This window comes from Lutjanus erythropterus, chromosome 11, assembly GCF_056507025.1.
Source record: "Lutjanus erythropterus isolate fLutEry1 chromosome 11, fLutEry1.hap2, whole genome shotgun sequence".
Lineage (NCBI taxonomy): Eukaryota > Metazoa > Chordata > Actinopteri > Lutjaniformes > Lutjanidae > Lutjanus > Lutjanus erythropterus.
In genome coordinates this window covers 19,856,632-20,128,539 of record NC_139327.1, presented here as the reverse complement: position 1 = coordinate 20,128,539, position 271,908 = coordinate 19,856,632, and the positions used below count along the sequence as shown (strand labels likewise).

The 271,908-nt window shown below is 38.7% G+C and overlaps 18 protein-coding genes, 1 long non-coding RNA gene and 21 other non-coding genes across 42 annotated transcripts; 13 read left to right on the top strand and 27 right to left on the bottom strand.

Annotated features, from left to right (window-relative positions):
- Positions 1-1,393: 1,393 nt before the first annotated feature.
- Positions 1,394-3,966, bottom strand: LOC146318991 (uncharacterized). Its single transcript, XM_084730329.1, has 4 exons — positions 3,842-3,966; positions 2,433-2,490; positions 1,999-2,328; positions 1,394-1,871 (listed from the first exon to the last, which is right to left on the bottom strand). The coding sequence occupies exons 2-4, from the start codon at positions 2,467-2,469 to the stop codon at positions 1,774-1,776; spliced, it is 465 nt and encodes a 154-aa protein (XP_084586455.1). The 5' UTR covers positions 2,470-2,490; positions 3,842-3,966; the 3' UTR covers positions 1,394-1,773.
- A 4,190-nt stretch (positions 3,967-8,156) lies between these two features.
- On the top strand, positions 8,157-30,845 carry nectin1a (nectin cell adhesion molecule 1a). Its single transcript, XM_084730294.1, has 10 exons — positions 8,157-8,351; positions 24,304-24,416; positions 25,439-25,697; positions 26,678-26,795; positions 26,893-27,074; positions 27,168-27,285; positions 27,658-27,809; positions 28,473-28,605; positions 28,732-28,792; positions 29,732-30,845. The coding sequence occupies exons 1-10, from the start codon at positions 8,300-8,302 to the stop codon at positions 30,044-30,046; spliced, it is 1,503 nt and encodes a 500-aa protein (XP_084586420.1). The 5' UTR covers positions 8,157-8,299; the 3' UTR covers positions 30,047-30,845.
- A 2,523-nt stretch (positions 30,846-33,368) lies between these two features.
- vsig10l2 (V-set and immunoglobulin domain containing 10 like 2) lies at positions 33,369-47,728 on the top strand. Its single transcript, XM_084730321.1, has 12 exons — positions 33,369-33,606; positions 36,674-37,027; positions 37,780-38,055; positions 38,738-39,013; positions 40,134-40,421; positions 40,505-40,762; positions 40,847-41,137; positions 42,350-42,703; positions 45,132-45,254; positions 45,348-45,372; positions 45,496-45,596; positions 46,997-47,728. Exons 1-12 carry the CDS (start codon positions 33,537-33,539, stop codon positions 47,140-47,142), a joined length of 2,562 nt encoding a protein of 853 aa, XP_084586447.1. The 5' UTR covers positions 33,369-33,536; the 3' UTR covers positions 47,143-47,728.
- Positions 47,729-47,989: 261 nt separating this feature from the next.
- Positions 47,990-64,313, top strand: LOC146318988 (complement factor B-like). The gene is made up of 18 exons (XM_084730628.1): positions 47,990-48,037; positions 50,637-50,889; positions 50,977-51,162; positions 51,278-51,454; positions 52,393-52,479; positions 53,729-53,868; positions 54,617-54,761; positions 56,618-56,749; positions 57,654-57,749; positions 58,896-59,030; positions 59,125-59,240; positions 59,613-59,748; positions 59,920-60,058; positions 60,170-60,246; positions 62,892-62,992; positions 63,096-63,225; positions 63,714-63,763; positions 63,930-64,313. Exons 1-18 carry the CDS (start codon positions 47,990-47,992, stop codon positions 64,104-64,106), a joined length of 2,325 nt encoding a protein of 774 aa, XP_084586754.1. The 3' UTR covers positions 64,107-64,313.
- A 3,149-nt stretch (positions 64,314-67,462) lies between these two features.
- Positions 67,463-84,736, top strand: LOC146318987 (complement factor B-like). Its single transcript, XM_084731203.1, has 18 exons — positions 67,463-67,957; positions 69,460-69,666; positions 69,754-69,939; positions 70,052-70,228; positions 72,678-72,764; positions 73,111-73,250; positions 73,975-74,119; positions 74,217-74,348; positions 75,156-75,257; positions 76,464-76,598; positions 79,338-79,453; positions 79,653-79,788; positions 79,982-80,120; positions 80,244-80,320; positions 81,648-81,748; positions 81,862-81,991; positions 84,252-84,301; positions 84,468-84,736. The coding sequence occupies exons 1-18, from the start codon at positions 67,777-67,779 to the stop codon at positions 84,642-84,644; spliced, it is 2,418 nt and encodes an 805-aa protein (XP_084587329.1). The 5' UTR covers positions 67,463-67,776; the 3' UTR covers positions 84,645-84,736.
- A 1,085-nt stretch (positions 84,737-85,821) lies between these two features.
- chek1 (checkpoint kinase 1) lies at positions 85,822-94,193 on the bottom strand. Its single transcript, XM_084731200.1, has 14 exons — positions 94,041-94,193; positions 93,007-93,072; positions 92,336-92,450; positions 91,739-91,847; positions 91,133-91,197; positions 90,985-91,054; positions 90,704-90,892; positions 89,914-90,018; positions 89,232-89,315; positions 89,067-89,145; positions 88,819-88,987; positions 88,514-88,645; positions 88,065-88,166; positions 85,822-86,325 (listed from the first exon to the last, which is right to left on the bottom strand). Exons 2-14 carry the CDS (start codon positions 93,069-93,071, stop codon positions 86,242-86,244), a joined length of 1,368 nt encoding a protein of 455 aa, XP_084587326.1. The 5' UTR covers position 93,072; positions 94,041-94,193; the 3' UTR covers positions 85,822-86,241.
- A 2,405-nt stretch (positions 94,194-96,598) lies between these two features.
- LOC146318985 (complement factor B-like) lies at positions 96,599-109,921 on the top strand. Its single transcript, XM_084731201.1, has 18 exons — positions 96,599-96,671; positions 97,835-98,041; positions 98,129-98,314; positions 98,427-98,603; positions 100,140-100,226; positions 102,003-102,142; positions 102,763-102,907; positions 103,011-103,142; positions 104,009-104,119; positions 104,657-104,791; positions 104,870-104,985; positions 105,332-105,467; positions 105,756-105,894; positions 106,072-106,148; positions 107,001-107,101; positions 107,216-107,345; positions 109,558-109,607; positions 109,686-109,921. Exons 1-18 carry the CDS (start codon positions 96,605-96,607, stop codon positions 109,860-109,862), a joined length of 2,313 nt encoding a protein of 770 aa, XP_084587327.1. The 5' UTR covers positions 96,599-96,604; the 3' UTR covers positions 109,863-109,921.
- A 6,975-nt stretch (positions 109,922-116,896) lies between these two features.
- On the top strand, positions 116,897-123,230 carry layna (layilin a). Its single transcript, XM_084730302.1, has 8 exons — positions 116,897-116,975; positions 117,101-117,121; positions 119,566-119,863; positions 120,893-121,050; positions 121,134-121,178; positions 121,306-121,368; positions 121,474-121,570; positions 122,398-123,230. Exons 1-8 carry the CDS (start codon positions 116,900-116,902, stop codon positions 123,101-123,103), a joined length of 1,464 nt encoding a protein of 487 aa, XP_084586428.1. The 5' UTR covers positions 116,897-116,899; the 3' UTR covers positions 123,104-123,230.
- Positions 123,231-126,600: 3,370 nt separating this feature from the next.
- alg9 (ALG9 alpha-1,2-mannosyltransferase) lies at positions 126,601-138,826 on the bottom strand. Its single transcript, XM_084731199.1, has 15 exons — positions 138,626-138,826; positions 136,793-136,928; positions 136,139-136,273; positions 134,396-134,466; positions 134,189-134,277; positions 133,762-133,897; positions 133,570-133,657; positions 133,180-133,285; positions 131,289-131,411; positions 130,467-130,621; positions 130,226-130,355; positions 129,244-129,391; positions 128,113-128,242; positions 127,896-128,026; positions 126,601-126,877 (listed from the first exon to the last, which is right to left on the bottom strand). The coding sequence occupies exons 1-15, from the start codon at positions 138,763-138,765 to the stop codon at positions 126,754-126,756; spliced, it is 1,842 nt and encodes a 613-aa protein (XP_084587325.1). The 5' UTR covers positions 138,766-138,826; the 3' UTR covers positions 126,601-126,753.
- Positions 138,827-141,501: 2,675 nt separating this feature from the next.
- fdxacb1 (ferredoxin-fold anticodon binding domain containing 1) lies at positions 141,502-146,964 on the bottom strand. Its single transcript, XM_084731198.1, has 6 exons — positions 146,887-146,964; positions 146,399-146,588; positions 145,201-145,357; positions 143,530-143,733; positions 143,249-143,407; positions 141,502-143,149 (listed from the first exon to the last, which is right to left on the bottom strand). Exons 2-6 carry the CDS (start codon positions 146,574-146,576, stop codon positions 141,916-141,918), a joined length of 1,932 nt encoding a protein of 643 aa, XP_084587324.1. The 5' UTR covers positions 146,577-146,588; positions 146,887-146,964; the 3' UTR covers positions 141,502-141,915.
- A 533-nt stretch (positions 146,965-147,497) lies between these two features.
- On the top strand, positions 147,498-155,809 carry LOC146318981 (mitochondrial import receptor subunit TOM40B). The gene is made up of 10 exons (XM_084731197.1): positions 147,498-147,673; positions 148,273-148,472; positions 149,150-149,217; positions 149,690-149,782; positions 149,900-150,001; positions 150,606-150,711; positions 150,956-151,078; positions 151,463-151,539; positions 151,629-151,731; positions 153,811-155,809. Exons 2-10 carry the CDS (start codon positions 148,289-148,291, stop codon positions 153,948-153,950), a joined length of 996 nt encoding a protein of 331 aa, XP_084587323.1. The 5' UTR covers positions 147,498-147,673; positions 148,273-148,288; the 3' UTR covers positions 153,951-155,809.
- Positions 155,810-156,208: 399 nt separating this feature from the next.
- bicdl2 (BICD family like cargo adaptor 2) lies at positions 156,209-166,291 on the bottom strand. 2 transcript variants are annotated; one of them, XM_084731195.1, is made up of 10 exons: positions 166,179-166,291; positions 163,770-164,278; positions 162,117-162,332; positions 160,328-160,444; positions 158,650-158,796; positions 158,347-158,493; positions 157,649-157,723; positions 157,116-157,198; positions 156,679-156,793; positions 156,209-156,571 (listed from the first exon to the last, which is right to left on the bottom strand). In XM_084731195.1, the coding sequence occupies exons 2-10, from the start codon at positions 164,250-164,252 to the stop codon at positions 156,404-156,406; spliced, it is 1,551 nt and encodes a 516-aa protein (XP_084587321.1). In that variant the 5' UTR covers positions 164,253-164,278; positions 166,179-166,291; the 3' UTR covers positions 156,209-156,403. The 2 variants fall into 2 exon arrangements, with proteins under 2 accessions (XP_084587321.1, XP_084587322.1); XM_084731196.1 differs by lacking the exon at positions 158,347-158,493.
- Positions 166,292-168,083: 1,792 nt separating this feature from the next.
- mia (MIA SH3 domain containing) lies at positions 168,084-170,123 on the top strand. Its single transcript, XM_084730324.1, has 4 exons — positions 168,084-168,356; positions 168,482-168,615; positions 169,460-169,570; positions 169,653-170,123. The coding sequence occupies exons 1-4, from the start codon at positions 168,095-168,097 to the stop codon at positions 169,674-169,676; spliced, it is 531 nt and encodes a 176-aa protein (XP_084586450.1). The 5' UTR covers positions 168,084-168,094; the 3' UTR covers positions 169,677-170,123.
- Positions 170,124-171,570: 1,447 nt separating this feature from the next.
- LOC146318978 (alpha-crystallin B chain-like) lies at positions 171,571-176,460 on the bottom strand. Of its 2 annotated transcripts, XM_084731192.1 has the most exons (4): positions 176,362-176,460; positions 174,523-174,684; positions 173,255-173,377; positions 171,571-173,166 (listed from the first exon to the last, which is right to left on the bottom strand). In XM_084731192.1, exons 2-4 carry the CDS (start codon positions 174,634-174,636, stop codon positions 172,975-172,977), a joined length of 429 nt encoding a protein of 142 aa, XP_084587318.1. In that variant the 5' UTR covers positions 174,637-174,684; positions 176,362-176,460; the 3' UTR covers positions 171,571-172,974. The 2 variants fall into 2 exon arrangements, with proteins under 2 accessions (XP_084587318.1, XP_084587317.1); XM_084731191.1 differs by lacking the exon at positions 176,362-176,460 and having other exon boundaries at positions 174,523-175,298.
- Positions 176,078-221,316, top strand: cfap54 (cilia and flagella associated 54). The gene is given in 58 exon segments (XM_084731193.1): positions 176,078-176,256; positions 177,313-177,418; positions 177,606-177,755; positions 177,938-178,103; positions 178,438-178,496; positions 179,811-179,954; positions 181,196-181,309; positions 181,729-181,830; positions 182,336-182,525; positions 182,656-182,727; positions 183,649-183,761; positions 183,864-183,978; positions 184,769-184,854; positions 184,972-185,109; positions 186,028-186,175; positions 186,349-186,404; positions 186,586-186,714; positions 186,890-187,130; positions 187,356-187,492; positions 187,896-188,093; positions 188,199-188,291; positions 189,040-189,228; positions 190,066-190,184; positions 190,289-190,436; positions 190,631-190,786; positions 190,925-191,047; positions 191,356-191,472; positions 191,733-191,823; positions 192,405-192,494; positions 192,587-192,713; positions 192,948-193,050; positions 193,960-194,048; positions 194,161-194,358; positions 194,743-194,915; positions 195,000-195,154; positions 195,954-196,163; positions 196,430-196,629; positions 196,890-197,025; positions 197,471-197,600; positions 198,300-198,461; positions 199,035-199,244; positions 199,443-199,530; positions 199,669-199,839; positions 199,947-200,013; positions 201,098-201,283; positions 201,372-201,458; positions 201,553-201,672; positions 202,973-203,020; positions 203,520-203,661; positions 204,096-204,262; positions 204,709-204,863; positions 204,938-205,061; positions 206,332-206,491; positions 206,839-206,996; positions 219,605-219,751; positions 219,881-220,001; positions 221,130-221,285; positions 221,288-221,316. Coding segments are annotated over 58 exon segments (7,755 nt in total). The 5' UTR covers positions 176,078-176,110.
- Positions 207,365-207,437, bottom strand: trnar-acg (transfer RNA arginine (anticodon ACG)). The gene has a single exon. It is a non-coding gene; the product is annotated as a tRNA-Arg (tRNA).
- Positions 207,674-207,745, bottom strand: trnah-gug (transfer RNA histidin (anticodon GUG)). Its single transcript has one exon. It is a non-coding gene; the product is annotated as a tRNA-His (tRNA).
- On the bottom strand, positions 208,453-208,525 carry trnar-acg (transfer RNA arginine (anticodon ACG)). The gene has a single exon. It is a non-coding gene; the product is annotated as a tRNA-Arg (tRNA).
- Positions 208,762-208,833, bottom strand: trnah-gug (transfer RNA histidin (anticodon GUG)). The gene has a single exon. It is a non-coding gene; the product is annotated as a tRNA-His (tRNA).
- On the bottom strand, positions 209,541-209,613 carry trnar-acg (transfer RNA arginine (anticodon ACG)). The gene has a single exon. It is a non-coding gene; the product is annotated as a tRNA-Arg (tRNA).
- Positions 209,850-209,921, bottom strand: trnah-gug (transfer RNA histidin (anticodon GUG)). Its single transcript has one exon. It is a non-coding gene; the product is annotated as a tRNA-His (tRNA).
- trnar-acg (transfer RNA arginine (anticodon ACG)) lies at positions 210,629-210,701 on the bottom strand. Its single transcript has one exon. It is a non-coding gene; the product is annotated as a tRNA-Arg (tRNA).
- Positions 210,938-211,009, bottom strand: trnah-gug (transfer RNA histidin (anticodon GUG)). Its single transcript has one exon. It is a non-coding gene; the product is annotated as a tRNA-His (tRNA).
- On the bottom strand, positions 211,717-211,789 carry trnar-acg (transfer RNA arginine (anticodon ACG)). Its single transcript has one exon. It is a non-coding gene; the product is annotated as a tRNA-Arg (tRNA).
- On the bottom strand, positions 212,026-212,097 carry trnah-gug (transfer RNA histidin (anticodon GUG)). Its single transcript has one exon. It is a non-coding gene; the product is annotated as a tRNA-His (tRNA).
- On the bottom strand, positions 212,805-212,877 carry trnar-acg (transfer RNA arginine (anticodon ACG)). The gene has a single exon. It is a non-coding gene; the product is annotated as a tRNA-Arg (tRNA).
- Positions 213,893-213,965, bottom strand: trnar-acg (transfer RNA arginine (anticodon ACG)). The gene has a single exon. It is a non-coding gene; the product is annotated as a tRNA-Arg (tRNA).
- trnah-gug (transfer RNA histidin (anticodon GUG)) lies at positions 214,202-214,273 on the bottom strand. The gene has a single exon. It is a non-coding gene; the product is annotated as a tRNA-His (tRNA).
- Positions 214,981-215,053, bottom strand: trnar-acg (transfer RNA arginine (anticodon ACG)). Its single transcript has one exon. It is a non-coding gene; the product is annotated as a tRNA-Arg (tRNA).
- On the bottom strand, positions 215,290-215,361 carry trnah-gug (transfer RNA histidin (anticodon GUG)). The gene has a single exon. It is a non-coding gene; the product is annotated as a tRNA-His (tRNA).
- Positions 216,069-216,141, bottom strand: trnar-acg (transfer RNA arginine (anticodon ACG)). Its single transcript has one exon. It is a non-coding gene; the product is annotated as a tRNA-Arg (tRNA).
- Positions 216,378-216,449, bottom strand: trnah-gug (transfer RNA histidin (anticodon GUG)). The gene has a single exon. It is a non-coding gene; the product is annotated as a tRNA-His (tRNA).
- On the bottom strand, positions 217,157-217,229 carry trnar-acg (transfer RNA arginine (anticodon ACG)). The gene has a single exon. It is a non-coding gene; the product is annotated as a tRNA-Arg (tRNA).
- trnah-gug (transfer RNA histidin (anticodon GUG)) lies at positions 217,466-217,537 on the bottom strand. The gene has a single exon. It is a non-coding gene; the product is annotated as a tRNA-His (tRNA).
- On the bottom strand, positions 218,271-218,343 carry trnar-acg (transfer RNA arginine (anticodon ACG)). Its single transcript has one exon. It is a non-coding gene; the product is annotated as a tRNA-Arg (tRNA).
- trnah-gug (transfer RNA histidin (anticodon GUG)) lies at positions 218,580-218,651 on the bottom strand. Its single transcript has one exon. It is a non-coding gene; the product is annotated as a tRNA-His (tRNA).
- Positions 221,317-222,878: 1,562 nt separating the features above from the next.
- LOC146318955 (dixin-like) lies at positions 222,879-237,651 on the top strand. The gene is made up of 20 exons (XM_084730627.1): positions 222,879-223,146; positions 223,883-224,012; positions 225,336-225,461; positions 225,751-225,982; positions 226,937-227,038; positions 231,782-231,876; positions 231,989-232,092; positions 233,009-233,092; positions 233,337-233,390; positions 233,537-233,587; positions 233,708-233,812; positions 233,924-233,977; positions 234,101-234,172; positions 234,914-234,973; positions 235,084-235,149; positions 235,463-235,612; positions 235,981-236,044; positions 236,124-236,220; positions 236,461-236,569; positions 237,568-237,651. The coding sequence occupies exons 1-20, from the start codon at positions 223,084-223,086 to the stop codon at positions 237,649-237,651; spliced, it is 1,902 nt and encodes a 633-aa protein (XP_084586753.1). The 5' UTR covers positions 222,879-223,083.
- A 4,151-nt stretch (positions 237,652-241,802) lies between these two features.
- On the top strand, positions 241,803-256,950 carry dlat (dihydrolipoamide S-acetyltransferase (E2 component of pyruvate dehydrogenase complex)). Its single transcript, XM_084731190.1, has 14 exons — positions 241,803-242,232; positions 245,478-245,579; positions 245,674-245,798; positions 247,236-247,392; positions 249,314-249,440; positions 249,601-249,788; positions 249,922-250,063; positions 251,089-251,156; positions 251,980-252,093; positions 252,402-252,509; positions 252,620-252,738; positions 253,610-253,772; positions 254,938-255,074; positions 255,585-256,950. Exons 1-14 carry the CDS (start codon positions 241,978-241,980, stop codon positions 255,712-255,714), a joined length of 1,935 nt encoding a protein of 644 aa, XP_084587316.1. The 5' UTR covers positions 241,803-241,977; the 3' UTR covers positions 255,715-256,950.
- A 2,354-nt stretch (positions 256,951-259,304) lies between these two features.
- LOC146318953 (uncharacterized) lies at positions 259,305-260,004 on the top strand. The gene is made up of 2 exons (XR_014771600.1): positions 259,305-259,660; positions 259,801-260,004. It is a non-coding gene; the product is annotated as an uncharacterized LOC146318953 (long non-coding RNA).
- Positions 260,005-260,797: 793 nt separating this feature from the next.
- LOC146318952 (immunoglobulin superfamily member 11) lies at positions 260,798-267,718 on the top strand. Its single transcript, XM_084731189.1, has 7 exons — positions 260,798-261,270; positions 262,700-262,854; positions 263,524-263,590; positions 263,727-263,858; positions 265,164-265,319; positions 267,133-267,255; positions 267,345-267,718. The coding sequence occupies exons 1-7, from the start codon at positions 261,207-261,209 to the stop codon at positions 267,545-267,547; spliced, it is 900 nt and encodes a 299-aa protein (XP_084587315.1). The 5' UTR covers positions 260,798-261,206; the 3' UTR covers positions 267,548-267,718.
- Positions 267,719-271,908: the final 4,190 nt, after the last annotated feature.

Below are 271,908 nucleotides of genomic sequence, written 5' to 3'. Positions count from 1 at the left end.
TCAAGCAAACTTATTGGTGTGGCAGCATGGTCACAGACAAAGGGGCCTGACAACCCACTCCCAACCTTATTAACCTCCCGCTACTCCAAACTCATCCCCTGTTTACTGGCAGGTGAATCTCTTCACCCACTCTGGGCTCACATATATTAAAGGTATCACTGTAACTGGTTATGAAACAGCCTGCCTTAATTCAGATGCCTCTATAAGACCTGCATAAGCTAATCATCAGCAGGAAGAACGCTTCAGATCAGATGTGAAATCAGATGAAACTAGCATGTTTTTACATTTTCACAGTGAACAGCATGTTAGCAAGTTAAAGAGATGCAGGAAGCGATTTTTATGTAGATAACTGTATATTTGATGTTATATTTTGTGGTTATTGTGGTGGAAACACTGCTTTTGTCCACAGGTGCCTTCAAAATTATGAAAGTTCATTGTTGCAACTTAGTCATGTTTTAAACAATGAAGAAATGCTCCGCAAGAAGTAATCAGTTGTGTCTGATGTGTTTTTTTTTTAATAAGGTCAAGTACCTTGTCAAAATGGTTCACACTTAATAAGTAGAGGAATATTTTATTTTTCATGTCTGGTTGTTCTCATGACCCACCCTATATGAGTTTATTCAGACACATTAACTACAAACAAAATATTCCAGCATGATCACCATCAAACAGCACAACACACCAGCATCATCCAGACATCAACATCATTCCAAAATAAATTATAATCTTACTCAAATATCACTCAAGTTTAGATCTCATACATTAACATATAGCTCACTTACAGCTCTACACCTTGCCTTCATTTAAGGATTCATTAAGCTTTTATCAAGGTTAAAAGCAGAATTTTCACAGGAGGGGGTCTTTAACAATCAGAAGTGGGCTTTTCACTTTTATTTGGATAGGAACAGCTGCAGATATGACAGGAAAGGGGGTAAAGAGAGGGGGAATGACATGTAGCAAAGGGGTCACAGGCGGGAATCAGACCAGCGACTGCTGCAGAGGACCAACAGCCTCAGTACGTGGGGCGAACGCTCTATAACTGAGATATGGGAGCACTCGGAAGTGGGCTTTTAGTTACAAAAGGCTGAGAGCTCATGCTGCAGATCATCTCAAGAGCTCTGTAACTGTGGTCGGAAATGACAGTTAATGCAAAGATGAGACAGAGACAGGAAGCAGGAGCAGTTTATTTGACAAATAGAAAGCTACAATAAAGATGTGCGACCTCCTTTCATAGTCTCATCTGTGTATGTGTATGTGTGTACATTTGCATGTGCATATGCATGTATGTATGTTTGTGTCCTTGACTGAACCCAGATGTTTCCTTGATTGGTCATTTCCACCTGGTAGTACTTCTGTCCCACTCTTATGAACAATGAATTCACACACAAGTCAATGAGTGGCTAAACAGCATCCCTTTATTGAAAACAAATGCTGCAGCTTCCAGAGTATTATTTACATGTTAAGTTACTCAGTGTATTGATACACATACAGCTGTGCGTGCTTCTGCAGCAAAAAGCACATCTACAAACATTTCTGTTCGATTATCTTTGAGTCATCTTCATTCTATATTGTCAAAGTTACGAAAACATTTCAGTGCACTTGGGAAGAGAACAAATGAAGGGGAGACATTTGCAAGCTAATGACAACATCTTCTCAACGTGTGGGTGTTCTTGTGGGGATGTTTCCAGATGTGGACAGATGCGTAGGCGCAGTTAGGTATGTGTGTGTGTGTGTGTGTGTGCCAGCACAAGCCTGCATGTTGTTTTTGTCATTTTAGCTGTGTGTTTGGTAGAAGAAAATCAGCAGACAAATGATCCAGGAGCAGGAGCTTTGCAGAAACACGCTCACAGCAGAGCACGTGGCAAGTTGATCTGCAGAGGAAGAAAAGTGGGATGAAAACAGTTGACAAAAACCTTTTGAATTTGTCTCCCACTCACTTATTCTCATGCTCACTCCTTCAAATCCACACACGCACACACACAGAGTCAGTCCACCTACCTTTCTCCACAGTGATTCTGGCAACCTCCCCGGATATTTTGCACATGTAGGTGGTGTTGTGTGGGAGTTTGTCTGTGTAGCCGGTCAGGGTCATTCTGTAGCCTTGAGACTCATCCAGCTCCACCACAGAGCTTATGTCTTTGAACTGGGCCTCCGCCGATGAACCGGACACATTGGTGTTAATGAGGGACTCTTTGTTTCCAGAGGACCAGGAGAACTCATAGCTGTTGATCTTGTTGGGCTTGGGCTCGACCATACAGTCCACTCTCAGGTCATTGTCATCTTCGATACACACAGAGATCAGATCACATTGTGCTGGGATCAGCAACACTGGGGGTGAAGCAGAGAAGGACAAGTGAGATGCACAGAAGAAATGAGAGCATATACATTATTTGAAATTGAAGTAAAAGTCTCCAGATACGAATAATTCTCACCTCCCAGCACTCCGAACACAAACAGAGACTTGAACATGATGGAAAAGCACCCATCCAACTTTGAGGGAAAAAAAGGAGGGGAAATGTGAGAAAGAAAATCCGTTTGCAAAGAGTATTTAGAACTATAAATTATAAAGACTGGTTTAGCAGTGACACACCAAATTGAGGTATGATCCATTTTAGTCAGTGCTTCTCAATTAGCCAGGGGTGGCATGGGGTGGCAGCTGCTGCCCTAAAAGATGCTTTGTCACCCCTTGCTGCCACCCCAGTTTTAGACGATATAATTCAATAAAATATATATGATAAGTTCTGGCTGGTTGGAACATTACACGAGCAAAATTCTGATGTCCAGGTGCAAGTGAATGCAGCAAGAGTTGACGCTTTCCTGGGCAACATCTTATGTATCTTAGGGTGTTTTCACATTTGGTACGATTACTTCATATCGTGCCTGAGTACAATTGCAATACCTCCCTACTTGCCTGCTGGTAATGCAGTGTCATGCAGTGTCAAAAAGCTGGTTAATTGCATCCCACTAGCAGTCTGCTTCCTTGTTTTGGTACAGTTAGCTTTCACAACTGATGCTACAAATGAACCACACTCGAGATCACCTTTTTAAAGGGCACAGATCAATAGACTCTGTCTGGGCACAGTACGCACTGTTCACACAAATCAGATGAACTGGACGTTGGGGTCAAGTGAACTTGGATCCGAACATGCGTCCCTGATGTGAAAGCCTCCTAAAAGATGACTTGCCATCCTTGCTATGACCCTAGTTTAGCATGATCTAATTAAATATAATAAAATTGTTGTGGCTGGTCAGAAATTTACAAGAACGAATTTCGAGTGCAAGTGAACACTTTCCTAGGTTTCGATTTCACCGAGCTATCTTAGGGCTGTTGAATTTAACACATTAATTTAGATTCATTTTAAGAATAACAGTTTAAAAAACATAACACATAATTTAGTGATCTGTTCTGGTTACAACTGAGCAAAGATCTAAAGACTAATTTTTTTTTGATACAGTAAAGATGCCTGTGTTGTTTTGGTCCAACAAGGTTGAGCAGCTCTGATCTAAATGTCCTCTCGTCCAGGACTCGGAGCCCACCTGTGGCCAAATCTAATGACTGGACATATTTTGGAGCAAAAGATGACACAGATATTTTCTTCTTTCTGGTTTAATGCCAGGTTGGTTACATTATTCCTCACATTTCCCAATGCCCCTGACATAGTCTTGTATTTATCAGCATTCTAAGCCTAATACTAAATATATAATGAGCTTTTATTGTTAAGTTATAGATTAATGTTTACGTATCTCTGCATGCAGGTATTTTCTGTCATCATTCCCTACATGCTCCACCATATTCCTCCCATCTCCCCGATATGACCCTGGTCCTCTTATTGAATCTTACCTCCCGTCGGGGATGGATGATGTAGCAGCTCCTGCCTGCGTGCTCTTGCCTGGCCGGGGGAATATTCAGCTGACGGTGTGGCAGATTCCTCAGTGTGCAGCACTGCAGAGCATCACACTTCTGAGGTGAGGTGGGAGCGAGACAGAGAAGTAGGGAGGGAAAGAGTGGGAGGGACGAGGGTGGACCAGACAGCGCTGATTCGTCTTTCTCCTCTGCAGTGCCTGATGGAAGACTCGGGGCTGCCAGGGGCTGAGGCAAAACTCGGTCAGCATCATTGTTTTTCTCAGCAAGGTGTTATGACCTTGTCTCCTTTCGTTCTCTCTCATCTTTGTCTCATTTCCAGAGCTCCACTCCTGCCCTAGTTTGCCCTTAATGTTTCTGTATGTAGTATTCTTCCTTTGGCTTCCACTTTAAAAGCTGCTTTTATATATTTTACATGACTTCCACAGAGTGTAGAGTGATTCTTGTCATGTGCTTTGTCCAAAAAACATATATATCTGTTCACTTATTTTGAAAAGGTACATCTCAAATTATTTTTAAAAAGAATATGAAGCAATGTCTTATTTTATTAACATCATGTTTGCTCATTATAAATGCATACTATCACAGGGTGTATTTGTGACCTAGAAATTTCTAGCACTGTCATACCAAATGACTCATGTACAATCGCTCAGTGTCTCCACCCTATGGCCAATAAAAGGAATTTCACGTTAGATGCAGATTCATTGCCTGCATTACAAGGTGCCAGTGTCAGGCCATGAGATGTTTGGTGGTTGCTGCACATGCATGGATGTGACCAAAACCACACTGAAAGTCGGATTTCACAACATGAAACCCACCAGCATCATTCAAAGTCTTCTTTTTTGAGAATGAGGGAGTTAAATGCTGTAAAAACAACACAGAGAGGCATGCTCCAGCACAGGATCAAGATTTTGCAACACACAAGAGTCTGGCAGGGGCATGGGAGGGCACTGGCCACCCCTGAAATCTAAGTGGCTACCTTATGTGCCACCCCATTATATTAAAGTATGATTGGTTACCTGTCCAGTGAGATGCAGGACCTTAATTTCAACCAACCGTTTGATGAGTAAATTTAAATGTGCATTGTTTCCTTTTGTATGTAGCCTACTTTTATTTTGTTAAAAGCTTAATTTAAATTTAATTTTAGCTTAAATAATAAATCATGAAAATGCACAACAGAACTATTTCCTGGGTGTATACATTTATATCACCATTCTGGAGAACTGGGAAAATTCCGTTCTTTCATCACCAAATCATCACCATACCAAAAAAGTATTAATATCAACACCCTAATTCATATTTTTGTATCTATTCCATAAATATTTATATATATAAATAGCTTCTTTTGTCCATGTTATTGAGTATTTTTCTGTCATCTATCATGTAGATACACCTGCTGTATTTTACCATCAGACGAATGTTTGCTGAAATGTATGATAGCTTTAGCTTCAGTCTTTTAGCATTAACATTATGTGTGCAGCTGCCTGGTGCATATACACTTTCACAAGGTTCATGTTTTAAAACATGGAGACTTCTCAGCCAACTCAAGGAGTTAGCATTAGCTTACATTAGTCAGCTGCACTCATGAAATCTGCTTGTGAGTTATCATTTTAGCTGACAAGTCGGACAGTCGGACTGCTTGCTTGCTTTTTCCAGTGTCCAGCAGATATTCTCCGTCTGCCTGGATCCACCTGAATGCAACATGAGACCAACTAACACCATATCATCTGAGTATTAATACAACTGGCAGGTTGAATTCATAAATTGCTTTTCATAAGTGTAGAGAAAAGAAAACAGATGAAAGCACACATCACTGAGGCTGACTCAAGAAAGCAGAATATTATTCATGTAAACTTCTGAATATCTATTTACTCACTTCACTCACTTCACCCACTTCATGATCACAGAGGTCTGTTCCCATCATGCTCTCTGCAGAACGCAGTAAAACATCTGGACAGGTTATTTGGTCATCTGGAGGATAATACAGGCTGCTTGCTTGCATTTGTAACAGTAAGGTTTATAGTCCACCTGAGTTATTTGACCCGAAGGGGTAACCTCAACCTTACTGAAGGTAAGGGACAGCATGTGAACTTCACGCAGAGTCCATTTTGGATTGTGTGAGCCAAAAGTACTTCACTCCCTTAGAAAATAACATCTGAAGAGTTTTGTTTTTTGTCTGCGACATTTAAAGAACCACAAGGAAAATTAGTTCATAGTGGACTCATGTTATTGAAGACTAGAAAAAAGGCTTGATGACTTGAATACTTTCTTGGCAATGTAGGGCAAACAAAATATTGCTAAATTATTAATTATACCTGTTTTAATTATTAATGTAAGAAACTACTTGTGGCTTCCTATAACAATATTGCTTCCTCTGATTCATTAACATTTAGACCATATTTCATATGACTTATCTTCATGTACATGCAAGCATTTTGCATTAGCAACTTGTTTTTGTGTAATGATGTGCATCCTGCATCTTCTTTTTCTCTTTTATCTTCAGGCACATTCAGACAGCCCCAGACTCTTTCTTTTTTCTCCCAGTGTGTGCTGCAATTTTACGGTTTCAGTTTCTGTCATTTCTCGCCCACCTATGGTGGTTGGCCCGTCTGAACTCCCCTTCTCATATTGTAATATGTGTCCATTTACCAGTAGTTTTCAGTGTGTGCTTATGTCAAATTCTTATGTAATGGTGCCATTGACTAGAAACTGTTGGATGTATGTCAGCTTGTCTGCAACAGGAGTGGATATTGCAGTATATTCTAGCCAAACTAATGCTATGTACAACACTGAGGTTATGGAAGAGAAAATCCAATTCCTATTCTGAATATAGGATTTAAATTTTTAGTCATAATGTTGGATTATCCCAGGTAGACTTACCACTAGCTGTTAGATGTAGCTGTGTGGAAGCCACAAGTCAGCATGATATCAACAGTGTATTACAAAAAATATGTTTTATTTGTGATTTCATGGAGAAGTACTACAATATACACAACTCCATTGTGTAACAGCATCTCTGATTGGCGGAGCTTGCTGTTACCATGGAAACTTTTACCACCCTAGGGGATAGGTAGCTTGCTAGCAGGCTGGTTTGTTAGTTATCTAAAAACAAGCTACAACAATACTACAACAATTTTATTATTGTTGTTATTATTATTGTTGTTATTCGAATCAAATGTTTTTTGGTCACAATTTGTCTTGTAGCTGGTTGGCTTGGTTCCAGGCTCAAAACTCTTTATATAAGGATTTTCTGAAATGTCAGTGGAGTGAATAAATGAATAAGAAATTCATTTCTGGAACCAGAGCTGTTGAAAAAGTGGGCTCTATTTGTACACAAACTGTCAAACTTACCTTTTCTATCCATTTATTTTCCATTAATTTATATATAATCTATAATTAACAAATGTGTGTTTTGAAGAACCAGTGTTTAAAGTTTAAGACTGCAACCAACTGAAAGCCCCTCCCTTCACCCTCCCCTTCCAGTCCAACTCATCAGATATTGATGATTTGTGACCGCCCCTTGGGCTACTCCTACAGATGTGTGCATGTTGATGATGTACTTTGAATCGATATTTGTTGGTAGCTTTTTAGGTAACAACTAGCATTCCCAGAATGTTCTGGAAAAACATTCATCAGTAGGAAAAACAATAACAGTTTTATTCAGAAAAAAACTTTTGACATCTAGGGAACGCTAACAGGGAAACATTCCTGGAACGTTTAACTAACCTGGCCAGGACATTTTGGGAACATAACAGTAACAATGGCTTTACATCAGAAAAACTTTTTAATTTCCAGGGAACATAATGCAGCAGAACCAAAAATAAATGTTCCCAGAACATTGTGGAAATCATTTTTTTCACCTCTGAGGCTCAGTAATAATCAATCAATTAATTTATTTATTCATTTAAAATCAGCCAGCCCAACACAGGGTCAGGGCTCAGGACTCAAACGGTCACCGCTAATTCGTGTAGCTACGCCCCTGTCTGGGCCCCTAATTGCGTCTATTGAGTCTGCTCATTTAAAATAGCCTGACTGCGCCTTTTTTACTAAATGCGCACACCAGCCGGGTTGCTCAGCTCAGCTCAGCCCTCACACAGTTACAGATAGCTGTCGGTCGGGACTGGGGGTAGGCTGGCTATCTCGGAAATAATCTGCCCACGCGTTAAGCTGCTTTATCCCCGCCAAGCCTCAGCCGGACAGAGACTGCTGCAGCTCCGCGCGCCAGACAGGGGGAGAAGACAGAAAAAGTGAAACAGGACGCAAGAGGACGAGTTTGAGAAATCTTTTCAGGCGCAGTGTGTGCTCGGTTTCCGGCGCACATGGAGACCTGACTGGACCTTGGTGCCGTGTGTTCAATCTGGGAGGCAGGAGGCGTAAAATTTGTCCACACTGGGAATCTAACCACAGCGAGAAGCTGGCACCGGTGGTGTGGACAACATGGACAACACTGGATTTTGGATATTCCTGATGACAACTTGTGTTATTCCAGGTAGGCGGCTCTGCTCTTCTGAGCACCTGTTAATTAATAGCCTAGTGATGTTGATCCAGGTGAAACACGTGACTGAAACAAACAAAAAACAAACAAAAACAAAAAAATAACAGAAATATGTAACTAATACATATGTACATTAATAGAGAATAAACCCACCTAAAATCATTCGGACAAAAATATAAGCGCTAAGTTAAAGATGGAGAATTAGTTTTAGGTTTTCATTTTGATAAAATATTTTGTATTTATACGAATAAACAGTAGTAATAATACCTTATGTCTGTTTTACATTAGTGTTACATGTCATATAAGTTGAAAAAAAGGATGACCACTTTTTGATAAATTGCTACTGATAAAGGGTTAATGTTGTAATTGATACATTGAAAATGATTGATAAAATGATTCATAAATCATTAATTGTTGGTGTCTAGATCTATTAAGCCATTAATAAGAACGATTTTTGGGTTGCCAAGATTTCAGAAATCCTTTTGGGTGTTAATTATGTCTACAGTTAGAAGTATTAGCAAGATTTTTCACAACCTGGCAACCCAAGAGTGCTTATTGGTTTACAACTGATCTATGAAGCCGTAAGTGACTGTTGCATCTTCAACTTATAAACTTTTTAATACCAAAAACTCAAGACTCGAGATGAAGTCCTCAATACAATATTTACTGCAACATTAAAAACAAAGAAAAGTGACAACTTAACTTAAACTTAAGAAATCTGATGTGCAGCATCTTTGTTCATTTTTTTTCTTTTAACCTAAAATGCTTCTGCTTTCCTTCTTTTAATAAAATTAAGTAGTCAGCCATGACCTCATCATTTGCAAAAAAAAAAAAGGCATGTTGTCTTTGGCAGTTAATATTTATGTTTGTTTTGTATTTCAAAATGAAACAATGCAGCAGTCAGTAGCAGTAATTTTATAAAATAAAACAAAAAATTAAATAATTAAACATGTAATATCACTGTATATATGATCACAGTCACAGATGTTTAAAAAAAACATATATTCGATATATTGTTACATTTCTGATAAGGGGTGATAATAGGTTTTTCATGATTTGTAAAATTAAGTAAATTCTCAATGTACTGTAGTGTATAGTAGGGTTGGGCATCAGAAATCAATTCCAAGTAAGTTGATTCCAAAATTAAGATTTATATACACATTTCACTGGCGCTAGTTTCAAATTTAACCAAATTTAATATACTGCAAACCTACCATATATTGACCTAGCTATCTGTCTGCACCAATTGACATGCAAATTGAATCCAGACATGTCTTATAATCTCCTAATGTGTTTGTCTTATTAAATCGAACATTATTTTCAGTTAACTTTCTCAGCTGCTAAGTTGCTTGACTAGTGAGTGAATAGCACAAATTGTGAGTCTTGTAAATCACCTCAATCTAGCAAATACTATCCTTCCACAAGAAACAAGAAAAGAGACCACCGTCGCTCTTAGTATCTAGTTAACATTAGCTTAGCGCAGTGTTTCTGCTGGCATCTAGTGGAAGAACGCAGGCGAACACTCAAAGAATCGAAGCTGAGAATCAGAATCACTAAAATCCAACTGATATGCAACCCTAGTCTATAAGTTAATTCATTTTCTTGCAGTTTTCACTAATGTTTGTTGTTATATTTGTTGCTCTGTAGCTTGGTGCTAGTTTTGCTTCGTTCGGAACAACTTTGAACATCAAAAACGTCTCATCCTCATATCCAGATGATTTCCATGAAATGACTAGTAGAGCGCTTATTGCTCACGTTTCCTGTAAAACAGGCAGCTAGACTTATCACAGACGGTAACTGGCATTTACGGTAGCCAATATGGTGATTTGTGTTACACGACCCCACACTCCTCGCCACGCAGCTAAAGTGGCCTATGCATGCTAACAGCAGCTAACAGTCACAGTTAGCTACTTTAAAAACAAGTAAGATGAAGTAATCTGTCTGCCAGAAATTAAATCACTGACAGTTAAAGTAAAGCAGCAGAGGACATCAGAGTGTAATCAGAAAATATTTTCTACATAAAATATGATCCAGTTTCACTCAAGTCCCAGAATAAAGTTAGAAAGTTGTACTTTTGTACAGTGAGGCACCCAGAAACACTCTGGTTCACGGTCTGCTCTGGTGAACGGATGTATTCACCTTCCATGGTCAAGCTGCGTCATTAGTGAGAAAGCATTTCATCAGACAAATTTAGTGTACGCCCCTGAGAGCAGCATGAGTCATCAACCGTTTCTAATCATTTTCCTGTAAAAGACTGAAATTCAATTAAAAATGCCAGGGAATACATATATTCAGGTTACCTGAATATGTATATATATATATATATATATATATATATATATATTTATATATTATAACTTTAATTTCTGAAACTACTGCTACTACACAACTTTGCTCCTGATGAATGCAGAAATCAAATTAAACCATTTAAGTCAGACCTACAGTGTCAGCTGAACTGGCCTGTTTTCAGCAGGTGCACTGGTGTAATCATTATATCCCTTGCAGATGGCATCCCCACGTTATACTGTTGTGTGTGTGTGTGTGTGTGTGTGTGTGTGTGTGTGTGTGTGTGTGTGTGTGTGTGTTTGAATGAAGGGACTAACTCGCCCCATTGTAACAGGTGCAGCTGTGTGATCACACTAAGCTGTGGCCAAGCATACAGCTGACATCACACTGTGTAATAAAAAAAAGGGGGAGGGGGGTCGTGGTATATATATTACGCAATGACAAAAGCGATTGTGGCAGCATACGGATGTGTTGAGCTGCTCTGACATCTGCTGTGATTGCTTTTTTCACTCAATCAGTGATAAACCCCCCCGTGCACATGTTGAGCAGTAATTTACTACTGTGCATACATGTGTGTATGTGTTATTACGGAGTGTGAGGCCGCACCATGTGTGTAGGATTGTCATGTTGAAGGACAGAGCAGTGGATTAGAGCTTGCGCAGGGAGCAGGAAGGGTGTAACAACATGATCGTTGCCAAGTCCCCCAGCCTGCCGACTGTTGCTGCAGTGTGTCTGTCTTCTCCTGGCTCGTGCAGATTCATTCAGAACGAATGTCCTGTACAGAGTTTAATCAATTCATTAAATTAAGTTTCTAAAGAAACATGATCAGCATATTAACAGACTTGACAGAATGCATTGTTTGAAAGTTAAAATATACCCTTATTTTTAAAAGAAAAAGAAAACATATACAGTGTTTTAAAAAATGTTGAGAAAAATCATCAAGGCACCTGCCTTCATTAAATTTTAGAGTTTTGAATCAAACTCAAACTCTTACACTTTGAAATAACTTTAAATCTTGCATTAACCTTTTGTTGAGATAATTTACTTTGCTTCTTTGAAAATAATGAATCTTTGAGGTTCAGAAACAAAAAATGCATTTCAAAAATTGTTGAGCAAACTAAAAAAAGAAAGTCAATAACCATTAAGAATTTAATTTTTTCAATTGCAACCATTTAATTTTCAAACACCCATATAATGATGTTCATAGCTCACCATAAACTGTTTATGAAATACAGAATTTTTGAGTTTCTGAAACTTGAAGAAAAGTTCTCCTTTCAAAACACTCATAAACATAAACGAGTTCTTCCAACTTGAAGTGTTTTGAAATACAGAATTTTTGGAGTTTATGAATTTCAAAGATTCAAGTTGATTTAAAGAAGAAAAGCAAATTTTCCCAACAAAAAATTACAGCTCTGCAACACTTTTTTTTAGTTTATTTCAAAACTCGAGTTTGAGTCTGATTCAAAGGTTTTTAAAAAATGAACTGTTCTCTTGAAGTTATGAGTTTTCTTAACTCGTTTTTTGTAGTGTCAGGTGAAATCTTGCTGTGTATTTCTAATACACTGTAAAATAAATCATGGTTGCTTGTGTGCTGTTTTTACAATAATAGATGATGAAGGTTAGTGCTGAATCCAGTCCCTCCCCCTCACACTTAAACCTTCACGAATTCACTGGGAACACTTTCACATATTGAACAAAGCAACATGTAAGTTCCTTGTGTGAAATAAAGAGCTAACCTTTCAAACTGAGAAAATGTAAAAGGAACTCAAATTTGTTTATAATGTTTGTCAAATTTATCAGTTTAAATCAATATCTTGAGCTTACTGAACATATTTTCTTAAGTACAACAGAAGTAATATCAAGTTTAGAGAAGTTTCTTTTGAATCACTGCAATTGTATTACTTCAGCTTGTCTTCAGTCAACTTATAATTTTAAGGCAACCTGGACACAAACTTTTTAAAGTTAAAACAAACTGTTTTTTTTACAGTGTGCCTGAGCAGGTTGATGTGAGTGCTGTCACAGATGGATGTCACTGATGTGTTTTCCACCTTACATAAAAGTTTCTAATCCTACACTGCAGAAAGACACAGAAAAAGGCTGACTGAGACTGACAGACAGGCGTCCTCATGAATTTTTGCATAATCCACTGTCCACAGCTGGAACACACAGACGCTACCCCACAGAAATAATCCAACACAAACACACAGCCCTTCTGTCCTCTTCCTCTTTTGTTTGTCTCTTCTTTCTGCAAGCCTTCTCTCCAGAGTCATCGTCTTCGAAGTCTTTTTTTCCCCCTTCTCAGTCCGTCGATCTTCCTCCACGGACATTTTCTTCATTTCTCTCCATCTCCTCTTCCTCTGTCTTTCTCTTGGGTTTTATTATTCTCCTCTCATGTCCCCAAAACACAGATGCAGCAGCAACACTCATCATAATCCTGTGAGCTGCCCGCTGAACACCAGCCAAGTGCACACTCCACGTTGCTGCAGTGCCACAGAGATTACACACCCACACAAACACGCACCCATATACCCCCGCGTGAGTGTGCACCCAGATCTCAATCAAAAACAATGAGATTAGAATCAATTCAAGGGGAAAATGAGACGAGGAGAAGTGTTTTCTCCATTTCCATCAGGTAAAAATGGAAAGGAGGAAACATTTAGCAAAATGGATGTCCAAAAGTCAATTTGTAGTAATGGTTAGATTGGTCTTTTCACTCATGCTGTGCAATCTTTTGTCAATAAAGAGATCCTCTATGTGAAATAACAGCCTGGTCACATTTGTATCACAAACCAGTTGAACCTCTGTCACCTGCACGTGTTGCATCGGCGAGGTTTTAGTTCGTTTTGAGTTCATCTTGCGTGGTTTTGTGAGAATGTGTGTCCGTTGATCTTTCCTCTGCTTTAGTTTTTCCTACATTGTAAGTCACAAGGCCAAAGACACAAACACTGTGTGTAATCCCCGATCAATCACAGATTTGATGGCCCAAAGATTAAACGGTTAATCTGTCCTCTCCTCTTTTCTCTCTCTGTGCTCTGTGTGCTTTTCATTTTCTCGTCTGTTGCATGAGGTCAGTTTTTCAGCATCTGTGGCCTTCTGCTAGCCAAGTGAGCCGGGCTGAAGGATAGATGTTCAGCCTTGAAGCGCTGCAGCTTGATGTGGAGATCTTTATTAAAAGCAGATAATGATATCAGCCTCATATTTTTTGTCTTAGACTCATACTTATACTACTAGAAACGGACTGTTCGCTCTTTGATCTTCTCTCTATTTTCTGTCCCACTTTCTTTATTAAATTTGGCTGATCACTGAACTGTATACATAAACTCTTTTTTTAATCCATCTTATGTTTGCAACATTTTCAGATTTAAGTTTCACTGTTTAAATTAATGAATAGTAAATTTTGAAATGCCTTAAATCTGCCCAAATACCTATCGATTTACTGCTGCTGATTATGGGGTATTTTTTTAATCTTGAGTCTTGATTAATATATTATTTATTATTTTACTTTTCCTTTAGTGACCCTATTCGAGTAAATTGACAACCCCTGACTAAATGACATCTTTTATGGATATTTTATATTATATTCAATGCATAGCCTTAATAGTAAAGAACAACTGCTGAGCTGGACAATTAACCCAAATAGTGAACACAGAAACTGCAGGAAGTTTGTGTACAATGAGCAGTGTGGATGAATTCTGAGCAGCTTTTTTCCTGTGAATATTGCATCAGTGTTTTACTGATATTTTTATGAACTTTTTATACAATTCTCTGTCTGTATTATGTATTATTTTATTTAATTCATAACAGACTTCTTCTTTTCAGTTTTCCTCCTCTACCTGACATTTGGCCTTTGTTCTGTTAGCGCTTTGGTTGTTTTAACTATGTTTCTAATGCAGGGCGAGGCTGTTTAGCAGACAGTGAAAGGCTATTTGAATACAGCTTGTGTTCAGGTCTTCACCGTCTGTTATCCTTGGAGATTTATTTTTGAAATTATTGAAACTTAACAAAACTGCAGTTCCATTTAGTTTTAGTAAAAGAAGAAGAAGAGGAAGGAGAAGAAGAAGAAGACCTCTCTGACTGAGCAGATCTGTAGCACTTAGAGCTGAGCTGATCTATAACATTTATAATATTTTATATTGTGTTTTCATTAATGTATGCCCAAATCCGTACACTCTTCGGCAATAAAATTAGAAATGTGAGGAAATAATAAAGCTGTAAGGTGCATTTTCCCATCTTCCACTGTCTCTCTGTTGAATTCACACTCACAGGAGAATGAGAAATGGCTCATTGTCACATAATGAGTATGAGGAAGAAAGATGCAGGATATCCACTCAGGATATGAACAAAAAGCCCAGCACCACACTGTGATGTTCTCGCTGTTGTTGCATGTTGCACATTCAAGTGTGAAACAATATTGCTATTGTTGTTGCTACGTTCCCATGGTCGTCTCCTGCCTGTGTGCTGCTGCTGTTTATGGATTATTGTCATGAGGACTGCTGAGGTCATTTCCCATAGTTTAAACAATAGAAGAATGCAAATAGACAAAGAGGAAGGTGGGAGAGACGTGGGGCCAACTAGATATGATAATCTGTTTGTGAGTGAGTGAGTGTGTGTGTGTGTGTGTGTGTGTGTGTGTGTGTGTTCGTGTTTGTGTCAGAGGGGTAGGCACCATGTCTGTTCTCCCCTCACCTAAAGCCCCTAATCAGCTCAGCAACAGAGCTCGGTAGGGGGACTCTCAGTGGGATATGTGTGTGTGTGTCTGTATGTGTGTATGTGTGTGTGTAACAGAGTATTCTAAGTGAAAGGTGTTTGAATCTAATCATTATTTAAGAAAATACTCAGACATCAGTACAACACACAACAAAGACATCTCCTGGAAAGTTTGTGCTGCTTAACATTTAAAAGGTAATATAGCCTACAGACACCGGTAGAGGTGCAGGTGGGAAATAGGCTGCCTCTCTTAAGTAAGAGATTTTACTCACAAAGCAAAGCATTACAACTTCATTGATTTTTTTTTTTTTTTTCCTCTTGAGCGTTTCCTTGGTACTCACAAGTTTATAACTACAGGTTTTAGTTATGCTGCTTAAATCTTCACAGTATTTGCTGCAGTGACATACGGCATGCATGAAACGAAACTGAAAGCAGCCTCTCTGATCCTTAAAGATTGTTTTATTCCATTTAAATTTAATTGTAGAGCATCAAATCATAACAAAGTTATGTCAAAGTCCTCAACATAATTTAAAAGGTAATATGGCCTATAGTAATGGGTAGGTAAATTGAAGAAAGAAGATTTATACCAACATGTGGACTCGGATGAACTCAGAGCCCATCCATGTATCAGATGCCATGTGTCTTAGCTCAGCTGCTCTGCCTTGTCCACCAGCGGAGAGACTGACCTCTGGTGGCACATGCTGTGGAGTATAATACATCAACTTAATAGGGCATCTGTGAATCAGTTTAATAAAAGGAGATGTGTCTGTATTTAAGACGTTATTGAAAATCATACCACCAGGATTTCTTAATACCCTGGTATAATGCATTACCCTTATACCACCCAAGCCTACTGGACAGAGCCATGGCTACCTGTTTGCTGTCAAAAATAATGGCTGCTACCTGTTGATATTTATTGCACAGGTGTGAGAGTTATATCAGTCTCTTCATCCCGTTCCCCAAGCTATTCCTTTAATTGATGTCATCATACATTGTATCCATCAGGGACACAGTAAATGATCCTGTGTCAAGGTAATTTATTGTCATTATACTACACAGGGTTGCACAACAGAAAGAAAGTTTTATTCCCCTCATGCTACAGACATATATAGGTAATTAAAATCTGAATAGAATAGGAGAAATATATAATACAATAAAACAATACAGTTATTTCTATACATGTATATACCCAGTAGATAATTCTGTAGAGCATTTTGTGAATTTGCATCAGGTTGAGTGTAAACAGTAGCAACAAGATGGCGATGATAATGTGGTCGACATCGTCACATAAAAAGTTCTCCATTAAACATTGTCCATCAACTGTGACTGTGTTTTTGAGAATGAAGCATCATCAGTGTAAACACAGTCCTCCTCCCCTCATCCTGTTGAAGTCTTGCATGTTGCATCCTGTCAGCTCGCAGTGTAGTCCACCCTTCAAGTGCAACACCCTGATCTCAGATGTTTAGTTGGAGCAGATCTTTGTTAGATGTAGGCACAACAGTCTCTGATTTCCAGTTGCTTGGCGAGCTTGAGTCCCATTTTGTCATGGTGTGTCCGGCTGATCTGGCTGGGTGGTTGAAAGATGTGTGTGCATTGTTGATTGTATCATGAATCTGAACCCTATGCAGCCTGTTCAGATGTATTTCTGTCAAAGCTCACAATTTTGAAAAAATATCAGCCACTGTTGCCATGTCTGTATGTACTGAACATTATCATGATTCTTGTCAATAGTTTAACAATGAAACTTTTACAGTTAAATGAAAATAAAATTTCAAACAAGTGGACCTTTTTAAGTGACAAAAATACAGTATTGCTTAGGTTCTGTGCTGGTGTGACTCTCTGCTTCTACAAACTTCAAAATCCAAACTATCCCTTTAAGTATTTCCATAAAAGAACAATAGACTCTAATGAAGCTTTTAGTAAACATTAGACAAAAATTGTAACATTAATACCGAAGGAAAAGATTAAACTACTAAAAGTCTTTCTTTTAGGTGTGGAGACTTAGAAAAACACATGCACAATATCTCAGCAAAAACATTTTGTAATTGTGAGCTGCAACATACATACAATACAGCAGCAAACAGACCATAAATTATCTGATATAGATGCACTTTAATATCCTAAATGCTGTAATCTACTCCCACTGCTGCCCTTCTTCCGCCCCAATGACCACAGAATGGTTTATGAAGCGGGCATGTAAGGCATAATGAATTCCTGCTCTATATTTTAATAAGTTTAATAGTACAAAACTCTTAAACTTATTAAAATAACAAAACACACATATGGCTCAGGTTGTATTTGATATCATGTGAGGATGTCAGTCATATTTTTGATGAATGATGTAAGCAGGGCGGATTGGTCCTAAGAGGTCATCTAAGCTTTGGAACGCAGGATTGCATGCATAGAACATGCACGAATGTACCATATACCAAATGCATTTTTACATATTAAATGCTGTTGCCTGCAGATTTATATAAAAAAGCAAGACCAAACAAATCTATTAAAGTAGAGAATCAGTGCACTTTCTGATCATCATAATTTAAATGAGGCTTTGTTTTCGTGTTCTGATCTTTCAGGTGATGTGAAACTAGGTAAGCACTAACATCTTATCTGTGAATCTGTGCATTTTGTAGCCAATGAAACAATTTAGAATAAATCTAAAAATTCAGTCTTCTGTCAGTTTTGAATGAGCAGCTCAATTTAACCTATGAACAGGATTTGGTCAGATTACTTTGAAATGTCTTCAGTTAGAGAACAAAATATACAACATTTTTTGTGATTAGTCATGTAATCCACTGGACATTTTGATTGTGGGGACATATCAAGTTCTGATAATTCTGTGTTCTGTCACAGTATCTGGGCCAATTAAAGATTTCTCTATATTTATTCTGGAGAAAACATTAAGTCCTTTCATTTAGAGCAATTTTTAATTGTGTCTAATTTCATAAAGTCATTGCGATTAAATGAGAGATATAACTTTAAATTGTCAGCATAAAAATGTGGTCAACAATGTGTTCCAGAGGTAGAAAGTACATAGAGAGCAGAGAGAACTGACCCTGGGGGCAATCCACGCATTAAGCTTGGTCTAAGCCAATCAGTAAAGCAACTATAGGATGTACAGACATTTCTCATAATGACTGGGTAACATAGGATGATGGGTTTTGTTTTTACAAGTCATCCAAAGTAGAACAGAATATGTAACCTTTTTTTTTTTAATCTGATGCCCCTGTTATCAATGCAATATCATGTCAGTGCTTTACAAATTTGTTACAACAACAAAAAGTATTCTGATCTGTCACCATATGGTAAAAAAGAATACTCCACTGATTCAATATTGTATTTCTATAACATTGTTGGACTGGTTTAAAAATAATCAAAACTGATACATCAAAACCAGAGATGTTAGGCTCCATAGACTAACATTAGCCCGGTGCACAGCAGTGCACAGGGCACTGGTACTGTCTGACCGATGCAGTTGTCATTTTCACCCCTAGCGCTCATGTTGTGTGGGTAACAAACGTGCTTGTGGCCATCTGTGTGTCCATGGGTGCATCGTTAAGCGCATTTCTGATGTGATGTGCCACTATGCCATTGACTAGTAAAAGTCTGGTCTGGTTGGCTGTTTGACAATGTGCATACACCGATTCTAGGGGACTGTAGTTTACCACTAGCTACAAGATAAGTTAATGTAACATAACTGAATTTACCTAGCTTAACTTGCTTCAGCATGTTTGTGGTGGTTAGAGGAGGAGTTTTCAAAAGCGCAGTAGGCACAGCAAACACTTCGTCATGCGGCTGTTGTCTTTTTTAGATTTTGGTATAAGCTGTGTGGCCAGATGTGGCCAGGGACTGTTGCTGGAAGCTGCCTTTTTGGCTTGGTTTTGCTCCCTATCACCACATTGTGGTCAGTGACAGGTGGTGCTTATCTTTCTGGCAGGCAGGTAGAAACATGTAGAGGTGCTCCTTGCGCAGTTTCCCCCGTATACTCAGTCCCAGCATTTAGAGCAGACCAAATGTAACTACAGTATAAATGGCAAAAGTAGCTAAACAAAGAATAATTTACTGGCTCAAACATATACTTGAGTAAAAAGGAGGAGGTACGGTTAAAAAAAAAAAAGAATATGAAAATTACTAGTTCCTTAAAAGAAAAAAAAAAGAAAAAAAAAAACTTTCTACAGTGTGTTACCTGTAACTCTTTACTACTCACCCTGGTTCTGTAGTGATGGTTCCCCTAAAATAGTTTGTTACAGATGTGAAATGGTATCGCTCAGATCAGATTAGAGTTTCTTTGTTTGGCTGTTCACACTATTTTCAAAATGTGGACCAAATCAGATTCTACTGTAAACTGGTCACGGTCATTGCATGTAAGTTTGTGAGAATGAGGAGAAAGAGAGTCAGATGTTTAATTATAGCTTTTTTGTGGAGCAATGGCTGCTATTTCTGTGTGAAGTTTTGTGTGGACGTAGGATCGGAGCCAGAAGCGGTGGGACTGCGACATGAGTGACTTTACAGAAAAAGGTATCATTCAGGATGTGAAGGGCTGCTATTAATTACATCAGGACCAGTCACTGAAGTCTGACTTAAGCAGCTTTCTGGCAAAGCCAAGACGCAGTTGAGTGCATCTCCTGCAGGAGTGCCCAATCCAAGAGTGCAGAGTACCCTGAGTTCTGCTGGCCAAGTGTGATTTGCATGCTTTCCAGCCTTTTAGCCTGGTCTGCAGTCAGAGAACTCTGCCAGACACGGACTGCATACTCAAGCACTGTATACCCTACAGCCTGTGTAGATGGAAACCAGTTTAGTGTCTCACAGGAGGCTGCCTGCAAATCATGCTAGCATTTGTGAAATATGATAAATACAGATAAGTTAGATATCTCTGAGCTACTTTTAGGTACATGAACAACAGACTGCATGAACTGGCAGGCCACAGACAAACTCATATCAGCTAAGCTAACAATAAGTTTCAAAATGTGTGAAAGCTAAAGAGACCTGAAGTCAGCAAGTATGATAAGTATTTATTTACTCTGCTGCAACAAGTAATAAACTTCTGTGTATTGTTGAATGAATGTATTGCTGTGATGAAAGAATACAAAAGTTAAATCATGGCTGGTTTTCTGCCTGTTTTCTCGAGGGCTCGGAGGAAAATATACAGCATGTCACAAAAGTGAGTACACCCCTCACGTTTCAGCAACCATTTTATTATATCTTCTCAAGGGACAATACTATAGAAATGAAACTTGGATATAACTTGGAGTAGTCAGTGTACAGCTTGTATAGCGGTATAGATTTACTGTTCTCTGAAAATAAAATGGTTGCTGAAACGTGAGGGGTGTACTCACTTTTGTGACATACCGTATATTAACATTGGAGCCATTAATTGACAGAGCATACTACGTGGCTCACAGACCCCCTGTAATTTTTCTATTTGACCCAATATTGACTAGCTTGATTATTTTCTTACAATGGCCGGTGTTAGGCTTGTCTGTTGAAAAAAAAAAAGATGTTGATAGATTTAATAGACTTTGCTGGGGAAACTGTAAAAGCACCATATAGCTAATGTTAGCTAACTAGCTATATAATGATATATCTGGCTTAGTTGGCAAGCATTAGTTAGTGTTTCACAAACATTAGTAATCAAATATAACTAGCTAGCTAACTATTTATGTACATAAGCAACCTTCTTAGTAAGGATGATAATGATAACCAGTTTTTTTTTTAATTCCTAATGATTAGTATTAAAATTTAAAATTTTAGTTATGGTGATCACTGTTTGATAAACGCAGTTTGGAAAAGTTTAAGTAAATACTGTTTAGCTTGCAGATGCAGGCGCAGCAGCGGTGTAGGTTTGTTTTGCACCAGACATTTACATCACAAAGGACATGATGTCATTTCAAACTGTTGAGAGGTTTTCAATAAAAAAAGTTGGTGATTTTGGTGTCTTTATCGGTACTTTCTGAACATTTTCAGCACATTTTAAAAATACTGCGATAATAACGGTAAAGATAACAGTTTTAGTCACCATAATCACGACATCAAATTTTCAAACAGTTTCATCTCTGTTAGAAAGCTTTTTTCTACAGAGCAATGATTTGTGTACATTTGAACTGTTAGAAAGGATCAATATAGTATAGAATTCAGTATTTATAGTTTATAATTTGGAGAGATTATTATGATCCAAGAGAAAATTAACAGAATGACACGACGGAGAGAAAAACATGCAATTACATGTCTGCTACTGTATGGATTTACCAATACACAATACAATTACTACTGATATTTCAGAGCTGTGGTTGGTGGACAGTCAGATAAAGGATTAATGAGTCGAGCAGACTAACATAATAAACAACTTCTTTTCTTCTTGTTCCCAAAATCGCCTATTGCACTTATCACAAGAGAACATATCACAATACACTGCAGTATTTATTATATATCCTTCCTAAATACACAGTTATGCCAAAAAATAAATGTCAAAATGACACAGCTCTGACACAAATATTAGGATGCTCAAACACTGTTTATGGGTCAAAGGGTTACTTCATGGTTAAAGGAGGACAAACAGGGGGATGAACAGCTGTAGTTTTGGTGCTGGCGCCGTCAGCCTGGGGTGTTTTTGAGTGGTTGGCTCTGATGGAGACCAGACCAGAACACTGATGGATGGATCAATACTTCTCCATTAATAACATGGAATTATTGGACTACATGATGTGACATGAACTGTGGCAACTCATTATCAGGCATTATCTATTTACAAAAAAAACATTCAATATGTCAAACATGGAAATCACCCCTGGGTATAGGTTACATTCACTCAGTTTGATTCAGCATCAAATTCATACAGTAAAATTTTCATTTGCATCTGGTTTGTGGCAATTCTTGAGTGTGAGAGTTTAAAAAAAATAGAAGAAACGGTGTAGACCTAAACAATATCTAATCAAATCTGATCTACATGTTTTACAGTAGTTTACATACAGACATTTATTGAGAGTGGCTTTAATGCTTTGCCACTTGCATATTACTTTATATTTGCAACCGACTGTCTTTCATTTCCTGCTGTGTAACTGATAAGGTGCTTACCAGAGAGCTCATTGTGGTGACCTTATAGTCTTATCAAAAGAGGAAGCGGGATCATCTTGTTTGTGAGGTTAATGTGGAAAAAGTTGGTAATATGTTCCAAAGCTTTTATTTTGGTATTATGAGTCTGGATTTACCTGGTTTCAAGTAGGCTAAAAGCTCCAAGGTTTGATGAAAAAAAGTTGCATTTCTGATGAAGAAGCTGGCTGTGGCTGGCATGTGTGCATGCATTTCTTTTCAGGACTTAAACTCTCTAGCTGCTACTATGTTAAGAGGTAGAAGGGATTTAAATGGATTAAGTATAAATTTAAAAGGATTTCTTTATAAATAGTTATACTGTAAAATATCATACAGGAATTTAGTCTAATCAAATCATCTTTTTCCATTAACCAAACATAAATATACAAGTTTTATTTGTTCAAATTCACTTAACATTTTGAGTATTTATTTTCAGAACACTATAGAGTCATTTGACTTGAAATTAGAAGTTTAGTTAATGTACTGCACAGAGTTCAGTCAACTCATTAAATTAAGTTTCTAAAGAAACAAAGTAACCCAACTTTAAATTTTAAGGCAGCCCAGACACTAACTTTTTAAGTTAAGCTGGATAAACGAATACTTTAAATTTGCAGTGTAGTAATGATAAAAACAAGATTCTGGATATTTTAATCAAATATGGATGATGACTGAAATACAATGGGGATGTTTAGCATGAAAGATTTGTTTGTTTGTTTGTTTGTTTAGGGTTTTTTGTTGTATGTATGTTGTATGAGAATGAGAGCAGCCATTGTTTTGAGCTGTTTTGTTTGGTGCACCATCATAGTTCTTTGTTCTGCATCATGAATAACAGTAATTTTATTCTTCATGAACCTGCCAGATTAAATATGATGTAACTTCAGTGACAGAAGAAGTTTTTCAATCCTTTACTTGAAGCTACTATGAAGAACTTTACGTTTTTGGTGATTTCAGAGGCAGATGACAATAAAAGTAGTAGTGTTCCTGAAATAAATTTATATAAAATTGAAAAATTACTAAATGATTATCAGAATAGTTTCTATGCAAAAATGTCAGTAATTAAAGCTGTTAAAGGACCAGTGTGTGGGATTTAATGGCATTTGGTGGTGAGCTTGCAGATTGCAAACACAGCGTCTCACCCTCCTTTTTAAGCATGAAGGAGAACCTATAGCATCCATGAAACTTGTGCAAAAGGTGAATGACCGTATCCTGAGCCAGTGTTTGGTTTGTCTATTCTGGGCTACTGTAGAAATGTGGAGGTTTAATGTGCAGACTCCATGCCAGAGGACTTGTGCCCATAAATGGCTCATTGCAAGGTAACAAAAACACAATTCTTATTTTCAGGTGATTATACATTAATGAAAACACACTTATGAATATTATATTCCATTTCTGCCAACAAATCCTTGTAAATCTTACACACTGGACCTGTAAATAATTGTAGTGGAGGTGTAGTACAAGTAGTGAATTTACTTGGATGTACTTTCAACATTACATTCGACCACCATGTTACAGTATATGTGAGAAACACAAGTAAACACACGTGATTCATGTCCACGCAGGTGGTGGGTGTGTCTCTGCTGTGGATTTGTTAAAGGGGATCAGTAAGTCAGTGGGAACAGTAACCAAACAAATCGTGCTTATTTATACCTCACTCTAATCCAGAACCTTTGACCCCAGCTCACCTCTCACGCTGCTCAAATGTATCACCTTTGACAGCTCAGCTCACTTTATCAGCTCAGCATGCTGTGCCGACTGTGAACAGCTTAGAGCATGCCAGTCTGATGCTGCCAACATGTGCATATTTGTGTGCGTGTCTGTGCCCAGCATAGGTGAAAGTCTTTTTTTAACTCGTGTGTCTCTCCTCCAGGAATAAATGGCCAGACTGTGGAAATGGATGATGGGAAGTCAGGGTATGTCGGCTCAAAGGTGGATCTCCGCTGTCGGTTTGTCAACAGCTTCCCGCCTGTCAAAATCTCCCAGGTATTCATTCATCTGCCTGAATGTCTGGATTATATCCGTGCGCATGCAGATTAAAAGATAAAATGCTTAAAAAATCACAAAACAGCTTCCAAATTTCAGATAAAAACAATTAACTTAATTAATTGAAAGGTTATTTTCAGCTTTCCGAGGAACATGATTTCTTAATCCAGTGGTTAGAGGTCACTGCCAGGGGGTCTGTGGAAAGCTTTCAAATTAATTTATTCAAATTATCATGATGCAAAATATTCATTTATTCATTTTCAGTCTTCATTGTTCAACTAATAATATGTTAATTCTTAAATCTAAAGTAGTTAATAGTTTATGTTTTGATCTAACAATCTATAACTCTTAATCAGGTTGGGAGGGTTATTTTAAAAATGTATTCTGATACAATAACTAAATACCTGTTAAAAATATATTCAGTAACTTAATCCAAGTATCACAATATTAAGGTAATGTAACTTGATTACCTTCCGTTACTTTTGGATTACCTAAATACAAAATATTTTAAACTGGTTTAGCCTAATATAATGTTTTATGTTCACCATCCAGTCAGTGCCAGAAACAGCAGTGTAAATACGAAAGAAAATTACATTTTAAGGCAACAACAATAGATTTTGGAATTTTGAGCTCAATTCAAACTCTTAAGTTTTGAAAATCTTTTACCTACCTCTTTTATCTGCTAATGTTTAGTTGAGATAACTTTTCCTCTTTGGATAAACTTGAGTCTTTGAGTTTTATAAGTCAGCAAATCAGATTATTCTTTATCACATACTACCAATCACACATTATTATTAATGCAGGTAACATAAACCAGCTTTGATTCAAACATTTGGTTAGGAAGAAACATGTTCTATCTTGTTATCAGAGAAATTTCACTCAGGCCACATTCAAAAGCATCAGGAAAGAAACTTCACATGCAGGACACGTACAACCAACATGTCCATTTGAGGGAAGAAGCATGCATGCACAAATCCTCTAAATTAACCAGTGTTACATGTAATCCATACTTCTTTCTCAAGGTAACATGGCAGAAACTGGTCAATGGCACTAAGCAGAACGTGGCGATTGCCAATCCTTCCCTGGGTGTGTCCGTGGCCCCGCCCTACAGGGACCGCGTCACCTTCAAGAACGCAGCAGTGAGACGACGGACGCCAACTCTTGAAGACACTACCATCACCTTCTCCTCACTCCGCCTCTCTGACGAGTCCACCTACATCTGTGAATACACCACGTTCCCCGCAGGGAACAGAGAAAACACTGTCAATCTCACTGTCTACGGTAAGAGGACGGTTATTCTCACACTCTCCCAGGTTTGAAACAATAAAAGGTGAAGTCTTTGGAAACTGCTGTCTTGCAGATAGCTAAGTTGGGTGGGTGAATGGGTTATCAAATATGTTGTTTTAGCTTGAAATATGGATTGATGTCCTTCTGAAATTTCACTACCCATCATCTATTCAGTTGCTGATCAATCAGGAAGCTGTGAAATAATGATTTGTCAGGTTTGTTATACATTTATATGACTTGCATCCTAAGACATAACATTTGAGCTTTCCACCATGAGTGTGACATCAGAGGAGAATGGTCACCGAGGAGGTCACTGGAGGTCACTGCCTCTGGCCAAGAAATACTATGGCACATAACCCCCCTAAAGACCACAACTTGCTGTTTTATGTTTCAGTTTTTGAATGTATCAAACAAATGAGAATGAACATGTTCATTAGTAATCTTTAGAGTCACTGGTAGGCAGATTTTTTTATCTCTGGACAGAACGAAGCTAGCTGTTACAGCCAGTTACCAGATACAGCTTTTCACAAAACACCAGAAGCCGAGTACCATTTAGTCCCATTATATTGGAGAGAAGGCAGACATATCTGTGGCTGATATCTCCAAAACTCTGCAACTTACACCAAAAAAAAAAAATGTAGATGGATAAACAGCACTATAGACCAGGGTTGAAATATGTATTTTTGATTTTGGGGTGAAACGTTTTTATCTTTCAGGCCCTTGAACAGGCTGCCATATGTTTAACATTGTACTATATTACCATGCTTTAAAAACATTCTAATCTGAGTACAACAAAAATGAGTAGATTCATCAATTAGACATTCAAAAAGCAAAAATTAGTTGTCAACTATTTAATAATCAATTAATCATTTCAGTCATTTTTTAAGCAAAAATGCCAAACATATAAATAATTGTTGGTTGCAGCTCTAATTGTGAGATCAACCTCATGCTTTTGTTTATTTTTATCCCCTCAGTTCGCCCAACAACTCAGATGAGTCTGTCCACACCGACGCTGGTGGCTAGTTCATCCAACCTAAAAACACCTGTGGCCACCTGCATCTCCGCCAATGGGAAACCACCTGGTACCATCAGGTGCGTGTGTGTGTGTGTGTGAATGTGCGATTAACCACAAATCAGCCTCCATCAATGTACCTCTGTGTCATGACTGATTCCTCGTTGATGTGAGCAGGTGGGAGACGAGGGTGCCAGGAGAAGTGACCTCCCGAGAGTACAGAAACTCAGATGGGACGTTCACCATTCAGAGCGACTACATTTTGGTGCCCAGCAAAGAAACACACAAGGAGACACTCACCTGTGTCACCACCTACAACGAGGAGGTCTTCACTGACAGTGTCACCCTTGATATTCAGTGTAAGTCACGACGATAGTCAGAGTAAACAGACAAAATAAAGCTAAATTTCAAGTTAAATCTCTGTTATTTGTATGTGTTTGTGTGTGCACCAGATGAGCCAGATGTTTCGGTGGATGGCTTTGATGGAAACTGGTATCTGAACCGAGAGAATGTCCAGCTGAGCTGCCAGGCTGATGCCAACCCAGCTGTCTCTCTGTATCAGTGGAGACTGTGAGTACAACTTTGTTTGTGATACACTCAAATTTGCTGTCAAAGTGGGGCTTATAGATTATATCTAGAATTATTTGGATATTCTGCAATATACCATATATATCTCGCTTTAGTTTAGTTTACTTTATTTCTAAAAGGACGGTGTGCAATCTCATTCCTTTACATGAAATGAAAACATGGAGACACTAATTTCCATCTGTAGTCCTGCACATAACAAGCAGACACAATAAATAAAATCAACACTTAGTTCTGACCAAGCAGTGTGATCAGATGAATGCTGATATAGAGTATGACGGCACCAGGACTTTTAAATACATGTATCACTACACTTTACGGGTATTCTAAAAGTTTTATTTTCTGTATACTCTGCAGGATTAATGGCTCCATGCCGAGCAATGCTGAGATCCGAGACAATGTCCTCATCTTTAAAGGGCCAGTCACATATGACGTGCAAGGCACCTATGTGTGTGACGCCACCAACAGCATCGGGACGCGGTCAGGCTCTGTGGAGGTCAGCATTATTGGTACGTTTCCCTGAAGTCCAGGGTAAAAAGAACAATATACTGTTATAATATTACTTCTTCTACTACTACTGCTGCTGTTTCTAATGTTTTCTAATGATGTTTTTGAATTAAACTTTTGTATGTATGTATAAATATACATAGCACTTATTTGCCTGCAAAACTAAGTATGTAAATACATATATAATTACACAATTAAATAAATGAACAAATAAAGACATTTTGATGGATGCGGTTGACAGATGTATTTACTTGGCTGCAATAGATTAAGAAAATTCTATCTAAATAAATAAATAAAATTATAAATACATTAATGAATACATAAATTAATTAATTAATAAACAAATAAATAAGTGTAAGTGTAAAAGTGTAAATGTATAACTATATGTATAAATGAATAACTAGCTAAATAAATTGACACAAATAATCTAATACCAATATGGCTCATGTAATTTATGATTTATTTATTTATTGTCATGATTCAGCATGAAATGACATAATTATATATTTACTAATTTATTTAATTAATTGATCATACAATTATATATCAAGTATTTCATTATACAATTATTTTTATATTTAGTTTCGATTCTTGTAACTTATCATAGTAAACAAGAAATATTTGTTTGAACAACGATTTGTGTGTTTGTGTTTTTACCCCTGTAGAAAAGCCACTACCACAGATTGCAACAGGTGATGTCATCAGCGTAATCGCCTTACTGCTGGCTGCTGGAGTGCTGATGGGCATCACTATCACAGTCCTGGTGCTCAAAATAAGAAGTAGAAAAGATGATTCCTCGTATGTAAACAGTCCCATTATCCCTCCATCACCTTGTTTCACACACTTGTTCATCACAGCGTGGTTTATACCCTCCGTTACCATCCTCATCATCCATTTTTTAATTCTCTTTTCTTCTTTGACCAGTGACTCTCCGTCCAGAAAACTGTCCCAGCCGATAAGAAAAAGACCAGGAGACGATATCCAGGTAATGTGTGTGTTTGTTTGTGTTGCACAGAGTTCAGTTTTTTCAGATTTTGTCAGTTTGTACTGTTATTTCTTTAGATGGGAAAATACAATTTGCACTGCTGATTATCTCAGTTCATTGACTGCACATTAAATGATCATCATCTGCAATAAATTATCAGTTTTCAGTTATATCTGTCTTTCTGTCTGAATTCAATTTAGTCATCACTAACAGCTTTGTAAATTGTACTTAAGAGGAAACTCTTAAAGGTGCCTTGTGGAGTTTTCTCGTAAACAAAAAAGTTATATTTACATTCAGTGTTTTACTAGGTTGTAAGGCTCTGGCAATAACATAACCACATTATCATCATCACCACAACTTTTATTTTGAAAGATCAATCTGATGTTGAGATCAGCACATAGTTCTAAGAATCATCGCTGTCACACACAAGCCAGGAACACAACCTCTGATTGGTTGACAAGTCAGAGACATAACTTCTAATTGGTCAACAGACTGAACCCAATCTTGGGATTGCCAGTGTGCGACTAACAACAACAATGACAACAACTGATGGAAGACAGTTGGTGCTGGATTTATCATTGCAGTTTACAGTTTAGCTTGCAGATTGTAAAGCTCCTGAAAGAGACAGGAACTCACTGGAGCCGACGTTGATGTGTGACAACTTTCCGCTGAGTTCCCTCTCAGTTATGAGCAGCACAATTTTTCTTTATCTGCTGAGTCAGCTCGCTCACACTCCCTCACTTGCACACTACACACTTGCACACTGCTTGATTCCAGAAGCTACGATTATGACAATATGCTTCAATAAAGTCCAATAGAATGGCATTATTAAGGCAGTTGCGGTAATCTATCATCCCACAGGAATGTGTCACAGCCCTACATATCAGTAGCAGTAGTATATGTGTATTGTTTTTAATTTAGTCTCTCATTTCTCCACAGCATTCAGGACGGTTTTATGAAGAGCTTCCAAACACTGCAGACTATGTGAGCTACAGACTGGCCTGCAACAAGGAGGACTACCCAGAGCCCTACTCCCCTCCCATCAACCCCCCTCTCTCATTCCTACCCCAACACCCCTACCACTCCTCACAACCAACAACTGCAACCAGCAGCAGCAGCACCACCACGTCGAAAAACACCTTCTCTCCTCCTGCGCACACCACGGCCATCTTTAAATACCCTTCGGTGCAGGGCCTGTCTTCTCCTCCGCCGGGAGTGGCGGCGTACACGTTTCCCAAAGAGCAGTACGTCTGAACTCTGTCACAGACTCGAACTTCTCCAGTGAGCTCAGATGAAACCCGAACCTTTCCTAAGAGGAGGTTGTTGTTAAACCCTGGACTCTCAGCCAGTGTCTCTGCACTGTCTGCACCATAGTGGACAGCTCTGAAGGTCAAGGGACAATGCAGCTTTTGTTTTTTGGACTTGGAATTAAGTCCACTTTTGAAACACTTTATCTCTTTTGTCCGGTCTTTTATTGTGTCATTATCTATTCTTTGAAAAGGGAAGATTACTGAACCATGTTTCAAATGCTTGCCAGCGAGTTTTAGGATAGAGGAAGGTCAAGTTAAAGATGATTTAACTGGGAGAATATATATTGCATGGATGTATTACATTTGATTGGAAAATACTTCCAACTGAATGGATAGTATTATCTCTTTATGTCTGATGTTGTCGACCTCTTACTTTATCCTCTATGGTTTGATTTTGTAAAAAAAAACAAAAACAAACAAACAAAAAAGATTATACTTTCTACTTTATCTGTATTGCCCACTCTCTTTATCCTGCGTCGTACACACTGAAAATCCCTTTACTGAGGAACTCACCTTTTGGTTTTACCTCCTGTCCTCATGTAATACTTTTACTGTGGTTGTGTTTTGTATCATTTATGTTTTCTTTGCAAAGAAAAAAAATCATTTTTATTCACTGAAGACATTTTGTTGATTTATGAAATGTATGTTTTTATTTGTGGTATCTGTGGTTTTTAGTATTCATTGACACTGGTTGTTGGATGAGCCTTGAATTTTTAGCATTTAAATAAAAATCAATGTGTAAACTTGTGTCAACAGTGACTGAAAGCCACACTAACTCTACTCTGACTTCATTTCTCTGAAATGTGCTCTAAAAAGTACAAAAAGTAGCCCTCTGAAGGACATTTCTACCAGCTGTATCTGTGCAAAGCTACCTCAACCTTGTCATGTTACACTTCAAAGACAATCAAACTGAAGGAGAAACATTCAAGCAACCCTCCTGGAACATTCAAGTAACCTTCTGAGAATATTCTTGGAAAATAACTAATGTTGGTTTTACATTAGAAGAACGTATTGTTTTAACATCTGGAAAATTTTAAGGGGAAACATTCATGTAACCTTCCTGGAACATTTAATTTCCCTGCCCAGAATGTTTTAGGAACATAAGAATAAAGTTAGTTATATGTCAGAAACAACAATAACTTTGCTTTTACATTAGAAAAACTTGCCATCTTAGCCATCAACATAGACACGCTGAAGGGAAACTTTCAAGTAACCTCCCTGGAACATTCAGGTAACCTTCCCATGATGTTCTGGAATAGTTATGTTGGCTTTACATCAGAAAAATGTGCCATTTTACCATCTAGAAAAATGTGAAGGGGAAACGTTCAAGTAACTTTCCTGGAACATTCAAGTAAACCTCCCAGAATCTTCTGAGATTGTAAGCATAATGTTATTTTCAACTTCAGAAAAACCCTCCATTTACCCACTGGACTCATTTAAGTAACCTCCCAAGAACATTCTGGAAACTTCACAAGAACCTTACCATTTTAACATATAGGGAATGTTAATGGGAAACATTCAAGCAACATTGAATTAACCTCTGGGAAGGTTAGGTTGTTTTACATTAGCTGGTAGTGATTACATAAACGCAAGCTACCCAAAACATGTTTGTTGAGTTCCAGAACCACTTCTGCACATACAAATCTGCCATGATATCATTCATACATGCTCATTTATAGTTTATAGTTATTTATAATCCCAGGCTTTGTGTCTAAAGCTGTCTTTGTGTGCTGATAAAACACTTAACAATGAACTCCCAACTCCACAGCACAGCTCTCCAGCTCTCATGGGAAGTTTACAGGTTCTCCAGTCTTGATGTTCAGCATGTTATGGTTGTAAAGTGAAATAAATCAGAAGAAAAATTACTTCACATTGCAAACCAGTGTGATAAACAACTAAAGAGAAATATTTTTGACTTGATCATCCAACCTATCATTAGATTATGTTATTCTTCATGTAATACGTTTCTGTTGTGTTTTTATTCCACAAAATTTAAAATAAACAATACAACTTTTTGCCATTGTTGGGCCAGATCCTGGCTTGTAGGTGATGTAAAATGCACTACATATGAGAAGTTTTTCTGATGGTCAACATTTTAACGGCACAGGAGGGTTACTTGAACATTACTTCTGAACGTTCTCTGGATTTTAAAAGGAGAGTTTTATGAAGGTTTTCCTGGCCTCAGTTTCTTTCTTTCTCTCTGCTGCCTGCCAGTCCTCGTCTCTGCCAAATTAGGAAAACTGATCTCTGTCCTGCATTCATTCATGAAACACATCTCACATTACACACTCATGGTCCCAGTTAAGAGTTTCTCCTCCTCTCTTACTCTTTTATAAACACATAAACTCACATTAAGATTATTCAAAAAATAGCACTGAATAAGAATAATTGTTCAGCATCTCATTAACTGGGCTTCACATCTTTAAATGGTGGCCTGCAGAGTGTCGAGGTCACAGCAGGAAACACAGACCATCGTTGCAAGATGCCAGATTTCTAAATCTATTTTAATCCTAATCCCATCAGAAGAGTTTACTCTGCTCTCTGATCCCCTCTGAAATTAAAATCTGAAGCCTTTAATTTTTCCAACTTGTTTGATGACCAGAAACAGAAGAATAAAATCTAATCTTACTGTAACTAAACGAATAAATGTTTTAGCCGAACTCCTCACCTCCACAATCAATTGAAAACTTTTGTTGTTTGTGTATATGAGATCTTTTCATCTGTAAACTTGCACCAAAACATACAAAGAACAAAGAAAGTCTAAGATTTAAACTCTCTTCAATTTCCCCTTTTTTTAATGCTTCATTTGTTCTGTGTCCACTGTAAGACTGTCTCTATCTGCATGAAGCGTCCATCACCATTGTCCACTTTTGTCACATGACACCACAGTTTGAGCAGGGGAAAACACTGAAAAAAAGCAAATTATTTTCATTTTGACTGCCGAACTAAAAGATTTAAGTGTGGATTAAGACGAAAGGCCTGTGTGGAGGAATGTTCGTGTCGGCTATTAGTTAATGTGCAGGTGTGTGTGTGTGTGTGTGTGTGTGTGTGTGTGTGTGTAAGGCTAACCTGTCCACCCATGCATCGGTCTTGAATAATAGATGAGCTCAGTATCACCGTGTTATTCTAACCCTACAGGAGAAAGAAAGAGGGATAGAGGGATACAGAGAAAGGAAAAACACATGAATAATTGAGCCCAAATCAGTTTAGTGACCCTCCGTCCCTTCCTACTCTCAGTCTAACGAAGTCAGTGCCTGCAACTGGATTCTCCAAGAAACTTCTGGGCGAGTGAGAGGAAAAGACGCAACCTCGGGCATCTGAGGGAAGCTGACGACAGGCAGTTTTTGTGGTTTGAAAGCTTTATCTTTTGATCATCTATACTACATTTTGCTTTTGAGTAAAGATGTTGCTGGACTGAGGAGCATCATGATACCATGGTGGCCGAACTACTAGGGCTGGCCTTTCTGTTTCTACATACCAGCCCAGTCACCTGTACGACATATAGTAAGTCTAATGTCTTTGGATTCTTTTACACATATCTGAGTTGCGATCAGAAATTGTCAGGAATTTCTATGTGAAATTATTTGAATGGTTGATGAATATATTTAGACAAATTAAGCAAAAAACCTTTATCATTTATTGTCTTTCAGTTCTGTTGTAATACTGTTGTACAAAATTAAGATTTAAAGTGTAGCATAGCAGATACTTACTATTAGAGGATGATTATCGATATCTAAAACTGTAGTTTCATGATATGTAGGCTGATATTCTTTTTAATATGCGTATAAAAACATAGAAAAATTGTTTAATAAGTTTCACTTAAATTTGAAACCATGAACTAGGAGCTATTTCATATTTAAACTACAAGAGTCTGCTCAATAGACTGAAGTTAACCCTGAAAATAATATTTGGATGTAACTGCTTTGTAATCACCAATATTTTGATTAGTTACTGTAATACAGATTTTTTTGTCAGTAACTGTATGGGAATTCAAATAACACATGTAACTATTTATTCTGCAACACTTCTACTGGCCTCATAGATATTTGTGTGAAATTGTGCCATAACAAGCTTATTAAGTCTTGACTTGTGACCAAAAATAGGTTTTGTGAGGTCACAGTGGCCTTGACCTTTGACCTTTGATTTTTTAAGAAATTACCTCAAGGTGTTCTTGAGATACTGCGTTCAGAATAATGGGATGCATGCAGTCATAAATGTGCACAAAAAAATTAGGCTGATGGTCTTAGGTAGTTGTACGTGAGATTAGCTGCAGACATACTGGCTGCTCTGTTTCCCTTAACAAAAAATACGTAATTTGCTAGCTAGCTAAAATAGTAACAAAATGTTACATTGTTTTTTAGTGAGCTAGAAAGCAAAAAACAAAAGAAAACGAACAAAAAACAGCACATTACTTATATTACTTTAATGACGTAAAATATTAACAAACCATGACAATGTTTGCTAACTACCTAAAAAGTTAGTGAACACAGCCTATAACCTACGGCTCTGCAGAGAAACTAATTTCTCCTCCTTTAAGGAGAACTTGGTTGAACTAATGGATCAATTTGGTCAAATAATATAAGACATAAGACAGCACAGTATATAAAGAAAAAAGAGACTAGCAGAAAATATCTGACAGTTTTAACAGATTGAATGGAGCAAAAGAAAGAAGAGACACATCCCAAAACTAAGCTGGGTTGAGTCTGTCCCTTAACTTTATTCAAAGAACTTGGAAAGAGATTTTTAAAACAGCAGACACTACGTTAAACCTCCTCAACTGCTGGTTTAAAGTTAATACTGATTCACAGTTTAAATTGGACTTTAGATGTAACCTTTCTTAATTTTAAGCTAGTTTTTAAATTTAACAAATGATAGTTGTAGGGGCAAAACAGCCATAGTATTGATGCTTTTTCTGAATGCGCTCAAACATATCCTTGGCATGTCTGGGTTCTAATTGTGGCTTAAATAAAACAGTTTCAAAAAGAGCTAAATGCTTTATTTCACAGGAGTGAGGAGTTTTGTCTGATGTAATGCATAAAGCCACTGACCCACATCAAACAATTAATTTGTACAGAACTCATTAATTTATATAGAACTTTTCATACAAATACAATGCAACACAAAGTGCTTCACACAATAATAACAAATTACACCCACCCCCTCATCCACACACACACGCACACACACACACACACACACACACACACACACATACACACACACACACACAGCAAAGACTTTGTAATGGTAAAGACTAATATAAGAACAGCAGTCATTGAAAACAGGAACTGAAGAAATGCTATCATAAGTGGGAAGACACCAGAGGCAGGATAAAAACTCAAAATAGAAAACAATTTAAAATCAATGAATAAATGAGTAAATAAGTTAAAATAAAATAAATAAGTTATAAAATAGAAGAAAATGCCAGCTAGAAAAATAGATTAATAAAAACAAATAAGCAGATAAATACACAATAATAAAAAATACAAGATGAACACAGGCATAAAGTTCAATTAAAAGCCAGGCTAAAAAGGTAGGTCTTGAGTTTGCTTTTAAATATATCAGCACACTCTGCGGCCCTCAGCTTTATAAGCCAGTAAAAGGATCTTAAAATCAATTCTGAAGCACACAGGAAGCCAATACAGAGACATTAAGTTTGTGTAATTGGTGTGTGCTCTCTTTCTGGTCCTCATCAGCACACGTGCGGCTGAATTTTGTAATAACCATAATTGACCAATGTTCTTTGGAAGACCGGAAAGCAGAGCATTACAGTAATCAGTTCTGTAGGTAATAAAAGCAGGCATCAGTGTCTCTGTGTTGGCTTGGGAGAAAAATGGTTTCCCTCTGCAGATGTTGTTAAGATGATAAACATCTTCTAACATGTGGTTCAAAACAAAGATTTGAATCAAAGATAACTCACTCAGGTTTTTCACTTGTTAATGGGGTTTTAGTGCCAGTTCTCAGAGTTTTGCATTGAGTTTCTTTCTCTGAGCTTCAGGACCAATAATTAAGGCCTGGGTTTGGCCTGGGTGAGCTGAAGAAAGTTTTCTGCCACCCAGGACTTGATATCTAAACTACAGTTAAAAAGAGCATCACTTGGCCCTAACTTGTGTCTTTGCGTCACGTGGAGTTCAGCAGTGGTGACCTTTGACCAGCAAAACTGCAACCTCAGTCAATAGCAAATATGTGTGTGTGTGTCGCTCGGCTCAGCAGGCGATGACCACTCCTAACATTGGATCACAACCCCATTGAAAGTCCATTCGATTATTTTATATATATGATTATTTTATATAATATATAGAACATAGTTATGAACTGGGGAAGATTTTACCAATATTGGTATTGTGAGACAGTAACAGAGAGAGAATAGCTAAGGAAAGCAAATTGAATGTCACTGGAAATATAATTTGACTAATCCCTTATTAAACTATTACAGTGCGCCTGAAACTTACAGTGTAATCAATCCTGTAACTGAACACTGCAGGGCACATGACACCACCATCTCCTTTTCCTTCACAAACACACACACACAAATTTGCAAGCATGTCTGTTTATCCTCTCCCTCCTCCAGCGGTGAAGATCGATCACACTTGGGAGGTGGTGTACCGGGACACCAATGTGTATGGGGTGGTGGGCAAAGCGGTGATCCTGGAGTGCGGCCCCACCTTACCTGACATGTACATATGGAGCTTCACCAAGCCCGGTACTGAAGCTATAAAAGCTGTGGTGTACAATTTGGGGAAAGGAACGAGGATCCAGAAGCTGGCCGAGAGGCTTGGACAGCTGACGGTCATCTCAAACAGTGCCGCTGTGAGCATCGAGAAACTGCCTCTGGCTGCACATGGCCTGTTCACCTGCCAGGCCTTCTACGACATAGAAAAGGAGCCCAAAGTCTACTACTACTACGTGCACCTCACTGTTCGAGGTAAGATTTCCTGCACTCTGACACACTTACCTTCATCAGGCAGGGATGAAGCAAAGACACCTCAACACTACAGCTCAACTGAGGCCAATACACATCCATATTCAAATATCTGAGAACAATACATCAGCTGAAAGAATTGTGAATACCATGTGTACTGAGCAGGATGTTTTACAGTTGAGGAATAAGCTTGTCAGTGCTCTCTGGTGGACAAAACAAACATATCTTTGCAACATGTCCTCATGTCCTAACATAAAATAGGCCAATGACTCCAAGAACAATAGGCATATCAAACTGGACCTTAAATAGATGGCGTAAGTCACGTGGCACAAATCATTAAACATATTATTGACGCAGAGACAGTTTAGAAAGTTTACCTGTGTCTGTGTCATGTCAGTTTGGCCACTGGAACTTGGCTAAAGGATCAGAACACTGAAAAAAAGAGGCCAGCTCGACTTCGAAATTCTAGCAACTCACACCCAATACACAATGACAAGTGTTGGACGTCAGCTTCCGGATTCATGTTGCTGGCTTCTACTGAAGATGACTTGTGGCCTGATGCTTTGTCGCTGTTATCTACAGTTACAAGTGTTTGCTGAATCTAATGTGTCACACTTTTATGAACCCAATGTATGAAAATGTTAAGAAAAAGTTATGATAACAACATGAAAATGTTCTTGCATGAGGCCCATTGTTCTTCATCTGCTTTAGAGACATTAAACATACCTACATGTGTGACTTTGTCTTGAATGTAGTTCCCGTCAGTAAGCCTTACCTCCTGATGAGTGATGCATCTCCAGTGGAAGGATCTACAATGTGGATGCGCTGCAATCTGGACAACGGGACAGGGCCGATCCAGTATGTGTGGCAACATGAAACACGCAATGGCAACATCTCAGTCTTTGCACAGGGCAACTCCAGTGCTATTAACGTGACCGACGTCAACCGCAACCACACCGGCTGGTACCGCTGTGTGGCCAGAAACGCCGTCAACAGCGAGAGCTCTAATCGGCTATGGCTGGACACCATCTGTGAGTATTTCTGGGGGATGGAGTAGGGTTTGGGTTTTTTAACTCTTATTTTAGTACAAGATCAAACTTTTTTTAGACACAACACATTTTGTCAAATTAATAAAATAAGCCTTCGCATGCATGTTAAAACCATGGCAACAAATTGTGACAGTCTTTAAAAAAGCAAGAAGATAAGATATAGATAGATAAGCATACTTGACTACTGCTTTAATGTCTTTTCCTTTCTTTTCTTGATGTGTAAATAATTGTGTCTTAATAATCTGCAAAGACATACATCTTCAGCATTTATCCCACTCAGAGAAAATGTTACCATGCAACATGTCTCGAATGAAGAGTTTGATAAATCATTACTCACACCACGTCATGTTTCATGTTATAGTTATAGGTCAGCTTTTGTGGATGACTCTAAACTACAAGTTTACATTTGTTTAAATCCCTTCTCCTCTGTTCTCTTAGCATTTGAAAAAACTTGTTGCTTCTGACCAGACCAGATTTCACCTACCAGTGAAATATGACTTCACACTACTCAATGTTGTCTCTCTTTAAAACTACAACCAAAACTAATTACCAGAATTATCAAGCAAATGTATATTTTGTGACAAGTTGATGTTGTAACATCATCATGATGTACGAAGCATGTCCCACATATCTTGAGTGTGTTTTTTGTGTCCTTTCTCCTCAGTTGGCCCGGACATTCCTCAGATAGATGTGACTCCGTACAGCATGACAGAGCGGGGATATTCAGCCCTGGAAAGAGAGACTGTTTCTTTATTGTGTCAAGCGCAGTCCAACCCAGCCAGTCAGTACGTCTGGTTCTACAACAACTCCCAGGTCTACACCGGGCCGCAGTTCACCATCACCAAGATCCTCCGCATGCACACCGGCGACTATGCCTGCTTGGCGCAAAACACCTACCTCAACACCCGCTCCAAAAAAACCATCAGCCTGACTGTCTACTGTGAGTCTGACCTCTGACAATGGACCATGCCATCAGTGCTCCTGCTCCTCTGTGAACTTCTCAACTCAGTCCTAACCTGTGTTCTTCTGTCTTGGTGCTACAAATGGCAAGGAGTAAAAGACTGAAATGTGATTAAGTCATTCAGATTTGGCATTTATAGTACAAGATGAAGAGAACACAAATGCAGGATCTTAATTTACCTTTGATTTTCATCTTTATCCACACTGAATCTCCATGAAACTCCCTGATATTTTCACTTCTAATTTAACCTGCTCCTGTTTTCAGTCTTATGCAGAAACCTTCTTCATTTCTTCTGTTGTAAATGCTCATACTTCAAGTCTCTTATTACGAACTCACACACTCACACGCCATGACACCACAGCAGAGTGTGGAAGTGCTGCAGACCTATTCTCCTGTTCGGGCCGTCTGGGAAGTTGATGGGACTCTCTGGCAGGTACCTCGCTGTGATGTCACAGCCATGGCAAGTGTTGGATGGCTAGAAGGCCGGGTGCTTGTCATTCTGCTCTCTTGTTTGGTTTTGCTGAGTTTATGCATTTCTATTAGTCACTCAGAGCCTGTTCATACCTGGTATTAACTAGCATCTTGGGTGATCCGATATCAATATGGACCAGGACACATTGTGTTCACACTGCTAAAACAATATGGCTGCATGCAGCCCAGACCACCTCTGAATGTGGTCTGAGTGATCAGATCTCAAATTCATCCTGGCTGTGTTCACATCTGTTCTTAGAGCTGTCCATTTGTAATCGGATTACCCAGGATGCATGTCAATACCAGGTGTGAACAGGGCCTCAGATTGTGTGTCTGATCTAAACAGTATATCACACAAAAGAGATGGAGATGGAGGCATCTTTCACATTAGAAAAGACAGGCTTTGTGGTACTGACTTGGTATTCTTCTGTCGTACCCAGCTCTATTGCGAGAAAATGTTGCAAGAAAACTGACAAAGATGTTTAATAAAAAGTATATTTCTTCTTCTGTAAGATGATTTATACCCAACATCATGAATACTGTAGTACTTTCTCTGGCCATGACATCCTCATGTAACCTTCACTTTGCACATCACTGCCTCGTTATACGCTGTATCTTATCCCCACAGACCCACCCGATGGTTCCCCATCCTGCTCTGTGGAGCCGGCTCTGAATCATACCTCTCTGAGGCTTCTCTGCTCCTGGCCTGGTGGATTCCCCTCCCCCTCCCTCCAGTGGACCGGAGACCTGAAACGAGTGGGATATGGCGAGGCTGACACAGGGCAGCAAACAAATCCACTGACCAACACTGCCATCTTGCTGTCGACTGAGGACCTGAATTCCAGCAACAGCTCGTTTACATGCACAGGCTCACACCTGGCGCTCAAAGAACTGACAGCGTGCAGCACACGCACATGTAAGACACAGAAACAGAAAATGAAAACACAAACTGGTGTCCAAACCTCTCACATTTCACTTAAACCTCTTCTCCTCCATCAGATATTCCCCCTGCAGAACCAGTGTGTTTTGCCTATGTGACTAACAACAAACAGTATCTGATGCTCTCCTGCTCCTGGGATGGAGGAGCCCCGAAAGCCTTGGTATGGTGGGAGGGTCCAGGTGGCCATGGCAAAGGTGGGGAAGAAAACTCCAACATCCTGATCCTTCGCTATGGCACTGCCCGCAGTGGGAAACCCTACACCTGTCATGCAAAGCACCCCCTTTTGGTCCAGACCAAGACCTGCAGACTCACACTGGGTCAGTGCACATTGTCAAACCCGCCTTACTACAAATAGCAGATATGATTTGTGAATTAATTAATTCATATATTGTTATCTGTAGAGGCTCCTGTATTACTGACGCAGCGCAGAGTTGTGTCTGTATACGAAGGGAGTGATGTACAGCTCACCTGCAACCTGAGAGCTAACTACCTTCCTGCTAATGAAATCACCTGGTACAACAATCAGGGTGTGGATGTCCGAGGCACCTCAAAGTACACACTGCTGCGAACATCTGCATGGGCCAATCTGACTGTGAGAGACACGCATGAGACTCAAGACAGCGGCGAGTACAGGTGCTCCACTTCCAACGCAGTGGGAGGAACTGAAATCAATGTCACTTTAGTGGTCAAAAGTAAGAAACTGTTTTATTTTCTTGTTTTGTGAAAAGTTTTCAAAGGAGTAGTTCAACATTTTAGTTAATACACTCAATCTCCTTCTTGATGTGAGATAAAATAAGAAAATACCACTGTTGTGTCTGTATAGGGATGTATATATCACATCACATCATATCACGTTATTTACTGGGAGTGAGCAGTAACATGTTTAAGTATTGCCAGTCAACTACTGCACCCAATCAAGAAATAGTCTGAGACAAAACTACTGGTAAAACCACAAGGTGTAGTTTTAACACTGCAATCAAAAATATAATCTGTGAATTAGTGAAATGTAGAGGTGTTAGGAAGGTGTTAGCTGTTTCCCTGTTTCCAGCTTTTCTTTTACGCTAAACTGCCTGACTGGCTGCTTGCTGTAGGTTTATAGATTGTATAGACATGAGAGAGGTATCAATTTTCTCATTTAACTCTAAGCAAGAGAGAAAATATGTATATTTCCCAAGAAGACAAAGAGACTACAGCTATGTTAGTGGCATTGTAAAGTTGTAATGGTTTAACACCAGTATGCTAACACTGACGATGTTAATGTTGTCATAAAGTCAAAACTGATGTTTAAGTGTTTTTATCACATATGTATTGTCCTACACATCACCTATACACCAGTATATTGACCAACAATGATATTTTTAAAAAAGCTATTCTGTAGGTATGAATATTTAATGGTATGTTAGAATTAGTGTTCATCTGGAAAATGATTTTTTAAAAAAAAAAAAAAAAAGACTGTTTTATCCTGCATTAAACTTTTTCTTGCTGACAACACGGAACATGGAAAGAGAAAACCAAGTAAGCAGACTGGAGAGTTTCTAGGGGTTGAGCCTGACTGTACAACAGCACAATTTTATGACAGTATATAAAGATTTGGGTGAAACTGGAGAAAATATTTTCTGGTTTATCCTCTAATGTCCTCTGGCTGCTCAGCTTCACCTCTTGCCTGTAATTGCATAGTTTCCTGATGGACAGATTACTAAATCTTACTTGTTGCTAAGGTAGCTAATTGTAACTGACTTGTACTGCAGCCAGCCAGCAGGGGGCAATTGAGATGTTTTGCTTTCACTTTTAGGGGACTTGTTGTCCATATTTATATGTCAGTAGTGTGACCCAAATTTCATGGCAATCAATCGAATAGTTGAAATGTGTATATTTCCGTCTCATTGCCTTTGTCTCTTTATCAGAGCACCCCATGCCACCCAATGCAACTTTACTCAAAGTGACGTACAACAGCCAACATCGTAAAGAGGTGGAGCTGGAGTGGCAGGTAGAGAGTGAAGAAGAAAGAGGTTGGACAGGTTTCATCCTGGAGCACATGTGGGTGTCAGAGCGACCAGGAAGGAGAGATAGCAGCAATGATTCGAAGGAGGAGACAGAGGAGAGGATCGGTCGACCAGTCTGGTATCGCAACATCATCCAGGACCCAGATGTCAGGAGTCATACAGTAGGGAGACTGACACCGACTGTTACCTACCAGTTCCGCATCACATCTGTCAACCACCGCACCCTGGGGCACCCTTCTGCAGCAAAGACTCCAGGTATAGTAGGTGAACAAGTGAGAAAAATGTGGTCAGATAAATGACTTTTGGGAGAGAACTGAGCAAAGAACTTAAGTAGGAAATGATGATTAAAACATGGGCAAAGGCAGGAGAAACATGTTATAATGTGAAATTATAAAAGGTGACAGGTGAGTTAGGTGATTTGACATTGTTGATGCTGCTGTGATTGCTGTTTCAATGACAGTCTAACATTTTTGTTTTTCTTTTTTTGTTATCCACTCAGGTGAAAGACTCATACACAAACAAGAAACACATACACACACCTCACAGCATCACACCTTCCTCTCACTTCCTCTTTACCTCCTTCCCTGCCTTGCTCCTGTCCTCTAACTGGCCCTGTGTGCTTCTTGTGAATTCTTTGTATTAATTGTAAAATGTAAAGTAGGATTTGACTGTTCTAATAACACCAGTTGATTCATTAGGGTGGAGAAAGGCTTGTAGGTCAGGGGTGTATTCCAGAAAGTGGGTTTGAGTTTCTTAACCCTGAGATGAGGGAAACTTTGGGTTTTCAGTTCCAGAAAGAGAGTTAACTTAGAGTTTCTCTCTGTCTCTTCCCTCTTACAGAACCAGAGAAGCTGTTTTATTTCCTTATTCATTCAGTCCATATCAAAACACATAATGAAGCGCATTAATTAGTTAAGGTTTACAATCAAAATCTTGGTTGGATAATCGATTGTTACTCAGGACTTAAGTTACCAGTTTTATACGCTGTCAGTAATTTCTTTGAACAGTGGCTTCAAGTCACATACAACTCAGAATAAAACTTATGCATGTCCTTTTTGTGAGTAGAAGTTGTTTTTTGTAACACTATGATATGTAAGATAGCTGTTATGGCATTGATATGAAATTTTTGTGGGATCAATTAATAATTGACCCTTCCCTTTTTGCTTTGTACTCCAAGAACAGCTTAGTAAGCTTGGTACCGACATTTTCTCATACTGAAATGTGACTATATATGTATGTCAGTTTTCCAGGTCCCAAATCAACATTTTTAAACCACCTTCAGAATTTTCTTTTCAATATTGACAGCTCTAACACGTTGGCTAACTATAAGTACAGGAAACAGTAAATGGATCAGTTTGACGGAGGTCCAAAAGGGCAGGACTTAGGAAGGGTCAATTATCTCTATCAGTCATGATGTGATTAGATGCAGGATGTGGTTTGAATGTGAGTTTTATAAATAGACTGTGTTTTGAACATATTCACAGGTTCATTTCAGGGACCATATTAAAATTTACAATATTTGTTGAAGGAGCTGAAATAAAGTCACTGAGTACAAAAAAAAAAAGACTTTAAAATCCACCATACCATAACCTTATTGCCTCTTCAAGTGCCAATCTCCAAGTACATTATTACTGTATCAGATTTTGAGCTTATAATCATCTGTCTTTGATCAATATATTTTTTAATTCTTTAGCTGTATTTCTCACCTTCAGTTTGAAAATTACAAATATATAGACACCATTAAATACAACTTTATTGCTACTTTCTCTGCTCTGACTCTTTTTTAAAAGATAAATGTGAAGAGTCTGCATATAAATGCATTTATATCTCTATGTCCACTTTATCAAAATGGAGACTTTTATTTACTCATTGCCATGGTGAATCGTAGTATCAGAGCTCCATTAATGATGGCTTTTTTTCATTCACCACACACAAGCTGAACTCGGTGAGAACATACTCAGAGTTGATTGATCTGACTCTCATCGGCTGATCTGGAACTGAATACTCTGAAATTTCCATCTCTTCATCAGAGTTTGTTAAACCTGCTCTCTGGAATCGACTCTAGGTGTCAGGATAGGATAGGCCAGTGGTTTTCAACCCCTGTACTGTCAATGCATCTGATAATTCACGCTTACACTCAGTTCAACTGGGTTTATTTTAAAGGGAGTCTGTGTAACTTTTGCTGAATAGTGGCCTCAGTGACCAGAATAATTTGGAGGATAATGGTAAATGCTAAAACAAAGGGTACCCATGACACAATTAAAGAAAAGTCATAATTCACTGACCTGTCTCTGTAAAGTTGGTTAAACAGTAAGATCTACCTGAAGTTTCCTAAAATTCACCAACCTGGTCTGAGCAAGGGTGCATTTTATTGGTTATGAATTTAATTCTTTATATGTAAGACAATTTTTCTTCTTTCAAAAGTTATACATGATATAATGTAATTGTGGTGTCAATCTTATGACCAAACACACTTTCCCAAAATTCTTGTATTATGGATTTTTCACAGTGACGTTAACTGTTTAATTTCATGGTGCAAAAACAATACTGACATGGGTTGTGAACCACTACATGGAGGTGAAACGTGATGAAAAACAATGTGCAACACTTTTAAACAGCAGCAACTGTCTGTGCTTTGTCAGAGGTGTACTATTTTGCAATGTGTAACTGTGATGTGTTGCAGCGGAACCACGCTACAATGTGTACCCTGCTGTGATTGGAGCAGCTATAGGCGGGATGCTCTTTGCAGCCATCATCACGGTGCTGCTGCTAATCTTCATAATACGCAACCGCCACAACAATCCTCGTGAGTCCTCATGAGCACCAGCATTCCAGTGACTTGAATAATAATGCCACTGACCCTTTATGTTGCATTAATGTTCTGTGTTTCCTCCTCCAGGACTACATGACATGCTGTTTGGTTTGTGAGTATCTGTATTACCATCTGTAACAGCAGCGATGAAAAATCTGTAGTTTGTAATGATGTTGACAGCCAGTTCTGTGTGCAGATGTGCCAGTGAAACCATTTCTTCTTTTGGTGTGTCCAGGCAGCACAGCCAGTCGAGGGAAAACATCAACTTTCCAGAGGATGAAGTGGTAGGCGGGTCTGAGGAAGGAATAGAGGAGATTGGTGGATCAGCCAGTCCAGGCAAGATGAACCCACAGCAAATACATATTGATGCAAACCTTAAGATTGACTATGCATGTCACAGTTACACCAGTCATCTAGACATTAATATTTAAATTTAGTCTAATTTTGTTAAATTTAAAGTCCAACTGATGTCCATGGTGGTGCCCCCTACTTTTGTATATGTAGATGCATAACTTGCTTGCGTACAGCCAATCAACTTGTGCATAAAGCAGTAATGTCAGTGTTTATCATAGGCAGAGCACAGAGGCCCCTGAAGCAGCCTGCTACACAAGAGCCACAGACTGAACGAGTAAAACAAAAGTGTACTGCTGACAGATTTAGTGTGATTTGGCAGAGGGGGAGACAGACAGACATGCAGCTTGATCACCCAGTATAGGTCATAAATATTGCCACATTTTTGTTAGCAGATGGAACATGAGCCAAACTGAAACATCAAAGTATATGTCAAATACATTTTCCCATAGGATGATTTCTTCCATTTTATGTAGTTCTTATCACACTGACGTATGTTCAAATATTCATTTTTTCTCATCAGTTTGTTTTTGATTAGTTATGTGATACTATAAAAAGAAGGTTTCACATCATGATTGATAGCTGAGTCGAGTCGACCGGGTGTATGTGCAAATCTAAAGTGCTCCCACCTTGATCACTCCTGCGCAGACTCTGGCTCCAAATGACGTCACCAGGGCAAGATGACAGCGCATGTATGTGGGAAATATGCAGATTTTGACACTAGGAAGCTGTTTTTACATTTATCTGTTGGAAGAGGAATGTAATCACCTTAAATGAGAGTTTGAAACATTTACATTATTATAATAGACCCTTTTCACTTGAACCATATTGATATTAAATAGTAGAACAAAGACAGGTGTTCCCAATAATACTAATTAAGATCCCGTTCCATTTAGTGTAGCAGTGACCTAAAAAAAAAAGCACAATAGCAGCACCCTGACTCTATTTGGATATTAGATACTTACATACATACATACTTAAGTATGATGGCAACCATGAAACCTCCAGTGCACACACACTGAGAATGGACTTTTCAATAAATTAGGAGACATCCTCTGTCCATAAGGGAGAAGGAATAGATGCAATAGAGGACCAACAGGCAGCACAAGATATTCCAGGTGCAACAGGAGAGTGGAAGAGATGCCAAGCAAGCACAGTCTGTACATGCACATGCAGTCCTGAAAGGAGCTCTGATCAGCTAATTAATGACATGATGGGATGTTATCTTCGTTTTGGAGAGGCTGTCATAAAAAATCTGAACCTGAAAGCCATCTGTGTTCATTTAGACTGAACTGATCGTGTCAGTTTTTATGAGCGGCCCATTAGAGCCTAAATTTTATTGCTCGTCTACCTGATGTTGAACCTCGACACTGGTCTTTTTTCAGGTCCAGCCATGGCTTTACCCCGTGCATCTTCACCCCTCACCACCTCACCCCAGAGTGCCACCCCTGCCACCAGCCAAGCCCCTCCCCCTGGAGACGATAATGAGCCTGTCAGTGTCACCATCACCGTCAAGGCTACAGGCTCATAGTCATTTATCACAGACTCCTTCAGCTTTACTTTAACATGGAATTAATGTTTTTGTAGACAGTAGACAGTTTGCACAGTCATTACAGTATATGTAGCCAGTGACGTAGATCTCAACTCAACTACAATAACAGTTACAAACTTTTCTCATATATCCTTCACTACAAAACACAAAGTCACAAAGTAATTTGAAGCATGGACAAAAGGGATTTCTATAATGAATATATATGTATCGTATCAGCCAACGGGAGTGTTTTTTTAACAAGGAAAAACTTTTGTTTTAGTCCCTGCTGTTTACGTATCTAACAATTTCATACAAAGAGGTTTTTATATTTGCATGAATACTTCACAAAAGTGGGCTCACCTCATATCGAGCCCTGAAGTTATTCTTCTCTGAGTCAGTGGGCATTTATTGCAGAACATTTAGCTTACAGTGTTGCTCCATTTATTTAACTTATTCAAGACTTTGGACTGTCACATCAAACATAATCAGAACAAATCAGTCATCTCAAAGACATCCTCAACTCCACTTCTTCCTCCTGGAAAACCCACATTTCAATTGTAATTTGCAGATTTTATTAAAGGAAACACTGCAGCACCACTGTGTAGTTGTGTTATAACTTGTGTTACAGTTGTGTGTTCTCTGCATGAACAGAGTGATGAATCCAGATCTGTTGAGACCTCAACCTTCTGAGAAGCTGGAGACAAACAACAGTTATAAATGCTGTGAAACTATTAGTTGCATTGGAAGATTCCAGAACATACATACATACATACATACAACTATACAGATGACTTGAAAATATGAAGAGGAGGAATGAGGACTGCAGCCAAAACTTCTGAAAATACCCATGGCTATATTACTGAATGTCCCTGCTGAGCACAGCCTCCAGGGCCAGGTGGATCAAGGGGCTTTAAGCCAGAGCCTCTGTTTGAAGTGCATGCTAACATTTCTAACACAAAATGATCACATACTTTACACTTTACAATAGTGGCCCACTAATATGCATTTATTAATGCTTAACTAATGTACAGATCATAATGAATTAATGTATGACTCATGAAGAACCAAGTCTTGCATTAATGATTACCACAGCAGCTAATAAAGAGTTTATCTGACTAACAGACTCATACTCAGACACATATAAATTACTATTAATTAAGTCTGACATGTGGATTAATTCCTTAACAAGGAGTTAATAATGAGTTAATAGTCATGTACCTCACTAGATGAAGTCTTAACATATCTTTGCAAATCATGAGCTAATGATTCATGAAAAAAAAATGATTTAGACAGTAGCTAGTAGCAACAAAAATATGGCATCAAAACAAATACAAAGATACACAAAGTCTGCAAAAAAAAAAAAAGACAAAATAACAAAGAAAGACAAAAATACCAAAAAGAAATTGAAAGAGAAATGAAAATACACACAAAAGACAAAACAACCAAAAGAAGACACAAAATATCTACAAAGACAGACAAACAACTACTGGATAAAGAACTCTGTACATAATATCCTCTGCTGTCTAACTGTGTTTTCACAGAGTGTCTTTCACACCTTTTTGAATGGCTACAAACAGTATTTGCAAATAAGTTGGCTGAGTAAGTAATTCAGCAAATTAGGGAAGAGAAAGTCAGGTTACTGTAAGGATCAACAACAACTGTGGTGAAGCAATGCGTCAATAAGCTCTGCTCAGCAGTGTCAGTAGATTCTGGGAAAGGGTGAAGCAAATGTTTGCATGTAATCTTGGTTTCATAATGTGTGTCCACATGGTGGGAAATTGATCCTTCAATAAAACCCCGCCCCAAACAGTACCTCTCCAATCATAGGTTAGCAACCATAACTAGTGCGGTCAAGCTTTCCATTTCTCTACATGTTGAGGGTTTGCAGGAGGCTCCGAGGAGAGCAATACTCAGCATTTCATGAGTTTGACCTTATGTTTCAACAATTACTCCCAGTGTCGATGTTAAATCTGACGCCATTATCACTGTAAACTGCATAAATGCAGTGCAAGAATGGAAAGCATTGTAGACCTCGCAGCAGTGACCAAGGAGGGCGGGGCTTAGTAAAGGGTCAATTTAGGAGAGAAGGAAGAAGCTATGGCCCCGTTAAGGTCAGGACACACAAAACAGAATAACTTTTACTACAACAGTCAAAATTAACAGGTAATCTAAACTGTACTAAATTTAGTCTTTAGTCTTCCAAGAAAGTGTTAGGAGTAGGACCCTACGACTTTTTAAAATGAGCTTTGATTTTTAAAAATTACTAAGAGTAATACAGTAAGTGATCAATATAATTGTGTTCCTTGCTTATTTCTACATTAATCAAGTTGATTGACACTGAATTATTTCAAGCCTCACTCACACATGCAGCCTTTCCTAGGAATTCTCCAGCATTTCTTTGGACGGGGTCATGACCTGTATGAATGAGCGCCAGAATCGATCTTCTGGGAAATCTGCACTGGCAGTTTCCCACTTGAAGACCCTAACATCACAGGGATGTTCATTTTATTAAATGTATTAAAAACGTGAACCACAAATTTAAAAAAATCCAACTACAATGAATGCATCATTCTTGGTATCCTGCTGTCTAATGTTGCTTCCATACAGAAACACTGTCAAATTTAACCACACACATACACATTAGTACATTAGTCTCTATCAGCTGCTTTAAAGACTTTGGCCCCTTTCATGTGGATCTCTGGATCTCAAAATGTAGTCAGCTTTCCTGCTTGCTGAGCTGTGCATCGGTGCTGACATGTATCAGGATGCATTGCAGGCATGCTTGCAAACTTGTACTTGAGACCATGTGCTTTAAATAGTCTAAATAGGATCCTTAAGGTCAAATGAAATGATAAAGAAACTGGGGGGAATTATTTGGATGTGATTTATTGTTGCTCTCCTTTTATTTGCCATGAAGTTAATAAATAACAGGATGGTGTTTGTTGACCCAATCAGTCTTTCTGAAAATCACTGTCTAGCTGGACATCTCCTGCAAAGTCCTCTCATTTTTCTGTTGTATCCCATGTGAAGGTCCAACATGGGATTTTCTGTCCACTGGAGTTGGCTTGCTGCACTTTCATGTCTCCTCTGTATGGGTGAGCTACTTTTACTTAAGATTATTAAAAAGATGTAGATTTTATATGTAACCATGTTTTTGTATTGTGTGGGGGAAAAAGAGGGCCAGGAGAAAACCCACACAAACACGACACAGTGTTCTCCCACTGTGCTGAGGCTCTCAGCAGTAGTAACGGACAATTAAATCAGAACTTGGATATCTAACAGGAATAGCACCATTGAAAGTTTATAAAATTTGTTTGTTAAGCTTTCAAAAGATGTATATTAACTTTTAAACAATGCAGTAACACATCTTAAAGCCTTTATATCACTTGGGTATTAACAAGAGCACTCCATGTGGAGATGAGTTAATCATTATGTAACGTATATAATTATAGAAATTCACACGTGGCTCTGGAGAGAGCTTTCTAAAATCTTAGTGCATAACTAAACCTGCATGCTCGGAAACTGACTTTTATTTTTCAGGAGGTAAAGTGCGGTGTAATTGCACAGAGACAGATGTGCAAATTGAAGGAGGTGATTACAAATTGACGAAGCAGCTGAAGGCAGGCAGCATGTTGATCTACAACTGTCCCGAGGGTTACTACCCATACCCAGCTTTGACCCGCCTGTGCCAGCCTAATGGCTCCTGGAAACCAGCACCCAAGAGATCTGCTCCTCAGAGATGCAAGCGTGAGTGATGTGACAGTGATGTTTCTCACTTTGCCTCAGGCTACCTGCTCTACATGAGAACTCAGATCCTTTTGTTTTGCTTTGCAGTTGTTGAATGCCCAGACCCCAATGTGCTGGAGTATGGAGACGTCTCCCCTCCTCAGGAGAGGTACTTTGTGGACAATGAGACCACGTATGAGTGCTACTCTGGACACACAATGCGAGGCTCATCCAGACGTGTCTGCTTACCAAATGGGAAGTGGAGTGGCTCCACTCCCATCTGTAGCCGTGACTGTAAGTCCTGAAGAGCAGTCAACCTTCTTTTTCCCTCTCCTTTCTCTTTCAGGTTTGAATACATCCTCATGCATGACTGTTTAATGACTTATATTTGTCATTTTTCTCACTATAGCAGGAGATGGTTGCAGTGACCCTGGTATCCCAGCTGGTGCATCAAGAATAGGAAACATGTTTGGATTTAATGACAGAGTGAAATACAGCTGCAATGGAAACTTGTTTTTGGTGGGGTCCAGTGAAAGAGTCTGTCAGGAAAACGGCTATTGGACTGGAAAAGAGCCGACATGCTACTGTAAGACTGATACCTACAAATAATGTTGATGTTCTGTGTGAGTTTATCAAACCACGAAATGGTCTGCTGGTAACCTAAACAGTTTAATATATACACCGGAAAAAGGATGCTGCAACATTCAGAAGCAATGACTGAGGTTGTCAAGTTAATTTACAGGAGCCAATGTCACCATAACTCTCAAACACTCAAATGTTACAATTCATATACATCAACATTTCTTTTTTATTATCTATTCGACTCACAAATGCATTAGGAGACAAGACATGCATGCATTCAACTCTAAAGTTTCACTCAGGTGCCAACAGATAGTTGGGTCGATAAATGGTAGGTGTTTGCTGTATACAGTTTAAGAAGACACTAATGTAAGTGAAATTTGTGTAGGAATTGAGAAGCAGCGTCAAAATTAAATGTTGATGTTGGAATAGCATTAATTTACGATTTCTATCTCTACTACTCATGTTTATCTTAATCACTAGAATCTTATTCTTGGTTTTTGGAAGGCTGGGTGCTACTCAGGTTTAAGACTGATTGCACCTAAGAAGAAGTCCAGTTTGGTTCGAACTAAAGTTCTGCCACTCATAGTTTCATTTTTAGGGGTGGCCTGTTCCATTCGGATCAAGCATAAACCAGCCTTAACTTACCAGCTGGACATTCAAGCCTTACCCTTTCAAAAACACAGACACCTGATATGGTGGTGATGGTGGGAAGACAGAGAGGGATCCTACATACCACTATTTGTTGGTGAGGCATCTCTTCCAGGGACAAGGATGCGATCCCTCACTGGCTTCCCACCTGTAAAGACTGCCGGAAACTACTGAGAGTCGAACATCAGTCTCTGTGGTGATGGTCAAGTACTTTTACCTGCTTTTTCTTTGCTACCACTCCACCTTGTCTCAAGTATTACATAATTCTGTTTATGTAACTTTTGCTTCTAACAGACAAACACACCTATGACACTTCTTTGGAGGTTTCAGAGGCATTTGGCAGTGCAATAAAAGCAGACCTCACCACTTTGGAGACAATGGGTAAGTTAAAAATACGATCATTTCTGCTTCTACATCATATTTTTGTAGTGAGGCAAAAAATAGTTTGTTGAAGGGATTGGGTGAGGGTTCTGCATGAGGGTTCAACCTCACCCTCATGCAGACTGAAGGTCAGATTTAGCTTTTAGTCCACAAAAGACTGATAGAGTTCTAGAGGAAAACAGTGTTGCTGAATCTCCTAAACAATTAAAGTGATGGTGACCAGAGTTCAAGAGGAAAAACAACTGGAAAGGAAAACATAAAATGCCTCCATACTGCTTGTCCGGTGAAATCCAAGTTAGAGCTTTGGGGGACTTGCATTATGGCAGACGAGCAGTATGGAGGCATTTATGGTTGTTGTTTTTGGTTGTTGGTTTTCTGTTTGAAAACTGGTCACTATTCACTCCCATTGTTTGGGAGATTCTGTAATGTTACTTTTCTGTGAAACAGCAGTGTTTTGTGGACTAAAAAATTAAACGAGGTTGAGTAGTAACATAATTTTAATTTCTGGATGAACTATTCCATTAAATTCAAAACAAATGAACAACACTGGTGGACTCGGGGATGTCCTTCCAGTGTAGAAAACATGGTAAATTGCCCTCTAGGCTGCCTTTCCAGCAGAGAGAACTTGACCAAGTGTTTTCAGGGATAGCCCTTACACAATGTGACAAAATGCCCTTTAAATGCCCTTCCATTGGAGAAAATGTTGTGAAGTGCCCTCTAGGAAGTCCTCTCTGTGGAGAAAACTGGATGAAGTGTCCTCTGGGGTGCCTTCCAGTGGAGAAAATGCAATGCAGGGTCATATAAGCTGCTCTACAAATTTGAAAACTGGTTAATTAGCTGTCTCTAAATATATATAGAGATGTAGTCATACAACAAGACAACTACTTTAATCTAAACCAGGGCCTGGAACTATCCTAACCCTAACCCACCAGAAATGCATCATGACTTTTGACATACTGGTGCCATTTTTTTTTTCACTCCTGCCCATCAGATACCATGAGTCAGTCACTGCAAATATATGATCATTTAGTAATTTATACTGTAACTTTATACTACTTTTTCATTAACGCCATTAAAACTCACTTCTCTGTGTAACAACATAATACTTCATATCAAACAAGAACATGTGTAAGTATGTTCCTCCCTGTGACACATTACTGTCTTTTCTGTCTTTAAACGTTTCTCTATATAAAATATATATATGACTTTAGCAAATAACATATCTGGCACATTTGTGTGGATTGTTCAGGTGATACACAGGAGGGGAAAAGAATCAGACTGTCAAATAATGGGACACTTAACATCTATATCGCAGTGGATATTTCTGAAGGCCTCGGACCTATAGACAGCAATGCTGCGAGAGAGGCTGTCACAAAACTCATTACAAAGGTAAGAAACAAACAACTTTCCTCTTGATTAAAAAGGAAAAAAGACTAATAACACTGGAGCCAAGTAAATTTTATTCAAAATGAAACGAATATGGAACAGTATGAGTATGAACAGTATATGGCAGAAACTTTGGAGCGCTAATTCAGATCAAATCAACAGCAAATTACTTACAACTTTGCTCCCTTTATCTTAGTGGAACCTTTCAAAGTGCCGCTCCTTTGTGCTTTGTGCTCTCATGACAGTTGAACACTTGGTACCTCAGTCAACTTTCTCCTTTTCCTGTAAAAGAGATGTCACATCAGTTAATGTTAGCAAAATGCTCCCTATCTAACGGGCTATTTAGCTCATTGCAACGCAAGCCTGTCCCCACTCTCATGCAAAAAAACTCTACTAGCTGATAATAACTTATATATTCGTCCACTCGCCCATCTCTGTGGCTTAACATACAAATAAACTTTTTATTTCCAAATCTTCAGACATTTTTCTAGATGTCTTTTTTAATTGAACATAAGCTCATAATTTAGCCAAAAATGTGCAGAATAGATTATTAAAATATATGCATAAAGTTACACTTTATGTTACTTTAATCAGCATCAATGCATTATATTGACAGCCCTAGATAGATAGATAGATAGATAGATAGATAGATAGATAGATAGATAGATAGATAGATAGATAGATAGATGAAAATGAAAGTCATGAGGGCATGTTGAATGACTAATATAACACAGCCTTTATGTCTCCACAGATTTCATCCTTTGCTGTGACTCCAAACTATGAAATCCTCTTTTTCGGCTGTGACATATTTGAAATTGTGAACATTGTTGATTTTTTCCAAGGCAGGATACCCCTAGGCACTGTAAAGAAGGAGATGGAACAGTTTCAAAAAGGCGGTGAGTCAAACGGATCAGAACTGTTAGAAATATTGTTTTAATACACAGTTTGATCTATGTGGGTTTTTTTGTTTGTTTGTTTTTGGTTATCCATTAAATATAACATATATTTGTTTGTGGGTTATTTTAGAGTTCAAAATGTACACAAGCATAGAACAGCTGCATTATTCAACCATCCCCACTTGTCCCCTTAAGTCCAAATCTTCACAAGGATTATTGGCCAATGAGGTGTTTGCATACAAAATACATAAAATAAATTACATTTTTGAAAGTAAGTGAATCAGTAAGGCTAAAATGGGAAAATGGAAAAAAGAAAATGGGAAGAAAGAAAACAGGAAAAAATAGAAAATAATAAAGACAGATAGAAGGAAAGAGACAACGCTCATAGCACTCTAGGGCGTCCAAATCTTTCTAAACCTTTGCAAGGAACCAATTTAGAGGATGTCTGTTTTTCTCAAATTTCAAAAAATGCACATCATCTCTAATCCATGTTGTGAAATTAGGAGGTGCTTGTTCCCTCCAGCAGAGAAGAATGAGAAGTCTTGTAATTAGGTAATTAAATACAATAATTACATGAGCTTTGCCATTAAGGGAGCGAGTGTCAGGAGTAAATCAAAATATAATCATCTCATCTCAGTATAGGCGTTTAAGACAATGGTCCAATGTGTCAAGTTTGGGTCAGGATCATAGTATGTGTATGTAATCTTCTGGGTGACCTTTACAGGGATGACATGAAAAGTCTACATCAAGGAAGATTTTCGCCAGTCTTGCATTTGTCAAATGTGCTCTCATAGCAATTTTGAATTGTATCAAGCTGTACCCTGCACACGAGGGAGAGGTGTATATGAAGTCGAGTATCGTTTTCCACTGATCATCTGTCATTTCCTCTCCAGTATCGTTCTCCCAGACTCCTAATATTTTGCAGTGAGTGGTGATATCACAAATTATATTATAGAGAGTGGAAATGAAACCTTTGCAGCATGGGGCTCATGCAAGAACATTTTCATATTCTTATGTTGAATTTCTCTTACTTTTTTCATACAAAGGGCTCGTATGAACATGCAATGTCAGATTTGGCAAGCCTTGTAACTTCAGATAACTGTAAATTTTCTGTCTGTGTGCATGTACACAAGACTTGTAAATGAACATAATTAACACCCCAATCATACCATATAAGGCTACAATTTCTGCCTCATATGTCAGGAAATTTTCAATCATGAAATTGGCATCAAAGAATAAAAAGAAGAACTTCACTAGTTTGGGGATTTAAGTTCTGCTTTCAGAGATCCATGAAGGAAAATCTGCCATTTTAACGGTGTCAGCAGTGGACTTAAGGGACGTGCTAAAGCAAAGAATGGGAAAAACGAGTGCTGTTACAAGAAGAAGATTAGGAGAAATGTCTTGATATGAAAGCGGCTTCAAAGAGAAGAAGAACAAAAAGGGCTTGCCACAGCAAGGGGCGATCAAATCATAAACCTGCATGTTAAGATATATGGCCAATACACCTGACAGTAGGCAATAATACATCATTCAATCTGAAATGTAGTCAAACAGGATAATGTCAACATAAATATGAAGTGTAATTTAGGTTTTAAACTCAAAATGTCTTCAAGCTAATAAAATATACAGTCATTAGGAAAAAAAAATGGTTATGATAACAGCAGACTGACTGTACTTGACTCCTACAGTAAATTGTAAATTGTGCTTTTATTTGAAAGAAAACAAAACATGAGAAAATTGGTGAATGCGACAAGTTCTCCTAACCAATTGCACACACCACTCGGCTTCATCTATGTTTTACTGTGTGTGTGTGTGTGTGTTTGTATGTGTATGTGTATGTGTGTTCTGACTCAAAGACAGCACAGTTGGTGGAAAAGATCTCAACCGCGTCTTTCAGACCTTCATGGAACGAATGGCAATCATACAGCAGATGGTTGGACAGGTGGCCTTTAAGGAACATCGTCACGTCCTCATCATTTTCACAGACGGTAATTTCAGCCTCTTGGTATAATAATAGTTATTGTTATTGTCCCTGAACATACTTTGTGAATTACGCATGTTGTACATGAAGCATCTGACTGAAACATCCACTGAAGCACATTAATACATGAAGCAAACATCAATGCCATGTTTGAGACTCTGGGCTTCCCCTCAAAAACTTGGGTAAAGCAAGACTTCTTGTTTTTATCAGTCTTCTTCTTCTGCTGCTGCCTCTGCTTCTTCTGAGCAGTTCTGCTGATAGACCCTCACGTATTTGTCTCTTCTTCCCCTTCTTCCACCTCTTCATCCTCCACTTCTTCCTCTTCCTCCTCAAAATGCCTGGCCCCTACCCATCACTGCATACCTATCATATATAATAGCTATAATACTACTTCTTCTGGCTCTTCTGCTTCTTCTTCTTCTCCTCCTCCTTCTGAATTATCCTGAAAACAAAAGCCCACTGCTCTGAAAATACACTCTGGAGTTTGAGTTCAGTGACTGCCTGCCTTTTTGTCTTGCCTTGCCATAAACATATTGCTCAATTTAACAGTCATAAGCATCTACTCATAAAGTATTGATTTATGATTTCTTATGACTCATAAACAGACACTCACAGAACTCATTCAGCGAGCATTCGGCATTAATATGAACTCTAATAAATGTGAAACAAACAAACAAAAACAGCTAATACAGCCCAGAATAGCAATTTCAAAGGAGTGCACCGTGGCTGTAGCGTTGTTGTCAAAGAAGCAAATATTTTAATTGAGCATGTTTATTTCATCTCTGACGACCTATCATGATCATTATATGATTCAGTACAGTAAATATATTAGATAATCCTCTGTTAAGCTGTTTGCTTTTGTTTTTCTATGTTATAAATCATTTTAACACACTGGTTTCTGTCACTTTTAGGTATTTATAATATGGGTGGTTCACCTCTGACAACTGTGGCAAAAATAAAGGACATGGTATACAAGGGTCAGACTCAATCAAGAGAAGAATATCTTGGTGAGTTTTAATTTTAATTTGTTGTGCAGATTTCTGATGCTGATTTTCATCAGTCGGCTTGGATGCTGTCACTTATTATGTTGTAAGTAACCTTGCTATTATACAATAATGGCTAACGAAGAGCCTGAGCAACACAGTGGGCCTCATGCAACATTTTCATATTCTTATCTTAAATTTCTTACTTTCTTTTGTATGAAGGCCTCGTACGTGACAGCACGTGCACGAGACTTTGTAAATTAGCATAATTAACACCCAAATGATACCATATATGGCTGTGCTTCCTGCTCCATGTGTCAGGAAGTGTTCATTCATGAAAATGCCATCAAAGAGAAAAAAGAAGAACTTTATGAGTTTGGAGTTTGGCGTCCTGCTTTCAGAGATCCACAAAGGATTTTTATTTTAACAGCATCAGCAGTGGAATTAAAAGACCTGCTAAAGCAAAGAAACGGGAAAAGAGAGTGCTGTAAATGCCATGTTACCTGAGGGTCAGACTGTTACTGAAAAAAAAAGGACGTCTCGATATGAAAATTACTTAAGAAAAAAAAACGACTCGCCATAGCCACAGTAAGGGGCGATCAGTGACTACAGCAGCAGGAGGAGTCAAGTTGAGTTCACCTCAACATATCTGAAAGTTGTTTCCATCATGGAGACAAGGGCCCAGAATAAGTGAGGATGTTCACCTGGACAGACACTGACAGATAAACGTGTGCAGATAGACGACCAATACACCTGACAGCAGGTAATAATAGATCACTGAATGAAGGATGAGAGGCTTTATATGTAAATTTATAATTATATTATAATTTGAAATGTAGTCAAACAGAATAGTGTCAATATAATTACGAGGAGTAATTTATAATTTAGTTTTCAAACTCAAAATATCTTCAAAGTAATGAAATATACAGTCATTGGTCAAAAACTTCAGTTTGGAAACCAGCAGACTGACTGCACATGACTCTACGACAGGTTGGGACCACTTGTGTTCGTATCTGAAAGAAAATTCAAAACATGAGAAAACTGGTGAATGCCGCAAGTTCTCTTAAATCACTTGTGCGCACCACTTAAGAACAAATCTGTTCGTACGAGTGGTTCTTGCATGAGGCCCATTGTGTTTAAGTCACTGAACACAATTTCATTCTGTTACAGACATTTATATTTTTGGCATTGGAGCTGAAATCTTTGATGATGACCTGCAGCCCCTCACAGCAGGGACTGGTGGCCGGCATTACTTCAGAATGAAGGACATTCGAAATTTACAAGATACCTTTGACGAAATAATTGGTAAGTAAAGAAAATGCACACACACACACACACACACACACACACACACATATAGAACATGATTAACATTGATTTTGTTGGGTTATTTATGCAGATGAAGATGAAGTTAAGGGTCTCTGTGGTCTTCACAAGGACCATGCAGAACGTGACAAAACTAACAAAGAAATCAAGAGGAAACTGTATCCATGGATGGCATTCATTTATATCCAGGTGAATGTTTATATACTTAATTTATCCTCAGAATTTATCTCTGAAACTTGTTTGCAAGACTGACTGTCTGAATCTCACAATCCTTCGCATAACAATTCTTCACTCCTTGTGCTTCGCCACAGCAATCAGTAAAATCAGAAGAATAAACTTTTCCACTGAGGAAAATGACGTCGTTCAGAAAAATTTGGCTTAGTGAAAACACAGTTGAGTCAGATCTACAGATGTAGGATTTCATTAAAAACTGTTTTGTTGTTGTTTTAAAATGCTGCCACGTTATGTTGAGTTGTGTGAAATTTGCTTTTTGCTTCTGTGTGTTATATAACTATTAAACTGTATTATATTATTTTTTTTTTTTACCATTTAAACCTTAAGACCTTTGACGGATCAACAAAGAAATGCCTCGGCTCTCTGGTGGCCCCTCAGTTTGTCTTGACTGCTGCTCACTGCTTCCCATTTGGAGTTGAACCTGGGCACATCACAGTTGAGATTGATGATGGACGTGGAAAAGGTAATGATAAATGTGTATTTGCTTTTGTAGTTTCAAAGTCAAACCGTAACCTTATTAATTATTTTATATTCACTGGAGTCAAGCATTTTGATGTAAAAGAAATAAGTTTGCTGAATTTTTTTCTGCTCTCCATCCTCCTCAGCAATAATAATACTTTGTTGTGTTTTACAGTGAAAAGAGTGAAAAATTTCAGATTACACCCGAACTATGATTTATTAGCTAAAGTGAATCTGGGTGTTAAAAAGTTCTACGACTATGATGTGGCTCTCGTCCAGCTGGAGGAAGATGTTCAAATCTCCCATGAAGTCAGGTGAGAACTAAATAATAATTATAATAGTGATAATAAAACTAATAAGCTAAATAAATATTTTGTGTTAAAGTTTTTCACCCCATGTTATATTGTTTTTGATATCTTGTTCAGACCTATATGCATTCCCTGCACTGAAGAAACCAGTGTTGCTCTAAAACTGGGTGGCAGTTCTACCTGCAGGCAACAAGGTGAGGTCACTCTACCAACAAGCTGTAAGTTCACCGTCACACAACTGGGTCTTTGAAACTATCAAGAAATTCTCATCTTCTTGTGTAAACTGATTCTCTCTCTAACGGGTCCTGCTAAATGGATCATAATTAAATAAGCCCTACACTCCCGTGGTTAAAATGCCTGTCAGGCATGGTGTGCAGTTTACACTGGTGACAGATTAATAATAAAAAATACAAATTCTCAGTCATTTTTGAAACAATAGGTCCTAGATTTCAGACAGAGGTAGACCAAAGCAGGCTTCACATATACATAAACAGCACACACAGCCATTAATGACTGAGTAATAAAATGTGTATCCCAGCACAGTGTCTTTTAAGGAAGAAGCAATTTAGTGTATTGCATTTAATGCCAAATTTACAAGACAGCATAGGCAAAATGGGAGACTGGTTTAATTTTAGGTTGTCGACAATGTCATCTGGGGACCTGCACTCCAGGCAATACTCAAAATTTAATATTCAGGATAGGCAAAAATTATTGACCAATTTACAAATATTCACATAAAATACACACATGCATAAACACACAGACACAAAGACACACACCGAACGAAAGCAAACAAAAATTTAATATAAGAAAAAGAACCAAAAAGAAAAAGAAAAGCAAAACACAACTATGATACAGGGACAATGTCAGTTTATTTTCTACTGTAAAGAGCGCAGACTAAAGCTGCAGGGCAATCAATAAACAAACAATGTTTACTGTAGTAATCTGGGGAGAAAACAGTCTTAGGGACTCTATTGCAGATGTAGATTTTGTAGATACAGAACTGTACAAGTGTAGGTGTCAGGGAAGCAAGTTCAATGTAGAAACAGTATGTGAAGAGGCAGAAGTTTGGTGTCAATGCAGTACTTTTAGAGACAGCTTGTAGACACAAAACAGCAGGTGCACCAGGACAGAGAGGCTGGAAGAAGAGCTGCCCACAGTGCAGCCACTGGCATGCCTGTGCCTACAAAGTGCACAAGCACACCAACACTTACAAGTTGTATTGAATTAAAGGTAATGCAAACATATACATACAAGACAGCACAGGCGCAGTTTCCCAAACAGCAGGAGGAAGGAGAGCCGGATGGCCGCAGCTTAAGTGGAAACCAAGAGACCAAGACAAGAGCTGCATTAGTTAGAGGCCAAATACAAGCAGGTTGAGGTTATAATAAAAATAAGCCAGCCTACCTCAACAAAGCGAAGCTGCCTTATGCAAAGCTCAAAGCAGAGCAGTATCACCCGGGATTTGCTGTAGGAGATGAGCCAAACAACACTGCACCATGAGGAACAGAGGCAAATCTGACACCAGCATCTCTCCATAAACAGCCCCTGAAGTCAGGCTACCTGCCAAACTGTAAACACTTCAATGTAAGACACCTGCCTGTCTACAAACCAACCAATGTCAAATATAAGGAGGCACAACCCACATCGGTGTTGACGACAGGACATAGATATGACATGTGACATGTGATGTGTGATGCAGACTCGTAGCAGGACGAGCATGAGAAATGAAGTGTGTGAATATGGACACACTGTAGTCACTGTAAAGAGAAACTCAGTGAGAAATGAGAAAAAAAAATACTTAGTATCTTAAAGTAAAAGGAAAGTTCATTAAAATAGTAAAGCCAGGTCTGGGCGATCTAAAGATATTATATCAATATGGTCATATGAGACTAGATACCATCTTAGATTGTTAATATCCTTATATCATGATATGGCATAATTATTGACTTTTCCTGGTTGTACAGGCTGCAGTACAGTAAAGTGATGTAATTTTCTGAACTTACCAGACTGTTCTAGCTGTTCTATTACTTGTCTTTACCCACTTAGTCATTATATCCACATTACTGATGATTATTTATCAAAAACCTCATTGTAATAATACTTTGTGAGAGCCCCAACAGTCATCTCCACAATAATGTTGCAATATCAATAAAAATCAATATAAAAACGTCACCCAGTGCTACTATTTAATCACCATGTTTATAGTGTTGTTGAGTTTGGTAGTATTTATAAGTCATATCTCCCATCCCTAATAATAATTCATTATTTTGAGATATTGTCATTGTAAATATACTGGCCATTCAAATTAATAGAAAAAACATGAATCGCGTGCACCATTTAACATGATATCAATACTGTTTATAAACTGACCTTCTCTCAACACCCCCAACTGTCTCTGACTTCCAGTGTCCCCGTACATGGATAACAAATTAGGAAAAAATAAAAAATAAAATAAAATCATCCTTAACCCTTAAATTAAATTCATTAAATCTGTGGACTTAAAGTCATTGTTTCATTTAAAAAAAATTGACAATACCTGAGGCCAAGTGGCTTTTTCCTTCAAATTATGAAATTCCAGGCCTGATAGAAGGTGTCATGTTGTTGGTATGTTGTCGATATGACTGTCACCAGGTCATTTTCCCTGTCTATTTTTGCCAAGAACCGTGTGCAACACGCAGAAAAAAAGGGTGAGCTGCCGAATCTATAAATGAAGCATGGCCTCAGCTGTGCGTGAGCAGCACAGCTCACCCAGGCTGTGAGGCTTTAAAGTTAAAATAAAATATCTCTTGACCGTCAGGTACAATTTATTTATTGTTTTTGTGTTCTCTAAATACAGAGCAGCTCCTGTTAAAGAATCAGCTTGAAAGATTCACTTTCCTGACCAGAACAGCGAACATAGTGGATGAAAAAGATGTCCTTGCAAAGCTTGGCGACAATGTGAGTTTTAAGTTACTATGTTGTGCCTTGTATGTGTGTGTGTGTGTGTGCTTTCTTTATGTTTCACTGTCTGTATGGGTCTTCTTCCAATTTATCAACGCAGAGAGACGAATGCATCAGACATGCACTGAGGGCACCAGGCGTAACAACATATAATCCAAAGGACGTCGTGACTGATAACTTCCTGTGCACTGGCGGTCTGAGTCCACAAAGAGATCATACAGCATGTATAGGTATGTTCCTACTATTACATGAATAAAAGTTAACTCCCTACTTCAAGACAAGCTCCTGCTTATCCCATAAACATCCTTGAATTGATCTAAGCTAATTTCACAAACACACAGTAACTTCAAATTGCATTCAGACAGTAGGGGAGCATCTGTGTCTGATTTAGGTTAAGTAAGGAAAATGTTAAAACACCCGAGGATACGTTAAATGTTCAAATGCACAAAAATGCTTTTTTTTAATTTCCAAAGTCTTAAGCTTGAGACTCATAAAATATACATAAAAGTTGTTGTTTTGCAGTCTGTTTCACCACAGAGATAAGTTACAACTAACTCGAGGTAACAAGTAAATAGCTAAATGTTCAAATGCACAAAAATGCTTCTTTAGGTTTTTGAGGCTTGTCAATTAAGACCTTAAAGTTTTTTTTTGTTTCAGCACAGTAACTGAGGTCCATTGTTTTTGGTGTAACCATGTGTGTGTGTACTTGTTGTTACAGGTGATGGTGGAGGTGCTGTGTTCAAGAACTATGAACATCGCACAATACAGGTCAACAGCCTTTTCTAAAACTTTATCACGAGTTAGTCAAAATCTGGTAGCAAATATCAGTCAAAAGGAAAATTAAACTCAATGGAAATAAATTAGGGAAAGTACTTTGAATGTAATTTTGAACTCATTGTTGAGAGTATAAAGTAACCAGTGGTTTCTTTTGCAGGTTGCACTGGTCAGCTGGGGAACAACAGCTAAGTGTGTCTCTGGTGGTGTCATTGAATCTGATGAGAACGCCAGAGATTTCCATATTAATCTTTTCAGAGTTGTTCCTTTTCTCAAATCTGTCCTTGGTGATGACACCCAGGATGATTATATACCACTTCAGTTTTTGGAGAACTAAATGCTTTTACATGCTGTTATTAGTTTTGCCATTTCAAGGATATGACTTGTGCATGCTCTACATTTAAAAGCATTAGCTCATGTTATTTTTCTGACTGAAGTTTTTCATCTAAGTTCATCACAAAAAAGATAGAACTGTCAGATAAAAGAGTCTCATTAAAAAAAATCATTATAAAACTCATACGCAGCATTATATGTAGCTGCATCACATCACATTTCCATTGTTGTCTCTGTATGTGTCGTATTATGAAGCATGCACCATCACATTACATCATATACACTGTGTATATGTATATGTAGGCCAAAATCTGTCAGCTTCACTTTATCTAAAGCCAAAGGACAACAGCAGATGATGGTTAAAATAAATGCAAATTAAAGTTTTTCTTTCATTTTTCTATTTCTTTGTCATCCAGAAGAATGTTCTTTGGCTTTATGTCTCTGTGAGTGATGCCAACCAGTGTTGGCCAATAATACATTACTCAGTAGTATATTACTAGAATATTATTACTCTAACCAGTAACAAGTAGTTTCGAGGATTTCCAATTCCAATTTCCAAAAAAGTGCTTATATTACAGTTACTAATCCAAGTAACTGAGTTACTGAGTTACTGACCGAGGTAGGCTATCTGTGATGTGTACGTGCAGCAGGTCAGGGCAGGTCACGCAGCTGCTAGCCGGACAGCTAAACAAAGGATGGAGGATGAGGATGAGAGGCGTACTTTCCACAGGTGGAAGAACTGACATTACTTTAAGATTGTTTCTCTGCATGAATACAGTGACAAATCCAAATTAAATGGCCTTGTTCTGTTGAGACACGAACCATCTGGAGACACACCTCAAGCAAACAGTTATACATGTTGTGAAAGTACTGTTTTCATTTGAATTGCTTGGGAACACCGAGGGAAGTTTTAGTTTTCTAGAAACTATGCAGGTTACTCAAAAATCTGAAGAGGAGAAGTGAGGATTGCTGCTGAAAAGACACATCAGATTTTTTTGTCATTGCTGAAAATATCCATTGATGGATTACTAAACTGCCCCACAGGGCACATCCTCAGGGGCCAAAAGGGTCAGGGGGCCTTGACTTTGTTTGAAATGACTATTAACATTTGTAACAAGTCAAATGACAGCAAAGATCCACAAATAGACTACAAAGAGATCATCATACCTGATTGTACAAATGTCAAATATATTTCATACACTCAGAATGAAGCCCCTCCTGACTGAAATATAATTAATTAAAAGTTCCTTATTTCTACATTAGGTAAATTGAATGAAACTGAACTAAGTCTAATTAATTAAATTGTAAAAATTATTACAAAATGAAAAGTAGATATTGAAGTTTTGGGGGGGGGGGGGTTGCCTCATGTATCCTGTGTACAAAATTTGTACACTTTGCACTTCATGTTAAAAAACGTTATATTATTTTTCACAATTTGTAATGGATGAGAATTCAAAAGTTGTTCATTTTTACATGATTTTTAAAAGTCTGACCCAGCCACTAAAATCAGCCTGTTGTAAACAAAGTTATCTACAATACTCACACTTAGCTCCAAACTGTACAAAAAATGTACATTGACTGCCATTAAAACCACTATTTTTGAACCATCAGCCATTAAGTCACAAATCATTCATTTTCTGATGACTCGCCCTCGTTTGAAAGCTAAGGCATTGAATTTTCACCCGGACATTTTTTTTGCCCCGTGACGTCACTCTTGCCCTATTTGGAAGAGGGTGGAAATTTCACGTTTGTCCACCAGATGGCAGCGTCGTACTGTTCCCTGCTCCCCGCTTCACCACGGCTCTGAGGCGGCGTGTAATGTGGTGTGTATCGCGGGTTTGAGTGTGGGAATGTGTGTGTGTGTGTGTCTGTATGTACCTGTTCATGTCAGTGTGTGTACGTCGTGTACATTGCATGACGTTGTACGCCACGATCCGCTTCGATGCGCGGCTATCCCGGCCGCGAGGTCGCGGTGAAGACAAGCTGGCGGCCCTCCGTGAGTTTGGCAGAGGCGGACAGCGAGATCAACAGCTCTTCAACCTCAGCAGAGACATCTGCGTGGATGAACAGTCCGAACTACCCCGCCCCACCCCGCCCCTCCCCCCGCAGCAGCTGCGCCGTGGAGCCGCTCTGTCCTCCGGTGGGGAAGAACGTACTCCCCTCGGGCACCAAGCACCGGGACCGGGCGGTAAGCAACGATTGGAAGAGTGGCAGAGGCGGACAGCGAGATCAACAGCTCTTCAACCTCAGCAGTGACATCTGCGTGGATGAACAGTCCGAACTACCCCGCCCCTCCCCCCGCAGCAGCTGCGCCGTGGAGCCGCTCTGTCCTCCGGTTTGGAAGAACGTACTCCCCTCGGGCACCAAGCACCGGGACCGGGCGGTAAGCAACGATCCGAAGAGGAAGCCGGAGATAATCCTCGACTACAATCGCTGCAAAGGGGCGGTAGACAATTTTGATAAGGTATGTGTATTTTATTTTATTCTGAATTTGCGTGCCTACAACGGCTTCGTTCTCTGCACCGCCATTCGCGCAACCTGGGGGCAGAGGGGACCCTTTCGTCGGCGTCTCTTTCTGACGTAGCCGGGGAGGAGCCTCACTTCCTCACTGGTGGCCATGACACCAGGGTCACACCAGCATCCGTGAGGCCCACCCCCATCCCCCCTCCAGTCCCTCCCCGTCGCGGAAGCGGCGCACAGTGTGCCCAACCAGGAGGCAGGTACCTCCGCCTGCCGGACATGTGGAGTTTCAGTCTGCAGAGGGCGCTGCATCAGTAGTGACATCATGATCAAAATATGGCATTTAAAGGGTTAAAAAAATGTGAAATGAATGAGTATTTGATATGTATGATTAAGGCTGACCTTGATTTACAAAAATAAAATTAAATTAGAGTAGAAAAAGAAATCAATATATAAAAATTAATAACTTGATTTATAGGTGTGCATTTTTTGCGCACATTTTGCTAAGTGTGAGTATTTGACCTAGTACAAAAAATAATAATGCATATTAACCAATGTTGCTGTTAATCATTGACATATGCCAGCCTGCAAAAATCAAAAATAAGTAATCCAATTTTTATGTAGTATTTTGGGAAAAAAATCATTTTTTGTGTTTTTTGCATTAAAAAAAGTGGTTTGTTTACATTACAAACATGGCATTTAAAGGGTTAAAAAATATGACAATTATTGAGTATTTGGTATTTTTGTTTATGGCTCGAGTTAAAGAAATACAAAAAAAAAAAAAAAGTGAAAAAAAAAATTGTATGAAAATTTTTTGTTACATTCATACCCCAGTGTGCATTTTTTGCACACTTGGTGGCTAAGAAGGGCATAAGTTTAGGGGATACCTAAGGGTTAATACACCTCTATATGGGCACCATTAGTTGCATGAAGCACATCAAGACGGTTCTCGATTTCAGCTTCATCAATGGTGGCAATGGCATCAGTGATCTTTTGCTTCATGTGCAAAGCATGAATGTGATTAAAAACTTTGATAACCACTGAGTACATAGAACAAATCTGATTAACATATCTCATCAATTGCTTTTGTAATAAATTTTTTAAATTGTAAAGAGACTTTGTGGACACCCTGTATAATAATAAAGAAATTGTGGTTTGGACGTTGCCCTTAACACACATTATCGATCTCCTTTTATTTGTCATGAAGTTAATAAATGCCAGGTTTGTGTTTCTTCATCCAGTCCCTCGTTCTGTATGTCACTGCCCATTTTAATATAAAACTGTGGCTCCTGCAAAATCCTCTCAGTTTTGTGTTGTTCCCCAGTTTAAAGTCCAACATGGGATTTTCCATCCTCTGGAATTGGCTTGTTGTGCTTTCATGTCTCCTCTGTTTGGGTGAGATAGATTTCTAAAACAAATATGTGTTTTTTTTTTTAACATTTTTTAACAAGAGTTTTGTAACATATTTAAAAATGGTAAACTTGTAGACTTATCCAGATTTTTTAAATATTCATAATAGCTTTTTTGTGTACAATTTTGTGTTTTGTAGTCAAATGCTTAGGACTGAAATAACAACCAATACATATAGTAATAATAACAGTAATACTAATAATGAGGCAGAGGCAGAAGAAGAAGAAGAAAAAGAATTTCAATAGGGGCAAGTAAAATCAGAAACAAAAATTAAGCAAAGTTTGCAAAGTTCTTTTGGGTTAAAGTAAGAGTCAGTAGGATTTGACCGAGCCCTTCGTATACGCATTAAGATTCAAATAGCAGCATTTTGGGTTGATGAAACTTCATGAGCACAACAAAACAATGAGAAAAAATAAGGAAATACAGGCAGAAGTCATGGATAATCTTCTTGAGATCAGGCCAAGAGAGAAATGACCTAATCTTCAAGATGTTCCCTAACTGGTGAAAACATGATTGAACAACACTAGTAAGTTATTTGTCAAATGAAAGGTCAACTATCAAATATAACCCCCAGGTTCCTGTCTGCAGGTTTAATACTACAGGACAGGGATCCAAGATGTTTCTGTACAGTCGCAATGGATTTTGGGGGACCAAAGAGAATTGTGTCTGATTTATTTTCATTTAGTTAGGGAAGGGTTTGTGATATGTTTTATGACACACAGGATAAAGGATGGTTAAAATGGCATTTTTCCACTGATTTCTTTTTTCAGAGCAGTAACCCTGATGCCAGCCCAGTTTTCAAGAAGCAGTGCTGTTTGAAACAGTTAATATGAGACTTTGCTGCCAGCTTATATTTCTAAATGTAAATGAATTTCAGTTTAGAACTGAGGAAGCCTCTTGGATGGCTTGGAAGAGGCTTGGAAGAGGCAAAATGTCTTCAAGAACCCAACCCTTTCACATGTACAACATCAACTTTTAAACACTGCAACAGCACATCTTAAAACTTATGTATTAAAGAGGCACTCTGCATTTTACATGTGAAGTTTGTCATTATATAACAGTAGCTCTCAGCTTCTGAAAACAATTGTATGATGTCTTATGTGGCTCTAGGAGGAAGTTTTTAAACCTCCATACATTAGACCAGCACATATTGGTACAATATGTCTTTGCTACGCTCCTCTGGGGGGGTTAGAAAACCAAAGATTCAATAAATAGCAATCCAATTTGACGTATTTGGATTACGGTTTTGGCAAATTTGCAAACATTCATGTTGCGTTAAGCAAACCTTTGTTTTAAAGGCATGTTTAATAATTATTTTGTGACCTTGTGATGGACCTGAGTGTTCGCAGTACCTTAATAAATTAAGGTTGGTCAATCAATCATCATGCTTTTTCAGTGTAATCCCATCCAATGACCCAACATAGTGGCCTGATATTGCTTACATGCCTGTCTGATGTATTCCCCAAAAACGGCCTTTTATTTTTCAGGAGGTAAAGTACGGTGTGATTGCACAGAGACAAATATGCAAATTGAAGGAGGTGATTACAAATTGACTAAGCAGCTGGAGGCAGGCAGCATGTTGATCTACAATTGTCCTGAGGGCTACTACCCATACCCGGCTTTGACCCGCCTGTGCCAGCCTAATGGCTCCTGGAGACCAGCACCCAAGAGATCTGCTCCTCAGAGATGCAAGCGTGAGTGATGTGACAGTGATGTTTCGCACTTTGCCTCAGGCTACCTGCTCTACATGAGAACTCAGATCCTTTTGTTTTGCTTTGCAGTTGTTGAATGCCCAGACCCCTTTGTGTTCGAATATGGAATCGTCTCCCCTCCTCAGGAGAGGTACTTTGTGGACAATGAGACCACGTATGAGTGCTACACTGGATATACAATGCGAGGCTCATCCAGACGTGTCTGCTTACCAAATGGGAAGTGGAGTGGCTCCACTCCCATCTGTAGCCGTGACTGTAAGTCCTGAAGAGCAATAAAACCTTCTTCTTCCCTCTCCTTTCTCTTTCAGCTTTTGGATGCATCCTAATTTGTGACTTTTCATGACTTGTTTCATTTTTGTCACCACAGCAGGAGATCATTGTGCTGATCCTGGTGTCCCACCTGGTGCAGTAAGAACAGGAAACATGTTTGGATTTAATGACAGAGTGAAATACAGCTGCAATGGAAGCCTGTTTTTAGTGGGGTCCAGTGAAAGAGTCTGTCAGGAGAATGGTTTTTGGACTGGAAAAGAGCCAACATGCTACTGTAAGACTGATACCTACAAGTAATGTTGATGTTCTGTGTGAGTTTATCAAACCATGAAATGGTCTGCTGGGAACCTAAACAGTTCAATATATACACCGGAAAAAGGATGCTGCAACATTCAGAAGCAATGACTAGAAGCATCAACAAAACTTTCAAACACTCAAAAGTTATAATTCGTGTACATCAAAGTTTTACTTTAGTTTGTATTTATTAATCCCTCAGTTTTTATATGACAGTCAATAAGTCTCAGTCACTGAGATGGCTGAGCCAGTTCCTGAGGTAAACAGGCTAGACAGTGGAATGACCAGGCTTGTGTGGCCCAACTGGGTAACTGACATATGCAGGGTGACATGCATGGTGGCAAGTATGTGCACACAAAATGCAATTTACAGACAAACACACATTTGTAATACAAGATGTTGCATCAGGACTACTAAGAGCACATTCTTGAAAATCGGTTTGGGACTCAGAAATTCACAGCTCTACACTTTCTGTCTTTGCCTCTGTAGGAAGGCAGCTGAGCAGTGAAGCAACATTACTTATCCACTGTCTTATTTTGAAACTATCTGACATTCTTTATTAGAGAGGCATGACATTACCGCTTCCTTGCATGTCTGTAACCTGGGCATATCCTTAGCTCTGCAGAGTAGTGGCATACTCCATCGATTTCCACTCTTCAAGTAAACCAACTGTTACTGCCTCTACTGCCTCCTTGTCTTGCCTTGACTTTATCACTACCTTCTTACTGTTAAAGAGCAGAGGAAATACAAGTGATTCCCTTACAGATGTGGGAAGATCATGAGGCATCACCTCCATGAACAATAATTGTTAATAGGTGGGCAAGTCATGTTGGATTGTGCACTAAAGTTGACTCACGTGGGCTCAGATGGCACTTAAAATTGGAGGTTGGCATGCTGTAAATTGTGTAGCCATGGAAGCCCTTCAGAGATTAGTGGCACAAAGCTGGCAGAATGGTGGATGCCTGGTGCAGTATCCTGTTGCACGTCAAGGAGGTGCATGCTGCTGGATGTTACATGGCAAAGGACAGGTGGTGATGGATAAGGTTGCATATTCAGTTTGGGACTCTAGGTTGGGACCAAGTGGTTCTTACATGCTAGAGGGGAGAGCTTTGTGCTGCCACTTTGGTATGGTAAAGCATTTAAGAGGACCAGACTGCACCTGTCCCCCTGCCTTTAGCACGTGAGCCCATAGTGGCTCTTGCCACCTTGGGGAGTAGTTTAACTCTTAGCTGTGTCATCATTTTGCTCCATAAGGTTGGAAGAAGGACTTGATGGACCTCAGCTCTCTGACAAAGATGCACGACTGCTCGACAGGTTTGCTTCATGCTCGAGGGGGGAGTTGTCCTTGAATGCTTTCCTCCATCTCCATAATCAGCAACATAATCTTTGTGAAGGCATGTGGGTCGTCCTGCGAGAGCCAGGACTGGGCCTTGTTCTACCATTAACACATCTGGGGGCAGCTATAGTAACAGCTATATCTGGCTTGAAGAACCAGTTTGTAGATGAACTTAGTGATTTAGGGTTGATAGATGCGCCACGCTATGTGATCAAACACAAAACGTCCCTTTACTAGATTAATGGCAGGTTATATGGTGAGTGAGTGTGTGCTTTTAGATTCAATTATGACCACAGGTAATCCAAAGAACAGGAAAACACCTGTCCTATCTTACACTGATCTAAAGCACAAGTGAAAAGTGTGAGGCGCAATGGATTTAATTTATCCAAGGTGTGTCCAAATCCACCTTTGTCGTCTTGCACCAGGGGCGCAAGTGGTATTTTGCCCTGCCCTGCCCCATACACCTATCAGCTATGCCCAAGTGTCCTCATTAATTCAGAGGAGAGTTTAGGCCGAACATGCAATAAACCAATGAGAAAGTCAGCTCTCATCACCTTTAAGAATCAGGTGCAACAGAAACACAAGCTGTGTCAGCATGATGACGAATTTACCAAGAGGAAACAGAGAAAAGGAAATAGGAAGGAAAAAAGGAGACATATGTGCTGGTTCAAGGAGTGAGAGCACCAGAGCACGCAATATAAGGAGACAACAGGATGTCTCCAAAACAGCTTCATGTGTAAATAGTCTTCTACAACTCAGTCTTCTACAATTTATTACCGTCTTATTTAATACAATGAGCTGCTGCTTTTCTCCAGCAACAACATTTTCCTGAATTAGAAACAGCCACACGAGAAGCACATGAAAGAGGCTGGACACACTGATCTATGTAACACGATTGAGTCCACCCTTATTACAAAGTCTCTTGAACAGACAATCCCTCACCAGCTTCCTGCTTGTAATGAACTGACAACTGAGAATTAAACAGAGTCTCTGTGGTGATGGATGAGTACTTTTAAATGCTTTTCCTTTAACACCTCCCCACTTTGTCACAATTATTACAAACCTCTGTTAATGTGACTCTTGTTTCTTGCAGACAAACACACCTATGACACTGCTTTGGAGGTTTCAGAGGCATTTGGCAGTGAAATCAGAGACAGACTCACTTACTTAGAGCAAAGTGGTGAGTTCTGGAGCAAATCTTATTATTGACATTGTTTAACACAAATAATTATTTTTGCTACTACAGTAGAGTGAGGCAGTTAACATTTTGTTAAATTCAAAATAAATGAGTCGTCATTTAATGATTCATGGTATAACTTTACACTACTTTTTAGATAATGCCATCAACACTCACTTCTCTGTGTAACAACATATTATCTTTGTTCTGTACATATCAATCTAATAAGAAAATGTGTAAATATGAATGTTTCCTTCTCTTATACCTTCCTTTCTGTCGAAAAAAATCTACATGAATATGGCATATAACATGTGTGGCACAATAACAGTATTTGTTATGGATTTTTCAGATGACACGTTGGCAGGGAAAGAAATCCAGATTTCAAAAAATGCAACACTTAACATCTATATTGCAATGGATATTTCTGAAAGCATTGAAGAGAAAGACATCATTGGGTCAAAGGAGGCTGTCACAAAACTTATGACAAAGGTAAGAAGCAAACAGATTTTCTGTCCTTAAAAGTAGAGGTCCTGAATAGAGGATGTCAAATACCAATGTTTTGGTGAAATTTCTGGTGAAGTGCTGGTCAGAAATCTCATGTAGATATCAAAACGATTCAAATATTAAAGGGATCGTTCACCCAAAAATGAAAATTCAGTTATTATCCACTCACCTTCGTGCTGATTGAAGGTTGTGTTTATTTTGTTAGTCCGCAAAACACTGCTGGAGTTTCACAGAAAACTAGTGTTGCAGAATCTTCAAACAAATGATGATGATGATTTTTCAAACGAAAAAAAAAACAACTGGAAAAAAATATATATATAATGCCTCCATACTGCTTATCTGGCATAATGCAAGTCTCCTAAAGTCCCAGCATGCCATTTGCAGACCATCACCGTCACCACACACACACCAGCTCCCAGCTACGCATCTACAGTGAAGATTCAGGCATGATTTAAGACACTCTTTTTAGTCAACTTGATATGTCGCATGTTTAGGGGAGTTGAATCACACCAGATGAGCACTATAGTGGCATTTTATGCTTTTATTATGTTGTTTTTATGTGTTTGAAAACTGGTCACTACTCACTTCAGTTGTTTAGGAGGTCCTGCAATCCTGTTTTCCTGTGAAACTCCAGCAGTGTTTTGTGGACTAAGTTTTATTTTTGGGTGAACTATCTCTATTAGAAATGTTTTACTTTATGTCTCCACAGATTTCATCTTTTACTGTGTCTCCAAACTATGAAATCCTGTTTTTTGCCTCTGAAATATTTGAAGTTGCCAACATTCTTGATTTTTGGGACGACAATATAATCCTGAGCAATATCACGAGAGAAGTTGAAAACTTTCAACTCAGCGGTGAGTGAAACAGATCAGAGATATTGTTGGAAATACTGTTTTAATGTAGAGCTTGTTTTATGTTTTACTGCTTGTGTGTGTGTGTTTTGACTTAAAGGCAAGAGGACTTACGGAAAAGATCTCAACAACGTCTTTAAGACCTTTCTGGAGCGAATGGCTATGATAAAATTGCGGGTTGGAGAACAGGATTTTAAAGAACATCGTCACATCCTCATTGTTTTTACAGATGGTAATTTCAGACACTTTATTTAAGTTTATTTAATGGGATCACTTGGTATATCAGTAAAAGCTAATTGCAATAAAGTGTAACGGAAACATAATTATTCATGACATGTATGATGCATGTGACTCAAACATCACTGAAGCTTCTGCTCCACTGAAGAAAAGAAAGACTGCAGCAGATGAAAACATCAGATCTGCGTGCAGATGAGGAGGTTGTAACCTTCCTCTAGTCAATACATGAAACAGACATAAATGCCATATCTCAATTGTGTTTCCTACATTTTTCCCTCCGCAATTTTAGGTTTGACTTATGCTCTTGTAATTATGTCATCTTGTTGCCGCCTCTTTTTCTGCAATGGTAAAATGGGACCTGATGGGAGAATTTAGCACCACCTATTGACTATCTTGATTAACAAACTCCTAATAACAAAACATATTTTAAATGAACAGAACAGTAGTAACTGAAGTGTAATAACTTTTCTTTATGAGATGTGGAGCGGTGTGGTGGAGTATTTCTTGGTTGAACAGTTAAATAAACAAAAGATATTGAGTTAATAATGTGTGAACTGTAAAGGTGGTGGTGTTTTGAGTGAAATATACATCAACTCCTGTTTTAAATTATAGTATGTGAATATGCACCTTGTATCAAGTATCATTAATATAGATAATATAATTTTCATTATGTTTATGTAAGCACTAAGGTGAAAGTAGTTATAAAGCTTAAGTTGTTTGCTTTTCTTTTGTTTATGTTGTACATCATTTTAACACACTGGTTTCTTTCATCATTTTAACACACTGGTTTCTTTTATTGCAGGTACTTATAGTATCGGTGATTCACCTGCACCCACTGTGGCAAAAGTAAAGAACATGACATTCACGAGTGAAGGGGTGACTCAATCAAGAGAAGAATATCTTGGTGAGTTTTATGTCTCACGCACATTTAATTCAGTCCCGTGACGCTGTTATTATACATATTATATTGTCAGTAACCTTACTGTTACTGCTTAGCAAGCAGCCTGAGCAACACAATGGGCCTGATTTTTCTAAGATCCCAAATGAAGAGTGCTAAATTGCGTTTGCATTCTAATATATTGTGTGTTTGGTTGGTGTGTGTTTTGTGGGTTAATTGTGTAAATGACAGCAGGTGCAAACACTGTGGAGACAGCAGTATTTAAATTAGAATGCAGAATGACTACAAGTGGAAAATGAAATTCTATCTCATGGTGTTAGTTGAAGAGGCAAATAAACATTGTTGAGCTACAGCAAAAAATGTCAAGAACAATAGATGAAATTAAGAGAAGATAGCAAGACATAAGGTGAATGACAAAAGAAAAAATTGGCTTATAATAAAAACTTCTCCAACTATCTTTAATAAATAAATAAACAAATCCATTGCGCAGGAGGTATGAGCAGTGTCCTCTGTGGCCCAAGTGCTCAGGTGGGAAGACAGGATACAGGCAGTGGTGAGGTCTCTCAATCCAAGCATGCACCGCTTGGAGAGGAGCGCAATGGATGAGAGGAGTGTGCTGAGGCAGAGACATGTAACTTGCCAAAAAACCCAAGTTAAAAATGTAAAGTTGGCAAAAAGAAGGAAATAGGAAAACATATTAAAAGGTCAGTGTTAATTTTGTTGAGGCTACAGTGGCTGTGAATGTTCAGTTTCGTTTGGCTGTAAAAAAAATAAGGTGCAATAAATGTATGTTTAGTCATGGTGCTTTTCTGCATTAAGGATTATTGAATGAAAATAAAAATAAATCCATACCCCAAACAGAGAAATTACTTTAAATCAGTCTCCTCCTCACCAGTCACAGTCACTGCGCATTATTTTCAGACTTGGTAAATTGCAGTGCATGTGCTAAATTAACCTATTTGCATGTCACACTAGGGTAGAAACAGCCCATGTTGCATATTCCTGTAGGCAAACGTACTAAATGGACAGTCCGTGCTGTCTTCCACATTTGAAAGATGCAATCCTCAGTGTGCACCGTTAGTAGATCAGTTTGCACATTTGTTTGCGGGTGATATCAAGTTTGCACGTTTTTACACAGCAAACCTTTAGTAAATCAAGCCCAAAGTGTTTTAATGGAACAAAATGAGCCTAATATTTTTCATTCTGTTACAGACATTTATATTTTTGGCATTGGAGCTGAGATCTATGATGACGAGCTGCAGCCCCTCACAGCAGGGACCGGAGGCCAGCATTACTTCAGAATGAAGGACATTCAAAATTTACAAGACACTTTTGATTACGTGATTGGTAAGTCAAAAAATGCACACACATACACAAAAGACACACATCTACACACACAGGCTAGGGGGTGGGCACACATAGCCACATAGCAGGTATTGGTTTCAAAGGGGAGTGCCAACATATTTACGTGAGAGGATGTGGAGCTGCTGGAGGACGCCAAAGTGAAGAAGTGAAGGTTTGTGGAACACTATATCCTTTTTAGCTTATGTGAAGTTTGCTGTGTAATTCACAGGGTTAAGGCTTATACCATGGAGCCTTTTTGTTTTTTTATCTTCTTATTTCTCTTACTTCTTTTATTTTTATAGTTTATCCAGGCAATCATGAATGAGCACAGACCGACAGAAATAAGCTTTGTGTAATAAAACAGACACCTGGAAGTAAAAAACACCGACAGAGGAGAGAAACTACTTTTCAAAGCATACAGATTCATTGTGAAGCTACAGAAGCACTGAGATGAACATAAACAGACTGTCAAAAATGTATTTCTCTTTGCTCTCCTGCACATGCACGAGCTCAGCATCACAAACACTCACCTATTGGACAGGAAGAAAAGAGGCTCATCGTGGTTTGGCCGCGGCCAGTGCAACGTGACCACAGCCTGCTTGGAGGCAAGTCGGGTTCGCTTTGTCCCCGCTCCAGAGTAGGTCTATCTTGGGCGCAGCTCAGCTCGACACATCTCGGCAGGATAAAAGCAGTTACAGACATGCAAATCAGCAGCACGACGCGGACAATAATGTCAGTCCAGACGCACCATGTGTGTATTTGTGTGTCAGTACAGACTACTCACCTGTCAAAGAAGTCAGGTCTTTCCTTTACATCCCTCTTCTCTTTACTCTCACTCTGTGACATTCAAGTACATTTCTCCTCCGGTCAGCAGTCAACATAGACAGACAAACTCCTGTAAACAGTGCGGCTGGCTCCTCTGTGGTGCTACTGTGCACAGGTTTGCAAACAAACATTAAGTTAAATCCACTTTTTAATCCCAAAAGTTTAAAAAAAAACTCAAGCTGAGCTCTCATCTGGTCGGTCTGTGGCACTGCAATTTCTTTGTTGTCGCTGCAGAGGTCTGAGAAGCACAAGTGATTATAAATCTACTTTTTAATCCCAAAAGCTCCACTCTGCTGCCGACCCTCTCCTGCAAAGCTCCCCAGCTCTGAGCAACTGTCTGTCGGCTCTGTGTCTCAGCTTTGCCCAGTCCTCTTGGTCCTCAGCAAAGTTCTGTGATACACATGAATGAACTCAACTCAGGGTGAAGTCAAAAGTAACCATGTGAGCTGAAAAACTCTTAAGCTGAGCATGTTGCTCATTATCTGGACCCTTTTTTAAGATTCTGTGTCTGATAATTCAGTTTTCAGGAGTTTCAGCCATTGATCCAGGGTGCAACCAAAGGAACGTGCACGTGCAGCTGCACTAGTACAACAGCCAATAGGAGCCCCTGGTCTGGGAAGACCTGTGATTGGTTTGTCTGCTGTCACAGGCCAGATTCTCTAAATGCTGAAAACAGAGCCAGGAGGAGGTGCAGAAGTCTAGTTCTGATGTCGGCGTGTTTGGTGCCTGACTTCAGTGGCCGTTTATGGAGAGAAATGGATAAACAGACAGTGTTGGCACCATAATATTATTATAATGGCACCACTACCAGCAGTACCAACATCTGAAAAGTGAAAAGTTGTTTTTTTTTTCCAGTTGACTCTTTATAAAGTCATCAGCCCAGATGTCAATTCAACATCTGCCCTCCTGCTGTGCCCATGAGCTCCTGCAGCTCATTTTGTTTTGGTGCATTGTTTTTCCTTCTCTGATGATACCCTGTTGTAATTTCCTGTGATTGGTCCAAAAGTCCAAACCATCCAAAAAATGTTTTCACACTAGAAACAAACTGATACATGGTTCAGTTTGATCCGGACAAAGACCACCTCTTTTTGCTGGACCAAAGGCTGGCTTTTTGGTTCAGACCGTGATCCACAGGAGCTTTCACAACTGTAGTTTTTGATCAAACTGGAAAGTCCAAAAGTCCAGACCAAATGAGGTAGGTGTGCCAACACCCTAAAAGGCATGAGCTAAAGATGGCTGCAACTCCACCTCCTGACTTGGGGGAGTGGATTCATTAAGGCTGACATATTCTTCATGACCCATCCAGGTTTCTGTGAGACAAAATAAATCAGTATGATAATCTGACATTAACTCTAATACAAATTCAGCTTGATCTGATGTTTAAGAGCCAGTTTAATTTTCTGTTTTTGTTGTGTTATTGCAGTTGTAGAGTTGATTTTTATTAGATTTTTTATGTATAACGCCTCTTTGTTTTTCTTTTGATTCAATTAGTTGAAGTGATCGGGGGGGCAGACACAGTCTCTGTGGGGTATCGAGTGGGTAACTGCTCTAATAGAAGTGCAGAGGTGTGTGTGGGACTGCATCTCTGACTCCTGGTCTCTAAGTCCACATCATTTGCTGAACACCACCTTGATAGCCAGCTGCTGAATGAAGACTATACATTGTTATCACTGGTCAAATTAGGCAGGGGACCAGAGAAAATTGTTTTTGCAAAAGTGTACACCAACTCAAAGTTTTAAATATGATTCAACATCACCTGCTCCCATGGAATGCCTTTAACTGGTAGCTGGTGTGTCTAACTTCATGTTTCTGACTATAGAGCTCCCAGTTACCAGAGTTTGTATCTCAGCAGGAGAATCCTGGGTGCAAATGGCTATGTGTGTGAGCAACATTGATTTTATTGGGTTTTTAATGCAGATGAGGAAAAAGTTGAGGCTCTATGCGGTCTTCACAAGGACTATGCAACAGCTGATAAAACTGACAGAGAAATCAAGAGGAAACTGTATCCATGGATGGCATTCATTTATATCCAGGTAAATGTTTATATATTTAATTTATCCTCAGAATTTATCTGCAAAATATATTTGAAAGGCTGTCTGAATCTCACAATCCTTCATAAAATAATTCTTCACTCCTTGTGCTTCACCACAGCAATCAGTAAAATCAGAGGAATAAACTTTTCCACTGAGGGAAATTATGTGTTGTTTTTTTTTTTACCATTTAAACCTTAAGACCTTTGACGGATCAACAAAGAAATGCCTCGGCTCTCTGGTGAACCCTCAGTTTGTCTTGACTGCTGCTCACTGCTTCCCATTTGGAGTTGAACCTGGGCACATCACAGTTGAGATTGATGATGGACGTGGAAAAGGTAATGATAAATGTTTATTTAATCTGTGTTTACTATTATGTTTTCTCTTTGGCGTTGGCATTTCAATTTACATTTGTAGTGTCAAAGTTCCTATATGAATTATTTTATAGTCACTATAATCCAGTATTTTATAAATTTTTTTCTGCTATCCATCCTGTTGATGGTAACAATAATACTTTGTTGTATTTTACAGTGAAAAGAGTTAAAAATGTCATAATACACCCAAACTATGATGTCAGCGCTAAAGTGAATCTGGGTGTTAAAGAGTTCTACGACTATGATGTGGCTCTCGTCCAGCTGGAGGAAGATGTTCAAATCTCCAGTGCTGTTAGGTGAGAACTTATTAATGAACATAATAATAATAATAATAATAATAATAATAATAATAATAATAATACATATTTTGTGTTAAAGTTTTTCACCACATGTTATATTGTTTTTGATATTTTGTTCAGACCTATATGCATTCCTTGCACTCAGCAGACCAGTGCTGCTCTAAAACTGGGTGCCAGTTCTACCTGCAGGCAACAAGGTGAGGTCACTCTACCAACATGCTGTAAGTTCACTGTCACATTACTTGGTCTTCATAACTACCAAAAACTTCTCATCTTCTTGCATAAATTGATTCTTTTTCTAATGGGTCCAGCTAAATGAACACACAACACAACACAACTGAGCATTTGATAAACCCTGCACTCCTGTGGTTACTACATCTTTCAGGCTTTCCATTCTGACATGATGTGCAGTTTACCCTAGAGCCAGATTAGCCATGCAAAAGCTAACATTTTCACTGATTTTATATCTGACAGCTGACAGTTTTGACCGTTAAAAGAGCTGTTTGTTCAGACCATTGACTGTATATAGACATGGACAACAGGAGAGCTCTCCAAAAGTGAAGCCAAAGCATCTCGATCGCCTCCTCATGATGGGATGTAGTACAGGTCATAAATCCTGCCTCCCCAGTGTTAATAAGTAGGACATTGCCTAAACTAAAACATCACTGTAGACATCAAATAAATTTTTCCCAAAGATGGTTTCTGTCGTTCTGTCGTTGATGTTTGTTCAAGTCTTCATTTTTTCCCATCAGTTTGTTTTTACTTAGTTTAATTAGTTTGACGGTATAAAAACAGGATTTCATGCCACGATTGACAGCTGAGCTCTGCTTGCGCTTGACCTGCTGGCTGTGTGGGCAGAGACAAATGACATCACCAGCACAAGATGGCAGCACTGGTATATGGGATATTTTGCCCTCAGTTTTGTATAGTGGGAGGAAGTGGAGCCGTGGTGTCCATCTTTTATTTCTGTCAGTGGTTCAGACCTAGTATTAAGTAGGGATGCACCGATCACCCGGCCAGAGACCGGAACCAGACGGTTTTCAGCGTGACCAACTCTGACCGGTGACAGGCTGGTCAGCGTCACATATCTGACTCTCTGCCCATCATTGTCACACACATGTTCTGCATGATGGTCATGTCATGCATACAGTAGACAAACTGACCATGACATCACACCCACCACAGCGCTGATCACAGTTACACACATTCAGACACATGCTTGCATGAAGTTGGTGTCAGCAACATATTCAAAGAACAGGATAAAGAGAAGACAGACAGTCTACAATGAGACAGAGCAGCTGACAATGCCCCAGAACAGCTGTAAACTCTCTAGCTCTTCAGGCTAATGTTAGCCAGCAACAGACTGCTGTTCACAGAGGGACAGTTAAAAATCTCACCTCCTGTTCTGGCTGAAGAATAAACAACCTGTGTTGATGTGTCTCCTCAAATATTTTCTCATCCAGACTCGTTTGACTTCTGTGTCTCAGGTATAATTTACTGTATTTTTGTGTTCTCTAAATACAGAACAACTACTGTTAAAGAATCGTTTTGACAGACTCACTTTCCTGACCAGAACGAACAATATAGTGGATGAAAAAGATGTCTCTGCTAAGCTTGGTGACAATGTGAGTTTTAAATGACTACACGATGTTGTGTCTTGTGTGTGTGTGTGTACACTTTATTCATTTTTCACACTGTCACTTCGATCCATGGTTCTTCTTCCAATCTATTAATGCAGAGAGATGTATGCATCAGACATGCATTACAGGCACCAGGCATAACAACATCTAATCCAAAGGACGTCGTGACTGATAACTTCCTGTGCACTGGTGGTCTGACTCCTATCAGAGATCATATAGCATGTACAGGTATGTTCCTACAGAGGTGTCAAACATATGGCTGGGGGAGGCCAAAACTGGCCTGAAAAAAGGGTCCTATATGGCCCAATATGACTTTGCAAAGTGTAAAATTTTGCAGAGGAGTCCTTAATTCCAGACCAGAAAACAGGTCTCTGAAAAAAGTAGAATACTTATTTGGTTCTATTTAAAGATAATGAACATAATGGATGGTGCAAAATATTGACACTCAGCAGCTTCAGCACAAAATAATCTGTATTGTAATCTGTAATATGTATTTGTAAAGCAGGGGATAACTTCACCTTCACCTTTATCAGTTTAGCTCACTTTAGTTGGTGTTGTGAGGTGATGCCAGCATTAATAAAACATCTGGAAAATCAAAAGAATTTTTCGATCTTGACAAGTTGTTGGAATCATAAAGAAGTGAACTATTACATTGTTGTTCTCTTCCAAAATACACGTTTTGTGCATTTAGAGATCAACTGTGATCTGTGGATTATATTGAACATGCAACGACTGAATGTGGAAAAACTGAGACACTGTTGAAATTACATTTATTTTTCTTAATATGTTTCAGGCTGTTTATCATCATTTATTTTGTAAATGGATGGTTCATTAACGTGAACACTTTCAGAATGTACTTTTATGTCTTTACTCTTCAAAAACTGAAAATCTGCAGGTGTTATTCAAACCCCAGTTTCAAAGAAACTGATGTTGAAACTGAAATAGAACCAGAATGCAATGATTTGCAAATACTTTTTGAAAATTTACACTCATTCTGAATTTGATGCCTGCAACATGTTTCAAAAAAGTGAGGAGCAACAAAAGACAGGGACGTTTGTGGAATGCTAAAAAAAAAACTTTGGAACATTCGACAGGAAAACAGTTTAATTGGTGACAGGTGACTGCATCATGATTGGGCTTGAAAGGGGCATCCTTGGAAGGCTCAGTCATTCACAAGCATAGATGGAGTCAAGTTAACTGCTGTATGAAAACCTGTGCGGGCAAACAGTCCAACAGTTTGAGACCATTTCTCAATACAAAACTGCAAGTAATTTATGGATTTCACCATATACAATCCATAATATCATTAAAAGATTCAGAGAATCTGGAGAAATCTCTGAACATAAGGGTGGCCGAAAGACCGAAAATCAAATTGAATTCCTGTGGCCTTTGACCCCTCAACCAGCACTGCATTAAAAACCCACATTATTGTATGAAAGATATTCCATGGGCTTGGGAACACAGTTTGTCACTGCATCTACAAATGCAAGTCAAGACTTGTTAAGACAACAAAAGAAATGCTGCAGACTTCTCTGGGTCCTGAGTTTATCTGAGGTGGACTGACACAAACTGGAGACTGTTGTCTGACAAGTCCACATTTCAGATTGTTTTCATAAATCATGGATGTCGTGTCCTCCAGGCTAAAGAGGAAGGTGATGTATCACAGTGGAACTTGTTCCTGCCCCAACTTTTTTGGAACATGCTGCAGGCATCACACTCTGAGTGTATATTTACGAAAAACAATAAAGTAAATCACTTCAAACATTGAACATCTTTTTTGTACTGTACTCAACTGAATAAGGGTGAAAATGTATTTGCAAATCATTGCATTCTGTTTTTAGTTACATATTCCACAGTGTCCCTACTTTTTTTTGGAATTGGGGTTGTATTTATTGATAATTGTGCAATGTTTTTACTGATCCGGCCCACTTGAGGTTGAATTGCACACCTGCACACTGCGCTCCTGCACGCCATGAATTAAGGGATTATTTCAACCAAACCAGAGTTGGCAATTGTTGGAACAGTGCGAATACAAACCAAGACGTGTTGGAGAGTTTGGTTTTGTATTTATCGAGTCTGAGTGAAGCTGACAATGATGAATCAGCTGTTTCTTGTTAAACAAAATGTATCTTACTCTTCAAAAAGGTCTCTCACTGTCACGATCCTTTCCATAATGCTGTCAGACATTTAGGATAAGTCTGAGCCTGTTAGTGACAAAAACAAGCACAAATAAACAAGCATCACCTTACGTGTACATGCGGTTTCAGGTGACTTGGGAGCCACACATCTCTATGTCCACACAGTAGAGAGCACAGAAACGCTTTTTAATTTCCAAAGTCTTCAGCCTTTTGAGACTAAGTTATGAACTAAGACATGACATGATTAGTTCTTGTTTTTCCTTTAATATTAGTAACTGAGGTCCATTGTTTTCGGTGTAACCGTGTGTGTGTGTGTGTGTGTGTGTGTGTGTGTGTGCTTGTTGTTACAGGTGATGGTGGAAGTGCTGTGTTCAAGAACTATGAGCATCACACAATACAGGTAAACAGCCTTTTCTAAAACTTGATCACAAATGAGTCAAATTCTGGTAACAAATATCACTCAAAAGGAAAACGAAACTCCGCTGAAATAAATTAGGGAATGTAACTTGACTGTGATTTTAAACTTATTGTTGAGTGTTTAAAGTAATCAATGGTTTCTTTTGCAGGTTGCACTGGTCAGCTGGGGAACAACAGTTAAGTGCAGCGCTGGTGGTCTCGTTGAATCTGATGAGAACTCCAGAGATTTCCATATTAATCTTTTCAGAGTTGTTCCTTTTCTCAAATCTGTCCTTGGTGATCACAACCAGGATGATTATTTACCACTTCAGTTTTTGCAGAACTGAATGCATTTACATGCTGATATTTTTGCCATTTCAATAGTATGACGTGTACATGCTCTACATTTAAAAGAATTAGTTCATGTTATTTTTCTGATGACTGAATTCATCTACTCTTCTGTTTTTGCGCAAATTCATGATGAAAGATACACTTTTCAGGTAAAATGTCATTAAAAGCATGTATACACAGCATTATATATCTGCATCACATATATGTTATGTGGTTTCTTTATTTTATGTCTGTGACATTATGGAACACGTTCCGTCACAGTGCATCATCTAAGCCACGGAACCGAACTATCACACATCGTCAAACACGGGCTGCAGTTATACCCACAGCCACGCAGGTAAACTGCTGGTGGGGTGGTCCATAAAAATTTACATGTGAGATCAATGTTGTGTGAAAAAAATATATCATCAATGAGGAAAATATTAACTAGGTTCTGTAAAATTTTAACGCATTTTAAGCTTAATTTTTCAACACGCAGACACTTCAGAGCAGAGTAGGGTCATTGTGTCTATTGCAGGGCACGTTTTACAACTCACATTTTTAATGCCTTTCTTTATCATCTGTGATGTGAAAACATCACATCTTCAGTACGGCTGCCCCCGGTAGTCAAAGATTCAAATCATCAGTCTGAGCCCCTGTAGTCAACTGAGATTCTTCCAGCCGAGCATTTTTTTTTTCTCTTTTTCTTTCATCACTCAGCAAGCATCACAGGTACAGGATAAAACAGATATCAGCTTAAAAATGCATTGGAAGAAAATGAGGAAATAAAGAGAATCAAATATATTTTGGTATTAGCTGGTGCATTTGCTAAAAAATCTCTGTCTGGACCACATGCACTGTCAGTTGACTGATGAGAGAAGGTGAAAGGAGTGGTCAGTAAACAAGTTTGAGCTTGTTTTTTGTCTGTGTCATTGTACAAAGAACAATGTAACAGCATGATGAGCTGTAAACTTTATAGTCTCTAAATCACCACAAAACTGTGATGGAAGCAGAGAAGAGTGATAGAAACACATAGCAGCATGATGATCAGACACCTCATCCAGAAGCACCAATCAGGTGCCACTTTTATGTTGTTTGTGCTTGTTTTTGACACCGACAGGCTCAAATAGTTCTAGTTGGTGTCTGGCAACATTATGGAAAGGATAACAGCAGTGACAGACCTTACTTTAAATGGTAAGGCACATTTTGTTTAATCAGAAACAACTGTGTAATCACAGAACATTTACCTTACAATGCTGCTCCTTTAATAATTTATTCAAGACTCTGGACTGTATTGTGTCAAACATAATCAGAACAAATCAGTCTTATCAAAGGCAGAACATAGACACACTACTTCTTGATAATCACATTCTACCACTACAGCAAACCTTGTAACAGACCCTTTAAAAAAGGGAGGACTTGATCCAAGTTTTCAAAATGTCTGCTCTCCTGACATTTAACACTTAACCCAGTTCTCAGGATCAAAGGACAAGAACATATGCAAAAACACTTGAGGAGAACATCAGAATACATTTAAAATATCAACAGAACATCTAAATATATACATGTTGTCTTTCACGTTCATAGCAGTGTGCACTTTTTTGTGGAGGCTCCTCATGTGATCTTCTGAGTGCTGATGATGTCACTGAGCTTCTGTTTTATTTTCACAAAGAGACGCTTAAACTCCAGACCGTCACCCTGGAAACAGACACACACGCGTGTCAACATCTTGCACTCACACAGTGAGCTAAATGTATCTCTTAGACCTACAGTACCTGCTACATCAGTTTTCTCAAACCTTTTAAACCACACACCAACTCAGAAAATGTTGGGCTCTCCAAGTTGTTACTGATGTTAAACCCTACCCTATTCAGCTATAGTTCATGCAGGAAGCAGGTTTATTTCTAGTAAGATTATTTATTGTTGACAGCCACAGTGTCTGCACAGAATGGCAGTGGCTTAGTGCCATCACAGTTTAACCCGTAACCAATCATGGATGATGTATGCGCGCTACATGTATGAATGTGACTACATAGCAGGCCGATATTGAATCAAAAATATTGCAGGGAAAGTATTTGTAGCATTTTGATTGTACGTTTTATAATTAATTTGTTTCATTTTCCTCAGTGTACCACTAGAGGGAGCTTGAATACCACCAGTGGCACTAGCACTGTAGTTTGAGAATTTAGGCATAAGAGGATTAGGTCCAGGTTGTTAATAGTTTTTTTTATTTATTTATTTATTTTACTTGGTTTGCCTTTCATCTTTGTTACATTTTGTCCTCAAACTAAAACTTTTCACATACCAACCAAGATATGTAAAAATGACAACATATGGACAGAGAGGTAAATCACTGATTGCACAGTTTTGGTGACTCTCATCCTGCATCTTCAGCGCTACAAAGACTCACAGAGGAAATTCAAAATTAAGTGTATTCCTACTGCGTGACAAAAGCTGGTGTCCACTGGCATTGGTGCTTGTCATTTCAAGAGCCATTTTTGAAATGGCTTGTTGGTAAAGATATTTTCCCTTGTTTGATTCAGTTTAACTTTACAAATAAATATGTTTTATAGAGACAAAGTCGGTAAGTTTGCCTTCCCCATGACAAAATTAAGAGAACCGGATCCCACCTACTGTCAAGGGGTCAGGGAGTTTGCTATGAAATACGACTTGAACCCTGTTGTTTCAGCCCGTATTTGTTTACATTTTGGAAGAAAATCTACTATAAAAAGTATATCGATTTAACTAGTATGCATGTAGACACAACTGAAGCAAACTTAAAAACTTTATGATTCTCAGGCAAGTTGAAGAGTTATAAGGAACATCTTTTTCTAAGCAGATTTCTCGACATTTATTTGTGATGGACATCAGACATAATGATATCCTCTGGAAATGTCACACTGAATATAAAAATAGGGCTGCAACTAACAATTATTTTCATCATTACTTCTTAAGACTATCTAATATCAAGAAATTGTGAAAAAAAATCTCAATTTCTCAGAGTACAAAAGTGACTTTTTCAAACTGCTGCAACTGTCCAGCCGATGGTCCAAAATACAAAAAGACTCTTCATTTAAAATTGTAAAAAGCAAAGAAAAGTAACAAATCCCCTGAGCCAAGAGCCATTTAGTTTCATTATACTGGACAGAAGGCAGACATTTCTATGGCTGATATCTCCACAACTCTGCAGCTCACACCAAAACAGTCCTGATGGATAAACAGCACTACAGGCCAGGAGAAAAATATGCACTTTTTGGGGTGAACTGTCCCTGTAAAGAAAATAAAAGGGGCCAATGCTGCTTCTTTACTTCTTCCATTATTCTCTTTTTTGTTGTTCAGTAGCATTTAGTGGTAGACTGTTATCTCAACTAGAATGTGGTATTGGATTATTCATGTTAGAAACACTATATTGATTATTTTGAAATGCTAACACCCACCTTAGACAGTCTGAAGTCCAGCAGCACTCTCTGATTCATCTCCAGCAAATGGACTTTGAAGATGAGCTTGTTATTACGTTTGTCCAGTGTGCTCACCGTCACCTAAATTGCAGACAGAAATTCAGTGGTAAGGTAGGCATTTAAGGATAGCCACATATATTTAGAGTCAAAAATCTTCACGCAGTCAGCAAAACAGAAGTCTATGCGAACTAAAGTGTGAATCATTTTTCATCGCTTCCATATAAAATGCATTCAGTGACCACATTTTCCAAAATCCATGACTTCTTTCCTCATTCATATTCCACCACCTGCAAAACATTATATATTTGCAGCACACTTTTCTAATGCTAACATGCTGTTTTCAAAACTGTTAAAAATACATTCAAAACAAAATGTAAAAAAACAAAACAAAAAACAACCAAACACCCAAACAAAAAAAACTGATGTACCTGTTTGTTGCAGGCGAGTTTGAAGCCAAGCGCCAGGCCATCACAGGCATCTTTCAGGGCAGTTAAGGAAGCGTCAGCATTCACAGTGGTGAAGAAACGCGTCATTCTCCGAACTAATCTCTGCCATGGCGACTACACACAGAAAGTAAGAAGAAGTTAGAACATATAAAAAATGAACAAGTATCAATGCAGCATTCAGCATTTTAAGGTAGGGTTTCATGAAATATAAAGTTACCTTTGCATGGAAAAACAGGAAACAAACAAAAACTCACATCTGCCCTTTTGTAAAAGAGTACGTGAATTACCTGACTGGCTCCCGGTGTTCCCAGTAGCTGACTACCCAACAGCATGTGCTCCGGCTTGGTCGGCTGAGAGAAGCTGACTTGACCTTCGGTTTGTCCGATTAACAACATGGCTTCCCACCCACCTGCCGCAAAATCAGGCTGAGAGCTGGAAAACTGCATCCTGTCATCGCTGCGGAGGGAGAGATGTGGTCTCAATATACACCTTAATAAACCTTTCAGCTAAAATAAGAAGGACACAGAGGTCTGACCTGTTGGCCCGAGATATGAGTCCCTCTTCTGATCGGAGATGTTTGTTTCCTCCTGAGCCCAGAGGTGTTTGCTTTACACCTGCAGAAATACACAGAGAGACATCAGTGCAGTGAACATTAAATTTAAAGTTGAAATTGTTCTTATGTACTGATACTGAGACTTGCCTTGAGTAAACCAGCGGTCTTTCTGTATGTCTGCAATGGTGATTCGTGCATCCGGACTGGCCAGCAGCAATTTAGACAACAAACCTGGAGAGAGATGTAAATATCAAAGACTATTCCTAACATTTAATATTTAAACTTATTTAGTATGTGAGTGAAAGATTTAGTATGGAATGCAGGGATATATTGTTTTTACAGCACGTCAACCATGCAGATGTCCGCCATGTTTCAGGCACTGTTCCTGATTATTGTCACTCAAAATGGTTAATTTTGGTCAACCACATATGAGCTTGTAAGAACTAGAAGAGAGTGCAGATCTCCACCAGGCAACAGAAGTACCTACTGCAATGACACCACAACTGCCAGATAAAACCATTAACATGAGCTCCACATACATTGTCTCTAGCTGAAACAAAATTTCAAACTGAAGCAGTTGTTGATCACGTGGCCCCTAGTGACCAGTTAAGACGGGTGAGAAGTCAGCTGTCAATGGTCATATAAAACAGAGCAGTCAAAAAAACAGAATTACCGCCTCACAGTTTTATGTCTCCACCTACCAGTCAATTTACAGGACTCATAATGTATGCAGTGAAGGCATTGATTATAAAACTTATTATATTGACCTTTGAGGTCCCGTGGTTATACAGGACCAAGAGTGTAATACTCTATGCCATCTGGGACTTACTAAGAGGCATTGGTTGTATTTTCTTCCAAGGAGGTAGGTACGTTTTCTTTTGAAGCCAGTCTGAATACTCTTGACAGCTCTCAGTAGGCTGGTCCCATGGCAGCTCTGAAAAAGAAGCAACACAAAGACAAAATGTTTCCACACATCCACTACATTTGGGGGAAGCTGCTGCAGGCACGGTGAGAAGAAATACTTCAGGACAGCTGCATTAGAATATGTTACATTTTTTCAATATATGTAGAAAGTTTCCTATAGAGTATGGGGTTCACCTGGAGAAAAAAAAAGCACCTCGCCACAATCATCTAAACTGGGGGAGTATTTTAGACAGAGATGCAGCAGTATGCTTCTCTTTAAGCTCCACAAACTGGATAAATCTCATCATAGCAGGACAAACTGCTCCACATGAGCGCTGGAAGTGAAGCACCAAGCGATCCGTCCTGCAGCAGCAGAATTACCCTGTTCACTTTCTGTCAGCACCCAAGAGCTTTATGAGGATTATCAACATGTCAAACATATTTCTGTTAGTAGAAGTCACAAAATATAGAGTTTCTGGATGTTTCTTCATCAACCCAGTGTTAAAAGTGATGTCTTTTACTTTTTTTTAATTTTGATCTGGAACCAACCTGACACTGTATGTTAACGATTTTAATGATATAATAAAAAACAGACCCTGGATGTGGATCCAATCACCTTTCGGCTGAGATCTAGTGAGTCTGTCACTGTCACCACCTTCTTGACTGGGTGTGATATTGCATTCACCACTCTGTAAACACAGGCTCTGTGAGCTTACCTCCAGCCAACATGGCAGTGAGGACTATCCCACAGGCCCAGATATCTGCAGGTTGGGCTTTGTACTCTGTTTGGCTGAGAAGCTCTGGAGCCACATAAGGAAGAGTCCCGCAGAGTCGATTCAGTAGACGCTCTCTTCCTTTGAACCGAAACATGGTCGCCAGCCCAAAATCTGTCAGCTTCAGGTTATCTAAAGCCAAAAGACAAAAGCAGATGATGGTTATAATAAACACAAACCAATATGATTCCTTCAACACCTGAATTCACGTTATGTTACCTCACCTTTGTCATCCAGCAAAATGTTCTCTGGCTTTATGTCTCTGTGGGTGATGCCAACACTGTGGAGATATTCCTGCAAAAGCGTAACTGAAGATTTACTAACAGCAGAAACAGGCACAGGGGATCACATCAACTCACAGACTTCACTCACCACGGCTGCAATTAGCTGCTGGAAAAATCTATGAGCATCTTTCTCCACCATCCCCACATCAGGCTCTAAAAGATGAACATTTGAATGACTTAAATTAATAACCACCATCCAGTACACAGCAATATATATAATTAAGCATTTCTAGAGAGCAGCAGTAGACTAATGTACCAGACTGATACCAGCCTGTTATTAAATATTGCACCATATTCATATGATGGGTTATCTGAATCAATTTTAATTTTAAGAGCAAAACACATCTATGAAATGCTGCACACATAACTAGTAGTGGGTTCAATTTGGAGCCTGGTATGACCTGCTAGATAACTGGGCAATTTAAGTGTGATGGAGAGAAGAACATTTCCTGATTTAGCTGCTCATAATAAAAGCTTTTTGACAACAAAATAACAAAGGGCTTTTAATGTGAAAAACTGAGAGGAAATTAAAGGGTTTTTTGTTTTACAGCTGCTCCAGCTGAGCTCGTCTTAAGTTAAATGAAACCCTCAAGGGCAATTTTCTGTAATGTAGATGCATATCTCTGTCATGCCAGGCTGATATGCTGAGTCAACAGGCCAGCACGTGTGTATGGAAAAGGGATATAAGTCTCACCAATTCGGTCAAAAAGCTCTCCACCAGTACAGTACTCCAGGAAGAGATATACAGTCGAACCTTCCTTGCGATGACCAAAAAAACGTACGATGTTGGTGTGGTTGAGCATCTACGAAATGGTAGAAAATTTCAGTTTTAAAAGTAAAACATTTCAGTCTATTTCAAACCATTAATCACTCAACCTGTTTTCACATATGCACTCCAAATTACATCCTGAGAATCAGGTCTAGACATCAAACCTGAATGTGCCCTTTCACACTTTTAGCAAGCATTAGGAGATTGTACGCGTCAGGTGTCTTCTCACACATTACAAATGATAAATGATACATACATGTATTGTATATCCAATGCCCAAGTTAAAACTAAAACTATTACAAAGTTGTACTTAAGATCCACAGTGAACTCCAGTTTGAATTCTTACATGTTTCACAATTTAATAGCTGATTTTTACAAGATGTCATGTCCCCTGCTAGCACTGTTAACAAATGTAAATCACTTCTGTTTCATTTTTTCTCATGTAACATTAAACCCAGTGTCAATACCTCCATGCTTATAAGCTTTAAGTCATACTAAGTGTACTGAAGGTGACTTTCCTACCTTATGCACACAGACCTCCTTCTTGACATTTTCAGCACACTCTTTTGTCTGCGAGGTGTCGATCACCTTCACTGCCACCGCCTCCTCTGTCTGTCTGTTCACCAGCAGTCTCACTCTGCAACCATGAACACAAAAGAGGTGACACAACAAATCGAAGCCACGATGAAGATCGGGGTGAGAATGAAACAATGGCTGGTTTCACAATAAAATTACCGTTTCGAATCTTAATTATCATGATGACCATGTTTGATTACCACACTTTGAAAAACTCAGAGTAAATATTGTTCATTAGCAACAGTCTCCCAGACACAGGCACGGCAGCAACATGGGTTTGTTTTGTGTCAGCAAAAATACTGACATTGCAAACTGATGCCATTTTCAAACATTGAGAGGTTTTTGACATAAAAGTTGATGAAATTATTTCAGTGTGTGCATTAGAACCTTTTGAAGAGTTTCAGGATTTTTAACACGATGATGATAATGAATGATAACTGATCATTTTAGTCACTCTAATCACGCTATGAAATTTTCAGAATGTTTCACCTCTACCTGACATTGAAAATGTCCAAAGGATACTTGGCTACGATCTCTGTGTATGTATAAGCAGGTTGAGATGTATTACCATGAAAAATGGGAAATAAATGTTTTAATCAATAAAGATAGATTCATACTCTCCATAGGCTCCTTCTCCCAGTGTCTGAACAAGGTCCCAGTCTTGTACGAAAGGCACAGCCATGCTGAAAACAGAATCAGAACAGAAACACTAACTCCCTGTTAGGTTGTCATAGAAACACACACAAACAGTAAAAATGAAACTCAAACTCTTAAGTTTTGAAAAAAAAATTAACAACTAATAATGGTTAATATTTTCAATTGCAATATTTAATTGTTAACAATTATTATACAAATGTTGGAGGTTTCTAAAACTCAAAGATTTGTGTTTATCTAAACAGAAGGGGTATAAAGATACCAAAAAAGTATAATACCACAATAAAAAGTCCATGATAAGATATCATTAAAACCAAAGAAATACAATGAGCTCAAAAAACGTCTGTTATTAAAAAAACGTTAATAAAACAATTTTTAACTTTCAATTTAAAGTGGTCCTGCATTCGTTCTTTGATAAAATAAAAGATAAAGGAGAGCTGTGTCCTAAACATGTACATAAAATTAACATTAACTGATTTAGGCTATGAATGCTTGAATTATCATGTGAAATTGCAAAACATGAACAATGCAACAGTCAGTAGGAGCCATTTTATAAAATGAAAATAAAAAAAAAAAAGAAATCAGCAATGAAACACTGCGGTAGCCACAGTTCAGTACGATATTGAGATTTTTTTTATCGCGATATTTCCTATAGTGTCACATCCCTATTAAACAAGAAACTGACTTATCTCTACGAGTGATTATAGGTCAGCAAAAAGTTGTTCATTTCAAAAATTTCAAAAACAGTTTGATTGAAAACTCCAAAACGTTTTGAATGTTTGATTCGTGTTTTAGTTTACTTCAGGCTGACACTGTCACTGCCAGTGTCTGTCTACTGAATATTTACGATTTTATCTCGTTATTCTATAATCAGTGAAGACGAGACAGCGCTGTTAAATGACACCAACTAACATGACGCACTACAATAAACGAAACAGTTCATACAAATTGAAAAGCGAGCTGTCGTCGATTCGGACTTAAATAACTTAAATCTTACCTGCACAGCCTTCTTCAGCCAGCAGCGCTTTTCCAAGTTTATTCGCAACGATTAGACAAACTTCTCCATGTGCCCGAACCAGCGACTGCAATGAATTTGGCACAAATTTGGCGCGTTGTTGTGTTGCTAGCGATAACTTCCGGCATGTTCGTCATTTCCGCTTCTCCTTCTTCGCGTATTCTACAGTTGCGCGTTCTCTAACCAGCATCGAAGCAGCGCCGTCAACGTGCCGAGTGACTGCGACGCTGACCGAGACAAGTGGTACGATTAACATGTGTCAAAAACACCAAAGCGCCCTGGTTCGGAGGGAAGAAAAAGAAGACAAGAGGAGGAAAAATGGTGGAAAAGACGAAGGTACTAAGTGCTAAGCTAAGTGGTACTTTCTTACTCAGGAAATGGTAACATTAGCAAATTAAATAAATAGCCAAAGTTATTGTCAGGTACTCCCACCTTAATAAAGGTAGATAACAGTGTCTGCCCCATTCCATTCCAGTGGTTGCCGGTTTTGTTGTCTTAATAAATATAAAGTTTAATTTTCAAGATTAACAAAACCTCCTCAATAACAAGCCTACTAAATGAACAACTATAGAGAGTGGTACTCTGAACATATAGTACAGTATATACTCACAAGTCTAATGGGAAGCCAAGTTTAAGAGTTTTGTACACCTTACTGACAAACAGCATTAATACAAAAAACAGAAATCAGCAAAATAATTCAACCACTGAGATGCAAATCAATTGAGTGACCACAAAAAGACATGAAAACTGCAGAGACACAGAACAGTCACTGAGTTACAAAACAACTACAGACACAAAACAACTACAAAGATGTGCAAAACAATCTTAAAGACCCACAAAACAACCACTGATGTGCAAAACAATTTCAGAGTGACCACAAAAAAAACACAAAACAACCACAAAGAGACACAAAACAATCTCAAAGACACTCAAAGCAACAATGAGATGCAAAACTGTATCAAAGTCACCACAAAGATACATACAAACAGCAAAGGGACACAAAGCAACCACAAGGAGATGCAAAAGGACCACGGAAAGAGATACAAAGTGAACGAGTTACCAAACAACCACAAAGACATGCAAAATGACCAGAGGCCTGTACTACAAAGCAGGATGATAGTTAAGTGATTTCAGATTCAGGATTAACCAATTTCATCCTACAACAGAGATTGATTGAAGCATTAAAGTTGTCTACTTGTTTCTTTTATTCTGCTTTTATATTTATTATTTGTTTACAAGTCCATTTTATTTCTTTGCTCTGACCGACTGGTGTGTTATCCTAAATGTCCGAAGTGTATCTATCCTTATAAATAAGACAGGGTCGTTCACAAATATATCATTTAGCACATTTAATAATCTGTCTGTAGATCAGATGGTGGACAAATGATTAGTAGCCTAGTAATAAATTATATATTTCTCTCCCAACCGCAGCTGACAAAAAAGACTCAAAGTGTCTCACACCATAAAAATACATCCAAACAGCTACTCTAATGATGGAGCAGTGATATTATAAGGCCCTGGGTCCATTTTTTCCCAGTATTTTTTTTCCCAGCTGAAAACATCAGGCACCCTTCTGAAAACACTCTGCTGGGAGCACATGAGCCCACAGCATGATTTCAGCTAAACTATTAATTTACACCTTGAACTGCTGTTAATGAGTGATTAATGTTGTGTGTTACATATTTTAATGTGTTGTTTTCTATGTTCATTGTACAACACAAAGACACACAAAACAGTCACAAAGAACTTTGAAAACATTGTGTCCTGCTGCAGTTTTAAAATATATTTAATTTTCACTGACTAGCCCCTCACAGGGCCTTTACACAGTGTTTGTCACCCTTTTAATGAATAGAAAGAGTACTTACAAATAAGTTTGTTGCGTAAGTGGTTGTAGTTTAACTAATCTAGCATGACTGTGATGTTCAATCAATAACTGAAACAACTTGCCTACAGGTTTTGGGAAATGATGAAGCAAATGTTTGTTCTTTGTCCTGGTTTCACAATTACTTTGTTTGTTTATGCGACTTGCAACAAAGTGCGTACTCATGGTGGAAAAAACAGGATCAAGCAAGAAGAAGCTGTGGCCTATTTAGTGTCGGGGCACAAAAAACAACAATGAAACAGAGTGATTTGGACTATAACAGTCAGAATTAACAGCTAAGCTGAACTTAACTAAATTTAGACTTTCAGGAAAGGGTCAACTATTGTAATTCTACTTGTATTTTTTTTGAGTTTTGACATAAAAGGTATTTCCAGCTATTGTAAATAATAAACAGTTAATTAAAAGTTCATATCTTCTGCATCAGTCAACTTGATTGAAACTGAATTATTTTACTATTATGGTCTAATGCAATGATAAACACATTTGGGATTTGGTCGGTTCCAGTAAGACACATTATTGATCCCCTTTTGTTTGACATGAAGTTAATAAGTACCAGGATGATATTTGTTCATCCAGTCCCCTTTTCTGAATGTCACCATCCATGCTGAAATAAATGCACAGCTCCTGCAAAAGCCTCTCAATTTTTATGTTGTTCCCCAGTTTAATGTCCAACATGGGATTTTCTGTCCACTGGAGTTGGCTTGCTGCACTTTCATGTCTCCTCTGTATGGGTGAGCTACCTTTACTCTTTACTTTCAAAAAAGATGCATCTTTTAGACCTAAAATGTTATTTAGACTTCCAAAATGTCCACATATTTATTTTTACTGTATAAGTAAAGTTCATATTTTGTAACATAGTTAGATACAATATATTTGTAAATGTCCAGATGTTTAAAAATCATTTCAAAAGGATTCACAACAGAATTTTAAGAGTAATTGGTAAATAGTTAAAAAATTGAAATAACAATTCATCTTGTAAATGTAATACTGCTGCTGAAAACAGTAATTAACATCTGTTTGTATATTAAAATACTAGTGAACAAATACCATGCATTATTTTATCACCTGTCTAAATATGTTTTCTGAACTGATGTTGATCATGGTAACAACTATAATCTGTGAACACAATACAACATCATTTTTAGTAGTTGTGTCTCCTATTACTGACAATAACAATAACACCCTACATTTAAAAAAAATGTAGGGTGTAGACCAGGAACTTTTCTTTGGCTTCTGAATGGGACATGCCAGAAAAAGTTTGAGACACTGCTTTAAGAAATGCAGCAACACATCTTAAAGGCCAGATGACCTATGTATTAAAGGGGCACGTGGATTTAGTTATTACTAGTTAGGTTGCAAAAACAATTATATTGTTATATATTATTATAACAACAAAATTTTATTTAATCTGAGATTAGCTGTAGTCAGAGTTTAGCAAAAATTGGTTTAAAATGGGTAAATCCATATTTAGAATTAAGCAGAGTTAAAAAAAAAAATAATAATTTCAGTTTAGTAAATCAAAGTTTATTGGTGAACACTGAAATTTAATTAAATATATATGGAAATGATTGTTTAAAATAGAGAAATAAATAAAAAAAATAATATGAGTACTGTTGGGAAATAGTACATATAAAAAAGGGGATAAACCGTTAACTTTTGGCTGCTATGTATTACATAGCAAAACATTACGTGGTTTGCTAGCTAGCTAAAAAGTTAGTTAGCCTAGTTATCCTATGTATGATGGCTCAACAGAGAAACTTTATTTCTCCTTTGAGAAGAAGTTTTTGGCCAAATTAATGGACCGATATGGCCAAATGATAGAAGATTCTGAAGCTTTCTAAAATCTTTGTGCATACTAAAGCTGCATGCCCCAAAACGGTCTTTTATTTTTCAGGAGGTAAAGTGCGGTGTGATTGCACAGAGACAAATATGCAAATTCAAGGAGGTGATTACAAATTGACCAGGCAGCTGCAGACAGGCAGCATGTTGATCTACAACTGTCCCGAGGGCTACTACCCATACCCGGATTTGATCCGCGTGTGCCAGCCTAATGGCTCCTGGAAACTACCACCCAGGAGATTTACTCCTCAGAGATGCAAGCGTGAGTGACGTATCGATGATGTTTCTCACTTTGCCTCAGGCTACCTGCTCTGCATGAGAACTCAGATCCTTTTGTTTTGCTTTGCAGTTGTTGAATGCCCAGACCCCCTTGTGCTGGAGTACGGAGAAGTCAACCCTCCTCAGGAGAGGTACTTTGTGGGCAATGAGACCACATATGAGTGCTACACTGGATACACATTGCGAGGCTCATCCAGACGTGTCTGCTTACCAAACGGGAAGTGGAGTCACTCCACTCCCATCTGTAGCCGTGACTGTAAGTCCTGAAGAGCAATAAAACCTTCTTCTTCCCTCTCCTTTCTCTTTCAGCTTTTGGATGCATCCTAATTTGTGACTTTTCATGACTTGTTTCATTTTTGTCACCACAGCAGGAGATCATTGTGCTGATCCTGGTGTCCCACCTGGTGCAGTAAGAACAGGAAACATGTTTGGAATTGATGACAGAGTGACATACAGCTGCAGAGACAAGCTGTTTTTGGTGGGGTCCAGTGAAAGAGTCTGTCAGGAGAATGGCCATTGGACTGGCAAAGAGCCAGCATGCTACTGTAAGACTGATACCTACAAATACTGTAATGTTCTGTGTCATTTCAATGTTTGCCATGAAAAAGTATTCATTTTTCTTTTCATTTAGTATCCCTATGGTGGCGTTGAGAGCTCAGTGCACTGCAGTTTAAGAAAACACATGCAAATTGACAAAACAGAATCAAATCAAGAAAACCTTGTCAGAACACATATAGTATTTGGAGAACAATGCAAAAACACTGTGAGCACTAGAGTGTGTGGGCACTAGAAGTGGGCACTAGAAAGTGCTGAACATGCTTGTCATTGGCAGTTTGTGATTTATTAAGTTACTGAAATCTTTTGAATTAAAATTTTGTGATCTAAATATTCAAAATTGAGACTATCAGCATATGAAGCATAATGAAGAAAAATCACAGTACACTTTACCAAAGCAAAACGTTTACTAGATGATAGGTTTTCCTCCCCTTTTCAGTCTATTTGTAATGGCAGTTTGCCTTCAAACTGAGCCCAAGCCAAGACACGTTGACATCATGGTGTTTACTTTCAGTTCTCTGAACCTGTCCCACTATCTACTGAGGTCACAGTCTCTAATGTCATAAAAGAGACAGTGACTGTGACTGACTGATGCAGCTGACCTGCTTTTTATTAACAGTGCTGTGGTGTAGGCTCACCCACCCATTTACAGACATCATGAACCAAACACAGGTCAAGTAAAAGAAAAGACTCAAGTTTTGAGCAGCTGAAAACCTCAAGCTAGCTAGTTGTATGAGTAGGTCATAGCTAGCTCAGCTGTTACTGTATTTAAGCTGCCAGAATATTCTGTCAAGACTATTTGTCAGATGGCCAAATGGCATCAGAAACCCCTTCATGTCACACCGTTCTGACATCACATTGGTGGGACTGTGTTCAATCATTTCTGTAACTTTGTGAAACCAACAATCCAACATTCAAACTTACTTCATACTATGACAGGCCAGGCATGGGGAGGAGCTTCCTAGCTTTTTTCATTCACTTAAAAACTACATTTGTCATGTAAACAACAGAGTATATTATGATGACTGTCTTCCAAGAAAGACTGAAAATGTGAAACAATACCATGTCTTCCTGTCTATGGTGGCTGGCTTTTCACTCTGCCCTCTGTAGCCATTCAGAAACATCTATAAACTTTACATTATGCTCATGCAAATTTACACTGATCATGCATAACCTGGCCCTAAGATAACTTTTGCAATCTTGCTTTGGATATACAGTATTAACCTTTTGACAAGTTGTGGATTTGTAATGCTAGTCTTGTCCTGTCCAAAATGCCGCCACCTGGTTATTGTTGGGAATTCAGTGAGGGTTCATGTTCTACTAGTTGGTCAGGCAGGTGGGTCTCCACTTGTACATCAAACTCTCAACCAGTCACCACTCCAGTGACAAGGACATGATCCCTCACTGGCTTACCACATGAAAATGTTGCCTGTAACTGATTATTTTTACTTGCTTTTTCTTTAGTATCATCTTACCTAGTCACTATTATTATAAACTTCTGTTTATGTGACTTTTGCCTCATGCAGACAAACACACCTATGACACTTCATTGGAGGTTTCACAGGCATTTGGCAGCGCAATCACAGAGAGCCTAACTACCTTAGAGTCAACTGGTAAGTTCCTATATCAACATATTAACATTATTTAATGGCAATAATATATAGATGGTTATATGGATGGGTATATATGGAAGGTGAAGGCCCTGCCCCAACTGCCGACCCAATCTTGCCAGCACCTCCTTTGAGGGATGACAGTATGTGTGTTCAGTGTGTGAAAAGTCAGCTCCTTTCAGGAATACACCGCCAACTTTAGTTTGCCAGGATTCCCCCCACAAATTGGATCAGGCTGAACTCCTGGCCCATGCCATTGGCTAGATGAATAACCTGATACAGGGTGTTTTGACCATCTTTCCTTCAGCGGTTTAAATGGCTGCAGAAGGAGAAGACTCACTTCTTCTAATTAGAGTAGGCAGTAGGCAAAGCTGCAACACCAAGGTGAGGAGGACAGTGTGCAGGCAGGGCAGATTACCAACAGCCCCCACCAACTTCAGTTCCCAAACCACCTCATCAGAAACAGCATCATCACCCTGCTTGTGACCACAGCCCAGCTCAAAAAGCCAGTCAGTCAGAAGCACACCAGCAACAGCTGGCCTGCGCCTGGGGAAAGACAACACCAAAGTGGCCGTCAACAGGAGGGAACGTAACAGCAAGACTTGCTACCCACTCCCACCTTGTCCATGTTAATTTAACTGTCATTCAAGTGACATTTGTGCTGGTTCTGCCCAAAAGGACAGTTCTGCTGTAAGCAGTTCACAAACTGTGATAGGGAGTAAAGATAACAGCACTTACTATCATGCAGGTGCAGGTGGTGGTTCCACTGGGGCTACCGCACACATGCTGTTTGCAGAGCTTGTTGCCAGTGTCCACTTGGATGTTGGTGGTCATGTCATCAGGAATTCCAGTGTTCTGAGTGACGTCATGTATTGTGGTATTCGGATGGGGTGGGGTGCTACCTACCTGGGGAGTGTGACAGGTGGTATGTGGCCTCAAGGGAAAAACCGACACATCAGCCTGCTTGAACTCTAGGCACTCTAGTGTTGCAAGTGTTGCATCACCTAAATCTGAGGACCTCTGTAACAGGAAGTGAGCTCCAGGCTTTGATCCCAAGAGGGACAGGCTAATAAGTGCCTGCATTCTCATGTGGAGGAGATGAGATAGGTGTCTATGCTTTGACCCCTGTGGAGGCCACAGTCTCAACCAGTTCAATGTATAGATTGACTAAGCTGGGTTGGCCCCCTTACTTTGCAGCTGAAGTGGTCTAGGCCATAAAGTAGTGGGAGTGCCACTACCACTAATCTGATGTGAAACCGGTCAAGATGAGTGGGGCGGGGTCTGAAGGGACGCTTCAGCTACTGTATCCATAGAGTCCAGTAGAATGCTTATGTGAGATAGAACAAAAAATACGATATGGTAACTCTAGCACAGGCCGAGCCCTTGACTGAAGGGCTCTGCTGCTACGTTAACATTCACTGAAGAAGGTGTCAGATGAAAAGGGCAACAAGGACACTGCCTTATATACTGTGAGACACACTTATTGACTCAATGGTAGCCACAACCTGGTTGGCCAGCTACGCAGATGACAAGCTTCAGTGGACAAATATACAGTATGTGTGATTGGAGAGAGCTGTTATGAATATAGTGCAGCAGAGGGCGCCACCTTTGCTAATAGAAATGAGTTACCATATTGTAAGCTTTGCTTTGTTTAATGTAACCAGAAAATGTGTAGATATTAATATTTCTGTCCTGTAATAATTTTATAGAACACTGTTGTCTTCCATTTTTCTCTATAGAAAAAACACACAATCACAGTATTTGTTTTGGATCTTTCAGATGACAAACAGGCGGGGAGAAAAATCAGGATACCAAAAAATGGGACACTGAATATCTATATTGCAGTGGATATTTCTGAAAGCATAACACCGACAGAGGTTGCCCAGGCAAAGAATGCTACCTTAAAACTTCTTACAAAGGTAAGACACATACAGCTTTCCTCTCATTAAAGAGAAGTAACACAAGTAACTGTGATTGAAAATTATGTAACAGTATACGGTAGAAATTCCACAGCAATATTGTTTAGCTGAGAGGGTGATCGCACCTTCTCAAACTGACCCTGGGGTCAGTTTAAGGGATTTATATGGGCAGCCAGGTAGCTTAGTTAGCAGAGCATGTGCCCCACTACTCCATATAATGTACCATTTCTTTGGTGTGAGCTAATATTAAATACTTTAACATTGTTTACACACAACATGCAGAAAACATATCCTCATCCCATTCGGCCACCAGCATAACAGCCCATTAGAAATAAATTTCATTTTAAATTACATAAAATCTTGACTGATACTTCTTGGCACGAGTCCTTTGGCTTGTTGTCAATGCACACTATGGGATTCTCTTTCTGCTGATAAGTGAATCAATTACTCAACAAAACAACAACCATAAGCAGTTTGATACATAGAGTGGTGTTGCATTAACAAAATATTTCACAGGAGTTCAATAAGTTACTGCTCATTTACAAAGTTGTGTCAAGACTTCATAAAATACTGAAGATCATTTGCCTTTTATTTAAATGAAATGCTTTTTGACTCCACAGATATCATCTTTTTCCGTGAATCCAAACTATGACATCATCTTTTTCTCCTCTGACATATTTGAAATTGTCAGCATTGTTGATTTTGTGGATAAAAGAACTAATATAAGCGTTGCCGTCAACAACCTGCAAAACTTTCAAGTAGGCGGTGAGTCAAACACATGAGATATGTATACAGTTGGAAATGCCGTTTTAATATGTAGCTTGATCTGTGTTTTACTGTGTGCCTGTGTGTGTGTTTTGCCTCAAAGACAAAAACACCGCTGGAACAAATCTGAATGCCGTCTTTGAGCGCTTCTGGGAGCACATGGGAATCATAAAGCAGCGGGTTGGGGAAGCTACTTTTAAGGAACATCGTCATGTCCTCATCATTTTTACAGATGGTAATGTCAGCCTCTTGGCATATGATATGGACTTCTGCAATGATGTTGCCAATTTCTTTTATTGTCTGCAAATTATGGATTTAAATATTCATGCAGCAAACATTTAAAGTGTTAGTTTGACTTGAATTTTGGAAAGTCTGTTTATTATCCATCTGGTAGATATGAAGGTACAGCCAGCAGCTACTTAGCTCAGCTGAGCGTAAAGACCAAAAACAGAGGGAAACAGCAAGTTGTTTGTGAGTCAGTTGGCAGGGGCTTAAATAATGTAAGGGGAGAATGGCTCCATGATTTAGTACTTTATAGTTCTCAGTCTTTTCACATGTTTTCAGCAACTATTTCTTTAACATGCATGATGTTTTTAGAAGAAAAATTTTGACTATACTTAAGCACCCCTTTCATAAGTCACAAAGCCTTGCAGCAGGCGTCATTGACTTTGGCTGAGAGTTCTTTGTTTGATTGGTGTGACTTAGTCCAACTCCTCATACTTTGTATGCATGTCAATGCACATGCATACATACACTGAAGCTGGTCAAGGCTTTTGAGGTAAAACAACCCACTTACCAGTACCTCACTTATCACCCTTTATATCTTGTTTGCTAAATCCATACAAAAAACTGTAACAATGTCATGTTTTAATGGGGGTTTATTTCCTGAGCTCTTTCTTGGCCAGACCATTAGAAAAATAGTGTGTAAATTTGTAAGCTCTAACGGTGGTCTTAGTCTACCTAAGTATGTCCCACACTGATATGTAAGTGGTCTCGCTCTCATCTCATCTACCTCTCAGTGAGAAAGCCAATAAATATATTTGCATTGCACTGCATTTGCATTTACATTTATTTTAACACACAGTTTTCTTTCTTTTTTAGGTGCTTATAATATGGGCGGTTCACCTTTACCCACAGTAAAAAGAATAAAGAACACGGTATACATGAACCACACTGGTGAAGAACAGACTACATCAAGAGATGAGTATCTTGGTGAGTTTTATTTTATATGTTGCATAGATTTCTGTTGCTATACTGATTTTCATCATCCTGTTTTTCAAATATTATGTTGTAAGGACCATTTGTTATATAATAATGCCTAGCTACAACACTATCCTATCCACCATGCTATCCACTATGCTATCTTAACAAGATAGCAAATGAACTTGCACCTTATGGAGGGGCACCATGGGCGGGAGGTCTAAAAACGAAGAGGGTTGGCTCTCCTCTCCCCTCCCCACTCCTGCCCACTTTCTCCTTCCTCAGGTTCTTCAGCTAGTGGAGATGCATAATAATGTTGATGATAATAATGAATTATAAAATACGATTTGATTTTCAGCCTAAAACACACCCACAAATTCATCAAGGCACTTGTGCACAGCTGTGCACCACCACATATGGGGCAAGATAGCAAAGGTGGATTCAGACATAACTTGTGTCTGGCGCATTGAACCATGCGCTTCAGATATAATGTGTTTTAACACAATAAAGAGAGCTTAATTTATAATGCTATGTTTCATTCTGTTACAGACATTTATATTTTTGGCATTGGAGCTGAACTCTTTGATGATGACCTGCAGCCCCTCACAGCAGGGACTGGTGGCCGGCATTACTTCAGAATGAAGGACATTACAAATTTACAAGATACCTTTGACGAAATAATTGGTAAGTCAAGAAAATGCACACATACACACACACATATAGAACATGATTAACATTGATTTTGTTGGGTTATTTATGCAGATGAAGATGAAGTTAAGGGTCTCTGTGGTCTTCACAAGGACCATGCAGAACGTGACAAAAGTAACAAAGAAATCAAGAGGAAACTGTATCCATGGATGGCATTCATTTATATCCAGGTGAATGTTTATATACTTAATTTATCCTCAGAATTTATCTGTGAAATATGTTGCAAGGCTCACTGTTTGAATCTCACAATCCTTCACATAAAATTCTTCACTCCTTGTGCTTCGCCACAGCAATCAGTAAAATCAGAAGAATAAACTTTTCCACTGAGGGAAATGATGTCGTTCAGAAATATTTGGCTTAGTGAAAACACAGTGGAGTCTGGAGATCTGCAGATGTAGGATTTCATTAAAGACTGTTATTTTGTTTTGTGACACATGCTATGTTCTTCTAGCTTCTTGCTTCTATGTGTTATTAAATTACTAAACTATATGATTTTTTTACCATTTAAACCTTAAGGCCTCTGACGGATCAACAAAGAAATGCCTCGGCTCTCTGGTGAACCCTCAGTTTGTCTTGACTGCTGCTCACTGCTTCCCATTTGGAGTTGTACCTGGGGACATCACAGTTGAGATTGATGATGGACGTGGAAAAGGTAATGACAAATGTGTATTTAATCTGTTTACTCACCCCTCTTCTCTTCAGTTACATTAACACTTCATACTGGAATTTTAGCAGTTCACAAAAATGAGTGTTACAGTAACTCATTAAGTTATTTGGTTTGAATTTGCTTTTGTAGCTTTAAAGTCCTTATGAATAAATCGTATCCTTATGAATAACTCTGTATTTGCTATAGTGAAGCATTTTGATTCCAAAAATTTTGCTGCTATCCTTTCTGATGACAGCAACACTAATGCTACTAACACTTTGCTCTGTTTTATAGTGAAAAAAGTAAAAAATTTCATACCACACAAGACCTACAATGTCAGCGCTAAAGCACATCTGGGTGTTAAAGAGTTCTATGACTTTGATGTGGCTCTCATCCAGCTGGAGGAAGATGTTCAAATCTCCCTTGAAGTCAGGTGAGAACTAGTGTCCTACAAATATTGTTGCTCATACTTTGATGTCCTGCCTGGGAATGTTTTGATAAAAGTTATACACACGCAAAAATCTATTAACAGATAAAAGATTCATCACAAATTAGTGTTCTTGAGAAAATGTGCATTTTTATAGATAAATATTTTTGATATCTTGTTCAGACCTATATGCATTCCTTGCACTGAAGAGACCAGTGCTGCTCTAAAACTGGGTGGCAGTTCTACCTGCAGGCAACAAGGTGAGGTCACTCTACCAACATGCTGTAAGTTCACCATCACATAACCGGTCTTCATCAAAAAGAAGAAGAAGAAGTCGACAAAAGCAGGCTTCACGTTTTGTAGCTGGCAGCTCTCAATTTGGCCATTAAAATGACTGTCATTGGTAGATTTTATCAACTGTATTTAACACTTAAGCTTATCTTAGCTTCATTTGGTGGAAGAAGATGCAGTTTTGTAGATAACTTTTTAATGTTTCCAGCTGACTTGTTTTAAAACAAGAATCTTTTTGAGTGGTCTTTAATATACATTTAATGGCTACATGATATTGTACCAAAAGACTTAGTTAAAGCTGCATGTCGGAGAAAAAAATATAATTGGAATATCATTGGCGTTAGTCCTCAGCTAGGCTTTAATGAAAATCTTAGCATTTTTAGCATGGAAGAGGAACACATCTGCTCACTGGAGCGGACTGGAGGGTTTATAGGAACAGTCTTCACTGTACAAAAGCACAACTTTCTAACTTTATTCACAGATTTGGGTGAAACTGAATCACATTGTATGTTCGAACAAGGCTTAACCTTATGGAAGTGTCTGGGGAGTATCTACTTACATGTAATTAAATGACAAAATATATGTAATCATATTCTGTTACAGTTACTATGAAAAATATGTGATCAGATTAGAGTTACAAATCAAAATATTGGTGATTACAAAGGGGTTAAGTCTAAATATTCTTCTTAGGTTATCTTGCGGTGATCTGCACTGTTTTTACTCTTTGAGATTTTCTTCTGTCATTTTAGTGGCCTTGCAGTTAAAAATATCTCTTGACCATCAGGTACAATTTGCTGTATTTTTGTGTTCTCTAAATACAGAGCAGCTCCTGTTAAAGAGTCAGCATGAAAGACTCACTTTCCTGACCAGAACAGAGAACATAGTGGATGAAAAAGATGTCATTGCAAAGCTTGGCGACAATGTGAGTTCTAAGTTACAATGTTGTGTGTGTGTGTGTGCATGCGTGCGTGTGTGTCTGTGCGCTTTCTTTATGTTTCACTGTCTGTATGGGTCTTCTTCCGATTTATCAATGCAGAGAGATGAATGCATCAAACATGCACTGAAGGCACCAGGCATAACAACATCTAATCCAAAGGATGCCGTGACTGATATGTTCCTGTGCACTGGTGGTCTGCAGCCAAACAGAGATCATACAGCATGTACAGGTATGTTCCTACTATTACATGAATAAAAGTTAACTCCCTATTTCAGCTCCTGCTTATCCCATAAACATCCTTGAATTGATCTAAGCTAATTTCACAAACACACAGTAACTTCAAATTGCATTCAGACAGTAGGGGAGCATCTGTGTCTGATTTAGGTTAAGTAAGGAAAATGTTAAAACACCCGAGGATACGTTAAATGTGCAAATGCACAAAAATGCTTTTTTTAATTTCCAAAGTCTTAAGCTTGAGACTCATTAAGCAAGACATAAAAGTTGTTGTTTTGCAGTTTCACCACAGAGATAAGTTACAACTAACTCTAAGTAACAAGTAAATAGCTATGCATGCCCCTAGAGCAGGTGTAAACCATAAAATGTGACAGAATTATACTCACTAAATAGCAGCTTTTCTTCCACACAGCATCACTTTTTCATTAATTGCAGCCGTTCTCAGTAATCCAGTAGAGACTTAATGTATTTATATACAATAGTAAATTTAGCTTATCACTATGAAGTGCTACGATGCTAAGTAACTAGTTACTAATGTTCACAGTCAGGCTGGGGGAGTAATGGATTGCATGTAATGAGATTATGTAATAGGATACAAAAAAGGTAACTATTCCATTACAGTTACCAAAAAAAAGACATTATCAGATTACAGTTACATTTAGTAAATATAGGTATTATTTAGCAGGGTTACAATTTGAAATACATTTTAAAATAAATAACAGAATACTGCCATGCACAGTGTGCGCACATTACAACACGTGTTTCACAACATTCTGGTCTCAGTGAAACCAGCTAATCTTACAGTTGCCAATTCATTATCATGGCGACTGGTGACATGCTTTCACTGGGTAGAAATTTAACATTATTTTGTCTTAAAATCAGAAAGAGGAAGAACATCACAGTACAGCTTGCCTTCCAAAACTGGATATCTAATTTAAATAAACATTTAATGTTACAGGTATCCACAACTTAAGCTACTAAGAAATCCAGGTAGATAGCTAAGCTGTCAATATTTCTACTACAAATTAAAATCTATTTTGGGGCTGTAGGTGATGATGCTGGTGACCAGGTTGGTGTGTGGGTGAAAACGCAAGCCCCAGGACAAATTTATGTCCGTTTTCTTTAAGTTTGAGTGTGAAGTGTGACTAAAGAACATTTAAATTTGCATCACTACTGCTAATAATCTAACCATGGATTTGCAGGTTAAAAGGAAGGAATAGCTGGACAAATAATTACAAATGGACAAATAATTACAAACAACATAAAACATATTCGGCTACACATTATGAACATATTTGGCATTGAGGTAATCCAAAAGTAATGGAAAGTAATCTGGTTATATTACTTTGATATTGTGCTTTAGTATTGGAATACATTTTTCAAGTAACCCTCCCAACCCTGTTCACGGTAACCATGATGATGGAACTCACTCATCGTTAATTTGCCATTTGCCTTAGTTATGACTTAACATACAAACTAATTTAGGTTATACATCAAGTAAATGTGGTGCAACCAATTTGTAATGTACAAACTAACTAGAAGTAACTAAACCTCTAGTGTCACCTTTACGCCATAAAGCTGTCTTCACATGGTAAGACGTGCTGTTGGCTCAGTATGATGTAGGGCACAGGGAGGCATACAAATTAGGGAATACTGAAGTAGCTAAAGGCAAATACTTAGAGGCTGGAGTGTTTTCCCTTAAATTACCCTAAGGATGATTTTGTGCAACTCATAAGTACTTAGATGACTAGTTTAAGGGAAACCTTAGCTGGTAAGTGCTTGTATTCAAACGGTTACTCTCGTAGCGTCATCTGGCTGCTGTCATTTCTTCTTTTACTGGTGTGACTGTTTTTAATGTTGTGTTATATAGTTTGGGGAACTACAACACTATTACTACTACACTATTCGTCCATCACTCTCTCCCTCCCCTGCTTATGTACGTCGCTTCAGGCTACGTCATCACATATAGCTGTAGTCTCATTGGTTGCACTTTGAAAAGTCAGTGGCAGCTCAGTCACTTAAAATAATTTGGACTTTGACTGATTTCAAGCGCCTTCACCTAGTTGGCATTACCACTAACCATGTGTGTTCACCTTCACTTACTTCAGGAAAAAATTTACACATAGCTGCTACAACCCAGTGCAGCACAGTAACTTTGGTCCATAATTTTGTGTGTAACTGTGTATGCGTGTGTATTTTTGGGGCAGGTGACTCTGGAGGTGCTGTGTTCAAGAACTTTGAGCATCGCACAGTACAGGTAAACAGGCATTCTTTTCCAACAGTGTATCACAAATGAGGCAAACCTGGCAGTAGTAACCAACAATTTCTTTTGCAGGTTGCATTGGTCAGCTGGGGAACCACGTCTAAGTGCATTTCGGGTGGTGTCGTCGAGTCCGATGACAACTCCAGAGATTTTCATATTAATCTTTTCAGGGTTGTCCCTTTTCTCAAATCTGTCCTGGGAAAAGAAGAGCAGGATGACTTTGTACCAGTTAAGTTCTTAAACAACTAAGTTTTACATGGTGTAATTTGTTTTGCCCTTCTAATTATAAAGCATTACCATTAAAAGCATTAGTTCCTGTTATTTCTCTGATTGATCCAGAGATGACTGAATTAATCCAGTCACTCTTTCTGTCTTTTTTATTCAAACTGCAAGTTCTAAAGTTCAGATAAAATGTTCTTATCAAAAGCATACACACATACATGTTCTCAAAATGTTACAGTCATGCAAATAGCTATCAGTTATGCCGTTCTCCACTATCTCATCTTGTATTCAGTATTTTTCAGGGATCAACGACTGTGTAATAAATCAGCATTAAAATTTGTGTTGATGTTTTTGAAGAAAAGCTCATCCAAATGGTTAACACCCAAATCAGAGTTAGTGATATATAAATTTGTCTACATTTAGATTTTGTTATAATGTTTATATCGTGCTAGCTATCCATAAAATATTAATAACTCTTAGACCATTGTGGCTAGGGTTGCAGAACAATTAGTAGAACTGCTTTATGTCAATGTTGAGTATTTGTGTGATTTTTGTATTGTGATCATTTACCTTAATTTTGTCAGGTAATAAATTGACTGGATTGGCCATGTTATCCTTAAACAGTTCCTCACTACATACAAAGACTAAATTTGACTATTATTAACCCCTGAGAGGCAAGTTAAAAAAAAATCTGGTGGTTCATTTTCTTTCTGATCTAAATGGTTTCTCTTGTGTGTTTATTACTTAAAAACAGTTTTAACAGTTTTTAAACGGTTTTAACTTCCTTATGCACTCTGAACACAGGGTGTGTCAGCAGGTTTTGTAACATTTCTTGCCAAAAGAAAGACAAGACAGTAATGTTATATAACTTTCTAACAGACAATATACTGTATATGTACTTGAGCAGGGTGTCATAGTGAGGGGCAAAGTGGGACTGATGACCCAGGATCTCAATGATGGGGGGAGAGCCCTCCAGAAACTTAAACCTTAAAGATTTGTTTTGGGTTGCAGTTTTTTATTTGGTATAGCATAGAAGTCAGTAGTAAGAATATTGTCGCAAATAATTTAAAAGACAGTAAACTGAGGGAAAACAACTTTTGACTAATTTCTTTCAAGACAAACGTGAGCACAACTAAAATAGCTTATGTAGTGGCAACTGAAAGTTATTTTAATGACAAAAATGGAAAATATGGTGAGATTTCAAAGGAGCAATATGTAGCAATTGTGTGTGTAAAAATGAGTAGAGCAGTTAGAATAATAAACAGAAGCCAAAAATGGTATATTAAATTGGTTGAAATCCCACTTAATATACAATCTATGGTTGAGGCGAGTCCTCCCCAGACATGGGAAAACTCTGCAGGCTGCAAAAGCACTGCAGGAGAACACTATTAGCTGATCAGCTGTTTTAATTGCAATTGTTTGTCAATGTAAAGCTAAGACCATTATCCTGAAAACAGCTGCCCTCAGCTCTGAAAATACACTCTCTGCATTGGAGTTTAGTGACTGCCTGCAGTACTGCCTGCTAGACTCATTTAACATGTTACTCAATTTAACTTGTTATAAACATCTACTCCTACAACATTAGTAATGATATCTTCATAAACAAACATTCACTAATTTGGCGAACATTCAGCATTAATTTGAACTCATTTGAACTACAAAACTACAAAAACATTATTTTGGCCCAGAATATAAGTTTTGAAAGGAGGCTATACTGTTAATGTCAGTAGTGTGTAAGCAGTGAGTATTTCAACTTAGAGAGGTTTCTATTTTAAAGGACCAGTGTCCAAGATTTAGTGCCATCTAGCATTGGGGTCATAGATTATAACCAACTGAATACTGCTTGCCTCACCCTCTGCTTCCAAGTGTGTAGGAGAACCTACAGCAGCTGCGAGACTTGTGAAAAACATGACAGGCTGAATTTAGAGATGGTGTTTGGTTTTTCTTACGGCCAGGTTATTATACACTAATGAAAACATACATAGGACTATTTTCTTTCTGTCATATTCTACCAGTAGAGAGGCGAAGTCCATTCACCTCCATTCGGACCTTACTTCGGAAAAAATATTATCAATATAATATAGTCAATGGCAAGAGACAATTTTTTTATTCCCGTTTGAATTGTGTCACGGTGCACAATATACATCACTAATCTGTCGTAACGTTATCTTACCTGATGTGTTTTATCCAGCCATCTTTTTTTTTTCCCAGCGCCCACTCGCAATACTGCAGCAAAAATTCTCCACTGGCCCAAAAGACCATTTTTTCCCATAAGCCACCAATCTAAAAGAAACATCAGTAAAACTGCTGACAGGACACCTCGAACTGCAAACGAGGTCAGTTAAGACTCTCTATTTTGAATGTTTCACCCATGGAGGTTTTATATTTGTAAAGCTTTCCTCAAGCTGAAAAAAACAATTAAAAAAACTGTTACATCTCCACAACGTAAAGTCTGTGGGCCGAGTGAGAATTGTGGGTGGGGGGAAGTGGGGAATCACTACTCTTTAAGTTTCAAATTCCTCATTGTCTCTGTGCAGGACTGAAGAAGGACCTTTATTTAAGAAAAAAAAGTTATTTATCATATAATCTAAAGTAAAAATGTTACATAAGGTTTATGCAATAATAGGTTGTTAAACAATTCCCCTCTCAGGCCTTTTCCAAAACTGCTTAAAAAGGAATGACTAAAAGAATTACTATAGCCTTTAAAAGGTTTCATCAAAACTCTTTTATAGATCAGCTCTGCTGATGGAGCTGTCCAGCTCCCCCTCGGGTCAGTGACTCAGGGCCCATTTCCAGCTCTCTATGCAGGCCTACGCAATGCGGACACTCAGTCTGGCAGCACGCCAACTCAGATCATTCAAATTGAATTTAGTGGAAAGTTAAGTTCTTTTTTTGGTGAGTAATTAAGTTCTTTTCTTTCTCTTTCTGGCTTTGAAATGGAAATGAACTGAGTTTGTCATTCATTGCCGTGTCTTAACAGCCCACAAACAAACAAGGCCATTGCATTAGGAATGATTTGTTGTGGTCATAGCAGGTTTATGGCTTCAAATCATGTTATTTTACTTTGTAACTATGATCTGTTGACCATTACGCTGTCAGGCATTGCCTCAATGAAAACACACATTTGGCAGTTCTCTTTACTCATGCGTATCAGTTAAATGTCCAAACATCAGAAAATCAAAGAACAGTGGTGCCTTTTCAACATCGATGTAAGGTTTCTCTGACATGGTAAAAGTCCTACCTTCTATACATGAGGAAGTGTGTGTGTGTGTGTGTGTGTGTGCGTGTGTGTGTGTGTGTGTGTGTGTGTGTGTGTGTGTGTGTGTGTGTGTGTGTGTGTGTGTGTGTGTGTGTGTGCATGTGTGTGTGTGAGGTCAGTGAAGTACTGGCTTCCCATGGGAACATTCATCTGGTTTCCCTTTAACTAATTGGGAGAGAAGGCGGGGGTCAGTGGGATGATAGGAGGAGGCAGAAACAGAGGAAGACAGACTGTGAGAGGAGGGACGAATGGGAGAGGCTTAATTGAATGAAACCCTCTCAGAGGCTGTAAACAAGGAGGAAATTTAAAACGAGGACCATTCCCTCTGGAGGACTCAGTTACCTCTCTGTCTCGTCTTTTCAGAGCATCACCTGCTAATGCCAACATCCTGTAACCCACCTTCAAGCTAAACAAAGCTGAAGCCCTTTGACTGAAATCAATCTGTTACACCTAAACTGATTAGCTGTGTTTGGATAGAGCAGTGTGCATTCAGACAGTATATCCAGGGGAGCCTCACTCCCACCCAACCACCCTCTCTCTCTGTTCAGTGCTCGCACACACAGCATATTCCTGATGAAGCATCCTGCTGTTTAAACTCTGGCTGATCTGTCTCTTTGCAAGCCCTAAATCAACCTTATGGGCCATTTTAGAAATTGCTGCCATTAAGAAGTGCATACATACGCTTTTCCCCCATTTGTGCTCAGAAAAGCGGGTCATGCTCACATGCATCCATGACTTCTGCTGATGCTGATGCTTTAATATGAAATTATATGGATGCCATTAAATAGATGGAAAGTTCCCTTGTTATTAAACTGTTATGTCAAGTTTTCATTGGAATAATTTGATGAGCTAAGATTCTGAAATTAAATTAAACTTGTCAACAAAGTCTGTTTTCTTCTGAGTATAATCTGTTTTACACATCTTAAAAGAAGCATTCAAAATCTTGGGAAATATGCTTATCTGCTTACTTTTTGAGATTTAATTACAAGACCCCCCCCCCAAAAAAAAAACCCACTCGCAAAGTCTGCTGCAACTATGTTCTCTACCACTCTACCTTGTTCTCTTTCTGTGTTGTCTGCTTGTACTTCTGTTGAACTATTGCAGAATAGTTTCAGAGCAACAGTTTTCAGAGACGCAGAGCGCCCACTAGCCAGAGATGAGAGTAAGTCACTCATGCACAAGTCACAAGCAAGCCTAAAGTCTTAACCAGGTGGCAGACGTCATGCTGTGTTGGTCTAATTTAGAAAGCAGAGCCATAAGCTCCTGTTCTGACTTCATTAATGATCAGAAGCAACAAAACACACACTACACCTTATTATGTAAATTCAATATTAAGAATAATATAGCATACACTAGGACTTTATTTGTGATCTTTTCAATGAAATGAAAGATCCCAAATAAATTTACGAATCTATGGCTATTTTGTAACTGCATTTTTTCCTGTTTGCCTTGGGTTTAGGGGTTTGCTGCATGCCCATCTTTAACTTTGGAGGTAGGGAGCATAAAACCCTATGCCCCGTCATAGAAGGCACATACGGTGGGTAGAATCAAGCAAGTCTCTGCCATCACTGAACCAAATCAAGTCAAATCATTGCTCAGGTCAAACAAATCACCATTCAAATCATATGAAATTCTGATGATGTACCCAGTTTCCATATTAAAATCAGTTAAAAGGCAGTGGTCAGAAACAGTTAAGTTTTATCTTCCACAGTAACAATAACTCCTACACTCTACTTGCACTTTATTAATCTATTAAAGTGAAAACACTAGCCAAGTCTGACATAGCTTAGACTTAACATTAGCTTTCTAGTGAAAAAGACTATTTCATGTCAGAAAAAAGGGGGAAGCCACTGGGCTTACTTCAGGGACACTTGCACGGGGCCAAGGATGTATTTAGGCAGTTTCATGTATCTGTGGATTTTGTGCACATTGCATTTGAAATCACCCAATCCTGATTCAAAAACAAAATGTAACTTCTCAATCTCTAGAAAATAACAAATATTAAGTTAAAAAAAGTCAGTCATCGGTCTCAAATTCAACCCATGTGTCAGATCATGAACACCAAGTTAAAGCTGAGTCTTCTATCAGTTAGTGGAGCAAGTCACAAGTCCTAAAATTTGTGACGCAAGTCTGATTCAAGTTAAGTCATGTGACTTCCAGTCTGCATTGTACGCACGGTGCCTGAGGAGACAGAAAGTCCCTGTGCTGCTGTCAGAGGAGTGCTGAGTGAGATAACAGTATGCAAGGGAATAAATAATAAACAATAGATTTGTGTATATTTTTCACTTTCCCCCTGGTGGTCTGAATAACTCACGAGATTTATTGCTAATTGCATAATTCATAAATTAAATGTTTTGGCCCTAGAAAGAAACCCGTGGCTGTAGGTAGGCATGTGGACCAAACCAGTGCGAGCAAGAGGGGGAGCACGCAATCATTCAAAATTTGAAAACATTGTTTTGCATCTATAATTAGCACAAGGGCTTTGTCACAACACTGAATCTCACTAATGATCTTTGACTAGACACTGAGAGACAACAGTGGTTATATTTTAATTTTTTGATCCAAATTGGTTGGTAGGAATAATTTTGTAGTCCCTAGATATTGGTAGGAACCCACAGTCCCTTACCCAGTTCTACATCCTTGCTTGGTTCTGGTTTCACATGAGCTGGGCTGGTTTTTAAATGCATTAAAGTATTAAAAAAACATATTCATAATTTATATTTCTTACTTTTACAAACACATCCTGTCACTCAGCAAAACTTTGATTTGAAATAATTTGTTCTTACATATTTACAACTTCATTTTGGGCCGACAGACGTTTAAAGACGGTGAAAACCTTTTTCATCCATCCGTTTATTATTCTGTGGGATGGAGTCCTCTATGAACACAAAAAAGAAGCAAAGATTTGTGTTATTTTAAAAAACAGTTTTTCGTATTCACGTGTTCGTCTGTGGTCTTTGGACTAGTTTGAAGTGGGCAGGGCTCCAGCGGAAAGAGGTGAGGTCATGGGGTTGTTTTGCTTGTGTTCCAGGCCACTGTCAATCAAATTAAATCAAACCACACAAACGCAGTCTTGAGGAAGCATTAGCTGAGCTTTTGAGTGATTTCTGAAATTTAATCTAAATTGTTTAAAGTATTTGATGTTGCAAAGAAATATTTAAGATTTGCAAGTTTTCAGAGGCTTTAAGAAAAATTATACACCTTGTCCCTCCTCCTGGAGGTGTCATCCACGTTGGCTCATCTGTTCTGCTTCGTGCTGACACACAGTGAGGGAAGAGCACTGCAAATACTCCTCACAGATGGACCTGAGAGAAATATTTTAAAATATCCCTGATTGAGTTAGAGGAGATCATTTTCATGTAACACTTTTGTAATGATAATACCAAAGCTTAAGTAATAAAGGAAGGAGTGAAATCTGCCTCTTGTCAGCGTTTACGATGAGAAGCACTTGCATGATTAGATGTCTTGCGATCGATGCAGCCTCTTCTCCCAATCATTAAGACTGCTCTTAACAGATTACAGCCCCCTCCCAAACACGCACAGCCTTTTCTCCTCCTCTTCCTGCTCCTCCTGTCTCTCACACACTCTCTCTTTCAGTAGATAGGACACCAGATTTGCCTCTTTAGCACTTCCCTCTCCTTGAATTTCAAGCTTTTTAGAGTATTTCCTTCCACCTGAAGCTACAGCTCAGAGTTTATCCACTTTCCCCCGAGCTCCTCTGACCACCAGATGAGCAGACAGACGGAATGAATGAGACTAAACTAAAATACAAGAGGTGGTGGTGAACTGACCGCAACTAGCAAAGATGGAGCTGCTCACAATCTTCTTTCACCTCCTGCTTTTTTGTTTTGATCCATCTGCAGCCACAAGTCTGATTACAGGTAAGCTGCATGCAGAAAACAGGACACAGCACATAAACATGAACTCTTGATTCAATTGTGGCTCTGTGTTTGGTTTCCTCATGGCCTGCCTTCCTGATCCCATGCTGGATGTTTGGCTCTTGAAGCGGATATATTTGAAGCCAGAGGTAGGCAACACACAGTTTTATAAAAAGCTTCAACAACTAATTATATATCTATAGTTGTGGGTACAACGTTCCCATAATTCCCACAGTAGGATCTTTCACTTTACAATAAGACTACCTTTAATAATGATTTACAATTAAGTTCTTAATTAGTTGTAAACACTTTAGAAATCATTAATAAGCTGTTGAAAGGGGCAACAATGACCTGCTACTTACCAAATAGTGAGCCCACATTTATCTGTACTGTTAAGTAGGCCGATGCCCATACTGATACTATGGAGTAAAAAAATGTAGACAATCAGCCAATATTCTTTATACAGAATATAATATACATATATAGATAAACACATTTGTTGCAGTGGTTCCTCAAAAGATTACAGCTTTATTATCCAAAATTATATCTGGGCATCAAAACAGTAAACTTTTGCTTTTTAATAATTTAATAATTTTTTATATTTGTAAATAACTATAAATTAAAAAAAAAACAACACACACACAAATAGAGCAGAATATATGTTAATATCAAACCTGAATTACAACGTGAGAAAAAGGATCAAATAAACATAAAATGCTGCCTAAAAGCTAACAAATAAAAACTCTGCATCTGCATTACTGTATGTCCTTAAAAAAAAAGTTTTCATATTGGACAACCGATATAACAGTTGCGCTCTACTGTGAAGCCTCAGAGCTCATTGCTTATTTTGTTTACTTTGTCTTCTCCATCAACAGTATTTATACATGTCAGCTTCATCACATATTTGTTAATAAGTTAGTGCCATTTTACCGCCGTCACCATGTCTTAGTTGTCAGAAAGTTTCATTTGGCATTAAATTAGCATATCAAATTACCGGATTCATACACAAAGGCTTTATTATTTACTATTTTTTTTATTGTGTATCAGAATGCAACATTTAATACTTTACAGTAAGGCTCCCTTTGTCAATATAATCTGCAAACTCCTTTTTGTTTTATTTAAATTTTTTTTTTTTAGTTGATTCATACCAATTTAAACTACCCCTTGATATAAAAATGAAATAAAAATACAACTTTGCAATTGATGAACGCACAGACAAAACTGGTTATGCTGAATTAGCCATTTTCATCAGGGCAGTTAATTGACCAGTGTTGGGCAAGTTACTCAGGGAGTGTAAAAAGTTACTTTTTGCTTATTAATTGTTTAAAAAGTAATAATATTACTTCATTTATTACTCTGTATCAAAAGCAATTAGTTATATTACTCGTTATGTTACTATATTACTTTTGCACCTTGTTGGTGGCTGTGTTGAGCCCCAAAGTTAAACTGCTGATCCAGTGAACTGTTACGCCCTGAAAGCTTTTGTAGTGAGCTGACCAGATGTTGACTGTGGTGGAAACAAAAGTAACTTTAGTAAAATTATCATTGTGATTAATAGAGGATGGGTGGGAAAGAGGGAGAGAGGCTTTGTGCGACGTACTGTCTAATTTTGATGATCTAATTCTGAGTCCTCTGGAGAATTATCTCTGTCCTCTCAAGTTCATACTTACAGTTTTTAGTTTTGCTTTTTGAATGTCCTACAATAGTGACACGTGGAAACAAAGCAGCCTCTCTAATCAATAGAAAATCATTCAAGAAAACACTCAGACACAATATACACAATAAAGAAATTTACCTTTGCAGGTAAATGCTATACATGCACATGTTATGCACATGTATAACATGCTATAGCCTCGCTATATTTATCTTTTAATAAAAATTGAAAATTTTATGCCCTCAATGTTGTGACATTGAAATTAGTATCAAATACTGGTCTTTCAAAATATTGTGTCAAAATTAGAAATTCCAGTATCATAATAACTATGAGTAACTGTAATATAATTACAGTTTTGAAAATTGTAATCCCTCGCACTACTCATTACTGGGAAAAGTTATATTATTACAGTAACGAGTTCCTGAGTAATGCATTACTTTTCAACACTGTTAAAGACCAACCAGAACGGTTGTCGAGTTTATGTCCAATGCACGGTTAACTAAAAAACGTGCCAATTTAAATAAGTGTGACAAAAATATGTTAGTAATGGAAATTTTTTTAAAAAAGTACATTTTCAGACATATTGCAGTTTCTTGTAGCGCTTTTGTTGATCCCTACTTAAAATAAGGTTCCCTTTTACCAGTTATAAATTTTAGTAAATCATTATTAAGATTAGTGATAAGCAGTAATCTTCTGTTTCTTCTTTATGTTTTTATGAATATTTTATATTGTTTAAAACCTTAATAATAACCTAATTATAAACCATTTATAAATTGTTTAAAAGTAGTCTGATTGTGAAGTCAAGTAGTATTGCAATTTCTTGTGTGATGAGTGAGTATGTGAAGAAAATTCAGTACACATAGTGGCACGTGTAAATAAGTGTGTGTGTGTGTGTGTGTGTGTGTGTGTGTGTGTGTGTGTGTGTGTGTGTGGTTGCAGGTCAACGTGTGTGCAAGGCAGGAAAAGGGAAGCCATGTTACAAGCTGGCCTACTTCTCTGAGCTCCGGCGGAGGCTGAACTTCGTCGAGGCAGAGCTCGCCTGCAGGAGGGACGGAGGGCAGCTGCTGAGCGTGGAGTCTGCGGACGAGCAGAAGATCATAGAGCAGCTCATCACAGAGCTCCGCCCAACTGATGGAGACTTCTGGATCGGGCTCCGCCGTAACCATGGAGACGAGAACAGCAGCTCGGACTGCTCTCCTCAGTACTACTGGCTGGACGGCAGCAAGTCTGCATTCAGGTGGGTGGCAGCTGTCTGGTGCAGCCAACTCGTTTTAATTCATGGGCCACATACAGACCAGTAAATCCACTGCATAATAACCTATAAACTATAATTATCACCTCCACGAACCACTCAAGCTACATCCATGCCTGTCCAGACTCATGTAATTATGTAGAAGGAATTTTATTAAAGGTATTAAGTATATTTGTTGGCAAAATGTGACTTATTGCTTATTTGACTTACATTTTATTCATTTATTTATTTATTTATTTGGACTACTCTTCCTGAGGTTCACACATATGTAAAAAAATAAAAAATCCAAGCCAAAAACACAGAAAAATATACAATAACCAGTCAAACTAGCCTCGACTACAATAACAACAATGGCATCACCCCCCTACATTATATCTTAAAATAGTCAAGAGAGCATTTCATGCTGCTCAAAGTAAAAATGGTACCACTAAAATTGGTGTATACAATGACTGAGAAGTTGAAAATAAAAATGATACATGCATACACTAATGATTATTAGTCAGATATTACGTAGCAAAACATTTCCTATTTAAGAAGGGACTGGTGCTCTGTGACATTAAATACTTCTTTAAGTTCTAACAGTTTTTAAATTTGCCATTTCTGATGGCAAACCATTCCAAGATTTCCCTCCTCTGTAAAGAACAGTACTCTGATTTGAATTTGTTTTTGAGACAGGAAGGTGCTATACAAATAAAGTTCATTATCATTAAATTATTGTTGTTGTTGTTATTGTTATCATTATTATTATTATAAACATGAAATGGGCAGTGGCTGGATGGATGTGTGGAATTACATAGGCCAAAAGTAAAACAGAAGCTCCACAGGAGAACATGCTGCCTTTAGTGTTGTCAAAAAAAAGTCAGTATTTCAATTTAGCATGTTTCTCTGATGACATGTTATGGCCATTATATGATTCAGTGCACTATGTATTACACATTTCTCCTTTAATTACTTAATTAAGTAGAAAAAGTGTTCTTTGTACATGTCCTTTGTGTGTGTGTGTGTTTGTTGTAGGAACTGGCACTGGGATGAGCCATCATGTGGTTATGAGGTGTGTGTGGTGATGTATCACCAACCGTCCGCCCCTCCTGGTCTGGGTGGGCTCTACATGTTTCAATGGAACGACGACAATTGTGAAACCAAGAACAACTTCATTTGCAAATACACTGCAGGTACCTCTGACACACTAATTCAATATACTTTTACTTTGAAAATATTTAAACATTGTTGACTGTGATTCATTTTCTCTCTATAGAGAAGCTGTTGGACCCTCCCCCTTCTCCCAACTCCACTCAAACAGGTAAAATGTTCTCAGTGTGATTATTAAAAACACATCTTATGATAACAGACATTTTGGATACTTGGACAGTGAGTGTGGTCAGTAGACAGTGAGACAGTCTGAACATCATAGCTGCTTTTCCTTACAGATGTCCTTCCATCATCGGTGCCACCATGGAATCCAGGTGAGCACAACAAGTTCAGAAGTACAGGTTTACTGACCCGGTATACGCATACAACTCTGATGCTGATATCCCAACGCCAACATGACAGTCAGTAAACCTCTGCCTCTGTTTGTCTGTGTCTCTCTGTTATAGCTCTGAATTTGGTTTACATCATCATTCCCACCATTCCCCTGATACTGCTGTTACTGACAGTGCTTGGAGTCTGCTGCTTCAAACTGCTTGTCAGACGGTGAGAATACAAAACAAGATACAACATACTTAAGACAAACAAAAGTATTACTTCATCTGCTTCTCTTCGTCTGCACCAGAATGCTTACTATATATATATATATATATATATAAAAAATCCCTCTCTCAACCCCTCCTCCTCCTTGGGGGGTTCGGTGTGTCTTCCTCAAGCTCGGGTCCTCTACCAGAGGCCTGGGAGTTTGAGGGTTCTGCGCAGTACCTTAGCTGTTCCTAGGACTGCGCTCTCCTGGACAGCGACCTCTGTTCTCAACCACTGTTCCCTTCACTCCCAACATCTTCTCCAGCTCTTCTTCTAGCCCTTGGTAGTTTTTGAGCTTTACGTATATATGTATATATGTGTGTGTGTGTGTGTGTGTGTGTGTGTGTGTGTGTGTGTGTGTGTGTGTGTGTGTATGTGTATACACACACACAAACACACACATACATACACAAACTTTTCACAAACTTTTCCAACATGCATACATTTTGCCACTGACAGGTTCAGATTGTTATTCTACATGTCTGACACCATTATGAAATGATCGCTACAGAGATAGATGTTTTTTGTTAAAGAGTAAGATATATTTTATTTAACCAGAAACAACTGTTTTATTGCTTCAAAATGTGGCTTTCTTTTCAACCTAGTCAAGCTTAGCACATTGCATACAGGAAAGAAGTAGAAAGTTTACCAAGGTTCCAAAAGGGGCGAGGAAGGGTCAATTTTATATTCACTTCAGAAAAACTGCATCTGTTATCCTCTACAACTGGGTTTCATTTTGTTAAAATTTGAGGTGTCTTGTTCTTTATGCTTCTCTGTGTGTGAAACAGAAGGAGGAAACAGCAGAAATCAGAAGTATGCCAGACAGACCCGGGCCTCTGTCCCACCACCACTCCAAGTGATGTGTATGACGTCATTCGCTCCCAGAAGGACGATGACCTGGTTTCAGCTCGCCCGCACACCAAAAACACCTCCTTTTTATGCTCCTCCCCTGACACACCCACGGGTGACTACGACAACCTGGGGGGTCGGGACACAGAGAGTGGCTTTGTGACACTTGCCAGCACGGAGAGCTGCTTCCTTAACTTTGACATCAATGACCTCAGCCTCGGGCGTCGTGGCACATTCTACGACACCAGTCTGGGTCGTACGAGAAAGAAGGACATGAACGACAGCAGTCTGGGTTGCACCGGGCACAGAGAGTTTTATGACAGGAGTCTAGGTCGTCGCACAACAAAGAGCGAGCATTATGGCAGCACTGTGTACGGGGACCATGGATTGTATGATGACAGTATTGGAGGAGGGAGTGACCTCTATGATCCCAAACTACGGGCTGGGAGTCACACAGTAAAGGCTGACCTCTATCAGACGTACATCACCAACGGCAAGGAGGACACTTACCGAACAAGCCTCGGAACCTACGGAAACCGAAAATCCTACCAAGCAAATCTGGACTGCTACAGAAACGGCCTGACTCTTGATGGTAGAGGGAGGTACTTCAATGAACAAGAATGGATCAACAGAGAAAACTACTGATTCTCTAAACAGCTTCTTTATTGTGTGTATGGCAGTGTATGTGTGATTGCGGACGGGGACGAGAGAACGGCAAAGCACTGTGCATGTATGTGGTTGTCATTGTTTGTCTTGTCTTTTAAATCAGGTGAAGGCAAAATGATATTTGTCTCTGGCCCCACTATTCAACCTGTAGCCTCTTGGTAGACTTGGCCAATATGGAAATTATTCTGTGGTAATCTAACACAACTGTATTAATAGGAACCTGATAATTACCTTTAAAGCGATAGTTCATCCAAAAATGAAATTTCACTCAATATCTCCTCACCCCTGTGTTGATGTGAGGATGGGTGAAGACCTCCAGTTCACAAAACACTCCTGGAACTTCAGCGGAAAACAGCGTTGCAGCCAAATCCAGTACAATTGAAGTAAACGGTGACCAGTTTTAAAATGTAAAAAAAGAACACAAAAAAAAAACACAAAATGTCTCCATACTGCTCGTGTGGTGTAATCCAAGTGTCCATAAGCCGCGACATTAAAATTTGACCCTAAGAGAATCCATTTACACCATGTTTTTAGCCTAAATGTCAACTGTAGCCTGTCTGACCTGATCCGCGTGCACACGCCTGAAGTGGGTACACAGGCTTTCGCCCAAGTGGCGCGGCTGCAGCAAAGAAATAATGTTCCTCTTCTATGTCGAAGTCCTCAGACATTTTCTTCTTTGTTGAAGAAACAAGCGTGTTACAAGTCACTATTTCTGAGCTGATCTCTCTCTGTTGTCTGAGTCGCTTCCAAGTAGCATGTAAACAGAGATGTGAAGGCATTGCGAGATCTCGTATATCTCATGTCACACCACTTCGGCGAGAGCCTGTGTATCCGCTTCAGGCGTGTGCACGCGGATCCAGTCTGAAAGGCTACAGTTGACATTTAGGCTAAAAATGTGGTGTAAATTGTGTCTTTTTGAGTCAAATTATAATGTTGCAGCTTACGGACACTTGGATTACACCACACGAGCAGTATGGAGACATTTTGTGGGGGGGGGGGTTGTTCTTTTTTTACATTTTAAAACTGGTCACCATTCACTTCAATTGTACTGGACTTGGATGCAATGCTGTTTTTTTTTTAAGCTCCGGGAGTGTTTTGTGAAATGGAGATCTTCACCCATCCTCACATCAGCACAGGAGTGAGTAGATATTGAGAGAAATTTCATTTTTGGGTGAACTATCACTTTAAACAATTCAACAGCAACACATCTTTCCATAAACAATGTCCAGGTTGATCTGAATTCTCAGAAGACCCCCAGTTTTCACTGCAACTACTATTGATTTTTTTTAAATTGTACGGTTGTGTCAGTAGTTATCTGAAAGACTCCACTACAAATCAAATCAAGCACCAAGCGTGAACCAAACTTGACGTTACCCATTGGTTTGTGGACTATTGTATACAAGCCTCAAGCCTGGTGTTACAGGTCATCATCTTGGTCTTTTGAAACCAGAACATGCACAGTGCCAACATGAGCGGGGAGCTGGTGGTTACATATAACCATACTGGTTACATATTGTGCGTTTAATAGCATGGAGTGTCTCAGATGTGTGACGAGTGATTATGGGTGTCGTTGACAGTCAAAGTGTGTGTTTGGCAGTCTGTCTGCATGGCCTTGTCATGCTGCCCTTGCCTGGTAGGATAAATGCCGAGGTCTCTTTGAGGACCCTTATGTTTGCTGTGCCTGAAAATTTACCTGATATAAAGAAGCTACCTCAGACAGATTAAGACACAGTAGACCAATACTGCTTGAGGAAGCCAAGCCTAGATATTTTTTTATGTACTGCAAGTGTGTTTTGACATGGTCTTAGATTTTAAGATGGCCAAAACTTGAATTGATTTTCACTGATTGATTGTTCCCTTATTTATTAATGGCTTTCTGTCTCTGTCTGACAGTCCAAAACAATGCTAGCGAGTGGAAAGGTGGCTCATATATTAAATTCAGCTTGAGTGCCTGCAGCCTGACCACAGCAATGGCATGATATTGCAGAGAATGAAAAAATGTAGCATCATTATTAATATTTATTCACAACGTATAATGCCTTGACATCTCTCCTGTAAGTGAGAGTGGTTTGTATGTTTGTTACATAAGGAAATCTTCAAATAAAATTACATTAGAATTGAATCTGTCTGTGTGGTGCAGTGATTTTCAGAGGTGGGAAGTAACTAAGTACAAATACTTAGTTACTGTACTTAAGGACATTCAGGTATCTGTATTTTTTAGGAATATTTTATTTTTTTTGACAACTTTTTACTGTTATTCCCTACATCCTTACAAATATTTGTACTTTCTAGTCCTTACAATTTCAAAACAGGCTCATTTCTTTAGTTTTAATGCATTTTGAGGAGAAAAGATTACAAGACAAAAATGATGTGACATAATGACAAAATTACATAAAAGACGTAACAAAGATGACGTAAAAGAAGTAACAGGATGAAAATGATGTAACAACACAAAAACAATGTAAAAGATGTAACAGGATGAAAAAGACAAAAGTCAAAACAACAAAAACATAAAAGACGTAACAAAACTTAAGTTTTAAAGCATTTGAGGGGAAAAGAGGTTACAAGACAAAAATGTGAAAGACATAACATAGAAGTCTTAAGACGAAAATGACAAAAGATGTAACAACACAAAAATGATGTAAAAGACATAACAATACGAAAACAAGATTAAATGACAAAATGGACAAGAGAAGGAGACTCGGTCATGAAGTGAAGGTGAGGTTCAAGTTTTACACAGAAGCAGTCAGTAGAAATGTCAATGTATGGAGGGCGTCTTTTCACTTTTATACTTGGAGTACATTTCAGAGCCTGTACATTTTCACTTTTACTTGAGAAAAGAAGTTGAATCAGGAACAGAGTATTTTTACACAGTTCTCTGGACTTCTTCTACTTCTACACACTAGGCGTGTGTACTTTTGCCACCACAGGTGAGTTTGCCATGCCAATAAAAACAGAAGGGTTGTACTCGCAGTCAGTGTTTTTATTAACATTCCAAGTTAAATTAACAACGCACCCTCACTTTCATTCATCTCCACCACTCACACCCAGTAGGTCATACAATAAGATACTGTTCAAGTGCGGACAACAAACGCTACAAGATTTCTTTGATTAATTATTCAGAAAATTTGTTCCCTTCAGGCCACATTTTCAAGTCAAGTGTGAAAAGAAAACACTTATATTTGTGTGTGATGGCCTGTCCTGGATTAAATACAGAAATCTTGCAGTGTGCATCCATTGTAAGACATTCATTTACACACAAACACACTCACACACACCAGCTGAGTTAAAATGTTTACATACAGGTCCAGCTGATACCTGTCAAGCACACCTGCATACATACAATTTTCTCTTCACATACACACAAGCCAAAAAAAGCAAACATAATGTCCTTAAAGGGTCTGATATCATCAAATGTTTCATGAGACGAATACTTCAAATCACATGCATGCACACATGTCCAACACACACACACACACACAGACACACACACACAGACACACACACACACACACACACACACACACACACACACACACACACACACACAAATACCAGCTGTTTTGAGGGAAAGTGATTGATTTTTGTTGTCAGGATTTTGTACTTCAGGCCACGTTGAGGTTCAAAGATCAGCCATGGGTCCGTTTACGAGGCTGCTTTTGCCGCCGCGGTTTCAAGATGACGTAGCGCCTATAGGTGGTGTGATGGTCTGATATAAACGGGATGTAGAACGCTCTGAAGAGAGGAGAAGACCTGAGAGGGAAAAATATTACATTAAAAAATGGCATCAGTTTCTTTTAAGCCTTTGTTCACATGAATCTATAATCCGGTGAGAACCAGAGGAGCTTAAGAGAGCCCAAACAAAAAACGACCATACTTTGTCCTGACTTTGTTTATTCATTATAGTCTTTATTATTAAAACTACTTAATCGTTGATATCACAAATTAATTATATCCTCATCTTGGGTTAACACAGCATGTTTTTCCATGATAACAGTTAATTTATCTTGTTATGAAGGTTTCCTTTTATTTAATAATCTCACTACTTAATGTTTATGGGAGATCAGGTATGCATTGCCTGCCTGCCTAGATGCCATCTTCACACCTGTTGCAGCTGATTTAGGCTGAAAATGTGAGATCAAAGATTATTTTTTCACATTAATGAATAAAGACACTACCAGATGTGTGTCATGATTTCTGTAGTTATTCATTCACGCAGCATAAAACCCAGACAGAGGAGACTCTCAGCCATAGCTCTTCCTGTTACTAACTGTCATACAACATTTAACCACAAGGTGGATCAATCAACTAAGCAGTTAAAACAAGACACCCTGTAACAAACATCCATTATTGTGAAGCTGCAGACGGGCTAATCTTCACCTTAAATGATGAGGACAAGTATGAATGTGATCTAATAGTAATACATTATAAATGATATTAGAACTGGTGCTCCTCCCCCGAAAGAGAGAAACTCTACATGTGCATTTACACACAAGGCACAGCAACACAACTTCTTTGATTATTTAATTCTGATTCTATTGGAGAGTTTTCTTCGTCCTGTCAAGTTTATAACTACAGTTTTTACTTTTAATGCTTTAATGTCCCACAATATTTCTTCTTCAAAGTTCTTAACCCTTGCTTTATCAAGCAATTTCTACCAAATGTGTGAAATGTCAAGCTGATACTATTTTTTCAGTCTCTATTCCTTTTCTTAACTTCTTTTTAAGCTACAACAGATCAAGCTTTTTTAAATTTGTGTTTGGGAAAATACCTTGATGCTTGAAGGAAAGGCTTATAGGCGATGATGTTCCACTCCTCTTTGCTGGCTGAATAGCGTGGCTCAAGTGGCGTCTCTTCATCTGTGTCCAGGTCTACTAAGTAGTGACACTGCCGTAAATCCACCTACCCGAGCAGAAATTTCATAATTAAAAAGCAACATTGATTAACTTCAGTGCCAACAAATGCACACACGTGTCTGAGTGACTCACATATCTGGTTGGTTCCTCCAGGTTCTGGTCATTCATGTGAGGCGGGATGATCTGTGTGGCCAGAGGACTGGAGGCGTACGGCTGAGGCAGCTGCCCTTTAAACTCTGACTGAATGAAGTGCAGTTGCCAGCTGGAGATTAGGAAGAGAAACTGTCATCAAGTGACTCAGCAGGGCTCTAGTAAAATTTTTAATTTAGACCATTTGATTTGTCTAACAGTAAGAAAACAGAAAGCAATTAAAACAGAGCACAATGTATCAATTAGTATGAAAAAATACTGTGTATCAAGAGTCATTTGAAGCAGTTAATCTCATTCTACAATAACCAAATTGTATTTTAAATACTGCTGAAATGTGTGTCACTTTGTGCTGTGCATTATGAATATTGCACATTATCCTTCAAAATATGACAACTCACTAAATGCCTCAAGGATTTAGACCAAATGGGATCACAGTGTCTGGGAGTAAAAAACATCCTGGAACGGAATTACATTACTTATTTATTTTGAGTTCATTGTTCTGTCTTACTGTTTATATTTAGTTTATGTAAAGCACTTGTAAATCAACAGATACTAGGGGTGCAACGGATCACAAAACTTAGGGATGAGATCATTTTTCAGATCAGCAAAAAAAAATATTAGGGTTAAATTATTTTGAAAACATAAAAAATTATATATACTGTACTATGCTGTTTTTAGTCAATCATATTATTTATTTCTATGATGATAAATGTGCCCAGTTTCCCAGTCACACCACTGAAGCCTACAGGATTTCACTCAATGGGGGAAAACATGACAACTTTCAGTCACGTTCCCTTTTTTTTAATACTCCATGTCCCAGTATTCAACTTCAGAGTAAAAAAAACAAAAAAAAAACAAGCACTTGGCTTTTCTTTTCACTGGAAATCTACATTGAGATTTATTTGTTATTATATTATTGCTTTAGTACATATTATGACTTTACTTTATTAGGATTGTTAATCTTAATAGGTCTCCACTGAGTAGCCAGGCAGTGGTGGGAACAAAAATGCCAGCATGAAAAGTCTCAAGCACAGTCACACCTGGAAATGACGAAATACACTTTTCCTACTTTATTAGACTTTGATGACCTGTGTAGGAATCCTGCATACTGACTTGTGCGGTAGAAGGAAGCTGCTTGGGAAGCGGTACCACTCTTTGCCCACACACACACTAACAGGTCTGCCCTCAGGGACTGAGTGAAGAGTGGGATCCTTGGCGATACGATGGAACTCTGGGTACAGGTCCAGAGGGGCGTGGTAGCCTGTAGACAGAGAAAAAAAAGCTAATTTCATCCATCTTTAACTGTTGCAGTTGCTGCCTGACACTTGTGCTGAGAAGAACAATATCTCTGGGCAGAGCTCTCCAGGGAAACAGCCATCTAAGTCTAGCCAGCTTCTCCAGGATATTAATTTTCATCTTCAGTGTTTGACAATTACTCACAAAATAATTGATGACAAAATACATTAAGAATTGCAGTGATTGCACAGACAGGGGATAATCCTCACTAGACAAGCAACTTCAGAAAAATGCAATAATTAAATTCAGTGTATATGAGAAATTGTGGCATCATGATGTGCCAGAGGCAACGTCTCTGGGAGGGCCTCCCTCACTGACATATATAGAGATGGACATCATGACAGCTCCTCAAAGTGAAGCCAAAGTATCTTGATTGCCACCTAGTGGCTGGATGCAGTATGGGTCATAAACCCTGTTAGCAGACAGGTCATGGGTCAAACTAAAAAGGTCAAAGTACACACTGAATACATTTTTCCCAAAGTTTCTGTCATTTAAGATAGTTCTTCTCACAACTGTCTATAAAAAAGTGGATTTCACATCTTAATCGACAGCTGAGCACTGATTGGCAGTCAGTTGGCTGGCTGTGCGGGAGGGAACTTGAAACCACGACTCCACCTTTGATCTAGTGACTCTGGCTCCAGGGCAAGATGGCAGTTCTTGTATCTGAGATATTTTGACTTCATGTCTATACAGAATGAGAAGGTGGAGACGTGTCATCCATCTTAATTTAAAGTCAAGACCCCCTTGAGCTGGGTGGTCCATATCGCCATGGAAAGCTCTGGTCTGTGGGTACACACACCTCTGAAAAGTGCAACAGAGCGAGACAGTGACAGCACTGTGAAGACCACGACTGCGCTTAGAGCCAACCAGTTGGAGGAGACGGTGTAGTGTTCCAGTCGGTACCGCTGGAACAGGAAGTGGTAGCATTTCTGCAGGAAATGAAAAAAAAAACTAATTTTACAGCACATTCATGACCAAAAGGGGCCAAATACAAAGTGACTAACACAGACTGCCGTTTTGCCATAACAGGCTGAACACACCTGTAGAGAGGAGAGGGCTACTGCCCCACTGAGGCAGATGAGAGGGTAGATGGGAAAGAGAAAACGCTCTTCTTTATGAGGTCTGGTGAAGAAAACCAACATCCACAGATACATGGGAGACAGAGTCAGCCAGTATGGACGGCCCAGGTTCTGCACTGCAGGAAACACACGTGCACACATGAAATCACAAGAGGAGCTGCTTTGGAAATTACCATCACTGCAAAAATAAGCTTCAAACATTTGTTAGATTTCAGTGGTTTCTAAAAGTTTTAGACCATGCACCCCTTTCTACATTCTGACTAGGCTGATGCACCCCCATCTCCCACAACTTAAAAAAATAGCCTATTTGTTAGAGCTACAATTATTAGTTCATTAATCAATTAGTTGATCTAAGGAAAATTAATCAGCAACAAGACATTTGAGGATGTAACCTTAGGCTTGAAGGGGCAGGTCACCTTAAAATCAAAAATAAATATTTTTCCTCTGGCCTGTAGTGCTATTTATCTTTCTAGATTGTTCTGGTGTTCACATGCAGTCCTACACTGAGGAGGACTCAGGTACAGGATATGAGTAGTGATTTGATAACATCATATCAGCTTCAATCTGTTTCTCAAAATAACTTGTTACGTCTGTGCTGATGAATGTAAACAGGAGAGCAATGACTTGAAAGTACCTGAGTGCGTCATCACCACACCACTTATTATTTTCACACATATTCTTCTGCTGACTAACACCCTTACCATCCCTCTAAAAATGCAAGTAATGACAACATTTAGTCTTTTTTTTAGTGCTGGTGTTATGACACACGCACACAGTCCTCACCATTGAACCTGTGTAACAGTGTCTCCATGAGAGCAGTGAGTGGCAGAGAAAACAGTGCCAGAGCAAACACCAGGTTGAAGTTCAGGATCCCGTTTACAAAGTAGAAATGCCACGGCTCTGTACCTGAAAATCAAACAACACCAAACACACAATTACAATTACAGCAAGATCATAACTGTATAGTTATTACAAGACCTACTTAAAAGGTAAAATCCACAGAAGGGGACGGTGAAAGAATTTGTTACAATGAAATGTTGAATAATGATCGTGGAGACTTAAGCCCGATCCAGACAATAACACAAATATTTATAGGACCTTTGGGCTTATTTCTGCCAACTTAATGGAGAGTAATAGAACCTCTTGGCACACTTTCAAATGGTTTGATATGATTAGTGTTAATGTTGGTATGCCCTCTAGAGTTTAGTAAAAACAGTGCAGCTTTAAATTTTTCATGTTTTCCCAAAGATCCATTTGCTCCATCATCTAGACAATCATTAACATCATGAACATGCATAATCACTCTAAGCACTGTAAGTCCTAAAGGGTAAATCTTTAACATATTCATTGTAATTTATCATAAAATGACCATGATATGTCATCAGGGGTTTAAGACAACATGTGAAGTTGAAAAACTTGCTTCTCTGACAACAACGCTACAGCTATGGTCTCCTCCTTTGAAACTGTTTTAGTTTGTTCATGTCACATTAGTTAGTGTTAAAATTAATGCTGAATGTTTGCCAAATGAGTTAGTGTCTGTTTTTGAGTTGTAAGAGATCATTACTAATCTTTTATAAGGAGTAGATTTTTAGAACGATTAAATTGAGCACTATATTAATAGGGTCTGGCAGGCAATAAGGCAGGCAGTCACTGAACTCAAACGCTCGGACTCACGCTAAGAAAACAGAAGGACCTTTCTGGAGCTGATCAGTTAGTTCAGGGATGCTATAACTAACAGTGGAGACATTTCTGTAGTTTTGAGACACTATTCATTCAGATAAAGGACCAAAATGTAGCTAACTGCACATTCAAAAGTGAGCACTGCAGTTGAAATAGCAAGTTGTCACCATAGACTGCATATTAAATAAGTTAAATCCTATTGAAACTATGATCTATGGTGGAAGCGAGGAAGCTCAGGCAGGCTGCAGGAACACTGCAGCAACACAGGACAAGCGCAACATTGTAATTTGACAACAACAAGTGATGACTCCTACGCTGTTATTTTATCAGCTATTTAAAACTATCAGTTGTCTGTCAGTGCTAAGTTAAGCCCGTTATCATGAAAACAAAACCCCACTGTTCCAAAAATACACAATAGTTGGGTTTATTTGGCTGATTTTTGGGGCAATATTTGTCATTTTATTTTGCTAATATAATGGTCTGCAGGGTGACAGATGCTGCTCCGCACCATGCTCTCATCTAACAGCACAGTACACACCCAGTCAGGTGGACCATGAGTGCATCAATCGACGATGGATGGATGATTGATTTTACCATATTGCCCAAGCCTGCTCTGGAGTTGGTGTTCAGTGACTGTCTGCCTAACTGCCTGCCAAACTCCATTAACAAATTGCTCCATTTAACTGTTACAAACACTTAGCCATTTGCTAAACATTCAGCATTCATTTTAAGTTTAATTAATGTGAATTGGGCAAACTAGAACACAAGTTACCTACTTTAATGGAAATTTCAAAGGACGACATTGCGGCTGTAGCCTTGTCAGAGAAGTGAGTATTTCAACTCAGGATGTTTCCTGAATATCTGATGACATATCATGGTCATTTTAAGAGAAGTTACAGTAAATATGTTACAGATTTCTCCTTTAAATCGAATCAAATTGTGGATTTGGAGCATTATGACAACCCTACATAATAATGATGCTCTTGTACATTACCATAAAGATCGGGTCCATGTGGTGTGAAGACATTATACAGTAGAATATTGAGTGGAGCGATGACCGGTTTGCCATAAAAGAAAGAGTCCACTGCCGCTAGGGGGACCTGAGAAACACACATAGGATAAACAAAGAGTACAGTGAATGGACGTTTACATTTAGCTTCAACAGCATGAACATAATATCATATACTTCATGAAGAATAACAAATATGTCTATACACAGAGTGTGTATTTACCTTGACAGCATCTATGCCATAATATATAATTTTCTGTATGGCACGTGAAGAAACATACCCTGCATTAATGATGGACTGTAACTCCTCTACCTTTGTACTGTGATATTTAAATTTACTTTTTTGTTTTAAATGTTTTTTAAACATATTCTCACCAGCAGCAGAAGCAGAGCAACAGCTGACCAGGTGATAAAACTTTTCCACTGCCTCTTTAACACCAGCAGGTCGAAAGCAATCGGAACCCTGCAGGGAAAATAAACCAAAGCTGAATTAAGAGTAATACATTTTGACAAGTCTGTCTGGGAAATTTGTTGCGGACAAAGTGGTATTTTAGTACATGGCACTACCCAATGAGAGCAGAGAACGGCCATCCAACGATGGCACCGGCAGCCACACCCAAAATGGCTAACGGTGTTGAGTCTTGAAACCACCCCGTCATCGCGACAAGTGTTGTATACATGCAGAAAGAGGAAGGCAGGAACGCTGAGGAGGTGAAACAAGATCATGTCATAAATGTTTGTCACAGTCTCACTATATTACCTCTGCAACGCATTATTCATTCAAACTTCATAGGAACAGAGGAATAAAGTGAATATGCAGACATATCATAAATATGACATTTTCCTTATAAAATGTACACTGCACACTGTATTTTTGTCGTCTGTTTACTTCCTGACAACACTACAGTAACATTACCTTTTCCTACAAACTAAGTAATTTTTCATTCTTAACTTAGTTCAAGATGTATTAACTTGGTGAATAAATTTGACCAACCTGCAGACGAGCAGAACATTCCCGTGCTCAGGACGAGGAATGCCAACATCAGACGGCCCACATGCAAACCAAACTTCTTACAAACTGCCCTGTGTCAGTGTCATACATACAAACACATCTAGTCAGTCACTTTCACATCATATACATACAGACATCGATAAAGTCAGCCCGAAATATGTGAGCCAAAGCACTCGTGTGTAAACTCACTTGTAGAAATAGAGTTCACAGACACAGCAGGAGAATGCTAAGACACATCGTACAAAGTAGAACACCAACACCTGCAACACAGTCATAACACAAGTCTGAAACTTCAACAGATCTCCAGTATAATGACATACACACCTCTGTGTGTGTGTGTGTGTGTGTGTGTGTGTGTGTGTGTGTGTGTGTGTGTGTGTGTGTGTGTGTGTGGATGTGGGAATTTATGAATGGTTTTGGGCAGCCACATGTAGGAACATTTAAAGGGATAGTTCAGATTATTTTTAGTGGGGTTGTATGAAGTACTTATTAATAGTATACAGTAGATGCCAGAAGTGGGGGACTTGAATGACATGACTGAACTTGACTTGAGACTTGCTTGATTAACACTGATAATAGATTTGCCTTGATTTTGACTTGGTATTCGTGACTTAAGACTTGAGGCTTGCCTTCTGACTAAATATTTACATTTTTTTAATCTATATTTTATTGAGAAGTAACATTTTGTTTTTGAAACGTGATTGATTGATTTCCAGTACAATATGCACACAAACCTGGCAACCTCCTGCAGACCAGGAGAGGCCAACACACAAGGCAGCTATCATGGGGGGCCTTGTCCAAAAGTAATACAAATTAAAATTCAAGACTTACATTGTTGATGACTGCAGCAATCAGTGAACAGCGGTACACACATTCTGCAGGTTAAAAACCAGTCACACAACCACAACAACATCCAACTTATCCATCACTACAAAACCTACAAAGACAGGTATGTGAATGTGATATAACCTGTTAAACTATACGGACATGTTACTAGCTAACCCAACTGTATGCTGCTCGCAATCCCACTCTTCACTGTCGTTCATTATTATTGACTGCCACAAAATGTCAAATATCAATAAGCTTTATAAGGTGTAAGCAGGCTGCAACAGTTTTGATTTATACTGAAAATAAAACTCAACTTTTCATGATTACTGTCTTTCAACTGATATAAATGTGGAAACTGGGAGAACAACAGAATTTCTTATGTCTTGACTTGTTACTTGCTTGACCTGAGTAATGACAAGAAATCTGACTTGCTTGACTTACAGCAGGGACTTGACTTGTTTGATTCTCACAGTAACTTGGGACTCGTGGTGTGACTTGCTCCCACCTGCCTCGACCTGTGAATCTGTTTGTGTTATTGTGGGACTCAAGTGAATCCGAATCCTTTTAAAACACCAAAGTCACACAATAACACAAACAAACCAGCACAATGAGGCAGTGGTAAACCAGAAACTCTTCAAGGTAAAATTACTGTTTGCATCCATGGAGCTCGTTTGGTGAGGAGAGACTGATATTTGGCTTGTATGACAGTGGCTCCCTAAAGCGGTGAAAATATGCAAACTATAGTGTACACTTAAAGCTGTTGCTATTTTTTTTTTTTAAATAGACCTTATTTAGGTGGCAAAAATATGTTTTGCTGCTGATCCTGTCCACACCAGTACATTGCTAGGTTTCAGTGCTGGTGCTCCTTTCTGCTTCTCAAAACTGGCGACATGACAACCAGCATCATAAGTAAAAACACTGACTACTGATGGACCTTATACAACCCCATTTTAAATAATATGAACTATCCCCTGAATCATTTTTTACTAAAAAAAATACAGATTTTTACAAATTAAAACAGCATATGCTGTAGGTCAGCTGAAGTCAGTTAAATTATCAACAACAACAAAGATGTTAAAATGAGAGCAAGTTTGGAATAGTTACCTTGTTTGTCTGCAGAACATGGGCATGCAAACACGCAGGAAGAGCATGTAGCCATAAGTAAGCATATGATCTGATGGCATACAATGGAGAATATTCCCATGTTTGCATCCCTGTGCCATACAGCAAGTAGTGCATCTGTCAAAACAATAATGACACAATTATTACAATTGTTGCTTTTTTTTTTATTTTTTAAGATTATTTTTTAGGCTTTTGCCTTTATTTTAGATAGGGACAGCTGAAGATATGATAGGAAAGGGGGTAGAGAGAGGGGGAATGACATGCAGCAAATGGGTCACAGGCGGGAATCAAGCCAGCAACCGCTGCAGAGGACCAACACCCTCAGTACATGGGGTGAACACTCTACCAACTGAGCTATGGGAGCACCCCCCAATTGTTGCTTATTATTATCACAACTGTTAATTTTTTGAAGCATTGAGCCCCCAGGGCTTGGGAAATTAGCATTTTATTTGCTAAAACATACATACGTCCACTAAAATTTGATAGACAAACTTCAAGAAAAAAATAATGGAGCTGTCCTTTAAAGAAAGAGAGGAGAGAGATTATTCTAACATAGATATTAGAAAATCCCTGGACAGGTCACAAATGATAGCATATTACAATGTAGGATTTTAGACAGTAGTAAGTTGTACTCACAGGCTCCCAGTAGTTGAAGGTTTCATCACAGTCTGAAATGTTGCTGAGCAAAGCTGCACAGAAACGTGCAGAGAGCAGGCATTTAAATGCAGTTGAACCTTCTGGAGCCCATACCTGCCCTCCACGACTTATTGACCTGTTAGGGGGAAAAAATAAATAAATAAATCACACAGATGTTAGATATAACACAATATTCACTAGGTTCCATTTCAACATCAAAATGTATTAAACAACACTGAAATGCTGCATTCTTACATGATATACTATAAAAATTAACAAGGTGAAAAACTAAAAATTTCACCAAACAATAATGTTTTGTTTTCTCAACTTTTTTAGTGTACCTCAATAGACTTAAATAGTACATCATGTCTGTTTTATGCATGTGTAATAGAAAATTAACTTGATCTTAAATAGACTAATTGACCGTTTGAAGCAGACTTGTATAACTTTTAACTGATACTTGTCTATGTATTTTAATATATACAGGCTTAACTGGTTGATGTTTCCAGTAATTATACAACACCAATTAAGAACCCAATTGTGGTAATCATTTCAGAGCTGGATAATTAACATGCCCTTGATTACAAAGATTAAGTGTTTGATCAGATACAAAGTAAATGCCAGGTCACAGCAGAGAGAAGACAATTGAACTGTGTCTGAGGGTTATCATTTCTTAACATACCTGACTGTTCTAATGTTTTCTTTTACCAACTTAGTCATTATATCCACATTACTGATGATTATTGATCAAAAATCTTGTGTTAATATTTTGAGAAAGCACAGTTCACCCCTACAATATTCCCTAATGCTTGATGTTTTATCTAAATGTTTAATCCAAAGCTTTATTATTATTATTATTATTATTTTATTTTGACTAATATTTTTATTTTATTTTTATTTTACATAATTTGCTTTCTTTTCTTTTTGCACGTTGGTGTATTTTGGAATGAACTGTCCCTTTAAAGACCACTTCATTAGTGTTTATAGTAACAGTCATACACTCCTCTTATGTCGGGCAGTGTTTCCTCTGCTTCACACTCATCTTCAGATTAGATAGATTAGTCGCCTCAGCTTAGCATTGATCCTCACGTTACGTTTTGTTATGACACGTCATCCTACAAACTACCAAAACAGAAACCTTTCAGAGGACTTCAGCATCGTTTCAACCAATCACTGATTTATAATAACCCTTAATGTCCGTGCAGAGAGCGAGCTGACAAACTGGTTGAATGGCTGTCAGATATATTAAATGTGACAGTTAGTGTGACAGTTTGGGAGAATGAATGAAGCTGACCAGGTAACCCAACTGCGATACGCTGTTCTATTAAAACAAAAACGATTCAACTAGTTCGTTACTGTGGTAGAAACACAACTTAACAACCATTACATGTTAAACTAATGCAAACGCACAGTCCTGTAGGTTCTTTAGTGGACTATATCGGTCGCTATTGTGTTGTTGTGATCGAAACTTGCTTAACGTATCAAAGTAGCTAGCTAGCTTGCTAGCTTCCCCTACTCACGTCTAGAAGGGAACTCCAGACTCGCGAAAAACCTCGCGAGAGTGATAGCTACAACCCAATTATTTTCTTTCCTTTACGACGACCAGGTGTCTTTGTCCCTAAACCTAAGCAGGTCTTCAAACATCAAAGCAACATTATAAACATAATTCGTTCGTGCAATATGCACTAAAAAGAATAACGCTACAAATCTCGCGAGGGTTTCACAAATCAAGGGTTCTCTCCAGGCCACGACCTGCTTAGGCTGTCAGTCAGACCAGTGATGGAGCGCACAGCACCTGCGTGTGTAACGTCTCTTCTCCCAGGTGATACTCACTCTTGCCGAGTCTCTGTGATTTTACTATCATCGCCGCCTTTCTCCTCTTTCAGTGGCCGAGCTTCGGCAGGGACGTTAACGTTGTTTGCATCTTGTCTGCTGCCTCGCCTGGTTCGCTGCCGGAGCGCCTTGGCCGCCATGTTTTCTGATGGTGCTCCCGAGTGACACTTCGTTCATTTTCGTCGCTGCCCGGTTACTGACAGCACTCATCATGGGGTTTATGTATCAAGCCGCGTGAAAAGACTCGTTATTAGATTTTTCTAACGGCTTTGGGCTTCACGACAAGTTCTGAGCCACGATTAAATCACGACAACAATTCCACAAATATTTGTGTTATTTACAGGAAACGTTCCAGGAAATGATGGACTCCTTAAGTCTTAATCACAACATCAAAGGAACAATGGCAGAAAGTAACTAAGTACATTTATTCAAGCGCTGCACAATTTTGAGGCACTTCTACTTTACTTAATTAAAGTACCAGTATGTAATAGCGCATTCATGTGGAATAATGGGAAAAAAAAATGATTTCCTGACTGGGAAAATTCATGTGAACAAGTCAGAACAACAACTTGGAATCAGGGGTGGATCTAGGAGTTGAGGAGATCTGGTGCTTTCTGCCCACTTTCAGTTCTTCAGACATCTCAGCAGAGGCACAAAAACATTTCGGTGGGTGCTGAAGCAAAAAAAAAAAAAAGTTATTTCACTGCACATGGACACACACAAAAAAAAAGGTTGCAGTCTCTGGCTGCAGTCTCCTCAACTCCTAGATCTGCCCCTGATAAAACCTTTGATTTGACTGTGACAACACGTCTCATCTCTGCCCCTTAATCAGTAATGACCCTGTCTACATTCTAAACAATATTCAGGGTTATTTCCTGGGGTGAAATTACCCACTTCCGTGTTTTGACTTTTGTTTGTAAATCGTGAGGTGGAGTTGTTGTGTTACCTTTTGCACTGAACTGAATTACAAGGAACTGGACTGACCTAGTTTTGTGTTCTTTAATATAACGTTTGATATTTAAACTGACCGTTTGTGTTTGTGTTTATTTCTCGAAAATAATTGATAAAATTGTTTGTTAAAATTTACCCAGGTTATCGTGTGTTACAACCTGTGTGTCTGTCGTTTTGTGGGGTTTGATTCTGTCAACTTGAAAACAAACTGGCACCTGGAGCTGACTGTGGCAATGTCTGAGGTTTTGCTTTGAGAGATACATTATACATTTTTTTTTAGATGTTTTAGTTTTTACTGTGTGTTATAAAAAAAAGTGTACCAAACAACTAAAACCTGTCCAGAGATCTCTACTTAACTTTGTTGGGGTGGTGATTTACTTTGGGGTAAAAACTAAAGTGAACCACTAAAACTTTCCCACAGATCCTAATTTGATTTGTTTCAGTGAGGAGGGCCAAAATTTGAGATACTGAACTGAACAAACTGAGTTCTCATTCATTGTCTGTAACCATTTACCCTTGACGGGTTGTGGGGGGCTGGAGTCTATCCCAGCTGACATTGGGCGAAAGGCGGGGTTCACCCTGGACAAGTCGCCAGTTCATCACAGGGCTGACACATAGAGACAGACAACCACTCACTCTCACATCCACACCTATGGACAATTTAGAGTCACCAATTAATCTATTATGCTGCATGTCTTTGGATGTGGGGGCCTCATTCAGCAGAGTTTTTCCCACAATTAAAAATAAAAGAGTATTTAGTACTGTTTATTTTGACCGAAGTAAAGGATCTAAGTGCTTCTTGCAACACCACCGGAGGAATAAACTGGCTTTGTTACAGATACTGATACGATAGAGATTATTGATTTCAGGACTGTTTGATTGCAAAATACTTGCTTTTATGCTTTGTCACAGCATCCTCTAAAACAGTTACTCAGAGATTGGGTCATGACCTACATGTGGCTCACCGTATAAAAAACTATGTAAGAAATTCTGCAAATTTGAACACTTTATTGATAAGGCATATTGTAAATTTCATCACAATGGTTTGCCATTTTTAAAGAGAAAAAACACTGCTCTATAATCTGACTTTTACTATTTTACAGTGATCCTCAATAGACTGTACTAATGTTAAATAACAGGTTTATTGTATGATCATTACAACACACTCGGATAAACAGAAGACATTTAAAATACATATTACAACAAGAAAAGCCTTAACCACTGTAAACATGGTTCAACTACAGTTTTGCAGATTATACATATAATTTGCTTAGCGGTATAACTGAAGATTCCTAAACCCCATCTCTTTTTGGAACCTCAGTCAACTTTCCTTTAACTGTAAACTTTGACTTTATAAACAATAAAAACAGACACTACATGAAATACATTAACACAGAGACAATAAAACAAGTAAAAAAACAACAACACTGAATTAGATTAAACAGAGTACAATGTAGAGTAACCATTAACCTCCGTCAACTCCCTCTTTTTCTGATTCCTGTACTTAGATATGCTATGTGCTAAGCTTGTCTATGTTTTAAAGAAAAACACATTTTTAAAGGTGGTTATAAGATGTTCCTAGCGAACCACTAAAACCTACATGCCATCTTAAGGTATCTGGTGTTAGCAAAACACTAGCTAATTAGCTACCTAATAAACATCAATTGCTAGCTAGCTAGTCAGTAATAATAATTAATTATATTTATATAGCGCTTATATGGCTCAGTCCTTTTCCTCTAACTTTTGCTGGTAGTTTTGAGTCTCCCAAGAGTGGAAGCCAACTTAAAAAAAAAAAAAAGGTCTTGAAAGAACTTCAAGAATTTAATAGCTGTGGCTCCAGACATATTTTTTTTTCTTTTTTGGGCCAAAAATAGCTTTTTTAATAAGAAAGGTTGCCATGGTCTATATATATATATATATATATATATGTAGCTTTTACAGGTCCTCCACAAACACGTTCTAACCATTTTTAACATTTGCTTTTCTTACGTAGAGGAGCCTAGAACATATCATCTAAATACAGGAAGTAGGAAGAAAGCTCACCAAGATTACCAATCTTTCTCAACTGTTATTGGAGCACAAAGCTCCAGGAGGCAGGACTTAGGAAGAGTCAATTATAAAGTTTATAAGACAGTAAGGCTGGTGATATACTTGCCATTTAACCCCACATTTGTATTTACATATGCATATTGTTAATTTCTGAGGACGTGCAGCTATGATGCGTACAGATGCATAGGGATGCATAGGGATGCGTAGGGATGCGTATGCAAATGCATAGTTAAACTGAAGTATATCTCCAGCCCACAAGGTTCCTGTTCCCTCCAGAGATTCAGATGTAGCTACCTGATGGTGACTTGTAACCGAGCAGAAAGTAAAGATTCCAGGTGTTGATGAAACTGAAGGGCTTGTGTGTGTGACAGAGCATGTGTATGTGAGTGGTAGGTGAGTCTGTAGCAGTAGCTGGTTTGACTCAGGTCAGGATGTGAGAACGTATCGACGAGTTTAACTTGCTCCACGGTTCCGTGACTGGCCTCTCGCACCACAGCATGGAACTTCCTCTCCTCCCACATCGGCCCCGTCCAGAAGCTGATGTCAAAGCTGATGTGCTCCGGGAACAGGGAGAATGGACGGAAAGGTTTCCCTGGCAACAGACGGGATGCAAACTGTTTTAAAAAGCGTGGGTCATGTGACCACAGCAGCCGCCAGTCAGGGAGTGAGAAGAGAAGCACGGTGAGGAGGTCCAAATTTAGGGACACGGTGACTCGGCTGATGTTGTCATTTGCACTACCCGCAGACACCCGTCCAACCAAACCCATTGGTTGTGCCATCAGACGCAGACCTCCCTGTTCTGAGACCAGGGAGACCCCGTAGGGAGTGAGCAGCATTTCCAACCTTTGTCCAAATAATTTGATTGGTTTACATTCTGAAGGGAAAACACCGCTGAGGAGAAGCTCATGAAAGGAAGGCAGAGCCCAGGTGTTGACAGACACATTCCTGAACACTACGCCACTCATGCCAAATAACAAACTGGTAACACCATTAGAGCCCCCAGAGGGTCCCTCATTCTTATGTCCTTCAACTTCTACACTTTCATTATTGCCCCCATTCTCCCCACAACTCCCTGCATTGTTAATCAACTCTTGTTTTTTATTTAGGAGCGCTTCCATTTGAGGGATCAGTGATGGACGCAGCACATGAAGCTCGCTTTCCCCTTCAGGATCAACATCCAGAGAGCATGCAGACCTTAAGCACTCCACTGCTTTGCTTCTCACCCTGTCCATTTTGTCTGAGGTAACACACGTGGCTGATGGGGCATCTTGTGTGTCCAAACACTGATCTTTTGCTTTGTCCATAGAGGTATGAGCGTCAGAGTTGAGGTCTGTCTGAAGCAGGTGGATCCAGTAGCAGTGAGTACTGTCGATGTCACGGCAGAACGCCTGCAACTGTTTGGCCGTGAGGAGGAAGGGAACGGTCTCTGTCGTCATGGAGACCGACCACTTCTCCGCCAGTCCTTGGAGAAGAAAATCTTGCACCAACCTGACAGGGTGGACAGAGCCTGAGCAGAGAAATCCCCTGATGAAAGAAAGGAGACAGTGAGGACGTGGTTACATAACATTTTTTGCGTTGGTGGCTTATTGCTCAAAAAGCATTAGAGTGTCTGTGTTACTGTACCTGAATATGTAATCACTGAGCTCGGCTGGTATGTTGTACTTGACTTTTTGCCCTTCAACAACCTCCTCCACTTCAAGTGTCTGAACAGAGGTGTATGGGAGGCTGCGAGTGAACACGTGGAGCAAAGCTTTCTCCACATGAAAGCCCTTATCCTGGCTCCTGTAACAACAGCAACACCACTGTTAGACAGCAGCAGTATGCAAATACATGTCAAACACACACACAGGGATACAAGGGGCTGTTTCTATTTATACACCGTAACACTCACCTTTACTCCTTACCTGTATCCAGTGCACTTGTAGCTCTGGTATTTTTCACTTTCAAAAGGACGGATGTCAGTAAGGATCAGGTGAGCCTCTGCTGCCATGGCAGCCACCTGCCAGCTGTTGTGCCACTCTCGCTGTGGGTTGTCTGCTGGTGTCCCACCCTGTCCGTTGCACAGGGAAACATGAACCTCCCCATCTTCAGCCAGCACCTGAACACAACTGACAGCACAGACAAACCCACGTATTCAGTATACTGATGCTAAATATTGGATTTATTTTCCAATATCCGAATGCCAATATATTCTGAGATATTTTCCGACTCATTTTGCAGGATTGGCAATAAAGATATATGCTAGAGATAGATCCGATTAAATAACAGTATCAGGGTCCAAAATTAATGTTAGACGTTAGGCATTCATCAGTGTCACATAATTACCATGCATCTTCTATTTGTAAACACTGCATCAAATAGTGCTTACTGAGAGATGAATTACTAACCCTACTTTTACTCTGCAACATAAGGTGAAATGATAGAGCTGGACTGAAGAAATGTACTAGCCACCTCACTCATAGCGTAACAATAAACCAGAACAAAAATTACCAACAGAAGTCACCATAAACCACCATGTTCTAGATACATAAATTATAAACACCAACAAACAGAAACATTTGCATTATGGAATATAAAATAGCAAACTTAAACTCTCAGCATGGCATCATGGGAAATTATGCAAATGAGGGCTGTCTCTCAGTCTATCGATTGCACATGTGAATGTCACAAGCCAAAATCATACGGTGCCCACAATCGTCGAAGGACACTGTTACATGAGGTACATTACACAGACTACACAAACTTTCCAGACTGACACTCAGTGTCAGCTTCATGTAATCTTACTACTACAACTAATAAGACGAAGAACAATAATCATCATAAACATCAATTTAAAAAGAGTGCTGGTATAGTATCATTATCTGCTGATGTCCAAATTCAGATATTGGATTGGAACTGAAAAAAGTGGCTTGGTACATCTCCATTATGTGCACTTATATAATATGTTATAAGATGTTATTATGCCTATGGTGATGGCCGACTGGAAGACGTAAACATAAAATACAATGCTTTTCAAAATGTACACACTCACTGGGCAAAATAAGAAAACTAGTAGACGGGCAATTAAATTTGCAGTGTAGAAGGAACACGATTTGGCTTGTCCTTGTATGACAGGCTCTGAATAAAAAATGCAAATAACAACTTTGCAAACCTTTTCAGACATTTCAAAAAAGCTCCACACCACAGACATACTTATGACAAATACATAATTAAAGCATAATATATGTATTAAAGAAATAAATACATGTATACAACCTCTTTTCCAAAAGAACTGAGATGTTATGTAAAATCTGAATAAAACTAGAATACTATAAAATTCAGAATGAGTGTATAATTAGAAAAAACAATGAAGTTGATCAGTTTGAACATTAAATAGTTTCCCAACTTGTTTGGAATTATGGTTTTAATTCTTTGATAAACAGGAAGAAAAAAGGTTCAAAATGAATCTCAACCTATATATGTTATAATTCTATTTATACCAGGTGACATGATGTTAAAATATTTACATGATGGATGCTAGAGACAACAGAAAATGCCATGAATAGATTGAACTCTGTAGTATGATGCAGTTGTACCTGAGGAAGAAGTTTTTGAGAAGTTCTCTGTTCTTTTTAACGCCACTTTTTCTCCCGCAGTGAGGAAAGTTAAACACCACGCGGTCAAACACACGGCCCTGGAGTGATGCGCATTCTCCCAGCTTTCTGCAGTCCACCTCAAAGAGCACAGCACCACCTGGTTCAACAAATATGAAAAAAAGTGTAGAAGTGTAGTCCAGTGGTGGAGGAAGTACTTAGATCCTTTATGTAAGTGTAAGTAGAAATACAAAGAAAGTCCGGAATTCAAAATGTTACTTAAAGCTACTATAACTGGTTATGAAACGATCTCAATATAATACTAATGCCTCTATATAACCAAGAAAAGCAGATTAGACCATCAGTGAGAGTATTGGGTATTTCTATATAGTTATTATTATTATTATAGCCAGTTGAAAACAAGTTTTTATTTCCATTTTAATTTTGTCGTCACATTTTGTGGTTATGACAATGGAAACACTACCACTTTTGTCCACAGAGGCCTCCAATTAAAGTGTCTAGAATTCAAGAAATTAACTTAAAAATAATTCAAAAACACAGGCGAAATCTACTCCTTACATCTAAAATAAATACAAAAATACTGAGTGATTAGGAGAAAAAAAAAATCTGAAAACCATGACTGGTTCCGTGCTCCCCCGTCTACTGAAATCCCTGTCTATGAGATTTATAATGCCATTTGAAGGGAAGTATTAATTAATCTATTTGTCTGAAAAATGATTTAGTGAGGAATACTGGTATGTTTTGGAGAAGATAAAGCAATTGTGGAAGGAAAACCATCCACCATCATAGTATTCAGCCTTCCTAGTAGCGAGATTGCAAGGGTCCTCCAAAACTGAATGTTGTCTTTAAGTACGTCTAGGAGAAGAAAATTTTCCTTAAATAAAGAGGTCAATTGTTTAATTATTGCAATTCCCAAATAGGTGAAATTTTCCAACGTAACTTTACATTTTTCACAATCTTTGAGAGCTTTTTTTTTACATTTCATAGACCAAACGCCTAAATACTTAATCAACAATGAAAATAATCGTTCATTGCAGCGCGTTATATATATAAAGTAGCAGAAAGTGGAAGTACACGTATGGCAAAATTGCACAGTACTTGAGTAAAACTACTTAGTTACTTCACACCACTGGTGGTGTGGTCCCACAGCTATATACAAATATGAAAGTACTTCTCTTACCTGAGTCCTTGATGATTTGAATGTTACTGGCTGCACCTTCATGCCGCAGTGCCTCTTCCTGACGCTGCAGGCAAGTGGCCGTTATGCTGGTCTCTGTTTCGGAGAGTGACTGGCTCACAGAGGCAGAAAACGAGAAGTTGCCCTCTCCCACCAGCAATATGGACCGTGGAGGAGACATGTCCAGTACAAGCTGAAACGAGAGGGACACGCGAAAACTCTGAAAGACTGTCTTGAAATCCGCTCCCCCTTTTTCAGCTCTGAGTGTGAAAGACAGAGACGCGCCGCCGGAGAGACAACTGCCACCTCAAAGTCTTTTTCGGGGTCTACAATGATCGTAGTAATGTCATATTTTATTCAGTAACGTTCGTATTTTATCGCTTAAAGTGTCTCGATTGAATAACAGAGATTGTATTATAGACCGTAGTGTAGAATAAAGACGTTGACCTTCTGCTGCTGCAGTAAATGAAAGCCGAACAATGTTATCTCACCTGTGGCAGCTTGCGTTAGGCGGTGTGTCACACATACAGCAGTCCGACAAGAAACAGTACTTCATGAACGCTCGCTGTCCAGGTCGGGTCTCGAAGGGAACCCTAGATTTCCAAACTCTCGCGTGTGCGCACTTGATGCAGCAGAGAAACGTTTGATGTCACTTTTCTTTTAGACGTAATTGACCCATTATTTGTTAACTTTTTTTGATGATGATTCAGTTTTCAGTTGCAGTGTAGTTAGGTTTAGATATAACAGCTACTTGTGTGGGTTTAGAGAACCTCCTTCGGTTAGAGTAGATTTAGGATAAATAAAATACTTGTGTAGGTTCAGGAACAACAGAAACTACCTGTGTATGTTTAAGAAAATATCATTTTAATGGTTAAAATGCACCTTTTTACAATGTTAGACTTCTGGCAATCACAAGGACTCGTTGTCGAGGCAACGACTACTGGCCAATCACAGTAAACTAGTAGCAGCCAATCACAGCATATTAAAGCGGGACTAGTACACATCTCGCGAGAGTTTCGTGAGTCTCGCAAATATAGGGTTCCGGTTTAGTTACGACCATTTTCAGACCACAGGATTGCCGTCATGGTTTCAGTGGGAAACATTTGCAGGGTGGTGCAGCACATCTGGAGGAGGGAGCTATTTGCAGCATCAGTAGATCCCAGCATCAATTATCTTCGTGTATTTGTAGTTTATCTCCAAAAATTTCACCTGACAGCTTTTCTGATGTGCGAGTCTCAGTTCCGCTCGGGATTTTAACGTCTCTTGACAACGACGGAGGTTGGTAGTGAAAGAACGAGAGCACATATCTGTCTGTTTTTTATGATGCTAAGGTCATGCTAGCTAACGGAATTGCTGCACCTGCACATGAAAACAACAGACAACCTTGCATGAAGCATATGCACATAAATTGAATATAGCCAATTTAAAGAGGTAGCAAAATAGATTTAAAAATGTAAGTTTGCATTCTTTATTTTATTTGCATCTTTTATGTCATTGACTTCTTCTATAACTGTGAATGTATGCTTATGTCATAACAGACCTTTACCTTAATATTACATATAATTAGAGCATTGTTTACTCAGGCTGCAAATAGGGCTGAGAAATATAGCTCATCGATATTGTATTGATATCGAGATGTGAGACTCTATATCACCTTTGATTTTGCATATTGCACCAATACCACAATATTGTAATATTTGGGTTTGTCCTAACCAACTGTGATGGTATGTTAATTAAAAAAAATAAAATTAAAAAAAATACATATATATATATATATATGTATATATATGTGTGTGTGTGTGTGTGTGTGTGTGTGTATAGAGATATTGCCCAGCCCTAGCTGCAAAATGTCTCTTTTGTCTCTTTGTGTCCTGTAGGAAGTGTTGCACCCACATGGGCAGCGTTCTGGCTTTGTCTTCCGGTCCGGGCCATCAGAACTGGCCTTTCTCCACGGACCCCTCTCCTTCTCGCTGGGACGCACATCCTGCTCACTGGGACAGTCCGCCACGCTGGGAGAGGAGAGATGGCCGCCTACCCAACCCAGGCAGCTTTCACTCTCTCCACAGGAGCTGCAAAGGTATGTGTCTGGCTCAAAACAAAGCGTTATAGAGTGCACACACCACGGTAAAAAGGTTGCCGCTCACAGAGCAGGAAATGCACAGAGAAGAGTAGTCAAGCAATTGTGTGCTTGTCTAAATGCAAAAAGCTTTTTGTATGTGGTGTAAAAAGACTACAGCTGGTTTTCTGTCAGCTATGACAAAAGCAATGCCTATTTTTACATTTGTGACCATAAAACTTATATACAGTTTACTCTTTCAAAATAATGTTAGTACAGGAATTATATGGCATGACCCCACACAAATTGCAACAGAATCTTGTTCCCCTGTTCTTGTCTCATACCCATGTCATTTATAACATATCAAAAGTCTTAAGAAATCCAAATGGGGGAAAGAATTGAAAAATACTAAAACTGTTGATGTCACAGTTTCCCATTGTGCCTATGAACTGTGTTTTACATGAAACATGGAGTTGGATACAGTACAGTACGTGTGCAAAAGAAAATTCTTATCCCTTAGATGCATGTATGGGTCACAATGTCCTAGTGGGTTCGTTTTCTTGCATTGTCTTTGTAATGACAGCAAGTTTTACTTAAAAGCTAATATGGGAAATAATCAGATATTTACAGTGCTTGTGAGCAGACTAAATGTGATATTAATGTTATTGACCTATTTGCTTTTGTCCTTTTCCCCACAGATGTGTTTCCTCAACAAATTGAAGGTGTCAAGATGATCCTCAATAAAACTCTGAGCAGCTTCTTCAAGGTGGCTCCTCTATCCACGTTAATTTACACTCAAACAGTTTGTGACATGTAAAGATAATAATAGGGTTGTAAATTTGGTGCATTTTCCCCAACAGATAGTTTAACACGTTAACAATTGATAATCAGTTAATTGTTAATAATTAATAAGATGCTCTTGTCCATCTGCCCTTATTTAACAAATGCCTTCGCCTAACAAAACAATATCAAATGGAGCATAATTACTGTCATTTCTAGACTAATAAGGCAAACCAAACCAAACTGTGAGTAAACCTGCCAGCCCTGGAAAAATGGTTCATAAAACATATGTTACTCGTTATAAAATTTTGGTTAATTGGTGAAACTCTGGTTAATCGGTTACATTTTTAGCAGCAATTAATGATTAATCAATAACATACCTAGATGATAAGGTTGTAAATCTGGTACAAAATGTTATAATGCATTGTCTTTAACATGATATATGTATTTGTCTCCAGGTCAGTCATGCTCTCCACCTCAGTGCTGTTAGTCCTTCGTACTATCGATTCCACGTGGAGCATCTGCAGTCTGATGATTACAGCAAGGACAAGGTTGAACACGCGTCATCACATAAAAAACATCTTGCCACTATGCCACTTTATCATTAATGTTGAAGCTACTACCTTTTGGAGTTGACATGTTGTATCTCATCCCTCCTCACATTTAAGGATGCTCCGGCACTGATCGGTGAGATGGACTCTTCAGGTAGCCTGAATGCTCATGCTCTGCTGCATCTCACTGAGCGTGTACGAGCCAGAACAGTGTTCCAGGTGAGGTCCTAACATCTGCATCTCTACCTAAATCCATCCATCCTGTGCTATGTTCAGACAGTCACTGTGCAATTCACACAAAATGAATGTGCCAAACAGCCTAAAGGTGAAATATGTAACTCCTACCCTGTACAGTGTAGAATCTAAATGTAAAGCTAAGCCTATTATCCTGAAAACAAAAGCCCACTCCTCTGAAAATACTCGAGCCTGAGTTAAGTGACTGCCTGCCAGACTCCATTAATATATTACTCAGTGTAACTGTTATAAACATCTACTCCTTCTACAAGATCATTAATGATTTCTTATGACTTTTAAACACACACTTAGTCATTTATCGAACATTCTGCATAAATTTTTTGCTCCATGGAAAGTGGATAAATGTAAAAGGACAGTGTAGTCAAAACAAAAACAGATGTTCTGAACCTGAATGGAAATTTCAAAGGAGAAAATACTGGCTATATGTTTGAAACTTGAGGTGGTTTATGCAACCAGGCACTGGTACTGTCTGTAACGGAAAACCAAAAAAGAGCAAGTAGAGTTGAGTCAAGCAATACTGTGCAGTGGAAATCCAGCTTTTGTGTTTGACTTATCTGTTGTGTTTTAGACCCAGCAGTCCCAGTTTGTCACGTGGCAATTTGAGACGGAGTACAGAGGGAACGACTTCACCGCTGCTGTGACAGTAGCCAACCCAGACATCCTCAGAGAGTCAGGTGAGACATGACAGGTGGACAAATGAGAGCTCAGCTTCACTGTCATCAGTAGTTCCAGATGAAGATTCATCAGTATACAGTATTGGCTTTTTATCATAATCCACCAATATTAGAAAAAAGTTAGTTTTGCAGTCAGTCAAATGTTCTTTTTTTGTGCCAGCATTTTCTGAATTGAGTCATATTTTTGTAATTTTTTTCCTGTAGTGTTTTTCACTAAATTCAACTGTGTGTTTCTCTTGGACAGTCATCCTTGTGGCACACTTCCTGCAGAGTGTGTCCTCTGGGCTGGTGTTAGGAGGGGAGCTGGTCTACCATCGGGGCCGAGCAGAGGAAGGAGGAATTCTTACTTTGGCTGGACAGTACTCAAGTGAGATACTGCAAATCTGCTTTGAAAATCTGTTTTAATTGTCTTTCCTTATCTGGGTTGCTTAATTTAGCATAAGGTCTGCAATTAACAATTAATTTCATTAACGATTAATCTGCCAATGAATGTCAGTGTTAAATGATTAATTCTGTCTATAAAATGTAAAAAAAATTGTCCAACCAGCAGTCCAAAACCCAATGACTCTTCTTCTTATATTCAAGACGCTGGAATCAGCAAATGTTTGAAATTTTTGTCTGAAACGATTAATTGTTCATCAAAATAGCAGCCAACTCATTTTCTTTTGATTGACTAATCAATTAATTGACTAGTAGTTTAAGCTCTACTTGGCAGGAAAGATTTACACCTTTTCTGTCTCTCTTCATGCAGGACCAAACTGGGTAGCAACACTAAATGCTGGGAAAGGAGGTGCCCACGCTAGCTACTATCACAGAGCCAACAAACAGGTGCAGCAAATACCACCATACTATGGAAGCACCATTTTACTTCAGGTGCATATTGAAAATGTGCATTTGTGTGTGTCTGTGTTCACCAGATCCAGGTTGGGGTGGAGTTTGAAGCCAGTACCAGGACGCAGGAGACCACAACCTCGTTTGGATACCAGATGGAACTCCCAGAGGCCAACATGGTCTTCAGAGGTATATTTTCTTCCTGCAACTTGCTCAATGAAAGCTATAATATTCAGGGTGACACTTTATTTAAGGGTTGTATATAAGACTATCATGACACTGTCATAACGATGTCATGACACCTGCCATGAACATGAGTCTTTCTGAATGTTTATCACTGTTGTCAGTAAGTCTCATTTGTTCATTTATGTTATTTTTAAAGCAAAGCTGACATTGTTTGAGATGTCTTTGTTATGACAACTTGACATAATCAAACTTAAAGAAACTGTTAAGCTTTACATTTTAACATTAGAGTAAATTGTCATACGTGGTAAGTGTTAACACTGTCACAAGTAAACTAACTAACTGTTATCTGTCTAACCTTGGTACTGTACTGCTGTCAGACTGGCCAAGTTCAAATGGAACCACTTTACTTGAGGCCAAGGGACTTCATCCCACTGTTATCAAAATATTTGACAGTGTAATAAAACTTACTTCATGAAATGTCGAAAACGTGCGACTTTACACAAGGTCAAGGAAACCATTCATGACACTTATAATGGCCTCATGACACATTTGACAGTATAATGTGATGTTAAAACATAAATAGGGCTGTCCTCGACAGTCCTTCAACAATTTATTCTCACACACTAAACTCCTATATCAGCCTACATGACAATGTTTTACCAGTAAGACTCATGTTTTAATGCCTTTTTTTTAGTCATCTGTGATATATAAACATGACATTTTCACACAGTGAGAGAAAGTAAAAGTGTGCATCCTGCTATAGTTAAGTTCTAAAATCAGCACACTGTCCAGATTCATCTGCTCTGCACACTCTGCGCTCCTTCATACTGTAAACTGTTTGTTTTGACCAAACCAGGTGATAGTTGGAGCAGTGAAAAGATGAGTCAAGACGTTTGTGGTTAAGCTGAAGATGACGATGTTTAGATTTGCCATGAGTAATTGATTATTAAATTAATTGGCAACTATTCTGATAATCAATTAAGCCGTTTGAGTAATTTTTTAAGGCAAAGAGTGAACATTCTCTGAATTTAAATGTGAATATCTTATGATTTCTTTACTCCGTAATGACATTAAACTGAAAATTTTTGGGTTGTGGGCAAAACAAGATATTTGAGGATGTCATCTTGGGCTTTGGGAAACACTGAGCAACATTTTTCACCATTTTCCTACATTTTATAGGCAAACAACTATTAAATAATAATGAAAAGTTGCAGCCCTAATGATGTTAAAATTACAGTTTTGCAAAGGGAGCAATAAAACATCGATACACTCAACTGTACACCGGGGTAAAGTGCCTGACAGCACGTCACCTGCACTCTGTTTCTATCACTCTCCTCCACTTCTATCAGTTAGTTTTGTGGTGATTTAGAGACTCGGTTTGTTATTTTACAGCCCGTCATTCTGTTATATTGCTTTGCCTACAATAAGGAAGCTAAAAAACAAGAGCCAGACTTGTTTACCAACCACTCGTTTCACCATCTCACACAATTAACCACCAGTGGTGTTGTAACAAGGATTTTTTTAACAATTGTAGCAGCTAATATGAAAATATGTTTGTGATTCCCCTTAATTCCTCATTGAAATGTTCTCCCTGTGCAAGTTTGTAAGCTTCTATCTGTTTTATCCTGTTATTGTAATGGTCACTGACTGACAGAGAATTAAAGCGATTGCTCAACTGCAAGAATCTCAATTTACAGAGAGGTCTCCAACTGATGACTCAAATCTTTGACTTTCAGACAGCAGCCCTACGTAAAGCTCAACAGTTTCTTTAAGTTTGATAATGTCAAGTTGTCATAACAAAGACACAACAGATCATGTTGTCTTTCGCAGTATGAGTAATATCAAGTTGTTGGAACAAAGACATCTCAAACAATGTCAACTTTGCATTAAAAATTACATAACTGACCAAATGACACTTACTGACAAAAGTCGTAAATGTATGTAAATGCATAAAGACTCCCTAATATTCATGGAAGGTGTCATGACATGGTTCTGACAGTGTCATGACAGTCTAATGCACACCAAATTAAGCATTACCACATACGTTATATAAGTCCTTTTTTTGTGTGTGTATCCATCTAGGTATGATAAACAGTCGGTGCATAATAGGTGGCGTGTTGGAGAAGCGTCTGACTCCACTCCCTGCCACTCTGATCATGGGTGCCTTTGTTAATCACAGAGGGGACAAGCTGCAAGTGGGCCTGGGTGTCAATGTGGGATAATCCTCCTCTAACACCTGCTGGAATTACAACTCGCCATCAGGACATCCATCCAGAGACCTGTTGTCAGAGGCTTGAGGCCTGAACTTCCAAGGTTTACTAGTCTCACTAAAACACTTCCTGTGGACTGTGGACTGTCTGGGTATTAAAGCCCAAAATGTTTCCGTAAAAATCGATGCATCTCATATTGCAACCTACCTCTCAGTTCTGAGGTGATGTTTTCTGATTGGGATTAAAAAGAAAAAAATGGAGGAACCTTTTGAGGGATTCAAGAACTGAGAGCGGAAATGTGTGGCTGTCTGCTTGAAACAAGACTGCACATCACCTTCTGGACAATGGAAACAGAGAGGACAAGAGGCATACTGTACTGAAAACTGAAAAGAAATAAAAGTTTTATACTGTAGGTAGTCATAGAGAAACTCAGTGTATATAGAGTATTCTGAGAAGTAGTTGTTTTTTTCATGTTTTAGCCCATTACGTATAATTCTTGTATACCTGACCTTTCTGCTGATCATTTTCTAAAGCACACTACTGTTTGTAAAACTATCACATAATTTTTCCTGTCCTCCAGGCAGCCATTTCTTTGTAGAAACAGGAAACCTGCTCAGGATAGGTAATACAAATTCACATTATTCTTTTCTTAACGTAATTTAATTTAATTTAATGAAGACATGAGCTCAGCAGAAAGAGATCAGTGTCTGTGAGATGATTTTCACACAAACTAACGCCTAGGGGAAGTTGTCGGCAGAAATGTAAAATGGGTGAAATCATGCTAAAACGCCAGTATGATCCTTAAAGGGATAGTTTGTATTATTTGAATTGGGGTTGTATGAGGTACTTATCAATAGTCAGTGTATTACCTACAGTAGATGGTGGTCCACACACCCTGACCTTTGAGAAGCAGAGAGGGGCAGCGGCACGGTAGCTACACAGCCAAAGCCACCAGAAAAAAATCAATGTCAATTTAAGTGTATGCTATATTTAGAATAATTTTACTGCTTTATTTTGCTATCAGGCAGCCTTTTCTGATGAGAAACCATTGTTATATCGGCCAAATATCACTCTCCAAAACCACCAGACTCCTTCGGCAAAGTCATTTTACCTCGCAGAACATGAGAGCTGCTGGTCTACCACTGCCCTAATCAGTTACTTTGTTATTGTCTGACTTTGGTGTTTTAAAAGGGGATTTGGCATGTATAATGATGAGTTCAGGTTGGAAAAAACTGTCTGAAACTGAAATAAAGTGTTCACGTAAACAGATTTTTTTAGGTAGACCTCTTCTGAGTGGCTAAAATGCTTTCTGGTGGTGACCTTGTCCCCAGCAGTACATTGCATGGCCTCCTACACTGGTAATCCTGCTCCTTCTTTAAATTGAGCATGTGTCACCTGCCATCTATTGTAGGTAATACACTGACTGAGCTCCTCATGCAACTCGACTTCAAATAATCAAAACTGTCCCTTTAAAACTGTGTGTATGAGTACATGGTTGTGTGTTTGATTGTGTGCACGTTTTTTTTGTTGCCAGCATAAAGAAGTGTGTGAGATTCCACACATGAACAAACAGCCTGTTAACTGTAAGAGAAAAGGTGCTGCTCCATGTATACTAACCTCCAGCTGAGGGGTGTGAGAGTAGCTCTGCACTGACTCTAGTGAGCCAGGACTGTACTGTATGTAAATAAGATGGAAACACTGACCTGTATGCAACCTGCACTACTCACGCTGCTTCTGGACTTTCCAGTCCTGTCTAACATAAGAAATGTTGCATATTATTTATACAATATGTAATATAAGCATAGAGAGAAGTGGAATGGAATGACTGTCTTTTTGGACTTAATTTATTAAAGATCTTATTTCTATCAGAATTACTGTTTTATTCTTTGTGGTAATAATTTGCATTATTTTGTAGATGTAGCACTGGGGATTCATTGTGTTGTAAATCTCCACTAATCAATATTAGTATTAACTATGTATCAAATGACTACATGGAGTACGAACCACATGTATAGCGACAAACCAGCAGAAAACTACAACCTAAGTCAGACCTTACCTTCTGCACAAAGGTGCTTTTTGTCTTTTAGATCCTTGTTTTGGTTTTATGTAAATAATTTAGTATCTAGCTAGCTAAAGAGCCCCATTATGGTTTTATTTAGGCTTCACTTTTCAGCTCTCATATGGTCCAAACACAAATTCAAGTGACCAAAAAATGTTTAAAACCGCAGCTTTAAGATACTGAGGTGAAAACCAGATAAAACAGAGACTCATTGGTGGATTAAAATGTTTAGTATAAAGTCATAAAAACTGAAATAACTGATACTGTACATGTATATATACAAATATATTCAAATATGAGGTCTGTAAACATTTCAGTTGCTGATATCACATGGAGTATGCATCGTCTAGCAGCATATGCTCACAGTAGCATCTCTGTCCGTTTAAACCGCTGCCACTTCTCCCTGTCATTTGTCTTTGAAAAAGGAGAAGAATCCTTTCCCGCCTTCTCCCTTCACTCGTAAAGACTTGCTCCGTTGAAGTCCTGTTGTGTTTTCTCTCTCTCGCTGTTTTTCCCGCTGTCTTTCCTCCTCCTTTTGCTGCACCTGTTGATTGATCACCAGCCTCATGTCCTCCTGCAACAAGATGAAACATTCAGATGGAAAAAAAACTATATTTGGTTTCTTCACTGAACGACTTAAAATGTGTTGCCAACAGACATAATTTACAACTGAAGACTCGCCTGCCAGGCATCCAGCTCTTGAGACAGCGCCACCTTGTGTTTGATTGTGTTGAGAAGCTGCTGAGTTAGTGATTCTTTCTCCTGACGTACCATGGCCAGTTCACTCTCTAAAGAACTGGAGGTTGATATGATGATAAGCAAACATACATACTGTTCCATCAACAGCTTTAAACAATAATTTGTTCACAACTGGCATATCATAGGTAACGCACTCACTATGTGTGTTTACGTCTGATTGATTGAAAATCGTAAAAGAAATTGTAAATCATAGAGGTGAGGTTTTACTATAAGCCCCTGCAGGTTTTGTACCTCTCCTAAACAATCCCTGCTATATTTATTTCTACATGCTCTTCTTGTGTGCTTATAACTTCAAATTCAAAAATTCAAATACATTGCTGTGGGTTCAAATTAACAAACATGTTGTTGTGTAGTGTTACCTGTAGCTTGGCATTCCAGGACTGCCTCGAAATGGCTTGATTTCCTCCCTTAAAGACTCCAGTTCTTCTCGTTGAGACTGCAGCTGTGGTGGAAGAAGAATTCAAATTCTTAACTGAAGTAAAAGTATCAATATCACACTGTTAAAAAATTCTCCACAGCAAGTAAATTGATTCAAAACCTAGGGGGTTAGGGTCAGAATATCAGAGTACTCAGAGGCAGTCATCGATCAGAGAGAGAGTAGAGAGGTCATGATTTTGTCCTTCTGGGAAAAAAAATGGTATCTGTAGGCCTATATGAAATCGCCAGAGTTCAGTGCCTTATAAATGTCTTTTTTTCAAGATAAAACTGCACATTTTAGAGTGGCCTTTATTGTCATCAGTCCAAGACAAACCTGTGCAATAATCATGCTGTTTAATAAGCATCTCCATATGCCACACCTGTCAGGTGGATGGATTATCATTATCATTATCAATACACTGATGTTAGGCTCCTTTGCCTGTATGTATATGTGTGGTTTTATAGATCAACACACCTCCTCTGTGAGCGCTTGTATCTCTTCATCTCTTGCTTGCAGGACTGTGGAGTGAGCTAGAAGAGCTTCTTTAGCCTGATCAGTGGGAGAGATACAGACAACACAACACATAAGCAGGTCAGTTAAGGTCAAAGCATTTATTAGTAGATGTTTGCGCTTTAAATGCATATTTGTCATGTTAGTAGAGGCCTGTTAGTATCTCTCTGGCTGGGTTCCACCAACAAGGATTCATTTTTAACCCTGATGAAATCATGGTTTAACTTTAAACTGTTTTGCACCACAACTTCAAACTCCAATTTAGACTGATTCAGTATTAACTTTTAATCTTACTATAAAGAGTTTTTAACTGGTTATGAACCCCCCCACCCACCTGCCCTTTTTTTTAATACCTACTAGGTCCTAACAATACTACAATTTATTTTTATTTATCTGTGTATTTTAATTTGGGCAACCAGGCATCTCCATATTGATTCAACTTGATTTTAAATCTGTATTAATTCAAACTAATCTTAAATTTGATTAATCTTTGTTGGTCCAACCCCATATCCAAAAAAAGATGGGTCAGAATTAGTGCATTAGTGCGTGTGTGTGTGTGTGTGTGTGTGCATGCATGTGTGTGTGTGTGTGTGTGTGTGTGTGTGTGTGTGTGTGTGTGTGTGTGTGTGTGTGTGTGTGTGTGCGTGTGTGTGTGTGTGTACCTGTGATTGCTGAATTTCACTAAGCAGAGACAGAGGCTGTGTGTGTGTATTATCCAGCATGCTCTCCTCTCCCAGGTTCAGAGCTTTCTGCTGCAATGCGCGATTCAAGGTTCGCAACTCAAACACCACTCCCTGCTCCTGCTCTATCTACATACAGCATACACACACACACACACACACACACACAATGAGAGACAAGCACACAAAGAGATCAAGAGCTTCAAACTAGTCATGTTAGTGACTTCTGTTAGTGATGAGTGATCGATATCTCCTGCTATTTAAATGCCAGTCACTCGTCTTCACCTCTGCTTCTTTGTCTCTCAGTGCTGCTTGCAGTTCTGACAGTCTGTCTCTCAGTCTGTCTCTCTCTGTGCGGAGTCTATCACTGTCCTCCGCTGAAGCTTTTAGTTGTGCCTCCATGTGTGACAGCCGCTCCAGCAAAACTCTGTTCTATACAGACAGAAAGTGGATAAACACAAAATACTGAATAAATAATTCAGTAAAAGAGGTAAAAGAAAGTGGTGACTGAAGCTTTTGCCATGCTCAGATTATGAAATGAGTGTGCTGGCTATTGGATTATACTTCTGCTGAACATTTAAGTAAATGTGATTCATTTCAGTCCAATAACTTTATAATCACATTTTGATGCTTTGAGACACAAATATATATGTCAACAAGTATACAAAATCTTTACAATTGCATAAATGGTTTATAAAGCATATATAAACATTATTTGACTGTTTGTTAACAGAAAAATTAATATTAACTAATGTTTAATTAACTATCAGTTTACCAATTGTTAATGTTATTATTAGGTGTGACAAAACTTTTAGGCCTCAAATTTCAGCTTGGTAAAATGCCAAAAAAAAAAAAAAAAAATCAATGTAAGAGCTATAGGCAGGCCTTTGATAACGTACTAAAATTCTGGACTGGAGATTTGATTTTGGCTTACACGACACTAGAAAACCCCAAAACTATTTTTATAATAAATATCATTAACAAATGGGGTATTGATAGTTAATTAAACTTTAGTAAAAGTTATTTCACTGTTAACAAACAATGGAATTATAATTTATTATGTTTACTACTATTAGTAATGCCAAAATTCATGTTATTTTATCCTTAGTGTGTGTAATATAAAATAATTGGTTTATAAATTATATATTAACAGTTTATTGTTGCACACATCCTAATATCTTATATAGTATCTTAAGTATTTGTTAATGATTATGAAATGATTTGTAAACCTTTAAGAATTCATTACATACAGATATGGACCAGATATCCGTTACCCTTTGTTGATAATTAGTTTGTAAACCGCCTATAAATATAATTTGGATGACTATTACAAAGTTGCAACTAATGATTATAATACTTATGCAACCCAAAGCATCTTTTCCTAAACCTAGGAAGTAGTTTTGTTTCTAAATGTACCCAAGTGATTTTTCGGACCTATAGTTTGAGAACCTGTTGTCTGCAAATATTTCCAGGATGGTTTATAAGACTTTGTAAATGGTTAATAAATACTGTGTAGTGCATCTATAAACATTAATTGGATGGCCAATGTAAAGTGGCATCTGATGTTTACAAAATGTAGCATTTGTATAATAAATGGTTTATAAAGCATATTTAAACACTAGCTGAATGATAACAGTAACATAATTATTAATTAATGTTCGATTCCTATCAATTTACCATTTATTAATGATGGTTACCAACCTTGGATAGTACACCAAAGGTCATCAGCATCCAGAGACCTAAAGGATGTGTAGCTGGTTTGTTTTGGCTGACTGAAATTGACACTGAGGAAGGACTTGACTTGGACATTAAAACAGCTCTCTTTACTTTAATGTTGTATTATAATGTCATAGTACTTTGTTTAAGATGTACTGCTTTAAGATGTTTATCTTTTTTTTTTTTTTTTTACTCTGGCATTGATTTCACTGTGTGCAAAATACGAAGAAGTGCTTGTTAAGTATACCTCTGCTTGTACGTTCTCTAACTGTGTCACGTTGATATTTCGGCTAAAAGATGACTCCTCTATCTCTTCCCTGAGGGAACGCAGCTCAGTCCTCAAGGAGTGTTCCAGTGTTACAGCCTAGACAAACAGAAAGTGGACAAGTTCAGAAAAGTATCTTTTGTTCAGTGAATGACAAAGGTGGGACTCCTTCAACCTGCTAGTCTGCATTTTTCCTGTCTGTGTGACTGTGACACCACTCACAGAGACAGTTCACACGCAAACACCCATACATGCACAGACACAGACACACACACACACACACATATACACCTAGGTACTGTTTCATTCCAACAGCATTATTTGTTTTCTTTGATGGGTTAACAGCTCATTAAAGGACCAGTGTGTAGGTTTTACTGGCATCTGACACTTCATCTCACTTTCTCCATGTAAGAGAACCAATGGTGGCTGCAAAGCTTACGAAAAACACAAAAGGCCATATCTAGAGCCAGTGTTTGGTTTGTCCGTTTTGGTCCACTGAACATGGCAATGCAACATGGCAGACTCTGTGGAAGAGGACATGCCCTCTGTAGACTATACACTAATTCTCTACTTGCACAATGTAGTGTGACATAAATCTGTGTAACAAGCTTTGCATCTGTTCACTTCCTGTCAACACCTTAGCAACATTACCTTTGTGATGTTTCATCCTCAAGTTTGTTACTTCACTTTACACAGTTAGCTTCGTACATATTGTTAATTGTGTTTACTGTTCTGTGTGTACACGGTGTGTACACAAATACATCACCTGAAGATTTAATAAGGTACTTGTAAATGGAATGATATACCACTTCCAACCACTCAGTGGAGTTGTTCTTCCACTTTGATGGAGGCAGACACTCACCAGCCCCTGTGTCTTTTTCTATTTTTTCTATGTAATGACACTGATTATTGATTGGCCTCGGCATTTGTGTTGACTGCCAGTCAAATAAGAGCAGCTATTTTCATCCAAAAAAGGGCGGATGCCTGACGCAGGAGAAAAAGTACCCGGATGTGATGCTCTCTATCTATCTATCTATCTATCTATCTATCTATCTATCTATCTATCTATCTATCTATCTATCTATCTATTCACCACATTACATGTGAAAATATTGGGAGATGGACCAACAATTAGGTTGGACATCAGAAACCAGTGGGGAGAAACAGATTGTACAGCCAAAATCTTTTTATATTGAACACAGTGGATTAAGGGTTTATTTCAGCCGCACCAGAGCTGGTGAGTGTTGGAACAATAAAAAGATGAGTTAAGACGTTTTTGATGAGTTTCATTTTGTTTCTGTCAAGTTGGAATGAAGACGACGATGCTCGCAAGCTGGCTAACGTTGCAAACACTTATCTAAGGCACTGATGTGACTATGAAATTGCTCAGAAACACCCTATATAAAACAAATGGTAAATATTATTAACAATATATATCAAGCTGACTGTGAAAAGTGAAGCAACTAACTTAAGGATGAAAAATAATTGTAGGCGAAGGTAACATGCAGCTTGTAAAATAGATATTCACACTGCATTTGGCAAATAGAGAATAGTCATGAATATTATATTCCATTTATAGATCACCGTTAACGCATTATCAAATGTTTAGGACTCTGAACTCAAAGTTTAGGACTTTGGACTTGATTTGGGACTTGTCAGTCTTACTTGCATACAAAGACTTGAGACTTACTTGTGACTGTGATAAAACATTGACTTGACCTTAACAATGACACTGGACCTTAGGCAGTTTTCAGGCATGGTATAAACTAACCTCTGCTAGCTGCTCCACCAGCCGCTGGTTATGATTGGCTAGCTGAGTTAGCTGTTCACTCTCATCCCTTCGCCGGTCACGCCCCTGGCTGTGATGTCGCTCCAGCTCAGCCCTCAAGGCAGCTAAATCTGCAGCCAGCTCTGCTTCTCTCTGCCCAGATGCCAGTTCATTCATCTCCAGCTTCCTCTGGAGAACATGCTTCTCCTGCTGTAAAGCCTGAGACATTAAACACAGCATGAAGTGGCTTTGAGGAAAGAAGACAGCATGAAAATATCACCGACTGAAATAAATAAATAATTTGATGTCTGTGTTCTTCTTACTTTGAATGTCAAGTTAAATGTGACAGCAAAAGTGTTTAGAGGGAACAAGATAAGCAGAATTTGACTGGGAAATGCACAGATGTCACTAATAACATTAATGATAACAATAGCTCTGTTCTACTCAGTAAGTCATGACAGTATGATACTGCACCAACTTGCAATAGATGTTTTTCACAGCAGCCATATTGATATGAAATAATGGGGTAAACACAGGTGTCATCAAGGACATTAATTGAGGTTCTGTTCCATGGGACCTTAATAGGTATCATTGGTAACACCTGTGTTTACTCTTCATGTCAATATGTCTGCCGTGAAGATGGTCAATACCAGCGCCCTGAAACTGAAGCAGCTAAATGGAATTAAGGCATCATTAATTTTATCATTTACACCTGTTCTATACCACTGCCAGCATGTAAAAATGTCTATTCTGATTCCGTTGAGGGTTATTTAAGTTACTTACAAGAAAAAATGCTTACAGAAAATTTAAAAAATAACATTTAGCGATTCTCTTTTCAGCTGTGGTCTTAATTTTAAAATTTGTGTCTATGTGATATACAAAGACCAAAGTGTGGATATGTACAAATTTGACATCAGTACTAAATCTGTTTAATCTTTGGAAGATGCTATTTGCACCGAGGGTGAAGTAGCCAGTGTGCCTATTTGCCTTGGGTGCAACTAGACACAGTTTTTGTTGTTGTTGTTGTTTATGTACTATATTTCAGGCTGTTTTAATATCTGCTTTTAACCCGGTTTTATTACATGGCTTTGTTAATACTCAATTCTGACTGGTCAGTTACAGGTCTGTTATTTCTATATAGCAAACCGTTGCTTTGTATAACAGACTGCTGCTATGAAGAACAGACTGTAGGTATGGACACAGTTTTGATCATAGACTCTGGATAAAATCATTTTTGAATTTATAATTTGTCTCAAAGTATTGATTTTTTAGGTAAGTAACCATCTAATATGCAGGATAATGTATAGTGAGCTGGCGGTTATTGCAAAATAATAAATCATGCAATAATGCAATGCAATAATGATCTGCTCACTGTATATTATCCCTTATCAATATTCTGTGTTTTTGTTATCAGCCTATAGGGAAGAGCTGTTATTTCCATTATCTAAAGTCAAATAAATTGAATCCTGTTGGTTATTAATTACAGACTATTATAAGTCTTTCTACCTTTATAATGTGCTCTGCAGGCTCTAATAACTCAAATGTAAAACATTTTTAGTGCTCTTTTTGTTCTCACCTCCCTAAACACATTTTTAAGTAGTGTTAGAAAGTTTGTTTAGTTACAAAGAGCACAGTTTACAGCAGCTTCATCCTTACCTCCACCTCCCTTTCGCTCTGCTCCAGAGAGGCTGCCAGCTCCTCGTTCTTCTCCAGTAAAGCCTGTCCCAGCTCTGCAGCCAAGATCAGGTCCGTCTCGATCCCACCCCCACTGTCACTGCTGCCTGGAGAGGGCGTGGATGAGGGGAGAGCGAAGGAGAGTGAGACTGAGGAGGATGAGGAGAGAGGGAAGAAGGAGTCCTCCAGGCTCGGGGAGGGAAGACTGTCTTTCCTGGGAGTAAACATTGTTGACGGGCTTGTATAAAGGTCAGATAGAAAGCATTGTCCCGGGTCTTTGGACTCGTAATATGCAGTCAGACAGGTGGCAGGTGGACAGCCATGATTTTTTGTGAAATCAGGAATCCTTTTCTGCTTCTTGATGGTCTGATCTGGTGTAGTTTGATGAGTTCCTTTCTCAGTTTTATAATCCAGATATGTCTCAATCTTGTTCGTCGGTGTGGTGCCAATAAATGCTGGTATCATTCAAATCTTCTCTTCTTCACAAATAGCTGTGTGAGCAATAACAAAGATCCCACTGTAAACACATTTATTTACTGTAAATGTGACCTTCACGACATGTATGATAACTTGTGTGAGCGTCAGACTAGTTGTTTTCTAGTAATAGAATCTCACATGGCCTATAAGGAGGTCTTTTGTCTGACAGGTGCTTTTGTTACTCTGACCGAAATACCAGCTCAACTATTGTCTTTGTTCTGCTCCCCCTCCCTAAATACCAAAGGCACTGTGCTTCACTGTTTCCAACAAATACAACAATGTCTTGAATGTTCTTAGAATAGCCTCTAGAGAAATCAACTCTGGCCAAATCACTGAGAAAAAAATCACTGCAATGCTTGTTTCTAAAATGTCTTTTTGCCCAAAATAAGACTTGATAAGGCGCTACTACTACATGTTATTTACAGTCACTGTCTATATCAGGCCTAGTCAATTACTTTTTCAGAAGGGACAGATTTGTAAACCAAACCTTGTGGTACCAAGGGGCTGGACAAAAATACAGGAAAAAAGACAGTCTTAGTAATATCTTCTAAAACTTTTTGAAAAAGTAAGTATCTCTGTGCTTAAGACATAACCAAATTGGAATTGGTGAATTAGCCTTCTAATAAAATCATTATCCTCCAATAAACAATGTAAACACCCATAAACGTATAGCAGGTTATTTAAATAAAACCATATTTTTAAATGATCAAATGTCCAGATTGAGGTCATTATAGGGTCGGATTTGGTCCATTGGCTGCCAATAGAGTAGGCCTGTCATATAACACTATATCATTTGAAGTGACGTTCAATATTGTGACAATAAAAAGGCTTTGCAGTGATGAATCTTAAAAATCTAAAATGAAGATGTGGAAAATAATGTCTCAACAAGAATCAAAAACATTTTGTTAAATCTATAGCAGGGTTTGTCAGAATTAATAAAATATATTAAAAGACTGAATAATAGATGTCTTATTTTGTGTGATGATTATGAAAATAATACAAAATGTCATGAATTTGTACACGGAAATGCTGAATCTCAGTCTTGTAATGATGAAGATTTATTTATGAGCGAGTTACCTATAAGGAAAGTATACACTGTAAAAGTGAACGATTTGTTTTAACTTTAATAAATGTTGGTGCTTAAACATTTTAAATTGAACCAACAACTCTTTAGTCACACTGACAAACATTACAAACAAATTAGATTTTTTTTTTATGAATTCTGTTAAACTTGAAAAAACATGCCTGTACCATTTTCGTGATTCTGAAAACAAGCAACCATGACTTACCTTAACAGCAAGTTTTCATCATATGTTTTCTTCAAGCTATGAAAAAGAAGGATCTCAGGAGAGTTTTAACTCTCTCACAATGCATGCTGGGAGGTCTGTTAATACGCTGATCATGTTTCCTTAGAAACTTAATGTAATGAGTCGATTTTTTACAGTATATTCATTCAACTCATCATTTCAAGCCAAAATACTTCAAGTTAGAAGAAATCATGTTTATATGTTCTGTTTCCAGCATTATTCCAGCATGTATTTTTAGAGTCAGCATGACTCAATAATCCTCACCCCTAATATTTGAAGTTTAAGCTTTTTTGCAGGGTTATATATCAAGCACTCATATACATTCTGTCTATATAAGCTAAATTTTTGGTTACGATACATTTCCCCTCTGCAGTCTCACTCTTCTGTCACATTTCTGTCTTCAAGTCTGACGTCACATCTGCCAGTTCACCTGTTTCAGTCACCTCTCACTAACATGAAACCATCCTGCCATCTGATTCAAAATAATCTAAAAGCTAAAGTGACAAACTCATTCCTACTATAAAGTCATCTGTTTCCAGTATGAGAACTAACTAAAGACCCTTTGTTTGTTCTGACATTGAAGGAGCAAAAATTAAGTCTGTCTTACCTGACAGTTCCCAGCCGACTCATACCAAACAGGTATAATCTTCCTGTTTGGTGAGTGTGTCTGTGCAAGTGTGTGTGTGTGTGTGTGGGAGTGTTTGCACAAGGGAGGCTCAGCTGGTTTCCTTGGCAGTGGAAACATACGACATGTAAATACAGCTAGTGGCTCCACCTCCTGAGGTAAAAAGGTAAGGAGAACAAACAGAGGGAGGAGTAAATATCCAGGCAGAGCGGGATGATTATAACAGTGGTGTGTTTGCAAAGAGAAGGACAGCTGCTGCTCTGACATCTAGTGGCTGAACACTTATTTTGTAGTGGAAAGAACTTTTGGATACAGTGGGGAAAGAACTATGTTTTATTGGAATAAATGAACACTGAATTAAATTCAACAAAATGTAGAATCTTTGGGAATTGTTTAATTCAAAGAAGAATCTCATGATAAGTAATATTGAAACAAAAAGAGTGACTGAAATGAAATTTCTGGGAATGATACCAGACAATAAATCATGCTCGAAGCCATATATAAATTACACAAAAACTAAAATATCAAAGGCCATTGCATTATTATATGAAGTAAAATAAATATCAAATAAATCTCATTATGTACCTTATACTGTTCCTTCATACTCCCATATATAACCTACTTTGAGGAAGTGTGGGGAAATACTTATAAAACACATACTAATCCAATATTCATCCTTCAAAGAAGAGCCAGAAGAACTGTAAACAAAACCACCTACAGAGAACCAACCAGCTGACTCTTATTAAATCTAAAACATTAAAATTTAAAGACTTCCTTGACTTCAAAACAGGTCAGATCATGTATACAGTAAAAAAAAAGAAAAAAAAATATCAGTTATAAGGAGAGCAAGGCAACACAATTTTGGAGGAATTTGTATGTTGTATATTCAGTGTGAACTAACACTTCAAGGCATTGCATTACCATCAAATTATTGATCATGAATATGCTGAATATACCATTTGTTGTTAATTTTGTGGTTAATTTTTTTCTTACTTATTTTATTTTTCTTACATGTTTGAAATCTAATCTAATCCAATCTAATCTAATCTAATCTAATCTAATCTAATCTAATCTAATCTAATCTAATCTAATCTAATCTAATCTGAGTTGATCTGATCTTATCTAATCCAATCTGAGCTGATCTGATCTGATCTGATCTAAGAAAGTAGGGACACAGTTGGAAGGGTTACCAAGTATCATAATATTAATGTAATGTAACTTGATTACCTTTTGTTACTTTTGGATTATCTCAATACAAAATATGGTAAATTTTTTTAAACCAAACATGTTTTATTTTTGTTATGTTACGTTTATTGCTAGTCACACTAAACACTCAAACTTTAAACTAACACACACACACACACACACACACACACACACACACACACACACACACACACACACACATATTTCTCAGTAGTATTGACAGATTAGTTAGCTAACTGGATTTCTGTGTAGCTAAAGTTCGCTGTTTTTCAACGCAGATAACATTAACACTTGTTGTTTGGTGTAGCCAGTGTTCACAATTGGTCTGTGTAGCTAATAGTTAACTTTAGTGATTGGTCTGTACAGCTAAAGTTAGCGGTTGGTCTGTGTACCTATCGGTAGTGAAAGCATTATTTCAAGAGATAATGATTTCCTGGTCTGTCTCAGACCAGAATTATGTCTTTTTTGTTACTGTAATGGAGTACAGTTATCAGAAAATGCAGCTTAACTCTGAGGAATGTTGTTAACAAATCCACCACTCTGCTGTTTGAGCAGGGGTGACACAGGGTGAGGGGAAGGTTAGGACACAAGCAGGGGTCTGTCTAGTCTGGTTCTCCTCCTCCTCCCTCCTCTTCATCCCCCATCCTGTTTACCTGCTTGAACGGTCTGAAAGGAGCTCTCTGTGTGTGCTCATGTATGAGGTAGGGGGTAGGGAGATTAGAAAAAGGGGACTGCCACTGCTACTCCTCCTTCTTGGGGACTGCAAACAGACAAAAGGGAACAAAAAGCGCAAAGGACGTCCACCATCAGATCATCAGTTCACATACAGTACAGACATGCCTTGCAAACTCTGGCTTGCTCTTTCCGTGTGGCTTCTGCTGCCAACCTCTGAAGCTGGAAGGCAGATGCCAAAACTCTCAGACAAGAAACTCTGTGCTGACGCCGAATGCAGCCGTAAGTAGCACACTTCTTTTTGCTGCTGGTGACTACTGCATTTAGTAGTTTACTATTTAGGGATCATGTTACACTACTAAACTTTTTCAGTCGCATAAAAAGTCTCCTTCTATACTCCTGCACAGATCCTATCTTGATAGCTCGTGCAGTGCAGGACTACTACCCTGGAGACTGCAGGTTCATCCCCATCAGACAGGGGCAGCTCGTCTATGTCTACGCAATGCTCAAGGACAGAGGGAACCTTTTCTGGGCTGGCAGTGTAAGTTAAAGGAACAATTCATCAATTCACTCGCCAACTGTATCACGCAGAGGGAAGCCTGACTAGATGAGATGTTAAAGCTCAGGCAAGGAGGACGTCATTAATGTTTACATCCTGCACTGAAGTGAACTGGAACCTCTCATCCATCAGTAGATGCACACTTCCTTCTGTGCAGTGATATGGTTAGTGGGTGTAGTTCGGTGGAAAGAAAATCAGAAACCATACAGGAATTTACTGGAGCTGCAATTGTAAGTTCTAACTGACTTTCTTCAGTTTGTCTGAGTCATTTGTAATGTTTGTCAGTGTGACTGAAGAGTTGTTGGTTCAATTTCACATCTTCTTATTGAAGCACAACTGAATTGACTAGAAAACTTTATTGGTTTTCAACCATAGCAAAAGTACCTCAACTTGTCTTTTCAAGTTCAGTCATCTTAAAATATTAAGGCAGCCCAGACACTAACTCTTTTTGAGGGTTAAAACTAATTATTTAGTTTTTACGGTAAATTGTTCTCAATAAGGTTTTTGGATTATAACCGGGGCCACGATTTCTGTCTGTTGAGTTTTTCAGATGCACTTCCCTGGTGCTTTCAGAACCACACGCCAAGTGCAATCTAGTTGTATTATGTTTGAGAGAAGGCAGACATCTCTACCGCTGATATCTCCAAAATTCTGGGACTCAAACCAAAATAAGATGAGAAATAGCAATATATATAAGAGGAAAAACATGTATTTTTGATTTTGTCCTTCACGTAACTATCTATAGGATAATAACCTTTGTTTTGATGAAACTATTAAAAGAGAAGTGATTTTGTCAACAACTTTTGTCCATATCATGTGTTTGCAGGTACAGGACTCCTATTATGGACAGCAGGAGGCTCGCATTGGCCACTTCCCCAGCAGCATGGTGGAGGAGACACATCCTCTCATGCCAGCCAGCACCGAAGTCAAGACAACTGTAGGTGAACACACACACACGTCCACACAAATATACATTTTGTGACGCTTTCTCCTAATTCTGCCTCTCCTCTTATTTCCAGAAATGGGACTTCTACTGTCACTGATAATGAGAACAACCTTCTTGTCAACTACATCACAAGATAACTTCATTTTCTGGGATCATACACACCTTTTGAGAATATGTATGTAGGTTTGCATATCCACACTATAATCTGCGCCTAAGAAGATAGAAGAAGAAGATATGAGAAACAGCTTTACACATGATCTACAAATAACTCTAGATTGCAATCAGATTTCATAATTTAAGTTTCAACGCCCTGAAGACGGAACCACTGCTGCTTAACACTCTGTATGTGACTGTTTTATTGTCTGTAACACTCCATCATATTGATTATATTTGCGCTACAGGTATTAAAAATATATGTGAAAATGCAAAAGTTAAATCAAGTGTTTTAAAAAGACACAGAAATATCTTTAGTCTGATTTTATATAAACAACTACTCATTTTTCTTGGTGACTGTGTATCCCATAAGAAATATACATTGAACAAGTAATGTTCAGTGTATATTTCTCATGTCATCTCATCAACATCATCAATATAACAATGTAAAATACAAAAAAAAAAAAAAAAAAAACCCCAAATTTTATTATAATAGATGACTTTTGCAATACTGGTTAATGCAATATACAAATCATCTAATCTAATGTATTTAGATTATATAATGCCAAATACTAATTCATGAAGGAATGGATTTAACATTAAATTGAGAAAATAGAATAAAAAGAATCTGATATATTTCAAATGCACAGACAAAAATGTAGAATGAAAGTAGTATAACTTTGTTTGTATTAAAATACAAAATATAATCAGATAAATAATGTCATTATTAATGTTTATTAAATAGCTCCCTGGCTTACTGTCAATTTGCAGAAGTGCCTCCCAGACAAAGCAAACTACTACGTGTACTGTATTGAAAATATTCGTGTCTTCTCTCGGTTATGTTAACCCATAACTGATAAGTCAGCAGCAGTTGTAGCCTGGCAAATGTTAGCCGCTTTGCCTAACCCTCTGAGCTTTCATCTGTGGTTTCTGAAGTGGATGGTATGTCTCTTGCTTGTGAAGTTACAAAAGGATCCTGTGTCTGTACACCTGGGATAATAATACATGTAATTGGTCATTATGTTTTAACACATAGTTAAATAGGTCACTGCTATGAATAGATGTCACAGTGATTTAGCAGGTAAGCTAGCTCACATGATTGCATGCAGATTGATGGGTAGCTTTTTGTCAGTGTTGTGTAAATTCATTTTTGCCCCAATCATGTTAGTGTGTATTTGCAGACATACTTTATTTTCTTTTTTTATTACTAAATAAATAAATAAAAGAATAAATAAATAAATAAATAAAATCATCAAACAATCTGGCTCCCTGCAGTAACTCTGAGAACCCCCTTGCAGTCACGGACCCCCTATTGAAAACCCACAGGGTTTACTTTGGTCTATGCAAGTCGTTTCCTTCCAACTTAAGAATGCTACGGCCCAATTTGTAATCTAAAAATCTTCTGTGGCCCACCCAAACCTTTAATCACAACTCTGATCAACTAGATTAATTGTACCAATAACTGTATATATGATGCGCTCCAGTGCGACAGTCACCAAATATGTTGTAACACCTGATAAACTAGGTCAGATAAACAAGGAATAACATGAAATTTAAATCCCATGGACTTTTTTTCCTTAGTTGTGATTACTTTTTAAAAAACAATAATAATCAGATTTTTTTGGGGTTATTTCAAACTTCGAAAATTTAAACTTAAAATTAGGCCAGAGTCCACACTTTGGATATCACTGGTCTACACTGTTTACAAGGAAAATCCTGCAGAGTATACCTTTAAATAAGAAAGCAGCTTAATTCATCATCTCAGATGCAGCGTATGTTATTTTGAAAACAGAAACACTACATTTAAAGAAAGACAGAACACACAGCAGGGATAAGAATTTGAGCTTCGTTATTTATTCTATTTGTTGTTTTCTGTGTTAATATGCCAGAGGGTTGTTGCCAATGTGAAGGAATGATAGAGCTGTACTTCTTGCATCTATAAGCTCATATGCACTCACTGTTGCATACACACATGCATATACACACACACATACGCACACACACTGACACATGCACACACGTTCCTTAGCAGCTCAGAGGCCATGCTCCCCAGCAGAGAAGGAGCCCAGTGATAAAAACCTGTCTGTCTCCTCCCTCGTCCACTATGTTCCATCCTGCTCATTCACCCTCTTTCTTCCTCTCAACGTGTACACACCTGGTCCCAAGTCCTTTGGTGGCTTTTTTTAGTGAACAAACTAAAAATGACTGTATATGCCTCCAGAGAACTCCCACCTCCTCCTCCTAACACATACAGAAACTGTTCTCAAAGAATAAACAAAGCACAGTTGGCATCTTACACAGACAGCACTGTATACTGTAGAACTGTTCAATTAAGTTGAATCATTTTAGTCTGTTATCATCTTCTGTGAACAATTTTGATATTCTTCTTTCTGTCTTTTCTTCAACATTAAGCATTTCCCTGTTAATGTTGTTTGATGCAAGCTGGTTTGGGTTAAATTGATCCTTCCTAAGTCCCACCCCTTTTGCTCAGTGACAGTTGAGCAAGCTTGTAACCTGAGGACCCGAAAAAGCGACACATATTCATCTTAAGTTAGCTAATTTTAGCAAAATGCTAGCAAGCTAATTAGCCAGCTGATCTACATCTATCATTAGCTAGCTAGTTAGCTCGTGTTTTACTAACATTAGCTAGCTGGTCAGCATGCATTTTGCTAACATTAGCTAGTATAAGAAGCGACTTTTTACGTCACTTTGACAGGAAAAGGAAAAAGTTGGCTGGGGTACAAACTTTGTTCAACTGGTCTGTTGCAGGACAGAACAATAACGGGCGGGACTTGGGAGGGGTCAATTATGATTACATACATGGTGTATCACTTACATACACAGAGGTTTACATATTTAAATATTTTTGGCAGAGAGGTATGGTTTAAAGAATGATTTTGTAGATTTGTGAAAGGGAACTTAACTCCTAGGAGTTCATTATCCTGCACCTTATCACATTGTGTCTACGCAAAACCTAAATGGACTGACATATAGACTTTATCACGTGCCTTTGGTTTTAAAGCACCATTGTCTTGCAGAGACATCAGAATAACAGTGAGTTAGGAATTAGATACTGGTTTATTAGAAGGCACTTGAACTTATGGACATCTAGACCTGTATGTCCCACCTACTATACTGTATATGTGTACTGAACTGCCAACAAAACTGTAACAGGTTAAATATAAAAACAGGCAGCACTTGGGGTTAGTAGTGAAACAGTGTAGGGAGCGTCAGACACTGCTCTACATCTTCTGTTTATGTGCTCCATCATCACAGGCAATAGGAATAGTGCGCTCTGTGCCAGGAGATGACCGAGGTGCAGTGATTGTAAGCACACCATCGACCGACAGACTGGAGGTGACTTCAGCACCTGTTATGCCAGCAGGAAGCTTGTATTTCCTCAGAAACTCTCTGGACACACAGCCATGGTCGTCCTGGAAACAAAATTAGTACATCAGTAAAGTGTCATCAAAATCAGTTACCATTTAGATTATATATGCAGATCTCTATAGTCCCTCTAACCTGTCTGTCTTCATGCTTGGCGTGTACTGTGATGGACTCATCATTGACACTGACAGACAGCTCGTCAGGTGAGAAATGCTTCACATCCAGATAAATGACATAGCGATCCTTTTCAATGCGCATCTGTACAGACAGTGCAGCTGTTAGAAACAATACTGACATATTTCGTTGCATACCTGCACCCCAGAATCAGCACAAAAACACACAAAACCTTGTTTCGATCGTCACAGTACAAGACACACACACTGTAAAAATAAAGAAAAATAAATAACTTGTTTAGTGTTCAGGCTGCCTTAAAATTTTAAGTTGACTGAATTTGAAAAGACAAGACTATTATGTAATGATTCAAAACAAATAAAGTTTTCAAGTCAAATAAACTTTGTAATGTTTCAGTGTGACTGAATAAATATTAAGAAATGTAATTGTCTTGCTGCTGGGAAGTCTGCTAATATGCTGATCACGTTTCTTTAGAAACTTAATTTAATGAGCTGATCGAACTCTGTACAGGACATTCATTCAACTCATCAACTCAAGTCAAAAGACTTCAAGTTAGAAGAACTCATGTTTATAAGTTCTGAAATTCTCTGAACAGAAATATTAGAATTTTTAATTTTAATAAACATAAATCAATAATATTGGTATGCCATAACTCAAATATTAAAGATTTCTGTGTGTTTAATGGCGTGTGTTTATCTAATGGCCTGTCACATCATACGCTCTACAGCACGTTAGTTTTAATACATAGTTTATGATAAGTAGCTTTAGCAGAAATATTGGTTATACTTTTTAAATTAGTGTTTAACTTGAAGGTTAGGCCCATTCAATTTATTTTTTAGAAGGGCCAGATTTAAAAAAAAGTAAAGTGACAAGGGGCCAGATGTTTACATTTCCCATGTCTGACCTGTAAAGTTAGGCATTTAATTGAGTAAAACAATATACCTTTTTATTTTTCATTTTTATCTTTCCTCTTATTAATTAGCTTTCACAGTTGCAAAGAAACATACATAATGTCAGATTAGAACTGGTTTGTTTTAATAAACAAAGTATAACATTTAACACCTAATTTCATTCAATTTGACTATCCTAAATTATTCCTGATTAAACAGCCTGAGTTAAAGCAGTGTGATTGGTCATAATGATATGATAAGGGCTGGCACAAGTGTTGCAAAGTTGGAAAGGGCCATATTCAACCATATTTGTTTTGAATCATTAAAAAAATGAACTCAACTTAATTTTATTATTTTTAGGAAATGTGAATTTTACTTTACCTCACTGTGGCCATTGTCGAACCAGTTGAACCAGCGCATGAAGGATGGGCGCATCCAGGGGAAGGACCAAGACAGGGGCCAGATAAGTGGCCAATCGGTGAGAGGTTCTGCCATGGAGAATTCAGAGAATCGATGTGGGAAGGCCCGACGGTACCAGGGATACTGGATGGGGATATCCATGATGAGATTCCAGAGGAAATTTAAAAATGATGGGTAAGAGGGAGGTTTGACTTGGTCTGAGATGGGTGCTGATGTGCTCTCCTGCACTGCATTTTATAGTGTTTTTGTTCACGTCCTCTGCACCCCCCTCCCCTCCATAACCTCCCCTGCACATTTGTGTAGTCACTCTGCCAACAGGCTGATCTTTCTGGAACAATGACGTCAACTGTTTATCCCTCCATCGCCCCTCATTGTTTCATCTGACTGTGACTGGTTGTGTCTGTCTTTCTGCCACTCTGTCTCTCCCTTCTCCCAGTCATGAGGTGACATTGGCTCAGAGTATTGCTGATGCCCCCGTACTCATTCCCCAGGAAATACCCCCGTCTGGATCTCTGTGTGTGTCTGTGTGCGATTATGTGTGTTTGTTTGAGGAATAGCTGCCAGAGCATTAGCCTGCTGTGCCTCGAGTGCCAGAAGCTTTGGGTTTGTGTGTGGACTGGATGTGAGCTTGAATGGGAACTGATGAGTTTGTATGGGGCAGCATTAGGTGACACTCTAAGCGTGTATCATTTTGCTGTGAGCTCAGATGTAAAATATGAAGTGCTTTCCAACTCTGCAACACTTGTGCCAACCAAATTTCTTTCAGTCTCTGCTTCTTCCTCCCAGCTGTATTGTCTCCAGTGCAACCACTGTTCTTTTGTGCACTTTCAGTGTACTGCCTTTCACCCCTTTCCTCAATCATTGAGCCCTGAGACTGTGCCAGACAAACACATTGAATTTTTTAGCATAAAAAAATAAACAAAAAATAGTTTGTTTTAACTTAAAAAGGCTGGCTAATATTTTAAGTTAACTTTTACATGTTATCTTTTAATACTCAACCTTGCTGGCAACTATGTAGTTAATAGTAAATATTCTAAAATATGATGTAACAGTGGCACAAGTAGGAAAGAGCCATCACGTCAGTTAACTGACTTTGTAAAAGGCTATAATACAGCAATAAGGGTCTCATAAACCATTTTACAGCGTGTTTGAATATACTTGTATGTTAACACTACTGTTTAGCGTGGTCATCTCTACAAGAGAACCCTAGACCCGCGAAAGATCTCGCGAGAGTGGTCATTTCAATACAAACCATGATCAGTCGTCAGTGACTCTAACCAGGTGTTTTCGTCCCCAAGTCTGCCCAGTTTTATCACATTGTAAAAGTATACTTGTAGAACGTGTACAACTAATAAACAACGCGTATAAGTCCCGTGATTGTTACACAAATCTAGGGTTCCTTCTAGACACGACCGTTTAGCGACTGACTTGTTGCCATGGTGATGTGTCTTGCCTCAGTGTCTTAGCACAGTTTGTTGTTGGATATAGCCAACAGAAAAATCGTTATGCTGCTACGTTAGTTGGTTAAAATACCGTCGTGGCCGCTGACATGGACTTGCCGGCCTCATATTACGGGAAACTTGATAAAAGAAATCCAGTTATTTTGGCGTTTGAACGAGACATTAACTTATTTATAACACTGGTGAGACGAGTCGCTTCTTCGACCAGCCAGGACAACGACTCTCATGCCAAAGGGTGAGACGCAGCATTAGCGTTAGCTAAAAATTGAGTTAACCATAAGCTAAAGTTAACTTCACCTTTGCGAAACTAAACTTGATAGTCAGTGAAACAATTACTTACTCCAATTACAGTTGTAGCTACTTCTGAAGAAACAAGTTGGACTCCATTTGGCTGCTATCCTAGTAAGCGATATGATTACGTTCGGACGTTTATTAGCCATAGCAAGCAGGCAGGTCTAGCTTCACTTTTGAGTGCAGGTGCGTAGCGTTAGCCTAAGTTGAAATTGGGGCCTCAAATAACACGTCAGCCTCAACTGCACCTTGACTTCACAGGAACTCAGGTTTGTCAGTGATTATGAACAATTAAGGGCACACATCCTCAGCCAAATGTATAAGCAAAAAGTAAATACTTTTTGTTTTCTGAATTTATCCTGGTGTTGATTGCAAAGAGTGCTTGCTGTGTGTCCTTGAGTGGGCTGTAGCTTTTTTCCCCCACGTTTTGGAACAAGTTAAGAAATAGGGTTAAGAATTTGGGTAATTTTTTTAACTACATTCAAATCTCAATAGGTTCTTAACAGTAGTTAACTTCTTTGCATCATATAATTTAAATAGTCAATTATGAACCACATAGTATTCTCATGATGTATTTTGGAATACAGTATGACATAAAGCCACAGCTCGTTGGCCATGGTAGTCATTATGATTATCATCTGCTATTTGATTAAAATCACGAGTGGTTTGCAAACAAGATGTCTGAAATTGAGTGCTATGAATTTTCTCATAAAAATCAGCATTTTCCTAATTCCATCCTCAGGCTGTCTGAGTGAGGATTGACCTGGCCTAGACTCTAAATCAAACACATATACACTTCACTCATTGTCAGTTCAGTCGCTCCTCTGTCTAACAATATGAAATTCCATACTCAGATTGTGATAATTTCCGATGATGAAGATACTTTTTGAGTAGTAGTTCATTACATACATACTAGTGAATCAACTATATTTTCCTTTCAAGTCTGTTTACATTATCAATTTTATTATTAATCTGTTTTCATTTTCCTTTCATTTTGAAGGATCAAAATCCTGGTGGAGATATGGAAAAAGTACAAACATCGACTGCCTTCAAAGCTGTACCAGGGGCGCATGTTGCAGATTGCAGATTTTCTCTTTGGGATAAAGGTAATTCACAGTAGCCTAGATATTAGACCCTTTTCATGGCAGCCACATTGATATAATCAGGGTAGCCCCATAATTAACCAATTTAGTTTTTTTTACTTCTGCAAAACTGACTGCAACAATTGTCCATGGTATCTTCTGCACAACACACAATCACCATTCATATTTATTCCCTCTGCTTTGTCTGTAGTTGTACCAGCTGGCTCTTTGGCAGGGCTACAGTCTGTACCTGCTGCAGTTCAACTCTGTCAAAATAACTGACATCACAGATGTGGACCACTTCATGGCCTGCTTCTTCCCTGAAGGCTTTGATACAGATCAAGATACCTTTGCCATGAAGGTACAGTGGGCTATGGGAGCTTGTGTGCAGCGTGTCTTTGTGTGTAATATGTTTTTGTGAGTGAAGTGAAAAGCCTGCTACTTTGTCATTTATCTTTTTAGATGTTGATATACCTGAATTCTGATATAGATACTGTGTGTGTGTGTGTGTGTGTGTATGTGTGTGTGTACGTGTGTGTGTAGGTCCGTGCAATGCAGGGATGTGCCCTGTGTATATTTGAGCAGGAGAAAAGGCACAGTGTCCTCAGCCAGAGGGGACTCAGTAAACTTTTGCTTGTGCTGAACTTCATCAGGATCATGATGCAAGCTTTCCAGCAACATGAGCATCTCTGCTGGCAAATATATAATGGTATATTAGTACAATTTTTTCAGTATTTGCCATTTGTCTGACAGAACATTTAGAAGAACGTTATCAGAAGGTTCCCAGATGTCAGAATCTTATTTTATGTTTTTTTCTATAACTTTGTGATGTAGTCATATATTTAAAGTAACAGGTAAAACTCCTAGTAGTGTGCTACATTTCTCAGATTGACAGATCACATAGTGTGCATCAGCTAAGTAATCATAATTTATCTGTTGTTTAAAGTAAATTGAGAAATTATAAGATTCTACTGTATTTGACATTACATTGTAGCACTAACATCCTACTGTGTGTCTTTATCTTTTTCTCTAATCTTTTCAAGGTTCTTTACACATCTACACCATCTGTCGTTACCTGATGACCATGAACTATAGTGCACAGGTACTTATAGAAATGATAGTTGTAAGGGCACAGATTTCATCTCAACATCAAATTAGTTTTGCATGTTAACTAAAATCACAATTTATAAAAGAAAATCTGTTTATAAAACTATTACTAAAAGATACACTTCTTCATTTCTTCTATTCTGTGTTAAATTAAAAATAGTTGGCTACTTTGCAGACCACAACTCTGTGATCTCTCAAACTCTATGATAAAGAATCATTACTTATACTAGAAAAGAGGCATTTACCAGAAATAATGTATTTAAGAATGGAAACAATTTAATTGATGTTATTTGGGACAGTAAAGCTTTGGAATTAATCACTTTTTCTTTTGTTTCATGTCGCTGTGTGCGGGCTTGGGGGCTCAGCTTTCATTGGATACAAGGGGGTGAGGGGGGGGGCTCCAAGCAAAAAAGGTTTGGAATCACTGGTGCAGTGGTTAGTACTCTGTGTTGTGGCTGAGGCAATTACAGTTGAAATCCAGGTCACGGCAGCATTGATAAGCTGTTCCTCTTTTATATTGTTGCTTTAACATACTCTAGTCTCTACTTCAGTTTACAGAATTGAAGCTGGACAGCTTAAGCTAATTTTCCTGTGCAAGGCAATGACTAGACTAGATTTGACCGTTTTTCTCCACGTTTGTCTACACTATACAAGACCGTGGCTGTTTGCATGTCATACCAGGAGAACCAAGCTGTTCCCACACAGAGCTCTGTATAGGGCTAGTGGCACAATGGAGAACGCGTCTGACTACGGATCAGGAGTTTCTAATGCTTGGCTCCTAGCTAGCTCAGTGTAAACTTTAGCTTGTAAATCGCTTGTTTTCAAAACTTGTTTTTCACATACTGTATATTAAAGTACACTGACAGCCGAAAGAGCCAAATGATGACGCGTCAGTGCATGTTTAAAGGCATCTGAGCCCTTGAGTTTCAGCAGATGCAGCAGAGGTACATGTCATACTCAAAGTGGCAATGATCATTTTAAGTGTTACCTGCTATTAATCTTCTTTTGGAAAACAAAATTCCAAAGTTCCTGAAAAATATACACAGCAGTAGATAAATAATTTATGAAACCAATACAAAAAAGTGGAATGTTTGATAGTCAGACCTGATAAGATCCAACTTGTGCCTTTTCTGTATTAAGTTATATCGGGAGTGTCTGATAATGAGGCAGTAGAAGATCCGCAAAACCATAATTTTTCAGACAGATTAATGTCTTTTTTTAAATGTGCTAACTGTAACAGGACACTTAGTTTGGGGTTCAGAAGTGAATTTTTAGTGACTCACTCTCACTCACTCATGATCCTGTCCAGGCACTGGAGTATCTTCTGTGGGCCAGCATCAGTTTAGAGCTCTCCATCCCTCTGATGACTGCAAAGTATCTGCCATGGATTGCCACTCTCTACTGTGCTGTCTGTCACTGTTACTATGACAACCAGGCTGTTGTGCAGGCAGAGGTGAAGGACACATTTCATCTGCATCCAGACACACACAAACACACAATCATCGTGATGCCAACAGACTATTCACATTTAATGAGTTATGAATTCCAACTGTCACCTGCTTTTGATCTGTCTTCAGTTTTTGTGAGAGCAGTCTATCTGCAGGTAATCTGTTTCAGAGAAGATTATCTAGCATTATGTAATAAAAATAATTTATTAATTGACTACTATATCAAGCAGTGGTGGACAAAGCGCTCAACTCACACAACACAATGCATTTACAAAACCTTGTAACTCTCTAAAACCACCTAATGATGCACTGACTTGCTTGCAGAACCACTATGCTACACAAAGCCTATAGAAACACCTATAAAAACTCAAGTATAGAGATGCAATCAAAAACAGAAAAGACAGCTATTGTTATTTTCTTACATAACTGTCTTAAAATCAAAGCATGGTATTAGATTGAAGCCATCTGTAAGTTCTCGAAGTCTGTTAAATAAATTAGATTTCTTTCTGGCTTCAGGGGGAGTATATACATTAACTATGTGGTATTTTTCACCCTGATAAAAACAATACAACATTAAAGGCTTTATAACATCTTGAGTTGTCTTTCTCCTGCCTCCTGCCTCCTCGCCATTATCGTATTTTGTTTGAATGAAAGAGGGAGAGCTTGCTTGTGCTTGTTACAGAGCGCGCATGGATGACGTTTTTCTGCGTTTACATCAATCTCAGTTGAGAATGGGCACTGTGATTGGTGTGGTCAATTGCGTTTTAGAAAAAACAGCCAACAGCTGACTTCAAAGCTATGCTTAGCTTAAAAGTAACGACTAACAACAACAACTTTCCTAGGAATGTATTGGAGTCAAAAGTACAATATTTGTCTTTGAAATAGTGGAGCAAAAGTTTAAGTTTACAAAAAACAAATACTCAAGTAAAGTACAGATACTTAAAAAATGCACTTAAGTACCGTACTCAAGTAAATGTACCTTGTTACTGTCCACCACTGGTATCAAGATATTACTGCCCCAGACTTGGGGAAAATAATATATTCTTCATGCTTACCTTTAAATAAGATAAAATAACTGATGTATAACTAATGTCATTTTTATCATGTATGGACATGCCGTTCTGTATGAAATTTAATCCACATATTGAAGTCACGTCAAAAATGTTCTTAAATTGAATTTCTGAATTTTTCTGAAAGTCATGTTCCTGATTTGATTAGTTGTTTGTGTTTCTTCAAATGTTAACAGGAATTTGCCGGGAGAGCCTGGGGAAAAATCACTGAGCTAGCAAAGATGGAAGAGCAGAGTGACGTTCCTGCCACTAGAGAGACCCAGAGAGCTTACAAAGAAGCCTCTATCAAGGCAGGGGGACGCTTCTCATTGAAGTACACTCTTAATACAGTTGCTGTGATAAAATATTAAAGAAATCAATCACACCTCAGTCAGCAGTGAAAAACATCAACATGTAGCACATGCAAATATTAACCATGCTAATCTGCAGATCTAATCAGTGTAAGTGCTGTATGAAGTACAATTTGCACTGTGTAAGCATCAGTGCCTTTAGGGAAAACAGTGGCTCTGCATTCATAACATCTCTCAGTGTATAAGACTACAGAATTTTCACCATGGAGCGACCACTGTATGTATAAATTCACTCAGATTGTTGTCCTCTGAAGATGTATGAATTTTATTTTAACTTTCTGTATACAAGTTAACCATTTGTTGTTTTGCCTTAACAGTGTTGATGTGCTTCTCTTTGGTTTACTAAATTGTTCTCTCAGTTGGCTGCCATGAAATTCAAGTGGATGATATTTGAGGCCCGGAGGAGACCCAAATCCACGTTCAGAATCAAAACCAGAAGTACCCTGAAGGACATACCCAATGTAATAAGATTCACTTTACTGCTACAACTAGTACTACTACTACTACTACTACTACTACTTACCTGTTGTGCTATTTATCCATCTGAATTGTTTTGGTGTGAGTTGTTGGGCTTTGAGATATCGCCCATGGAGATGTCTGCTTTCTCCCCTGTATAGTGGGGAGACAGCTTTCTTTCTTCTACTTCCTTTCTTCTAGAAAGAAAGTTGTTCCTGTGTCTTGTCTTGAATAACGTCATGATCTCTGGAGAGAGACACTGCTGTTCAGTTTTTCAAATGGATTTTTGATGTGTTGAACACCACAAGCTGTGTGCCATCTAGTTCCATTACATTTGAGACAAGGCAGACTACAGCTGATATCTCCAAAACCCAAAACACTGGGCTCCTGGGACATTTGGCTGTGTTTGTGAAAGTTAAAGACAAATCCTACTGATATTACCCTTGACTCTTGTTAATGTTGTTCTTGTAATATTACCTAAAATTGTATGCCTGCGTATATCTACTGTAGACACCGTGGCCTCGTACGACAACAGAACGTATGCTAATGGACCTGTTTGACAGCAGTGCAGCGCAGTTCTTGGGCATCTTGGAAGCACTTTGGGACACCAGACGTCCGCTGCAGACAAGGATGCCAGATGAACCAGAGCTGCAGAGGGTGAACGTGGAGCTTCTCTCTGCTGGCATCAGTATATTATCTGGTAAATAAAGCAAATCACAGAAAAAACACTTAAGTGAGTACAGTAATACAGAAATGCAATTTGATATTTAGGGCAAGAAAAAGTCACTTTATGTGCTGAATGATGTGCTTGTATATTCCTGTGTTTGAAGGAGTTGGAACTACAAGAGAGTCTCTTAGTGCACTGACACCAACATCCACTCTGTTGGATTTAGCCATTACAGGTTAGTCACTGTTTTCTTTGTTCTTTTTTGTCATTTTACAGCTAGAGATGAAACACTGTGTTCATTTCTGATTATGATTGTAATGACCAAAAATGTCATGTTTAGCAGTATTATTGCTGTATTGTTAAGGTGTGTTCTATAAGTACTGATAAACACACTGAGATCATTTCAGCAAGTTTTACATTGAAAACCTCTCAATGATTTGAAATGGCATCATGTCCTTTGCAATGTCAGTGTTTTCACTGAACCAACCCACATTACACATGGGGGCACGTGGACACCATTTACTGTGAGTTTTTCAAAGCACTGTAGGGGCAGGAATGTCATGGATGCCACAAAGACCATGGCTGCCATGCCTCCTCGATTTGGCCCTATTTCCCCTCAAAAAATTAAATCCCCTGAGGCCACAGTGGACTTAATGCCCTGCCCTCACTGCCCCAGCTGATTTCCAAGATTTCTCCTTGGCCTCTCATATTGGTATTTTTTAAATAATTTAATATTTTTCTAAATTATTTTATTCAATTATTTTTTAATGTATTTAGGCCTTTTTCAAATAAAATGCTTTCCATTCATCCATTTCAAATAAAATGAACCTTTAGCCCTCAAGTTAAATTCATTACTTCTGCGAAATTGAAATCATTGTTTAATTTGATGGACCTGCTGCTCTGGCATCAGGCCTTCATGACGTCAAATAATTGAAAACACTAAAAATTAAATTCCATTCCTCATTATGTTGATAATTAAAGTTTGAAACGGCAATTCAGTAATTACATCAGGAATTTTATTGCGGATTATCATGAAACCGATTGTTGCTTCCATTCAGCATGTACATCCCCTCATCTTGTGTTGCAAGCTGTGTGTTTTGTGCAGTGGTTGGAAATCAGTGTAAAGTAATGTAGTTGTGTTGTGTTGTGTTGCTAGGTGAAAACAAAGTACCCATCTTGTCTGCAGTGAGGTTTGTTAAGCTGTTGTTTCAGTACAAGCAGCCAGAAGCATTCACAGAACTTGCCAAAGAGATGCTGCAGGTTTTGTCTGTGAGTAGCACAAAAGCATCTACTACAGTTCTTATGATTCAGTTCAATGTGGGCTGTGTCTCTGAATGATCTTGAGTGTCTCTATGTGTCTCTCTGTGTCAGGGTGTGGAAGGTCAGTCTTTCAGGAAGGCAGAGCTGGAACTTGCTTTACTTGACAGTTTCAACAATCTACTGTCTTCCAAGAGGAGAAGCGCTCAAGAGGACGACACGATTGATGGTAGCCAGAGTGAAACTATGCCACCTGTGGTTCATTTCTGGCTTCTTTTCTGTGCTTCCTTGTGGTTGCCTTATGAACAAAATTATGAGGACCACTTGGTATCTTAACCAAGTTAATTCCTGTCCTGATAGACTTTGAGATGTATCTTCTTGTTCATAACCTGGCATTTATTAGGTATTAATAAGATGTTTGACATTGGGCCTCTGTTACTTAATTACAAAATATCCAGCAATAATTTCATGGGACCAATCTGATCTAGTATTGGTACTGAGGCCTGCTATTGCCCTATTGCCCCTGCTATTGCTACTCTACTCTCATTTAACAATGCTGCACACACTTTTCCCTTCTGTCACGCATTTGCATGTAATCTAAGGGAGAAGCAATTTGTGTCACTGTGACTCAATGCAGCTTGGGTGAAGAAATGTACTGTCCACCTCATTCACAGTGTAATAATAAAACAGCAGAAAAATGGCAATTACCAACTTACTCCACCACTGTAAACCACCGTGTTCTGAGCAAACACATTACTAATCCATGACAAACACTAACAAACAGTGAGATTTGCATTTTGGAACATAAATTATAAAATAGGCATCTCTCAGCCTATCATAAACATCAGGAAAAAAGAGCGTTGGTTATAATAGTTGTTATAATGTTTGTTGTAGTGTCAGCATCAACAGATATCTAAATTGTGATATCAGAACAGGAAAAAAGTGGTTCAATACATCTCTGTTGATTTTAGTAATCTTTGAATTATAATGTGGTTGTGTTATTTGTTTTATTCATACAGACAGGCGCAAGTCGTCATTCTCAATGAGTGATGAGTTCACTGGCCTGGTGGAGACCCTGCACAAGTCTGTTTGTGGCTCTGCTCCTGTAAGTTCCCATGATGTGTGTTTGTGTGTTGGGGTCTATCTATGAGGGATTAGGGGTCAGATTATAGTTAGTCTTATTTTTTAATGTGTACATACTCTGTGTGTGTATTTTGTGTAGGAGGTGCAGCCAGATGGGGATCTGGTTTTGGATGTTGTGTTATTTCTGTGGGGTAAAGTGAAGGCGGTCGTGCAGAAGGATCAGCTGCAAAACAGAGAGTTTACACACTACCCTGTGAAGGTAGATAACCATGATAAGGTAAGTACTTAAAAAGGTGAGGATTACTGAAGCTATTGACTTTTTCAGGATGACATAATTGTCATATATAAAATGGCAACTTTTTTTTTTTGTATGAGAAAAAAAAGAAAAAAAACCCCAGTAAAATGGCAACTTTTATACTTCACAGTGTTTACATGGACAAAATTTCTCCTGTCTAATTGAAATTGTTCTGATAAGAAATTCCTACTTACTATATGCAGCTATTGCACATACAAAAATGAATACTGCAATCCAAATAGTGATTTGGAGCCAACTGTATGTTAAATACATACAACTTTTTTAACATGCACAAACGTCTTCCACCCACTGGGAAGTATCTAATCTGACAGAAATATAACAGAAGAAGAAGAGGAAGTAGTTCTGGTTTGCCAGCCACCAGTAAACAAAGAGGAAGTAGTGTTTCTCCTCGGTAATTTTAAAGATGGATCCACATCGTATCCTGGGAATACTAACAGTTGTATTCACTACTGGTCAGTTCTGTTTTGCTACCACCATGTTGCTGTTCCTCCTTGAAACTCATTAGTGACATGTCACCTGGCCAATATACTTATTCCAGTCAGAGATGAATGATCAGAGTAAGTGTTTACATTGTTATTTTTCTATTGAATGGATTATCAAACATTTACACTAACCCTCTCAACCTGTTCGAAAATTCCTTCTGATCTGGCTCAATCTGATTAGGCCAGTCTCTTCCAATTGATGTGCACTAATTCTGATTGGACTATTATTCTGATTATTTATGGAATATTTGAGTCCGTGTAAACACAGCTAGTGAGAGTTGGACTGAATGAACTGAATGAACAGCATAAAACACATACTTATATTTACTGAATGAACAGCATATTTAATGTAGATGTCCCATTTCTCTCTGTTCATGTATTATTTTTTACCCCGTAGTGGCTGTGGTGTCTTTCTTCACTGTGTGACGTGGCCTTTGCCTGTGACTTGGCAACTGTTGACTGCATAATGATGGCAGAGTTGATCCACACATTTGCCATACAGCTAGAGAGTGTAGCTGAACACAGTCATCAAGCACAAAGTCCAGGTGAGGAATGATCTTCTACCATTTGCTCTTTTTCAGTCATTCGGACAACTGACATTTTCCATCTTTTGTACTGGATCTGGTTATCCAGAATATCACTTTGGTGTTTGGTATATTGTGGACTACTGTATATAATTAGATATGACAATATTATCATTCTGATATCTTATGTATAGCAGCTTGTGAAGCAGACAGTGATGGTGTGAAGCCAAGCTCTTTCTCTCTTCTCACGGTATGTGGATCGATTTACTCTTCATAACATCAAAGGATAATTCTGTATATTGTAAAGTGTTTACATGTGATGAAAAAACAAATTACACATATAGTGCCAGTGCAGTATTCTGTCTGATGTTTTTCAGAAATATTGTAAACGAAATATATTGTGCAATAAGTGTGTTTGTGTGTGCATGAAGAGTTCAAACACAGAGCTGCTTCAGAAGGTGCGTGAGGTGGCAGATAGGGGTCTTGAAGCTCTGGCAAAGAGTGTAGCTATGATGCTGCCCCAAGATAGCTCTGCAGTTACTGACTTCACCTTCATGCAGGTAGGTAGTTAACCTAACCCCAACACTTGCATAAAAGATGTTGAGATGTGTTTCAACAATGTATTTTAAGACAGGAAAACATGCAAAAACAATTCAGAGGAAATCAGTGTTGACTGAGAAAATACAGTGGGCGGGTGAGTGTTGCTAAAAACCCATTTTCCTCTTGTTTTGATAGAAATATAGTCCCCTCCCTCCATCTACTCTCTCCCTGTCTTCTCCGACATCACCAGAAGAGAGAAATGAAGAAGATGAATTGATGAAGAAGGAACAAGAAGTGGAAACTAAGGCAGAATCAGATACTAAAGACTCTCAGCACATTGAGTCCATCCGTGTGTCCCTGCTGGCCATAGACCTTCATCTTGAGCTAGACATCATCCACCACAGGGCTTCCCTCAAGTTACTGCAGCTAAACGCAGGTAAGTCTCACTTGACACACAGACTTACCTAAATTAAGAACTGATTAGCCTTGTTTTTTTTTAAACTGGTTTTAGTTATTATTTTTGCTACATTTTATATTTTATATTATTTAATTTCTTCTTTGAAATGGTTTTAATTGTGTTTATTTTACATTATCCAAGTATTGCTTGCTTGCTAAATATAAATAGAGTAATTTGCTCTGACACTTTGTCGGTTGTGTCTAGTCACAGAGTCTGAGCTGTTGGATCGGATCAAGAAGAACAAGGTGTCCAGAGCTCTTTTCCTGATGCAAAAAGCCTTGCTGGTGTTCAACAGCATGGAGCTGAATAGCAGCAAGAACCAAACCAAGAGTCTGCTGGAGGTAACACATGAACAAACATTCCCATTATCTTAGCCACAGTCACAACTATGTTGTGCTACATGCACCACAGTAATATGTATGTTTATCTCCAAATGTGTTTGTTTGTGTAAAAAGAGATGCAAAATATGCTTACTTTTAAATTATTCAATTAAAAAATACTGTATTACATACCTACACAGAGCCAATACCCTGTTAATAAGGCTTAATTGTAATACTTTCTTGGTTCTGGTGGTATGTAACATTTCTTTAAACTTTACAGTAAAACAAAAATAAATTACATTTCTGTACATACTGTGTAAGTGAATGGACTCATATGTAGCCACCTTTACTGATAACTGGTGAGTGAGGTGAGCTTTCATGAAGTGTAATTAGTATTCAACAGGTTTGACTGTTCTGTTGCCAGGGGGCCTCTATCCTCATAGAGAAAGCAGGGGTGGAGGAGAGAAAACTGTTTATATCCACCACCCGTAAGACTCCAGCTGAAAATAAAGACAAAGGGATGAAGGAGGAAGATGAAAACCCTCCACCTCCCCCCATCCTTCTCTCACGCACTGACCACTCCTTAACCTTTTCCCCAGCACCTTATGACCTGGAGGGACAAGTGAGATTTGCTTTTATTTATGTTGTTAATTTGCTAATCTAACCAGCAGCAAATAATCCAACAAAACTTTTGTATCGTTCTTTTTCTACTTTTGTTGCTTTGCAGGTGTGCTGGTACCAGCTGTGTGGCCATGCAGCTGAGGGCATTAACAAGAAAGTCCGCCTTGGTGACTGCAGCCTTCCAGGAACTGGAAATATGGTAGGATTTACTAGAACCCAACACTGGATTTTTGGAGCTGATGCTGATACAGATATCAAGGAGTAAAAACATCTGATATCAATATATTGACCGATATTCTTAATTTAAATTCAAAATAACACTTAAAGACCACTGCAACAGTAAGCCTTCACAGGTAACTTTAATAGTAGACTCTTCCCAAGTCCTGCCCACATTATGTCTTAAGCTTGTCTATGTTGAAAAGAAATTCAAATGCTGAAGACAGTTAAAAGATGTTGCTGAGAGACATATAAAAGTGACATTTGTGTCGTCACATCTCTCTGTTTTCTATGTTCTGTGTGTTTCTATGTTCTAAAGTAGGCCATCAGATGTAACTAGCTACTGTAACTAACAGTTGGTGTAGATTACTAACTTGTTAGAAAGTAGTTCAGCTAACTTAAGATGTAACTATATGTATGTTACTTTTACAAGGCCCCCAGCCAAATAAGGTTTTCTTTGCAACATAGATGAGCAACAGGAAGCAGAAAGTTGAAAATTTGAAAAAATAAAAACAATCTGCATAATGTAACATATACCCCGATACTGATATAGACCAATATAGCTGTGCTAGGCCAGTATCAGGCCAACAATACTGGCTGACCATTATATCTGTCTGGCTCTACAGTATGTCTCTCACAGAAGAGTGTCAGGTCTAATCTAACACTTGTCTGTGATCTTGTGTGACCTGGTGTGTGCCTATAATATTAGGTCTGACTTTGTATGTTTGAAGGTACCAGCAGGATCTGGTGAGTGTGTGCTGAGGGTGGAGGGGCTGGAGCCCAACCAAAAGTATGTGTTTGCTGTGGCAGCCTACAACAGCCAGGGAAAGCTACTGGGCAATACCATAGGAGGGACAACATTCCCACTGCTGGCATCCATGCCAGTACCACTGCTCTCCACATGGGCCCATTTGGCACAGGTACACTAAATACTATTGAAAACTATTATCAAGTGGGCATGTGATACCAGTTAATCACCTCACCGCATATTTTTCTGGTACTGACTAACACTTTCTGTAAATTGCAGTTAAAGCTTCTGACTTTAAATAGTAAAAATGCATATATCATATTCAAAATTTGGTTCCTCATTGAGCATCCACAAAGATCTTAGCATCTCAATTTGCTGTTTAGACCATCTTAAAGGGGAGGTTCACTCCAAAATCAGAAATCCATATTCTACCTCTTAACTGCAATGCTATTTATCCATCGAGATAGTTTTGGTATGAGTTGCCAAGTTTTTGGAGATATCAGCCATAGAGATGTCTGCCTTCTCTCCAATTTGGCATGTGGTGCTTGAGGCACCAAAAATACATTCGAAAAATCCAAAACCAGTGTCTGTTTCCAAAAATCATGACGTGGCTGCTCATGATAATCCACACACCTTGTTGTGAGCAGTTTCAAGTAGCAACTACTGTATTTCTAGTAGAAAGAGAGATTTATTTGTACTTCGAAATGGCTGATTACTGTGATCTAACTTCTGTTGTCCTTTGGCAAACAGAGCCAACTATTTTGTCTCATCTTTAATCATCAGGGTGTAATGATCAGTGATTTTGTCATATTTTTTGTTGTCATGAAGTGATAGGATGTCAAATACTTATTGCTAAAAAATTAATTTACTAGGACTAAAATATGCATGCTTCTGTTGTTCATTGTTGGGGTTTTGTCCCATGACAAACTGTTGAGCACCTTCATTCTAATGCCAACAGTTCAGAGAAAAATCAGTATTATGGTTGTTGCTTTCTTGACTCCTTTCTCAGGTGGCATTTCAAACAAAGCAGTACACCATAGCAAAGAAAGCCTGCAGAGAACTGTGGAGCCACTACACCTACACTGACCCTGGCTCCCACAGCACACAGGATAGACTTGCTACCACAGGGTGAGGAGTCAAACACATATACATCCACACAATTTAAGTTGAGGGGTATGTATTTACTGGCACTTGCTAATCTCTTTTACTGTATCACCATTCATCATCTGAAGGTTGTGCATTCAGACCCTGCAACAGTCCTCTCCTCACCTGTGTCAGCTGTTCCTCACTTCCATCCTCATTGAGACAGAGATCAACATTCAGCAGGGGTCACTCTACTGTGACTCATTCAGTGACAACGGGCCATTTATCTGGGAACAGGTAAGAAAATGATCTGAACAGAGAGGTGTGTACAGTAAGGATGTATTTAATTGCTTTATTGTTGTATGGTTATCATTGTTAGCAGCATCACAGTGTGCAAATGTATGTCATCTTTTGGTTGTATTGATATGAACAAAGGTTATGAAACTTTGAAACTAACATGAACATAATAAATGGCATGTGTGTGTATGCAGGAAGCCAGACTGGCAGAGTGTGAGCGAATGCTGGTGGCCATTGATCTGGCAATGTGGTTGAATGATGGCAGCACTGCAGTGCAAGCTGTAGTTAGCTGTTATGGCCTTTTGGCCCCTCTAATCTTCCATCAGATCATTTGTGACCCTGTGGTGCAGGTATGAAAAAACCTCATCCATACAAATATTCTGTGCTACAAGAGCAAACTTTGCTTTGTTAACAATGTAGCACAATACAAACAGCAAATAATTCATAACTGTGTTTGTTTATGCCCCTGTCTGTGTGCTGATGTTCAGGTGCTAAAAAAATGCTTGATAGTTTTGGAGGTGAATTCAAGTCTTCTAAAACAAAAATGGCCTGGAAACACCTCAGAATCATTTATGCACATGATAGCCTGCATCACCTACTACCTGTCGAAGGTGGGTCTGCATATGTATATGTGCAGTTTATGCGTTTTAATTCTGATGTTGCTTTTATTTTTGTAAAAATATGCTTCCAAATCCTGTAAGTTTTAGTGCCACCACATTTAAAAAGATGACATAAATTATTTTTTGTGGTAATTTTTGCTAAGTGTAGATTGACAGACATTGGTTACATTGTTAAGATATTTTATTCGTTTTTTTTTAGTATTTAACAGACATGACTTAGAGTTCCCTGATATACCAAATAATGAACAACCAAGAGCCTTGCACCAAATAATTTTTCCTCCTCCATTCTTCCTGTGCAGGCATTACGTGTGCTCAGGTTGCATCAGACAGCTTCTGTGATGATGGACTGTGGTCGCAGGCTGCTCCAAGAGGTGTATGATGCCCAGCTGCAGATCAGAAGACTTACCAGTGAAGCTGTGGGTATAAGAACAGGAGAAATGTGCAAATTTATTTCATGATTTATCATCACTCTTAATGTTAGATTGTGAAATGAAATATGATTACGCAATATATTCTCAGATTTTTAGAAAAGACTGCTATAATTTTAGTGATGTTTTGATATTAAATAATGTTAAATATAACCAACTAAAGAACAATTTGTTCCACTGTTTTTGTGTGTGTGTGTGTGTGTGTGTGTGTGTGTGTGTGTGTGTGTGTGTGCTTCATTGCAATCAAGGGTGAAATGAAGTTAAGTCTTCAGATGAAGGCACTGAATTCGAAGAACAAGAAAAGACTCACATGTGAAGCAGCTCTGAAGGCAGACAATGGTAACACACACACACACACACACACACACACACACACACACACACACACACACACACACTCACACAAGTATGTTGAAAACAAGGTGGGGTGTATAGCAAGACGTTTATACTATCTGCCTTACTATTAGTGACTGAAGCTGTCTTTGTTGAAAATATTCCAGGACGGTTTTTATTTCCACATTTTACATGATCTTTTATAATATAATTTTGCATCTACTGTTAAATAATAAACACTTTTTTAATGTTTAATAGAAAATACTTCTTCATCAAAACTAAAACTGACATGTTATCACATCTTTTGAGTCTCTCAGCTGTTCAGTGGCTCTAACTCATTATTTTGACATACTAAGTCATCATTTTGCAACACCTAACTCATTATTTTGACATACTAAGTTATTATTTTGACATACTAAGCCATTGTTTTGATGTACTAACTAAGTACTTTGAGGAACTAACTAATTTTTAAATCCTTACTCTTACATAGTAAGCCATTGTTTTGACATACTAAATCATAATTGTGAGAAACTTTCTCATTATAATGACTTATTTTATCTATTCGATGTCTGTCTTTTTTTCTGCAGAGATTTTACGTCCACTGACTGGCAGGGAGGATCCCATCATATTGTATGATCTGATCTCCAACAGCACATTACAGGATGCCTATCAAAATGGTAAGTGGCTCACACTCTTACTTACATACAAAAATCAAATAATAATTCTTGTTCATTTACACCTGTGTTTTGTGTATATGTGTTCTTGATAGTGATGAAGCTCAGAAGAAAGGTGTATTTTATTGAGTTTGCTGCACTACTTCTCCAGAGAACCATGGAAGAAGGCCACCCAGACCTTGTGTTAAAGTGGGGGCAAAGCATATTTGAATTTCTTTCCAGGTGTGCTTTTCCTGTGTACCTCTTTGCTGATTAAAAATTGTAATATTTAAGATTTCAGCTTTAATGTCATGATCATTGTGTGTTACTCAGATAAATACTGTTATAATCAAAACATCAAACAATGCATTACTGTCCATTTACCTATTGATAATATTCTGCACTTTATTATAAATGGTAGCTATTTTGCCTATGCTGATAAAGGCTTGAGTATGTGAATGCTTCTGTCTTTGTCAGGCGTGACGACATGATGAAACTATCCACAAGATGTTTGGAGGGAAACAGTCAGTGTAAAAGAAGAAGTAGTGCTCAGACTCAGAAAGGAAATGAACTACCGCAGGTGAAAATACACATAAGCACACAAATACCCCACACATAGTGTACATGTGGCCATAGGCACCATCTATGGGGAGCATTAGTTTTTCTGCTCCCCCCAAAGTCATAGCATATGCTACACTATTCATATTTTCATGCAGGGCAGTGTGTGTTGTTGCTTTTATGTGTTGTTTGGCGAGCAAGTGCTTTATAATTTTTTACAATTGCTCAAGCATGATTTTGAAAACAGGGCTCATTTTATCAAAACACGACACACAATTCACCCAACCACACACAAGTAGCAGAGCACCTCAGATCTTTTGCAAAATGAAATACTTCATTCAAAACTGAACAAAAATTAGTTAAAACCCTTCTTTGTCACCACACATGCCTCGTATGATCTGATTTTGTTTGAACCAGCTAGACACTGCTGTGTGTATCTAAAATACATTTAACATTTTTTATTTTTTATTTTTAAAAAAGTTTGGGTTTTTTAGAGATATTGTTAGGGAGTGGTTCCCACCTCACAATTTTTATTAATCATTAACAGTAATTAGAGGTGGCACTGCTAAAAAAGATTCAAAAGACCAATTTCAGTGAAATTAAGTTCATAAGGATAGAATCAGAAGAATCATGTCACTTCTTTGCCCTTTAAAAACACTGCCTTTCAAAATACCACATGATTCAAACAATGGATCAAACATGGCACATCACTGCAGGCAGGGGGACACAGAAGACCAGGGGAGAAATATAGAATTTATAGAGTTTTGTTGTGGATCCTGTCCACAGCAGTTCATTGCTTATCTTATGTTCTACTGGTCCACTTTGCTTCCCCAAACTGGGAGTTAACGATATCAATAAGTACATCTCCACATCATATAATCCAATTTGTCCCTTTAATATAAAATGTAAATACTCTTTTTGCTTTTTGTAGCAGAACAAGAACACACCTCAAGATGACACAAGAAAGAAACTACAGCTGAAAATGCCACAGATCACGCATCAGAGAGTGAGAACTAGCAGGTACAATGTGTGTGTGTGTGTGTTTCTCTGAGTGTTTGCGGATGTGTGTTATGTGTAATTATTAGTGTGGGTTTGCATAACCACACATGCGCTGGACTCTCTCTGTGTGCAGATGGATGGTGACTGCAGAGAACCTGTCAACCGTGATGTCGTTGGTGGTGCAACGCCACAAGAAGCAACTTCAGCTGAGGAATATGTGCTGTGAGGAGAGAATTTGGAGGTCTCACCTAAACTACAGTGTGGCTCAAGCCCATTTAGCAATGCTTTACCAGGGCCTGGACCAGCTGCATGGAGAAGCACTGCAACACAGGTTCACTCACAACATAATAGCTACTTTACTCCACCTTTTCTGAGTTCTCTGGGAACTGGAACTTGATAGGTTACATTAGTTAAATTAACTGGCACAATGGGTTTCTACAATTACATGTCATCACTGAGAGATTAGATTAGATTAGATTAGATTAGATTAGATTAGATTAGATTAGATTAGATTAGAGATTAGATAGATATGCAGCATTGCATAATTTTTTGGGATGCATTTTTAGCGTTGCTTTTGGTATCTGAACTCAGATATTGTACTATATGTAGTCATAATTGCTATTATTAGTGTTAAAAACAAAATCATTCTACATATATACGTATATGATATATTCATGTGCCTGTAATATTGTATCCTGTATGCATTTTGTTTCAGGTATAGCCAGTTAAATCCGTTCTGTTTCTCTCTGGCCTACTCTGGTGTCCTGGTGCAGAGGAGCTCACAACCACAGCAGTCGTCTAAATGTGAGGCTGTCTCATGGAGACGCTCCTCTCGCTCTGGTCTTAGGGACTCTGCAACTGCATGCAAAGACAGCAGCAAAAAGGAGGGTGAGGAAAATGTCCAAGTCTGAAAAATAAAAAGAACTATCACCTGTTCTGTAGTTCATCACTCATGTCAACCTATTTTTCCAGCAGTCAGAGTTGATGACTCTGTCTCAGATGAGAGTTGTGAGGAGGGAGAGGATTCCTCTCAAACTATGGGACAGCAGATTGAGATGAACAGACACACTGCTGCCTTGCTGCTGGACTCACTTAACAAAGCTGCTCTATATCTCCGAAGGGCCATGGTACTGTATATACATACATGAACATACACTCACACACAAGTATAGAAATGCAGACATTACATGGGACCATGTAGTGTAAATCCAGGCTTTGGTAACTTTGTGTATTGTGTGAAAACCACATCACATGACAACCACAATCTTTTGGACCTTCTGTTTATTCTGTTGTTTAGTCGTGTACTGCACAATATGTTCTGTATGTGCTATTGATTTTTCTGGTGGCACCATAAAAGTCGAAGATTTGACTCATCAGTCAGAGACCCCTCAGTCAACTGAGATTTCTTCTAGTTGAGAATATGTTTAATAACAGGATAACATGACAAATATCAATAACAGGATGAAACCAATAGAAGCTTATGCAAATGCACAGGGACAAAATTTCAATGGATAATATGATGGATGGATAAGTATGAATATAAAGTTTATATTAACTGGTGCACTTAAAATCTTCACAATATGTGCTGGTAAGTAACTGATGAGAGAAGGTGAAATGACTAGTAAGGAAACACTTGGCAGTGTGCTGATTTTCTGACCTTTTCTGATTTTACTTTCTCTGTGACTGTGTCTCTGATGTTTTCACATCACAGATGATGAAGAAAGGCATTAAGATGCAAGTCTTTCTGTCAAAACATGCTCATGTAGGGGTAAGAATTTAGTGTGGCACACTGAATTGGAAAAAAAAAGAACAAATCATTGAATAGTTGTATTGGTGTTTTTTTCTCGTCTGGGACAGCCCTATTTTACTTTCATAATCTGTGTGTAGTATATTGTATTTTATGTTTCTTTTTACAATATTTTGCAGGTGTTGGCGCACCGTGGCAGCCACTGGACCACTCTGCAGTGTGTGTGTCAGACTGTGTGGGACCAAGGCTGCAGAATCACTGTCTTAGTCCAGAGAACTGCTCAGTTTGAACCTCCCTGCCCCATCACAGCAGACCAGCTGCACACCACCTTCACCCCACTACTGGTGCTGGCTACTGACCTAATCATGGACATGCTGAACAAACTAGGGGTAAGCATAACATGCCGATATGCACATTTGTTTTAAAAACTCATTTTTCTTTTGCTCTCATACTTTATTGCTCTCAACATATAAAAACAAAATCAAAAGATTGCAAAATGTGTTGCAATCTATAGGTTGCCAATGATTGCTGTGATCACTATAATCTGCATTTTGTCTTATGAGAAACAACACATTTACAGCTACAAAGGAAAGTTGACATAGTCCTCTTTGTCACTTTCATTTTGATCCTTCTACTTCTTCTTTGTCACTCCTAGCTGTGGAGTTTGTATGACAGCGACTCAACTGAGGAAGAACTGGAGTCCAGTCTCCACTTCTCAGCCCCACTGGATGACGGCACACATGTGGACCTGCGTTGGGTCCGCACCTTGGTGTTGCACACTCTGGAGTGCCTCCATGACCTTGGCAAATGGGAAAAACTGGCCCACTTGGCCTTAGTCTTCAACTCATACACACGGTGAATAAGACAGGGAATCATAACAGGGAATTTGATCGGAGCTTTTGAATGTGAAGACATTTAGAACCATAAGAGCAAAGCATGCACTCATATACTATAATGTACAAAAATAATAGGAGAAACATTTAATAAACATGTTAAGTGGACGTGAAGACAACACACTGCTCTTTTTATGTCTTGTGTCTGCCATATTTTTGCTCATTAATCAGTTTGTAAACCTGGATTGAATACCCAAGGTCTTGTATGTGTGTGTATCCCAGGGAACGTTATGCCTTGATTGTAACGCCTCTACTAGTTCATGCTCAGAGGAGGCTGCTTGAAAGGATTAGTTCTTTTGGAGGACCTGCAGTCCCGCTGCCACACCACGTTAAGACACAGAAGGCCACTGGCAAGGAGGTAGCACAGACACACACGCACAGACACATTTTCAAGTGTAACAAGGGAAACCAAGCCAATTAACTTCTTTATAGAAATACCATTCACTATTGGATTACTTTACAAAATAAAGAAATACCAAACTTATTTTTTAGGATTTTCTTTGTTGTTTTGGGGTTTGTTTATGGTTCCATATATTATCTCAGTATTCTTCCACAAAAATGAAACTAAAAAAAAAAAAAAGAATTGATGATAATCAAAAATGATGATAATGTTTTAAGAGTTTGTACAGTTCACATCATTCAGCACCTATCTAGAAAAAAGAATCTAGAAACATGTTTACATCATGTTTTTGCCCCATTAAAAGTGAAATAACAAATTTATCTCTTTGCATTAATTTATACGTTGAGTGTATTGCACTGTATCGGTATATACTGTATGTGGTGCTATCTTTTCTACATTTCAGGTAAATTACAGGAGCTATGCAGGCACCCAGGTGCTCAGTGGCTGGATTCCTCACCCTGTAAAGCAACCACCCATTTACAAAAAAAAAGCACTTGCAAGCTCCATTTCTCGAGACACAGCTGATCTTAAAGGTTTGAACTGCCAGCCTCATGTCACATCATGTTCAGACATTTCAATCACACAAGCTATTGGCAGGCAGGAGAAATGATAACTGTGCTACAAGTGAAATGAAATTATGTAAGAATGGTGGAATGGTAAGTTACTATGGTATGAATTGGGCAAACTTTTGGGCAAAATTTTTATATAGCCAACCTTAATTTCTCTAAATATTTACAAATATCTCATGATGGCTTACTGGACTTTATAAGCAAAAAACAATGAAAATCTGTTTCTTTCAAAACTGTACAAGATCCTACAAGAAACAAAGGTAAAACAGACAAAACTAAAGAGTAATGGGAAATAAGCATGTAAAAGATTTCCAAGACAACAAAATCAAAATATCTGAAAGAATTTGCTGGGAACACGAACAAGAGGTGACACCAAAAAGAGACAGAGAAGATGAATTCAAAAGGTAGGGAAATAGTTGGATGGAATAGTAAAATTTAATTGAATAAATTAAAATTAAGAGAGTACAGACGGATCCCCCTTTTTTCTGTCCTTTCTGTGTGTTTTTTTTTTTTTTTGTTATTTCCTTCAGTTTGTCTGTAGTAAAATTTCATATATGTGGCAGGATGATTAGAGTAAGTGATGAATTTAATAACTTCAACAAAGTTTGAACAGGTTGTGTTTGCATATGCAGTGTTTTCATGCATGTATGTCTTGTGTCCAAGGTGCAGAGATACACCTCTCCATGTCCCTTGTGTGTGTCCCTCTGGATGTAGAAGACACACTGAACTGTTACCGACAAGCTCTTGAGAAAAGACCACATTGTCTTCAGGTTTTCCAGCATAGTCGCTCATTACTGCTACTGCTGCTGGGATACACACAGCCCTGTGAGTTCAGTGCTGATTGAGTGGACATATACATAGGGATGAACAGTATAAACAGTATAGAAAATACACCTATATGAAATTACTCTGTGGTATAAATTTCACTATACCATGCTGACTGATGGAGCCTTCACTTTGCTTGACCAAAAAAAAGTTATCCCAAAGTTTGTGGGGTTATTCAGAACATTTCATTCTCTATGCCATCCTTGTTTATGACTTTCTGCCCGCTTGATCCACTCTGTGCAGCTTGATGCAGCATCCATCAAAAATAGACTTGGTGCATAGAGCAGGGTGCCGCTTGTTGTGTAGCTCTGCACTGTGTGACGTATGTCCTAGTAATATAGTTTAGTTATAGTAACAGTAATAGCTGCCATGCAGTCGCTATACCAGTGCTTTAACCCTTTAGAAGTATTGATATCAAAATCTTAAGAAAAATGAATATACTGTGATATATACTGTTACCCTTCATGCTTCAAATTATATGGCGATATATGTAAATTTTAGGTCATACCACCCGTGCACTCACATAACAGCAGTCTGAAACTCTCTGTGTTTGCATTGCTTGTGTCTCTCCAGGCTTTGCGCCACAGTTGCAGCACTGTCAGAGCAGAGGTCTAAGCCATTCTGCAAGCCTGGTTGATTTCAGTCCCATAGTTAGGCCCACTCCAAATATGCAACCTTGTGATCTGACCGAAGAGGACTTCGCTACTCCAAGTGCTCTCTACAGCCTCCCTATCAGCCCTGACCACATGCTGACTGTCACTGCTTCATATTCCACCTGCATTCGTAAGAGCAAAAATACTTCAATAACATGCTTTGCTTAAATAACACAAGTTGTCAACACTGAGTTAGATGTGTTATAAAAGAGTAGTAACAGCAGACTAAATGATAAGATAATAGTGGAATATCTGAATGAAATACAGTATGTGTCACTGGCTACCAGGGTTTTACTTTCCTTCCCATGTCCATCTAACTTTTCTTCAGAGTATCTCCAGGCCAACGGTCATGACTCCCTCAGAGTTCTGGCACTGCACGAAATAGGAAACCTGCAGTTCTACAATGGAAATACATGGTCAGAATCTGAATCTGAGTGTGTATGTGTATGTGCGTGTGTGTGTTGAAGCAAACCTACAGCTGCAATTAGATAGAAAATAGCTACACTTTTTGAGTGCCTATATAAATTTGATTCCTGCCTGTGTTTTCTCTCCAGGGCAGCACACTCATTCTGGAGTAAAGCTGTAGATTGTGCCTTACAGAGCTCAGGCGTTGTAGAGAAATGGGATGGTGTGTCTTTTGGAGGTGGCTCCCTGCAACAAACCCTGAAACAGGCTGGCATTTGGGGATGTCTACAGGCTGCTGTGCTCACCGCTAAGATTGCGCAGTATGTTTCAGTGAGATTTATCATCAATTTGTTTTTTTGTGTGTGTTGCATGCAAATCCATTTACAGTAACACTACCTGGTCCTGAAGGATGTGTGTTGATCAACAGGTATATCTTAACTTCTGACATTAGCCAGCGCAGCAACTGCTGCCTCCTGTCTGCTCACCTCTTTAAGGTAATACATCCACAGGATGTTACATCTCTCTCCTTACAAACAGGTGCCTAATTGCATAAACCACCTTAAGCTTCAAACTTAAGTTTTTGTCCAAAGCAAAATATTTCCCTGAGCGAAGGGGTTCACTTTGTTGCCATGGTTACGCTTCACTCACATTTTTTTTTTAATGTTAGTCAACAGCATTATCGTCAGTTGTTAGCTAGCTGAGTTAACACACAGTTAGCCTGTTTTAGCTAGCTTCTCCAAAACTGGCAACAAAGAGAAACAAAAAGAAATCTAAGTGGACAGAAGGTGAGAATGTTGTTCTACTCAAAGAATGTAGAAAGCACAATTGTGCAAAATGCACACAAGCAGAAGATGTGGCAAGAAGTAACACTGACTAACAAAATCAATGCAACAAATCTGCTGAGAAATGAGCTGTAGATGAAGTAATGAAGACATTAAAGTTTATTACTGTGACACATTTATGTTGTGTTCATTTTGGAGGCCCTTGTGGACAAAAGGTAGTTTTTCCACCTTAATAACCGCAAAATATCAAAAAGAAAATTGTAACCTGTGAATGTGCTTCTCACCATAACTTTTCGTATGAAATTGTAAACATGGGGTTTTTTCATCTGATTCCATGTAGTCTGACCTGGTGGCAGCCATTATGAACAATTGTACAGAAAAATACCAATCTTGGTCTCGTTAATTTAGGTAGGTCATATGGAGGTATCAGTGAAAACTGAGACTGTTTAATAACAAGTGAAAAACTCCTTGTAGTAGCTTTAAAAGTAGCTAAGGGCAAACACATAGTAGTGTGAATATAACCTCAGGGTTTCCCTAACAACATCTTAAAGAAATCCTTATAGTAATTTTATGCCACTCATTTTTTCCTAAGACATCCTTTGCTGAAAATTTAAGGGAAACCTTAGCCTAAGTAGTTTTATGCAATTGGGCACTGATTTTTTCTTTTGTTGCTTGATGTTCTATTGAGAAAATGACTCTAGGAGAAGCTCTCATGATCGTATACAGCAAGTTTTATTGTCTGTTTGTGTGCATTCATTCTGACATGCTTGCGTATGTGTGTGACCCACTTTCCTAGTGTGTGCTATGTTGCTCCCTGGCTCAGCCCCAGGCCGACCTTCAGTATGCCTATCACAGCATGGGAAATGAACTGCTCTCTGGAGTCGACCTTTTCTCTGAACCCCACAGGATCAACCTCAGCACCACTGTAGCCAGCCTTAACTTCATCTGCCACTGGCTTTACACCGCAGACTACTACATCACAGTACACACTAACACTGTCTGCCTGTCTTCATTTTGAGCTGCAATGCTCAAGATAAATAATTGACTTAGTGTTAAATTTGTAATTTCAGCTACTGCCCATGCTAGCCCTTTACCTACATGTTGTTGGGACTGTGTGCAGAGATGTGCAACGCACCATTGAGGGTAAAATACTTAAGGTCAGCATTTGGGTTTGTCTTCTATACATCCATTTAAGTGTTTTCCTCTCACAGTCCTGTTGGAGTTTTTAGTCTGGGTTGGTGTTTTCTGCAGATACGTGCCCTTACTGAACTGTGTCTGTTCACTGAAGCTGTAAAAGAATCAGTTCAACTCACTCAAGGAATGGGGGTCCTTCTGCCTTATGGACACTACATCACCAAAAACGATCTCCAAGTATGAACACACACACATTTATTACCTCTTTGCATTTTTTTCTCTTAGTCCGTGTAAGCTGGTAATGTTAAAAAGTGTTGCATCTCACTATTGTTGACATACTCTTCAAAATCAAAGTCAGAACCTATTTCATTGTCCATATAAGGAATAAGCTGTGGTGTATTGGTCCATATGAACAAAGTACTAAGATTATAAATAATGATTAAGGCAAGTACTGTGAGTCAAAAACAGCAGCATAAATTGAAAATAAGAATTGTCAACAAACAACATACTTTTTGTATGTCAGTGTACAAAAATATAAAAATATATAATCAGTTAAAACAACATATACAAATATGACTAATTTAAAAGAGTGAAGGAGCTCTACAGGCTTATGCAGGAATGAGAAGAATAGAGTCTGGTGGGTAGTGCTTAACATTAATGTAATACGTAGAGTAAGGATACACAATATGGTAAAAAAGGCAATTATTTCAACTTTAATTGTTACTGAGATATGTAGTACAATTAGTGGGAAAATGTTTTGTATTACAATTTTCATTTTCATAGAAAAAAAATCATTATGATCTCCATGTCATGATGTGGACAACAAGATTTGTAGGCCAGGGCATCTCTGCAGCCACACAGTACTTAATTATAGTGCTGTTTGTCATACATTTTACATTGATCAAATTGCAGGGTTCTGCGATCTGGATATTGCAGTTGACCATATAGCAATTTTTCTAATATTCAGATTTATGGTGCAGACCTAATGTAGAGGGTGGAAACCTGAAACCATTAACTGTGTCAGCCACTGCTAGTATAACAAGCTAACAAACAACATAAAGAAAAGATGCTAACAACACTTACCATTCAAATACATCAACTTTGGTACACAACAGACTCCTCATCTGAGTCTGGGTCTGACTGAGGCTCAATATGTATGGCTGAATCTTTCTGATGTTTCCTGTCGACGCTAGCTATCTTGAAGCACACTGCTCTATTACCGGTCAACCTAGCACAAGCAGAGGTGGTGGGTGCAGCGCAAAGCCAGTTCCAGACTTACTTAATGAGATAGAAAGAATAGATCTGCTTCAAGCACCATTTCAGATTATTCTTTAAACATTTTATGTGCGATAACCATATTAGAGTATACATTGTTTACATGTTTTAAAACATGTCTTGGGGGGAACTTTAAGGACACAAACTGTACAGTATCTCTGAAACACTGCCATACCGACTTTGCAAAATACTTGGCTTTGAATTGTTATGTTGTTTGTTCAGGTATGCCCAATAGTTATTATAAACTGTGCTTATTGTGCAGCCTGTGAAGATGTTCTACAGCAACAGGTCTCTCCCGGACAATGCTGAGGTACTTTCTATGTAAGATTTTTTTTTAGATTTCTGAAGGAAATCGTGGGGCACTTAATCAGTGTAAATATCTCAAATATTCTTGGAAAATTAAATCTTACACTGTTTTCGGTGGAAGATCTGTCACATAAATCATTCTTTAAAGGAATAATCATTCCCCTTAGTTTGTATGGTGCAAGTGCAATATTCTTTGCTTTTAACATGACACTTATCTCTTCTCTCTGACCAAACCACTTCCTTTCAGCCTTCTCAACACATTTGAAAACATCAGTCCAAATTAGGCAAAGACACTTATATGAATGCACAAATATACACAAACATTTATTCACCGTTCCAGCAGCAGGTTAAAAAAACATGCTGTATTGACCCGTTCACTGTTCTCATGCTGCTGTTTCAGCTATGCATTTATATAGCTTTTTCTAAAAAGATTTTTTACTAAACTTTCCGACTAAATTGTTTCTTGTGAGTGTAATCTATGTATGTGTGGGGCTTGTGTTTAGGCTTTGGAACAACTTCTGAACTGTGACTTTGCTCCAGAGGTCCGCACTCTATACGGATCCACATTGTGCCTCCAATTCAACCTTGCTCGTATTCAACTACTCCTGGCACTCAGTAAGACCGTTCGTGGCCCCCCTGTTCCAGGTCTGTAAGCGAGAGCACTTTCTTCTCTCTGTTATTTATGCTGTTCAGTTTTTGGATCACATTAATTATCTCATTGGAGTTTATTTGATCAAATAGGTTTAGTTTGTGCAAAGGACATTAGGTGTATGCAATATACTATTACATTAAACTGACTTACATATTGTAGGAACATTTGTGTTCACCATTTTCTCATAAACCCAACAGGTCTTCTTGAGATAAACATGTCTCACTACTTAAATAATAGGAACAATTTATCTTCCAGATTATTTATATATTGGGACAAATGGTTAAATGTCTGTTTTTGGATATGTGTAACCACCTTTAGTCTCATCTCACAGTCACTTAAAATACACCTAATGATCTGTTTTCATTCTAAAAGGGTTGCTGTGGATCAAAAAGGGTTTTTTTATGTACAAAGTTGGAATGTCTTCCAGATTCTGTTGAAGGAGAAGCTCGTGCGAACATAACAAGTTGTTTGGTGAACTCAAAACTCCAAGAACAGGACAGAGTGGGCACTGAGGGCTCCTGTCTAAACACAGAAGTGCCAAAATTGCTGACTATTGATACAGAGAATGAGAAGCTCACTCCAGAAAGGATGAAGGTAGGACTTCTTGGGGATTTTTCAATAGATATTTACTTGAGGGATTTGTCACTTACTGTAATATTTATAATGAACTATTGTACGTTACTGTGAATGTTGAGAAACTTTTTTCAGGCTATTATTCAGGCTTTCATACCATTGCTTATGTTTGTTCTTATGTATAGTCTAAGAAGGTGTAACGTGTTAAGAGCACATATGTAAAGCACTTTAAATAATTCAGACAAAGACAATAAAATCAGACTTGGTGTTATCCTTGTACGAATACCAATGTGCTTCAAACAAGAATATTTAGAAGCAGCTCCAGGAGCAACGTATCTGTCATTTTTAGGTGCACGTGCGAGAGCTTTGCGAATCTAGGGTTCCCTTTTAGACACAACCCTTTTTTTAAAACTTTTTTTTTTTTTTCTGCATCAACTTGACCATTTTTCTCTTCTGCTCTGTTGTAGGTCATTTTGCTAGAGGGAGCATCCTCCTTGTTGCACTCCATTTCACAGCAGTTCACATCTCTCTCATGTAGCGAAATAGAGAACCTGGTACTGGTAATAGAGTCCAATCTACTTAAGGCCAACCTGTACCTGCAGCAAGGACATACTACACTGAGGTATGGCAGCCAGATGCATGTGTGTGTTTACATGCTTATTTTTTGACTATCCTCAATGTAACATCCTCCCTCAGCTCTGAGATGGCAGTTTCTTCCTTGGTGCTGCTGCAGACGTCTCCTGTAATCTTGAGAGGATCTATTCTTGGCTTTCAGAAACCTGTGTCTGAGCTCCCAAATGCCAGGACTGGAAATGAGCAGGTAGCATGTTTATATAAACTATGTGCAGAATCAGATCCCTACTTGTGCTCATTTCATGCAATGAAACTGCAGACTACAACATAAAAGTGGTACCTCTGAGTGTGTTATCAGCTGAATGTGATACAGTAATGTCACCTTTTTTCATTTACAGTTCTTACAAGTGGTAACACACATTTCTCTACACTGACTTCACCTTTTCAGTAGCTTGTTCACACAATTCTCTTTACTGACATGCAGCTTCACATGACAGTTATTCTCACGTGCAAAATGCACTGATCCAAGATTCTTAGGTATCCTGTTTTGGTTGCCGTTTCATCTGGATAGACATGATTTTGCAGCACGTAGCAGTGTTTTCATTGAACAGACAGAATAACCCCCCCCCACCCCCCCCCCACCCCCCCCCCCACCCCCAGCACTATTTAGTTGTACATATTTAGTATAAAATTATGATATCAATTTGAGAATTTATCAACAGGTTAAGTCATTTGAAAATCTGAAATTAGTTCTAGCCATGCCAACAGTGCAAGGAGTAAATATCTTAGTGTATCTACATAAATCAATAATCATCAATAATTAAAAAAGCTCTTTGAAGTTACAGTTAGGTATGAATTCTCCTTGTTTAACCCCAAGATTAATGTTTAATCTTGGGGTTAAGGCAAAGATTAGAGTCATAAACAACTTTTTAGGTTATTGTTTTGCTAGCTTATCCAAATAGTGATGAGTAAGGTAGTAGTGAAGTAACCAAATGCAAGCCCACAAGAACACAGTACTCTGTGTAACACAGGACAGAAGTCTTCACACCCAGTTTTTAGGGAGTTCCTTAATGCACATCCCAAAATCAACTCTGACAACTTTTGCCTCCTAACAGTAACACAGTGTGTGTCACTCACTTCATAATGATGTAGGAAAAAACCTAGTAAGAACAGGTAGCACTACAATATGTATCACTATTTTCTTTGACGTATTATTATTTTATCCATCATTTATTGCATCGAAGAGTTCTACCTTTTATGTGGCTGGTGGCCATGAACTTTCTACCTCCATAAGGAGCATCCCACATGATAAAACTTTCTGGATCCTGTCTCACTAGACCCTTTTCCTCACCAGTTACAAGTCTTTCATTGAGGTCATTAAGGAATGAAAACAGGCAATCAGTGTTACAGTATATGTCCCTGTTAGGAGTTACACTAACTGTAAACTGTGCACAGAATCACACTGCAGAAATAGAATGGTGATTGGTGTGTATGCATGTGTTATATCCTGTCTACAGGGCACTAAAGCTTGTAGTGTGTTAAACCCCCTGCATGGAGACTGTTACAAAGCAATTGAGGCCAATGAGAGAACTGGAGTTTCTCTATGGCTGCGTTGCCGCCTGGCTCTGGTCCGTAGCCTGGTGGCACTCATCCCTGCTGCTGCTTCCCTGTTCCCAGGTCTGTTCATGTGTTGTACTGCTCTTTCTTTTTTTTTGAGAGGTGTACTATGAACTTATTCAGTTAACTAATGTCACAAAAATTTCAAATGTCAAAAGTGATCTTCCCTCCAAAGGAAACTTCTACTAGGGGTACATGTCAAAAAGACTATTTGTTCCATTACATTGTTTAACATAGCAAAGGTTACTAAATAATGCCCAGTTTTCAGTTTTAGAAAATTGAAAGTTAAAATATGTCCCATGGTAAGGTAGTGATAGAATCATAAATATTTGATATTAAATGTGTGTGTATATTTGTATGTATGTGTGTTCTTGTGTATAAACGTGTGTGATTATGGTATTTTTAAGGGAGGAACATTAATGAGGAGGCAGCTCGGCTGATACAAGAGGGTGTTGATGAATGTTCACTATGGGGAGACCTCGAAAATCAAGCCCTTTTTATGGTCGAAGGTGCAGCATTAGAAGCACAGAGAGGCAAAACTAATGACAGCATGGCATTGCTACAGGTAACATCACACACACACACACACACACACACACACACACACATACACACAGGCGAACACACACGCCATTTTTATGTTTTCCAAAAAATGTATGTTTTACAAAACAGAGAGAAAAAACATTATTAAAGAATCTCCAAAAACATGGCAATATCTACAATTTATACCACATGTAAACACTTAATCTCTATGTGGGAAAAGCAAAGAAGGCCAAAACTTACTCTGAAACAGACTAAAGTGTACATCGAGCTACCCAGGAGTTGGTGTATTTAAATCTTTGGTGAGCCGCTAGACTTAGGAGTTACTTGCTGGAAATCAAATTACTTGATCCTATACCTATATCCTATTGTTTTACAAGCTAAAGGTTGCGTCGAGCTAGCCAGGAGTCGAACCTAGAATCTTCTGATCCGTAGTCAGACGCGTTATCCATTGCGCCACTAGCCCCACACAGGGGTGTGTGGGAACAGCTTGGTTCTGCCTGCGTGACATGCAAACAGCCACGGACTTGTACGTCGTAGACGAGTGCGGAGAAAGCCGGTCCAATGACTGGTCCAGTCGGAACATTTGGGGCCTTGCACAGGAAAATTAGCTTGAGCTGTCCCGCTTCAATCTATATAAAATGAAGCAGAGGCTGGAGTACGTTAAAGCAACGACATAAAAGAGGAACATCTCACCAATGCTGCCGTGACCCGGATTCGAACCGGGGTTGCTGCGGCCACAACGCAGAGTACTAACCACTATACGATCACGGCCACAGGCTGTCCTCAATGCCTCCTTCTTGTACTGAGTGCCTCTTTGTTGTGCTAGCGTAGCATGTGTTGTAAACGGCGGCGGAGTTCCACAGATGGCTTACCTATCACAGCTGTGTATGTTGTTCAGGGCCTAATTTTGTTTTTCAAAGAAAGATGAGTTGCAAATAACAGTAAAAACCAGAGAAGTTTCATGATGGCTCTGACTGCTGAAAGCTTCCAGGGTTCAACGTCAGTTGTTTTCTTTTTGTTTTTTGTTTTTTCACTTTCCCAATCAGGCATCGGGTCGGAATGCCTGGAAGTCAAATTGCTTGTCCATGTACAACGTATTTTCCTTTATTAGTGGTTTCAAATAACAACAAAGTTAATTGACTTGATTAATCTTTAAGCAAATGAATCAGAACAAGGACACACTTTGTAATCGATGAAAGGCAACAAACACTGTTGCGTGTGGCAAACGGTATGACAACTACCCCTCCCAAAAGATGGACTGGCTAAGTGTGAAACGACCTGTTTTCATCGTTGGCGATTTGCTAGACTTAGTTGCCCAACGAGGCATTTTACTTGCCTGAGAAGAGGGCAGTTCTTATTGTTGGGCCCTGGGTTCAGATGCTGTTTAGCGCATGCTGAAAGGCCATTTACCTGTTATTGGGCTCTTTGCAGTTGCAAATGCACTATGATACAGGGGTTTTACAAGCTAAAGGTTGCGTCGAGCTAGCCAGGAGTCGAACCTAGAATCTTCTGATCCGTAGTCAGACGCGTTATCCATTGCGCCACTAGCCCCACACACGGGTGTGTGGGAACAGCTTGGTTCTGCCGGCGTGACATGCAAACAGCCACGGACTTGTACGTCGTAGACGAGTGCGGAGAAAGCCGGTCCAATGACTGGTCCAGTCGGAACATTTGGGGCCTTGCACAGGAAAATTAGCTTGAGCTGTCCCGCTTCAGTCTATATAAAATGAAGCAGAGGCTGGAGTACGTTAAAGCAACGACATAAAAGAGGAACATCTCACCAATGCTGCCGTGACCCGGATTCGAACCGGGGTTGCTGCGGCCACAACGCAGAGTACTAACCACTATACGATCACAGCCACAGGCTGTCCTCAATGCCTCCTTCTTGTACTGAGTGCCTCTTTGTTGTGCTAGCGTAGCATGTGTTGTAAACGGCGGCGGAGTTCCTCAGATGGCTTACCTATCACAGCTGTGTATGTTGTTCAGGGCCTAATTTTGTTTTTCAAAGAAAGATGAGTTGCAAATAACAGTAAAAACCAGAGAAGTTTCATGATGGCTCTGACTGCTGAAAGCTTCCAGGGTTCAACGTCAGTTGTTTTCTTTTTGTTTTTTGTTTTTTCACTTTCCCAATCAGGCATCGGGTCGGAATGCCTGGAAGTCAAATTACTTGTCCATGTACAACGTATTTTCCTTTATTAGTGGTTTCAAATAACAACAAAGTTAATTGACTTGATTAATCTTTAAGCAAATGAATCAGAACAAGGACACACTTTGTAATCGATGAAAGGCAACAAACACTGTTGCGTGTGGCAAACGGTATGACAACTACCCCTCCCAAAAGATGGACTGGCTAAGTGTGAAACGACCTGTTTTCATCGTTGGCGATTTGCTAGACTTAGTTGCCCAACGAGGCATTTTACTTGCCTGAGAAGAGGGCAGTTCTTATTGTTGGGCCCTGGGTTCAGATGCTGTTTAGCGCATGCTGAAAGGCCATTTACCTGTTATTGGGCTCTTTGCAGTTGCAAATGCACTTTGATACAGGGGTTTTACAAGCTAAAGGTTGCGTCGAGCTAGCCAGGAGTCGAACCTAGAATCTTCTGATCCGTAGTCAGACGCGTTATCCATTGCGCCACTAGCCCCACACAGGGGTGTGTGGGAACAGCTTGGTTCTGCCGGCGTGACATGCAAACAGCCACGGACTTGTACGTCGTAGACGAGTGCGGAGAAAGCCGGTCCAATGACTGGTCCAGTCGGAACATTTGGGGCCTTGCACAGGAAAATTAGCTTGAGCTGTCCCGCTTCAATCTATATAAAATGAAGCAGAGGCTGGAGTACGTTAAAGCAACGACATAAAAGAGGAACATCTCACCAATGCTGCCGTGACCCGGATTCGAACCGGGGTTGCTGCGGCCACAACGCAGAGTACTAACCACTATACGATCACGGCCACAGGCTGTCCTCAATGCCTCCTTCTTGTACTGAGTGCCTCTTTGTTGTGCTAGCGTAGCATGTGTTGTAAACGGCGGCGGAGTTCCTCAGATGGCTTACCTATCACAGCTGTGTATGTTGTTCAGGGCCTAATTTTGTTTTTCAAAGAAAGATGAGTTGCAAATAACAGTAAAAACCAGAGAAGTTTCATGATGGCTCTGACTGCTGAAAGCTTCCAGGGTTCAACGTCAGTTGTTTTCTTTTTGTTTTTTGTTTTTTCACTTTCCCAATCAGGCATCGGGTCGGAATGCCTGGAAGTCAAATTACTTGTCCATGTACAACGTATTTTCCTTTATTAGTGGTTTCAAATAACAACAAAGTTAATTGACTTGATTAATCTTTAAGCAAATGAATCAGAACAAGGACACACTTTGTAATCGATGAAAGGCAACAAACACTGTTGCGTGTGGCAAACGGTATGACAACTACCCCTCCCAAAAGATGGACTGGCTAAGTGTGAAACGACCTGTTTTCATCGTTGGCGATTTGCTAGACTTAGTTGCCCAACGAGGCATTTTACTTGCCTGAGAAGAGGGCAGTTCTTATTGTTGGGCCCTGGGTTCAGATGCTGTTTAGCGCATGCTGAAAGGCCATTTACCTGTTATTGGGCTCTTTGCAGTTGCAAATGCACTTTGATACAGGGGTTTTACAAGCTAAAGGTTGCGTCGAGCTAGCCAGGAGTCGAACCTAGAATCTTCTGATCCGTAGTCAGACGCGTTATCCATTGCGCCACTAGCCCCACACAGGGGTGTGTGGGAACAGCTTGGTTCTGCCGGCGTGACATGCAAACAGCCACGGACTTGTACGTCGTAGACGAGTGCGGAGAAAGCCGGTCCAATGACTGGTCCAGTCGGAACATTTGGGGCCTTGCACAGGAAAATTAGCTTGAGCTGTCCCGCTTCAATCTATATGAAATGAAGCAGAGGCTGGAGTACGTTAAAGCAACGACATAAAAGAGGAACATCTCACCAATGCTGCCGTGACCCGGATTCGAACCGGGGTTGCTGCGGCCACAACGCAGAGTACTAACCACTATACGATCACGGCCATAGGCTGTCCTCAATGCCTCCTTCTTGTACTGAGTGCCTCTTTGTTGTGCTAGCGTAGCATGTGTTGTAAACGGCGGCGGAGTTCCTCAGATGGCTTACCTATCACAGCTGTGTATGTTGTTCAGGGCCTAATTTTGTTTTTCAAAGAAAGATGAGTTGCAAATAACAGTAAAAACCAGAGAAGTTTCATGATGGCTCTGACTGCTGAAAGCTTCCAGGGTTCAACGTCAGTTGTTTTCTTTTTGTTTTTTGTTTTTTCACTTTCCCAATCAGGCATCGGGTCGGAATGCCTGGAAGTCAAATTACTTGTCCATGTACAACGTATTTTCCTTTATTAGTGGTTTCAAATAACAACAAAGTTAATTGACTTGATTAATCTTTAAGCAAATGAATCAGAACAAGGACACACTTTGTAATCGATGAAAGGCAACAAACACTGTTGCGTGTGGCAAACGGTATGACAACTACCCCTCCCAAAAGATGGACTGGCTAAGTGTGAAATGACCTGTTTTCATCGTTGGCGATTTGCTAGACTTAGTTGCCCAACGAGGCATTTTACTTGCCTGAGAAGAGGGCAGTTCTTATTGTTGGGCCCTGGGTTCAGATGCTGTTTAGCGCATGCTGAAAGGCCATTTACCTGTTATTGGGCTCTTTGCAGTTGCAAATGCACTTTGATACAGGGGTTTTACAAGCTAAAGGTTGCGTCGAGCTAGCCAGGAGTCGAACCTAGAATCTTCTGATCCGTAGTCAGACGCGTTATCCATTGCGCCACTAGCCCCACACAGGGGTGTGTGGGAACAGCTTGGTTCTGCCGGCGTGACATGCAAACAGCCACGGACTTGTACGTCGTAGACGAGTGCGGAGAAAGCCGGTCCAATGACTGGTCCAGTCGGAACATTTGGGGCCTTGCACAGGAAAATTAGCTTGAGCTGTCCCGCTTCAATCTATATGAAATGAAGCAGAGGCTGGAGTACGTTAAAGCAACGACATAAAAGAGGAACATCTCACCAATGCTGCCGTGACCCGGATTCGAACCGGGGTTGCTGCGGCCACAACGCAGAGTACTAACCACTATACGATCACGGCCACAGGCTGTCCTCAATGCCTCCTTCTTGTACTGAGTGCCTCTTTGTTGTGCTAGCGTAGCATGTGTTGTAAACGGCGGCGGAGTTCCTCAGATGGCTTACCTATCACAGCTGTGTATGTTGTTCAGGGCCTAATTTTGTTTTTCAAAGAAAGATGAGTTGCAAATAACAGTAAAAACCAGAGAAGTTTCATGATGGCTCTGACTGCTGAAAGCTTCCAGGGTTCAACGTCAGTTGTTTTCTTTTTGTTTTTTGTTTTTTCACTTTCCCAATCAGGCATCGGGTCGGAATGCCTGGAAGTCAAATTACTTGTCCATGTACAACGTATTTTCCTTTATTAGTGGTTTCAAATAACAACAAAGTTAATTGACTTGATTAATCTTTAAGCAAATGAATCAGAACAAGGACACACTTTGTAATCGATGAAAGGCAACAAACACTGTTGCGTGTGGCAAACGGTATGACAACTACCCCTCCCAAAAGATGGACTGGCTAAGTGTGAAACGACCTGTTTTCATCGTTGGCGATTTGCTAGACTTAGTTGCCCAACGAGGCATTTTACTTGCCTGAGAAGAGGGCAGTTCTTATTGTTGGGCCCTGGGTTCAGATGCTGTTTAGCGCATGCTGAAAGGCCATTTACCTGTTATTGGGCTCTTTGCAGTTGCAAATGCACTATGATACAGGGGTTTTACAAGCTAAAGGTTGCGTCGAGCTAGCCAGGAGTCGAACCTAGAATCTTCTGATCCGTAGTCAGACGCGTTATCCATTGCGCCACTAGCCCCACACACGGGTGTGTGGGAACAGCTTGGTTCTGCCGGCGTGACATGCAAACAGCCACGGACTTGTACGTCGTAGACGAGTGCGGAGAAAGCCGGTCCAATGACTGGTCCAGTCGGAACATTTGGGGCCTTGCACAGGAAAATTAGCTTGAGCTGTCCCGCTTCAGTCTATATAAAATGAAGCAGAGGCTGGAGTACGTTAAAGCAACGACATAAAAGAGGAACATCTCACCAATGCTGCCGTGACCCAGATTCGAACCGGGGTTGCTGCGGCCACAACGCAGAGTACTAACCACTATACGATCACAGCCACAGGCTGTCCTCAGTGCCTCCTTCTTGTACTGAGTGCCTCTTTGTTGTGCTAGCGTAGCATGTGTTGTAAACGGCGGCGGAGTTCCTCAGATGGCTTACCTATCACAGCTGTGTATGTTGTTCAGGGCCTAATTTTGTTTTTCAAAGAAAGATGAGTTGCAAATAACAGTAAAAACCAGAGAAGTTTCATGATGGCTCTGACTGCTGAAAGCTTCCAGGGTTCAACGTCAGTTGTTTTCTTTTTGTTTTTTGTTTTTTCACTTTCCCAATCAGGCATCGGGTCGGAATGCCTGGAAGTCAAATTACTTGTCCATGTACAACGTATTTTCCTTTATTAGTGGTTTCAAATAACAACAAAGTTAATTGACTTGATTAATCTTTAAGCAAATGAATCAGAACAAGGACACACTTTGTAATCGATGAAAGGCAACAAACACTGTTGCGTGTGGCAAACGGTATGACAACTACCCCTCCCAAAAGATGGACTGGCTAAGTGTGAAACGACCTGTTTTCATCGTTGGCGATTTGCTAGACTTAGTTGCCCAACGAGGCATTTTACTTGCCTGAGAAGAGGGCAGTTCTTATTGTTGGGCCCTGGGTTCAGATGCTGTTTAGCGCATGCTGAAAGGCCATTTACCTGTTATTGGGCTCTTTGCAGTTGCAAATGCACTTTGATACAGGGGTTTTACAAGCTAAAGGTTGCGTCGAGCTAGCCAGGAGTCGAACCTAGAATCTTCTGATCCGTAGTCAGACGCGTTATCCATTGCGCCACTAGCCCCACACAGGGGTGTGTGGGAACAGCTTGGTTCTGCCGGCGTGACATGCAAACAGCCACGGACTTGTACGTCGTAGACGAGTGCGGAGAAAGCCGGTCCAATGACTGGTCCAGTCGGAACATTTGGGGCCTTGCACAGGAAAATTAGCTTGAGCTGTCCCGCTTCAATCTATATAAAATGAAGCAGAGGCTGGAGTACGTTAAAGCAACGACATAAAAGAGGAACATCTCACCAATGCTGCCGTGACCCGGATTCGAACCGGGGTTGCTGCGGCCACAACGCAGAGTACTAACCACTATACGATCACGGCCATAGGCTGTCCTCAATGCCTCCTTCTTGTACTGAGTGCCTCTTTGTTGTGCTAGCGTAGCATGTGTTGTAAACGGCGGCGGAGTTCCTCAGATGGCTTACCTATCACAGCTGTGTATGTTGTTCAGGGCCTAATTTTGTTTTTCAAAGAAAGATGAGTTGCAAATAACAGTAAAAACCAGAGAAGTTTCATGATGGCTCTGACTGCTGAAAGCTTCCAGGGTTCAACGTCAGTTGTTTTCTTTTTGTTTTTTGTTTTTTCACTTTCCCAATCAGGCATCGGGTCGGAATGCCTGGAAGTCAAATTACTTGTCCATGTACAACGTATTTTCCTTTATTAGTGGTTTCAAATAACAACAAAGTTAATTGACTTGATTAATCTTTAAGCAAATGAATCAGAACAAGGACACACTTTGTAATCGATGAAAGGCAACAAACACTGTTGCGTGTGGCAAACGGTATGACAACTACCCCTCCCAAAAGATGGACTGGCTAAGTGTGAAATGACCTGTTTTCATCGTTGGCGATTTGCTAGACTTAGTTGCCCAACGAGGCATTTTACTTGCCTGAGAAGAGGGCAGTTCTTATTGTTGGGCCCTGGGTTCAGATGCTGTTTAGCGCATGCTGAAAGGCCATTTACCTGTTATTGGGCTCTTTGCAGTTGCAAATGCACTTTGATACAGGGGTTTTACAAGCTAAAGGTTGCGTCGAGCTAGCCAGGAGTCGAACCTAGAATCTTCTGATCCGTAGTCAGACGCGTTATCCATTGCGCCACTAGCCCCACACAGGGGTGTGTGGGAACAGCTTGGTTCTGCCGGCGTGACATGCAAACAGCCACGGACTTGTACGTCGTAGACGAGTGCGGAGAAAGCCGGTCCAATGACTGGTCCAGTCGGAACATTTGGGGCCTTGCACAGGAAAATTAGCTTGAGCTGTCCCGCTTCAATCTATATGAAATGAAGCAGAGGCTGGAGTACGTTAAAGCAACGACATAAAAGAGGAACATCTCACCAATGCTGCCGTGACCCGGATTCGAACCGGGGTTGCTGCGGCCACAACGCAGAGTACTAACCACTATACGATCACGGCCACAGGCTGTCCTCAATGCCTCCTTCTTGTACTGAGTGCCTCTTTGTTGTGCTAGCGTAGCATGTGTTGTAAACGGCGGCGGAGTTCCTCAGATGGCTTACCTATCACAGCTGTGTATGTTGTTCAGGGCCTAATTTTGTTTTTCAAAGAAAGATGAGTTGCAAATAACAGTAAAAACCAGAGAAGTTTCATGATGGCTCTGACTGCTGAAAGCTTCCAGGGTTCAACGTCAGTTGTTTTCTTTTTGTTTTTTGTTTTTTCACTTTCCCAATCAGGCATCGGGTCGGAATGCCTGGAAGTCAAATTACTTGTCCATGTACAACGTATTTTCCTTTATTAGTGGTTTCAAATAACAACAAAGTTAATTGACTTGATTAATCTTTAAGCAAATGAATCAGAACAAGGACACACTTTGTAATCGATGAAAGGCAACAAACACTGTTGCGTGTGGCAAACGGTATGACAACTACCCCTCCCAAAAGATGGACTGGCTAAGTGTGAAACGACCTGTTTTCATCGTTGGCGATTTGCTAGACTTAGTTGCCCAACGAGGCATTTTACTTGCCTGAGAAGAGGGCAGTTCTTATTGTTGGGCCCTGGGTTCAGATGCTGTTTAGCGCATGCTGAAAGGCCATTTACCTGTTATTGGGCTCTTTGCAGTTGCAAATGCACTTTGATACAGGGGTTTTACAAGCTAAAGGTTGCGTCGAGCTAGCCAGGAGTCGAACCTAGAATCTTCTAATCCGTAATCAGACGCGTTATCCATTGCGCCACTAGCCCCACACAGGGGTGTGTGGGAACAGCTTGGTTCTGCCGGCGTGACATGCAAACAGCCACGGACTTGTACGTCGTAGACGAGTGCGGAGAAAGCCGGTCCAATGACTGGTCCAGTCGGAACATTTGGGGCCTTGCACAGGAAAATTAGCTTGAGCTGTCCCGCTTCAATCTATATAAAATGAAGCAGAGGCTGGAGTACGTTAAAGCAACGACATAAAAGAGGAACATCTCACCAATAATGCCGTGACCCGGATTCGAACCGGGGTTGCTGCGGCCACAACGCAGAGTACTAACCACTATACGATCACGGCCACAGGCTGTCCTCAATGCCTCCTTCTTGTACTGAGTGCCTCTTTGTTGTGCTAGCGTAGCATGTGTTGTAAACGGCGGCGGAGTTCCTCAGATGGCTTACCTATCACAGCTGTGTATGTTGTTCAGGGCCTAATTTTGTTTTTCAAAGAAAGATGAGTTGCAAATAACAGTAAAAACCAGAGAAGTTTCATGATGGCTCTGACTGCTGAAAGCTTCCAGGGTTCAACGTCAGTTGTTTTCTTTTTGTTTTTTGTTTTTTCACTTTCCCAATCAGGCATCGGGTCGGAATGCCTGGAAGTCAAATTACTTGTCCATGTACAACGTATTTTCCTTTATTAGTGGTTTCAAATAACAACAAAGTTAATTGACTTGATTAATCTTTAAGCAAATGAATCAGAACAAGGACACACTTTGTAATCGATGAAAGGCAACAAACACTGTTGCGTGTGGCAAACGGTATGACAACTACCCCTCCCAAAAGATGGACTGGCTAAGTGTGAAACGACCTGTTTTCATCGTTGGCGATTTGCTAGACTTAGTTGCCCAACGAGGCATTTTACTTGCCTGAGAAGAGGGCAGTTCTTATTGTTGGGCCCTGGGTTCAGATGCTGTTTAGCGCATGCTGAAAGGCCATTTACCTGTTATTGGGCTCTTTGCAGTTGCAAATGCACTTTGATACAGGGGTTTTACAAGCTAAAGGTTGCGTCGAGCTAGCCAGGAGTCGAACCTAGAATCTTCTGATCCGTAGTCAGACGCGTTATCCATTGCGCCACTAGCCCCACACAGGGGTGTGTGGGAACAGCTTGGTTCTGCCGGCGTGACATGCAAACAGCCACGGACTTGTACGTCGTAGACGAGTGCGGAGAAAGCCGGTCCAATGACTGGTCCAGTCGGAACATTTGGGGCCTTGCACAGGAAAATTAGCTTGAGCTGTCCCGCTTCAATCTATATAAAATGAAGCAGAGGCTGGAGTACGTTAAAGCAACGACATAAAAGAGGAACATCTCACCAATGCTGCCGTGACCCGGATTCGAACCGGGGTTGCTGCGGCCACAACGCAGAGTACTAACCACTATACGATCACGGCCACAGGCTGTCCTCAATGCCTCCTTCTTGTACTGAGTGACTCTTTGTTGTGCTAGCGTTGCATGTGTTGTAAACGGCGGCGGAGTTCCACAGATGGCTTACCTATCACAGCTGTGTATGTTGTTCAGGGCCTAATTTTGTTTTTCAAAGAAAGATGAGTTGCAAATAACAGTAAAAACCAGAGAAGTTTCATGATGGCTCTGACTGCTGAAAGCTTCCAGGGTTCAACGTCAGTTGTTTTCTTTTTGTTTTTTGTTTTTTCACTTTCCCAATCAGGCATCGGGTCGGAATGCCTGGAAGTCAAATTACTTGTCCATGTACAACGTATTTTCCTTTATTAGTGGTTTCAAATAACAACAAAGTTAATTGACTTGATTAATCTTTAAGCAAATGAATCAGAACAAGGACACACTTTGTAATCGATGAAAGGCAACAAACACTGTTGCGTGTGGCAAACGGTATGACAACTACCCCTCCCAAAAGATGGACTGGCTAAGTGTGAAATGACCTGTTTTCATCGTTGGCGATTTGTTAGACTTAGTTGCCCAACGAGGCATTTTACTTGCCTGAGAAGAGGGCAGTTCTTATTGTTGGGCCCTGGGTTCAGATGCTGTTTAGCGCATGCTGAAAGGCCATTTACCTGTTATTGCAGTTGCAAATGCACTTGATACTCAGTATGTGGAGGGGAAATAGTGGAGATGAGAGACAGGGGTTTTACAAGCTAAAGGTTGCGTCGAGCTAGCCAGGAGTCGAACCTAGAATCTTCTGATCCGTAGTCAGACGCGTTATCCATTGCGCCACTAGCCCCACACAGGGTTGTGTGGGAACAGCTTGGTTCTCCCGGCGTGACATGCAAACAGCCACGGACTTGTACGTCGTAGACGAGTGCGGAGAAAGCCGGTCCAATGACTGGTCCAGTCGGAACATTTGGGGCCTTGCACAGGAAAATTAGCTTGAGCTGTCCCGCTTCAATCTATATAAAATGAAGCAGAGGCTGGAGTACGTTAAAGCAACGACATAAAAGAGGAACATCTCACCAATGCTGCCGTGACCCGGATTCGAACCGGGGTTGCTGCGGCCACAACGCAGAGTACTAACCACTATACGATCACGGCTACAGGCTGTTCTTATCCTGATTCCCCTGAAGTACAAACACACCACAAGTGGAAACCACTGAAATTTGATGCATTTTTGTCATTATTTTATTGTTATTAGTTTTCATTGTCATTGTCATTGTGTGTGTACTCAGATTAGTATGGGGTTGTGTGTGTGTGTGCATGTAAATGTGCACAGCCGCAGAGATAGAAATGGTACTGAGGGTCAATAGTCCACCTGTATGCCCGTCCTTCTCATAGAAAAATGTGTATTATGTGTAATTAATATTCTGTCCAATGCAGATGTTTTAACTAACATATTGAAATTCGGGATATATAATGAACAAAAACTGTGGGGTTGTCTCTAAGCCAACACCGTCACTGGTATCATATGACCTGCAGGTAGATACACTATCCACTCCACCAAATGACGCACAGATTTCCCATGTAGCCAGCTGTGTAGGTTTGTTGGACAGTCAACTTAATGCTACAAATGCATTTTATGACTCTTTTTAAAGGCTTCATTTACTGAGGGTCATCCAGTGTCTGTGCTAATTTTGATTATTTCCTCAGTAGCATTTATTTTGAGACACCTAATTAGCTACCATTTCTAACCGAGAGCAAAAATCCTGAGTAGTATTCTATATGACAGCGATGTACATCTTAAAATGTTTTAAGCCGAAATCAGCACCAAAAACGTTTTATTTTTTCCACTTTTGTTTTTTACATCTGTCATTTGTATTTCATTAAAGGGATTTTTTTTCTTTTCATTTTTTATCTTTTTTGTGTTTGTTTTCCCTTTTACCTGTCCTACTTTTCCCCCAGATTCCTGGCTGTTCAGTCTAGGAAGTATGATTGTGATCTTAACCCTTATATGAGCATCAGCTTTGGCGATATGATCCAGTGGTTTGATGTGCAATAACTTAAAGTAATAACAGTGCTGCTGTGTACTTTTTCTGTATGCATGTGAGTAGGAAGCTGTGAGCCTCCTGTCAGGAAGAACATGCATGACACCAGGTTCCAGTTTGACCCTGGCTCGGGCCACTTTGCTGCTCAGCGACCTAAGAGGAATGCAGAGCAGCACACTTCTAAAACTGACACAGAAACTACTGAAAAAGCAGGTACACAATCACACCAATCTATACATACAGGTTGATGTGCTGAAATGCTGGTACAAGTCAGTATTCAAAATCAAAATAATACAAAACTTAAAACATTTATATTTAGTGCTCTTTCTCCATTTCTTTCAGCTGAGTGTTTTTGGTCAGAGTGTGATGTTGGATGATGGAAAAATATGTTTCTCTCCTCCTGGACCCACCAACATCTACCTCCCTTACATCAACATACTGGATCAGACCACTTTACGAATTGGTGAATAAACAACCTGACACTTCACTTTCTTCTTCTTCTTCTTTTTTTTTTTTTTTTTTACGTTTTGCCAGTTTAGTGGGGACAGGACAAAAACTCTCTAGTTGCAGTAGCAGCCGTGTGAGGCTGTAATTACATTAGAATTAACTTGTGTCCACAATAACAGTATTAAGATGTTTACATGTTTAGAAGGTAATGTTTACCATGTTCACCATCTGAGTTTAGCATGTTAGCATGCTAACATGTGCTAATTAGCACTTTAAGGACCACTGTGTAGGATTTTGTGGCATCTAGTGGTGAACTTGCAGATTGCAAACACCTTGTCCCCTTCGAACCTTGTAGGAGACGCTGCACTGGCTGCGAAACTCCATTCTGCGCTACCGTAGAGACATGATGGTGCATCATGCTGGTGTCCATGGAAGAGGATCCGCGCCCTCTGTAGATATAAATTATATGGCTCATTCTAACATAAAGAAAACAACAATTCTTGTTTTCAGTTGATTATACAGTAATGAAAACATACTTATGAATATTATATTCCATTTCTGACATATTCTGCCACTAAATCCCCACGAAATCTTACACACTGGGCCTTTCACCAAAAGACGTATTTGGTCTTAAGCCAAAGGACAAGGTTAAATGTTGACCTGTTAGTGGCATTCCAAGGAAAATTGGGCCACCAACAAACTCATTAGGATTAACCCTCCGAGTTTCTTAAATATCTGTAACAAAATTTCATGGCAATCCATCCAGTATTTGTTGAGATATTTCAGTCTTGACCGAAGTGTCTGACTCACAGTTTTTCCACTACAGAAAATATGGAACATGGAACATGGAACATGGACTCCAGCTTCAAAACCTAAACCTAAACCATCAAAGACATTTCATTATCAGTTAATTAAGTTGTTTTATCAATTCAGTGATTAATTGTTTGGCCTATCTTTTTGTCTGACAAAATTCCAAAACCCAAAGATGTTCAAGTATCATAGAAGACAGGGAACCAGCACATATTTACATTTGAGAAGCTGTATCTAGTGATTTTTTATTTTTTATTTTTTTGCTTTGAAAATGACCCATTGATTAATTTTCTGTCAATCGACCATTCTCTGCTCTTTTTTCCTGTCTCTGTAGGTCACATCTTGGATCTCGGCGCCATGGAAAAGCCAGTCTCTGCACAGTCATCACAATCCACTTCCAGCCAGCATTCGCACCTGTCCACCCAGATTGAGACAGAGTCTCAAGCACCAGTTCAATCTCTGAGCAACTAAAACACCTCTAGTCCTAAAAGCCCCCATCCTCAGCAAGGCAGCCAGAATAGAATGACACCTGTTGCTGTTCTCTCCCAGTCCTGTGTCTACTGAGAGACGTAGCTGGATGAGAAAGTGAATACAGGGCCACATGCATGGTTTGTGTTTCTGTTCCTGGGGGGCTTCTCATTAAACAGAGCTAGTATGTTGTGGGAAACCTTGCATAATGACACTTTATGTATTAAAATTACTAATTAAAAATGGGTGTGCTGTATTTGTTAATAGGCTATTAGAATGGCCATTTATAATGTGTGGGAGCAAAATAAATGCAAATAATAACTGGACTTGGGAACTGGTTCCATTTTGATAGGTTGAACATTGTTAATGTAAAGAATGCATATGTTATGTAGTGGAGGTTTTCAGTTACTGTTGTCATTGTTTGGCATTGAAAATGATTAATTCTGTATTTATGAATTGATTTTTTTTTTAAATCTTTATATACTTCTCTCTTCAATCTCACAACAAGTTTACCTCTAAGTTGGCAGTAAATGTAGACAAAGAAAGAGACCTGTAAGATTTTGGAATTAAAAAAAAATCTTACAGCAATACAGTATCTATGGTGTTCTTAACACAGTGAATTCTAGTGAAAGCTTTGAAATTAGGTCCAGACCCAGCGGTCAGATCTGATGCTCCGTTTGTAGCTACTGTAAATGAGCAACAGCATGCTCAAGAGCAAGGCATTAATGTTGCTAATGTTAAAGATCAAAAGGTCAGTCTAAATTGAAACCAATTTCGTGGACAGAAAGCTGCCCAAAACTGAAGATTAATTTGCTGATTATTTTTGCCATTAAGCAACTGATTGTTTGGTTTGTAAAAATTATGAAATTATGAGAAAATGCTTGTTTTGTCCAACTAACTTTCTAAAACCTCAAAAATGATATACTTGGGGTTCACATGGTGAATACAATGACTGCATGAAGTTGGTGTAAAACGAACCATTTGGATGAATTTTGAACAGATTCTTTCCTGTCAATATTGCATCAGATTTCTTGCTGCATACTTTTCCAATGCAGAATGTGGCAGTTTAGCATGCAGTCAAGGTTTTGGTTGGAAGAGTGCATTATTTGTTACATTCACAGACACTTACAGTGTATACATGGTTAATTTTATTAATATAAGCACAACGTTCCATATTCAAACATGTAAATTTACAGGTAGGAATCTGTTTTGTCGCATTTATTATGGTATTCAAGCAATATATTAATTAATTTCAACACTCTCAGAAACAAAAAGCTATTAAAACTATAACAGCTTTAAATAAGTTTTTAAAAATTATATAATTTTAAAATGATTTTTATATTTATGTATGTATACCCACTAGCAATAAAAATATATTTTTAATTTACTTTTTCTTTTACATTTATTTTTTCTTTCTTATTCTTCATTTTGTACAAGTTTTGTGCATCTAAGTTCAATTGTAAGACAAAAACAGAAGACGAAGGCCTCGTGACCCCTAGTGGGGGTCAATGCCTTCACATTGAGAACCAGTTGCGATGTGAATCCCGGAAATGTTCGTCAAATACAGTTTTATTTTGAAACAAGAAACCGGAAGTCGTGTGTCTCAGTGTGTTTCGGTGACTTGACGTCGGTCTCCTTGCCAGAGTAACGGTAGCCGTTTCCTCCTGTCCCTCAATTGTGTCGGTTTGTTGACATTTGCTGGAGTACAGCGGCAGTTAGTAACGGGGGTCTGTCCGTTGTTTCGGGCGAGTCGTGTGTGAGTCAGTGAAGCTAACTTAGCCAGTTAGCTCGTTAGCTTAAATGGGTTATCGAGTGAAAAGATGATCGCCTCACTTTCTAGAGGAAGTTTGCTGGATGAGGTTCTTCATGGGGGCTTTAATGAGGTAACGGTCACCTACCTAGCGTTATTAATGTTAACGTTTATTGAGTTTGGTTAGCCATAATTTAGCAAGCGAGCACCTGTTAAAAAATTGCTAACCGTCGAACAGTTAGATTAGCAAACAATAAAATGCCACAACTTAAGTAGAAATAATGAATTTCTGCAGTTTGTCCAACCAAATTGATGTTGACGTTAATGTGTAATTAGAACCAAGAAAACATGCATTTTTGCCCATAAGGTTAATTAGATAGCTGGTGTTAATGTTAGCTTGTAGTGTCAGGATATATGATGACTACTAAGTAGCACTGGTGTGACTTCTGAAAAGCCATACACAAAGCAAACATTTGACTTAGGTTAGCATTAAGTGAAATGTCTGTTGTACTCAAAACGGGGCGCGTTCTTTGTAATGTATCCCGGACAACGAGCTATCACGTGATTGAACAGGACCGGTAAAGGTGGACTGAGTTAACCGTGCGAAATGCAGGGTGGGTGCTGAACCATTTAACTCTGTACTGAACACGAAATAACATCCATGGCCTGAACAATAAAAGTAAAATTTAACGTAGGGGACAATAGACAGACTCTACCCCCCTCTCTCCCGTCCCAGCATAATAAACAAAGGAACTCATTTGTTATGCCGTGGTCTCAGCCTTATTTGGCCCCCGATCTAAGCCGTTTGTTTGTGCATGTGTTCGTCTGTGGTTTATTGGATCTGTGTGTATCTGCTTGGTGAATTGCAGCAGCAGTTGGCAGCCTATGTTTCCTGGGTGAACTCTCAGTTGAGGAGGAAACCAGGCCTGAAGCCTATTACAGACCTCAGACATGACCTGCAAGATGGAGTGGTGCTCACACAACTAATAGAGATAGTTGGTAAAAACACACATGCACACACACAAATAGATCATAGGGTGTACAGTGGAAACCTCTTATAGTGATCACATCTGTCTGGGTCAGATAACCCAATTTTTGTGTTTTTCTGTATTTCCAATGCTGATTGCCATCTAATTGATATTTGTATATTTATTACATGAATATAAAATAATTAAACAGACTACTTTGCTGTATAATGAATTTTACTGTTTTGAAATACAGTACAGCTGTAACACTTTGCAACTTACAGAACACATTGAATTACTTCACTATCTACAGTTCAAATGCATTATAAATAGGCCTGCACAATTAATTACTATTACAATAAAATTGTAATATGGCAAAGTGCAATATCCAAATTGCAGAACCAAACCGCAATTTTTTGAGAAAGGAAAAATGTATGAGAGACCAGCATAATAATTTGGTACTGTAGTGCTGCATAGATGACCTGGTTTAAAAATCTTGTGCCCCAGATGAGAGAAACATGTTTGGAAATTGTAATGCAGTTTCAGTTGAAATAATCACAATAAGACTTTTTTTTAACCAAATTGTAAATCCAGTACTGGATAAAATATAGTTTACTGTAGTGTCACTGCTGCATCTCAATGACTTGTTTTTGGCTAGTTGTCATAGGCTTTGACACAACTATGTTTTTATTGAGAAAAAATGTCACTATGACTTTCTTTTTCTTTTTTTTCTGTGTCTTAATAATTTCATTATGAGGGGTGTCGCTATTTCCCAAAATCAGGATTTTTTATTTGACATTCGATTTTAAGGTCACACTTTGATTTTTTTTATTTTTTTATTTAAACATTTTTTAATACTCTTGGCAACACCATTGTTAGACAATCAAGTCTTAATTTGTAAAGATCAACAGATCATTGGTTTTACGCCCCAAAAACTTTCATTTCTCATTTTAAAAGATACTCTATATGGTGTAAAGTGTGATATAACAGCCGGTAAGCTCAACTATCTTGTCTTTTTTTCATCCCCCTGATAGCACAAGTAGGCATGGGTAGAGAGAAAAATAGTGCTGGAAGAACTGCAGATCTGGCTTTGATTTTGATTATTGAAACTAAAAGCTCATTTTGCTTGATATTATATAATAATGATGCAGATACTACAACTGATGCCTTAATTGGTGACAGCATGTTAGATTCTTTGAAGTTAACAGTCAGTGTTAAACTTCTGTCAAAATGTATTTTACCTGTACTTAAGTATTGCTCATATGGCACTGAAGGAAATGCTTAACCGGAAGTTGCATCATTTCTGTTTTTTTAAATGCTTCTTTTTTTCTGTCTCAAATCTCATTCATATTGGCAGCAGGGGAAGTGCTGGAGGGAGTGTATGTTGCTCCACAAAACAAAGAGGAAAGCAGGAAGAATGTGGAGCAAGTCTTGCAGTTCATTTCCTCCAGACATATACGCATGCCACACATATCCGCAAGAGGTAAATCACAGGATTGTGTTTTCTCTGTTTTGCTAACAATTTCTGGTTGCTGACCCCATATTGTAGTGAGATGATTTAATTGACTTTAATTGATTTAAATTATTCAATTGACCACATAGTATTAAGCACATTAAAATTACATGTTCACATTGTCTCCATCTGCATGTGCATTGTCTCAAGGAAACAGCGTTAATATGAATGACAGTGTGTGGTGGTTTCACGTTTTCTGTTGCAAACACTGTACACATAGTTCACTATTGATGGACATATGTTCCCTTTCTGTTTGCAGACATTGTTGATGGTAATCTGAAATCTGTAATGAGGATAATTCTGGCGCTGGCTGCTCACTTCAAACCCTCAGCCAATCACAGAGCTGCCTCTGGAAATGGGAGGGGTTTGACAAGAGGCTCTGCAAGCCACAACCCTCTGTCTACTGTCGCACTAGCACAAGGTGCTGCTGCCGCCCTGGTATCAGCACGACTTGATGCCTCACAGCCAGCACGTGCCACACGTATCCACAGGTATGTTGGCTGCAGTAATCATAAACGTATACAGAAATCCAAGTCAATATCTTGCACATCTGTTAATCTCTATTTGTTCTATTTTCTCAAAAATTATTCATTACTGTCCATAGTATCATTACAAATTTTGTTCTCATCCTTGCTATGCTATCTTTACAGTTGTTTTTGTTTTTCTTTATATGTTCTTTGTTATTGGCCTGCTCCAACCCCTAGCTTAACTTAAATGAATAATAACTATAATTTTAATAAATAAATACTATACTTAAATATTTAAATTTAGTTCAATTCTTAGTATTTTGTTTCTAAACTAGTATTTTTTTTATTATTTGCGTTTACCCACTTAATCATTATATCCACATTTGTGGACATTTGTGATGACTATCTATTACAAATCTCCTACTGTTGAAAACATCAATAGTCATTCCTACAATATTTCTGCAATATCTTTATCATGGTATTTGGTCAAAACATGTAGCGATATTTGATGTCTATGATATTTGTCCATACAGTTTAGCTCAAATTTTTTCAGTTCTAGTGAACTTTATTTGCACTCTGCACGAAAATGGCCACTGTCAGTGTTTACTATTATTTTACAGTTTGTACTATTCTATTTGATATATGATTATATATGAAAAATAATTTAAAATGTTATAAGTCATTAAAAATATCAGACAAATATAGTTGAGAGACAAGAACAGTATTTGTTTCTGAGATGTATATCAGAAATACATGGCAGAATTGAAAATAAAGTGAATTTGAATTTGAGCATGACCTTTTCTGTAATATCCAAATATTCTCTGCCATAGCAGTCTTTTGTTAGAGACATTTGTAGTCTTTGCTGTCCTCTAGTGGACACAGATCACCAAGCTACCATTGTTGCTGAAATCTATCAAAAACTGTGTGCCAGTTCATATTTATGAATAAAGAAACTCTGCTTTGTCTGTCATCTTTCAGTGGCTGGGGGCTGGATGTGGAAAATAGTGTGTGTGTTCGTGCACTGGTTGAACAGTACGAAAGAGGGTCCCCAGATGAGCAGGACAATCCTCAGTCTAGCAGGTAATCTGCATGTAAATATGATCAAGTTTTTCATGATGATTATTACTCATGCAGTGAAACATTGACCTTGAAATTTAAAATGGTGTAGAGCAAAGCTCTTATAGTACACTGCCTCTGCTGTGAGATAAAATACCACACATACATCACCTGTTTTTCTGTCTGTCTCTGTCCCTCTCTGTGCAGTCTAAATTTAATAAGTAAATTTGATTCAAGTGAACATCATATCTGCAGAGGAAAGGAGACGACTAGCTTCTTAAGGCCCTCAAATGCAACATATAAAATAAGAAAACCTTAGAAAGGATAGTGCTAATTTTCTGATTTATGTGTATAATGTCAAAAAAAAGTTTTTGTTAAATCTCTCACAGATTGGAAGAATGTTCATGCTTCATACACTCAGTATGGGCAAGATTATGTTGTGAAGTAGTATCTTTTTAAATAATGCAGGTTTGTGATACCATGCTGAAGAAATGATAAAACTAAGACCTACTTAAAGGGACAGTTCACCTCATAATGGCTCAAAATGCCACTGACTGTTTTAAATCAGCCTGAACCTTGCTAGGTCAGTGCTGACAGAGAGTAGGCTGTTTGGGACTGCTCTAGGTAATAAAATTACGTAATAAAAAACAAAACAAACAAAAAAAACTAGAATATTAATGCCCTGGAAAAACAGTTGGGTGGCCCACCTCCCCCAGCCTTGCCAGCTCACGCTCCTGAGTGGGAGGCTGCAGAACAGCTCTCTTTCTCAAAATACATATGCTGATTGAGCTTCGTTATTCACAGGAGTTTATGCTAGTTTTTGCTAATCCTCTGCTTAGTATGTTTTGACACGTTTGGTGGCAGTGGAAGCACCACTGTTCTGCATTCTTTCCATTGATGATGATCCAGTGACAAACTCGAGCCATGGTGTATTGACACTCCCCCGCAGGCACACACACAGGGGAACCTCTTAGCCTCTCTGAGCCACATTAGCTCAGCTAGCCACAACACAGGTAGAACACAGCAACTTTTCCAAAAAAGGCCACAAATGTGCTTCTATTGACTATCAAAGCTCCTGGGGATGTTCTTCTCTTTCCAATGAGTCTGCCAGCAACTATGATCCGTTAGCTCTGACTGCTAGCTGTTACTGCTACAATAATCAGTCTTTCTGGTCATTGTCACAGCCAAGTCCCCTATAATAGTTGTCCTGTGTGTCTCCTTTTCCCCCTCCTCAACCTCTTGCCTTCTTTCTTTGTAAGCATTTTTCAAAATTATGCAGTGTGGGTGGAATTAGGCTCAGATCTGGGGGTGCAGTTACACATGTTGGCTTTGCTGAGTACATGAGGGAAGTTGTTGCAATTTTGTTGCCTAATGACAAGTAGTACAATTTTGTAATTAAACTTTCCATTTCTACATTTTGTTACAAAAAATGTATTTTTTGCATGATTGTGCAACTCAGAGTTTGGGAGACAACAAACTCCCCTTTGTTGCTATTTATACTGTACACTTTTGCTAGAAGTTCATGTTGTGCAAATTCTCTGTTATCTACTATCTTTACTGCCACCATGTCAAACAGTAGAGTGCATTCTGTAGTGTTCTGCGTGTGTGTCTTACTGCCTGACAGAGCATATGACTTTCCTGTTAGTACTCAGAACTTCTCCCTGCAGTGTGTGTGTGTGTGGGTGGTAGTTCATAGACATGTGAGCAAAACACAGGCAGATGATAAAAAAAAAGAAAAAGAAATAATCGGCCTTTATCCTCACATATCACATGCCCGGTTTGAAGTTATGCTCTGCGGTGTTCTTTTTCCCTGTCCTGATTTATGTGTGTTTTAATGTGAACACAGATGTGTGCGCTATGTGTTTTTTTAAGGACAGATAGAGAGGTGCATGGATGGATTATTTGTACAATGAGTGTTTGGAGAGATTCAACAGCCCATATTCTACTATCGCATACAGTATGTAGCTTAATTGTCTGCTGCGTTGGCTGCCATGTTAGCTAGCTGGAGGGTGAGGGGCGGGATGTGTCAGAATGAGGAGAATCACACACTGTCATGAGTTTGTCGAGATGCTGACGCCAGAGATCCACATGCAGGGTGAAACTTAAGTTCCTTGGAAATATTATGCACAGTTGAAACCACCTGTAGCCCACTATGGGGGGGACGCAGATTAAATGGTAAGACCAGACGATCTGAGGCAGCGCGTGTGTGTGTGTGTGTGTGTGTGGATTACTGTGCAAGTGTGCATGAGTTTACGCGTCTTTTTCCATAACATAACCATGCCATACAGTGCTACAATGCAATATGAAAAGAGAGAAAATTAAGTGTAGCATTTGTATACACCCTGCTTTGGTTTGCAAAGGCATGCAAGGACTAAGGGCTTCTCTTGTTAGGAGTTTTTAGTTATTTAACGTAGGGGACAATAGACAGACTCTAGTTAGGAGTCTGTCTGTTGTTAGGATTTGAGAAAATATTAGTCATTTAAGTTAGGATTTGGATTTGAGAAAATATTTATCATTCTCATGTATTGCATTTTTTGTCTTTCCACTTTCCTATCCTCTTTTACATACAAATTCTCTGTCCAAATATTCATCAAAAAGAGTTTTAGCTGCAAGTAGTTGTTACAGAGATGTTGAACAGCTTCCCTTGATGTTATTTATGAAAACAGTCAGTCACTTTCACCCCATTTATACTTATCTAATCTAAAGCCTTTGCATTTACATCTGGTATTTTTAGTGCATTCTTGTTATCCTCATTGAAACTGGATCTCTGTCCTTCAAAACAAATACTGTGTGTTGGTAATATGAGGTGCAAGCAAGTCATTTCCAGACCCCCTTAAAATCAGAGTTCTGTGAGTTGTTGAGTTAGGGGAAAGGCTTTGTGAAACATTGCCCATGACATATTCTTATTTATTTGTCTCCTCTACTAAATTTGGCAAATGTAATGCATTTAAAAAATGGATAAAAAATATTGTGTCAAGTAAGCTCAGCTGTTTCAGTATAGGCTACTCTGTGACTAGACACCCCCCTGAAAACAGGATGATACATCACAAGGTGAGATAATAAATTTCTGTGTACAGGTAAATAATGCTGCCCTTCCACACAGTAACTAATTTGAGGCATGTCTCTGTCAGCCTTCTCACTTGCTCACTCTCTAAATTTGAACAACAACCTATTTTACATTAGCTGAAAACTATATGTATCAATGTTATGTTGTGTACAGATGACAGCATGTTTTTTGGATTGCGTTTACACTTCCACAATACAAGCCAAGCTATCTCCATGAGTGGTCGGTCAGATCTGATCACGTTCTGGTTTCCACCTGGCATTATCATGTGTTTTTCCTTATCTGGATAATGTGTCTGGATACAGATTGTATTTTCAGACCAGGTTTAAGTTGTGTCTCAGAATTTGTTGAATTTCTTTGTTTGCTATCACTAATAAGCAGACATGTCTTCAGAGCAAATTCATATAAACTACTGTATTATTAAACTACTATAATACTATATACTAAAAATGGATTGGTATCTCTGGCACTATGTTAAACTGGTTTTATTCATATCTACAAAATAGGGCTTTGTGTTGTTTTCATTCAGATGATACACAGCTTTAGTTCTCTTTAAACCCCAGCAGTAACCTAATTACATCGCATCACAACTTGATTCATTGTCCACTAGTGTCGCCTCAAGCTGCAGATGTCTCAACATTATTTTGATAGCAATTTAAATTTCTTTCAGCATGTCAAAACAGTTGTCTAGTCTTGTTTCGTAGAGTTACACAGAATCTCTAAGACGCGACCCTTTCTGTCTACCAAAAACCTGGAAATTGTCATTTATGCTCTCATCATATCCCACTTAGAGTAGCCTGAGGCCCTCCGATGGGTCCCCTTTAGAGATTCCAAGATCCAGATTAAAAACCTTTTATTTAATTTCTTGCTCTATATGTCTTTATCTATTTTGTTTTATTTTATATCTCATCCTGTACTTTATCTCTGCTTCCGTGTTCTTATATAATTCTTTAATCATATGCTGTTTTGTTGTATTCTGTTTTTATTCTGCTGTTGTAAAGCACTTGTAACCATGTTTTGAAGGGTGCTATATGCATTATTGTTGTTGTTGTTGTTGTTGTTGTTGTTGTTATTATTATCATTATTACGATTATTATTATTACAACAAATTAAAAGGTCACCCAGGCAGGTCAGAGTAGTATGCAATAGCACATATTTATACTACATTACTATATTTATCCTACTACTACTGTAGTAGTACTATATTTACAAAAATAGGGGTGTATCGATAAATTGATCTGGATTGATATATCGATTCAGTGGTTAACAATCCAATGTGACTGATGCAAATTGAAAACATCAGTCTCTATCCCCTTCAATTCTATTTAAATATTGCCTTTAAGATACAGCTTTATTTTGAAATACCCATGGCATGTCTGTGTCACTAATTTACGAAAGAGTTTGGTCATTAAATTGTCGAATTATAGTTTAGTTGCTTTTTGTGAGCTGTCATAAATGTAACTAATTGTGTTAAATGGTCATATGATGACATCTGATATCAATTGCAGAGTTGAATCAAATCAAAATCGTATCATGGCAGACACAGCAAATATTGTATCATTGTCCAAACAATCAATATAATATCATATCATGATGAAACTTGTGATTTAGAGCCCGAATAAATATGAAGTTGCACGCACACACACAGAGACACCCATGCGTCTCTGGAATAAATTGATTAATCAGTGTTTGTCCTCCTTGAGCCTTAGCTCCGTCAGTCCACTGTCATCTCCGAGAGCTCCACCCAGCAGCCACTCAGACAGACAGCAGGAGGACCACCAACACCAGGAGCTCAGTGGTGAGTTCTATAACACCAACAAACCTGCATCATGTCATATAATTGGTAAACCTCAGGATTTATTTGTGTAACATGCTTGTATTTTTTTTGTATATTTTTTGTGTGCATGTAGCTGAGTCATCTCATGTCGCAGTGGAGACAGCATGGGAGGATTCTGTCAGTGAGACTTTGGAAAAGGATGTGCAGGACACACGAAAAATGGTGTCCGCTTTACAGGTATATGCATTTTGAGGTTTGAGTTTGATTCTGGTAACACTCACCAAATAGTAATAGTATTGAAGAGTGATGTGCTTTTTTTGTTGACTTCCATATTGAAGTTTGACTGCTGAGTGTGTATTTTATATTCTGTCACAGTGGTCCTCAAGTAGGGGCCTGTGGCGCTCTGCAATAGGGTCCATGAAAAGTTTTCTGATTCATTCATTTAAATAATCATGATATAAATTTTTTGTCTCAAAAGGTTTTATAGTTAAACTAATATGTTTTAATTTCATTTAAAATGCTGTTCTAATCTAACTATCTATTGTTCTGTTTTTACTAGGGTAATTTTATATTATATATATTCTATATTTGTATTGTATATTGTTTAAAATTGTGTTGATGTGCACATATTTTTAATACATGTCTAAAATATCTTAACATATTTAAGAAGTGTAAAAAGAAGGCTATGTCAAATGATCTCAGGGGACGTAGATGGAGGTGGGGGTCCTTGGCTGAGAAAAAACTAAGAACCTCTATTTTATCATATCATGACATAGTCACGGTTTGTTTTTTGAAAGATACCTGATGTAGAGCTGGTAAATAAGTAGAACTATAACAATACTGACATTAGGAGGCCTTATTTTGCTCATGTCATCATTTGAGATCTTTCTTTAAAGGCACAGTTCACCCCAGAATCAAAAATACAAAATTTTCCCCTCAACCTTTTGTGCTAATTATCCATGTAGAGTTTTTTGATTGAGAGTTGCAGAGTTTTACAGATATTGGCCGTAGAGATGTCTGCTTTCTCTTCAGTATAATGGGACTAAATGGCACACACAACACAACCCACACTACATGCATCAGGCAACCTGCTAACTTTAACTGGTCCGAAGTACAATCTGGTGTCACATGTTATACCCCTTGTGTTTCTAAGGCCCTGCTGCTGCACGGTTCGCTACCTGAGGATGAGCAGGATGTGTCTTTGAGTTTGGACCAAGGCAACGCTGAACAGCAACTGGTAGCGATAGTCTCTCCTTTTTATTTTTAGCTCTTCATCCCTTTGTCACACTCTTCTTCAATGTGTTTCTCAAGCTCCTTGTATTCAGCGCAGATCACATTTCTTTTTCTTGACTCTGGGGTTGTGTGTGTCTGTGTGTGCATGCTTATGTGTGTGTCAGAGGGTGACACGGGTATCAGTTTCCCTTCTTACTCAGTCCATTGTGTTTCTCGCACACAGCCCTTTTTTTCCTTTCTCTTTCCAGGTAGTCATTCGCAGTCGTTTGGATCAGAGTATGGAGGAGGCTCAGGAGCTGAAGGTATATAATTTCTTTTCTTTTTCAACTGCCAACATGTTGTTTTGGCAGGAGAAATGACATGCTTATTATATTCTGGAGAGAATAAACTGGATTGTGGAATGCACATTGTGATTAATATTTAATTCAGAGTGTGCTTTTTGCTTTAGAGGGAATTGTTGCGCTGTAAGCAGGAGATGAGAAACCTGCAGGGAGTCAAGGTAAAACAAAGACAGATCTGCTAGTTATCCTATTACTCAGCTGAATATAAATCTAGTTGTGTTGTAGAAAAGTGGCTGGATATAGTATTGGCATTCTGTTGTTGTTCTGTAAATGTGCAGGACGCACAGCAGCAAAGGCTGTGCACTCAGGAGGCGTCAATTCTGCAGATGAAGCAAGAACTTCTCAGAGCCAGCATGACAAAGGATGAACTCAACAATCAGAACGTATGAAACAGTCTCATGTGCAAGTCCATTTTTTTTTTTTTTTTTTTTTTTTTATTAAAATGAATGTAAAATCTTGAAAACACTGCATTACTCTATGACAATGTGTTACAGGCAGAGCTGCAGTGGAAGCTGGAGGAATGTAACAGGCTGTGGGGTGAATGCAAGGTGAGGCACTCCGGTTCCTCTCTTTTAATGGTCTGCTGCAGTTAAATTGTCCTAACTTTCTGTGACACATTATCTGTTCAATCTAAATAATGCGTCCTGTCTTTTCCCTGTGGATGGGTGCAGAAGGAGATTGGACAGAAGGACCGACTGCTGCAGCAACTCAAACACAAGCTTGAAGAAAGCCAAAAAAAGCAGGTGTGGTAGCCAGCTTTCAAATGAGGTTTAAGAAGCTCAGTGGGCTCAAAGTATTCTGTCCATCTCAGTGCTATGTGTGGTATACATCTCAGACCAAAAGTTAATCTTTAACTCACTTTTTAAAATGCCTTTCACATTCTTGTTACACAGTTCTTTTTGCTCGAGATTTTTATCATCAAATTAAATCTAAAACTTACTTTAATGCAATAGAAAATGCTTAAAACACAGCTTAGTTAGTTAGTTCCTCCTTCAGTTATTCAAAAAATACATAGTCACATTCATTATTTGAGGTATGGACTAGATGTTAGAGATGTAACAATATGTTGAATATTGTGGTATTGACTGTTATATCACAAGGTTAATTATTTTATTTTACAATACAAGGGTTCTGCAGGTCCTTAAAAGTCTTAAATTAAACTTGTTGAAACCTGCAGAAACCGTGTTAAAAGGATTACATCTGACTGCTGCATTGTTTTGTTGTAGAATTGTAGGTACATAATTAAATTTTTCACAAACAGAAATTGCTGTTCACATCAGATTTATTTTTTATCAAGGACTTTTTACAGATCATCATTTGTTTTTTAAATATCATGATAAATATTGCATTGTGGACTATTTATTGCAGTTTTATCGTAATGTAAGTTTTTGGTATTGTAACATCCCTACTAAATATTTTTAATTTTATAGATGTAGCAAGTTTATACTCATGTGTATTTTGATGTCTCTGTTTCCCTTTGGCAGAGTGAATTGCAAAGACAACTGGAATATAAAAACAGTATGCAGGTAGAACGGTTTCTTCATTGACTCTTTCTGCACTAAAAACAGTTGAGGTTTCATATTCAGTCTGCACCTGACAGTCATGAATTCACATATACATTACACAGCTGACACTTTCTTGATGCTTTTTCCAGATTCCCACCAGCACAGAAAACAATGGATATTCTTATTCTGGAAACCCAGCTCCCTCTATGTCGGGCGTAAGTAATGTTTCTATTGATAAGGCTGTTCAGTCAGTGTCAAGGTGCTAACAAAGCATCACATAGCTATAGACTTACATGTTCTTCTGTTATGTTCTCTTGTATTATCTCTGGTAGTATTTAGGATACATACTGTAATTTGACCATGTTTAACAATAGAACCCTTATTATAACCTTTAGGACTAGTACATGCAACTAAACAACATGAGATCGAACATACTGAACACACACAAGAAATAAAACTGTACAACTTAAAAAAAAAAAGCATAAAGCTTCTTGTGTTTGACATGTTTTTGTGTTTGTGCTCTGTTAGCAGGCAGAGGAGGTTCAGCTGCTCAGAGATGCACTTAGGAGTTTGAGGAACAACTTCAGAGACCACGACCCACAGCACCATACACTGGACACCCTGGAGCAGGGCATCGTATCACTCATTGATAGACTGCATGTTCTGCACACACACAGGGTACAAATGCAGACAAAAGCCTTTTTTTAAAAAAAAAAAATTCAAACTGAACATAAAGGAGGCCGATGTTTGGGCCCTTTTGTGGGTTAGCTGCCAAAGCTATTTTATAATCTGATTGTTAAGGCTAGTATGCAATTGAAGTCAGTTTAAGGGCTGTGACAGAGATTGAATTGTAAACTTAAAATAATCAGCTGATGGTCACTTTGAAATCATATTTGACCATGTAATTGGTTGATAGGTTATCACCAATGAAAGCGTATGCCATAAAACTTATTTATACCATAAAATCATCTTAGATATTATTACTTTTGGCAAAATGAGAGATTTTAAATCATGAGGTGCTGTCACCATTTATCCAAATGCTGCAGGGAAGGGGGAAATCTCCAAGACGCAAAGGTCAACACACAGACTCTGATACCTGGCCTTGCACAAGTAAGTTGATCCCCCCCAACACACACACACACAGTGAATACACATGCTTTCATTAACTATGTTTCTACTATCATTGCAGAGGTTTGTCAGTCCCACAGTGATTCTTCTGCCTCCACTAAAATCCTTTATTTCACTGGAAAATCTCCAACACCTTCCATGATCAATATACCGAAGAGGTTAGTATGTGTATGTTTAGGTGTTTTCTGTCTGAAACATTTAAATATGTTGCACATTTCTTGCTTACTTTGCCTGAAAAAATACATTTGCACACAGACTCCATTGGTTGTCAGCCAGCAGTGATGCTGCTAACACTTACATTTAGGCTGGTAGGCCATAGCTAGAAAGTAAAATGAACAAAAAACATAAAATGCCACAACACATAAATATAAGTGGGTCTCTTTGAACACATTGTACAGGCTTGGTGAGGTGACTCTCAAGGATGTTAAGGCAGCTGTGGATCGGGAGGGAAACTACAGGTACCATTTCAAGGCCCTGGACCCTGAGTTTGGCACTGTGAAAGAAGAGGTAAGACAAGGCTGGGAAAAAGCAATAAATAGATAATAGGACAATGTGGGAGACACCAGCGTGTCAATGCACAAGTTCAAACAAAATTTTAGAACACAAAATCTAATCTTCCTTTATGATCAGAAATTGGGGCCTCCCATGTTCCTGAAAATGGTTCAAATAAAAGCAGCATCAATGATAAAGGACAACTAATGCTAACCATATATTCAGTACAACTTGAGGCATTTTAAGTTTTCTAAAATTTGAGTTGTGAATCCAGTGACTGTGGCAAACTGGATTTGTCACTGCACACACATATGTTAAAACTTCCCTTCTCCAGTCCCTGTGTCAGACTGTGCTTTGTGTTACTCTGCCAGCAACGTTCCAGAACAGGGTGAAATTCTTTCGTGAGCTGCACAGTAATTCAGTGACTTAAACAATGTCCTTTGTTGATTCACATTTACTTTTCACTTGCTCATTTTAGTACTTTTTTACTTTTTCTCTGATTCCCTTAAGAGGCACACAGGGTAAGATGAATGAAAAGAAAATAATTCTCTCTTCACTTACTCAGTATCCATCTCTGTTTGAATTTCACCAACAACTCCAAAATGATGTGGAAAATCCATACTTCTGGTTGATCTTCACAAAACATTGCGCACGTCACTCAACTTTATACACTAAATCCTAGGCAGACAATGTGCGCGTCACTCTGAAACATTAACAAGGTTAATATCTTATCAATATCATCTTGCCGTTATGAAATAAATTACTTCTTGGTGAAAGTCCTTACTGGATGTCATCACTTGTACCCTCATTTCTTGGTAAGTAATGTGTTGAGGGTCAGAGAAAGGTTAGTGTCACGGACCTTATTGATGAGGCCAGCTGCAGACAAATAGCAGGCACACACCTGTCAGTTTAGATTGATTCTGACTGATTAACATGCGCACGGAGATAAGAACAAATCTGTATTTTTTTACATTTGTGAATGAGGCCCAATGTGTTCTTATGTTTGTGTGCAGGTTTTCCTGGATGGAGCAATCATTCCAGGCTGGGAAGGAAAAATAGTGGCCTGGGTAGAAGAGGACCGTGGTGAGGAAAGGTAACAACATGTTAATTCTGTGTCTCTCTCTATTTTCCTTACTCTCAGTGGTAAGAAACACATGATCTTTTCTGTCTTAGGCCATTGTAGGCTCCAGCTGAGGAGCCATGACACTTCTTCTTTTTGCTCCAGAGACTCATCGAGACAACTGTTCACAACAGAGGCACAAGTGGACACTTTTTGAGATTTGAAATATTAGCAAAATACTGTAAAACTTGTCAACAAGAGATTTGGGTTGGTCAGCTGGTATTAAATCACACCGATGGTGTAAGTCTGTAACTGCTGTCTAGGATATTGTAAAGCTCAGTGCCTTACAAAGGAGAGCTATTTCCATCATGTGCTTATTATTGCCAGGCTGTGACTGTAGTATCAAAACTGGGTTCAAAAGTAGACAGAAACATTGTTTTTAAACAGCTGTTTCTAAAACCACAGCAGTGTAGTTGCTTCATATGTAGTTTACTTCCCGTTTGTATTGAGGTATTGGAAAAAAAAAACATGTTCTTTCCTCTCTTGAGCAGCAATGGAGTATTTAAAGCAAATATTACCAGGTTACATGTTAGAAATGTGTGTTGTCCACTTGTTCTTTAGCCCAGGTACATTTCAGTCTCAATTGTCAATGTGAGGTAACAATACAGTATTATCTGCCATAGCAAGAAAGAAAAAAACACCACTTTTATAATATAAATGTTACAACAGACAAACTTTGTACAAGCTTCATTGTGGTTTAGTGCTGAACAATGATTGTCTACATTGTGACCTACTGCCGACAAAGTACAGTGACCAGACACCAGCTTGTATTGCTGTTACAGAGTTTTGTGTTAATTAGATAATAATAAAAAAAGAGTTCAAAGAAAAGTCTATTGCAAAAAGAAAAAAGAGAATGCATTAACACTCAGTTTCACTAAACAGGACGCAAACCCACCTGTGGGTTTAAATGTCACTCCGTAGTACACCAGCATGCGTGTTAACTGAACTGCTGCCAGCGAATAGAAAGGATGCTGGAACTTTGATGTAGAAATGCAGATGAACAGCACTGTTTGTTTATTTCATGAAATTGTTTTGTATATTTGTGTAAAATATTTTCACCATATCCTTATTTTTTTTTTGTTTATGTCTCTTATTTGTTGAAAGAGATTTTTGTGAGGTGATAGTGCCTCTGCTCCTGTAGAAAGGATAGTTTGGGTTATTTGAAGTGGGGCTGTACAAGGTAGTTATCAGTAGTCAGTGTATTAGCTACAGTCTACGGACGGAAGCTCAGCAATATGCTGCAGTGGACAGGGTCAGCAACAAAAGGTATTAAAAAAAATTAAAACTACGCTATATTTAGAATATTTTCACTACTTTACTTTGCTGCCAGACAGCCTTTTGTAATGGGAAACCACTGCTATACAAGCCAAATGTGGCTTGCTCCAAACCAACCAAACTCTACAGGTGTAATCATTAATTTTATCTCACAGGAGTTGCTACTCTACTGCTGCCTCGATCTGTTAGTTAGTTTGTGTTATTGTGTGACTTTGGTGGATCCAACCTGTTCTTTTAAAACACTGAAGTCACACGCTAACAAACAAACAGATTGAGGCAGCGGTAGACCAGCAACTCCTGTGTTCTGTAAGGTAAAATGACTTGATTTTGCCTATGGAGTTTGGTTGGTAAGGTAAGAGTGATATTTGTCTTATATAATGGAGGTTTCTTGTCAGAAAAGGCTGTTTGCCAACAAGGTAAAGGTGGAAATATTCTAAATAGAGCCACTTAAACCGACAGTGTCAACAGCAGTTCATTGCTGTGCTTCCATGCTGTTATTCCTCTCTGCTTCTCCAAACTGGAGCCCTGCTGACCGCCATCTACTGTAGCTAATACACTGACTACCAACAAGAACCTTATACAATCCTACATCAATAATCCACGTTTGACATCAGAGATTTAAATGAGACTTTGAAATGAGACTGGAACAATGGACCATTCCACTATTTATGGTGTGTATGTGTGTGTGTTTGTGTGCGTGTGTGTGTGTGTGCGTGTGCATGTGCATGTGGGCACGCGTACAAGAGAGACAGGCCAGGATGGACCTTTGACATGTAAATGCCAGAAGAACAGTGGTTAGAGCTGTTCTACTTGATGCAGTAAAATGCTCAGCTCTCACTGTTACTGGACATCTGTCTGGGTCTGTCTGTATAAGAGACATGGACTGAAACTGGCTAACATATTTTCCTTCACTCTTGCTTCTATCTTCCCATTTGGGATCAATGTGTTTGCCTTCACTAACAAGCCAACAGAAATATGCATCAGTCTACTGTTTTTTTAATAAGACCCATTTAAAATGCCATAACTGCCTGTACTGTAAAATGTACAATTTGCCGGTGAGATGTTATTTAGCATCTGTTTTGTTTACTGAAAGTTTTACAAAATATGGATACTGTCTGTTTAAAAAAATGAAAATGGCCTTTGTTGAATGTTTAGAAAGACATATTTTGAAATAAAACCTGGGTTTTGTTTTTAAAAAGATGTCATCGATTCAGTTTTTATTGAGGTTGGGAACTACTATTTACTGACAAATGTCTAATGTTAGACAGCTCTTGTCACATGCATTTAATTTTTAATCTACATTTTGGAATATGTCACTACATGAAAAACTCCCAGACTCTTAGCTGCCATTTGAGAATGTATTTCTTTATTTCATGTCACTCGGGGTGTTGGTCTCTCAAATCTTACTGACCTGCTAGAGGTTCAGTCATTACACACTCATCCTGTGCAGCAAAACAAACTCAGTCCCAAAGAAATGTATTTGATAAGGAGAAGAACAAAATTTTAGCAAGTTTCCAAATATAACAAATATATCCATCTGAATTTGCGGAAATGTGTATAAAATAATGCACAAGGTATCCAGAATATTTACATTTCCTTGAATGGTGCATCCATAAAAACAAAGTCTTGGAATATTTGAATATTTCACTCAGTGTCAACATCAATGATGAACAGCTAGAACAAGATGACATAAATTAGAGCTACAATCATTTTTTATTATCAGTTAAGCTCTTGATTACTTTCTGGATTAATTTGATGTGATAAATTATCAAAACAATGTTTCATATTTGGTGATGCTTTAAAATTAAAGAACCAGTGTGTAGGATTTAGTCACATCTAGCTGTGAGCTTGCAGATTGCAAACACCTCACCTCACTCTCCTCTAAGTATGTAGGTGAACTCACACAAAATGCTAGAGCCATTGTTTGGTTTGTCTGTCCTGGGCTACTGTAGATCATGGTGGCCTCCATGGAAGAGACCTACTCTGTATGTAGAAATAAAAGGGCTCATTCTATGGTAATGGAAAAACAGTTTTTCAAATGAAAACATTCTTCTGAATATTATATTTCATCCCTGCCAATAAATACACTACATCTTACACAGTGGACCTTTCAGTAATTATAGAAGATGAAATAAACCAGCAGATATTCACATTTGAGACACTGTTGACTGTACATTGTGTTCTACTGTATAATATCTATGATTAAACATTGTACTGCCACTGTGTGGCCAATGATAGGATGTCAGTAAAATGTAACCTTGATGCTCTTGTGTAGAGTTTTTGAACCATCAAGCATTGGATAAATGTCATGTTATTTTTATTTAATTAACATTGGTTAGGTTTAGTAGTGGTGGTGTTTATTTATGGTATGTGATTTAAGTCAATATTAGATAAAAAAAAATAATAATAAGGATAAATAAATATGTTTCAGAAATAAATACATGAGGCAATAATAAATGTAGATATAAAAATAGAAATAGGTAAGTAGTTCTTAAAAGGACTACTTTATTTTAGGGGACTTTTATTTCATAATGTCCTATTTATTCCAATAAAAAATATTTAAAATTTATTTGAAATAATAATCAGTTTATTTAACTATACCGACTCATTTATATGTTTGTACTTTTATTTGCATATATATTGTTTCATTTTATTTCATTTATTTGATTCATTCATTCACTCATTCATTCATTCAATATTGACTTAAAATGGAATTCTATACTTAAAAAGGACCAGGGAAAGATTATGCTGTGTATTACAACGATCACTCTCGCGAGATCTTTCGCGGGTCTGGGGTTCCCATCTTGACACGCCCACCGTTTACGACACCTCTTGCCAAGGGACGGCAGGACAAGCAGGAGAGCCGTAAAGCGTGGTGTTTTGGACTGGGGGAGGTCATTAGAAAGTGAGGAGTAAGTACGGGCCGGTTCTTGAGGCACAGAGACCTTCGGTGCCAGCGTATCTCTGATGCCGGTGTGAGACAAATACATTATTCAACAGTTCCGTGTAGTGTTTCAACCGCTGCGACATGCTTCGTCTGATCCTGCGGCTCAGGCCGTCCGCCGGGCTCTCCTGTCCCCGTGTCCTCCCGGGCGGGCCTGCTGCGCTCAGCTCCCGCTCCGTGCCTGGAACCGGTTGTTTGAGGCGACTCCATTGCGGAGCAGGGTCTCGGGCAGTGTCTCTGGGTTCCGGCCTGAGCCACAGAGGGCCTCTGCTGCGGTGTCCCCAGCTGTCAGGCAGCTGTCAGAGCCCGCGTTTCTACAGCCTGCCGCCGCACCAGAAGGTAACGTTAACGTGAGTTACTGTGAGGTTGCTATAGCACCGCCGTTAGAGCTAGCATGACCTCCCCAGCTAGCATGAGATAGCTCTGTGATGTCCCCAGCACATTCTGTCTCCCCTGAGTCCTGATACAGGTGTAATTCAGCTGTTGCAAACTGTTATGGCAATTCTGCAAACACTGTTTCTTAGCTACAAACCTGAGCAGCAAAACTATATTTGTGTGTCATTAGGTGACACCATTCGAGGTTGGTCCATTGGCATTTCAATTATTCCATCCAGGGTGCAAAATTAACTTTGTTGTCCATCAGCTATATAGACATTGGACATTACCAGCCGTTCAGTAGATTGTCTTTTTTGTTGTTGTTTGTTTGTTTGTTTGAATGCTCGTGAGTGAAGCAAACGTACCAGCCTCTTGCATATTTTACCAGCATTTAGTTGGTGACTAGTGCTAATTTTCTGCCTTTCTTACACCTATTGTTAAATCAGTTTTATATTAATCAAGGCCATTCAATTATGAGCTAGAGGGTATCCACATATCCCAGTAAAATCACTGTGGGTGTCGTCTTTCACATCAGGAGTTCCCCAACTTTTTCATGTTAAGGACCCCCAATATAGTTGCACATTAGACCACAGACCCCAATTTAACAGGATTTCTTTTTCTTAAGAAATCCCTTAGTATTAAAAAAAAAAAAAAAAAAAAATTAAGATACGTATTTTTGGTTGATCAACGATCAAACTAAGATCACTGTAAATTACAATAAATCAAACCAACCAGCAAAAAATATGATAAGATTTAAACTATTCTGTTCCTGGGGTCCCTCTGCAGCCCACTCAAGGACTCCTGTTGGTCCCCAGACTAGTTATGGGTGAAATGGGCCTAAAATATTGTCAAGATATTTGAGGGTATCTTGTGATAACAACATTTTTGACAATATTACAAAATACATAAAAAAAATTTTTTGCTTTAGAACTCACAATAGATCTGTGATTTCTGGCTCTCCTCTTAATCAGCTGGATCCTTCTTGCTTGAGATGGTGAAACAAGTTTTATGTACTGCCCCCTTTTCCTGTTACGGTCTTTTTGCACATCATACATATTACTGTGGTTTGTTGTAACCAAGCCATTGCCACACTGCTGAAGTCACTTGCCTTTTTTGAGCTGTCCTCCATAGAAAAACTGGTAGCAATGTTATTTTTGTTTTCAATCATGCTTGTTGTTGCTGTGTGAGATGCTGTGACATCATTCTGTCACCCATATGTAATATTGCCATTATCACAATATGAATTTCTTAGCATGAAAAATCTTATGATAATATCAGAATTTATTTATTATCAATTTTTGTTACGACATGGCCCACGCTTATACTGGACCACAGTTTGAAAATCTCTGTTTTACGTTATCCATTGTCTTGGGAGCTGCAGAGCTGTTTACTGGCTGTGTTGTACCCAAGAGATGGGTCCACTGGGGGCCCAGAACACACACAGAAAGATCTGTTGCAAAAAGAAAAACAAACATCTGACTGCACCAGACAGTTAAATAAATTTGACCCAAATCCATATTTGGGTTTAGATAGCAGTCTCTAGCCCACCAGCTGGCATGTAAACCAGGGATGCTGAACTTGCTTTGGGCAGTGGCCCTATTGCAAAATGAGAGGAGGCTAGGGGCCAGTTAATAAACTAATATTCATGTTTATAATATAAAATTACTAAAAAATTAAAAGGCCCATAACTCATCTTTCTTTTAAATTCTTTATTTTCGAGCTAAATGACTAAACTTAAATTATTAACTAAATTAACTAAGGGATTGTCACTCTACTTATATGACCGATAAATCAGATATTTTACTGCATTTGATAGCTGAAGCAGCATTTTAATTGTAAATGCTTGGTTACATTTGAATGAGTTTATTCAACATTAAACATAGCTGGAACTGCTTCCATCGTGCAATCATTCAAATGTTGAAATAATTCAATGCAAACTATAAACTTAAAATTGCTTCTACCAGGGACAGACTGAAGAGCATATTTAAGCTCTTTTAGTCTGTGTAGGCTAATATGCAACAGCCAAGGGACCAGGCTGACCAGACCTCCTTGAAAAATTTGTGACAGTCCTGAATTACGAGCACTTGTCCTGAATCCTGAAACCCTGTATTGTTTGTCCCCAGTATTAACTGCTATAGTAACAAATAATATGAACAATGTATGAATCTTTGAAAATATTCTGATCAAATCACTTATGTAAGCCAGAATTCCTACGTTTAGTTTTTTAAAATGTCTCGTTGCTTTTTAAACCAGATAAGAGAGTGAAGCTGCCACTGTGGGAGGAATTTGTGGGAAAATATCTAAAAAGTGAGTCTGTAAGCTCCTACAGCTTAATGACAGTCTTATCTGCTGAAAAGATATTTGAAATATCTGTAACTCACCTGTGTGTATGATTCATGCATCTTGTAAACACGGTCATGAAACTGGGCTTTATATCATTCTCAGAATCTGTAACTGATCTTCGTAATATTAAGAACAAATTATCAGTTAGAGTCTGGTTTTACTCTTAAATTATTCTGTACATTTTACTCCTTCTCACATGACATGTCCACCCCCGCAGTGGACAATGTTAAATGTTTACTTATTGGTATAGACGAACACTCAGCTTCCCCATCCAACTTAAACTGAAGAAATTGCAAAATGAGATTGTCTTTATTCCATATTATCCTATTCCTTATCCTATCCTATTTCATATTGATGTCATGCCTCAAATGTTATTGACAAATGTGTTCATGCATATTAAAACCACTTGATTTTTGAGTTTGTAGCTGATGTGCTCAATATAATACATAAAGCAATTGGAAGATCTGCTCACAGCTGAAAAAATTATATCAAATTGTGAGTAATGTAGATCTGTTTGGGAACCTTTCTCCCGATCTGTGTTTGTCTCTCCTGATAGCACTTGTGTATATGACCTTGAAAGCTACTGAACAAATTCACAGATGTTGTGAAAACGGCTGTATGTGGGTCATTTATTGAGCACGAGAATGGCGTGATGATGATGTAGCAACTGCAGTTACAACACCTGACAGTTTCCAGTATTTGCCCTGTCATGAATCCATGACAATGACAATGACATTTTTTTTTTTTGCATTAGTTAATTGTCTTTTTTATATATATATTTGGTCAGCCAACAGCTCAGACATTTAGTCACTCATTTTGTGACTCTTTAATTCTTGAACTCCTAGAATTTGTTTTCTGTTCACCAGGTGGAGCTTCCTGCACTGTCGCCCACCATGCAGACGGGGACGATCGCTCGCTGGGAGAAGAAGGAGGGAGACAAAATTGGTGAGGGTGACCTCATAGCTGAGGTAAGGAGTCATGTGTGAGTTCCCATATTATTATTGTTTGAAATTATCACCATACACATTTTTAAATTATTGTCTTTTATTATTGTCTTTGTAGGTGGAGACTGACAAAGCCACTGTTGGTTTTGAGATGTTGGAGGAGTGCTATCTGGCAAAGATCCTCGTTCCTGAAGGGACCAGAGATGTCACAGTCGGAGCCGTAATCTGCATCACAGTTGACAGGTAAAGTGTCTTTGCTTGACAATGTAAAATACAGGCTGCAAACAAAAGTGACCTCACTATAGGAAGGACTTTAAACTAGTGACGGGCGAATTAAGCCTCATGAAGCTTTGGGGCTTTCTCTCTATTTGTGTCAAAAAAACATTTGAATGTTGGGGGCATCAGATTCAGTGAACACAGTGACATCAAACTAATAGCCCTTCAAAATGAACTATTAATAGTTTTAGTTTGTGTGCAATAACAGTCCAAGTAGCCTGTGTGTTATTAAATCTGTATGCTTTTGTTCAGAAGTGCTGCCTTAGGTATAGATGTTACTGTACAGTAAAATAATTATGTATTGTCCAAAAACATTAATGTACACAAAGCATTAATGTACCTTTGTGGCCTTAGTTCCACTGTGGGCTCATTTAAACTTAATGGCAGGGCCGCAACTACATTTATTTTCATTGATAATTAATCCATCGATCGATTTTTACGATTCATTGATTATTTGTTTGGTCTGTAAAATGGTGAAAAATGTTGATTCCTGTTTTCCAAAGCCCAAGAAGATGACTTAAAATGTCTTGTTTTCCCCACAACCCAAACATATTCAGTTTGTTGTCAGAGAGGAGTGAAGAAACCACAAAAGCCATAAGTTTGATAGTAATTTAATAAAAGTTAATTTCATATTCATTAAAGTAAAAGTAATATGTAGTAATTCTGCATCCATGTAGTGAGTTGGAGCCATAGACTGTTTGTTAAATAGGTTGCAATCCTATTCAATACTGTTTATATGCTAATGCTACCTTTCCCAATTATACTCCTTTCTTCTTATCCCACTAATGTGCCAACCACAAAGTTAAGCTGTAAAATTTAAAACTGTCAAATTGAATGAATGAAGCACTTTACAGAGCACCGGTGACGTCTGACACTTCGGAGGTCATCCGTCAGATAAGATAAGAGGACTTTATTAATCCAGAATGAAATTCTTGTGCTGGATTGCTCCAGAAATTACAGCAACACAAGAATGACAGCAATACAATATTAAATAGAAACTGAGAATATATTATAAAAAAAAGTGTATAAGAAGTAAATGCAAAGAAAAGGTGCCTAATAAAAAAAATAGAAGTAAGATTAGTTAAATACCAAACTAACTAACTTAGAAAAAGTAGTATTGGCAATTACATTAATAATTAATATTGTCCGTGATATTGAAGTAATAAAAAGTTATATTGCACCAGATAAAGTAGGATAAAGATAAGTATAAATGTTGCCCATGATGTTGAAAAAGTAATAGTGCACACTGTACATTGTCACTTCTTTATTCCTCAGATGCTGGATCTATGATTACACTTTGTTTCTTTTAGAGTGATGTCACACACGTCTTGTCCTGTAGTCAAGGTGTGGTTGTGCTTTGTGGGAATATATCTTTAATATCTGCGTGTGTATTCTCCCCTGCAGCCCCGACCTCATCCCAGCCTTTAAGGATGTGACGTTAGATTCAATCAAAGCAGCCGGTGCCGGTCCCACACCAGTCGCCTCCGCTCCTCCTCCCCCTCCTCCTGCTGCTGCTGCTCCTCCTGCAGCCCCGGGCAGCTCTTACCCCACACATATGAAGGTAGGCGTGTTCTTGTGTAAACAAAGCACAGTCAGGTGTGGAGTCAAGTAGTGTACGGGATGTTTATGGTCACATTGTCCCGTAGCTACAGCTGTAGTTTCCGCAGCGTTGGCCAGTCTATTTGGTGATATTTGCTGTTTTTTTCTCTTTGATAATGCAACCAAAGTTTTTACTTTTCTTTACTTTTAAATTTATGCCATCAGAAGAAATTACACATATGGTTTTAGATTTGATGAGTGAAACTAAAAACCTTGAGACATTATTTGTGGCCTTTTGTGCATTTATTGGAGTATTAGAGCCTTTTGAGGCATTATACTGAATTACAAGAGAATATTGAATGATTTTTTTGCCGTCCAGTCTCCAAAGTTAATTGTTATTATTCTGTGGAATAATTCATTTTGGACCTTCATGTCTTATCTTTTGTCTTTTTGTTTTGAGGAAGCAAATCAAATCAAAGAGCTGCTCTTTAATAGACCCTTTTTGAACGACGTCATGATTACGTCATGTGTTAGCTAGAGGCAAAACAAAGAAAAAACTGGCAGACGTAGATCAGTAGGCCACAAAACCAAGCTAAAATGTCATCTTGTTGTCTTGATGAGAACCAGAATCAAAGTAGTAATGACTCAGAAATGAAGTTTTATCACATACTAGTTGTCACTACCCATAAAGAAAAAATGAAGACAATTATGGTTAAACACAATGAGATGGAAGCCAAACCAAATTAATTCACAAAATGTCAAGAAAGGAAATATTATATTTTTCATGATTAAACAGAAAAAAATACACCAAATCTCCTTCTAAATTGAAGTTTCTCTCTTTTACCGAGCTAAGGTTGGACTTTATTACCTTGTTAACTTGAAAATACACAGCATTTAAATTTGACAAAATAAAATTCACCAAATCCGTTTTGGTCTGTCTTTCCACTGTTATAATAATTGTCAACTCTGGCGTGGTCGAAATAAATCCATAAATTAGGGTTAGATGTGAAAATAGTCTCTGCAGGCTGTTGTCCTCTCACTTGTCCTCCTAGCTCAGTGCACCGCCCTCCAGCTAACAGCAGCGTCCTGAGCCAGAGCAGAGCCTGTCACTGTGCAGATCATTAAATTAGCAAAAAATAAAAAATAAAGACGAAAATAGTCCCCCGAAAAACAACCAGTCAGCGAAAAACTCATTCAGTCGTTGGTAGATCCTAATCCCCCAACCCTATGACAACTGCAGAAAGATGGTCCATCTGTTGAGTGAGTGTGTGCCGGGTGTCCAGCAGATCCCAGTGATTAATGCTAACTTTTTTAAAGTAAAGGTCCTGGAGAGTGACTGTACATATTCAGAGGAGCTGGTATTTTCTTCAGTCATTGTTATGAAACAAGCGATATGGACAAAATTATATATCAGAATTTTTCTTACCAATATTGACTATGAATATGGCTGGGATCTTTCACAAAATATTAACACAATGAGATTTTTGATTAATAATGGGTTAGTCTAAGCAAAATTTTTATGTTTTTTTTTTTTTTTTAAATAATGAATTGATTAATTAATAGGTTAGGAAAGTCCTTACAATTTGAAACCTTAGGTTTGTGGTTGTTTCTGTTTGGAAACCTTGTTTCTCTTTTTGTCACTGAGCAGAAAAACAAAACATCAGTTGAAGTCATGGTGATTTTATCATTTAATCAAAAAGACTATGAGACGCTAGGGAGAAGCTTTCATCATGTAGAGGCTGCTATGACTCATGTCTCTGACCAGACTCTAACAGAAGATGTCACAGTTACATCATTCAGGCCCTAAGGTCGTTCTGAAAACTTCAATTATCCAGGAGCCTGAACAGTTTGTCACTAGTTTCCCGTCTCACGTAGTCAGACTGGAAGCTACAGGGATTATGCCCCTGTTGTTGACTTCTGTCACTCATATTTATGTGTTACAGATCACACTTCCTGCCCTGTCTCCTACCATGACAATGGGAACAGTGCAGCGCTGGGAGAAGAAGGTTGGGGAGAAGCTGAGTGAAGGAGATCTGCTGGCTGAGATCGAGACTGACAAGGCAACCATCGGTAAACTGACTGTGACACCTCAGTCCTGACACATTTTTTCTGTGCACCACAGAGTATTAGTATGTTATTTAATAAGTGGTAAACTCTTGTATCCTGAATCACAGCATGAGAGGACAAGCTCACCTTGCTCGACATGTCTCTTTCATGTGTTTGTGTTTAGGCTTTGAGGTGCAGGAGGAGGGGTATTTGGCTAAAATCATGGTGGCAGAGGGAACTCGGGATGTTCCCCTGGGAACACCGCTCTGCATCATTGTAGAGAAAGAAAGTGACATTGCTGCCTTCAAAGATTATGTCGAGACTGGGGTAGCAGAGGTTTCTTCCCCACCTCCAGCTCCTGCTCCAGCACCGGTGAGACACACAAAACACTTTTACTTTCAAATGTAAATACTCAGAAAAACTCTGTGAATTTGGCCTCTATTCAGTTTTTAGATAGCCTCTCCATGTATGACGTGACTTGTGAGTGTTTGTTTCTATGTTCCAGGTTGCAGCTCCAGTTGCTGCAGCGCCCACTCCTGCCCCCGCAGCCGCTGCCCCGGCCGCACCCAGGAAGGGTCGTGTGTTTGCCAGTCCGCTCGCCAAGAAACTGGCTGCTGAGAAAGGAATTGACCTGGCACAGGTCAGCGGTAAGTAGCCATTACACCATTACCTGTATCTGTTCAACCAACTCAATTCTCTGTGTCTGTATCTGTACTCAGAGTGGGTGGGGCTTAAGATGGAAGCAGGTGGTACTCACCGGACATTGTTCACATTGCCTAAAATTCATATTGGTTGATCAAAATTGTTTATATTTGTTAGAAAACTATTTACAGAAGAGCCTCAGAATTGAGCTTCAGATCAATGTCTATCTGGTACAAGTAATTTACTTCTTATGAATATGAGCCAATCATCAGTATAAAATGGGTGCATGTCTTTTCTTGTGATTAAGGGAAATCAACTCATAACAAGTACAGGCTTAAATTTACAGCTTCTGGTTTATCCAGCCTACTTCCTGTTCAAGCCCTGCTTATTCCAAATATGGAAATTTGGAATTTTTAGTCTGATGATACCCATGCTTGTAAAAAGGCCCTTATTTGCACTAGATACTCATTTCAGCTGAGTTCTCACACAGTCCTAGTCACTGGGCCTTTTCACACCTGAGTGTCTGACTCAAGGTTTGTATTTTTGTTACTTTACAGTTGATCCAGTTGCAATTGCAATTATGTGAGCGCACAAAGAACCATACATGGCATATTGTCCTGTCGTCATTACCTTCATGAGCTGAGTGTCTCTATACTTCTCAGTTGATTGCTTTGTAGGCAGGTGTGTGTCTGATGTCAGCATGTTGACAAATTTACTCTCTCTTCCTCTTAGAAAATAATTGAGAAGTATCTGAATTTTTGAGAGATTCTTTTCCCCTTATTGACCCTATATAAAGTCGTCAGGCTGAATGTCAATTAAATTTGGTCTCCTCTTCCTCTCCCCATGTGTGACTGTGGCTCATTTTGTTGCATTGGTTTTTCCTTTTTTTCCTGTTCTGCCAATAACTTGCCATTTGATTCTGATCTGGACCACCTGTGTTCTGTTGGATCAAGGTCCTGCTGTTTGGTCCTACCGGTTTCACACCTGTTATTGTAGTTCAGCTCAAACTGAAAAGCTGTTTTCTGTTCAGGCTCTGGTCCAGATGGACGCATCACCAGGAAAGATATTGACAGCTTTGTTCCACCAAAGGCCGCACCTGTAAGTAAAGTTTAACTTTTTTCTGTATCCTGTCTAATGCACGTTTAATCCTGCATAATCATATGTAACAACTTGAGTAACCAAAACTGACCCTTTCTAAGCCCCAACCCTTTGTGCTCTGTGCTCCAATGACAGTTGAGCAAACTTGGTACCTCAGTCAACTTTCTTCAGCACATTTTCGTGTAAATGTGACATGTATGGTCAAGTGTTACGTAAGCTAATGTTAGTAAAATGCTAGCTTACTAGCTAACTCACATTGACTTTGTGTAGCTAACTAGTTAGGTAGCGTTTTGCTAACATTGGCTAGCTTAAGGTGTGACTATACATCAGTTTTACAGGTGCCCCAGCAACATATTTTAAACGGCTTCATAATTTGGTTTTCTTTTCAACATAGACAAGCCTCGCACATACCACATCAAAATACAGGAAACAGGAAAGATAAAACGTGACTAAGGTACCAAGTTTGCTCAACCGTCATTGGAGCACAGAGAGAAAAAAGGCGGGACTAAGGAGGCGTCATCTAAATTTATATATGTATACTGAAAAATGCTGAATGCTGAAACCATTTGTTTTTTGTTTGATTATTCTTTGTGTCACTCATAAAACAAAAATGCCAGAACATTCTTGGTCTCTTCCTTCTAAATGCACAATTTCTGTCTCTTTCTTTTTGTGTTTTCCTTTGATTTTATATTATTGAAATAATCACAATTCTAATTTATAAGTGCACTTTTGAATGCTCAAAATTTTTGCCTCGTACTGTATGTTCCTCAAGATTTTGTTGTAGTGTTTTTATAAATGCAAATCAAATCATTTCCGTTGGCAGGCTGTGGCTGCTGCTCCCACTCCAGCTGCAGCTCCAGCTGCTCCTGCACCTGCTGCAGCCCCAGCTGCACCAGCCGGGACCTTCACAGACATCCCCATCAGCAACATCCGCAAGGTGAGAGCGAACATGCACAACACACTTTTTGTAGTCTGTTGTGTTCAGTGACGACTTTCTCTCCTGCTCACACTCCTCTAATAGCAGTCGGGTGTAATTCATGATGCGCTGATTCTGTACTGGCTTTGGTTGTGATGTATTGAACAGTGTAGGTCTGATATCTCTAACCTGTGCTTCCACATTTTTCTCTGAAGACAGGAACTCATGCATTTATCAACACCAGCTCGACTAACATGCCTCATTCCTGTCCATGATGAATTATGGATCAAAGCTGAAGTGTGTGTACTGTATTTGTGTCTCCCCTGCAGGTGATCGCTCAGAGGTTGATGCAGTCCAAGCAAACCATCCCCCACTATTATCTGTCTGTAGATGTCAACATGGACCAAGTGCTCGAGCTCCGGAAAGAACTCAATGCTGTGAGTTTTTGTTCGTGAACTGATGTGCAACAAAGAGAAAGTCAGGAAACTTTTAACTTAGATAATTATTTCCTGTGTCTTTTTTAACCAACCGCATCTCCTCTCTGCAGGAAGTGAAAGCCCAGAATATCAAACTCAGTGTGAATGACTTCATCATCAAAGCCAGCGCTCTGGCCTGCCTCAAGGTTCCTGAGTGCAACTCCTCCTGGTTGGACACAGTCATCCGCCAGTGAGTAACCACACACACATAGACAGGCACATCCACGCACTCATAAATACTGTAAATACAAACACACCACCCCCATTGTGAAGCATGGCGGCGGCAGCATCATGCTGTGGGGATGCTTCTCAGCAGGACTGTGAAGGTAGAGGGTAAAATGAATGCAGAAAAATATAGGAAAATCCTGGAGGACAATCAGATTAAGTCTGCAAGAAAACTATGTCTCGAGAAAAGATTTATTTTCCAGAAATACAATGACCTGCAGCATACAGCGAAATGGTTTAAAGACAACAAGGTGAATATTCTGGAGCGGCCGAGTCAAAGCCCAGACCTCAATTCAGTAGAGAATTTGTGGCTGGACTTGAAAAGGGCTGTTCACGCTCGATCCCCGTGCAACCTGACAGAGCTTGAGCAGTTTTGCAAAGAAAAATGGAGTAAAATTGCAGTGTCCAGATGCGCAAGCCTGATTGAGACCTATCCATACAGATTCAGTGCTGTGACTGCGGCCAAAGGTGCATCTTCTAAATACTGACTTGAAGGCAGTGAATATTTATACAATCACTTATTCTACATGATATATTTTTATTTAATTTACATTATTTTGTAAAAATCTGGTTTCACTCTTATATTAAAGAGTGTTTTTTGTATTTCTTTTGTCAAAAAAGGAAGTCGGAGGCAAGACAAAACGCTGTATTTTTAGATTAGAATAATATTGTGACCTCCTTATTAGATGCTGGTCTAAGTGTTGCTGCACTGTTCTACCAGTAGAGGGAACTCACAGCACAGACATTTATTCACCTCTCCTCAGTCCAGAACCAGAAAGTTGTGTTTACCACATTCCTGTGCTGTCATTAGTATTGACTTCTTTTAACTTTTCCAGGAATCATGTGGTGGACGTCAGTGTAGCGGTGAGCACAGCCAGTGGCCTCATCACACCCATAGTGTTCAATGCCCACACCAAAGGACTGGTGGCCATCAGCTCCGATGTGTCGGCTCTCGCCGCCAAAGCGAGGGAAGGCAAACTGCAGCCGCACGAGTTCCAGGTACAACATATGATCTGATCCTGTGGCTACATGTGGGAGAGTCACACCGTGGTCACACTGCATGACTTTCAGAGTCTTCAGATCCCCAAAGGGTTCACACAACACAACTTTCTGTCCTGTAATCGGAAATCTTAAAGTTGTGGTTTGCACGCTACATGACTGATCAGCGACAGGGGGTCATACATTAACAAATGTCACCCCTATGAGTTAAATTTAGTTTATTAAGTGTATTTTATATCAATGACCTGTACTAGAAAAAATGCTTTGTAACAGATTTAGCTTCAGCTAATTTCCATCTGCAGTCCCTGGGATAGAAAACATTAAAACACAGATCAGAATCTCCACATGTACGGCCAAAACATTTCATATGAAAAAAAAACAGAGCAGGGCACAAATTTTAAAATATTACATATATATATCCTAAGTTATATAACATGTTGCCAACATGCTGACAAGACTGGTTACTCAAATCCATTTTTTAACTTCTGGAGAAAATCTGGAAATCTGTGCTGGTTTGCAGATTGATGGGGTGAGTTTTCCAGTCTTTAATGGTTTTAAAAGAAAAAGCAGATTGTGCAAAGGCAGAGCGTTGTTTGGGAATGCTGCAGTCTGTGGTCGAGGCAGACCTTGAAGCTCTGCTCATTTGCTCAGAGCAGAGCTGAACTAAGCTTCACAACAGTCTGATGGATTATCTCATGCAGTAAACAAAGTCTGACTGGTCTTTAAACCGTTTTATCACAAATAACACTAGAAGTGACATTAGAATATAAATGCTGAAGCATCAGTGTTTTTCTTTTTTTTTTCTATAAAACTCCTCTCATCCCCCAGCCCTTGTCTGCTCACTGTGGGACTACTTATTACTTTAAGTCCAGGTCCCTGTTCCCACCAACTTAATAGAATCATTTGTTAGATTTTAAGACAGGTGCCATTCAGATTTTATCCATCTATGGTTGCTCACGGTCACCCAGTAACCTAGCTTAGATCACGACACCTGTTCACATCCTTTACTTTTCACCATCTAATTGTTTCAGTCTGAAGGAATATACAGCTCGTTATTACAAAATTGTTAAAGATGATCATACACCTCTGCATTTGTTTTTTTATCTTGTCTAATGAACCATCAAATTGAAATTGTCCTCTTCTTTGTTTTCTTTTTTTCCAACAGGGAGGAACATTCACAATCTCTAATTTGGGGATGTTTGGCGTCAAGAACTTCTCAGCAATCATCAACCCTCCTCAGTCCTGTATCCTTGCCGTCGGCGGTTCAGAAAAACGGCTGATGCCTGCTGATAATGAGAAAGGGTCAGTGAGTTACAATATAATAACAAGTTCGCTTTTCAAAAAAATTCAATCTGATGCTGTGTGTGTTTCAGAGCTATTTTAGTTTTGTATTTTTAATTAATGTTTTAGTATTTCGTTTTCAGAGTGGTTTTGTTTTTTTTTTATTGTGAAAAAGTGTTTAGTTTAAGCTTAATTTTAATTAGTTTCAGTGTTTAGTTTTATTATAGTAAGATTTAAGGAGTTCAGAATGGGTATTACAATACAAACACAATTGACTCAGTAGACATCTCAGTCTCGTTGAACATGTGAACCAGTGGCTCCATGTGGTTGTGGTGTCAACAACCACATGGAGCCAAAAATTTACAAAAACTGAAACTGAAGACATATTTGTGTACATTTTTTTTAGGTAGTTTTGTAAGTATGTAATATAATTTCAGTTGGGGCCTATTTTTTTATGATTTAATTATTTATTTATTTCACACCTAGTTTTAGTCAACTGTAATAAGTTTAGTGTGTTTTGTGGTTTTGCAGGTTCGATGTGGCCAGCATGATGTCGGTGACGCTGAGCTGTGACCACCGGGTGGTGGACGGGGCGGTCGGCGCGCAGTGGCTTGCCGAGTTCCGCAAGTTCCTGGAGAAACCCGTCACCATGCTGTTGTGATTGGACTGTACTGCCGTTAAACTGCAGCAACAGGCAGAGGCCTCTCACCGAAAGGATCTGATTGGTCTAAACTGATCGATCTGGATCCTCCTGTGATTGGCTGGCCTGCCACCAGGTCACTCCCAGTTACCCTGAAGGCGAAGAGGCAGAACTCACTCCGCTTACATGTCTGTCTCGCTGTCTCTCCTGTCTGTCTTTCTCTCCTTTCACTCAACTTCTATTTATTAAAATCCCCAGAAAAATCCAGATTATTAGGTTTAATTTATCCTAGAATAGCGACTGGCCATATGTCACTAAAACATTGGTTAAGTTTTGCAAAGGGAAGCGTTACATGTCCAACTAGGGAAAATATTTATTTCCCAAAACTTAAAGGGGCAGTTCACCCTGAAATCAAACATGCTTATTTGTTCTTTAACCTGTAGTGCTATTTATCTGTCTAGACTGTTATAGTGTGAGCAGTCAAGTTTTCGGAGATATCGGACGTAGAGATGTCTGCCTTCTCTTTAATGTAATGGAACCAGATGGCACTTGTGGTGCTCAGAGCGCCAAAAAATACATGTAAAAAATCAACACCAATGTTTCTTTCCAGACATGGTTACTCAAGATAATCCACAGACCATATTGTGAGCAGTTTCTTGTAGGAACTATTTTTTTCTAATATAAACAAAGTAGATAAAGTAGGTAAATTCTACCATAGAAAGAAAATAGTTCCTAGTTTGGGTGAACTGTCCCCTTAAGAGTGTGTGTGTGTGTTTCTGCTCACTTCCATCTGTGATCTTGTGTGAATGTGATAAAGATAACGAACAGTGCAGTGATCTGTGGATCTTTCGATTAAAGGGTTGTAATATAAGTTAACTTTGAAACAGATCTACGCACACACCTTTCCCTGTTCAGTGGCTACACACACATACACACACACAAATATGAAATATTAAGTGTGTTTTCTTTGGGTTGATGTGTATATTCTTCACTGTGGGAGGAACACAGTGCTGTATATACGTATATATGGTGAACCATAAAATTCAATAACTGTACAGTCCTGAATGATAACAAACAAACGCTCTTAAAGGAAGTTAAGTACTGGACCGTTTTGCCAATTCTCTCTCTCTCTTCCGTTTTATTTTCTAGTCTCTGAGTAAAACACCTTACCTTTGAAACATTCTGTGTTTCATAGCTGGAACGCACAAAGCTGGTGCTGGATTTTATTTGTTGTTTGAATAAATTGGGAGAAGTCAACCTTGTGCCATAGGCTCTTTGGTTTGGGTTTTTATAATTAGACTTATTTCAAGGGCCCAAATTAAAACCGTTAGGAATGGAGACAGTGCTTTTCAATTTAATCATATGAAATTCAAAAGATGTTGAAAAAAAAAAACAGAGAAACTACTGACCTATTGACCTGTATCACCTTTTTTTTTTATTAGTGCTACATACCAAATGGAAAGATAAAGATCTCAGCCTGCAGTCAACCTCCTCGTGTGTATATTTTCTTACATATGTGGGTCAGCTGCTGATTCATGTAGGCCCATACACACAATAAAAAGTCCACAGCACCTGAAACAGGCTCAGACTGCCTCCTTATTCATGAACATTTTCATTTTTGGATTTGATCTGCAAAACTGGTTGATTCAAGTGTTCTCTTAAAGGAATAGTTTAGACTTTTTTTTTTTTTTAAACTGGGGTTGTATGAGGTTTGGAGAAGCAGCAGGAGTACACGTGTAGGAAGCTAAGTAATGTACCGCTGCAGACAGAGTCGGCAGCAAAACATATTTTAGCCACCTAAAAAAAAAGACAGACCTCATATTTAGAATGTTTTTACCTCTTAACCTTGCCATCTGGTAGCCTTTTCTGGGGGGAAACTGATGATATATAAGCCAAACATCGTTTTCTCTCGATCAACCAGCATCTTTTTGCAAAATACTCATTTTAAGACAGGAGTTGCTGGTCTACCACTGCCTTGATCGGTTGGGCTGTCTTTGTTATTGTGTGACTTTACTACTTTAAAAGGTTAATTCGGATTCACCAAAAACAAACTAACAGATCAAGGCAGTGATCGACAAGCAAGTCCAGTGTTCTGCGAGGTAAAATTACTGTTTGCCAAAGATCTTCGGTGGCTTTGGAGAGCGATACTTAAATCTGTGGTTTCTGGTCAGAAAAGGACGTCTGACAGTAAAGTAAAGTGGTGAAAATATTCTAAATCTAGCATACACTTAAACCAATATTTATGTTAAGTAGCTAAAATATGTTTTGCTGCTGATCCTGTCCATAACAGTTCTTTCTTTAGCCTCCTACACCAGGACTCCTGCTGCTTCTCCAAACTGGGGGCGTCGACCGCCATCTACTGTAAGTGATACACTGACTATAGATAAATGCTTCAAGTAATCCAAACTAGCCCTTGAATTTCCACATATAAAGTCTCCACAGTAAAATATATTTAAATGAAAGAGGGAAAAGGTAAAAATGACAGGAGCCCAAACAGACTGCTGGTTGAGAGGCAGAGCAGCTTGTATCGGTAACGGGGAGATACTGGCCTCACTGAGGTGACATAATGAAAGGTCAAATTTGAAAACTTGAAAAGGTCACATGTTGCTTTGCTGTTTTCACCTCAAGCACCTTTTTTTCGGTCCAGTCTGACTCAAATCTTTTTATTTATTGTTTTTGAAGAAACTTTCTTTCCAGGCCCTTTTTCTGCTCCAACAGTCGGCTCATTTGGTTCAGTAAATAGCAGGAGGTGGATCGTTGTTGCCAGTAATTCATGTATAACTCAGTGACTGTTAACTTTAAGAGACTAAAATCATCAACATACTATACTCATATTTAAAACAATTTCAACAATGTTTCCAAGTAAAATCTCCTTCTTTTTAACTGGCTAACCTAACTGTCTGAAAAACTGCAGTCATTGTCTTGTTTCATCTGATTTCAAAGAGAATCTGACCTGGTGGCAGGCTTTAAGAATTACTATACAGAAACAGCCAATCATCTGGCAGATGGTCTGCCTGATGTAGGTCATACAGAGGCATCAGTATTAGACTAATACTGTTTAATAACCAGTAACTCCACAACTCCTTATAGTACGGTTAAGTAAAGGAAGCACATCAAAATATACTTTGTATACATAGTATATATTACTGGATTATAATTATTGACGCATTATAATGTGTACATCATTTAAATGTTGCAGCTGGTAAGCATGAGGCTCATTTTAGTCACTTAATACAATCAACAAAAAATTAAGCACCTTATAAATCCTATTTTTTATGAGTTGAAGTTAAAAAAAAAAAAAAACTCAGACTTCTTCTGTGCACACTAAAGGTTTATTTCTCTTAAATTTTGTGCACAAATTTCTTAAGAGGCAGAGTGGGTCATGACTTTCCCTTCCTGGAAAAAAATTTGGGTAATCTGTGGAAGAAGTTCCAAATCTTTAAATTGGAACTGGAAACTGGAGCAAAAACAAAATTGATGTTTATGTTTTTGAATATATGTTGCTAGCTATCTTAATCTATAATAATAGATCAGAATATATTAATTTATATTTTGTATTAATCTGAATCTGCAAACTAACTAAAGCTGTCTGATGAATGTGAGTTAACTTCACTACCTTTCAGAAGAAAATATTAAGTAGTATAATGTGGAAATACTTTAGTACAAGTCACTGAAATTCACACATAAGTTGAGTAAAAGTACTTAGTTAATTTCCACCACTGGTTAAATCTGATATGTTGATTAGTTTCAGCTCTCATGTTGTAACTGTCCTGCATCATGTGCTGTGTGGTCGTGACTGGAGCTCTGAACTGGATGATGACTGGCAAACATGGAAGGCAGATCAACTTACGTGAGTCATGAATAACTACCACATTTTATGTAAATCCATCAAAAAGCAGTGACGGCGGCATTTTGTTTAGCCCATAGGTCATAGCCGGATGATGTCCTTATCACCAGACGACTCGCTGTAAGTGTCAAAAACTAATCTTTGAACATTTCCTCACCCTGGTGACAACCTTGGATCCCAGACTGCCTTGAATCCATGAATCACTGCACACAGATAAAGTGGAAAAACACCCTTTTTCTTTTTCTTTTTTTTTTGTTAAGGATGGAAAAAGATGACTTGGGACTCCACCAGGGTGGACTGGCTTCTCGAGGAGATTTTTCTTTTATTTATTTTTTTATTTTCTTTCTTTTATTATTAATGTCTATGAGACAATATTTCATTTCAGAAACCTAAAATGTACAATCTGTTATCAAATGTTAGAGCAGTTATAAATGCATTATAACACATCACAGATGTGACCTTAAGTGTACCGTTACTTTTGTTTGGTGAAACAAAGGTTTTGTTATCTACAAAACAGTCACTGGATAACATGTTTGCAACATGACAGAAGAAACCTTGAAAACCTTGAAAAGGCCATAATTGTCATGCATTATATTGATCATTATCAATTAGTCTCACTTTTTTGTATTAAGTGATCAGCCATTTAGTCTATAAAACACCTTAAGATTTAAAAAAAAAAAAAAAAGTGGAAAAAAAGTCTAAATTTGCTTGTTTTGGAATCAGAAAATGTTTGACAATGTTGCTTGATAAATAACTCTACAAATTAATTGACCACATCAGTTGTTGTGGATCAGTTCTATGCTCGTCCATTTTTGGATCCTTCCATTAATCATTCTAGAAATGATGAAAAGTGACTTTCATCCTTTATGTGAGACTGTCTCTCTTGTTCTGGTGGCTAATGTTTGCTGACTATCAGTGTTGTCACTTGGTGCAGTGGTTATTTGAAAGAAAAATAACTGGATAGATTTCTGTATCCATGGCAACACAAACTGGCAGCTATGCACCACCTATTGTCTGTTTCCCTGCAGCATTATGGGATATCGTCATATGTCTAATATAGGTAATGTTTTCTATCAACCAGCTGGCATTATTTACGTTACACTAACTAATTAGACTACATGATGACTTATTATAGAAGGAAGCTTCCATGCTGCAGAACCTTACATTACATACTAACATGTCCAAACTAAGACTGTCATGATATCATATTTTCTTAATGTTAATCCAGTTTAAAAGTGCAAGAGTGTTGAAGAGTGCAACATAATTTAAATTTTATCATTTTAGTATAATTTTCTGTTTAAGAGGCACAGTATTATTTACATAATATCATAATGTTATATAATATTAACATGATATTAATATTTCATTGTCATTTCATTATGTTATCATCAGAACCAGTTTATTGCAACACTCCTAGTCCAAACTTACACAGACAGTAAGTGTGAACATCTGCAGTTCATAAAAAAAAATCCCTCCTGCAGTCACATTAGTGTAACAAACATTATTTAGTCCACACAGACAACAAGAGGTGAGGTGAGGGTGAAAATAAAGGCGGGTGGGGTTGGCTGCATCACTCAATACATTAATCATGCATGCCTAGTTATTTGGCCACCAGCTCGTTCACAGGGGCAGAGAGGGCCGCCTCTCTCTGCGCTTCCTCTCAGCTATGGGCTCTCCTGGAAGATGGATGCTCTGGACACTGTGTGTGTGTTTCACCGCTCTGCAGAACGGTGAGTCGGCCTGACGACTGTCCTTTCTTAAACTTAGGTACAAGTTCAGAAAGACAATAAGATGAGAAATATTGGTCAGTTTGTACATACTGTTACAGCTTCATGTGATTTTGGGGATCAGCAAAGCATGCATTTAGATGAAGAGAAAATTTGTATATATGTTTTTTTTTTTACTCTTATAAATACAGGGATGTCGGGGTCTTGTTGTCTTCAGTGTAGACCCAAAATACTTAAAACTAGACCGACATGACTTTGATCTAAAGTTTTTGATATTTGAACAGATATGTTGAACTGTGATGTTGCAGATTTTTTCTTAAACCAACTAAAAGACTAATTTAGTATTCTATAAACTGTTGAAAAAAATGTGAATAATGCTCATCATAATTTCCCAGAGTCCAAAGGAATGTTGTGAAATCAAACGGATTTTTTTTTCTTTTGTCCAACCAACAGACTCTTCATTTACTGCCATAAATGACAAAGAAAAGGAGAGAATCTTACATTTAAGAAGCTAAAACCAACAAATGCCATTTTTGCTTGACAACTGACTGAAATTATTTGTTGATTATTACAATAGCTGGCAACTGATTTTCTTTTCTTCTTCTGTTTTTTCAACCAGAAATTAACACCAAAGGGTTTAATCATATAATAGTGATGTTCTAAAGATTTAATTTGCAGCCCTCAATTATTTAATCACAAATTGCCCTTGGAAAAACACATTTCAAATATTACAGTTATATCCAGTAAAGCCTACTGTATGTTTGTTATACTGAGTGCCTTAATTTGAAAGGCTCTTTAAAGAGTGAAGCTTTAGACACTGGTGATCTACATGGAGACAATGAGGTGGACTGACAGTATGTTTTCATCCCAGTGAAGTGGGCTGTTGTTCCACTCAGTCTGTGACCGGTTTGGCTCACCCTCAAAGCTGTCAAGTGTAATTAACAACTAATATGCACGATGAATTCCCACACACACACACACACACAAAAGGCCCGGGGATGACACAGAGGAGGCGGAGGAGGAGGAGGAGGAGGGGTGATCATTATTTCAGTAATGAAGGCGGAGAGGGAGGAGCGGTGCAGTCTGCACGTCAACAGGGAAACCGAGGAAGTTAAAAGTAGGATAACACATGAAGAAATGAGGAGAAAGTGATATTTGGCTTGTAGAGCGGTGGTTTCCCATCAGAAAAGACTGTCTGATGGTTTAGGTGGCTGATCCTGTCAGTACAGTAGTGCATCAACACTGGTCCTCCTGCTGCTTCTTCAAACTGGAGGCATGCCGTACTGTAGCTAATACACTGACTATAAGTACCTCATACAACCCCACTTAAAAATTTTAACGATCCCTTTAACTGAAAGGCTTCTTATATTACATGACAGATATAACTTGTCTCACTTTTGTTCGTGCTTTCCTTCCTTGTTAATCAACACAGTTGCACTCAGGGTGACCATGAGGGAATCCAGCCTAAAGGTGGTTCAGGGGGATTTTGTTGTCCTGCCCTGCTCGTTCTTCACCTCCAGCCCTCTCTCCAGACTCAACATCATCTGGACTCTGGCTCCCTTCTCCAGTCCCGACACCCCAATACAGGTCTGGATCTCAACGCTAACACACACAACTCTGACAGACAGTCTTATAAACTGATCATATATTTCAGGTTTATATCAGATACTTCACTGTAGCCTCTGTGGTGCAGCAACATGGTTTTACATTCTCCTTCTGCACTAATAAACAATATGATTGATATAGTTTTGCTGATAAGGACAAGACTAATATGAAATTTAATGCAAGGAGTCAGTGTTGCAATTGTAACACTGAAAAAAAAAAAGAGTCAAATTAACCTGCTGTGTCTCAGAAAAAAGTGTCCATTAGGAACACACCAGAATCTGAACACGTCATTCAGAAACACACAAATAATTTGATGGAAACAAATATTTCTTCTATCCAAAGTTGCTCATTATTATTCAGGAAAAAGTCAGCTCCATAATTCCTCAGCACAGTTAAAAGAGGTTGCATCTGCTGTAATCGATCACTGATTTAATGCACCAAGATTATTTCCTTTACCAGAAAGATATTTTCATTTTCTTGTATATCTTTAATATAAAGTTTCTATATTCTACAACTTCGATAACCTAATGAATTATATGCTAATCTTTGTTGTAACTTTGTTGGTTGAACAGATACAAATAATGCAACAGAATGATGTTTCTGTGTGCCTTGTGTACTAAAATTACTTATAATATCTGCTGTCACTTCCAGGTGATTGTGTACGACCACGGACAGGTGATTGAAGACCCAGCCCTCACTGGCAGGGTGGGTTTCACAGGTAAGACCACTCAATATCCTGTTCATCCTAATGGTGACGTTTTTAAATTTGCTCCTCAAGGACTGGTCTTATAAATATATATTTTTTAAAGATGAATATAGAAATTTAATGTTTATTTCACATAAAACAACTGCAGGTATTCCCTGGAGTGCAGACATTGTCCTGAATGACACACGTGTATCAGATGCTGGTATTTACCGCTGCATGGTCAATAACCCACCAGAGACAGCAGATCCTGGCATTGGAGAACTGGAGCTCAGTGTTCTGGGTAAGTGTGTCACATATTGTCCAGCTCAATGGCACTTAAATCAGTCTCTATTTAATACAGTGGTTCCTTACCCTTTTCCTTAAGGGACCCCTTTTCTGTCATTGAATAGACTGAAGACCCCTGAATAAGTGACATATTTTATGCTTTTATATTTTCTATTTGATATAATATTCAATGCAACAACTGTTAAACCAGATAGTGAACTCAGTAACTGCAGGATGTTGTGTGGAACAAGACATTTGATGAATTTTGAGCAGATTATTTCCTGTGAATGTTGCATCAAAGATGAGCTTTTCCTGATATTTTTTAGGAACTTTTTTATGCAGTTCTCAGTCTGTATTGTGTATTTTTTTTTATTTATTTGTAGCAATCATACATACATACATCAGTGTTTTCTTCTTCCTGATGCTCGGCCGTTGTTCTATCAGCTCTTGGTTTATTTTAACTTCTTACTTTTCTAATGCAGGCTGAGGCTGTTTAGCAGAAACTGAAGGCTCAGTGAATTTTGTTTTTAAACTTTACAATTTCATTTATTTTTCTTCACACAAATTAATCAAAGCCTCACATATAGGCCGAATCTATACTTTAAAAAAAAGTCTTGTGGCCCCCCCATGTAGGTTTGGTGACCCCTAGCGAGGGTTTAAGTGATGCATTTGTGTACTTTGTTTTTGTCTTTTATTCCCAAACATATCTGCTATTACTGGTGTGTAGTTTTTTTTGTGTAGGCTAAGATTATCAAGTAGTTTTTGGCCATGCTAACAGTGTAGCTCTTATCATGTTCCAGACTGAAATACTTCAACAACTATTTGATGGATTTCCCATGAAGCTGCATTTATAATCCCCAGAGGATGTTTTGTAATGACTTTGATTATCCTCTGAATTTTCCTGTAGCACCACCAGAAATTTGATATTTATGGTTTTGAATGAAATACCTGGCTGGATGGCTTTCTATTAAATCTGGTTTACACGTTCATGTTCCACCCAAGATGAATTGTTGACAGGATTCCCGTACGTAAAAATATATGTAGACTGTAATATAACGTAACTGAGTTAGTCCAACTAATTTTATCAAATACAGCTAAAACAAAATGATTATATTAAGAAAGTGAAATGTTTTTATGTTTGTGCATCCCTCATTAAGACACACACATTAGACAAAACTGGTTGAACTGTTTTTGATTGAAAATGAAATAAGTTCTGCAAAACAAATAGTCTCATTCGTACCCACTGTAATGCTTTTGCATCTATTTCTAAGAATTCCACTTCATTACATCCTTTTAGAAATTGATCTCATTATTTTCGTAGCGCCACCCTCGCTGCCTGTGTGCCAGTGGGATGGAGATATTGACATGGGAGGAAGTGTCACTCTGTCCTGCTCGGTGGCCGAGGGCGTCCCCACTCCAGAGATCCGCTGGGATAAACTGAATCCAGAGGAAATCGCCCTTCCCATCAACATGGAGGGTCAGTGTCAAACACAAACACACACACACACACACACACACACACACACACACACACACACAGTAGTCAATTGAAACAATAAATTCCTCAGTGTGTGCTATATTGACCAAGACAGCTGCATTCTCCTGCACTCAGAGCCGTGCCAGCAGTGCCTAAAAGTACCAGGATGCATTGCAGGCAAGCTTCTGCCATCCACACCCATGTTGCATCACCACTCTAAGCTATAGCTACTAATTTGTTGGTCAGAACAAAGCATTTGATGACAAAAATACTCATCTGGCAGACAACTTGGCCACCCACTAGAAATTCAAGCTGAAATAACTTGTGTTTCTTCCTTAACACCAATGACATCACTGTGACACCACTGCTGGCAGGAAGAACAACAGATTTTGCATAATCAGAAGTCGGCTTTCTTGGTCAATATAACACACTGAGGAGCTCATAGCTCCAACTGACTAAATTTACCATCAACACTGGCTGGACATCCAAACAAAAAGTGGTGAATTTTTCCACTGCTGTGTTTGGGAAACTTGTGTGTACTTTATTGTACTGTGGCTTGGGCTCGGTGTCTCAGTTGTTAGCGCCGTCACCTCACCACAAGAAGGTCCTAGTTGTGAATCTTGGCTGAGGCCTTATTGTGTGGAGTTTACATGTTCTCCCCGTGTTGTCGGTTTCCTCCATCAAAACATACAGATTGGGTTAATTTCTCCACGCAGCACCCTTGACCAAGATGTTGGCTTAGATAATATTTATAACCATGCATGAGATAAATAGACTTCATGAACCATTAATAAAGCTTAAATGGCACACTACAACAAGCAGATTCATCACTTATAAAGTATTCATCCACTTCTAGCAGAGATGGGAAGTAGCTAAGTAAAAATACTTTGCCACATAGTATCACATAGAAAGTTGATCCCACCTCCGTCCATCAGAGCATATTATGCACGACAGACATAAAAAAGACAAAAAAAAACACAAGGTGAAAACAGTGTAAAAGATGTAACAAAACAATAGTGTGATGCAATCCGTTTTGCAATAATGACGCAAAAAGGATGTAACATGACAAAAATGAAGTAACAAGACAAAAACGTTGTAAAAGACAGTGGGAAGAAAATGACAAAAGAGTGAGGTTCAGTCAGCTTTGCATGGAAACAGTCAGTAGAAATGTCCTTCACATGATGACCTTTTACTTTTCTACAATTCAGAGCCTGTAGTTTTTCACTTTTACTTGAGTAAAGAGGTAAGTAAGTGTTCAGAAGACTGTTAATGCAGCGATTCTATTTAAAGACTCTGTTTTGAAAAGGAGTGGTTAATAATGAAGTGACAGATGGTGTAATATCTTGATTTTTACAGACTACTTACACATGGTATTAAAATGTGATCTGTATCCAGATTGTTGTATGGATTGTGTTTACACCTCCTTAAGATCTGAATGTGATACAAACCTGATGATTTCATCATTTCTACCTTACATTAACATGCGTTTTTCTTTATCTGGATTATTTATCCGAATACAGATCACATTTTAATACCAGGTCTAAGTTGGGTGTGAGTCCTCAGTATGGATTAAAGGAAAAAAAGCGGTATCCTACATTTCCCAGAATGCAACTGGACTGTGTCTTTCTTTTAAACCACCACCTCTGCCTCTTGAAAACAAGAGGTTTCGACAACAAAATTTCGAAATATTTCAAACATCCAGTTTGTGTTGCAGGATTTAAAAAAACGTTCAAGTCTCTAGCCCAGCCCAAAATGAACCCCAATGACATCATTATGACATCATCAGAGTCTCCTCTCTCTCTCTTTCTCTCAGGGGATCTGTCAGGCTCCGTCCAGATTGTCAATGTGTCCTCTCAGACGTCTGGCCTGTATCGCTGCTCTGCCACGAACCTCCTGGGAACAGAGAACTGCTACGTTAACCTGTCCATCTACAGCAGTGAGCGCCTGTTCACCCATAATCCTCTCTGCCTCTTTTCGCTGCAGCCTCCTGACTGATTGTAATGACCGTCTCGTGTCTCTCCGCAGCTCCGGACAGTTCCTCGGGCGTGCTGCAGGGTGTGCTGCTGACCTTGTCCATGTGTTTGGTGCTGCTGGCGCTGTTGGTGCTGGTGCTGTGGCTTCATCGCACAGGACAGGACGGGAGGTGGAGGGAGGGCAAAGAAGAGGAGGAGGAGTGTTACAATGAGATACGATACACTCCATCTCTGATGAAGCGCTCGTTTGTTTGATTTCTCCACATCAACAGGAATTCAAAAAAAAGAGAAAAAGAAATGTTTCAACCCTGGTGTCAAACAAAAGACTTCAAGGACTCTTTGTTTCATGTAGATGGATTTTTTTTTTGCCTCTGCTCCCTGCATTCCACAGCATCACAAATTTTAAAATAAATGCAAAGTGCCCAATATTGTGGTATTTTATTTAGAAGATGTATCTACAGTTGTAGATATATTTACATATACCTACAGTGGTCCTAATATGCCGTCGTCAAAGTGGTTAAGAAATTATATATTCATGAGGAAAAAAATTTTCAAAAGATTAAAGTGGTACATTTATGAGCAAAAAAAAGTTGCATATTCTTTAAGAATATGAAATTATGTGTTAAAAAATTTACAAGAAAAAAAGAAAATTGAACGATGCATTGAAGTTGTACATTTGCAAAAACCCCCTCAAATTCTATGAGATTCAAGTCACAAATAAAAAAAAACAAAACAAGTGTTCTTAGATTATTAAGTCATAAGAAAAAACTCCAAAATGGTCCTAACATGCTCACTTTGAAGTGGTGAATCTGCAAGAAAATACAAATATTCTATAAAGATTTTGGAAAAAACCAAACAAACAAATAAACAAAAAACTCAGAGATTAAAATGAGATTAAAGTGACAATTTTTTGAGAAAAAAACATGGATATTTCCTGAGATTGAACTGGTAAATTTATGAGAAAAAAACATCAAATATGCTCTGAGATTATAAAGTCAAACATTTGCGAAAAAAACAAACAAAAAAAACCCCCAAAAAAACCCAACTTATTTTTAACTTTACTAATTTGCAGATATTAAAGTAAAAATTTACAGATTGTGAAGTCACAAATTTATTAGGAAAAATAAATTTAACAAAACAAGTAAATATTCTCTAAGATTATGAAGTCATCAATTTGCAAGAACAAAAACTGAAACACTGTTTTTCAAGGAACCATATGACTTCACTTTGCAAAGCTGGATCAACCAAATGTCATTTTTTAACCCTGCAATGGTCCTAATACACTGTTGTGGTTCTGCATATGATACATTTTCAAGCCGCCCTCCAGCTCCCTCAAAATCAGGAGCTCATTAAACTTACATGATAAAAACCAGGACTCTCAGGGTCCTCTGGCTTTAATCTTTCCAGAAATGAACCCCAAGACAAGCTTCCATCTTTACCTTTAGTATCCCGCCCTTATCAGAAGTCTGTATTAAAGCCCATATATCAAATCTACTGCCTTATCCACAACTCTGAACTGACCAAAATAACTTAAGTGTTTGTACAGTGGAGACTGTGCAGAAATAAACGTGATCTCAGTCTCAGAACAAGAAAAGAGCCCTATCCACCTTGTAGCCAAACAAGGCTGCAGACAGTACATTAACATATCAAACATGTAATAAAATACCTGTTTGGAGAAACAGTCTGGATGTCAGCTGTGTTATTCACAAGTACTGCACGGACCTGAACGGCAGCACGCTTGGCACAGACAGAGTGGAGAAGAAAACCGCACCGTAGATTAGGAAGGAGCTCGAGGCCTGTGAGCTGAAGCATAAGGCTGCTGAATCAGCCTGACGAGTGGCAGAGAAAGATCTCTGTGTCGAAGAAACAGACTGAAAGAGGCTGTCGGGTCAGAGGAAAGAAATCCCTCTGCCAGCACACAAACACTCAACAAATTTGACTTAGTTTGTGAACATTAAAATCTGACAAGGTGAGATTTTCTGTATTACTGCAACATGTTGTAGATATTTACTGTACACTGAGTCAGAGGTTAAGAGGTTAAGCCGATCCACGGCACATTAACTACTGGATTATTTGACTAAAGAGTACACGGCACTGTGGCACAACTGTACGGTGTCTAATGTTACAATTTTAAGGTAAGTACAAATTAAAGGGTAATTTGGGGATTTTTCAACCTGGGCTCTATTGTCCCATGTCTTTGTGCCTTAAGTGACTGCTGGGGACAACTATTTTTGAAATTGGTTCAGTATTGAGGGAAACTTCTGCAGCCATATGGACTTCCAATCTGCTCCTTATGGTCAACTGTGAACAATCAAAGTGCAACAAATATTATTATTGTAAGTGCTTCTTTTAAAGATACATTTTGTTCAACCAGAAATAGCCATTTTATACAGTAATAGTAATTTTATCATCATCATCATCATCATCATCACCATCATCATCTTCTTCTTCTTCATTCAAACTCAACAGAAAAATCACCCAAACCATCTTGGTTCATCTTTCCACTGCTCCAACAATCACCAACTCTAGCTGTTTGGTCTAAATAATTAATTCACCCTGTTAGATTTGACAATATCAGGAGAGGCAGGTCAGACATCAGAGGAGCAGTGGTGAGTACAACCAGAATATTTTTTAAATATACCAGTGATTGTTGGAGCAGTGAAAAGATGAGATGTTTGGGTGAGTTTTAGTAACTGTCGAGTTTGAATGAGAGGTGTTTTACAATGATAAATTTATTTAATTCAGTGAAGGGAGTCCAGTTAGTTTAGTGAGAGCAATAAAACAGCTGTTTCTGGCTGAATAAAGGATTTACTCTTTAACAAACAGGTCTATCTCTGTAGTCATCCTTTCCATAATGTCAGACACCTGGAATATCAATCCGAGCCTGTCAGTGAAAAAACAAGTGCTTTTAGTGGACGTACTTTGACAGCGCACAGTTGTTCACAAGGATTACAATGAAGCTTAGTTTCACTTCCACCAGCTTCAGTGATCTCCCTCAATACCGGACCAATTTAAAAAAATTGTTGTTCCCATAAGTTTCTGAAGACACAAAAACATGCAAATAGAGACCAAGTTGAAAACTTACCAAAGTTATCCTTTAAAGCCAAAGTCTCAAGACTCCTTGGACTAAAAGTAAAACAAAAGCAGAACAAAGAAAAGTTAAATGAAATCACTCACAGCAGTTGATTTGCAAACAAAGACACAAAAACCTTTAATTTAAATAGGAGGAGAAAAAAAATCACATAAAAAACTGTACAGAACATTGAACATCGACTTAAAGTTCTTAAATAAAAGACCCCTCTCCCAAAAATAACTAAAAATAATAAAACAATAAACAAAGTGGGATGGTGTATGATACATTTTGTGCAAAAGAAGTATTAATTGATTCTTCCCAAACTGCACATTTCAGTGTGAAGAGTGCCTCTCTCCACTCAGCTCTGCCCTCTGATGGGTAAACACAAGAGTCCCTCCCCTAAACCTCAACATAGTGTCTTAAATGTAAAAGAACCCAAAATCCAATAATAATAAAATAGATTTATATTTTAAATATATATTTATATACGAAACATGCTGTACATAATTTCAGAGATTAAGAAATCCCTTTTTATTGACACCCAGGTCTGTCCATGAACTTGTGCTTTCCTCACTCCCAGCAATGAAAATAATAAAAACAATATTACTCCCTGTTGCTTTGGATACAAGATGAATGAGGAGAAAAGAAAAACAGAAAACAGCACTGATCAGAAAGTCTCTGTTTTTCCTGAGTCGAGGGAGTTACTAACGTGTTTCGAGAGGGATACTGACGCACTTTTCACCTGTCATAGCTTCTTCACTGCTGAGACTGACAGATATCTCAGAGCTGCTAAAAAGATTTAAAAAAAAAAAGAAACAAAAAGCTTTGTAAGGTGTGTCCCTTGTTCAGATGTTGTAAGGAGCTGAAAATGGGGGGGTGGGGGGACAACAGCGTCGCAAAGACAGAGGGATTAAACAAACGTGGCTTTAACAGCATGCACTGTGCAGAACACACTTTAACCCGCAGAGAGAAAAACACTGAAAAGAGGGCATCTTCTGTAAAGTCAGTGTGATTCCCAAACTCAACTTTTTTTTTTTTTTTTGATCCCCCTTTCAGTTTTCTCCCTTTGGCCAAAAAGTCGTCCCGCAGAAGAAGTCACTTTCTTTCCCGTTTTAGACCCTGAGAATGCTGGCCTCCTTTCAAGTTTCCTACAGGCGGAACGCCGCGCCGAAGAGAATATTTGGTGAAAAAAACAAGCATTACAGATGATCCACATACTGATCCAACGTCTGTTATCTTACGTTTCTATTAAGTATAAATATTCCATTACACGACATGCAACTGACACTTCCCAAGTCCCACCACCTCTTGCTCTGTGCTTTAATGACAGTTGAGCGAACTTGATATCTCAGTCAACTTTCTCCTTTCTTGTCTCCTGTACTTAGATATGCTGTGTACTAGACTCATCTGTGTTGAGAAGAAAACCAAATTTTGAACATGGTTAAAAGATGTTGCTAAGGAACCTGCTAAAAGCAACATATATTCGCATCCTATGTTTAGCTTATGTTAGCAAAATGCTTGAAAGTCAGCTCATGTTCTGCTA

What these genes read in the sequence shown, in the direction of transcription:
- LOC146318991 (XM_084730329.1), bottom strand. Translation starts at nt 2,469, where the DNA reads ATGTTCAAGTCTCTGTTTGTGTTCGGAGTGCTGGGAG. An exon ending in TGTGTTCGGAGTGCTGGGAG is followed by an intron (nt 2,329 to 2,432) that starts GTGAGAATTATT and finishes CTTCACCCCCAG; the next exon opens with TGTTGCTGATCCCAGCACAA. An exon ending in CAGAATCACTGTGGAGAAAG is followed by an intron (nt 1,872 to 1,998) that starts GTAGGTGGACTG and finishes CTTCCTCTGCAG; the next exon opens with ATCAACTTGCCACGTGCTCT.
- nectin1a (XM_084730294.1), top strand. Translation starts at nt 8,300, where the DNA reads ATGGACAACACTGGATTTTGGATATTCCTGATGACAACTTGTGTTATT. An exon ending in TGTCACCCTTGATATTCAGT is followed by an intron (nt 27,075 to 27,167) that starts GTAAGTCACGAC and finishes TGTGTGCACCAG; the next exon opens with ATGAGCCAGATGTTTCGGTG. An exon ending in AGTAGAAAAGATGATTCCTC is followed by an intron (nt 28,606 to 28,731) that starts GTATGTAAACAG and finishes TTCTTTGACCAG; the next exon opens with TGACTCTCCGTCCAGAAAAC.
- vsig10l2 (XM_084730321.1), top strand. Translation starts at nt 33,537, where the DNA reads ATGGTGGCCGAACTACTAGGGCTGGCCTTTCTGTTTCTACATACCAGC. An exon ending in AGCGTGCAGCACACGCACAT is followed by an intron (nt 40,422 to 40,504) that starts GTAAGACACAGA and finishes CTCCTCCATCAG; the next exon opens with ATATTCCCCCTGCAGAACCA. An exon ending in TGTCACTTTAGTGGTCAAAA is followed by an intron (nt 41,138 to 42,349) that starts GTAAGAAACTGT and finishes TCTCTTTATCAG; the next exon opens with AGCACCCCATGCCACCCAAT.
- LOC146318988 (XM_084730628.1), top strand. Translation starts at nt 47,990, where the DNA reads ATGGCTATATTACTGAATGTCCCTGCTGAGCACAGCCTCCAGGGCCAG. An exon ending in CCTCATCATTTTCACAGACG is followed by an intron (nt 56,750 to 57,653) that starts GTAATTTCAGCC and finishes TGTCACTTTTAG; the next exon opens with GTATTTATAATATGGGTGGT. An exon ending in TGGCATTCATTTATATCCAG is followed by an intron (nt 59,241 to 59,612) that starts GTGAATGTTTAT and finishes TTAAACCTTAAG; the next exon opens with ACCTTTGACGGATCAACAAA.
- LOC146318987 (XM_084731203.1), top strand. Translation starts at nt 67,777, where the DNA reads ATGCCAGGTTTGTGTTTCTTCATCCAGTCCCTCGTTCTGTATGTCACT. An exon ending in TGCTCCTCAGAGATGCAAGC is followed by an intron (nt 69,667 to 69,753) that starts GTGAGTGATGTG and finishes TTTGCTTTGCAG; the next exon opens with TTGTTGAATGCCCAGACCCC. An exon ending in TCCCATCTGTAGCCGTGACT is followed by an intron (nt 69,940 to 70,051) that starts GTAAGTCCTGAA and finishes TTGTCACCACAG; the next exon opens with CAGGAGATCATTGTGCTGAT.
- chek1 (XM_084731200.1), bottom strand. Translation starts at nt 93,071, where the DNA reads ATGGCTGTGCCTTTCGTACAAGACTGGGACCTTGTTCAGACACTGGGA. An exon ending in AGACCGCTGGTTTACTCAAG is followed by an intron (nt 89,146 to 89,231) that starts GCAAGTCTCAGT and finishes GTATTTCTGCAG; the next exon opens with GTGTAAAGCAAACACCTCTG. An exon ending in TGGACTTCAGACTGTCTAAG is followed by an intron (nt 86,326 to 88,064) that starts GTGGGTGTTAGC and finishes GTCTGTTTCCAG; the next exon opens with GGTGACGGTCTGGAGTTTAA.
- LOC146318985 (XM_084731201.1), top strand. Translation starts at nt 96,605, where the DNA reads ATGTCCAACATGGGATTTTCTGTCCACTGGAGTTGGCTTGCTGCACTT. An exon ending in TTCATGTCTCCTCTGTATGG is followed by an intron (nt 96,672 to 97,834) that starts GTGAGCTACCTT and finishes TTTATTTTTCAG; the next exon opens with GAGGTAAAGTGCGGTGTGAT. An exon ending in GCAAAACTTTCAAGTAGGCG is followed by an intron (nt 102,908 to 103,010) that starts GTGAGTCAAACA and finishes TTTGCCTCAAAG; the next exon opens with ACAAAAACACCGCTGGAACA.
- layna (XM_084730302.1), top strand. Translation starts at nt 116,900, where the DNA reads ATGGAGCTGCTCACAATCTTCTTTCACCTCCTGCTTTTTTGTTTTGAT. An exon ending in AGCCACAAGTCTGATTACAG is followed by an intron (nt 116,976 to 117,100) that starts GTAAGCTGCATG and finishes TGGCTCTTGAAG; the next exon opens with CGGATATATTTGAAGCCAGA. An exon ending in GGATATATTTGAAGCCAGAG is followed by an intron (nt 117,122 to 119,565) that starts GTAGGCAACACA and finishes GTGTGGTTGCAG; the next exon opens with GTCAACGTGTGTGCAAGGCA.
- alg9 (XM_084731199.1), bottom strand. Translation starts at nt 138,765, where the DNA reads ATGGCGGCCAAGGCGCTCCGGCAGCGAACCAGGCGAGGCAGCAGACAA. An exon ending in ATCACAGAGACTCGGCAAGA is followed by an intron (nt 136,929 to 138,625) that starts GTGAGTATCACC and finishes TCCCCCTAACAG; the next exon opens with GTCAATAAGTCGTGGAGGGC. An exon ending in AGCTTCCTTCTACCGCACAA is followed by an intron (nt 128,243 to 129,243) that starts GTCAGTATGCAG and finishes CCTAATCTCCAG; the next exon opens with CTGGCAACTGCACTTCATTC.
- fdxacb1 (XM_084731198.1), bottom strand. Translation starts at nt 146,576, where the DNA reads ATGTCTCCTCCACGGTCCATATTGCTGGTGGGAGAGGGCAACTTCTCG. An exon ending in CTCAAAAACTTCTTCCTCAG is followed by an intron (nt 143,734 to 145,200) that starts GTACAACTGCAT and finishes CTGTGCTGTCAG; the next exon opens with TTGTGTTCAGGTGCTGGCTG. An exon ending in TACAAGTGCACTGGATACAG is followed by an intron (nt 143,408 to 143,529) that starts GTAAGGAGTAAA and finishes CTGTTGTTACAG; the next exon opens with GAGCCAGGATAAGGGCTTTC.
- LOC146318981 (XM_084731197.1), top strand. Translation starts at nt 148,289, where the DNA reads ATGGGCAGCGTTCTGGCTTTGTCTTCCGGTCCGGGCCATCAGAACTGG. An exon ending in AGACATCCTCAGAGAGTCAG is followed by an intron (nt 150,712 to 150,955) that starts GTGAGACATGAC and finishes TCTCTTGGACAG; the next exon opens with TCATCCTTGTGGCACACTTC. An exon ending in GGCCAACATGGTCTTCAGAG is followed by an intron (nt 151,732 to 153,810) that starts GTATATTTTCTT and finishes GTATCCATCTAG; the next exon opens with GTATGATAAACAGTCGGTGC.
- bicdl2 (XM_084731195.1), bottom strand. Translation starts at nt 164,252, where the DNA reads ATGATACCAGCATTTATTGGCACCACACCGACGAACAAGATTGAGACA. An exon ending in TGGTGGAGCAGCTAGCAGAG is followed by an intron (nt 160,445 to 162,116) that starts GTTAGTTTATAC and finishes CTGTTTGTCTAG; the next exon opens with GCTGTAACACTGGAACACTC. An exon ending in CCTGGAATGCCAAGCTACAG is followed by an intron (nt 156,794 to 157,115) that starts GTAACACTACAC and finishes ATCAACCTCCAG; the next exon opens with TTCTTTAGAGAGTGAACTGG.
- mia (XM_084730324.1), top strand. Translation starts at nt 168,095, where the DNA reads ATGTATGAGGTAGGGGGTAGGGAGATTAGAAAAAGGGGACTGCCACTG. An exon ending in TGCTGACGCCGAATGCAGCC is followed by an intron (nt 168,357 to 168,481) that starts GTAAGTAGCACA and finishes ACTCCTGCACAG; the next exon opens with ATCCTATCTTGATAGCTCGT. An exon ending in GCACCGAAGTCAAGACAACT is followed by an intron (nt 169,571 to 169,652) that starts GTAGGTGAACAC and finishes TCTTATTTCCAG; the next exon opens with AAATGGGACTTCTACTGTCA.
- LOC146318978 (XM_084731191.1), bottom strand. Translation starts at nt 174,702, where the DNA reads ATGGATATCCCCATCCAGTATCCCTGGTACCGTCGGGCCTTCCCACAT. An exon ending in TCGACAATGGCCACAGTGAG is followed by an intron (nt 173,378 to 174,522) that starts GTAAAGTAAAAT and finishes CTGTCTGTACAG; the next exon opens with ATGCGCATTGAAAAGGATCG. An exon ending in CCAAGCATGAAGACAGACAG is followed by an intron (nt 173,167 to 173,254) that starts GTTAGAGGGACT and finishes TTTTGTTTCCAG; the next exon opens with GACGACCATGGCTGTGTGTC.
- LOC146318955 (XM_084730627.1), top strand. Translation starts at nt 223,084, where the DNA reads ATGATCGCCTCACTTTCTAGAGGAAGTTTGCTGGATGAGGTTCTTCAT. An exon ending in CGTGCCACACGTATCCACAG is followed by an intron (nt 225,983 to 226,936) that starts GTATGTTGGCTG and finishes GTCATCTTTCAG; the next exon opens with TGGCTGGGGGCTGGATGTGG. An exon ending in AAGAAAGCCAAAAAAAGCAG is followed by an intron (nt 234,173 to 234,913) that starts GTGTGGTAGCCA and finishes TCCCTTTGGCAG; the next exon opens with AGTGAATTGCAAAGACAACT.
- dlat (XM_084731190.1), top strand. Translation starts at nt 241,978, where the DNA reads ATGCTTCGTCTGATCCTGCGGCTCAGGCCGTCCGCCGGGCTCTCCTGT. An exon ending in TTCCACCAAAGGCCGCACCT is followed by an intron (nt 251,157 to 251,979) that starts GTAAGTAAAGTT and finishes TTCCGTTGGCAG; the next exon opens with GCTGTGGCTGCTGCTCCCAC. An exon ending in CCATCAGCAACATCCGCAAG is followed by an intron (nt 252,094 to 252,401) that starts GTGAGAGCGAAC and finishes TCTCCCCTGCAG; the next exon opens with GTGATCGCTCAGAGGTTGAT.
- LOC146318952 (XM_084731189.1), top strand. Translation starts at nt 261,207, where the DNA reads ATGGGCTCTCCTGGAAGATGGATGCTCTGGACACTGTGTGTGTGTTTC. An exon ending in CCTTCCCATCAACATGGAGG is followed by an intron (nt 265,320 to 267,132) that starts GTCAGTGTCAAA and finishes TCTTTCTCTCAG; the next exon opens with GGGATCTGTCAGGCTCCGTC. An exon ending in TAACCTGTCCATCTACAGCA is followed by an intron (nt 267,256 to 267,344) that starts GTGAGCGCCTGT and finishes GTCTCTCCGCAG; the next exon opens with CTCCGGACAGTTCCTCGGGC.